Consider the following 268,696-nt stretch of genomic DNA (forward strand, 5'->3'; position numbering starts at 1 on the left):
ACACACATACACACACACGTGCACACACAGACAGATGCAATTATAAAGCAACTCTTCTCCACTACTTAGTTGTGCATCAGTCCTCTTCCATTTGTGATGGATGGAGCCAACATCAGCAGGGGGAGAGTCTGAAGTTATGCTGATTTTTATTGTGCAAATGCAGGTAAATTAGCTAAAGGTCAATTCTAAGAATAAACTGACAAGATGGAAGAGGTCGCTGGAGAGAGGAGACTTACTAAATCCTCGAGTTGGCATGTAAGTGCTTTTAGAAAGCTGATTAACAGGAACATCACTGCCTTCTTCCCCCAGGACAAACTCCTTGATAGTCACTGGACAGGGACACATTTTTCTTTAGACTTTTCAAAGTAGATTTCCTAAATAAAGCAAGGATGACAGTCTAGGAACTCAAAATTCTTTATCCAGTAAACAACACAATTTGTTCACAAACAAGAGGAACATTTTTTAAAGATTAGGAAGCTGGGGAAGTAAAGGAATCCCACTTGGGAAGTAAAGGAGGGAAGGCAAATTGAATCAAATTTAAAGTTATTGTTATTTTTTTAAATTCTTGGCCAAGTAATCTTAATTAGTGTCTCAAGCTCATTAGTTTCATTAACCATTATTTCCTTTCCTTTGTAGTAGTCTTTACTTAAATGCTAACTCATGATCATGACAAGCATGAATTTAAGTCATCCATTCTCTATTTCTGGTAGCACGTGGGAGTTTGGTACCTCTCTAGTTACTCTTGTACATGCAGGGACCAAGTGGATCACTGAAAAACCTCCAAATTTTTTTCTTTCTGAATAATCATAGTACAGCCATCTCTCCTGGTCAGAGTGCCTGGAAAATTAGAGAACTTCATGTCATTACTTAGGGACTATGACAGCTATTTTGTATCCACTCCTTCTTTTTTTTTCTTTTCTTTTTAAATTTATTCTCCCTCATTGGTTTCGCTTGAAGTTTTTAATTAATGTTGGGGTTCAGGGTCTTCAACTATCTGAGAGCCTCCTAGTCCTGTTTGAGTCAAACTGGACAAATTGAGCAGCTCCATGAGTTAGGATTTTATTTGTGAAATACAGCTGAAATCATGAATCATTCCATATTCATTTGGGTAGTTTGTGCATGCAGTTATTGGAACCCCCTTTGGGGCCACACACATCATTAAATTATGGATCATCCTCAAGTTCCTCTGACCCGAACCGCGTAAGGGCCTAGAAATGAACAACTCCTTGTTGGGCATCATTAGGGCACATCTCACTCAGACATGTGCTCCCATCTACCCAGCCACAAAACTATACTGATGCAGGTTTTCAGCATGGGAAAAAAAAAAAAAAGGCATAAACATACACAACATGGAGAAGACGTTATGATTGACAGGCAGGTGAAAGGACAAAGAAATTATGGAAATCTACTCTGCCCTTGTCCTGGGTGTTCCTTTTTGGGGTCTTTTCTCTTAAGATAATGAATTATGCATGCTTTGACTTATCTGCAGTGGAAAGAGAGAGGAAGTACCACAAGGAAGTGAGAGATATGTTGACCTCCGCATTGTCTCTGAGCAGTTTCTCAAAGAAAGGTCCACAAGCCATCTCATTAAAATCATTAAGGATAATGATGCACAATGAAGATTCCTTGGCCCTGTTTGAAGTTTCTGAATCAGACTCTCCGGGGCTAGGGTGAAGGAAGCTGCATTTTTACAAATGATTTTATGCATGCTGAGTATTGGAAACACTGCCCAAAAGTTTGCAGAGGAGGTCACAGGAGAGAGAGTCTCTATTCTAAAGTATATGTGAAGATGAGAAAAACAGACATTTCAAATGAACAAGCTTTGTGCTTGCATCATGGTGCTGTGATTATTAAAGTTTAACACTCTCTTTTTTCAGCAGGGGTGGAAAGCAATAACCATTTCATCTAAAATCAGAATGATGAAGACAATATAAATCAAAACCATTCTAGCAGGTTTCATTTGGTCTAATTTCTCTACAGATATTAATCATTGTACAGACTCGTACAAATGACATCTAACTCCATTTTAACTCAGAATACAGAATGCTCACTCTGATTCTTTCTCTAGCATGTTATTTTGACAGTATTAAAGAAAATAAATAAATTGGAATAGTGGGCCATCAAGATTGCAAGATGCCAACAATACAAAGACATTAAAAGAGAAACAGCCCACGCTAAACCTATAACCCAGAATGCAAATTGGCAAAAAACATCTCTCTGCCAGAGTCATTGGGGGAAAAATGACTCTCTGCACTTTCCCTCTGAAAACTGTTAGGTCGAGTGGAGGTGACAAAGAATTCTTCCTAAAAGTTCAGAGTCTTAACTCTAGTAAAGAACATCTAGAAGACCAAGGTTAGTCAAGTTCCACGGCATTACATCTAGTAGCAAAAAACATCAGCACTGAAGTGCTCTTAGTTAATCCACTATGATAAATACCAAGTTGCAAGGTTGGAATTGTAACCAAGAAAAATAGATGAGAATCAAAGTTTGGTTCCCATTCCGGGACCTGGTGTCAAGTAATTTTGCAAAACACCAAATACGCCTTTTCTTTTTTCTCCCTGGAGCATGTTTCGCTTGGCACAGACAAAGGATAGTCAGAAAGGAATCAAAAGCCCAGAGAAGCAAAAGTAATCCAGAAACACACGCAAAGACAACAAAGATGACCCAGAATGAACAATACACATCCACACCTATGGATAAAGGTGGCCCTGAATCAAATAAGGCCAGTGGAAAAGTGAAAACTTCCATGTTAGCTCTTTTAATAAATGTGCCCCCAACAAACGAATTAGTTGGGGACAGACAAAGCTATGGAAGAATAAATAGCAAAGGGAACACTTATGATTTGTGCACTGTTCCCCTTTTATTATAATTCACCATGCATGCATTTCCAGAAGATAACTGTGCCTACAATTACCAAAGACAACATCACTGCGTATTGTGGAAGCCGCCTCACTTTGTGTTTTATGGCCATTCCTCAGTGCCGTATTTTTCTTAGTGGGGGCAGGGAGAGCACACTACCACAGTGATCCCACAGTTTTATTTTCCTGTCTTCCCCCTTTCCTGCTGAACACAGGTCACTCTCTTTTTGACAGTGGGTAGGAGGACATTATAAATACGGTTCTGACTTCAGAAGACCCACATATCATAGTGAATGACCACCGCCTCCCCACACTCAAACCTCAGGGGGTTTCAGCATTGCAGAATTTTCCAGGAGGCAACTTAAGTTGGGGCTCTGCACATATGAGTCCTCATCCATTTGACCCATTTGATGCTACTAGTTTCTTCCTATCAGCCCTTGTCATAACGAATATCCAAGAAGCAAACCATATGTATCATTCTGCCTGGAACTGAACTACACGTTTTTAAAACTATGTTAAGTTCAGGACAATGGGCCTGATTCATGGTGACTACCAGGGCTACTACAGTATTTAACCTTCTAACTCACCCAGAACTTACTGCCAGTGTTGCAGGCCACGTAGCCCTCACTCGAATCCCATTCAAGCTAGGACTGAAGGTGTCCAGTGACTCGGTGCCCCTGCAGAATCTTTCACCGGCCAGGTCTACCATCACCTCTGCACCAAACACCCACACACAAGAAGAGCATGCTGTTGCTTCAGCTATTTGGACACTTTGGAGTGGGTATCAGCCTAGACCTGACCCAGATTAAAAATTTTATTGTTGTTTTAAACAGACTTCCCACTAGTTTTGTTCATTGAGGGTATAAAGACTGCCTACCCAGGAAAAAAGTCATGACGGGGCAAAGGACAGAGAAGTGATGCCATGAACATTTTCTTTGCAGTCTTCAATTTCCTATTTAAAGTATGCGGTAAGAGTAGTGGGTTGACTGCCATCTTACTAGTTCCCTAATTCTTACTAGTGTGTCTTGATCTGATACCATTACAATCAGGTTTGAAATTTAAGGAAGCTGGGACTCTGCCCTTCTTATTCGGACCCCCAACTCTTTGACAGCACTTCCAGGAGGACCGTAAGAATCATCTGACCAAAGTGAGTTCAGGGATATTTTCACCAAATTTAACTTCTTGACCCATGAAGTTCTATGATCCTTTGCAAAATCTTCTATTATTAGGACGGTGGTATTCTGATATGGCATAAAGAAACATTGAAAAGACTGAAGATTACTGGTAGGCTTTACAAAGCTATGTTGCAGTTAAGATCAAACGTCAACTAATATATTAACACATAAAAGGATACCACTTAAATTCATAATTATAATTCTCTTGACAACTCAACTCCCCAAATGATCTTTCTTTCTTACTTAAGTAAAACTGTAAACTCCATTCAAATCATCAGGACAAGAAACCACTGGCCAAGTCTGTTGCCCGGGTGTGAAGGCAAGAATTACAAAAAATTCAGAAAGATATCCATATACTAATGGGTATAATAACAGAAATTAAGATGGATCTCTTACATGATAAACGTGTATCAATCAAAGATTTCAAAAAGAAGCCACTGGTCGTTATTTTTCCTTCCTACAGACACCATCCAGTTGCCTTTATTACCTGTGACACATATATACATACACACATAATAAAAAGAAAGAAATTAGGAGTGCTTGGCACACAATTAATGATGGACAAATTATTTTTCAGTTTCCACTTAACTGCATGAGGAATGCTGAAGGTAAAACTTGGCCTCTAATCTTCATTTACCACAAGTCTATGAAAGAACTATTGGTAGGTGAATAGAATACAGAGTCACATGGATGGATGGCTATTCACAGTTTCTTTTTGGCTGTGTCTATACAAGTCAAGGGTGTAATCAAGAAAGACGGTTTAGAAAGCCGGAATCATCATTTCGGGGCTCCAGTTATCCAGATGGATTGTTCACAGACATCAGTGACGGCCAAGTCCTAGTATGGACACAGCCAAATCCCAGATCCCAAAGGCAAACAGATCTGGCTACAAGAAAGTAACAATGTAGCACTGTAGTTTTAAAAGGTTATGAGAAATGATTAGGAGGGATGTGAAAAACACTTTCCTCTGAGCACAAAAAGTGGGAGCCTTAAAGGACTCTGTGCTGTTCTTATTCCCACGGCTACACAGGAGTGCAGAGAACTCAACGTGGGCTATGTGGGAAGGCCACACCGTTACAACACGGGCAGTAAGAGCTCTGAAAATACTGAGAGAAGGAAAGTAATTCAGCCCAGGGTAGGGCAGGCTGAGTGTGGGGTCGTTTTGCAGTCATTTTTGTGGATATGGGTGTTTGGGTTCCTTTAATACAAAGAAAGTTTGACTAGCTCTCCTAGCACAGAGAAAGAGCATCGTGGTAAAGTGGAGCCTGAGGGTGATAATTTCGAAATAAGGAAGGTGATTTGTTGATGATGAGGGTTATTGGATGTTCGGAAGCCTTGCCAAGAGAGGCTGGGAAACCTTCCCAGGAGGGCTTTAAGAAAAGAGCAGAGGCTCGTGTGTCGGAAGGACCCTAAGAGGGTGCTGCTGGGAGTGTGAGCACAGCCCTTAGGACGTCCAGGCCCTGGGATCTCGTGCGCCGTATGTATATACACACTTCGTTGTGCTTGTGTTGCACAAACACTCATGCAGACGGGGTCATTATAAACTGGCACATAATCGATGTGAGTGAAAAGTCATATAAATCTGCCATTCCCCCCACCCCTTCCCCCATAAACAAAAGGGAAAAGGAAAATTTAAAAATCCAAACATATGCCATTGGGCCGGGTCTCTACCATATTCTCATTCAAAGGAGGGAGATAGAAGATGAGAGAAAAACCCAGTCTGGGAGGAAGGATTCCCACGTCTTCTCAGCTATTCTTACATAGCTGGCTCTCCTTAGAGATAAGATACTCAGGACATGGGACCAAGTTAACAAACAAAGAAATAACTCCCCCCCCACCAAAAAAAAAAAGATTTTTTTACACTTGCACATCTGGAGAGAAATCTACCCTGTGGCTTTACGTGTTAAGGTGAACTAGGTAAGTAGGCAGTAGTAATAGGTCAATGAGCTATTGTGTTCTAATAAACGTGGATTGTTGTTTTTCTTTTCAAATGTGGATTCTGTTTAGGAGGTTTATTTCAAAATGGTGACACGGTTTGTTTCTCCTCCCCCCCCCCCCAGCCTGCCCCTATAGATGGTACTTTCGTAAAAGTTCAGACTGCCACGGATGCTTCCTCTCGGGGAACCTATCTGGAATTTTGATCTTTAGGAAATCCTGGATGCACTTCTCCAGCTCTTCCTCAATGGAGAGCTTTTCCTTCACAGCTTTTTTTTTGCTGCTCATGTTCGACTCCCTGGAGCCCGAAGTCAGAGTCCGGAGCAGGTCACTTTTCCGTCGCATCTCTGACTGTTGGATCAGCTGCACGGGGCCCTTCTTGATGGGGCGGTCCAGAGTCTGGATGTTGGTCTGGCGTGTCACGGGCCCACAGATGACTGTCTCCTGGGGAGAGCTGGCCTCAGACTGGCTGTCGCAGCTGGAGGTGGAGAGGTCGTTGCAAGAGGTGCCGCTCTCCCCTTCTTTGTCACCCTTGCCATTCTTGCAGCAGCAGTCACAGTGCGAGGATGACCACCTGGAAGGCTCACCTGCAAGGAAGCACAGAGCCCAAGGGATTAATGCCAGGCAGCTCAGCTCAGAGTAGCACACAGCACCTGAATACACACACAAGCATCCACAACCGAGTCTTAAAAAGAAGTGAGATGGCACACAGGACGGGCTGCAACAGGACTACCCAGCAGCCAAATCCATTGAGGGGAGGAAGTTAATGATGAGATGCTGCTAAGAGGAAATGCAGGCTAATGCTTCCACCCATAGGCAACAGAGTCAGATAGTTACTCAGCTACACCCTTCATGAGCCTTACTACCTTGGCAGGCCCCTTAAATTCTCGAGGCTTCTGTTTCCTCATCTGTGAGATGAGAATAATAACACCCCTACTGCCTAGAGTTGTAGGGCGGATTTAGATATGCCAAGTGAAACTCTACATGCAGTCTGAGGTACACGGGAAGCACTCAATGCTAGCTGATTTTACTGAGGCCGATTAAACTCTAATCTAATGCCCTGCATCACTGCAGGCAGGTACAACAGGGGGAGTCCATGAGAGTGCAATGACAGCTACTAGTCAGGGAGGCTTACTCTGCACCAGCCCCATGTAGCTCTGTGCACTCATCAACTCGCCAGACCCTCATGATAATTCTAAGAAAGTAACTCCACTCCCAGTTTCCACACAAAGAAACTAAGGCCCTGGAAATGTAAGAAACTTGCACAATTTGTAATGGCACAATTTGTAAATGGCAGAGCTCGGATTTGAATACAGATCTCCCAAATACTATAATCAAGGCTGTTTATGAAATTCCTGCTTCTCTTTCAAAACAATTTTGTAACTTCTCTCTAAAGTCCTTGTTCATCTCTCCTCAGAAATATTTGTCAAGTTTAACTCTGAATTATGGTTTTATTTTGTAAGTGCCTTTATTATTGTACATATCATGTTTGTTGTAATTCTTTTCTACCTTCGGCATCTCAGCTACTATGCCATAAGCTCCCTGAGGTAGACACAGTAAAGTGTCCATTATTGTAATTGCAGAAAATAGCTTGGGTCACAGTGTAGAAATTCAATGAAAGACTATTCCAGTAAAAATGTAAATACCTGGATCCAGCCATATCTGAAGGCAGATCTGTCACTGAGCTTTTCACTTATATGAGCCCCTACATTTATATCTAAGCCAGTGTGAATTCCTCTATCCCTGTCTGCCTGCGGCTTGATTCATAGTACTGCATTCAGCTATTTAGAGGGAGAGCCATTTTTCAGATACACAGTTGGTGGCTCCCTGAACTAAAAAACCCCCAATCATGGCACAAAGCAATTTCCTAAATGTAAGTCACTGCTCCCAGCCCTCCACCCTCTGAACAACCATAGTCTTCTTGGAGTTACGAACTTAATACTGTTTGATGATCACAGGTGATACACTGGGTACCTCATATAGTACACTGCATTTAAGCCATAAAAAATAAAGGGAAATCAATCTACTTTATGATGCTAATATTGAGGACATGGATAATATAGTATGTTTATATGTTTTAAAGGAGACCCAGTTTTGATTTGCACTATATCTTATTCCCATGAATGTAAGTCACATTAAAAAGATCCCATTTTACTGTCATTTCTAATGTGGTCAAAGTAGAGGAGCCCTAGAATGGAAACTATTAGGAGAGTTATATCCTGTCTTCTTGTACAATGCCTGTCCTCTTTGTATCTAAATGATGTAAATATTTATAGCAATTTGTACATTTTTTCCAGCGAGAGTGAAAAAAACACAGTCCCTGTAAATTACAATGCCAAAAGTATCTCAAATATATGTCTGCTCCTTCAAACCACTTTTTAAAATGTGGAATCATTGTATTTATATACCCATTAAGTGAAATGCAACAATCCAATTAGCCAAAAGGAATCACCCCAGCAGTAATGTCCTAGTTATCTCAGGCTATTACAAATAAATATCTTCCGTGCAACAGAAAAACTGTTCAACATGTACCAGCTGGTGACTGAAAATATCAGTGATAGGAAACGTTTTCTGTCTGCCAGCCTAGATTCTGAGGTGAACTTTTTTTCTCCTTCAGAAGGCAGAATCTGCCTCTGCCTCTGCAAACCTGGCCATCCCCATACTAATATGACTCAATGGGGAAAAGTCTCTAAGGAATTGGGTCAAGGAAAAGTAATCACATCAAGTCAGAGCTGATCTAGTTTGCCCTTTCTTGAGAAAAGTTCAGAAACTGAACTCAGCTTCTAAAAAAAGAAAGAGGAACAGGAGAAAGAAACGAGAGGAACTATGTGCTGGAATACGCCTGCCTATTACCTTTACAGAAGATGACAAAATACTTTGGCCATTAACCCAGCTGAACCAGAAGAAATACAAGCCTGTGTTTCCCTGCCCAAGAGTTATCTTCCTCATGGTAAAGTCATTCCATTCAGTGGACCTGGAGTGAAACCCGAGGCTTTTCTAAAAGGCATTTTCACAACACAAACACCATCATGGGAGGGAGTTCTGTGTATTCCGGTGGAAAACTACACGCAGCCCTCCACTACCTGCCCCAGCCAAGAACCTGGCACGGATGCGCTGCTTCCTGCCTGAACGGCTGGGATGAGCAGGGGTTTAAATGTCAGCTGGCATCTTCCAGCTTCCGGGAAAAACAGAAGTATTACTTTCTCATTACTTTCTACTTATTCTAAGCACTTTCACTATTAAAGGGAAATGGAACAACTTAATTTTAGGGGAGCCTGTTAGACTACCACATGTTTCAATATTTTATGAGTACATTTGAATGTTTTTACTCTTTTGGAAAGATAATTTGTAAGATGGCTTCTGAAGTCTATACATTAGGTTGAAATCAAGGAAGACGATGGGATTAATACAGTCCAGCGGGAGCTGCTGTGGGAAGAGTCATTATGAAATTTGAAAAATAACCAAAATGTAAGACGAGAATCTTGCTGTTTCTTCTTTGGAAGCATTGTCTGATGCTACCCATCCCAAGAATTTAACCACAGAAGACCGAAGTTTTAAACCAGAACACAGAAGACCCTTTTGCCCTTGCAGTCCCACTGACATGTGCTCACCAGTCCTAGAAAGGGCACAAAGATCTATGAAAGGTCAATTATGTAACTCAGGGTACGCTAGAATCCCCTCCATCACAGCAAACCATGATCTCCTAAATACCTTGGTACTTCAGATTGCAACATACTTTTGCTCTCCATTTCCTGAGGTTTCAATACTGGCTCTCCATTTGTGGAGAAAACAGGTTACAATTGATTAGTCAGATACAGAGAGAAAACCATTTCATTCTAAGAGAAGTCTGTTTCATTATAATAAAAAAGAAAAACACCTGCTGCCTTTTGAGGGGATGTATTAACTAGTTGCTGGTCAAAGAGGCTAATAGCTTGTCCTTATTTTTAAGCAAACCATTGTTGAATTTGTTGGACATCAATTTTTGCTGTCTGGCACACAACAGAGGTTTGATAAATGTCTGATGATTAAATGAGTGAGGCAAACACATGTGTTGAGTTATATGAAGTTGATAGCAGAGCAGACAAATTTCAGGCTCCAGAATCAGGCCCCACAATATGTCAGCTTGGATAAGTTACTTTACCTCCCTGAGCCACAGCTTCCTTGTCTGAAAAATAAGGCTCATAACAGTATCTTCCTCATAAGGGGTTTAGGAAAATTAAATGAAAAAGTTAAGGCAAAGGTGTTTCATGGTTTGTGGCATCCAATAAGCGTTTCAGTCACCATATACATTTATTCTACTAGGAGTCACACACTGACCTACAGGAACAAAACCAGTCAGGAGCTTGTTAGATATGATGGTGATGCTTCCACTAAAATGCTGTACAACGGATGCTGGGGTCTGGCTGGAATATCACGTTAGGAAGAGCACTGATGCTATAACTGGATTCATTAGGGAAGTATCTACCGAGCACTTTGTAAGGTCTGACTTTGTCTTGGGAATGGAGAGTAACCGCTAGCACATACAGTGTCTGGTAGATAGTGTGGGACCAGGGCATCACTTTGGATAGAAGGCTCCTTTACAGTTTGCAGTGCTTAGGATTTCACAAACGGATGAGTCTTCCAGGGTAAAATTTTACTTGAAGACACATCGAATAAATTTAAACCCAGAGCCTGGAGGAATCTGTCTTCTGGATTAAACGGGGAAGGGCAGGAAACTCAACAGACTCAAGTCCTTAAACACTAAATCTTCCAACATTTTACAACTTGGAAAAAATTGAGGACCAATCAAGAAAATTATATGATTGGACTTGGCCCCTTTCCACTGTAGCCCTAAGTTCTTACTGACATAGAAGGAATAAAAGAGGAAAGACTACAGAATCTTTCTCCCCTATGAAAAATTCAAACCGAGCTGAGTGAAACATGACTTAGCAAACTCACAAAGTGCTTATGCATTTTTAAAAGAGGCAGCTCTGCAATCTACCCACACTTCAAATCCTCCACCTGCTAATGGTTGCAAACACAATGCACATCATTTACAGCAACAGCTGGGAAAACTGCTTTCCCCTGTCTTCTCTGTCAATGATGTAGGAGCCTGCCAGTCTGGGAGCTAGGTGGCCAGATTTAATTTATCGAGGCTGCTGAAACACTTTCTTGGTATCCCAGCTGAAAAGTCAATAATGCCCAAATTGATATTTTTATAATTCTGCCAGCCTTGGAAAAGATATTGCATAGAGGAGATTGGAAACAGGCAGACTGTGCAAAATGCATCTTCCAGCTTGACCATCACATCATTTCTTGCTTGCGACTTAGCTTTTCCACTCATGGACATTTGGCCTTGGATGGGCCCAGCTGGGGACCCTCATTAAGAGGTGGCAAGTTTGGGCAACTGTAAACAGTGAAACTACCTATGCATCAGTCAGGGCCAGTTAGGAAAACAGACATTCCACCTGTTATCTTAACATGGAGAATTTAATACCAGGAATGTTTAAGCAGACGTTGGAGGAGTGAAAATGCAAAAAAAGTGGCATGGAGGAGTCCAAGATAGTGATTGCAAGAGGCAGCTACCTCCCTTAGGGCTGGGGAGACGATGGGGTTAGTAGAACCTGAAGCTAGCCAGAGTCATCCTGTGGAGGTGGGACCTAGGTGTCTGAGAAGGGCACCCTGCCTGCTGGTCCTGGTCTCACTGAAGTGGCCTGGTCTGGGGATTACAGAAAAAGAAACAAAATTGGGAACTGGGACCAATTGCTTCTGGATTGATGCTGATGAGCAGGAAACAAAGGAGTCCTTCTCTCCCTGTATTATAGTCTTCCTCTAGCGCCCACTATGGACAGAACCTAAAAGGAAGCCAGTTGGGTCAATTAAAAGGGTGGTGAGCTGAATCCTAGCCCCAGCATCACATTGCACAGTAGAGGGTGTGGGTTTGGAGCTGAGAGACAACAGCTTAGTAAGAGCACACTGACCCCGCCAGGGATGCAACAGAAAAGAAAGACACAGCTCTTGACTTGCTGGACCATGTGAATTAACAGAGGAGTTAGGGAAGGGAAGGAAAAGAACCACCGCCTCAGTTCAGTTGCTGCCCTACTGCCCTTTCTTATTCCTTACTAAGGGTTCTGCACCGGCTCTTCCCTCTGCCAGCAGCACTTATTCTTCTGATTTTCACCTCTTCAGCTCTTTTTTGTCTTCAAGAGCTCGGCTTACACATTCCTTTCTCAAAGCTCTTCATATGTCTCTCCCCCAACACAGTTTAAGCCAGTCCCAACCTCCAGCCTGTTTCCATCACACAACCATACTGCATAACTATGGATGTGTTTCTAGGCTGGTCTAATGTCTGTTTTCCTGTGTTAAGGCTTATGTCTATTCCCTTGTGAATTCTAACGCACACTCTGGGGCACACGGTAGATGTTCGGGAAATACCTGCATGAAAATGAATGGAAGAGGAAATGGATGATGCATACGGAAAGTCATTTTTGGCTTAGAGTGTATGTGAGAGGCAGTAAACCTTCTGCCAAAAAAAAAAAAAACAGATATGCAGAGGTTATTAGAATGGAAAATATTTAAGCATATCACTAGACATTTAATGTACATGTGACAAAAACATAAAACATACTCACCAACAGAAATGATGGCAAAATCCATCCAGAACTGAATAATTGGATATATATTTATTAGCTAATTATCGCTCATAATTATCTATTAATGTCCCCAAATCCCTAAAGGCATTATACAATTTAAGTAAAAATTAACTTTCCTAACCACTCAACTATGGTCTCTAGGCATGTAATTTTCCACTTTGTTGAATTTCAGACACCCTCCTAGCTCAGAGAAACCTTTAAGGTTTCTCTCTGAATAAAGCAGTGCAATGCTGCGTGTATGGCAAGAAATCCTGAATTTTAACTTCCTGTTCTACCGCCTCGCTCTTTCAAGTGTTCCTTAATGACACACTTATTTCATTTTCCAGGTCCTTTGTGTCCTTTTCTTGCTTTCTTCCTCCTTATTGTATTTCCTCCTCTTAGCCTTAGCATTTTTCAGCTAAGACCATATTTAATTACTCCTGTCCCCCAAAGCCCTTCTCAGCCATTTCATAGGGAGCGCTGGGGCCCATCCTCATCCCTTTTCCCACTTAGTCCCCTTCATCCTGGCCACTTCCTTTCACAATTTTCTTCTTCAGTTTTCACAAGCTTGAACAAGTCCCCTAAATAATAAGTTCCCCTACAACTCCTCTCAATCAATATCTCACGGTCTTTTCTCTCTTAGAATGAAATGTATATGAAATTATTATAAGGTTTGTTTGTCCCCCCTTTCCAGTAAAAACACCCTTCTTTTCCTTCAGGGAGCTTCCCTTTCCCTATTCCATGGTGTCCTGAAGGGGCTGTCAACCATGGTGCTGTGCCTAGCCACAAGAGGAGGACATGTGGCCCACGTGTGGACTTCCTATCTCCCAAGCACAGTGGGTGATTCAGGCATGGTCATGTGACCCAGGCTGGGAGAACTGGAGTCCTTGCTGGGGCTGTTTTGCTGAAACTGATGGGTAGTATCTGTTCTATGATGCGGAACACACCAAGCTAGGAGAATGTGAGTTCACTGGCCATCTTCCTTATTGGTTGGAGAGGACAGTCATGCATGAAGAAGAAGAACAGTCAAGAGACCAAGCCCTCCATCTAGCGGTATCACAAGTTGGTCCCATTTCTAGGCTTATAATTTTATAAGCCAAGAAATTCTCTTTTTGCCTAATCTAGGGAAATTTCATGTTGTGTTACTTACAGTAAGTCTTGAATACGACATCAAATTCATAGAAACACTTAATGTCTGTCTAGCTTATCTTCCATGCTCTCAGCACGTGTGCAGTTCCAGCACTGACACTGGCCTGTGCTTTAGGGCACAAGTACAGTCACTTTTCTGAGCCACTTTGCAGGTAACTTTTTTCTTCTCTGGAATCATAGCCTCTTTGCTACACTAGTCCCAACAAATTTGATTAACACTCTCAAAAGACACACAAAGGTAATGATACTACCACCTGCTGTACCCAGCTACTCCAACAGTGAACAAGATAATAGCTGTACCTCGAAAACCAGAAACTTAGCATCAAAACAATAGCTCTCATTTGTTGAGGACCCTAAGTGCCTAGCGTTGTGCTTAGGAGTTTAGATAATTTAACCTTCACAATAACTCTGTTAAGTGGATGGTATTCTCTTTACTTTTTATGGGCAAGGAGACAGTAGCTTAAAATGGCTAACTATCTGACCCAAAGTTACTGAGTTTACAAGTGGAAGACTGAGAATTCAAACTCAGATTTCTTTTAATACCAACTCTCTGCTCTTTTTGGTGGACACATTATTCAACATCACAAGGATTTTCTACTAGAAACATTTCAAAAACACTGAGAAGCCAAAAGGGTTAAAGTATTGACTTCGAGATGTGATAGTCCCAGGGTTTCCAGCCCTTCAGTAGCTTTAGAAATTAATCAACTGATTAGACAACTTGAAAATGTAGATTTTCATGGGTCTTTTATCATTATATTTATAAAAGAAACCTCAGCTCCCTTCCCCATGTTCACTGGAGAGAAGTGAAAATAAAGTAAATGAAGGCTGAAGAGTTCTGGCACCCTTCCTGATGTCAGGGTATGTCACACCCCTCCGCCGGCCTTCGTTCTACCCGGGCTGCCCTGGCAGCAATCAACAGTGTTTGAAGTACGCACTTAATTAGCACAGGAAAAAAAGCCCTTTGCCAGATGAGTAAGATTTAACATTTGCCAATACTGCTTAAGGAATTTTCAATAACCAATCAGTATGTGATACCTCCTCAAAGGGGTAAAATCAAAATACAACAATCTATGGCTTATTGATAAAAGCAAACATAAATTTCTGTTGAACTTCCTGGTGGAAGAAAAAAAAAAGCCAAATTAACCTAGAGCAGTGGTTTAAGAGCCAGAGAACACTGTGATTTTTTTGAGAATCACAGATGAAAAAAAAAAGAACTGTCTTGGAACATTTATAAGTCATAAACGGCTTTGAAGTCGAAGGTAACCAGAAAAACTTCGGACCGTGAGAAGCACAGCCATGAGCAGGCCAACCGGGGTGTGATGCAGAACTCGCCGTAGGCAGGCCCAGGCAGAGCCACAGAGTGAGAGACCCAGAAGGGAACTTCCAGGCCACTGAGCACCCTTGTTTTACAATAAGGAAAGAGAAAGGGGCCCAGCAGTGCTGTCAGAGCCCAGGTGCAGGTCTCGAGCCCCGTCTGGGACCTTGTAGGCCAAATCAAACCCAACTGGGGAGGGTTTCCTATCTCAACAGTTCATCATCTGGGGAAGAAAAGCTCTCAGGAAGAGTTCATTACTGAGCACAGTGATTAACACAGGACAGAGCAGGGTGGAGAAAGCAGATTCCTTTAATATGACCACAAGCCTAATGGACAGAGAGAGACAGACAGACACTAAGTGATGATAACGCTGACCTACATTTACACCCACCCTATGCCATACACAGGGCTGGACGCGTTACCTGCATCGTCGCACCGATCTTCACAACCAGTAAGGAGAGGTAAGAAATTACAGTGCCAGATTCCTGCCTCCTTGTGGGGGAAGAGGAGGTGAGGGGAAACCTAACTTCCCCAGGTGCCAAGGGCTGACATTCCATCATAAAGATACACTCAGAATCAGCCTCTAAGAGGCCTACTTTTTAACTGCATATACCGTTGACAGAAGAATTAGTGTGACACCTCTGTATGAATTTGTTGATCACAGTGCTTGGACCTGACAGAAGCCTGGAAACTCACATTAGTGAGTAACGCCTGGCAGATGACATTAACGAATTATGAACTCCTACCACACGTCATGCACAAGGCTAAGTGCTTCACAAACATTGTTATTTTATTCAAGTAACAACACTCTGAGGCAGAGTTTCTAAACCTCAGTACCACTGATGCTGGGGCTGAATCCCGTGCGCCGTAGGATGTGTGCCAGCATCCCTGGCCTCTACCCATTAGCTGTCAGTAGCACCTCTGCTCCTCAGTCAAGACAACGAAAGTCACCTCTAGCTGAGAATCACTGCTCTAGGGTAAATATTACTCCTATTTTATTGATGAAGAAACTGAATTTCATAATTTTTGACTAATTTGCCCATGAGTCACAAAGCTGATCTAAGGCGAAACTAGGACTGATATTTAGCAGGTCTAGTTCCAAGACTAACGCCTGTTCCATCAGTATGCGTGATGCTTCAGTGAAACGGTGTCTTTCTGAAAAGAGTTTACTGGGCAGAGATCCAACCATTTCACTCCCTATGAGGTCCAAAAGAAGGCCAGTGAAAGGGAAGGAAGGAAACTGAGTTGCCTTTTCACTTTTCATAAAATGCAAAGAGCACCTATTTTCCACCTGCAGATGATAGCAGAAAAGAAAGATTTACAGAATTTAGCAGCTCAGCCTGAACATGTATCTCTGCCAACTGGACACTGACTAATTACCATTCTTTTAATTAGGATTTCAAAATCGGACAAAGGCGACTTTAACCTGAGATTCTCCCATATAGCCACAGCCTAAATGCATAGCATGTAATAATCACAGACAACGTTTAATGGGTGTTTACTAACAAGCCGAGAGTTGTTATGCATTTTCCTTGCAGAATCTCATTTGCGATCTACAACATCCCTATGAAGTAGGCTCTCCTGTCACCCACACTTTATAGAAGGGTGGACTGAGGCACAGAGCAGTGAAGCAACTAAAATGAAGTCTTTAAGAGACGAGCTGTGTGCCGACATGGACAGTCTGACTCCAGAATTCCCATAGCGAGGCAGGCAATAAAGCCCAGTGGTTCAGAACCTGGGCTTAGAGTCAGAGAAACAGGAAGAAGGCACAACTCTGCTGGTGACTTGCAGTTTCTCCATCTGAAAATGTTGGAAATAACAACATCGCTCTGGTAGGAGGGTTAGAATCAAATGATATTTGTCCACAGCATGATCACAACACCTCAAATAGGTTCAATGTCCAACACATAATTTAAAAAAAGAAAGATTGTTGATTACTTTGATACCCAAATTGAAAATGTTACTGTCAATCACAGTTGTAAACTATTTAAAGGGTAATTTTAATAAAGATACCTTTATAGGCAATCTCCTGTTTTTGTTTTTCTTTCAATTGACAGTCTACCCAAAGCCCATCTTCCCATCACTTATCCAATATCTCTACTTTCTACTCTCATCACCTACCTACCAAAGAATTGATCCCATGTACATAACTGATAATATTTAGGAAAACATGGCTGATGAACAAATCCATTAAAAGAGAAATTTTTCTCCTCTTGGCTCTGGAGCAAGGATTGCCATTCATGACATGCATTGGCTCTAAGAGCAACAAGAATTCCTGAAAGAGGGGGTAAATTGTGCACTGTGATGATAGTTCATTGATACTCCTTTATATACGATTTGCCTTTTTTGGTTAAATCATATTAATTACACATAATGCACAACTTCATAAGATTGCCCAATGCACCCTTCTTATAGGAAGCAATATCCTTCAACTGTGGAGCCCACCATAACCTCTATGGTTAATTCACTTAAAACCGATATTCAAGTGGATTGACTGATGTACCCAGTAAGCAATGAAAGAAAAGGAGTGCTACCAATATAAAGTAGCACTAATGATTCCCAGACCAAAGGGGATAGAAAATAAATATTATGATTCCTCTGATAACCATGGGAAAGTTAGACCGAAGTTCTACATTGCTCAGTTTCTGGTTATAAGATATATTTTCCCCTTTGCATTAATAATTACACCTTTAGTAACATACTCTTAATTGTTAAGATTTGGAAAATAGATGGGGAAAAAACTTAGAACCAGAAGAGTGGTGTAAGGTAAGGGTCAAATTTCATCCTTCTGCATGTGGTTATAAAGTTTTCCCACCACAACTTATTGCAGAGACTAGCCTTTCCCCAGTGAGTGTTTTGGGCTCCCTTGTCAAATATGAGTTGACTGTATGTGTGAGAGTTTATTTTTGGGCTCTTGATTCTGTTCCACTGGTCTGTGTCTATTTTTATGCTAATGCCATACTGTTTTGATTATTATCACTTTGTAATGTAATCTGAGACCAGGGAGTGTGATGCCTCCAGCTCTGTTCTTATTCCTTAGGATTGCTTTGGTTATGCAGGGTCTCTTGTGGTTCCATGTAAATTTTAGGATTTTTTTCTATTTATGTGAAAAATATCATTGGCATTTTGATAGAGTTTGCATTAAATCAAAATGGATTAAAGTATTAAACATAAAGCCTAAAACCATAACACTCCTAGAAGAAAACATAGGAGTAAAGTCCTTGATAACTGGTCATGGCAATGATTTTTTTTTTTTTTTTGGGATGTGACACCAAAAGCACGAGCAACAAAAGCAAAAAATCAATCAAGTGGGACCATATCAAACTAAAAAGCTTTTATACAGCAGAACGAACAACCAACAAAATAAAAAGGCAACCTATGGAATGGAAGAATATATTTGCATACAATGCATCTGATAAGGGGTTATTAACATGTAAAATATATTAAAAAATTCATATAACTCAATTGCAACAAACAAACAAAATAAGCAAACAATCTGATTTAAAAATGAGCAGTGGAACTGAATAGATTTTTTTTTCTCAATGAAGACATACAAATGGCAAAAAGATATATGAAAAAAAAGGGACTAGAGGATTTGGGAGGATGGAGGTAATTAGTGAAATTTGGGAATTCTTACGGGCCTGTAAAATGTCCAAATTGATAAATCCTGCTCTCTCCCTGCATCAACAGTATTTCAAATTCCCTTTTCCCAAGACTCTCCTCTAATTCTATACATACCCCTTGTTTCAATAACTCTCTGTGACATACGTGCATCCATACAGTTATATAGCGTGGTATATAGAATTACATGGTGCAAAAGAGAAAGCTGACCTTGGCAAAGTGAATATAGGGTATCTTAATTTTTTTTGTAAAATAATTTATTTTACTCTTTGTACTCATCTGGTCTTTCATTAAACTATAAGTCCCTAGAAAGTAAGTTCCCATTTGAAAGAGTTCTTGGCTGAAAATTATGCTCATTCCATTTTGACAATGACTTAGCAGGAGAGAAGAAATTATGAAACCGAGTGGTTGTGCAACACAATAGATTAGGGAGCCATTTCCATTGATTATACCTCATTTGATCCTCACATTTGTTCACTCAGCACTAAATTAATACTTGATTGCACTCTTAGGCAATGGGTACCCAGGTGGCCACAGGGATTTTGTGTTCTAGTAAGGAAGATAAACAGCTAACAAGTAAAATATAAAATTTCAGGTAGTGAGGGCTACACAGAAAATAAAACAAGATAATATGATGGAGTGAGTTGGAGAGAGAGAGTTGCAATCAATAGAGTGGTCAGACAGTATCTCCAAAGAAGCTGATATTTCAGAGAGGACCTACTGTCCAAAAGAAGACAGCCTGTGAAGACCAGGTGTAAGTCATTACAAGCAAAAAATCAGAGGAGAAGGTCCTGAGATGTGAATAAGACAGAATGTGCAAGAAACAGAAAGAAGACCTGCATGGCTTGAAAATGTTGAGAGGAGAAATGATGGAAAACCAGGTTGGAGAGCGAAACAGGGGCCAAACTGTACAGAACCTCAAAGGCTACAGCCAGGAGTTAGGATTTTATACCAGGGAAAAAGGAATGATGGTTTTAATAGAGGAATTACAAGATGTGATTGATTTTCATTATGAGCTTACTCATGGTGCTCTCTAGAGAACAGATTGTAGGTGAGTGAGGATGGAGGTAGGGAAGCCAGGTAGAAGGCTGTCATGGAGTCCACGCATGGACTCATGATGGTGACTGTCAAGCATGGAGATGGAGAGCAGGGACCCTGTGAGAGAGATGCCCTTATTCCCATTTTACAGATGAGGAAAGTGAGGGTCAGGAAAGCAAAGGATTTGTCCAGGCTGGGTATTAGAATGGAGGATGATTCTGTTTCTCTTTCTTTTAAGTCCCGTTCTTCCCTGTTACGTTATGGCTGTGTCAATGGTTAAGGCATCCTGATATACTGATTATTCAAATCTTCAGCAATCAATCAGTTTTTGACAGAAGATGTCTCCAGCTCTATCCTGTATATCAGAACACATACTTGGTTAGTCCTTCTGCTGATCTGCACCTGCTGGGGTTGTTTGATTGACTTCACAAACTAGAAGCCTGGAGTTTAATTCCACAATCAGGAATCATTATGTTGTTTGTAAACAATGACAGACTATGATAAATATGCATTCCGGTTAATTACTGCCTTCCCATGTGCCTTCTTCACTTCCTCATTTCCATCATTCTGTCACATCTTAATACCTGATTGTGTGTCCCCTACAACAGGGAGAGAGAAAATAGCTGCAAACACACTGAAATGCAAGAAGACAGCCCTGCATCCTGTTGGGTTCTTGGGAACACAAGCCAAACCTGAAGTTCAAACACTATTGAAAATTAACAGGTTTTCAGTGTGTTCAGCTTCCATCATTCCTTTGGTTCGTACTTCAGGTTTATATTCAAGGGACAGTTTCTAATAGATTTCTGAAGATGAAATAAGAAACAGTAAACCAAATTCTATTAAGGTCTAAGACATTTACCTTTTTTCCCCTTCCTTTTATTTTTTAAACAGCAGGACCAAGGAGTAGTTAGTAAACATTCCAGAATGGGGTTCCTTTAGCTACAGAACAGCAGCCTCTGTAGCAGAATTCTTGGAACAGAGAAAGAAGTCCCCATATGGTTTATTAAATATCAACAATTCACATAAGGTATAGCACAGGTGTTGTACAAGTGAAGCTGCAGTGCATGAGAAAGGCAGTTTCACACGGTGGTGATGAGCTTGGGCTGTGACATCAACAGACCTCAGCGTCATCGCACTTCTACTTGTCACTGGTGTGACCTGAGCACGTTGCCCAGCCTCATTTTGCTCACCTGCAAAATGGGAGCAATAGCAGTACCTGCCCCATGGGATTGTTTAAGAGGTAAATGGAAAGAGTTTGGTGCTTGGCCCCCGAAATAAATGTATTTGTAATCCGTGTTAGTGGTGCTTATTATAATTAGTATACTATAATTAGAAATATATTATTTACTAATTACTAATATTGCTTATAATTTTTTATTATTCCTTATTCTGTTTCTCTCATGTGAAGAGAATGAATACATACAATATGAGTCTTTTTCCCCATCAGTGGAGTTAGCCTTGCCCTACTCTGCCAAACACAAGTCCATCTGACCAACCCCACAGGTGGGAAGCCTGGATTTCAGGGTATTACCCTGAGCTAAGATGCCCTGGTTACATGGGCAGGTGGTGTACTGCACGGGTCATGGTACAAAATCCCTGACCCAGCCCTGATCGGGTACCAACAAGTTATAAGATGTTGGTCAAATTCCTAAAATCCCTATATTTTTCTCATCCCTAATTTTCACAGTATTATTACCCTACTTACACCTTGCTAGGTTCTCTCTGTCAAATGAGAATATTCATGAAGATATTTTGCAACATAATAATAATTATCACAGCACATAAATTTAAGGTAGGATCTGTATCTCTGATACTGTTACCGTTCTATTTCTCAGTCTTCAGTTTGGCCTCATTGGCACCAGACTGTCTTCTTTGCAAGACAGAAGGGACTCTTTATCTGGGATTTGATTCTCTGCTTAACCTGGTCTTCTTCCCACACCCTTTATTCACACCTAAGCATCTGTACATAAAATTTCTTGCCTCATTGACATTATTCAGACTGTCCTTTCTGCCCAAACACCTTCCCCGTCCCCTCTTCCCTCTACCTGGGTAACTCATCAAGGAAGAGTCAGCTTAATTGCACCTCCTCCAGAAAGTCTCCTGATTCCCACAATGCCCAACCCAATGTCCCTAGAGGCTGAGTTACCTACCCCTCGTCTGCCCTTTGACATGGGGCTCCTCTCCCGTGCATATAAACTACGGTGCTGCACTCTGTAAGTGGCTCCCACATCAGACCCTGGGTCTCTTACCAGCAGGGACCACACTGCTCCATCTTCTGTCCCCACAGAAAAGCAAAATATTTGGCATACGAGGGCCACTCCACCCTGGTCATTTGAGTGACCAAGTAGATGCAACATCCTTTAATCAACTAGGCCATCTGGCCACAGATTCATTAAGTACTCATGACATTTACATACATATAGTCCAGTGATTATTGCCTTTCCATTACAAGTTTGTACTTCATCTGAGCATAGCTTCATTTGTTTCCTCAACCATCTCACTTAAGCTTCAAGTTCACTTTCCATCTATGGCTATGTGTATATTTTATTTAGAAAATTTCTGCATTCTCCCTCCTCTCAGATCTTCAAATACAACTCTTGAATAAAAACTCTGTATAGCACAAGGTGTAAAAGAATATCGAGGGAAGGACCATTTCCAGGTATCTTCACAAATGCTCGTCCTTACAGTCATTGTAAGAGATTGATTGTTTTACATTCACCAAGAAAAAAAAGAGATGGGGGTACAGTACCAAAGAAAGTGTGGCCAAAATGAATTCAAAAGCCTAGATCTACCAGGCTCTTGATTTATCACATAAAAAATACATTCACTCATTAAGTGAAGTCGTTGAATCATGCATTAAGGAAAATGAAGAGTAAATCTGAGACCATGGCAGTGTACCTTCCTCAACTGAATGGAAAATAAGCAAGAGGCGTTTGATACTCAAACTGCACTGTAACATGGTCCTAGGGAGTCTAGGTACATCATGTTGGGGGCGAGAAGGGGACGCACAGACAGGAACAAAGTGATAGAGTAAGGCAGAGAGAAGAAAGAAGTACACAGTGAGTTGAGGGACAGGTTATGTTTCAGTCACAGTTAATTTTAGTTAAAAGCACACACATACTTTAAGTTAAAATGTTAGTGTTAAAGGTCGAAAAGTCACACACTATCCTCTTGCTATCCCTATTGACCAAAACCCCAGTAAGATTATGCTTTTTTTTTTGATTGTGTGTGTGAGAGAAACACATAAAGAATTAAACATAGTGAAAATATATAAAGAGCTTAAAATAGTGTATGCATATACAGAATTAATGTGCCTCTTTAGATATGCTTAGAGAAAAAGGTGATGCTCCAAAAACATACTCCTGCTCCTATTATTTGAAGATGATGTGTGTACTGTATATTTATTGCAATGGGTAGAGGATGATGGAAGTTTGGCACAATTTAAAAATGTCATAATAGGAGATATGGCAATGACTTACGGTTTATCTTTGAATCAAGCTTGTGTTTATAGCATTTCAAATGTGGGGATAAGCTTCCCGTCTGTAATGCTGCTGCAAGAGAATCAGGCATGATGCAGGGCACCAAGCAATAATGCCTGGAGAACGGAACCTAGGTGCAGGCACTCTCAGCTCGTGCACCACCAACCTATGGGAGTCCCTTTCATAAACACCACAGGCTGTCAAAGACTCCGCTTCAATGCTTAAATGCTCTCTGAACACTGCCAGTCCTACCTAGAAACATGCCTTCCCTTCCTTCACCCCACCAGTAAGTTTTTAGACTGCTACAGTCCCCTGCTCCGTCATTCAGCCATAACGGCCCTCCAAACCCAGCTCTCTCCATTCCATGACTGGTTCAACCAGTCTTGCCCTAGCCATCCCATCACCTAGCCAGGGGGATCAGAGCAGCTGGGCTTTGCCCCACAGCCCCACACCAAACTGCATCACTATAGTCCTCATTGAACTTCCTTCTCTTTTCCCTCTCGACCTTCTCTTGGTCCCCAAATTATCTGCCACCGTAATCTCTCCCACAGCAAGAGAATGCTCTATTCCCTAGTAAAAGCAGGAACTGTTGCAGAAGTTGAAATGTGCCTCCGTCTTGTCGTGTGGTGCTGGGGTACCACACTCAGTAACCCATTAGGTATGAAAATGGGTTTTGGCTAAGGGGAAGTAGTCTCCCACTTCGGAAGGGAGGGGGTCACGTAGAAGCAGAAGAAAGTTGAGTGAGACTCTCCCAATTGCCCCTCCCCCATCTGCTCCAGGCTCAGCTCTGTGCATACCCCACAGTGTTGCCATGCCGAAGGAAAGGAAGAAGGGCCTGCGACAGCTTACTGGGAGATGCTGCAGTCGGGGCCACCAGAGGCAGCAGGCAGCTTATGACCTCGTAGGACCTATGCTTGCACCAATTATCTCAAAACTTAAGGGCTCCAGATACGCTCTCAAATGTAAGCACTCTGAGACCAAGAAATTGCTGTCTCTGTTCTACTGCTGTATCTGCAGTGCCTACAGGAATATCTGTACATGGTAGATACCAACCCCCAAATTTCAATTTTGTGAATCAATGTCTTGCACTGGCTTTGGCCATTATATTTGTATTACCATATTCCTCTTTCAGGAAAGCTTAGGATGAACAGTCTTTGTATCTCCAGATTTCCCTAAAGAAGTTATCAGATATTCAACGATACTTTCTTCTTTATTGGAAAAAAAATTAATAAAAATAGTTACTTTTACGTAGCGTCCTCAGTGAGGATAAACAAAGATCCAAGTGCACCCTTCTCAGAATGAAGAGCCCTCATTATTGCACCAAAGAAATAGCTGACACTTTTGAAGTCTGCATGAGAAATGCGTTCAGACGTTTTGCCTGCTTGCCAGGTACCGGCACTCCTGAAGAACAGAGGGAGTGATGCTGAGCGCAGAGCACGCCTCAGATGAGATAATGGAGCTCTGAGTGGGTACTTTTATCACAGGTCACGTCTGCCCAGGAGCAGCTATGAAAGGGGATGAGAACCTTTCATCTCAGCTCCGACGCAGAGGTCTGGTTGTGAACAAAATCGCTCAGATGATGAGGTGCAGGGTCCCCCTCATCTCACATGCTTGAAAAGAAAAAGGAGGAAATCTCAAGCAGCAGGTTGAAGCTGCTGCACTGCCTTCGAAGCACGGTAACCTCAAAACACAGTGTTACAGAGTCGGGACGCACAACAAAAGGGCAGCGCAACTGCCTGGACGGACCCCGCAGTCCTGGTGGCTTGAAACTTCAGGGCTATTGTTTTTTGTTTGTAATTTGTCACCATGAACATCTCTCCATCAAGACTGTAAAGCCCGAGCCTCATGCTTTCTTAAAAGGAATTAAAACATGGCCTAACCCAGAAAAAAGACATGACTCGTACAAACAACTCCTGGTAAGGGGAAGGAGGCATCCCACACCACCAGGGCAGGGAGAAGAGAATGAGCTTGGAGAGCGGCTTACTTCTCAACATCGAGCTTTCAATGAGAAATCTTTACATATGAAACCCCAGGGACTTCCCAAAGAAATTGTAATGACTTTGAAAAGCTTCTGATATCTAATTAGGACCCTAACCACAAACTTTGGCATTATTTCTACGAGAAAATAAATGCTAGATTCGACATTTATGTAATTGCAGAAATGTAGCCCATTCTAATTTGGGCGCCCCCTTACAAAGCTGGCTGAAAGAACAGTCAACATTCCCTGGTTATTATCAGGTGCAGAAGATAAAGTAGTAGTAATAATAATTAATATTAATAACAAGGAGACACTCTCTTAGAAAATTTGATTTGTGTTATGCCCATGTGACAAAACAAAAAAATATAAAATTCATGGAAACAGCCTAAATGTCCATCGACATTTGACTGGATAAAGAACATGTGGTATATTTATACAATGGAATACTACTCAGCCATAAAAACCAAAAACATAACGCCATTTGCAGCAACATGGATGTTCCTGGAGAATGTCATTCTAAGTGAAGTAAGCCAGAAAGAGAAAGAAAAATACCATATGAGATCGCTCATATGCAGAATCTTAAAAACAAAACAAAACAAAAAACAAAAAAATAAAAAGTTGATATGGGTACTTCTGGTTTTATGAATGCTTTTATTTTTTGAAAGATAAGGGCAAATTTTTAAAACTTCATTTTTTAACAAAGATAATTTTTACTGAAAGAAAATAAGTTAGAGACTGGTTGGATGGGTAACTTCCTGAATTTTAACTTATGTAGCAAAAAAAGTACACAGCATAAGAACTTAAGAAGAGCACAGAGTTGACATACACATATATGGGCTTAGGGTCTACTGACTCACCGTTATTTCTCCAGCAAGGCTAGGATACTAGTAAGAATGATGGTGTGCCAATTTCTTATCAAAAGAAATTTGAGACTTCAGTCCTCCTCAATCCCAATCCATGTCTTATCCCCATCTGCTAAATTTACTGAGTTTGACTGGGCTCAGTGTTACAGTGAACAGCTTTTCTAGAGGTCACACTGCAGTCAGAGGGGGGCCACCTCTGAGATCTTAGAGAAATTAACTCTTCCAAAGAGCTAGTACATTTCAAAATCCCAGTCCCAGATTAAGGCCAAGCTAAAACCAGGTAGCTACTACAGGGTATGGGAGGAGAATTTTGATGGAAGCACCTTTCCTCTTGTGCCCAAAGTGCTTCTTTCACTGGCCAGTCAAGAATTCCACCATGTTGAAAACAGTTAACACCAACAACAGTGACTCAAAGTTTAATAGTTTATTAGTGAATTTTATATAGCTATAATCACATTTTAATCTTTAAACCTGTGAAATAAAATGACTCTTCTTTGATATGCCAAATTAGTACATTGCAATTCATACTAATTCAGGACGTTTCCCAAGGTTCCACAGTCAGCATGAATTCTGTCATCTCTTCTCTTAGGGCATTCTGTATTCAGGGTCTCCTATGAAAATCCACAAAGACGAAGACATCAGGAACTGGTGAGGAAAGACTGACAACTAAGGATGAAACAGCTTCTCTCTAACATCAAGGTGAGAGGAAAACCAGAGGAATGGGATATATTTCAGGTCCCTTTCGATGGTGAGGTGGAAATGTGGTCAGACTAAGAAGTCAAAGCTTGTTGGCTTGCGGACTTTGGCAAGAGACTCTGAAGCATCAGAGGCTGTCCTGGGCACGTGGAGTTGGGACATCAACTCAGAGGAGGAGGGACATGAGCTGCAAGGGGTAGAAAGTTCAAGGATACAGGGACAAACAGTTGTCCCTCCACAAGCTGTCTACGATGAGTTTTAATTACAGATCACCTTCCCAATAATGCAAACAGGAGCCTCTGGCTCTATCTGCAGGGAAGAAAGAGCCCACGGGACCAAATTCATTTAGATCCTCCTCCACCTCCTCCCAGGCACCCATTCATTGGGTACACCTGTGACAGCACCGGACTGAATGATTTTTACCAGCCAGCTCCTCCATCTCAGGTACGATTAGTGAGATACGCTGAGGGCAGCCGGTACTGTTTCTTGAGTAACAGGCGCTGAAGCCTGGAACTTCAGAGAAAAGTGGCCAGATTCTCTGCCAGTGTGAGCACTTAAAGAAGGTCCAGGGTTTTGACCTGTTCTCTTGGAGTGCTGCTTGTTTGTGTTTCTTTCTTTTTGTCCCCCACTCAGCTTTTATGCTATCATCATGGTGGTGAGACTATTTCATTTAGGTCCAGTTTTGGCACATGATTTGGCAAATGACCAAAGTCAACTGGTCATTTTCAAATGCTCAAAGTGGATATCCCAAAGTAAACCTAACACTTTTAAATCTGATACTCTGCTTTCCTGTAGCAATGCTGTCTTCTCTCTCTCTCTCATTGTAGTAACACTAACTACACACATCTTCTGGGTGATTCACTCCCTTCCTCCGTTCCTCCCTTCCTCCCTTCCTTGGGTCTTTTGAAACCACGATTGTTATGTGTTGCTGGATAAAATGCCACCTTTAAGTCTGTACTGTATTAGGCTTCATTCTTTCCTTTGATTCACCAATCCTGTTCCTTGAGATGGGTTAATTTGACATAGTATGTTCGAGCCCAGATTATCTGAGAATTTGCCACACGTTCAATCTCAGGATTATGTTAGATCCAATACTTCTCAATACCAAAGTACTTCTTGGGGGGTTAAAAGGAATACGGTTTCTAAATGTGGAAGGGGTGCATCTTTCCCCTTACTCTGGCCAGTGGGGAAGTATTCTGAACCAGCCAAAGGCTTAGGTGGGAGACGAGAGAAGTGCCCACTTGCAGTCCCAAAGAGATGAGACCAAGAGAAAGTAACACGCTGCGACTGATACTTGTTTCCCTCTCTGCTTCCCTACTGAAGATTCAGCTTGCTGGGGGAGATGTCTGAGGTCCTCCTCATAGTTAATGGATAAGTGTGCTCAAGAGAAGGTTCTCAGATCACCTGCCTCTGAGCCAGGGTGTTGATGTGATGAAACCCCCAGTTCCAAACTTCCTTGGGAAATGCAGTGCATTCATGCTCCAAGTACAAAGCCTCTCAAACTCACTTTGAAAGTTTGCTTAGAGTGTATATAAATCAAACTGAAAGACTTAATTATGAAATCCCAGGGCTGGCCATGAAGATAATAAAGTGCCCGGGTTTCTGTTTTAATAGACGTGTTAATATTTTAGCAGCTCCTAACTGCCTGTGTTCTATTCCACCATCCATGATTAAAGTTTGATTTTAATAGAGCTTCCCCCTAAAAAGTGAGATTTGTGTTTCAACCCTGTGTTATTTCACTGGTTTGTCCTTTCGAACATATAACTGATGTCTTCCTCTTAGCCATTATCTCTTGATGGGGCAGAACCAGTAAAGTCAGAGTTGAGCCTTGTGGGGTGACTAACATACACAACACAACAACAGCTATCAGTTCACCAGCCGGTCCTTCCTGTGTCCTCATGTGCCATTTATCCCACATATAGGTTGGAGAGTAAACCTAATTTTAATAAACGACTTTCCTGCTCAAAAAAAACCACAAAAAACTCTCTCCTTTAATTGGGAATCATAACTTGAGGCCTCTGCAGAATTGAGGAGTGAAAGGAAGCAGGTTAAGTTGTTCTGAGAAACTCTTTAGCTTCTGCCATTCAGGTGAAAAATATATGAAAGGTATGAAAAATATGAAAAGCAATAGATTCTAAGATCCCTCAATAGAGTCTTGAAAAAGGCAACTTCTGTTATCTTAGAAGAAAACTTTCTAGTTATATTTAACTTCTTTAAATATATATGTACATAGATGTTCATTGTAAGAACATTAGAAAAATCAGGAAAGAACACTGACAAAACATAAAACCACCTGCCTACAATTTCATCACAAAGAGGGAACAATGTTTACTCTGTTGGTGTGAATCCTTTCAGACTGTATACCACCATCTTTCCACAACTATAAAGATACATCAATGACATTATATTTAACTGCTTCATGGTGGTTCACTGGTTGTACTAAAAGTTTATCTTTTTTCAAAGCAAGATGAGTTGTTTGGTATCTACTGGAACCTACTGTGATACAATAAAAGCCATTAGGATAAAGTGGTTTCTAATTTTTCCTACGGGTACAAGCATTCAGAAAAGGAGATTTGATTAAGAGAATATGGAGACAAATCAAAATCTTTAATCCAGGGCTTAGTCTTTCAGAATCATGATTTAATCTAAAACAGGGCGCCTCCTTAGCGCTGTCATTTAAAAAATACGCTTGCTCTTGTCTCTGATGCTGTTTTAACGCAACCGCTGGTAAGAACCCACTCTTCACAATGCCAGAGCCAGACCAAGCATATTTTAAAGTGGCAGGTCTAATTTCCAACTTCAGCCCCAGTAGGATGAATATAAATCATCACTCAGAGAAGTAAACACCAGAGGTCCTGGTCAGCAACTCATCCTTCTCAATAAACTTTTCAAACACCAAAACTTAGTCTCACAGAGATAACCAGAGAGCTGAAGGCAAGTCTGCAAGCAAGAAATGGTTCATAATACTATGCAGTAGGGTCCAACACCGGGCGTAGTGTGAAGAAAAAAACCCTAAATTTACAATGAATCAGCCATGTCCTTTGCCTTATGTTAAAATCAGATACCTGTAATAACCTGTAGATTTGCTACCATCAAGCTATATGGTGATAATCAGATGAACAGTCATTTTACGGGGAAGGGGTAATTTGAGGCAAAGACAACAGGATATGCAAAGAGACAGGGTACTGCACGTTAGCACCAGAAGTAGTTTGATATGACTAATGCATCGATTATATGTGGGCTTGTCAGGCAACATCAACACGGAGAGATGAAGAAATCAACAAGTGCTAGATCAGATGGTAAAGGGCCTGCTAGTCAATGGTTCACAAACACTGGAATCATCTAGGGGAGCTTTAAAAAAATACGAATGCCTGGTCTCATTCTCAGAGCTTCTAATTTAATTGGTCTTGGGTACAATCTAGGCATCAGGGTTGTTAAAACACTCTAAGTAACTCCAATACAAAGCAAAGTTTGAAAGCCACTCTTCTAGGCCATTATAAGAAACATGAACTTCATCTAAGGATAATAAAAAAAATGTCAAATCATTATTTTTAAAGCACAGGGGTGTCATATTTAGATTTGTGTTTTCAAAAGATTATTCTGCAGGATTTGGGGGAAATGAAAGAGGCAGCAGCACTGTTTGTAAACACTTTGAAAACCCAAATAACAAGAGGCAACTTCAAAACCAGCATATATAGTCAATTAATTTGTGACAAAGACATCAAGCATAAACAATGGGGGAAAGACAGTCTCTTCAATAAATGGTTCTAGGAAAACTGGACAGCCACATGTAAAAGAATGAAATTGTACCCCTACATTACAGTATACACAAAAAGCAACTCACAATGGGTTAAAGACTTAAATTTAAAACCAGAAACCATAAGACGCCTAGAATAAAATGTATGATTTAAACTACTTCACATCAATCTTAGCAATGAGTTTTTTGGACCTGACACCAAAGGCAAAGGCAACAAAAGCAAAAATAAATAAGTGGGACTACACCAAACTAAAAAGCTTCTGCACGGCAAAAGGAACCATCAACAAAATGAAAAGGCAATCTAGGTAATGGGAGAAAATATTTACAAATCATACACCTGATTGGGGTTAATAACCAAAATATATAAAGAACTCACACAACTTAAAGCAAAACAAAACAAAACAAAAAAACAACCCCAAAAAATCTGATTAAAAAATGGGCAGAGGATTGAATAGACATTTTTTCAGAGAAGACATACAAATAACCAACAGGTACATGAAAAGGTACTTAACATCACTAATAATCAGGGAAATGAAAATCAAAACCACAATGAGATATTACTTTACACCTGCTAGGATGGCAATCAAAAAATAAAAGACAAGAAATACCAGGTGTTGGTAAAGATGTGGAGAAAGGGGAACACTTGTGCACTCTTGATGGGAATGTAAATTGGAACAGCTACTATTGAAAACTGTATGGACTTTCCACAAAACATTAAAAAACAGAACTAACATATAATCTAGTTATCCCACTTCTGGGTATACATCCAAAGGAAATACAATCAGGATTGTAAAGAGATATCTACACTCCCATGTTCACTGCAGCATTATTCACAATTTCTAAGGTATGTAAATAACCTAAGTGTGCATCTCTACATGAATGGATAATGAAACTGTTATGCATATAATATATATTTATAAATACATACCATGGAATATTATTCAGTCAAGAGAAAGAAGGAAATGTTGCCATTTGTGACAACATGGATGGAGCTTGAGGACATAATGCTACGCAAAACGAGTCAGACAAAGACAAATAGTGCATGGTCTCACTTATATCTAGAACCTAAAAAAGAAAGTCAAACTCATAGAAATAGGTAGTAAGAAAGTGGCTGCTAAGGGGTAGGGATGAGGTAAGTAGGAAGAAGTTGGTAAAAGGGTACAAACTTTCGGCTCTAAGATGAATGAGGTCTGAGGATCTAACATAATATGATGACAATAGTTGATTACAAAGTAGTGTATTACTGAAATTTGCTAAAAGAGTAGAACTTAAATGTTCTTAAAATAAATAAATAAATAAGGTGATGCATGTATTTAACCAGATGGGAGGAATTCTTTCACCATGCATATGTGTGTGTCAAGCATCACAATGTATACTTTAAGTATCTTATCATTTTATTTGTCAGTTGTATCTCAAAATGCTGAAAAATAAAATAGAATTCAAGAGAGAAAAAAGTGGCAAAACAAAATTCATGGACGATACTTAAAACTAGACAACAAGATAACTGCACAAATAACAAATACAAGCAGGAGTGGACAAACCATCTATAGCCATATGACCTGTAGGACAATGACATCTGTGGGGAAAGAAGCAACACAGTGGGACCTAAAGGATTGGAGAATAGAAGAACCTCGAGAGAGACAACAGACAAGCTCTGGAAAGCACAGAAAGCCAATCAGAAAGGAGCAGCAGACACTGGGACTTTTTTTCCCCCTCCAATACGGCTGGAGGGCCCACAGCGTGGACTGAACCTACAGGAGCACTCTAGCCCCTGCAATCCCTAATGACTGACCAACCAGGACTCCTTTCTAAGACACGTCCTCTACTGAGAAGAAACTACTGGGAATGGAATAAACACTAAGTAAGAGAAAACAGAAAGAAAAAGAAAGTATAGGTCAAAATGAGGAGAACATAGCCAGGAAATCTGAGAAAGCAGCAATCCTGTTTTTAAACATTATACCAAAACAACAGAAGGGAGAGCTCTGTACAATTAGAACATTCCCAAACCTCACCTCATTTTAGAAGGTCAGGAAGATAATTTCCCATAAAAACGAGCAACATAAAATGTTGAGCTCAAATTCTATGCAACAATATAAAAAAGTAAGACTAAGTGAGAGAGTAACAACTTCCAAACATATTATAAGGAATAGGAAAAAAAAAAGAGCAAAATAACATATTTACAGACAATGAATGCACGCCAGAATAACATCCACGTAACAGAGATTAAAACTATAATGCACTGTTACAAAATGAGTTCAAATACATTAAGAGATTAATACAAAACACTGAAGAACAACACAAATTGGAATAGAAAAGACACAGAATTTAGATGAAAGTATTTATGAAAGAATTATAACAAAGGAATAAATAATTTAAGAAATAAAGATTAAACTAGAAAGAACACAAGAGTGTAAAAACACAATAGATGTTTTAACAGAAATAAAAGGTGAAAAAAGGATACTTACAAAAATTTAAAACTAAGAAATCAAAAAGGTTCTAAAGGAAGTGAGAAATACTGAGCATAGGCAAACATTTTTCAATAAGCAGGTAACAAGCATTGCTAAAAAAGAAAACTAAAGCAAGGGAACAGAGAAAGTATTAAGATACATGAATTAAGAAAATACAAATATTTCATATATGTACATATGAATTCAGGGAAAAGAAAAAATATGTGGCTCATTAGGTAAAGAATATTAAATTATCAACAGACTTTTTGACAGCAATACTTTGTCAGAGGAAAATGAAGTATCATATTTATGCTATTCAAGGAAAGAAGATATAAGCTAAAATTTTATATCTAGCAAAACTAACAGGTATAAATGGCACAAATTATTTTTAATTGTAAGAACTAAGGGAATATTCTCTTGAGAACTTTCCGTAAAATCTATAATAGAAAAAGACTTGGCTAACCAAAATCACTAAAGAGGTAGCAAGATAAAAACTTGTGGTTAACATTAACTACGTATTTATTTGAAGTGGTAGTTTACTACCGTGTCAATTTAACCAAGCTAGAATTGTGTTTTCCAGAATTCCTCCTTCTGTATATTCCTAGATTAGAGTTGTTTATAAAAGAAATTTGCATAAAATTTGGAAGGTAGAAGTAAAACTGCAGCCATTATTCAGTAAGTGTCAGTATGGGACTTCATGTACTACTATAGCTGGCCTATGTAGTTGCTGGCTGCTAGCTCATCTTGTTGGTATCTGGCATCAGCCAGGTCCCAACACCCTTCAGTTCCTATTAAATACCCTTCTTCAGCTTCTCTGACTCCTAGTCAAGCATGTGTGCAACATTAAGGCATCAGTGACTGTTAAACTCATATCTAGAGGGCTCAGAAGCCAACTGAAGAAGCTCCCACAGGCCAAAGATAGAACAATTGTAGCTTCACAATAATAATAAATGCAATAGATTTCAACCCCTCAAATAAGTTTAAATCCATGAGTTTATGACGATAGTAAAAAAAAAAAAATTGTAACTTATAATATATAGAGGATGACAGAGGATCAATTCATTATCTTGACACCAAAATATGCATAGTAAGGATACCAGAAGGAAAGAAGAGAGAAAGAGAAAAAAATACTTGAAGAAGTAATGGCTAAAATATTTCCAAATTTGATTAAAAACATTAATTTACATATTCAAGAAATTCAACAAACTCCAAGTGGGATAAATACGGAGATACACAAGACACATCATAGTAAAAGGGTTGAAAGACCAAGACAAATGCTAAAAGCAGGATGAGAAAAATGACTCATCATGTACAAAAACTCCAATAAGGTTAACAACTGACTTCACCAGAAACAAGGGAAGTGAGAATGCGGTGGGATGACAGAGCCAAAGTGTTAAAAGTAAAAACTATCAGCCAAGAATACTATATGCAGCAAAACTATCCTTTTAAAATGAAGGCAAAAGACCAAAACCAAAACCAAAACCAAACAAACAGAACATTCCCAGGCAAATAAAACCTAAGAGAATTTCTTACTAAAAGATTTTCCTTGCCAGAAAAAAACTAAAGGTTTTCATGCTAAAAAGGAAGTGATACCAGATGGTAACTGGAATCCACGTGATAAAACAAAAAGTGCCATTAAAGGTAATTACATAGGTAGTCACAAAAGATAGTATAATTACTTTTTTCATTTCTTTTGTTCTCTTTACTGATTTACAAAGCAATTACATAAAACAGTATGATATAATTGTAACATGAATCCTATATTATACAAAATACATTTGATGATAACACACAGAGAGACTAGTCAGAACAAAGCAGTACTAGATTAAGAAAATGAAACCAACTCAAATCCAAAGAAAGTAAGTAGAGAACTAGAAGGAGCAAATAAGAAAGTTAACATAGCAAACTCAGTAAACATATACTCACTTTTTCTTCTCGTAGCTTCATTAAAAGATATAAGATTATGCAAAGTGAGAATTATAACAACATATTGTTTGATTGGCAACATATATAAACATAAAATGGAAAACAGTAAAAGTACCAAAACAGTGGAAAGATGGGAAGGAATGGAATCACATAAAAGTAACATTTCTATATTTCCCTGAGGCTGTGAATATATCTGAAATAAATCATGATAAATTAAAATGTTTATTATAAGGATTAAAGCAACCACTATGAAAAGAAATTTAAAAATTCAAAAAGGAAAGAATGGTACACTAAAAATTACACTTATTACAAAAGAAGGTAACAAAGAGAAAAAATATTAAAAAAAATACATGAGACACATAGAAAACAAAAAAACAAAATAGCAGATATAAATCTAACCATATAAATAACATATGTAAATGGTTTAAACAATGCAGTCAAAAGGCAAGGACTATGAAATGGAATATAGTACACGATCCAACTGTATGCTTTGTGTAGGGGATTTGCTTTAGATGCAGAGATACAAATAATAGAAGTATAGAATAAGATATACCAAGTAAACAACAACCATAAAAGAGCTGTCGTAGCCAGATTAATGTATTAGGTATTATAAGTAATCTAGAGATGATTTAAAGTATTTGGGGGAATATACATAGGTCATATGCAAATACTACATAATTTTATACGAGGCACTTGAACATCTGCAGATTTTCGTATCCACATAAGTGTCCTGGAACCAATCCCCCATGGATACTAAGGATAACTGTATATATAATGACAAGTACATCCCCAAAATACATGAAGTAAAATCTGACAGAATTGAAGGAAAATAAAAACAAAATTCAACAATAATAGTTGGAGATTTCAATACCTAATTTCAGTAACAGTTAAAACAAACTAGGAAGAGTAAATTAAAAGAAAGCTTGAACAATAATATAAATAGATTAAGTATTTAAAAATATATAGAACACTTCATCCAAGAACAGCAGAATTTACATTCTTCTCAATTGCACAGGAGTATTCTCCAGGATGAACATACGCTAGGCCATACAATAAGTCTTGAAAAATATAAAAGGACTGAAAGCATACAAAGCATGTTTTCAATCAAAGTAAAATTTAATTAGAAATCAGTCAGTGAAAATTAAATTATTTTTTTAAATTGAAGTATAGTCAGTTTATATTGTGTCAATTTCTGGTGTACAGCATAATGTTGCAAATTATTATTAAATAACAAAATGGTAAAGTAAAAAACACAAGGTACATTAGAAAATACTTTTAGATGAGTGATAATGGAAATACAACGTAACAACACCTATGGGATTTAATCAAATCAGTGCTCAGAGAGAAATTTATATCTGGAAATGGCTATATAAAATGGCTATATATAAAAGAAGAAAGATCACAAATCACTAACCTAAACTTCTACCTTAAGAAATTAGAAGAAGAAGAGCAAACAAAACCCAAGAAGGCCAAACAAAAAAGGAAATAATGACTACTCCAGTAGTCATAAATAAAATACAAAATAGAAAAAAATAGAGAAAAATCAACAAAACCGATTGTTGGTTCTTTGAAAAAAACTCAACAAAATTGATAAAAACTGACAAACATTTGGCTCTACTGAACAAAAACAGTAGAGAAGATTCAAATTATTAAAATCAGGAATGAAAGAAGAAATGTTACTATCAACACTACAGAAATTAAAGAAAAAAAGGATTACAAAGAATTACGGTGAACAACTGTATGTCAACAAATCGGACAATTTAGATGAAACAGACAAATTTCTAGAAGGACACTAATTACTAAAACTGACTCCAGAAGCAAGAGAAAATCTGAATAGGTTTTTATCAAGTAAAGACATGTAATTACTAGTTTAAAAATCTCCCACAGAGAACAGTCCAGGCTAAGATGTCTTTACTGATAAATTCTACCAAACATTCACAGAACAAGTAATACCAATCTTTCAAAAACTGTTCCAAAAAATAGAAGAGGAGAAAATACTTCCTAACACAACTTATGAGGCCAATATTACCCTGATATTAGAAAAAGATATAAGAAAGAAAATAATGTAAAATATCTTTTATAAATATAGACACAAAAGCCTTAGCAACTTACCAGCAAACCCAATCCAGAAACATGTAAGGAAGCATTACACATAATAACCAATGCAGATATAGCCCAGGAATGCAAGAATAATTTAACATCTAAACATCATTAATGTAATAAATCATTTAATAAAATAAAGGATAAAACTACATCACCATCTCAGTAGATACAGAAAAAGCATTTTGATAGAAATGTTCTATAAATTAGAAAAGAGAGCTTCTGCAACCAAATAAATAAAGGACATCCACAGAAACCCACAGTTAGCATCATAATTAATGGTGAAAAAATGAATGCTTTCTCCCTAAGACTGGGACAAAGACAAGGATGTCAACTCTCAGTACTTTATTCCACATATTCTGAAGTTTCTAGCCTGGGCAATAAGGCAAGAAAAAATAAATAAAAGGTTAACCACTATATATCAAAATAGATAAAAAGCATATTTCTTCTGTACAGCACAGGGAACTATACTCAATCTCTTGTAATAACCTTTAATGAAAAAGAATAGGAAAACAAAACAAAAAAAGGCATCCAGATTGGAGAGTGAAAAATAAAAGTATCTCTTTGAAGATGATATGATCTTGTATTAAAAAAATTCAAAGGAACTCAGAAAAAAAACTTATTAAACCTAAAAAATAAGCTCAGCACGTGTCAGAATACAAGATAAATACACACACAAAAGAACTACTGAATTCTCATATAGTACCAATGAGTAATCCAAAAATGAAAGTAAGAAAACCTATAAAGTGGCATCAAAAAGAACACAACACTTCCGTATAAATTTAACAACAGAAGTGCAAGTCTTGCATACTAAAAACTACAAAAAAAAAACTATTGAAAGAAATTGAAGAATAACTAAATATCCTTCTTCAATGAAATGTTGAAATGTCCATGGATGGAATACTTAATATTATTAAGATGATAGCATTCCACGAATCAACCTGCAAATTCAAAGCTATCCCTGTCAAAATTCCAGATGTGTTTTTTCCCCCAGAAACTGGCAAACTGATCTTAAAATCCACATGGAAATGGATGAGACTCAGAAGAACCAAAATGACCTTGAAAAAGAAGAACAAAGTCAGAGGACTCATAATCCTGATTTCAAAGCTTAGTACAAAGCTACCATAATCAAAATAGTGTGAAAATACATACAGATGAACATATAAATTAATGGAATAAAATTGAGAGTCCATAAATAATATCTTACATTTATACTTACTGATTTCCATTAGCCACTTACAGGGGAACAAAGGTATTGTGTTTGGATTGTGGCTTCTGGAAGGGGCTTTTAGAGTGTATAGCAGTATTGTAGTCCTTGATTTGAAGAGTACCAAGGCAATCAATGTGAAAAGAACAGTCTTTTTAACAAATGGTATAGGAACAACTTAGGAAAAATACAGCAATAAATCCTTTTATTGTTAGGCTAGCCAATGGTTTCTTAGATATGACTAAAGATAGAATCAACAACAACAATAAAATTAAGTGAGCCACATTAAAATTATCAACTCTGTGCTTCAAATGATACTACAGAAAAAGTGAAGAAGATAACCCACAGAATGGGATAAAACAGTCGTAAGTCATGTATCTGATAAGGTTCTTGCATCTAGAATATATAAACACTCTCACAACTCAATAAAGAAAAGGTACATAACCCAATTTAAAAATGGACAAAGGATCTAAACAGACACTCCCCTCCAGAAGATCTACACTTAGTCAAGAAACATATAAAGACACACTCAACATTATTAGTCATTAGAGAGATACAAATCAAAGCTACAATGAGATACTACTTAACACCTAAAAGGATGGTTATAATCAAAAAGTCAGATAATGGTAAGTCTTAACAAGGATCTGAAGAAACTGAAACCCTCATACTTTAGAGATGGAAATGTAAAATGGTGCTGCCAGTTTGGAACAGTTCAGCAATTTCTCAAAAAGGTAAATATAAAATTAATCTATAATGCATCAATTCCACAACTAGGTGTACCCAAGAGAAATTTTTAAATATTCCACACAAAAATGTATATTTGAATGTTTACAGCACCATGATTCATTATAGACAAAGAGTGAAAACAACTCAAATATCCATTAAGTCATAAATACAAATACACAAAATACAATACATATCTATACAACAGAATGTTACTCATTATTAAAAAGAAATGAAGTACTGATACAGGCTCCAACATGAATGAACCTTAAAAACATTATGTTAAGTGAAAGAAATCAAGTACAGGTAACATATATTATATGATTCCCTTTATATGAAACATTTAGAATAGGCAAATCCATAGATTAGTGGTTGGCTAAGCCTTAAGGGTGGGATGTGGTGGGGTGGGATATGAAATAACTCCTATGGGTACAGGGTTTCTTTTGGGAGGAGATGAAATATTCTAAAATTAGATTGTGGTGATGCTTTCTCAACTATGTGAATATATTTTAAAAACTTTGTATTGTATGTTTTAAGTGGGTGAATTTTATGACATGTGAGTTTTATCCCAATAAAGAGTTAAAAATAAATATAACAAAATTAAATAATAGAACCGGCATGTCACTATTTTACAAATAACAATGAATTAATAGATACAGGTACTAAATATCAATGGCTACTATTCACAAAATGCGAGACAATCAGAAATGTGTCTCCATGATCCAGCCAAGGAATCTACTGAATTGGAGGCAGTCCCTAGACACAGTTGCTATTTTGCAGAAATTACAGAGGACAGAGGAGTACACTGAATTACCTGATGTGTTTACATTCAGCCACATCCAAACTCTGAGAAACTCCACAGTTCAAACAGCTTGAGTTTTCAACAGTTTAATTGTAATGCAAAGAAAGTGATGGAGGAATAACTATAAAGATGTCAAAGAAATGTTCAGTATAAAAGTTAGGGTGGTGGTCACTTACAGGGGGAACAAAAGTATTGTGTTTGGATCGGGGCTCATGGAAGGGGCTTTTAGAGTGTCTAGCAGTGTTGTATTCCTTGATCTGGCTGCAATTACAAAAATGTTTGCTTTAGAATAATTCATTGTGACACTTTTTGCTTTGTATAGTTTTCTACATCCATGGGTTTCTTTTTTAAATAAAAGTTCAATTAATTCAATAAATTATTACTCTGCAAGTAGTACTGAGAATAGATTTTGGATTTCAGCAAAAGAAGATTAAAACCAAGGAGAACAGATAGGAAGCTAGTTAAGAGGCAGAGGCTGTTAGGGTATGTATGAAGCAAAGAGGTATATTAGTAGGATTCACTGGCCAACTGGATGAAGTGTGTGAGGAAGAAGTAGAAGATGATGACTTGCAGGCTGATGGCTCAGGTCAGCATGAGATAAGGAACAGAGGAAAAGGAACACTCTTTCTCCCCACTGACAGCCTTTGATGATTGATTTTCCCTGCCCAGCAGCCATTTTGACAGTATTAGGAAAAGCCATATTTTCTTGGTGACTCTCATCCTCAGCTCATTGGGTTCAAATGACTGTCTCCACCTGTGCTCCAGGGAGTGCCCAGTGACCCAGGCCTGGCTAAGCAAAGGATAATTAATATACCATGACACAGTGATTGGTGCAGGTATGGGCACGTGACCCAAGCTAGATTTGCTGGAACTAAGGGAATGGGACCATCTCTTGTTCTCCTAGACTAGGAGGTATAAAGCTTTAGATGTATTGGTGCTGTGGCTACCACGAAGTGAGAACTTGCCTAGGAGTGAGGTCAACACTGTGGGAAACAGAGCAAACAGACGGACACACAGAGTTCACATATATGCTCACACAGAGTGTTAATGCCATAGATTTAGCTCTCGGATCTAGTCAAGTCTGAAGATTGGCTATTCCTACACTTTTCAGCTATGTGTGAGCCATTATCTTCCAATCACTCCTTATTTTTTTTTTCCCAGAGCAAGTTCGATTTTTGTCCACTGAAAATGAAAATATCTTGATTAACACAGGGACCAAACATTAAAATGTTTCCAGAGTACTCAGCTGCGTAAGCACTGGCCACTCACATAAGCACTCACTTATGTGAGCCATGTAAGTTATTTTAAATTTTCTGGTAGCCACATTTAAAAAAAGGTAAAAAGAAAAGGGAGGGATTAATTTTTAGAATATGTTTTATTTAACCCTATATATACTTTAAAAATTACTGTTAGAATGCTTTCTTTCTGTACGAAGCCTTTGACATCTACTGTGTATTTTACTCTTACAGCACATCTCAGTTGAGGCTGGCCTCATTTCAAGTGCTTAACAACCACATGCGGCTGGTATCTATCTTACTGGGCAACAAAGCTGTAGGCCATTCTCTGTCTTTTCCCAACAGAGTCTCCCTGAAGTTTCCTGAATCCCACAATAGTATTTTAGAATTGTCAGATACCTTAACTGTCCCGTGCCACATTCTCATTTTATAGATGAAGATAGTAATAATACCCTAGACTGTTGAAAGCAAGTTAGTTGCAGAGCTGGAATCCATAAAGAGCAGTAAGAAAAACTGCCCTCAGTCCTGAATGCTTATAATGTGTCAGTGTTGATACTGGTGGGGCAGGCTTGTTTGTTAGCTGTTATGTTTGTGTTTGGCTGTCCAGTATTAACTCCTTCCTAGCTGAGAAAATTAATAATATTAAGAGATAACATCTGGTGGGCTTATTGTGTGTCAGATATTGTTCTAAGAACTTGACACCTACTGATGCATTCAATCCTTAGGATAATTCTAATGAGGTAAATATCTCAACCATCCTCATTTTACCCACGATGCATAAATGGATTAAGGATTTGGGCCAGGACTTGAACCCAGGGCACCTGGATCTCAAATCCATGCTATTAATCATTCCAGTACTCTTCCTTCATGGTCTCGTTGGAGGCAGCATTATGTGTTCCATCAGAGAGGAGAAATGAGGCAGTTACTTCTTCTCCTTGTCCCTGGCAGCCTGGGTATTGCGGTCTTAACTCAGGCTTGGCCAACTGATGACTACCATTTGGAAACTGAAACCTTGGGGAAATGGTGAGACATGAATGTGTATATGAATTTATTCACAGTGGAGACCAAGGGCACTCTAGCCAGATTGTGCTTGTAGCCAACCTTCCGAGGACCTCATTTCTTGTCTTCTGGAACTGAATATAGCCTCCTATTAATCTAAGAAGTCCTGATACATTTGCAGTAAATGCTCTTTTGCTTGAAACATCCAGAGTCAATTTTTGTAATCTACAATCAGGAATGTTGATCAACAGCAATTTGAAATATTATTACAACTATTTTATGCAGGAAGAAACTAAATCTTTTTTAAAAAGTTAAATATTTTCCCTAGTATTGCCTAGGAAGCAGCTGACAGAGCGACACTTAGACCTAGTCCTCTAGTGTCTTAACTACCTGCTATCCTGGGACTAGACTCTAGGTCTCCTGACCCTAAGGTCAGTTTTCTTTCCATGACACAAATTCCCTACGCCAGAAACAATAGCCTTTTAAAGGGAGGACAGAAAGATAAAATAAAGTGCATCGTTTTTCATATGGTCTCTAAAAATTCAATCCTTAGAAGAGAAGGCTCAACAGTATGGCAGGGCAGTGCAAGAGATATTTAAGAAACGTGGTAATCATAATCGGTGGTTGGCAGTCAGCTCCATTTGCCACTACAGCATATCTACCTCTTGCAAAGTGTAAACACTTATTAAAGTCCCACAAGACTTTAGCTTTAGAACAACAGAGAGGAAAAAAGAGTCAAGACTTGGACAGCTTCTACTCTGGAGTCACATCTATACAACAGGTCACTGAGTTAAAACCAATGCTGTTTCCATGGGGAACTAGATAGAGCAGCTCTATAAATACACTCCTACAAACACAGCTGCTCTTTGCCCCCTGGGGGTGTGGATGGCTGAAAGCAATGTGCCGGAGAGTGGAGTCAAGATAAAACTACACATACACATGCACACACACATACACACACGCACATTACAGTGTACTCACGAGCACACGATTACACAAAAACAACAGCCACCACACAACAAAATCCCCTCTCCATTAATGCTGGCAAAAGTTTGGAGAGAAGGGAAATCCCAGATACTATTAACAGAAGTGTAAATCAACTCAACTGGTTTGAAACACAATTGGTAATATTTATCAAACTTAAATATGTAGATCCTTTGTCCAAGCCATCCCACTTCTAGGGTAATATGGAATGGGCCTATCTGCAAGGATATTTACTGCGGAATTCTGTTTGTAGCAGCCTAATAATGTGTTCATTTAAAGGGGACTGATAATTATTGCAGATTCACGTTTTGAAATGTAAAGCTGATGTTGAAAGAATCAGTTAAGTCACTGTGAGAATACGAAGTGACATTCCTGATAACTTGGTCTGGTGAAAAGCAAGTGGAGGAATCACATGCTAGTAGGTAGATTAGATCAACAGGCAAATAGACACACTGATCTGAAATGACACTGCTTTCCCCTCTTTCCATACGTTAATTCATTTAAACCTCACAACAAACCTGTGAGGGTGATACCATTGTTACCTCTGATTTATAAACAAGGGAACCTTGCAAGTTACAGAGACTAAGATACGTTAAGGTCTTATCTGTTCAGCAGAATGAAGAGGGTAAGGGGTCAACAATCAGTTTTTCCTTTATATAATCCCATATGGTGTTATTTCTCTTCAAAATACTACCATTTTTTATGAAGCTAAAAAAAAAATAAAGAAAAAAATACCAGGAATATCTTTTTAAGAAACCCAGAAAAACTGTGAACCCCACAGATCCTATCACTTCCCTCCGGTGCCCTCCCCACCTAAGCCCACAGCACATTTCTCAGCTCCCTTCTTCATGTGCCTCCCTTCTCCACTTTGAAATGACACAAAAAACTCTGCTCCTCTCATTTCCTCAGAGATGGTCCACCCAGCTAATAGTCTTGGAAATGCGTGTTGATATTCAGACTAAAGGCACCTTCACTCAGTTGCTTCCCACAAGGTGCATGACATTAAAAATGCAGAACAAAGTGCTTTATGTGACCCACTGCATAGTAACTACCACTACATCCAACTGTGCTATGACAAGTATTTTAGATACTGATTAGGCCAACATTCTGATCACTTCAGCTAGAATGAGAGAGTCAGCTTTGGGTGATTCCTTTAAAACATTATCAGCTTTGTTCAGTTGCAATCAACTCCTTGTACCAAATCCAAAAGGGTATCAATGTATTGCATGACATCAAGACTGATTGAAAAACGGGGGTGTAAGTAAATGAGAGGATGCATGAGGCCAAGGGGCCTTAATCTTCCCTCCTTCTGGCCTTTTAAGAGGATTACCGTAATTCACAGCAGAAATAGTATTTCATGAGCTACACGTTCCTCCCTCATTTAACATCCGCATGCCAAATAGTATGTTTATGAATGTTGCTTTGTCCTCTGTGAAGTACAATCAGGTTAACTACTGATCCCTGCATCAGCCACAAACACATGACCACTTCTAATGTCGAATAAAGGGGTGTCACTTCTTGGCTGGAGAGTGGATTTCGGGCTTTAAAATAAGAGACAAAAGATCACCCAGAAAGGTAAAGTTGCCCATGTGGTCAGCTCACTCTTGAGAGTTAATTATGTCCGAACAGTAAACATTTCTGTAACAACCCCTGAGATAAGGCGACTGTCACAGATGAGTAATTTCTCAGCTCAACAAAATGGCCCAGTGCACAGTTTTGTTTCACTGAAGAACGCAATTAGCTTTTAGTGTGCTGCAAAGTGGGAAACAATTTCACAGATTAGTAGAGCTGAGGGTTCTGTCGGCTGGTGATGTCGCATGTGGTGAGAACCACTTCCCACTGCCTTCTTGGGCCAGCATAATCAGCAGATGATAACATGACACCCGAGGGCAGCTGCTTCCACTGACAGGCTCCTAACCAACACTATGCATTAGTTTAAAAACCTGGTGACAGCAATGACAACGACAAAGAAATAATACATACCACCACAGTGTTCTTCATACACAAAAGGGTGTGACCCAGTATTTAGAACAGGAAAGACAAAGTTTCAAGGACTTCAAACATCATCATTATTGCAGACATGTTAACGCCACCAGGCACACTAAGAAAGAATGGGCCCATCTAATAAAGCAGGAGGAGGAACTTCTCACATCTACTTGGGAAGTCAGAAAAGCTGGCTGCTATGTCATCTGCTGGTTTTCTGTTTATTATTAAATGTCAAGGAAGCAATAATTACAGAGGCAGAAAATAAGAGGTCTAGAGACTTGATTTGGCCAGAGTATCCGTTATTTTTAGCAGACACTTTGAAATAATTTTTCTTAAACTATAAGACAATTTTTAAAAATTAGGAGATGTTACATACAAATCTAGAGTTGCAATTTTTCTTGAACACTCAGGAAATCTGGATTGTTACGTTCTTATGCAGCAGGGGGCTTGAGTGCAGAAATGACTGCCCCTTTAGATGGCCCAGGTCCCTACAGCATGCACTGCTTTCTGTGGCTTCTCAATGCCAGCCACAGACATCGCTTGCACTTTATCACTGCACTTGACCCATCATTTTCTAATCGCAGAGAAATGCTTCTCTGTACCCAGGTTCCTATACAAAGTGGAAAAACAGACAAGTGGCCAAGAGAGCCAAGCTGTTTCTTCTTTTAATCCTGACCAGCTACACTTATTTTCATGCCTAGTCTGGCATTTGAGTTTGTGACACCTGCTGGAGTTGAAAGCTATGAGGACAGGCTTTCAAAGTCAGGCAGACTTGGGAACAAACCCTGGTTCTGCCACTTAATTTGTATGGCCTTGAATAAATCACTTCATCTGGCTACAAATCTGTTTTTCCAGGAGTAAAATGGGAATAATTATGGCAGTAATGTCTATTGCCTATGTCAGCTATGAAGATTAACTGTATGTACACCTGCATGTGTGTGTGTGTGTGTGTGTGTGTGTGTATCTAGTACATAAAGAGAACATAAGAAGCAATAGGAAAAGAAAACTGAGGTAATTCAGGAAAAATTGAGCTTGACCTAGAAGATAAAATTAGATTAGCATATGAGAGCAATTTGGATAAACTGAAGTCTTGTCAATAACCTGTTTTTCTCCAAATATTCAGGAGCTTTGTATATATTTATATAATCAGGCTTCGTTATAACCTTTGCCACTGAAGTATAAATCTGATCCAAAATAAAACATTCCCTCTGGCCCAGGTGGACCACTGACAAATTACAGTCATGATACATGAAGTTTCTTTTCCAAAGTTCTAGAAGCACACGTATGCTGGAAAAGGGTCATTAAAATGTTTGCTAAAAACAATTTCCAGTTCTACTGGCTACGAGCTGGGTGACTTTGAGTGATTTACTACTCCGAATCTGTGTCTTCATCTGTAGAACAATCACTTCTTAAAGGGGCTGTGGTGAGACTTAGTCAGCACAATGGCTATAAAGCACCTTCCAATGTTCCTAATTCATAATCGGAGTGAACGTATGTGATTCCATTTACCTTTAACTCTAGTGAATCATTGAAAAGCATCCTACTCACAATTGAAAAAAGAGGTGATTTTGGTTTCATTTTTGAATGAAAATCAGAGCAATTTCAAACAGTAATGAGATGTCACTAAGATGACCTAAATGTACATATCAGCAAAAAGCATCCATTTGCAAGGTGCATTAGAATAATAGAAAAAGAAGTCACCAAATCATGTGTTTTATTGTTACTGAATTATAGAATGTTCATGGCTCCTTTTCTAGGATTAGAAAATGAGCAGCTTAAAATGATCAACATATTGAAAAAAACATCCTATAGGAAATTTAGTTGTGATTCCTGAGACATATGGTTTGGTGTTAACATTTTCCGTCGCTTCGTGTATTACAGTATGCAATGCTCTGCGAAAACATTTCTGAGCCCAGGCAATTTCCCCATGATTCACCAAAGCAGGAATAATTCAAGTTAATAAGCACTTACTGTCTATTTTGTGCAAGGCACTGTATCAGAATAAAAATAAGATTTTTGCCTCACACTAGTGCAATGTTTCTCAAAGGGGAATCCTGGGAGCATCACAATCACCCCGAGAATGTTTTAAAAATGCGTATTTCTTGGCTAAGAGATCCAAAATTGTGTGTTCTGGACCTAGCAATGTGCATTTTAACAAGTAAGTGCATTCATCTACTTACACCAACTGAGATAAAGAGCTGAATTCGACTCCACTAGTAAATGGTGTGTTGGTGAATTATTTAACAATATACTAGATACTCTGTGCATTAGAACTGACATAGACATGAAGGAGCCAAAACCACCTCTTCGTACTTGTGAAAAAACTAAACCAAGCCTCTTCATCTCTAAAGTGACTGACTACTTAATTGCTATCATACTTACGTGAAACAAACAGTCATTTAAGAAAACAAATCCTTATGCTTTTTCTATTGACTGAACTAAACATTTAGTATGTATATGCAGGTGGGCTGCTACAGTTTTGACAGAGGTAACATACATAATGGATTTTTTTTAAATTTCATAATTTATAATTGCAAATATTTTGACATGATGTTAAAGTAACATTGCCATTTATTATCAATGGTTGTGGAGGGCTTCCTTGGGGTTGTACGTTTGGTCTTTAGGAGGACTATAAAATCCTTAAAATTTTATGCAAAAAAACCGGGATATTTTTGTGTTTTGGTAGGAGGTCTATAACTATTATTAGATTCTCAAGGAGCTATGTTTAAAAAAAATAGCTGCAAACCGCTATAAAATGTTAACTGGGAAAGCAATATGCAGAAAATTCATTCCAGGGATGTTGCCAGTAAAGATGGAGAGACCCTCTGTTTGTTTGGCTGGAGGGATGGGAGTCTAGAGCAGTACCCTCACACTCTTCCCCAGGGGGAGAAAAGGCCTCATCTGTCACATGGAAAGATCCTAGGAAACCAGTTCCCACTGAAGCACTAATGGCAGTTGATGGCTGACCATATTACCTGTCTCGTTGCTTAAAGTCTTTCTCACTGAATCCAGACACAGTTCTTCTCACAGTTAATTGATCAGAATTGGCACTTACGATGAAACAGTTTGCCATCCCTGATTTAATTCAATCTGTGTCACTGTGGAGATGAGAAATTTGAGGTCTACAGAAGTGAAATGACTTGCCTGAGGCAACACAAAAAGTTGGTTTCACAGCCAGGTATAGTAGCCAATTCTCTGACTCCTAGTAAAACGCATCTGCCACAGCCAACATGACAAACACAGAGATCTCATTCTCTTACGCCGCCTGACCTTTCCTCTCACTTCCCTCAGCATCTCTGGGTGTTCTCCTCCATCTTGGTCAGTAATTCCCATTCCAAATGTTCTATCTTTTTATTTTAAGTAAACAGTGAGTTATGCCCATGGAATATGAAACAAAGCTAATTAGTAACTGGAAGATAAGCACATTTCCAAAGTTAGAAGGGAAAATGAAGTCTCTGGTGTTGCTGCTCTGCTTTGTTTTAAAAAAAAGAAAATGACCACACAAGGAACCTGCACAGGGACCGTGTTCTCTGAGACATCATGTAGTCTAGCGGAGCTTGGACATTTCATTTTGCATTTACTTCTTTTCCCCCATTGCTATCATTTTCATCATCTTACAGCCTATAACCTATCTGCTCCTTCCTCAACCCATTTCCTTCTTTTTTCTATTTCTCCTCTCTCTGACCGTCCGTCTGTCTGTCTGTCTCTCTCTTTTTTTAACTTTTTGCTTTGATCTCTGGATGTTAAAGGTATTTGTGAACATGTCTTAGTTTCCTAACAGGCTCTCCCTGTCTACCTTATTCATCTTTATATTTCTCATTTTAGTTCCCTTTAATTGTTGTCGTTCAGGCAAAGTTTGCTATCATTTCCCACCCCTAATTTCACCTTTTCTTGTAATACTCCTTCATTTCTTGGGGCATAGCTTCTCTTCAACTCACAAGGTGGTTGTCTTGGTAACTGTCAATCATGGTACCCTGTCACCAGCCAAATATGGAGGCATGACCCAGGTCTGGCCAGTCAGCCTACCATTCCCACCCCCACGCCTCGTGATTGGTTAAAGGAAGGTGTTGGACTCATGCTGGACCAGAGTCCTTCAGAAGACTGTTTAAGCTGACCTGTCAAATCTTGGGTCACTCAAATAAAGTGGTGTTAGTTCACTGCCTGAGGTCATGTTCCCTCGTGTTCAGGCAGGAACGTCCTATAGTTAAAGAGAATGAAAACACCTTGTAGAGGGAAACATAAGTCATAGGAAACCCAGCTTTCTTCTCTTCTCTGTATTCTGTAAGCTACACCAGCACCCTTCAAATAAACTGTCTTTTGTTTGAGCTTGCTCACGTTGGATTTTTGTCATTTTCAACCCAATACACTCTTAACGCCTTGCCCCAAATAAGTGCTCAATAAAGACTTACTAAAGAAGTTTCCTTCCGACTCAATCTACTGCATTTTTCTCATCTCTGCTTCCTTATATTCTACCTTCCTTCCTGCCCAACTCCTGTCTTCTTTTCTGTCTTCTCCTTTGGGAGAAGCTCTTTTACTGGCACCTGCTACAGATGTTTTCATGCAAGGTGTCAGTGGCAGGCAGTAAGTAGCAGAATACCCAACCCTGAAAAGACATTTCAGGAAAATAGAAATACTATTCTTGTCTACTGGCTGGCAGAAAACAAAAGTTGGGAGAAGGGAGGGAAAAGACATCATGTTCATCTTATGAACACCCAAAACACTCATTTAGGGAACAGCATCTGCTCTTCTCACTGGCCCCATCTCTTCTTCCAGACCCTGACTGTTGCTAATTCCACTTTACACTGAGATCATGTCACTGGTGTGCTCTTTCCAATTCCAAGGGCACCCGGGGAGATTATCTCCCTTTGGAAAATTATCACCTTTCAGCTTCAGCCTCCTAGACTCGCTATTTCCCATGCTGTACCCCAACAATGGAGTAGGAAGGCTTGAAACAATACTGCTTATTACTCAGAGAGTATATAAAGAATGGCTTGCCTTGAAATTTCCAGAAAGGTAATCCTTTCAAAATGACAATTTGATTTAAGTCATTTACTCAGGTGAACATGGTTCCTGGAACACCCCGCCAAAACCACACAAGAATTAAAGGTCTTGTGATGGATGAGGGAGCACGATCTAATTGGTGTTTTAATAAATGTATTCTGACTTGGTAATCTGCTGAGATTTATCAACACAAAATGCTCCTGTCTAAATAAAATTACAAAGTTATCATATAAAAACAATGACAAGTGCCTTGTGATTGGCTTTTATACCAGTGCTGGCATGCAGAAGACAAGTAGGATATTGGTGTCTACAGTTGTTTTCAAAATGCTGAGTAACAGGTAAGTGACAGCAGAGGATGGACAGACCATCATCTTATATATTTCAAGTGGTCTTGAGTCAGAACAGGGGGAAATGCAAGCTCTTACTGAGGAAGTGGTACCTAGACTAATGAGCTTTGGAGGATACGGCCAATTAAGTCAGCATCCTTCCATGTGGTCTAAGGAAGAGAAAAGACCTACTGTGTCTACCAGCAGAGCAAGCACGGCCTTAATGCTGCCACATATCAAGGGCTTGGAACATCCCATAAGGAGGTATATATTCATGTTTGTAACCTACGTTTTTGGCTTAGCGTGACGCTCTAAGTATCTCCCCATGTTATTAGATACTCCTCTCAAACGTGTCATTATTTTAAGTAGCAACATATTCTTCTATAGGATAAACACCCTGCTTACTTAAATCCCCTACTGTTGGGTATTAGTTTGTTTTCTTTCTCCTGGCATTCTATATATATAAGCTCCTTTATCACTCATTCAATAGACAAAGATGGTGGGTGAACACGACTTTTGATGTTGTTCGATAGTATCATTCATTTCTCCAGCCAGACACCGAAATCAAACACATGGGGCTGTACTCTTTGGAGATGGAGCTGAGATGGACCTGTGCCCAGCCACGGCCATAAACAGCACTTGCTGAAATGCTTCAGCACGGCCTGTTGTATCTTTCACGGAAGTGGGAGAGCATAAATACTTCCATTTGTGGCTCTGTTTGAAATTTTAAAAATTTGAAATTTGAAAAAAAAAAACTTTCAAGCTTCCTAAGTAAGTGGGAAGATGGGTACATGGTGCACCAGTCAGATTCCCAAAGCAATGCACAATCCAGCAGAATGTTTAGATGAAAATCAACGGCTCAGAGAGCATGGTCCTGGCCTCTCTTTCACAAACACTAGGCCACAGTCTTGATGATCAGCTCAGCAAAGTTAATGGCACATCCAGATTTTACATGCTAAGCAGCCCCGAGTTTAGCCAGGCAGTTTGTTTCTAGCCTCACACTCTCTGCTTTGTCATTCAGAAAGCAGAGATTTTTAGATGACATTTTAGAGTCAGAGATGTGATAAGCCGATGAGGAACAATGATTGAAATTCTACCAGGGGACCCACTCCAGCTTCTTTATTAAAGTTCCACCGCACACACAGATAAATGCTCTCCTGCCTGGGGCTTTTATGGCCAGTCTGACATCTCAGGCCCCAGATGCCTTTAAATACAAATGAAGTAAGATGACTCAAACCCTGATCAGTCTTGTCCGCTAGTTTTGGAGGACTGTAGGCCCACCTCCTCAGAGTCTCCCTCAGCTTCTTCCTGGGGATCCCCAGAGTTGACTCGAATGTGCTCAAGAACAAGTCTACTTGTGTTTCTCATCTTTATCATTTCTGCACCCAATGGCCACTCTAGGCATGGAGGTTTCCAAAGCTGCCAGTCCTAGAACTGCGATAGCAACTGCAATGTCTGTGCGGCGATCAGACCTTCTCTCTGTCTCACTGCCATACTCTCTCACTTGAGCCTTTGAAAACAAATCCTTTCAGCGCTGGCTCTTTCTCTCTTACCCCTCTGTCATTCAAGCCCAGTCCAAGGAGTCAGCTGGAGTACTCGTGACATGTCATTTTATCTTGTTCCAGACCCTAGGCACACACAAAAATACATTCTACTTCTCTAGGCAAAGTACAGAAGCCACACACATAGCTGCTTGACTGACTCCCGAGGCCAGCACATTCACTCAGAGCCCTACTATAAATACAAGTTTTGGGTCAGAGGAACACCCTCTTAAAACGTGTCGCAAATCACCTCCTTGCAGGGAGAAGCAGGGCTTGGGAGAATCATTGGATTTCACTTTGAGATCAAATGATTTGTCTGATTTTGAGAACCTAAGTCAGGAAACATCCACGTTAAGTCAATTCAGAGTTAAAGGACAAAGAAATTCTCCATGTATATTCTGAACAAGATTTTCCAAATAAAAATAAGCGACTAAGACACGCCTAGACTTGCCCTTGTGGCTTGCCACACCACAGCTGGGAAAAGGTCTAAGTGACTAGAAAAACAAAGTCGAGCTTCAAACCACTCAGGAAAAGAAGGAGCAGAGAGATGCTTAAGATGCTGGGATAGAACAGAGGCCGAAGCAGATTACACATATCTCATTTCCTCTGCCCAAATTCTTTCCATGGGTTTTGAGATGACTTACATCAAGCATGAAATTCTCGTTCAGAGGGCAATCCAAAGCAATGCCACGAGTGAACTTACTGTGAGGGTTATCAGTGAGCACAAGATAGCTATTCTTCCCCAGTCTCTTTCCTGTCATAGGGTCCCCAAGAACATCGTCCTTCAGGGTATATTAAGGGTGCTATAAACAGGGTGTTTTCTCTTTTGGATTTTTATCAGCTTTCAGGCAGAGACATCAGCCATATATCAGTACCTTTATATGATGCATCAGGCTCTTAAAGTGTAGCCCGTTCCCAAGATGGAAGTTCAAGTTTCTTCCTCTTCCTGAGAACTCTCAAGTGTGGATTCAGTTTTCAGTCCCCACGAGAAAGCTACAGCTGCCCTGCTTTAAACATGGTATCTGGAAAAGGAACATGAACACACACACACACACACACACTTCAAGAACTTCAGAGCCATCCTTGACTCCCTGCCTGTCCCTTCTCCTCAAATCCAAGCAGTCACCAAGTCTTGTCAATGCCGCTTCCTAAACGTCACAATGATCTGCCTCTTTCCTCTGTATCTCCACTAATAGGGCCTTAGTTTATGCTATGTTATCTTTCACTGAATTACTGCAGCAGCCTTTTAACCAGCCATACCTTCTCCAGCCCATCCTCTGCTTTACAGCCAGATAGTGAAGAACAAATCTAATCAAGATATAGTTCTACTTAAAATCCTGCAGAGACTCCTAAAGCCTGTAGGATAGGGTCTGCTCCCCTTAGACGAGCACACCAGATCATGACCTGGCCTCTGCCCTCCACCCAAGCCACAGTGTTCTAATCACTTCCCATCTCCTGTTGCTCACTCCAGCCAGGTCAGTACTATAATTCCCAGAAATACCACGTTCTCTGCCACCAAGTCCGTGCGTATGTGAAATGCCCTTGTCACCTGTTTCACTTCACTCAGTCCTATTTATAACTCAGCCTGAAGTCAGTCCACACCCCAACTGTTTCCCACTGGCCCACCCTGGGGTGGGCATGTACTAAGTGTAGCACTAAGAAGACAGTATTTCAGTGGTATGTCTATGTCTTCCCCCCTAGGCTGTGAACTACTAAGGCAAGGACTGTGTTCTATTTAATGCTGCATCTCCAGAGCCTAGATCAGGGCCTGGGAGGTTGCACCAGATAACTCCAGCTACTAAAACAAAATACCATAGACTGGATGGTTAAAAAATGCAGAGATTTACTTTTTATAGTTCTGGAGGCTGAGAAGCCCAAGATCAAAATGCCAACAAGCTATGTTTCATTCTGAGGCCTCCTCTCTTGACTGGTAGGCATCTTGCTTTGGGGCCACATGACCTCTTTTTTTGTGTATTTAAGAGGAGAGAAATAGAACAAGCTCCCTGGTGTCTCTTCTTATAAGAGCACCAATTCCATCATGAGACCTCCATGCTCACAACCTCATCCAACCCTAATTACTTCCCCAAAGCCCCACCTCCAAATACCATCACACTGGGGGTTAGGGCTTCTATATATGAATATGGGTGGGGTGGGGTGGGTAGGGCACAAACATTTAGTCCATAACAGAGATAAAATAAGTGTCCCATAAAATGCGCTAATTGAGTTACTCAATGGAATCTTTGACTAAATGTGCCCATTTTGTTCGGATATTAAGTACAATTATCCACCCATCCACTAGATGAGTGGTTCTCTTTTTTGGGAGGTGGATAATTTCATCCCCACAGAGGACACTTAGCAGTATCTGCAGATACTTTTGATTGTCACAACTAGGGTAGGGGAGCTCACTGGCATCTAGTGAATGGAGGCCAGGGGTGCTGCCAGTCATCCTGTAACACACAGGACAGCCCCACACGCTGAAGAATTATCTGGACCAAAATGCTGCCAAGTTTGAGAACACTGAGGTAGAATACGAGCACCATGCGGCAAGAAACTCACTTTGTTCTCTAGTATCACCAGCATCTGGAACAGTGCCTGGAACGTAATAGGTACCCAAATAGTCAAATAAATACACAAAGAAATGAAAGCACGTGGGGGAACTGCATAAAAAGTCATTTTCTTTCTGCCTTGGTAATTCTTCCTGGGTTACTTTTCCCCTAATGCTTCTCCATCATCCAAGATCATGGTTATGTTTACCTACGTTTGTTTTGTAACTCTATTCCTTCCTTTCATCTAGTTTAAGGGTCATAATTTCTAAAGGCTGCCCTCCCCAACATGGTAGTAACTAGCCACACGTGACTATCTACATTATATTTAAATTATTTAAAATTAAATAAAATTAAAACCTCAGTCAGTTCCTCAGTCACACTAACTACATTTCGAGTGTTCAAAAGCCACATGTAGTCAATGGCGACCATATTAGAAAGCACAAAAATATTTCCGTTTCTGCAAAAAACTCTCTTAGACAGCACTGGTTTATAGGGATCAGGTGGTTAATCCTTCTTCATCCCCATGAATAAACCTGGGAACACAAGGCATCCCACCTCTGCCTTCAGGACATTGTCCTAACCCCTGCAGCAGAAGAGGAATAAACACAGTGTTTGATAACTGTGGGGGGAACGTCCCCTTCCAAACAAGACATCAACAAGAGAGAAAAGTGATGGAGTTGATAAGGCTGTATCTCGTTTGCCAGAGGAATATTCTACTAATTGAGGGGAGGGGAGGCAATCAGCAAATCACTTTGCGGCAGTTTCTTATTTATTTTTGTTGTTTTGGTAACAAGAAAAAGAACAGGTGAAGTAGCCTCCAATGGCATCTTAAAACCCAACAACTGAATTCAGAAAAAGCTGTATGTAACAAAATGCCCTATTAACCTTTCAGAGTTTAGTTTAAAAGGTAGTCGGACATGTAGGCACATTAGGGAGACACACTGCAATAGTGCGGGGGTTCTTTCCTCAAATATGTTGAAAACTATTCAAGAAACACAAGCCAAATGGACATAATGTAAAACATTTCTAAGCAAGATTTTAAGGGCAGAACTTTAGGCAGCAGAATGTCACGATCCCACTGTGTTTGAGGAAGATCCCTCCAACCATCAACAGGACTGGGAAACAGGACAGGAAGCAGGGAGATGAGTTGTATAACCAAAGACAGTGCGCTGCAATGGGATGCGCTTTGGACTTGACGGATCTGGGTTCCAAAGAGGACCACGACATTAATGGACTGTAGGAGCCAGTACCTATGACTTAAACTCATGGTACCTCGTCTCTACATTGGAGTAAGGACTCTGTGAGATGGCTGCACAATTCAGAAGTCACAGATATACACCTTCTCCAGCATGGTCTGGCACACAGGAAGTCTGCAGCAAATAGAAGATATTTTTATTATTAATATATTCAATCTCTCAGCTTCTACTTCCCCACTGGTCAAGGGAGATGATAATCACTTCCCCGTGTTTTTTCCAGGATAGGAAAAAGCAAGCAGTAACAAAAAGTTTAAAAACAAATTGCATCTCATCAAAATTAAAACCATTTGAGCATCAAAGGTCCTTGCCGACAAAATGAGAAGAATCTACAGAATGAGAGAAAATATTGTCAATCACTTATGTGAAACAGATTTTGTATCCAGAACATCTATAGGACTCTTATAACTCAGTAACAAAAAAAACCAAACAATCCAATTTTACAAGTGAGCAAATGTCTTGAATAGATGTTTCTCCAAAGAAAATACATAAATGGCCAAACACATACATGGAAAGATGCTTAACTTCATTGGTCATAACAGAAATACAAACCAAAATCACAACGGAATATCATTTTACACCCACTAGTATGGCTATAATATTTCTAAAAGGAAAATCACAAATGTTAGCAAGGATGTAGAGAAACTGGAACTCCGGTACAATGCTGATAGGAATGTAGGATGGTTCAACCATTCTGGCAAACAGCTTGACAATTCCCCAGAAAGTTAAACACAGAATTACCACATGACTGCAGTTCTACTCCCAGGCATATACCAAAAAAAATTAAAAACAGGTACTCAAACAAGAACATGTACATGCATGTTCATAGCATCACTATTCACAATAGCCAAAAGGTGGAAACAGACCTAATATCAACTGAGGGATGAATGGACAAACGAATGGTGGTACACATACCATAGAATATTATTCAGCCATAAAAAGGAATAAAGTACTGATGCATGCTAAACATTGATGAACTCCCAAAACACTATGTTAGGTGACAGAAACCACACAAGAGATTGCACACAGTATGATCCCACTTCTACGAAATAGCCAAAACACATAAATCCTTAGAGACAGAATGCAGACTGGTGGCTGCCAGAGGCTGATAGGAAGAGAAAATGGGAGAAACTGCTTAGCTGGTAAGGAATTTTACTTTGGAGTGCTGAAATTATTTCTTAACTGGATAGAGAGGGTGGTTGCAGAAAATTACGACTGTGCTCAATGTCAGTGAATCGTTCATTTTAAAATGTTTAATTTTATGGTATGTAAATTTTACCTGAATTAAAATAAGAGTCCTTTGTCATCTAGAAAACAAAGCAAATTCAGTCCCTCAGTGGAGAGGCACTGAGCTGAACCAAAAATGCCTTTAATAAAAAATCCACTGTTCAAATGACACTAGTTGTGCCTTGTCCAACTTTCCTAACATTTCCTGGGGAGACTGAGTCTCAGAAAGATCATGTGACTTCTCCAGGTCTGGACAGAGTCCAGACTAGACACAGCTGACTATCGGGCTACTGCTTTTGGCTTCTTCTATCTTCCAGCTCAAGCACAACTCATGATTTATGCAGAATAGTTCAACTCGGTACGGAAGCACACCCATGAATACCTATAGTCCTCTTCTAAACATCTGGATTAAGGAAAACACTAAGTATGTGGATATGGACATCAGACTCTGTGCTCTACTATTGCTTCCCACTGGTCATACGATGTTGAGAAAGTTACTTGGTGTCCCTAAATCTTAGTTTCCTAAATGATGAGTGGTATTTATTAATATTAAAATCCTGCCACCTATTCTACATTATAAGAATATCTATATGATCAGAAACTTTCTAAAAGCTCACTCAATTTCTTTTCACTCAGCACCACATGGTCTCTTTGAGGCCTGAGGCTTAAAATAACTGAAATGTGTATTCAGATATCATGGACATAGCTCTGTTCTGCAACATCACTTCTGGTACCCACTATCAAAAATTTAATAGCTACTAGCAGTAAAGAAAGTTTTATATTTTACAAAAATTTCAAAAATATGTTTTCAAGTTTGATCCTCTTAATAACCATGAGAAATAGAACAGACTAGGATACTTGGCCCCATTTTCAAAGAGGTATTTACTCAAGATTAGTCAAGAGTTTGTCCAGGGACCAGGATTCTTTCCACTGTTCCTCAAAGCTTACTGTGGGTCTATTTCTATAGACAAGTTTCTGTTGCAATTGATAGAAAATGCAACCCCAAGTATCTTAAACAATAAGGGAATGCACTGGATCATAAAACAGAGAAGGGTGAATGAACATTTAATTTTAGGAGTGGCTCTAACAATGCAACCAGGTCCAAGTCCCTCCCCATCTTTTGGCTCTGCTTTGCTCCCAATGACTCCATCCTCAGGCTCCACTGATGGTGATAAGGTTGCCAATAGCCCAAGACCAGTCAGCATTCAGATAAGACCAGCTAAATAGGAATATTTGCCTCTGACCCTCAGCAGTGTGTCTCAGAGTAACTGGTTCACTTGTCTATCCCTGAATCCGTTACTATGGTCATGAGGATACAGTGCTGTGATTAGCAAGGCCTAAGTCATCTTCCCACTCTTGTGGCTGATGGGAAAAGTGACTTCAAACCAAAACCCAATGACAAAGAGTTGGAGAGAGAGGGATATCCCAGAAGAAAATCAGAGTGTAAGTAAATGCTGGTCAGCAAAACCCACAGATGTCTACTGAACTGTGATAAATAAAACTTCCCAAAATTAAATTGGCTATGTCTTTTGTGCTGGGGGTTATATATTAGCACAATTCTGATATTTATTGATTTGTTTATGCAAAAACCATGTATTAAGTGCTTAATGTAGTGCCTAGATATTCAATAACTATGAAACACTGTCTCTGCCCAAGTTAACCTTATAAAGATTTGAGTTGGATAACTTCCTACCTTCACACTTTCCCAGCTTTCCCACTGCAAAAATAACATGAAACAGTTTGCAGAGACACACGGGCCATGTACTCCTAGTACCCTCTGCAGGATAGAAACGTCACCAGTCGTCATGACAACCCACTTGTGTTCTGAGGCTGTGTAGCACTTTTCAAACTATCAATCAGAAGATAGATTTATTTTACAATACTAAACATTGACCCCAGGAAGAAACTGAAGAAGGACCCTGAAGAAATGGCAGTTTGTAATGCCTCTACTAACGCCTTAAAAATCTGGAAGCAGAGCTAAGTTTTCTACAGATGGACTTCTGTAACTAGTAAACGGATGGATTGCTTTTAAATCCACCAAAAAGTCAAATATGTGTGAAATGTTTTTCAACCGCATTTACCTACTGGGGACACACACTTCTGTTGCGTGTTAAGGGTAGAACATGCCTACACAGTCGTCTAGGACGACCCCTTCGGCTCACAGATGATGACTACGAGACCCACAGAAGGAAAAGTGAGGGCCCAGGCTTCCACAGACCTAGTGACACACCTCAAACCAGAACCTGGCTCCCCAGATTTCTACACTGATGTTCATTCTGCAACACCCACTGGCCACACCACTGAGACCTGTCCATTCAAAAGAGTTCTTACAAAGTTTGTAAATTATAACCTGTATATTCATTAAAAAGCCTATGGCATCATTTCAGCTCACAGGCCTCCATCCTGACCACGCCCTGAAGGTGGGATGACCGACTGGTGTTGTTATAATAAACACCGCGATTCCTGATAACAGACTCATTTGTTTTAATCCTTCTTATATTCCCTTATTTCCTACCCTTCAGGGGGATCTTGCAGACTTGTTGTGGGAAGCTGACAACATTCTCAGCAGCAAATACTGATAATATGCTCCTGAAAAATAGAGGTAAACATGTCTGCCCTAATCAATAAAAAACAGTCTAGGCTAGTTCATGAATGAATGAATTACATGTAATTTTCAATTTATTAATATAAAAAATGGGATGGAGCTTGGGTCAGTTTGTGAGGCCTGTCATAACATTGTACCACAGACCAGGGGCTTAAACAACAGAAATTTATCTCCTCACAATGCTAGAGGCTGAAGTCCAAGATCAAGATGGCAGCAGGACTGTTTCCTTTGCAGTCTCTCTCCTTGGCTTACAGGTGGCTGTCTTCCTTTCCATCTTCTCATGAGCTTTCTTCTGTGCACATCTCTGTCCTAATGTCTTCTCTCTATAAGGACACTTGTTAAATTGGATAGAGGCCCGCCTGTATGACCTCATTTAACCTTAATTACCCCTTTAAAGGCTATCTCCAAATACAGTCACATTCTGAGGTGCTTCAACATATGAATTTGAGGGGAGGAGGAATAGCCCCAAAATACTCAGTCCATAGCAGAGCTGTATTTATGTCTTTAGAACAAAGTTTCAAGTCATCAGAATTTGACAAATTAGCACAAGATAACTTTCTGGTGTTCGTAGACATAACCAAGGTTTTGGAAGGAAAAACAAAATTCAGTGATGCCATTTTCCCGACAGTACACTGCTTCGTACCCAGTCTCTAGTACCATGGCAACGTGGGCTGAGAACCTGGGGAACATGACAGACACATCAGATCAAGTGAGATAAAGACTAAATGTCACAAGACTAATGAATAAGCACATAAGGCTGTTGGTGGGAATTGGCAAAGTGTGAAAATCCACTGCACTATCCAGTGTCATATTCTCTATTCCAGAAGGGAAATAAAATGGAACTTCTCTGCAAAGTGTCCTCTGAAATTATCCCAGTTAAATATGAGACTACGTGGAGGGTATTATCGTGAAAGTCCAATGAAATTGCAAGGCACTGGCAATCTTCTGTCTTCTATGGAAATAGATTTAATATGCCTGTGTCATGGAGAGTAAGTAATTTAACAGCTGCCCAAACCAAACAATTTGTCCTAGTCTAGATCTTTTGTCTTAGAAGACACCAGTGACAGCTTCTTCCTTTGGGAACCACAGAGTCAAACAACCTAAGACGACCTCCCCTGGCTTTGCCAGGCTCAGCTACATTCTCAGTCGTCACCCTGCAGCCTCTGCTCCAGCCCGTCTAACTGCAAAGCTTAATGGAAACAGGTCATGCTTTCTCCCCTCCTGAGGCCTTCACACACATTAGTGCCTCCTCCTGGAACACCCTTTCCCTCTTCATTCTCACCTGCGTAACACCACCCTTCTGGTTGTGTTTGAACTGTCACAGCATCACGGAAGCCTCCCCGATGCCTCATATTTGTGTTAGGGGTTCTCCCAATGGTCCATCATAGAATGTGTCCCCATCACTTATCGCTGTACTGAAATTGTTGTCTTCTTGAGAATATAAGAACCTTAAGAGCAGACGTCTTGCTCATTGCTGTATTCCCAAAGCCTAACACTGTGTCTGATTCTCAAGGAATGCATGATAGATAACATGGTTGTTCCAAGATCTATGTCAAATGCTCAGTCAGTGGGAGCTACTTACAAATGAAGACGTGAAATGCTCTTTTGGAAACAGTCTTTTATGCCCATTAAGCAAAAGAGGATTCAATGGAGTACAACTAAAGCAAAAACTTAAAATCGGATGTGAAACTAACCTTAGAAATCTGATTCAAAGTTTTTCTCTTACAAAAGGCGAGGCTGAGACCTATAGAGTTCTAGGAGTTAACACAGCTTAATAATGGGTGCGATGGAACAGAACACAGATCTTTTGACTTTCAGTTCATTCAGTGATTCAGGAGTATTAATTAAGCATGTATATGTGCCAGTCACTGGAGATACAAAGATGAACGAGAGAAGAACCCTATGCTCATAAAGCATATATCCTGGGGAGGGAAGACAGACAAGAGATAGATTAAAAAAAAAGGAATTAAAAAAAAAAAGACACAATAGAGAGCTTGGTGCTATATGAAGTGATCAGGGAGGGCCTCCCTGAAGAGGTGGCATTTGACTTGAAGTTCAGTAAAGTATCAGCCATGTGAAGATCTGGGAGTGCAATAAAACGGGATAAAGCCTGGAGCACTGGAATAAAAGAAAGGAGGTGGGAATGATGGGACCATAAGGAGCAGTGAGGATAATCATATAAGATGACGTTGTAGCCACAGGCAAGGGCAACATCACACAGGCCTGGTTCACCCAGGGGAAGCAGGGTGGATTTACTCTAAGTGCGCGGAAAGCTCTGAGAGGGAGTGAGAGCTGATATATCTCCACCTCCAAGGCCTTTTCCACCAAAGGACAGTGTCTTTGCTTTACCCAGTCATCACTGTTGAAGTGAAAAGTAAACCAGGGTGAAGAATTTAAGAATCAATGTAGCAAAAGAGCCAAGGATTCATTTCTAATGCATTTTCCAGAAACAAGAGGAAGGTTTCATAGTTATGCATAAGTAGACTTGCGTGTAGTCATTCCAAGAGCAATCTGACCAGAGCAAGGGTGCTGAAGCCATATAGTGGAGCGCAGTCCTGTAAATTCCACCAAGGTATAGGAGCCAAGACGGGGTTCTGGTGAGGATTCTCTCTGCTGGCAGTGTGCAGAGCCAGTGATTGCTTACAAAGATTATTCAAATACCAGCCCTCCTGCTCCTGGCTTTGTGCCTGATCCTAGCTAGTCAATGTGCAGAAGAGCAATGGTAAGAAAATGTAGCTGATATCTTAGTATCTTCCCTTAAACACACCTGATTGCTCAAGGGCCCACACTTTTACTTTATATTAAAACTGAATTTAATGAGTTTAAGCGATGAATTTCTAAAGAAACCCTAAGTGAAACTGTTTTCTGTCTTATCTATTCTAAGGTTTTCAACTCAAAATTTGGTTGGTGGAATAGGAAAAAAAGTTAAAGAGGACAACATTAGGAGAAACAGGGTGAAAAGTCTGGAGGCTCTGATATCCGTCCTACACATGGCATTTTTTCAGCTGCCCCCATCCCCTCCTATCAAAGGCATGAACTCCACAGTGAAATGCCTACTGGAAGGCCTTTGTTGGCTTTGCCAAAAGCCTTCCTTCTGTTTACTCACCAAACCATAAGGCCAAGGGAACCAAGTTCTGCCTTTCAAGATCAGCTAAAAATCTTATTTTTGTGCCCTGAATGAGACAATCAAATAGTGTTTGATGATAAAGAGCGATTCATCACTTGGAAGTCGATCAGGAATAAGATCCTTTCAGCCTCCAAATCCTAGGAAGTATCAAGTTGCAGAACGACCTATGAGCTTCTCTGCCACATAACTGCACAGAGAGCTAGGTGGCAGGTGGAGGAAAGACCCTAGGAGAAGCCCGCATCGATCGGCACATTACTGGCTTAGCTGGAATCTCCCCTGTCTAAATCCTCTGTCTTTTTCTATTTCTAGGAGCTTTCACCCTCCATCCCCATCAGACCGAACATGCCCTCAATGGGTTGCTGCCGAATGAGTGTTGTTGGCCATGCTTTGTGAAACAGGTGCATGCATGATTATTTGCACCAATGTGATGTATGTGTTATTATGAATTGAGATGAACCATAACTAGTGCATCTGGATCACAGGATAATAAGGAAGGGAAAAAGCTTGCCTTTTGACAACTAGGAGAGAAAACTGTCACTTATAAATGAAGATTTTTTTAGAACGGATCATTGGTAAGGCATTCAAAGGAGGTCCTACCGTAGAGTTGATTTTTAAATTCTCTCCTCAGTTCACGTCATTAATAACCATCTGACCTTTAAGGACTTTTTTTTTTTCTTCTTGGCATATTGTAACAAACCAATGTCCTTCCGTGACAATAAATTTGAGACAAAGTAAGGAGCTAACCAACTGTGTTTCATGACGGCGAAACATCAATCACTGCCTCTCAGCCACTGCTTAGGGCTAGAATAACCTTTGTCCAAAAGGAAACACTGTGTGCTTGGCGTGGGTTTCCTCTGATTAGCTTGCAATAGCTTTGGGAATTCTCAGTGTGCCTCCAAGTTATCTAAGTAATTCCTACTGTGGTCAGGCACGAGGGTTAGGAGAGGCACATCGTTGGATAATGCAAATAGCCTGATTCGTAGGCTACTTACACCATTGTTCTGAGTAACCAGCTTGAGCGTTTCACCAGAATGAAACAGTGTCAACAATTTTCCTTCCTTTCAGCAAATCCGTCCTATAAATAGAGTCAAGATCAGTGCTGTTTTCCATCCACTGCCTCAGAAACTCAAAATTGACTGGGGTTGCCAGTGGTGCCTAGTGCCACCATAGCTTCCAGGTGGTTACTGAGGGGAGATAAGACTCACAGCCGGAGCAAAGGGCCCTATTGTCTTGGGTCTTTCCAGTCATTTTGCTGGAGATCCCCACTGGTCCCTCTGCCATCCCAATCAATGGCGTGAAAAAACAGCCGTGTGCCAACAAAAGCCCAACGAAACAGCGTCATCAGGGAAGCAGCCCCTACAGATGAGATGCTTGCTATAATACTTAGCCCTGGAGCGACAAGTTAAGAGCTCCTGGGGAGCTGTGAAAAGCAGAGGTTCTAAGCTCCCACCTTAGCAGGATGAGGCTTCGAGGGTGTTGCACAGAAAGGAAACTAACACAGGTGTCCAAAGACTAATCTTCAGGCACAATGAAGGCTTATTTTGAGGAAATAATTACTGACAGGTCTCTATCTCCACTGAAGACAGAACTAGAGGAATGAGATTCACGCTGTGACAGCAGGGATTAAGGCATCCTGGAAAGTAATTTTCTAAACATCATAGGGTCCTAGCGAAGTCTTTTCAGCTCATGACATTCTCATTGGCCTGAACTCACCCCAATCTCCAGCAAAATGTGGTCTGTAGGAAACCACGCTTTAACTTTCTGTCCTGCGTTTTACAGAGGACGTACCAAAACCAAATGGGTTTCATTTAACATGGAATATTGATTTCCAGAGGCAATTACAATAAGATAGTTTAAACCTTGGCCTTGGAGTGAGAAAGTCCTAGATTCAAAGCCTGACTTTGGTATTTTTATACTGGTAATCTTGGACAAATTACTTAACTTCAGTTTCTCCACAAGGAAATAATAGTGTCAAGTGGTTAAGAGGGCACCTGTTACCACACAGTATTGTTATTACCATTACTGTACACTTCTGAACTCTACTCATGATACAAGAAAGATCTGGCTTAATTTGTTCCTGTCAGAGAATGGAAGCCAAGTGCCGGAATTCCCTGACAGTACTGTGTTGTGGCCAGCTCTGCATCTGCTGAAGCGGAGAGCAGTGCAGCCTTGAAATGCTCTGCATCCAGCTGTTTAGATGGGATGCGGGACCAGGAAGACATCCCTCCCTCTGTCTCGAGTGAAAGTTTCCCCACCAACAAAATGACTCCCAAGCAAATCTGTCACCTCTCTAGCATAGCCGGACTCATAATAGAACACTCCCAGTATGTCACGATGCCCAGTTCCCTGTTCTGGCCTCTCAACAAAAAATAAGGCTGAGGGGTCTGCCTACTCAGTTTTCCTCTGTAATTGTACATTTCTGCTTTTCTCTTTCCAAAGCATGTCCACATCTGCCAACTCAGATGTGTCACAGTCTTAGTATTCTTGTGACACAAATAGGGAACAAGAGACCATGCACAAATTATGGTTGAGGAATATCCCCCATTATCAGAACATACATCTTCTCCAACTTGACAGAGGGAAAGTATCGACTGAGTATGAAGGACAGCCAGAGAGCCGACCACCCAGTGTGGGGAAGGCAGGACCCAGCTGCGGGCACAGCACCCCTTCACTTCTTCTGACAGGTGATGGGATTGTTATATTGAAAGTTTCCAAACTCTTTTTTCCATCCTCAAACTCTCTTTCCCCAGAAAGAAGTGTTGATATTAAATGGATCCAGTAGAGCCTAAGACATTTTTTAAGCTCTGTTTTTAAATGGTGCATGAGAGTGCCATCCATTAAAGATTGGGTTTTACTCTCTGCCCTTCCAGGGGACATCCCATGCAGTAAGGTCCTGGGGCGGAGCGGGGGTGCCCAAGGCCCACCTCCCAGCCCCAGCCCCTGCCTCAAACTCTGAGCTCACTGCACATGCACATGGTGGGGTAAGTGGACTCTGAGTTCACTCTACCAACTCAGAGTCAGTATGGGCTTTTAGGAAGCCTTAGGTACCCTCATTTCCAGAACTACAGCTTGTACCTCGGTACTCCTTACCAGAGAGTCCTGCATTAAGGGACTGGGGGAGGGAAGACTGAGCAATATGTGTGGGAGGTGGGCTGCATAATGGTCCCTCAAAGATGTCTATGTCCTATTAGAGAAAAAAAAAAAAACCAGATGACTGGATAAAGAAGCTGTTGTATATTTATACAATGGAATTTTGCTCAGCCATAAAAAAATAAAATAATGCCATTTGCAGCAACATGGATGAACCTGGAGATTGTCATTCTAAGTGAAGTAAGCCAGAAAGAAAGAAAAATACCTTATGATACCACCTATATGTGAAATCTAAAAAAAAAAAAAAAAAAGACGCAAATGAATTTATTTACAAAACAGAAACAGACTCAGATATAGAAAACAAACTTATGGTTCGGGGGGAAAGGAGGTGGGAAGGGATAAACTAGGAGTTTGAGATTTGCAGATACTGGCCACTATATGTAAAGCAGATAAACAACAAGTTTATACTGTATAGCACAGGGAGCTACATTCAATATCTTGTAGTGATCTAAAATCAAAAAGAATATGAAAATAAATATATGTATGTGTATGTATGACTGAAGCATTGTGCTGCACACCAAAAACTGACCCAACATTGTAAACTGACGACACTTCAATGAAAAAAAAAGATGTCTATGTCCTAATTCCCAGAATCTATGAATATGTCACCTTACACCTTCCTTCCTAGGGCTCCTGTAACAGGTGACCAGAAACGGGGAACTTATTCTCCCAGTTCTGGAGGCCAGAAGCGAAAAACCAAGGTGTCAGTGGAGTGGTTTCTTTTCAGAGGCTTAGAGAGACAGTCTTTTCTGTGCTCCTCTCTTGGCTTGCAGAGGTTGCTGACGATACAGCCCTTGGCCTTCCTTGGCATGTAGACACATCACTCCAATCTCTGCCTCCGCTGTCACAGGGTGTTCTCCCTGCATGTCATTTCAGTCTCTGTGTCTTCACATGGTGTTCTGTTCTCGGTGTCTGTGTCCAAAACCTCCTTGTCATACAAAGGCAACAGTCACTGGGTTAGGGTCCACCCTTATCCAGCATGACCTCATTTTAACTTGTAAAGACCTTATTTCCAAATAAGGTCACATTCAGTGGTACCAGGGATTAGGACTTCAACGTATCTTTTTAAGAGACAGAATTTAACCCATAGTATGCTGTAAAGACTTCAGATGTGAATAAGGATATTGAGATGGGCAGATTTTCCTGGGTTATGCAGGTGTGCCCAGCGTAATCATAAAAGTCCATAAAAAAGGAAGACAGGAGGGTCAGAGCTCAGAGAGGAGAAGGCTATTTGATCACAAAGGCAGAGATGAGAGTGATCGAGCCACAAGCCAAGGAATACTGGCAGCCCCCAAAGCTGGAAGAGGCAAGGAAGGTCTCCCCTGAAGCCTCCAGAATGGACCTTGATTTTAACCCCTTAAGACTGTGTCAGACTCTGACCTCCAGAACTGTAATAGAATACATTTGCTTTGTTTTAAGCCACTGCACTGATGGTAATTTGCCACTGCAGGAATAGAAAATAAACATACCAGGTGATTTTAAAAATTAAATTTTATATTTTGTTTTCCATTAATACTTGGAGCTGTAGTTCCCTTAGCAAAGCAAAAATGAGTAATTGGTAAAATGTGAACACCAAAATTATGCCACTAACCTGTAACAACTTAGTTACACCACTCAGCTAAACCCTCTCAAGGGATTATCTCATGAACTCTTCAAAAGAACCTTTTGCAGTAGGTATGCTTGTAATTCCTAATAAAAAGCTGAGAAAATTGAGGTCAAGGAACATTAAGTAATTTGTAGCTAGTTATTAGTAGACTTGGACTTTGAACCCAGACCAATCTGACTCTTAAGACTTCTATTTTTCTTCATCACGAAGCCCTAGTCTTCTCCCACCCATCTGCAGTCAGAAAGATGACCTCACTGAACACAGGACATAAAACTTGGTCTACAAACGCTGCAGAAGGGCCACAGTTGTCATTTACGTTCATGCAAAAATGACCGCCACTCTTTACCTGGCCACCTGAGGGGAGGCAGCAAAACAGAGGCCAAGTATCCATCTTCCTGCCACAAATGCCATTGTGAGATAATCAACCAGCGCAGCAAAGCCTCTTCCAAACACTCTGAAGAATGAATGGTGCCAGTATCCAACTGGCAGACGTGGAGTAACAGCCTTGGGCACTGCACGTGCCAGGAGATTCTGGCTTGTGCGCCAAGCTGACCAAAGTTTGGCTCTTCCGAAAACTGAATGAGAAGATCATCCTCTCGTCTCCCTTTCTGTGGGCTGCTTGTGAGACACTTGAAGGCTGTCCAGTACAGACCACAAGCTCTGTGAGGCCACCATGTCTGGTGTCTCACTTCTGCTCTCAGGACTAACATCATCCTTGGGCTAGAGGTGCTCCACAAACACTTGAGCAATGAACAACAGAGGAGTCGGATACGCTTGGATCCAGACCCCAGTTCTGTCACCTATCAGCTGTGTTAACTTGAGTTAATTCACTGCACCTCACTGAGCTTGTGTCCGCATCTGCAAGATACAGATGTAACTCTAGGCAGTGATGGCTCTGTTTTGTGGACTCCTGGAGAATTCAGCAAGATGTTCTGCACAGAAGTTCCTTCTTGGTAAGTGTCCATGACTGAGTCAGTATCTGAATGGATGGATAGATGGTAAAGATGAGCTAGTCACATTTTTGCTGCCCCAAAGTAATGCTAATATTGCAAACATCCATCTCTCTGCAAAGTTCCCAGGAAGCCCCACTTTTTAATGTTGTTGGTGGGCTCAAGATGGCTAGAGATTCTTCAGGGTCCACCAGCTAGGTCTGAGTTCTAAGGAAACAAATGAGAAGTACGATTGGAATGACTTTACTTCTTCTCACACAGGATGCTTTGTGTGCCTGCGCTTCCGTCTGTCCGTTCTATGTGAGCTTCAGTCAAACATAAGAAGTATGATCCTACGCCCCGAGGAATGAAGGAGACAAGGCTATTTGGCAGTATTTCCCTCTCTTCTGCGTGCACTCTCACTTTGTTTGTTATCAATATTGCTGCTAAGAATTCCACATGATTGGTGTAATAGCCCCCCATCAAGACATGAAAATCAATGTGCAATTTGTAAGAGTTGAAGTGAACCCCACCCTCGGCGGGAGGGTGAGTGAGGTGTAGTGGTCAGAGCAGCCCTCAGGGTCCAGGCTGCCACCAGCTCCCTTGGTCAAGTCATTCTGCCTCTTTGAGCTTGAACTCCTTTGCCTTTAAGAGGAGGGAGTCACACTAGATCTTGACCTCGGTCTACAAGATCTCAAGATAGGCCCCTACCTAGTGTTCCGAACTTTGGCCAACCTGTCTTCCCTTGTCTCTCTCTGCCCGAACCACACTGGTTCCTTCTCTGTTCCCAAACACGTAAAGCTTTTTTCACAGCTCATGGCCTTTGCAGCAGTTGCTCCCTCTGCCTGGAAAAACTCTCCCCTCAAATTTTCACATCACTGGCTCCTTCTCCTCCACAGCTCTCAGATCAAATGCCTCCACCCAGAGAGGTCTTTTCCAACCATTCAAAACAAAGCCGTCACCCAATTACTATTATATAATCTTGTTTTATTTTCTTTATAGTATTTATCAATATCCAATATTTTCTTGATATTTGTTTATTTTTTTATTGCTTGCCTCCTTCCTTTAGACTGTAAGACCCACATAGGTGGGGACCTTATCTGCCTTGCCCATCACTGAATCCTCAGCACCTAAAACAGCGCCTGGCACATAGAGGGTGCTGCATGAATGATTCCTAAGGTTCCCGCTGGTGTAATGCTGCTATTCATTAGATCATTAAAATCTACTGCTGTTCACCCCACATTTCTGTTCCCTGTAGTAAAACCAGTCAAGCACACTGATGTGCTACACAAGGGTTCGTGTGGTGGGAGGTTCCCTGCAGCTGTGTCCTGGACAAGACATACTGAGACTGGGACTGTGCTTTGGAATGCCACCTGATGGGCTGCTAGAGAGTTCTACCCCGGTCACCTCCTTCCTCCCTCTCAGGCTCTGGATCCCTTCCTTGTTCCAAATCAGTAAGGATATCACACCTACTGAGTCCAATGTGTAAGCATCTCTCAAGAAGCTCCCCCCTCCCACACACACACAACTGCTCTCCCTTCTTCACCACAGGCACACCTACCCCTCAAGAATTCTATCTCGATTTAGCCAAACTGTCTTTCCCTGCTTGAAACAGGAGCTGAAATTCTTCTTGTTAAAAGCCAAGGGTGAAATTGTATCATGCGCAGAATAGAATCACAGTATTTAAAAAATAAAAATACCAAAAGTAAAGAGACACTGAGGTCACAGCTGGGTCTCTTTTATGACTCTGGTTTTATGAATGGGGAAAATGGGAGCAGCACAAGGGACAGGAAAGGATTTAGACTCAGATTTACAAACCCTCAAAGGAGAAGTTCCAGCGCCCCAGACTCCTTAGTTCGCATCTCTGCTATCAGAGATAGAATCAACCTGACATCTTTCCTCGTGTGGAAATTTAGAAAATACGCAAATGCAGTAAAATTGCTGGTGCTCGAAGAAAGGCAGAGGATGAGAACACAAAATGAGTGTAAGAATGTTGTAATAATTGCTGCTGTATTCACGGGAAACTCATTTCTATGCATGAGACGCTGTTTGTCCATCTGATTTATCAATCGGACTAGTGAAGATTCATGGACTGGACTGGTTATCAATGAAGCATATTTTCAACATTTCAATAAGGTTTCCAGCTGAGGAAAGTGTCTGTATATTTTCATCATCTATTCAAATGACTGCACTTCAACCCTGTAGCCTAGTAATTAATATGGCAACCCCCCAAAAGGTAAAACATGACCCCTTCGCTCACTGAAAATGAATTCTCTTTAGACATAATCAGTAAGAACAAATTACAAAAGCCAGAGAAACCTAGATACTGTCTATAAAAAAAAATTATGTTCTAATTTTGCACTAACATTAAATTCTACCACAAAAGAAAATTCAGGAGAAAAAAACTTCCAGTTAATAGTGAGCTGCTTTTAACTCAAGAGAATGGAGAAAATAGCAATGACTTAGATCACTTGAGGGCACAACACAATTTTGTGTGAATCATCTTCTAAGTTAGATAACTCTGATAAGACAGTACATCCAGGTCGTGAGTGTCCCTAAGGCTCCATATGCACAGAACTGGTATCGCTTTGATCTTTAGATGCCCCCCAGCGCCCGGCAGCACGCTCCGCACGTGGAGTTCGGTCAGCACTGCTTCCAGAGAACACACACCAGCGCCCCGCTCCCCTGCATTAGCAGACTTGCTGCTGTTTCTGTCTGGTACCTACAGGAGAGATGCTCATTGGGGACTTTAAAACCACAGGGACCAACTGAGAATCTCATGATTTCAGCAAGGATTTTTGAAAAAGTTATGGCGTATAGGATATAAATAGAAGGAATTACTGAACTATACAAACAAGCAAAAAAATACATGGTTTTTGTATTGCAGGCCTTTCCTGAATCTTGAAGAAATAAAAATATTCTGGGGAAAAAATAGTACCAATACATAGCTAAAACAGGGAAATCGGTACTGGAGTCTCTCCCTGGGGTGAATTTGTATAAATGTGTGCATGCGGGGTGTGTGTGTGTGTGTGTGTGATATATTCAAAAGTATTCATACCAGGAGCTTATTTGTATTAACTTCTCTAAGCCTTTTTATAGAAATAAGCATTTTCACATCTAGTCAAGCTTCAAAACTTGTGAATACATTTTAAAAAAACCACTCGAGGTATAAGATAACTAATATTTTTAGAGCTCATGCTGAAAGGACTTAATGGGGAATTAGCCATGAAGTAAAGACAATGCTGGCTTCCTCCTAACAATCTGCGTGGTACTCTGACTCTGGAGATTAGCATGAGCTCAAAATCATGTCAGGCTGAAATAAATCAGACTAGACAGAAACATAAGAAGACTGGGGAAAAACAGGATTTAATAGAAATGTTTAAAGTGTACTAACAGATGCAGGTAGCTCTTTTCTTTACAATCTGACATGTTGCCTCTATTCCAATATAAATATGGAAAATAGCAGTAAACACATTACCTAATCTTTTGTGAGGCTATAAATTAGCAAAACACCTAGTCACTACCAGAAAATGAAAAGGTGAGCAAAATACAGTTGATGGGTTTTGCTGCGGGAATTCCACGCAGGCAGGACACCCCGTCAGTAAGTTCACCACGTAGCTCTTGGATTTGGGTATTAAGAGTACAAGATAATCAAAACCATGGTTCCATGGCTCAGCTATTTTGATTACTTTTTCATGAAACCAGCTCACCTACCCCAGTGATGCAACCACTTGCCAGAGTGAGCTCTGGGCTGCAAGGCCTCGTGTGACACGCTCCATTCACACGGTCCTTTTACTTCTGTGAATTATCTCAAGGGGAATCTGAGACATGTTCTCCCTACTAGTATGGGGGTAGATTCCTTTTCATGGACTGTTTCGTCTGCGTCTCCATCATTTCCAGAATAATGCAAGACAAGTACTTCCGTAAAGAGAATCCAACAATGCTAAAAATAAAAGTGCGTAAATAATAGAGTACTTGACTGGAAGATGTTAGAAGTCAGTTTGCCTCTCAGAAACTGGAAAGCAGGCTGATGTTTCTCTGACACAGAGGATCATTGATCCACATGAAACCTACCTTGAGCCTGTTTGAAAGGCAGAGCAATGGTTGGGTTTTTTTGATTTGCAATGTTAGATTTGATCAGAAGACCAGATGTAGATCTGAGAAGTGACTAAGATGTATTGTTTGGGCAATTCATCAGTAAACAATCTCAGAAAACCTCTGTGCTTAGCTCTTAAACTGAGCCTCTGAGCCCCAATTATCAACCCTGCACGGAAATATCAGTTAAGTTGTAATTTAGTCCACAAATAACCTCACTACATCTCTTCTAAATCAAGATCTACGTATGTCATCTGAGTTTTATTTAACTATTGAAACACAAATGTTACTGGATGTAAAATCATACATTTTGGCCAAGGACCTCAGGGATAAGCATCTGACACCAAAATAAGGTACTGAATCAAACAGTGTGTTTTCAAAAGGTGTGGCTAAGACCAGCTTTATGACTCACTTTCATCAAGGGAACAATGGTGTTGGGAGCTGGAAAATAAAAAGAGGACTTGTAGAGGGATTTCTCGGATAAAGCTTCTGTCTTGGGGCCACCTCCTTTCCTTAAAGGTAAGGGAGGGGTAGGTAGGAGAGCTTCAAGGAAAACACCTAGAGAACTTAAAAAATCCCTGGAGTTTGAGAGGCAAAGTGGACGGGGGTCTGACTTCCCATGTCCTCCTCCTGTTTCCTTCCCCTCTTTCTCCCCTTCCCCTACCCCCAGAAATTTAGAACAGGGATTGGCAACCTCTTTCTGCAAAGAGCGAGACTGTAAGTATTCTAGGCTTTGTGACCCATGTAATCTAGTCCCGTAGTAGTGCAAAAGCAACCATAGGTTATACATAAAATGGATACGGCTGTGTTCTGATAAAACTTTATTTCAACAAAAAGGCAGCAGGCCAGGGCTGGCCCGCAGACCACAATTTAGCGGTGCCTGATCTAGAGGCTGAAGGACATCTCAGGTGGCAGAGCCTGGAGAGTGGCTGCTGCACTGCAGTCAGTCTACTTGACCCCAGCTGTTACGCAAAGACGCTTGAGGGTTTCCCATCGTCCAGATTAGGACCATGTTAGGAAGAAAAAGCCAGCCTAGAACTGCTTGATTTCTTCCCAAATGGACCACCCAGGGAGATACTGGGAAGGGAACTGCCAGAGTGGAAGGATGTAAGCAAGGAGTGGAAGGACTGAGCAGGGAGAGTGTGAGTGAGGTTCCCCCTGCAGCTAGCAGGGCTGCGGTGCAGGGGGGACGGCATGGTGACCCATTCAACCATTAAAATGCCCATGAGACTTTTACTGCCTCAGCATGCCTGAGAGGGCGACCGGGAGCTTTCCACAGGGAAGACCCTCTTTCAGTAAATAAATCTTAAACGAAGCTGGGAAAACAAAAATAAACTTGCTATTTGATTACATTCCATGTCATTTAGTTCCATATATCAGCTACAGAAACATCCCCTCCCCATCCTGTCCATGAAAAAGTAAACAGATATTTGAAACAACTCTCTGGGTTTTCAATCTAATTAAGTAACACTCCCACACCCACTTTATGTCTGTGGTTCTCAAGCTTCAGCAAACATCAGAATCACCCGCGGGCTTCATAAAACACGGATTTCTGGGCTCCGCCCCCAGATATTCTGATTCAGTAGGACCTTGGAGGGGCCTGAGAACGTGCATTTCTAAGGACTTCCCAGGCGATGCGGATGCTTCTGGCCCAGGACCGCACTTTGAGAATTGCTGGTCTAAGCCCTGCCCGGTTTCCAGCGGGGAGCTGTCATCTCCTCAAGAACAGGAACTTCTAGTGTTAGCGCAGCACTTTACCTGTTCTTGGGCCATCAGCCCCTCCCGTTCAGTTTTCAGAGAACAACGATGGATGCAAAATGATTCGTTTGTGTTGCCAATACAGCCCTTCTCTTCTGTTACCCTGGGCGACTTTTCTCAAGGAAACTGGATTTCCCAGCCTTGCCTCTTCTTTGCTCACATACAACATGAAGGTAATTGCCTACCAACATCAAGTATTTTACATAATGCCACCAACCTATCCAGAGCAAAAACAGGATATTGAAGGGAGTTTACTGACATATTGTCTGACATTGTCATGATCCATGAGTGGCAGAAAATAGACACCCAGTGAGTAGGCAGATTTCCATCTGGCAAGAAGATGGCTGTAATGAGCACCAATGTGAAATGACAGATAGTAATAGAAACTAGAAAGTCGATGGGAAAATTAGCCTTCCTCACTGCACATCTGCACGACAGGGGGAGCTGCCAATCACAGTCTCCAGAGAGAGAGAGAGGCTTATCTGGGTTCCCGACCACGTGCAAAGCCATGTTCTCCTAAGTTAAGAAAAAAATCATGGGGAAAAAAAATAGAATCAGTCTGTTAGAGAGCTTTAAACAAATGTGGGGCTGTGAAACAAGCTGTCGCAAATTGGCACAGAGAATGCAGAAAATCAATGTGAAATGAAAGCTGCCTCTCCCAACAAAATAAAGCAGGCAGTTAACTCTTCCTGTGCCTGCTGCAGCCTGCAAGCCATTTAGACCCAAGAACGCAGGCTGCTAGGGAATGGGTCGATGCTTTAAACACACAGCCTGCTCTCTCCTATAGCATGGGGGGAACGTGGGTGAGAAACAGGCGTGCAGGTGGCAAGGAAGAACCAGTTTGGCTTTTATATATACATACCCAAATGCATCTATATATTTTATATATAGATATACTTTATATATACACAGACATATACATACATAAATGTGTGTGTGTATATGTATTTATGTTTGTGTATATGCATATGTACACACACATAGAATAGGCACATGAGACTAATAACAGATATCTGAATCCCCCGAATTATATGTGTTGCCCAGGTTGAGTGGGAATGACAGGAATCGAAACGCTTCTTATAAGAACAGATTTAACAATACTTAACAGAGACAAACATTCAAATTCACCATTTAAAAAAACAAATTAGAGAACATGATTCAAACCTCCCATATGTTCTGTTGTTCAACTCCATCTCTGTTTTGAGTGATATACAAACGATAATGGGTAAAAGGAGGTAACTAAAACAATTATGAAAGTTTTGAAAATGTCCTCCTTAAAAGACTAGGACATTGATGCATTTCGCTAACTAATGTTGCAAGAATATTGATCTGAATCAGAATATAAAAGAAATACAACAAAGATGAGCTATAATTCTACCAAAAGAATTCAAAAGGGTCACTCATTATAGTGTCAACATACTTGTAAAAATGGCAAGTTTATTTGAAAATTCATCAGTGTGCTTATGTGTAAGCATAGGACCGGTCAAGACACTTTCTGCTGCAGTAACAAACAACCCCCAACTCTCAGTGGTCCCACACACAACAAAGAGGTACACTTCCCTCACACTATACCCAGTGTTACTCAGCAGAGGGGCTCTATGAATCAGTCACACGGGGGTCCACACTGATGGAAGCTCCTCTCCTCGGATATGCGTTTCCAGGAACATCAAGGAGAAAGGGAAAACAGAAAATCACACGTTTGCTCTTAAATTTTCTGTCAAAGGAAGTGAAACAAGTTACTTTTCAGTTTCATTGACCAATGTAAGTTTTTAAAAGTTTACATCCTAACTTTAAAAGGAGTTGAGGAATGAACTCTCACTGTGTTCTCAGGAAAAAAAAAAAAAAGAGAGCCAGAAGTAGGTGGTAAATAGCACTGAGGACGACCACAATCATCCCTCTCTCCTGCAACAAGGTCTCGTTCAGTCCACCTGTTCCCACATAGGTTCACCTCGAACCTGTCCACACAGCATCCAGAGAAAGTGGAGGTTTCTTTGAAAAAACATAAATCTAGTCGTCCTGCCAGTCTCATGCTTCAGTACCCTTTAGTGGCTTGCACTGAACTTACAGTGAGACTGAGCACCTTAACCACGGGTCGTAAGGCTCTGCGTGATCAAACCCCTATCACATCCTTCCATCCACCATATGACCCCGTCAAAGCACTTTCACCACCAGCCTCACTCACAGCCACGCTGGTTTTCTTTAAGTTTTCTAAATTTATGGTGCCTGCTCTATGCCATCCCCTCTGCATCCTTCTGCCGTTCTTGACTTGGCTTTCCTGAGACTCCTTCCTTCAACATCAAGCTTTCACTCTCCATCTTTTCTCTCTCACAGACCTTACAGTTTTTACTCCACAGCACCTCATATACTTTTAAGTATAAATTTATAATTATATAGCTATTTACATGTTTATTTAATATCTTCTTCCTTCTCTAAATTTCTGAAGACAAAAGATCATATGGCTTTATCTTCACCATCTGTACATGGCACTTAGTGTACTACCTGGCACACAGTAGGCACTCAACTATCACATGAGTAAGTAAATTGGCACAATTCTACCACTAATGACTACTACAGATCGACCGATCAGTTGAAACGTGGGTAGCAGAAAGCCAATAATCTGAGACTTAGAGTGAAAATCCAAATGCTAGAATTCAACAGGCCTTTTAAGTCTTTGTCTACACTTCAGAGTCTGTAAAGAAGATGCACACCCAGCGGCTCCACAGTAGGGGAGGTCAGCTGAAGGAGTCATTTCACAAGGAGAAAATCACAGCTGGGAGAGATGGGGAGACTCGCCCAGCATCACACTGCTGGTAAGGGGCAGAGCCAGGAGGTGAAGAAGACACTTGTGTCTCACATCTGCTTCACTTTCCACACGCCATCCTGTCTCTCGATTCAAGGAGGTCAGCCTTAGAAGTATTCATGTGGGGACTGTGTTAATGAAAGGAAAATTATTAATATAACACCTGGGCCAGATTCTGAATAGATATGCAGAAGATGACCTTCAATCTCACTATGCATTTCAGAATCTCTGCCCAAAGGAACTGATTGAGCAAATGAAGAACTTCATCAAGGGTTCGGCTTTATAAATACATCTCTTCCTGATATCATAAAGGACCTTGAAAGCGCCACCTTTAGATCATGCCGAGGCATGTTTCTAAGAAGTCTTCACAAAATACATGTGGTCTTTGGTAGAGGTCACATATTAAGCTATGACTATATTTATTCAAGAAGCAGAATTTGAGCACCTTCTGCATGCCTGAGGCTGTTCATGATACAATAAACCAGGTAAGCTGGGGATGGAATAAGGAGGCTCATGTTTTAATAAAAATAAGGATTATAGTAGAAGTATAGGGTAGGTCTAGGTGGGATCCAGTGGGAGAAGATGGAGGGAGAAATTGAGCAGTAATTGTTGGGGGTCGGGGTAGTAGGGAGCTCATGAAGGCACCAACTGCCTTGGAACAAAAGGAACAAACACCAAAGGAAAAAAGGAAAGGGAAAAGAGAATAAGAACACAGAAGATAAATGTCACAATTACGTCCTGGAGGTGACTGATCCACTCAATCCTGGTTTGAGGACACTCTTAAAGCCTGTTTGACATCTTCTCATGAGTTTATTTACTGACTTAATGACTGAATTTTTAGCCACTGTAAAATAGCTCCACTCCCAACTCCCATGCACAGACTCTTCCAACCCCAGGTGGAGCTAGACCCCCTTCTTCGCTCTCCTTCTCCCCATGATATTCCGACTCCAACCTTTCCCTTTTTCTTTTGAACGCATCACCATTCCCAGTTTCTGCCACATGGTGCCTCCAGTGCATGCTTCTCTTTGTTCTCAAAAAAAGGATTTAAAAATCAGTGTTAGGTAGGGCTGCACCAGAAACAAGGAAATCCACCTGGCTTGGCAGATAGCCATGATAACTTATCACACACAGAGAAACGTACTAAACAGTTAGATTGGCTATAATTAAATTCACATCCATATAAAAGAGTTGCATAAAATATTAAATGTGTGTAACCATGTGCTTCAGAGATAAATGATGATTCATTAGTCATGACAAAAGAAATTTTTAAATGTGAGATTTCAGGAGACTCTGCAGAAGACAGTACGCATTCACAGATAGTCCACACGCTGGAGACCAATTTCAATTTGGTCATTGCTCCAGCAATAAACAAGACCTTTGGAAGAAAGAGAAACTAACTCTTCCTTCTCCCAAGCAGAAAAAGGATCAAATCACTTCTGAGCTTAAAATTTGCATAACCAACAGAAAGGGCAGCTTGATACAATCAGGAGAATTTTTACAAGCATGCCTATACGTCACACCCTGTACGTGTTTCTTACACTTTTCCTGGCTGTTTCTGACTTGATGATTTCTGCCTTTGGCAAGCGTGTATTTCTAATGACTTGTTCGCAGAGCAGAAATGTCCATCTACCCTGGGATCCACTTACTCTGCTACAATGGGCAACTCCAGAGGTAACTTGGCTGTTGGGAAGGAGGGAAGGGGGCTACCCTCAGAGGCTAACTTCCTGTAGCTCCCAAAGAGGTCCCCCATGACGACCTGTATGGAATACCCACATCCATCCATTAGTCATCACTCTTGCTTCGCTTTCTTCATCTCTACAGCATTTACTCTCTGCAGATACTCAGATATACAGTTACACACGTTCACACACGTATGTATGCATATATTCTTACCTATTTTATCTACCAGAATGAAAATTTCATGAGAGCAAGGTCTTAGTGTAGGTCACTGATGTATTTCCTATGTCTTGAACAGGGCACCTCAAACACTGTAGGCATCTGATAATCATTTGTTGAATGAATAAATATTTTCCCCATGTTGCTGCCTCTCAGCATGGCTCGGAAGAAGAGATGGAATAATAGGCTAAATAAATAGCCTAGAGACAGATTCATTCTCCTCCAGATCATGAGGGCTGAGAATGTAAATGAAGACCTTCCTATGGTTGGCATGAGAGTTGAGACTGCATAAATTACAGTTCTAGGGTTAAAACGGAAGTTTTCTGCATTATCATATTCTATAACATCCAATTCTCAAGTAAGACTAAAGTTGAGGATAAAAAAATCTCAAGAAAGTGTATTAAATCCAAGATAATATTCAGAGTGAATTAATAAAGGAAAAGATGAAGATTGGTAATGAAAGGAAAGCAGTTATGAATGAAAAATACTGTAAACCATACTGGTAAACAAAGACTTGAGAGCATCAAGTCATCAGCGGCTGCCGCCACCCCCCAGTGAAGACAAACCTGCAGCCCGGCCCCTGCAGCCGCTCACAATGGTGCACCCTGAGGGGACTCAGAATAAGAAAGGACAGGATACTGGCCCTAGATGGCTAGGTGCTTGTCAAAGGAGTGAATTCAATGAGCCCAAATGTTTGCTTCCTCCCATACATAGAAAAGTGCTAAATTCTTTAACTTGAGATGCCTGGTTTTCTTCAGTTACCGAGTAACCTTTTCATGTTCTGCTGACCTGGTCCTTGTCGTAAAACTCCAATATATCCTGGCTCCTCCCCTACTTCTTTGCAGCAGTCCCTCAGAGCGATCTGGGAGGCTGTCATCCTGGGCTCGAAGGGATTCGAGCCCTCAGAAATGTCCACCAAATAAAACATAACTCTCCACTTTTAGGTTGTGCTTTTATTTCAGTCGACACAGTGATACATAAAAAGTTCATTTATTTTAAAAGCTTGCTCTGAAGTTGAAATTTGACTTTTTTTGGTTTCCTGATTAATAATAAATAATGTGTTCTATGTAACATTTGGCCTGAAAAAAGTGAGAGCAACTAATGGAGAGTAGAAATGCTAGCTTTGCTGCTTACTAACACTGTGTCCTTAGGCAAGTTATTAAACCTCTCTGACTCCAGAACTGCTTATTGGTTAAATAAAGGGAGAGAGGTCACCAATGAATTCCTAATGCAGACGGCTGTTGGTAAACACCTGTCCCTTATAGGATGGACTGAAGAGTTACGTCCACCTGGTGGCAAAGCTCTTGCTGGGTCATGTTTCAAGTGTGAAGAAATCTACCTTAAAAGCTTCATCTACGCAGTCACTCATGTGACTGACTGAAATTCTCACACTCCTCAACTCTTTAATACTTCAGCTCTCGCCAGAGACCTCCATGCCTAGCCCAGGGCTCAGGCATAGCTCCAAAACCTGGGGACTGGATGACTTCCTTTCTGTTGAAGCAGAAGAGTACCCAATTACTTCTTTACATTTTGAATAAGTAAGAAGCATCATTACTCATTAAAACAGATTATTACCCTGGGACATTTGTCCTAGTGTAGAAGAAGGAGTTCAGACTTAGATTCAGAAAAACAGAGCTTGTACCTTGACTTCACTATTAAATAAGTGACCTCAAATCAATGATCTTCTCTCAAAGAACCTGTTTCTTCATCTGTAACGTGGACGTAACAAAATAGCACCCTCATGAGGTGGCTGAGAAGACTGCCAGGGATGTTACACATGAAAGTGCTCTGCAAAGGGCTCTACAGGTGGAAGCTAATTTAGTCGGCGTGAGCTTGGAGTTGCCCCTTGTGGTAACAGTCACACACCTTTATAGTTTACCAAGTGCGTGTGCATTAATTGACTCAAACAAGTGTAGTCCAAGTTCCCGTGATTACTTCCACTTCTTTGAGGAATGGTGGGAGGCTTCCCCCACCCTCCAAATAAAGCTTCAAAAGCGAACTGGTATGTGTCTCCTTTCACTCCTTTTTTCCTTCATCCCCTATGTATTCACAGAAGGTTTGTGTAAGCACTGCATTAAACTAATAAATCTAGAAGATATAAAAGATAGAGATATGTTCCTTTTGTAAACACACATATTCATTGACTTTGTAAATGGGTACTGAGTGTTTCCAATGGACTGCAGAGCAAATAGAGAGTCAAGGTAAGAAGTCACGTAAACGAAAGAGAACCAGTGTGACCACGGTACCATAGCACTACCACAGAGGGGTCAATAACTACCTGAGAATAGGAGGAAATTCATCAATCTCAAATCACCAAGCACTAGGCTTTTTACAATGCCTAAGAATATACAGAAATATACTCTCAAGAAATTCCTCCTGCCACTAACTTCATGAAGGTATGTGGGGTTTGCTGGAGTTGGTGACGTGCAGCTGGGATGCTTCAGCTGGAAGTGCCATTCAGAATATGTGTGGTACATCCTAGACATACTCAATTCAGAGGGCCTCTTACAATCAGCTGAGAGGAGAAGTCAACAGTTATTCAGCTCTGTAGAAGAGAAGAGATTAAAAGTACTTGCTTTGCTCTTAACAGTCTTCCTGTCAATCCACTAGACATATCCACTCCATCATTTTCTGTCTGTACACATTTCTGGACTACTATCTCTCCGTGGCAGCTGGATGCTGTGAAAACCTTATAAGAACAATCTTTAAAATCCTAAACAATGATTACTAGATAGCTCAGCCTCACTCTCCACCAGTAATATTTTTAAGGAAGAACAGATGGCATGTCCAATTTATTAAAGGCACCCTGGATGTCTTTTTAAATCAGATGTCACTATCAGGCCCACATAGGAAGTGGTGGACACCCCACTTTTGGGGAACCACTTCCCCTTTGGGGGAACCTGTCCCCACCTCCCAACACAGACATATCCTTACATGATTTGAGTGGGAGCAACATTTCTTTCCAATATGATCACTACTCATGAAACAGTTGAATGGTCCAGAGATTTATATGCTTACAAATTTGGGGTTGGAATCAAAGGCTGATTCACTCTCTTCTGGGTGGCTGGACAATCGCTACCTGAACTTGGGAGCTTATGGTGGCCGTGTTTTCTACTGTGAGAATGGGAAGCAGAGGAAAGCATTTTATAGCGATGGAGTGGCACGAAGCAGAGGTCTAGAGGGAAAAAAAAAAAGGGATTTAATGTGGAAGAAAGGGGATTTTATGTATCCGATTCCACCCATTGTCAGTGAAGGTGGAATAACATTCCAAATAAGAACAGGGAGCTGCACCCAGAAGAAGTAGAAGTGGATGTGAAGGGAACAAAAGACAAATGCCTATGGCTTGACTCCAAGTACATTATTATTTAAAAAAAATTTTTTTAAACATTTTTTGAGTTATACTCATTTTACAATCTTGTGTCAAATTCCAGTGTAAAGCACAATTTTTCAGTTATACATGAACGTATATTCATTGTCACATTTTTTTTTGCTGTGAGCTACCACAAGATCCTGTATATATTTCCCTGTGCTATACAGTACAATCTTGTTTATCTGTTCTACATATGCCTGTCAGTATCTACAAATTTTGAACTCTCAGTCTATCCCTTCCCACCCCCTCCAAGTATACTATTGAAGACTATTTAAAACTAAATATGGGGGGGGCGGTATAGCTCAAGTGGGAGAGCACATGCTTAGCATGAGCAATGTTCTAGGTTCAATCCCCAGTACCTCCTCCAAAAATAAGTCAATAAACCCAATTACTTCCCCCTAAAAAAAAGCTAAGTATGGGAAAACAAGTAACAAATACATGCCATCTACCTGATCACCTATTTCAATGACTTATTGATATTATGTATATTGTCTTCATCGAAGTCATCCATACCTGTGAGTAAATGAAAATATTTTTCTGGACTTGTGAGCCTTATAATTTAGTGAAAGGTTATGGCCTCAATCAACATTTCCCTTCAGTGACAACTATAATCAAGGCAAATGGTAGTATGCTCATATAATATATTATTATTTACGGAGAACTATGAAGGGAATTATGATTCATGAGTTTGCTGATTGTTTGTTCCCAGCTGGAGACAATATTCCCTTTAGCCAAAACACAAACTATAATGCCCCACTAAGGTCAGACGTCCAGCAACGAATCCAAAAGGGAATGAACGTCTCAACAGCCAACGTAGACAACACAGAATGTCTACACTTTGTCCCATGAAAGAGTCCATCCTACAATTACATTGACTCTCACTTATATGTCACTTAATTTTACACATTTTAATTATCTATTTATCCATCTTAAAACTTTAAAGAGTCGTCCAGTGCTCATGATTACAAAGAAAAAGCTGGAAGCCACCATTACCATAAAAATCCATTCGTTTAGTAGCATCCAGTCTCTTAAATAAATAGCACTGCAAACATTGGTAATGCCTGCAGAATTCCTGGCTATTTATAAAAGCCCACCCAGAGTCATCAGGATATATTTTGTTCAATATATTTTGTCTTAGTATGATAGCAAATTGGAAAATATACGTTGGAAGATGTAAATTGCAAGTGAAGTTTTATTTTAAAGTTACTTGGAAAATATATTTAAGTTGAAAACTTCATTGCGAGGTGTATGTTCAGCAGTAACGCAGCCAGTGCTGCTGTTTGCAAAACACGTGTGATGGAGACAACAGAGGGAGATTTGAAGCATGAACGGGCCAATCCCCTTTCCCACCCTCTTCCTCATTCTCCAGTTCTGAAGCCTTACTTTTGCCTCCTTACCAACTTTTCCCACCTTCAAGGATGCTGAAAAGGGCCTAAAATGAGTGCGTCCATTACAAGGAAATGATGGACACCCGCTGTGCAAAGGTTTGAATGCATTCAGACACGAGCCATCCTAGGCTACCTGATCAGCGTGGGGGAGCGAGAGAGAAGGCTGAGACTCACACAGGCTCTCCATCTCCAGTTCGCTGGCTTCTACTCACCTTGAAAACTCAAACCTTAGAGGGGAGAGTGTTATTCACTTCACTGCAGAAGAACTAATCCTTCACTAGGAAAATTCAGCTTTTCATAACCGTCAAATCATAGCTGCCACATTTATTTGCTGTTTTAGTTTTTTTCTATCACAGAGATGTCTACAACTCACCACCTTTAAGGAGTAGATTTTTACATAGTCATCACAATATTGTGTTTAACCCAGTGTTTCACACCCTTCAGAACTGCTGCCACGCTTCAAGCTCGGGTGGTCTTGAAGGCAGGTGATGCAACTGGAACCAAATACAAGACGAGCAAGATGACCCTTGGATGGTCACATTAACGTATTTGAGCATTTATTATTATTTTTTATTTATTTATTTTTCTGTGGGGAGGAGGAAATTAGGCTTATTTATTTATTTATAATGGAGATACTGGGGATTGAACCCAGGACCTCGTGCTTGCTAAGCAGGCACTCTGTCACTGAGCTGTACCCTCCCCCCTTTGAACAATTCTAATGCATGGCTCTCCTTCAGTTCTATAATGAAGACCTACCAGCCACCATGTGCTTTGCAAGCACTGATCCTGGAGCCTCATGGGCTATTGCAAAACAACAACAAAAACAAAGTCTCCTGAGAAAATATTGCTGTTTTAGGAAAGCAGTGTTTTCAGCTGCTGTAATCATTCTAATTACTTCGAAATGTTTCTTTTTTTTTTTCCCTTCACCCTCTAGGGCCCTTTTGCCTTCTAATCAGCTACAGAAACAAAGCAATTTAGCACAGTAAAAAGCTTATTAACACACGATGCAGCTCAACGGCATGAGAAAAAGCTGGGGAGAAAACAAGTAACCCGTCCCAGGGAAAAAAGGTAGATCTGAGTACTTCAAACAGAAGAAGCTGAGCTGGGGAGTGGATAACTCAACAAAATGTGAGAAGAAAGGTCAAGATGGCAGCTCCGACTGCGGAGAAATCTCCGCCACATGAGATGAAAGACAGCAGTTTAATTCCTCGACTTGCCCAGCAAATGCAGTTTACAGCGAAGGTGGGCAATTTTCTAAATCCTCATTTATCATTTAAGAGATCCCCAGGTTCTCATCAACTGTGATTTCTTCTGCTTTTGTCAAACTTATCTGTGAGACACCAGGGAAGGTGAAATGGCCCCACTGATCTGTGGAAAGTGAATCCGCAGGTTTCTGCTTCTCTGCAGGGGTAAGATACGGCAGGGTGAAGGCAGCGGAAAAGTGCCAAACCCATTTTATCAGAGCAGAGTGGGAAAAACAACCTGATGCTGCCAACCGGAGAATTCTGAGTGCCGGGAACACAAAGGTAGTAATGTACAGAACAGTGTGTAAGATACACACAGGTTGGATGAGGTGATGTGAGAAGTCAGCGGTGACTTTATCATCACAGTCCTGTTTTCTTGAACCAAGGAGACTGAACCTTGGACATCATGATCATGAAGGGTCTTGCAGTGGATACAGAGATGCTTTGTCCCCCCATGAATAAGCATTCGTTCATTTGCTGCTTGGCTACGGTGTGTCTACGCCTGTTGGGCATGGTGTTAGCTGCTGCATATGTGGATATGAGTAAGATAAACTGCCATTTTTCTTGGAGCAACTAAATATAGCTAAGCCCAAGAAGAGGAGCCCAAGTGCGATGTCAGAGGAGAGGAGCATGGCATCCAGGGAGCCTTCCTGGAGTTGCTGATGCCTGCACTGGGTTCTGAAGGTGGATTCCACGTTATGGTGAATGGTATTCTAGACAGCCCAAAACACATTCACAAAAGCAAGTATGCATGTATCTGGCATACCGCTGGGGCATAGAATTTGCATGTAAAGAAAATGAGAAAAAGTAAATATACAGACAACTTTTATAACATAGCACATTTAAACACTGGAAACTCTTGGGTGGTTGGTTTACTCTTTTATCAACATATTGTTTGATTTGAGTACAATTTCCTTGGCATATTTCTGATCGCAGTGACGCAATGATGCAGTGATGAGGATTTGAAGCTACAACCACCGATTTACTTTAACTAAAATTCTCCGTATCAGACACTAACCACAGGGGAAAAAGCATGGATAATCTTATTTAGTGCATTTTATAGGAGCTATCTGTGTGGAACTTTAAAAGGGAGAGAGAATGGCCCCATATTGGTATTTTCTGTCATGCCTGCACCAAGAAATCTGTCTGAAAAATAGTCAACAGTATTATCTTTGGAAATAAAGTAACTATATTTAGGATTGCAGCACGCCCTGAATCTCTAATGAGCTCCTTGTCTCTAATCTATCATGATGATGTCCTTGAAGATATTCTCCAAAAGTATCCTCCAAAGCCTCCCTCAGTAATGCGCTCCGTTCTCTCACGGCCCTCACCGTCACAAAGCTTACTTAGAGAACACCTACACTCCTCTCATGACAAGTCTAAGCCCATCTCAAGTAAGTCCCTCTTTTTCCAGGACACGAAAGATCTTTTTGTTTACTAATCCCCCAATCCTCATCTGAAGTCCAGCCCGATGTGTAAACACAGCCTAAATAACAAAAGAGCCTCCTTCACGTGACCGTGTTGTCATCATTGAAAATGCCCCAGGAACATGGCCACAGAGTAGTCATAAAAATGGGAAAAACTAATAATCAGGAGAAGAAAAAAAAAATGGATAGGTAGTGGTGAAAGTCATGCAGCTGCCTTGAACATTTTACGATAAACTGAATCTACTTTTGAGCACAAAACATACTAAGGGCGGAAAGTTCTTCTGGCAATACCCAAAGTGTGTATCCCTCGTCCATGGGTGGTAAATGAATATTCACTGTGAAGCTAGGCACCTAAGAGAAAGCCTGCATTAATACAGCAGAATCCCATTTCATGGACGCTTGCATCCTTTCCTACGATGAGTGTTAGTTTAGGATCAATGCATTGTGAAAAGTCACCTAAGACAACGCAATCATGTGTCTATATGCAGTGAAGCAGACAGAACGGGCCAAATAATACGCTGGTCCAGCTCAATCTATGCTTTGGACGTTAGCTATTTACTTGAATAATTTAAAAACACAAGTCTATTCTGCTGCCGCGACCAGAGCTAAGCCTCATGAAGTTAAGCTGCCACTGATGTGAGATGATTCTCATGCACTTAAAATATCTTATTTAACTTATACATGAAAGTAACCAAGGCATAGAAATGACAACGCCAATAAAGTTGGATTCCAAAGCTGTTAAAAAAATAAAGAAAAAACACTGCAGATTGGCTACAGCATATCTACACACATGTGACACGGAATAATTACTCCTCTTAACTTTACTACCGTAATGAAAACCACTCTAGGATGAGCAGATAGAAGTTTTCAGTAGAATAAGTAAGAGCTTGTAATGGCTCAGATGTGGTATCAGAAATAAAAAAGAATGAGATTGATTTAAATCCTATAAATCACTTATCAATGAATAATCTGACAAAACCAAGAACTCGATGTGGTGTATTTTTTACTTGAATCTACATTGACTTATACATATATACAACATTCTCATTTCACTTCTGTGTCTGGAATTCCTTAGCTGTAAGTTCTTTTTTTTCTTTTTACAACTCTTCACTACACTTTTTTTTCCTATAGCTCTAACGGAGCTCCCCTGACTCAGCTCCCCACAGCCCCAGCCTCCGGGATAGAAGTGTTCCCTCCCCTGGAGAAGAAGAGGGAAAGCAAGAGAGGAGGGAAGACCACACCCTTTGAAATTCATGAAAACATTCTCAGAAGCCCAAACTATGCACAGAAACCTTGCGAGATGCTGAGTGTTCAAGCTCTTTTTATATTTTTCAGGATGAATGTCCCCCAGGAGATTCTTGGTAATGTCATGTATGTATGTGAGAGGATACACCACCCACCCACACCCGCCACACACACACACACGCCACACACTCCCCTAGGTGTAATGCAAGAAAGTGAGAACCACAAAGACTGTGCAGAAAGAGATGGGAAAGACAGTTACCCAGTGAATCACATAAAGCCCTGGCACCGTGGAAAGAAAGATGTATCAGGTGAGGAGGGATGGAGGCTCATGTTCTTACTGTTCTCATTCCCATGTCCCTACTCATTCCTGAGTCAGGGGACTTAGTGAACCTGAGATAACACTCTTAGTACAATAGCCTGTACAAGGCTTGTCGGCGGGATGTTCATTCATTAGTGCTATGAAAGGGCTGGCTGACTTCTGGGTAATCTTCCTGGAGGCCTAAACCCAGGGGAGGCTTCTCCTCTCCCTTCCTCAACTTGCAGAATTGTAAATGTGTGTGGCATGTTGGGTGAGTTTAGAAAAGAAAGGTTTAAACCAAGGGTTATAAATCGATGGACTGTGGATTAACTCTGGTTCCAGCGCAGTAAAAGTAGTATTACATACAGTTCCCCATTTCCATATTCTGTTGAAAATCAGATCAGGCTACCGTAGCCAACTTTCCTGCCAGGTAGCAATTGACTAGAGTCGAGCATAAGTTGTATCCTTTAGCCAGGATATAAATTCACCAGCTTGCCACAGTCCTCACCATTCTTTATAATCAGACATCCGGCCACTTCACTTATGTGTGGTATATCCAGGATCTCCAAAAACACTTAATTTGATTATGTTATGGTTAAGATGATCAAGGAACCCCAGGGGAAGATACAAAGAGAGAAAAAGTTCAACAGGAGATCTTTCTCCTTGAACAGAGAAAGGCTCCATGAAGGACAGACAACACCGGAGAGCTAAGATGACCGTCCTGTTGGGGAAGTGAGTTATGAAATGAGTTGCATGAAGCAGAGAAAACACTCCCCAAACTCCACCCCCCTACCCAGTGTCGTACCAAACCTGACTGGGCACGTATATACTCCAGCCTCCAATAAAGGATGTCCTGCTGGATTGATTCTGCGAGCTTCAGGGGCTAACAGAAACATCGCCCAGTTGTGCATGGTTCAAGGAGCACAGCATTGTGGTCACACCAAAACACCAGCCACCTCTCAGCTTTACTTCTCTGGTGACAAGAGCCAGTGAGAGGACGATTTCCAGTTTATGACTTTCAACATCTCACCTTGACATACGACCCAGCCTTTTAACAAGCTTCCACTAGAAAGCCAAACAGAACAAGAATATTGCAGGATTTTTTTTAACTGAAAAAGTAGGGCTCACAGGAGGGCTTCTTAGTCTACTGCATAATGCATTTCAGCTGAAAACACATCTATGCTAATGATTCTTCTTTCAAGATTCTCTGGCTGTTCTGTAAACCAGGGTCCTTAACTCATCTCCCCGTCTTTTCCCTGTGTAAACCAGAACCCTCTCCTCCTTCCTCTTAGTCCTGTATTACACAGAGTAACTTTCTACTTCTGCATGAAATGTGGGTGCTGGTTTCATGCCTGGAACCCAGAGGCTCATTTCTCCCCTGTGGAGGTCCTATCAAATCATTTTCTCAGCAAAACCAATCTCTCACAATAAAAGAATCACTAGCCCAACTACCAAGGTTATAGCATTTTATCTATATCCTTGCACAAGTATGCAGTATATTTCTTTTTGATAAAGACTGTACCTTCTTATACCAACAGTATAAAATGAATGTGCTTGAAAACATTAAACTATAATGAGTTAGCTATCAAGCAGCAGGAAGTCAAATCATCAGTGAAAGGAAGAGTACTGGGGTCCAGATGTCCCAAGAGAAGGAAGAAAAATCTATAATAAGAGAAGAAAAAAGTACAAATGAGTCAGAATGAAGAAGGTTTAGCTAAGAAAAAAGGCTTCATGCAGCACTTCTAGAACATTGGCCCTAGAAGCTGCCTCCTGGGCATCAACCTCTCCATTTGCAGATAGGAACACGGAGGCAAAGTTCTCTGCAGGAAAAACACAGAAATACAATTACTGAAATAAGGATTGTCTTTCTCTCACACAATAGAAGAGGCTACCCCATAAGCCTTTCCGGTAACCAGGCTCCACCCATCCGGTGGTTCTACTATCACTTAGGATGTTGTCCTCTTCTGCAAAATTAGCAGGCATTGTCATACATGTGTCCTTGATCATGGGAGAGGAGAAAGGGAGGAAATTCAGGTCAAGCGTTTTCCATTTAAGCAGGTAGCTTTTTATCACACGGGTATACATTGCATGGGTGAGAAACAGGACATTTTCCTCTTCTTACCTGCAGAGAGATGCACAATTGAAGGCTCCAGCTGAAATTCTATTCTCATGGAAAGAGAAGAAACTATGATTTTGGAGAGACTGTGAGCAGACTGGTGTAGATATCAAGAAGGTAAGATACTTGCCAGAGGTCACGTGCTGTTCCGACTATTGTTGGGTCCTTAGCCAAGGACTGAGGCAATCTCTATAATATCTCTCTGCTCAAAATGCTGGGCAAAGAATCCCATGAGCTGGGAAGAAATGAGACTTCAGAAAGTGGATGAAGAGATTCTAAATGAAGGCCTTCCCTAACAAAACCTGGACTGGCCCATCTGAATGCAGCCAAGGCTCTTGCCAAGGACAAAGCAGAATTGAAGTTGGCTACACAACTGACCTAAGGTGGTGTTGAAGTAAATGCATCATTGCTGGGGAGAGATAGAGAAAACGGTGTGCACCAGGAGACAAGAACAGTCCCAAAGTGAAAACCCCCGAGAAGGAGGCTTCACATTATCTTTATTGGGTAGAAACTAAGAAAGTAGAGTCAAAATGAACCTGTCTCCAGCGGAAAGCATAGCACAGAAGAGATTGTGGTGACAAAGGCTACAGGCATACCATCCATATTAGCTGAGCAGAACTTTAAAAGAAAAAAAAAATTTATTTCTTGGGAGAGCATAAAGACCACAAGAGTGGCCACAGGCTATTGGAAAAATGAGAGTCAAAAGGATTGTCATCCCAGACCCCTCTGCTTTCCTTTCTACCACGCACAGGAAGATTCCATTTCCATTAGAAAGAAATGAAAAACTACAAGTTCCAGAGTGAAATCTCATTTTAGCAAAAGATGTTAGACCTATAAAGAAATCTGAATTCTTTCGCCTTCTCCCTTCCATTTAGCCCACACCACGACATTTAGTCTACACCACGACATTCATCTTCTGACTCTTCCTACCATTTCAAATATTAACCTTGAGGCTGAGATGATGCTTCCAACTACAATCATTTCTTACTGAAATTTTAGCATTTTGGTTTTGAAATATTTGTCATGTTGTAGGCTGACGATGATGTTGGTAAATAATAATGCCCCTCCCCCAAAGATGTCCACAGCCCAATCTCTGAAACCTATGAATTTGTTACTTTATGTGGCAAAAGGGACTTTGTCCATGTGATTATGTGAAAGATCTTGAGATGGAGAGAGTCTCCTAGATTATCCATGTGGGCCCTAAATGTAATCATAAAGGTCCCTATATAAAGGAAAAAAGGGGAGGAACACGATATAATGGCTAAAATAGGGATGAGTGATGCAGCCAGGAGCCAAAAGCCACAGGGAGCCTCTAGAAGCTGTAAGAGGCCAGCCCCGCTGACACCTTGCTTTTAGCTCTTTTAAGACTCATTTTGGACTTCAGAGCTCCAGAACTGTAAGAAAATAAATTTGTGCTATTTTAAAACTTTGTGGTCATGGCACAGAAAACTTACAGTGGCAACAAAATACTAATACACCAGAGAAAAAAATGTGACAATGAGTGTGTATATGTCCATGAATGACTGAAAAATTGTGCTGAACACTGGAATTTGACACAACACTGTAAAATGATTATGAATCAATAAAAAATGTTAAAAAAATACTAATACACGTATCATCTCAATTTCCCAATTAGCAATGTAATCACATGGACTAACTAATCTTATCTTACCAACTATCAGATATAAATCCAATAGGAAGATTTGATTTGCCATCGACTAATGTCTGAGCCAGCTTCATGTCTAGAAATACTTCCTAAGGATGGTTATACAACAGGGTTGCAGGCATCCATTAAAAAGAATGAGAAACATCTACAAATGTTGACCTACATACTGAGATGCAGACGGTGCATCAATGCAAAAGGTAAGAAGCAGCAGCACACGTGCAGGAATGGGGTGTGCCTCTCAAAGAGCCTGGAAGGATACACATAAAATTGACCAGGGCGGTTATCTCTAGGAGGCAGAGCTAAAAGATGACTTTCCTTTTCTTTAATTCTGTAACAGTTTATTTTTCTTTTTACAATGAACATTTATTATTTTAACAATCTGAAAGTCCATGGAATTTTTTCTGTTTTGGACAAAAGAAAGGTTTTATTAACCTACAGAGATTCAGCTTAGTCCATGACTTTCCAGGATTGCTGTAGCTACCACCCTGCCTTGGTCTCTTCCACCTCCATGTCAGGGTACATCTGTTTCTATTATGTCCCTATGGCATCATCAGTCTATTTCATGGGAGAAATGAAGACAAACTCAAGAGTCAGAAGTACCACAGAATTTATTATAGGAGCCTCCATTTTCTCCCTAACCCAGTTCTGTCTCCTGTTTTTCCCTATTTTGGTTAATGACACCACCACCTCCCCAGCTGCCTAAGCTAGAGTGTCAGGACTGTTTTTATTCCTCTTTACAACCCACATCCCATGATTCACCAAATTCTCCCATTCTGTCCCCTCAATTTCTCTTGACTCTATTCCTTATTCTCCACTTCATTATTATTAGTAAATTCAGATCAGATTGCCTGATTATTTCTTCCCCAGACTCACGTAATACCCTTCTAGCTGGGTGCATTGACTTTAAACGGTATTCACGCAACTCCCCTCCTCAGAGGCAAAAAATTAAAAATAAAGTTGTTGCCCTCCTTCTTACAAATCTTTTCAGGTTCTGAAATCTGGTCCAAGAGCCCTCCAAAGAGCCCGGCACAGGTTTTTATGATCTGGTACTTCCAGTCTTTGTCTTCTTTTTCATACAATTCTCTACCCAGAACCCTTGGATCCAACTATTACAGTAACACAGAACTTCTCTTCCCATCACCAAGCATTTAAGTATGCAGTTCCACTGTCTGGCATGCCCCCCGTCTATCCAGTAATACCTCCTCACACTTTGGGATTTGGCACGGAGGTTGTCTTCTCTGTCACTTGAGTTAGACTTCTTGGCCCCAAAACCACACAGTACCTTATAACATACCATGGGTAGAGCTGTAGGCTAGAGCATTTGCCATCATAGTGTAATTAACCACTATGGAATCTGCAGCCCCACCTCTACCCAACCTATGAACTCCTAGGGAAACATTGCATTCTGTTTATTTTTGTATCCACCAGCACATGGCAGAGTGACTGGCATATATAGGCAATTAATACTTGGTTGCCAAATGACTTCACAAATAAATGGTTACCTTTTATTGGAGGCTTACTTTGTAGTAGGCACAGTGAGAACATTTTCCAACTGAAACCCTAACAAAAATACTTTCAGACAGGTAATACTGTTTATTTGCATTTCATAGACAAGGAAAATAAACCACAAGGGAGTTTAATAAATTTCCCAAATTTACACATTTAGAAATCGCATAGAGACTGAGACAATGTGACTCTAGGACATTAGCTTCTATACTGGAATGAAGGAAGGAAGGAAGGGAGGAAGGAAGGAAGGAAGGAAGGAAGGAAGGAAGGGAATACCTAGCAACCTCCTGTTCCTTCTGGTTAGTATCCAACACATAAAACTCCGGCCTAATCCTTAACCTGTCAGTAAGACAGACGTGACCAATCCATTGTCCCTTATCCCCTCGTGCTTTGATAAAGTGGTGAGGAAGGGAGGAGGGATGTTATTAAACAGAACATAAGGTGAGAACTCACTGACAGCTAGTGGCAGGGGAGGGAGGGAAGGCTTTGAGTTATTAAGCGGAGTGTTAATTATTCATTACTAGTAAGTCGTGGCCTCTGCCTAGCAGCTATCCCATAAATGGCATGACAGGAGAACAGAACAGCAATGGTTTCTATCAAATATTTCTTAGGTCTAAACTAAGAAGACAGCCTCCAAGGTGGATGTAATTCCTCACCACACCGTTAAACTTCCTTGGAGTCTTCCCATGGACATCAACGCTGTGAAGCCTAAACTAAAGAGAATGTTTTTAATTCCAGCCGAGCTCACTGACCACTTCTACTTGGAGACAAACAGACAGTTAGCAGCTCCAGTTGCTGTGCTTGGCACCCAGGAATGAGGAGTATTCAGAAACCTTCCCTGGTAGATATGCTGGAGGAACAGACGATAGATCTTCATCTTACAAAGGAGAGAAACAGAAGGCTTGAGAGGCTGTCGTTTGGGCAAAGTTACATGGCAATGTAGTGTTTGCCTCTCAAATCCCCAGACAATCTTGAACTACATGCCTCTCAGTCACAGTAGAAATGACCAAACAGGGCCAATTTCCAATTATGCCATACCACTGAAATCATTATTTCAGAATAATGGTTAAAAAAATGTATTTCTAAAAATAGCTCAAAAGCCTAAAACCACTGAATAGTATAGGGAATTCAGGTAAAGGGAAGATAAATACGAGGTTAGCATGCCCCTCTTGTCAAAGCAGAGTGAGGTAGGAATTTTCAGCTGCAATTGGCAAAAAACACCCCAAACTGTCTTAAACCCCAAAGGGAGAACTTCTGAAGTTCCTATCACTAAACAAAAGGGAGAGAAAGAGCAGGGCTAGTCAGAACCAGAGACTCACTCCAGCAGAATTCTTTCCATCTTTGTCTCTCAAATGATGGCATCCATGAGGAAACGAATTGGCCCCATTATTAGGACTGTGATGGATGGCTGATGGAATCATGGAATCCTCTGTGGCTTTTCAGCAACATTTGTATTTTCTTGAAAAGATGTTTGTTTCTGAAGTAAAATGGAGGTAATGCTAGTAAGCAAGGGAGCCGTTCCAAGTCATTAGCTAACTCACCTTCATTTTTACTGCCTTATGAATACAGTTTAGATTCCCATGAATAAGAATCTGTGTATTACCTCGTCTCCAAATACATGCCTAAGGATTAGGAGCAGATTCTTTCCTTTATAAACAACTGTTCCTACAAGCTACAGAACTCCAAGCCTGATATATGGGAAAGGCAACTATGGGGAAAGGGCAGCAGAAAGAGTCTTATTTCTAACAGGACTCAGGCAGATTAATGCAGGTTCTCTGGCTTAGGGAGTTTTTAAACCCTCCTACTAAATACATTAAACAACCTTTAAATAAAGTTTTACTGGGGTGGATATGCAGAATTTTAACTAAGGAGGTTGTAGGAAGAGCAGCTGCCTACTCTCAGTACATTCTCCACAAGTGGCTTTTCAGCAATTAAAAAATTTTAAATATGGTTTTTTAAGATTATGGGGATGAAAAATAAGAGGGAGCAGTACAAAAGCAAAAGCAAGAGACTGACAGCAAAGAAGGCCAGGATTGGAACCCTTCTCTACCAAACAGCCACGCAGAGCCTGGGGACTGATTCCTTTTCTGCCTCTGATGATGCCAGCATTGGGGTAGGTACACTTCAGGGGGAGTCACGAGACATCGACACTGCTCAGAGCCTTGACATCAGCCCTCTGCGAGACCTTGGAGAAATCATTTAACTTCTCCGTGTTCCAAGTTTCTTGTCTATAAAATGATGAGGTTGATCAGGTCCCTTCTGGCTCCAACATTCTGTGAGGACTACTGTCCTATCCAATGGAGCCAAAGCATATTCTGCCATCACAAAGTAAACAAAAGAATCTCTCAGTGCACAGCCCACTTGCGGGTAAAGCAATTCAGAAGTCACAGTCACTCTCTTTGGCCAAGAGGAATCACATTCATTTTTCCTCCAGCCTGGGTAGAACTAGAAAGATAATGTGAAGGCAGCCACATTTGACATGAATGATCTCAAAATTTACTCCCAGGGCTCTCCATACTCTCCACGTGGCTCCTCGCAGCCTTAGCACTCTCCTCTACTCCGTCCTCGTTTGATTCCTCAGGGAACCAGAATCTTACCTCTCTTCTCTTCTCCTCATGTCCGTTTTGGAAGGAATCTGATGAACTGAGAAGTCACACGAAAGCAGATTTGCAAATATCCATCACCCACACACTGCCTCCCTCTCTTTGTATTCCTTGTATATAACTATCCACTCAGTATTTTCCTTTCAACAGACACACTCATTTAACTACCAACTTTAGCCTTGTTAGAAATCACGCACTTAATATGCTCTCTCTGTTTTCTCACAATTCTTAAATTAAATGTATTAAATATATACATAACTATGAAAATCATATGTTCACCTGTCAATCACCTAAAATCATTTTACACACCCCAGGGCTAGGCATTTGACACTGGTACAATGCTTTATTAGAGTACGAATGACAAATGCCTTTTACCAGGGGTATTAGATTTAGACTGAGTGAAAATCTCTAACATCTACTTGCTGTTTTCTCATAACAATGTGCATTTCAGAGGTGTCAGGGGATGAATGACAAAGGTAAGAAAACATTTCACAGGACATTAAGTTTAAACCAAAGGAATGGACAGATCCCTTAATTGTGACTCCATACGTTTTGGAGGCCAGGAGCTTTTCTCCATGCCCCTGAAATAATCATATAATAACAGCATGGCAGTGATAACAGGAATGACTGGCACACATTGCGTGTTGACTGTTGCCAGGCTTCAGAGAGCTGCCCCATCTTCGCTTTATTTGTATTCCTGCCTGCACCACTGGCTGCCCTATGATACAGAGGACCTGGGAGACCTTTTTCATGCCTGCCCTTATTGCATCTTTAAAAACAAACAGTACAGGGGAAAACAGCCAAATGAAACTCGATGCACTGTGTCTCTCAGGCTTCAGCGCAAAACCCCATTTCATGCTTCAGAGCCCTGACTATGACACGGCGCTCAGGTTGCCAAGCAGGGTGGGAGCCAGGCCCCAGATGAGCTCCTGCCATGGACTGACTGAGGCTAAATGAGCCCTTTGGGCAGCATGGCCCCTTCCTGCACGTGCAGAGCTGCTGTCTGGCTTCTTCTGTATGTCAGACAAGCAAACAGAGACAGGGTATGCAATATGAGTTATGTACCCAGCACAATGGTCTGTGGGGCTCGCTGCATCTCCCAGGATGTTCGAGCAGTTCTCTGTTCCAGCTGGCTGAAGCATTAACATCTCATGTGATGAACAACTTGGGTTTGAGCCTCTTATAGACAGACCTGGTTTCAAATTCAGGTTCTGCCAATTACAGAACGCTATTCTTTTGAACCAGTTACTTATCCTCTGTGAGCCTTCTTTCCTCCTTTGTAATTGAAAGATGCAAGAGTCTCCACTTCCTGGGGCCCCTTGATGATTCTGGTGGAGGGACTATAAAGCACCTGCCCCGGACACAGCTAGCTGCCTTCCTATGACTGCTGTAACTAACTACCAGAAACATAGGGGCTTCAAACAAAGGCCATGGATTATCTCATGCTTTGCATGGATCAGAAGTCCAGGGACACAAGTCCAGGCATAGTGTGGCTCAACTACATTCTCTACTGAGGGTCTCACAAGGCCAAAATCAAAGTGCTGGCTGCACTGAGTTCTTACTTGGAGGCCCTGGGAGAGAATCCACTCCCAAGCTCATTCTGGTAGTTGGTAGAATTCAGGTCCTTGTGAGTGCAGGTCCCCACTTCCTTGCTGCCTGTCACCGGGGCCACCCTCTGCTCCTAGAAGCCACCCACATTCCTTCCCCTGTGCCCATCTCCATCATGACGTCAGCAGGGCTGCAAATAGTGCTGTTCAGTCTCCCCCCTGACTTTCTTCTCTGTCTTTAAGATACAGCATAATCCAGAACAATTTCTCTATTTTTAATTTCTCTATTCACTAACTTTAAAGCCACCTGCAATTTCCCTTTGCCGTGTAAGTAACATATTTATGAGTACAACACCAGAGGCTAAGGTCACGGGGGCCAAAAATATGCCTACTGTAATCATTCTATATTAATGATCACTCATAGGCCAGCTCTACAGAGAAGCACAGTTTATCCACCCTGACTGCCCATGACGCACAGAACTGAAAAAAACATAATAATAATGTCTCACTTTAATCTTTACAACAGCTCCTCAGTAGGGGAGGTAGCATCGCCATCCCATTCTATGGTTGTTAGAATGTATTAGAAGAGTTCAATATGTGGGGATTTGGAAAGGTTCCAGGGGTGCAGTGGGAAAAAACATAGATGAATTTCCTCAATGGGTATTTATGGCCAGGAACATTGGGGCCATAAGTCATGGTGTCCTTGGGGGCACACAAGGTCACTCTGGGTCTCAGGACTTTTTAATGTCCCTCCACCCCTCCTTGAGAATCTGCAACTCCAGTCTTTGAAGGTGAGTGTTCTGAGCACTGCTGATTTCAAGCAGACAGATCTTGGACAGGGTACTTGGAATTGTAGGCGTTAGCATTGTTTCAGTCCTGGGACAGCTTTACATGACTAAATACAGCAGCAGTAACAGCTAAAAAGCATATCTCCTCCCATCCTAATCCCATGAACCTGTCCCAAAGGCAGACTCTGTTACCGGTTTCTTGGTAAACTGGGAAACTTCACTGTTGTAACTGCTATTCACCATCCCACTGCCTTTTACATGACCTGCAACACAAGGATTTCTCAGGAAAATAACAGACTAGACTAACCTCAGGCAACCAATAAAGAATATTGAGTCTTATTGGTTTTGATCCTGAAGATGCATGCAATTATGTTACCTGAGTTTCAAGTGGGAATAGGAAACAGGTACGAAAAGAAATGTTTGAGCAATGTGGGCTTAATTGGTTTACAACTGTCTTTTTTTTTTTTTAAACTTGAGAACAAAAAAAAGCTCCCTATTGATCTAATGAGAAGTAGTGATTAAATAAATAAACATTAAATCAATAAATTGCATATTTGTAGAATACAAGACAGTTTAGAAGCCTTGCTTAAGTAAATAAATTCTCTTTCTCTAACCTGCCCTCTCCAGTAGCCAATAAATTAATGGCTATAGCAAATTATCTTCAGGGGAAATCTTTTAAACCCTCTTCTCGAAAGAACATCTGCCAACAAGGAAGTTTGGGTATAAAGAGTTGTCCTAACAATGAATAAAAATACAAATGGAAATGCTCCTAGGACTGATAAGCTCACTGCTGAGTTTGTGGTCATGACAACTTATGATCAAGGAAACAACTAGGGGAGAAGTAAAGAAAAAGAGAGGTTTTGCTCTGTTTTAAATTAACGTGCACCCCATTTTGAAAGCAACCACTAACGATGACCACTAAAAGAGGCGTAAGTGGGATTTGTTCTCTGGAAACCCTCCTGCTGTCTATATTGCTTCAAGTAAAAAACAAATAAATAAATGAATAGAACTAGCAAGGGATCTGTCTTGATATGCCTGCAGGGCTTCTGATGGCTAGCTAGCATCACCCATCAAAAGAGAGATTCATCTGTTTACCTCTAATTGTTTTACTTGGAACAATTCCTTTCCCAAAATAATTATAAGGCAATTACTTGCAGGTTTTCCCTTTATTGGTTACTACTTTTACTCAAAGAATAGCAATTACTACATAATTACAGTACACGGTTATCTAAGCAGTCTTAACTGTGCCCAACAACGATAAATTAGACAGTCAGCGTAGCTCTAATTACGCATTCTATAGAGCATAAATATGTAATGACTGTGTCGTTACATATTAATAAGTCCCTCTTTATTGTTCAGAGCCCAGCACAATGAAAAGCCATTTGATCGGCTTCCACGTGGCCATCTCTGGAGTCAAGCACGTTGTTCTGCTTTGCTTTCTGGAAGCCAATGGACTACAATGTGCATGTGGCACTTGCCACCAGTTCTCAATCTCATCCAAGCACACCTACCAGGGCAGAGAGGACAGCTAAAAAATGAGGAGTAAAAGTTCACTTCTCACCCTCCTGTCTAGCATGTGTCCTTTTTGACGGAAACTCAGCGGTGGTGGCTTAGATTCAAGAATTGCAGGTGCAGAAGCTTGAAAGTGCCACCACAGCCTTACCGACACCATCGCCGCACACAGAATGCCCGGACCCAAAAGCAGGGAACAGGCTTGACAACTTGGTTTTGGACCGTGAATGTGTTGTTTATGTTCTTAGGATATTGTTTTGGTTCATTAGGAAATTGGGTTGTTTCTAAAAGTGACCATAGGGGATCAAGTGTCTGAGACCAAAGGGTTTGGAAGTGCAATCCCTTAATGGACACTTAAAAAAAGTCTAATTATAAAACTAAATTTCACAAAAATCTCAATTGCATCAAATAAGCACGTCACCACCAAACGAAATCAAGGGCATCAAACTGCATCACTCTACTATAAAAAATTCAATTGTACAAGCAGTGGAAGGGACTGCACGGTAAGACCGGAGGCCGAAGATAAAGGACAAGAAAATGGCTCTCCCAGCAGTCACTGATGACCTGTGAGAGGCGTCACACTGAGGGACGGTTTCTGACATGCACAGGCCAGGTGCAGATGAAATGAGGGGAGACACCGTAGCAACGTGCCCTTCCGCCCTTGGCCACACGCCCTCCCCTGCGGCCATAATTCTCTGAACAACTGCTCCTTTCCAGTGTGCCCCCGGTGCTCCTGGAGCAGAGATCGTGCTGACTCGCCAAGTATTCCTCTCGCAGGGAAGAGCCTGTCACAGAGGAGCAGGAAGACAAGGGCAGAGAACGTGCATGCTCAGACAGAGAGCCGAGGCCACTGCTGCTGCACTGGGGTCACCGCAGAAGAAAGACAACGATACGGATTAGTCCTGTCCTCCTTGAAGACTGGCCTTGAGGTCTGGATTCAGGTTAGCCCACAATAAACAGTTTGTAGATGAATGATAAGTCAATGAATGAATGAGGAGCTCTATAAAAGTTTTCAGCCAAGAGCCATGTGAATCAAAGAAACTGAATGGAATGAAGGGAAGAAAGAAGACTTCTAAAGAAACGTATTCAGCACCCATCACTCTCCATACACCCTCTTCTTTCATCTTTGCAAGAACTCTGTGTGGTGGGTATTACTATACTTACTTATCCGATAAGGAAGCTGAGGCTGGGTCCGATGAAGTCCCAATATCACAAGCCAAGAAAGTGTGGGCTTGGATTTGTATTCAAGTCTGACAGACTCTAATACCCCATGTCCATTCGATTGCGAGGCCCATATCTAACAACTCCCGACAGTAGTAAGGACTAACTCGTCAGAGTAATTACTAGTGCCAGGTGCTTTACACACAGCATCTTATTCAGTTCTATTAAGTAAGTCTGCTGAGGAATTAGTGATAATTCTATTCTCATTCCCAGTCCACAAATGAGGAAACTTGTGCCTTGAACTCTCTTGCCCAAGATGCTAGCATAAGCCCTAGAGCTGGGATGGAACCCAGATCAAACAGCAACGCCTGTGTCCTTAATTACCACTCTCTACCACTCTTATCCAGAGATCCAAAGAGAAGAGGTGGTTGTCTGTCTCAAGGAGGTTTATAATCTAGCTCATGGCTCTGGCTTTCCCACAGGGACCATACCTTGCCACAGGAACTCATGACTGACTTATATTCAAGTGGTAAATGAGCACATTTTCCTTTCCTTGTCTGGATCACCTTTCTTTGCCCCTGGACGTGCTGGGGGATTCCCCTCCACACTCCCATGGGACCCTGGATGTGGGCTTGACCTCTTTCCCTGCTGGGCTCTGATGTTTCTTATTTCTGTTCCCACAGGGCCCAGCTAGGAGCAGGGACTCAACTGCATTGGATGAATGAGTGAGTGAGGGAATGAACGAATGAACGGATGGACAGAGAACTCTAGACTGGAAGGGCCTTCGAGAAAATTTATCCCAACTACCTTATTTTACAGAATTGTGTTCTTGGATTCAGAAAAATGTTAAGTGACTTGACCAAGAGTAATTTCTACATAAATATGTTCACACACACATACGCAAACCAATAACACCAGCTCATAATAAGAGTAAAGCATGTAACATGTGTCTCTCTTGGGACCAATCTGTATGCGTATTTTGAATTTCTTACAGATTTCTTAGCTATCTAGGCCACAGACTGTGATAAGAACACACCCTAATTTGGCAAGTGTTTTGTATCCATAATGAGATTTCTAAATGTTATCTGTTTTAGTATATAAAGATATCCTAAGTAAAATATTTAATGTAATTGTGGCACTTGTCATATAGACTTTCCTCCTTCCATACCCCAAAAGGATTGCATAGCCTGAGGTGGAAGTTAGCAACGAAGAGACTCTGTATATTTGTGTATTTTCCCTGCATGCAATTTTTTTAAACATACAATTTAAGCCTCAGCAGTGAGGAATTCCTGAAATCATGGAGAGACTTGAAATGGACACAATATATGGGACTAGTGACCTGGTAACTCACCACCCAAACCAGGAACAGACACACTTGAGAATGAAAGGGGATGTTATCAACAATTAGGTCTGATACAGATGGTAAACAGGTACATGAAAAGATGCTCAACATTGCTAATTATTAGAGAAATGCAAATCAAAACCACAATAAGGTATTGCCTCACACTGGTCAGAATAGCTATCATCAAAATAATAAATACCAGAGAGGGTGTAGAGAAAAAGGAACCCTCCTACATTGTTGGTGGGAATATAAATTGGTGCAGCCACTATGGAAAACAGTATGGAGGTGTCTGAAAAAACTAAAAATAGAGCTACCATATGATCCAGCAATCCCACTACTGGGTATATATCTGGGTATATTAAAGATAGAAACTCTAATTAGAAAAGATACATGCACCAAAATGTTCACAGCAGCACTATTTACAATAACCAAGACATGGAAACAATCCAAGTGCCCATCAATAGATGAACAGATAAAGAAGATGTGATACATAAATCTCTCTCTAGATATACACATAATGGAATATTACTCAGTGATAAAAAGAATGAAATATTGCCATTTACAGCAACATGGATGGATCTAGAGATGATCTTACTTAGCAAAATGTCAGACAGAGAAAGACACATTATATCACTTACATGCAAAATCTAAAAACTTATACAAATCAAACTATATACAAAACAGAAACAAGCTCACAACATAGAAAACAAACTTGTGGTTACCAAAGGGGAAAGGGAAGGTGGGGGATAAATTAGGAGTATGAGATCAGCAGATATAAACTACCAAACACAAAATAGATAAGCAACAAGGATTTACTGTATAGCACAGGGAACTGTATTCGATATCTTGTAATAACCTATGATGGAAAATAATCTGAAAATAATATATGCATAACTGAATCACTTTGCTGTACATCTGAAACTAACACACTATTATAAAGCAACCATACTTTAATAAAAATAATAATAATTAGGTCTGTCATTTCACAAGCAACTTAGGACAGATAGTCATCCTCTCTGTCATCTTCTGGACACATTTACAGAGCAATGCTAAATAAGTTTTCAATAAAGGTGAGAGGCATGATTAGACAAAAAGCAATGGAGAAATCTCCTTGATATGGAGGGACAGAAGTTTTGTCATTTGTCGCCTTTGAGGAATTTGAAAATCTGATGGAAATCATAGACCTTTTCCTCCAGACAATGGACATACACACAAAACTTCGCCCAATTTTTTTGGGGGGAGGGGTCAATAAATTCTTTGAAGTCCATCTAGACTCCAACTATCAAATAAAGACCCTCAGATTAAGAACCCTGGTCCCAGAATGAGATTTCTCAAACCTGACTGCTGACATGTTGTGCTAAATAACGCCTTTCACTGGGGGCTGTCCTGTGCATCGCAGGACATTTAGCAGCATGCCCAGCCTCTACCCACTAGATGCTAATAGCACCCCAACTCCAGTTATGAAAAACAAAAATGTCTCCAGACATCACCAAATGTCCCCTGGGGGGGCAATACTGCCCCTAGTCGAGGTCACTCTTCTAGGGGTATGAGCATGAAAACCTCATATAAAGGATAGAAATTGGACGTAACCAGGAGTAAACAACACATAGCAAAATAGTTTAATAAAATGTGAAGCAGTGCAGTATAAAAGTCACAAAACTCCCCTTTGAATCTGCCTAAGCTCTTAACTGATGACAGAAATAACCATCCTCTTCACAAAGGAGAGTTAATGACACTTACTCAGGACAATCTGGATCCACTGAATTGCTCCCAAGCCCTACAACCTCACGCCACCGCCTGACAGGTGTCGCGCGGAAACGATTCTGCAGAAAACATCCTGAAGCGTTGGTAATGAGGAGAACTTGTAACCTAAACTGTGAGAAACATTCTGGGAGGCTGTTCCATTTATAATCAGTCCTACAGAGACAGGGCATATTAAGCACCTGGAGAAGTGTGGTTTCCAATTCAGTAAGTCTAGTTATTAAGCACGCACTGCACCCTCAGCATCTTCTTCTCATCTGGAAAATGAGGAAATGGACACTTGATTGCAAAGATCCTTTTATCCAGAAAGTTTTGTGATTCTATTAATGTGTGTGTGAGATTTTATATATATGTATAGAAAATATATATCATATATAGATATATATACATTTATGTGTGTACACACACACCCACACACATCTCACTTTCTGAAACTTCTCAGCCTCAGTTTCCTCTGTATACTGAGGGTGGACAACCACACAGCCAGCCCCAAACGCAGGTCTCCAGATTAGCACTTGGTAACCTGCATGACACCCCTGAGGAATCTGTTAATAGAAACAATAGAGAAGGGGCAGGAATCTGGAGTGTCATTTGCCTCAAGGTCCCACATTTACAAAAGGCCTCAAGTGTTAACTTTTTGTGCTATCAGCAACTGACATTAATTTTTTTTGGGGGGGGGAGGAATTAGGTTTCTTTATTTACTTTAATGGAGGTACTGGGGACTGAACCCAGGACCTCGTGCACGCTAAGCACACACTCTGCCACTGAGCTGTACCCTTGCCTGCCTAAGATTATATATATATAGTCATTCTATTTTGAACATGTGTTAGAAGTATTAATTTGCTACATGAAAACCTATTAAAAGTCACAAATTTGGCCCCCCTGTTGTGGTGTCTTTTCAATTTGAATATGTCAGGAGTTTCCAAAAGTGGAAGCAACTTAAACCCCTTACCACTTCTGAGCCTCTGCTTGTTATGAGAATAAATGCCTGTGTTCAATCCCTATAGGTTTCATCTCAGTCGGTCTGGGGTGGAGTCTAGGAGTCTACCTTTTAACATACCTCTTACCCTGGGCAGGGAATGATGGGTGACCTAAAAAGGCAAAGCTAAAACATGTTTCGTTGCTTCCTTCTTATTTTTATTATAAACAACCCCGTGCTTATTCTCCGAGGCCCAGCTCACATACCACCTCCTCTGTGAAATCTCCAGGACAATCCCCTGTTCCATCAGTTATTGCAACACTCACTGAGCTGTGAGCTAACAGAGAGACAGAACACACCTTGGTTTTCCCTTATTTAGACAGCACCTGGCACCAGACATACTCAATCAATTTGATGGCTACAGTGTTTTATCACTTTCTTCCCTGCTACAGTTTGCCCCAAAAGGGTCCAAATTTCAAGAAAAAGCCACAGATTCTGATCCTACTTGGACATACATTACATTCTAGAGTAACCCCTGAGATGAGAGGGCATTTCCAGCTCGGTCAGGTGAGGGCCCTCTTCTGGGTTGCAGACTTCTGTCATATCCTCACGTGGCAGAAGGGACTAGAAGTCTCTCTGAAAACTCTTTTATAAGAGCACTAATCCCATTCACCAGGATTATACCCTCATAATTGTATCACTTCCTAAACACCCCACCTATTACCTTTGGGGCTTAGAATTTCGACATACAAACTTTTGGGGACACAAAGATTTACACCATAGTACGTGCATGTTTCATTGAATAAAACTGTAGTAGATTCTAATCATGTTAAGTTATGTGGGAATTACAGAAGTCTAAGACATGGTCCCTGCTTTAAAATGTTTGCAATTTTCTTAGGAAAAGGACACTCACATATGAAACAAGATAGCAATAAACTCAGAAGAACTGAGAATTTAATTGTGTTCTACAAGCTTCTGAGAGGGAGGTCAACAAAGGCTAAAATTTCTCCTTTCAATGTCTCAGAAGCTACAGAGGTATTTCTCCTAAATGCACTGACCTTACTAGACTTACGCTGATTTAGAAAAATAGATGGGATTTTAATAAGGAGAACAGAACAGGAAGGGCATTCTGGGCAAGGAGAATAGCTTGAGGGGGGAAAAAAGGGCAGAAATCAGCATGGTGTATTTCTAACACATGCCTGAGACTGGTCTGAACAAATCTGGGGTAAAAAAAAAAAAACAAAAAAGGAAGACGCAAAGTAGAGAATGGTTACAAAGGAACAAATGTCAGAAAGTACAGAAAAATGGTAGGTTAAAAAAGAAAGAGAAAAAAAGGAATGATATGCAGGAGGACACATTAACTGAGAACTGTGAGAGGATATTGGATTGTACCAGCAATCACCATTTTATGGAAGGAAACCAAGGACCACAGACGGTAAGAGGAACACCACGTTTGGTGGGTCTTCTAACTTCTAGCCCACCATGTTTCTATGACCTGTCTCTTCCCAAGGGGCAGCACTCTTCCAGAAGCTTCACACTTCCTAACATAAAAACTTAAGTTGAGAGTTAGTTTGGAGATTTGATATTCCTTAACTGAAAAATGGCCACCTTCTGAAAATTCCTTCTCTAAGCCTCTGAACTAACAAAAACATAAATTTGGGGATGCATTTTTCTCTTTTGATGTTGTTTATATATGTGTTTTGATCTGCAAAGTTAAGGCCATATGGAGGGGCGCTGACCAGAGACCTAGATCTCAAATAATGTGGTCAATACTGTTGTCATCAGTAAGTGCCAATCTGTACAATGGGCAGAGGGCAGACCATCAACATGGCAGCAATAGGTTTATTTTCTGACCCCAGAACTTTCTAGATGTGTAACATGGGGCAATTCACTTCATCTCTATAAAACTAGGTTCCCTCATCTATGACATTAGATTGATAAAATCACCTAACTCCTCGGCATGTTGTGGGGACCAAATAGGATAAGGCAGGTAAAGTACTTCATAAAGATCCTAGGACATGTTGAGTCCTCAGTAAATGTTAGGTATTATTGGCTCTAATACTTTCAAATACATGGTGCTTTAAAAGAAAATTTGAAACTTACACCCTAGAGTAGCCAGGCATGTACTGATTTGTAAGTTATATTAAATTCTCTTAGCAACTCACGTTGCTGTCTGGTTCACAGGTGAAGGTTATTTTTATATTAACCAAGAGATCAACTGAGCACATACTTCAGACCCAGCAGAGCAGAAATTTTCGTAAATGACTTCATTCTAATTTCAAGGAGTGTACTCCAAATTTTGCAATTATAATATCTAGAACTAAAATAATTTTAATTTCAACATATATTAAAGCTTTGTGTTTTACAGTTTATTACTGTTTTGCATGTGATTAAACACGGCAGGTAATTTCTGCAGAGTTTAGGGGCTCCGAGGGTTTTAACTGGTTATAGGTGGTGGGTGGAGAGGGGCTAAGGGTGAACTTTAGGAGGACCATAAAGTCCCTCAAGACGTATGCACATCTTGGATGCTTGAAAGGGTCCAGAGCTATTATCAAATTCTCAAGAGTCCATGATAATAAAAGCTTAAGATCTACTGAACAATATCAATAAGAGAATGATAAAATCAATAACTGCACACATATATAATAATCAGCAGCAGTTCTTAGAATTAAGTAGCTCTATATTTAACGAAACTGATAAAAAGTCTGTGATAAATTGTGATAAATGCAACTTACAGAATTGTTTTTTGTTGCAAAATGGTGTGTATGGTAGGTTTTTTTTATATGCTAAATACATGTAGTGTTTCTAAGCAAGCATCCTCTGTAGCAGATATAGTACCTGTTTTTATAAAATGAAATTAAATTGTGTATGTACATATGTGCATGTGTGTATATACTATGCATATTATAAAGAGCTTAAAAATATATTCCAATGGTTATTAATGATTATTTTTAGGTAATAAAAATAATATATGAGGTATTTACCTTTAACTACCATATTTTCTCAATTAAAAGCTGCTTTTTCTTCATATTTTAAGATTTGTGAAATCAGAATTCACCATATTATCAAAATATGTATCTTTAATTAGATATATTTCTTTGCTCTCTTTCCAACCAAAAAAATCTCTTACAAATATATGGTAAGTCTTGTAATTGGGGGTGAGTTCAAGTCAAGAAAATGTATCATGTCTATATTTCTGAGTAACTTAAATTCTTTTCAAGAGGCAAATAGCTGCTTTATGATTTTTTTGTGTCTAAAACAACTGCCAGAGCAGATAAGTTTTAAAACCATTACTTTTATTCCATGCTATTATTCAAATAAATTGGATCATAGGAATGTGTATCTACCTATAGAAATCCAGTATTTTGCATATATTTGCATAGTACTCAATAATATTAAATGTTAGTCCCTTAAAACCTAGGAAAGTTCTCCAGTGGTAAAAGGGCACTACCAAGAAACATTGGAGCTAGAGCACTCTCTCTCTGACCTCTCAAATAATTTTGCATGGATATAAATACACAATATATACATAACTACAGAGCTCTTACTATATGTGAGGCACTGGTCTGACACTTTTACAGGCGTGATCTTATTTAATTTTCACAATAATGACATAAAGTAAGTTCAATATATTAAGCTCAATTTACAGGTGAAGAAGCCAGCGGGGCTTAGAGATTGCAAATTATGTTGAGTCCGTAGCTAGTGGGAAGCAGTGGCAGGAATCCTACCGATTTCTGCCCGCCATTTCTAACCATTGCCTTGCTCCTTTACACTTCTAGCGCCACCCCCTTGGCCACAGAATGAGTACAAATGTTCCTGGAAATCACTGTTTGTGCTCACCTGTAGTTAAGCCAGAATATTCCCCGAGCAGGGGAAGAATGAGCAGTGACACACGGGCAGGCCAGCATCAGGAGTTTAATCAAAGATTTCTCAAAAGCAAATGTGCGCTTACTGGGTTCTACTTCCCCCAGAACGTACCCAGGTCTGAATGTGGCTTGTTGGGGCAGACACTATTCAAGGGTTCCTTCAGGTTTGGCAGAAGCAGGTGGCAAGCATTAGCCCTGGTCTACATTTAAGATTTTATTGACACAACGTTGTAAAATGACTATAACTCAATAAAAAAAAAGTTAAAAAAAAAGATTTTATCAGGTCTGTTCCTATTTAGATGACTAAAAGGTTTGTGCCACGTAAAAGGCATGTTCCTGTCTTCAAAGCTAAGTGTAATGAACAAAGTCTAATTAAATGTGATTTGCCAGTTGATTCAGTATTTATAAGCAGACAGCTCACTGGCTTCAGAAGTGAGTGTTGGTATCAGCAAAGCAGGGGATATTCAGAGAGGTTAAAAATAAATGGTTGGAAGATGAGACTCAAAAACCCGTTAGTGCCAAGGCAGATGATGTATTTTCATAAATCATTCCAATGTTCAGATTTCAAGTGTTAAAATAATTCAAAAATAATTTTTCACTGCCGTTTGATCTGAAATCATAGCAAGTGCTGCCAATGAAGCAGATGAAAAATTAAGGGTCTCTGTTTCTCCGGCAGGGCACAACCGAATTGCTCTACTGTAAATTTTAACATCCACAGCTCAAGGCTCTGTGGGGACTGTGCTCAATGTGCTAGGTTTTGCTACCACGGAAACCGAAGAGTAATTAGCTGTAAGACAGAAAACCTGGAATAAAAGCCTTGGGGACAGAAAGGGCAATCAAAAAGAATTGTTCAAGTAGCCCCAATTTCAGGGGCGAGAATAAGAGAGTTACATGTGTGTCAAGGTGTGTTGGGGTGGGAGGGCGTCACCTGACACCATTGATTCCCTTATATTTACTCAGCTGTCCTCCTCTGCCTGTATTTCTTCTCATGGTACCAACTATGAACCTGCATGCTTTCTATCACCCGTAGTCCCTTCACTTTCTCATCCTGATTACCTTCCTCCTGCCCTTGGTATCGGTCCCCAAGCTAGATGGAATCACAGCCCAAGGTTGTTATTGAGGTTCTTGGATTTTGAAGAGTAGACATGATCATATTATGGTCCTGCTTTCAGACATCTGGCTCCTTATTATCTACAAAATCAAGTTCAAATCTATTAGCACAGCACAGACATTCCTTGGATGTGGCCTTATCCTCCCTTCCCAGTGTCACTGCTCACCACCCTTCCTCAAGACACTCCCTCCTCTCTTGCCAGGACAAATTACTCCCTATTCTCCAAACATGATTTGCACTTTCATGTCTTCAGATCACTGTGTGTGTCATTCTTGCAGCCTAGAATGTTCTTTCTTTAACTTCTCCTTCTGTGTCTGGTGAAGGCTTCTTGTCTAAGGATCAAGTACAATGTCAACTCCTTGGAAAAGGAAGAATTGCATGGCCTCTTTCTTTGTCCAAATAGCACATTAATCACATCACAGCTATTGTGCTTGTTACATCATATTGGACTGTTTGTCAGCCAGGCTAAGCAGTGTCTCTGTTCACCAGAGAGTGGATGCCCTGAAGGCAGGATTCCTGTCTGCTCAACCCTATACAGGACTGCACAGGATGCTCAAGAAATGCTTACACACAAGTGAAAGAGGGAGAGGTGAGGACTGAGACAGAGAGCACAGATAAAGATCAAAAATCTTCTCCATTCAACATTTCGAATGGCAGTAACATGAGTTGCTGGTCACAAGCATTCTCACCCATGAACCATCAGACACACACATTCCATTCCACTTTGTAACCTATTTCGAAAACATATTTTACTTCCATGGTGTCCAGACCCTAATTTCAAACTGAAATACAATTGCCTTGCTTCTTACCAATAAGTTTTTCTTACACCTGGATTTAGGGGTAGTTGCATTTAGTATGGAAAATTTATACAAGTTTCATGCCACTCTAATAAACAAACAAAATGTCTCAGGGTCTCAGGACAGAGTGGCCACGTGCAATAGAGGGGACCAGGAATAACTGCTGTCTGCAGCAATATCAAAAAGGAAAGAAAAAAAAAGAAAAAGACATAAAACTACCATCCATACAGGTTTCCCTCAAAGAGAGATAGCATGATCTCATGATGCTGGTAACGACTTAATGCTGTCAGTGATGTTTTCTTTTCTGGACAAGCATATCCAGAACTCTTGAGTACCAAGATTCAACAGCCCTCCATCCAGTGTCTACAATTCACAAGCCCTCATCTACTGGGGGTTAACTGCAGCAATGAGGGGCAGCATGGGACTAAAAACTGTACTGCTTACCAAGAAATCTGGGATATGTCACTAACTTTATATAACTCAGACTTCTCTTCTGTAAAAAATTCGCATGTCAGCATGTTATAAAACTGAGAAGCCTTCACCTGCAGTCCCCTGTCTTCACCTCTCCCACGGGATTTCCGTCAGCCCCTGCATCCTGACTACTCTCCCTCCTACCTTCTAGACACTGCACTTACAAGAGGAGATAGTGGAGCTGGTAGATATTGGTCAGGGTTGATAGAGGAAGGGTCTGCCTTCTCTGAATGAGACTGTCAACCAAAATAAACAACAATTAAAAACACAAAACAGTATTTTTCAGGCTCTAGGAATGTATACAAAATGTACTTTGAGATCCAAGAATCCTCTAGGAAATTTTTTTTTAATTTAGTGTTTTAACATTAGTTAATTTTTTAAAAGCAATGAAGCATGTTCTAAATTATTTAGAACACCACCTCTTTGCAACTCACCCGGGCCATATGCGTGACTGTGGAAAAAGCTGATGCTCTGGGGCTTCTAACATTGGGATAAGAGACAATTTATTTGGTTTCCTCAAGATCTCAAATTTGAGAGGCAGTCTGATGAACAATAAGAAGCTGAAGTAACAAGATGTGGAGGATGGGAAGAGTATTTGGGAAAAAACACTGATTTGGAAGTCAAATATCTTGATCTGGGCCATTTAGCATCTTGGTGATTTGGGCCACAGCAGTGCAGCACCCAGCATCACTTCTGTCCTCATCTGTAAAAATGGGGCTGGGGATGGTGATGATAATGATTATGACGTCATAGCAACACAGATAGTACCAGCCACACCTCAAGTATCAAATGTTTTCCCGTATGTGCAAGTGCTTGGAAGTGCTATGAAAAGAGAACACTAGAAACAGAAATATAGACAGGACAGTGGGAGATGCTACAGAGAGAGGAGTTAGTGAGCAGACTAGCAAGGGTGGGGCGGGAAGGGGACAGATGGAGGAGGTGGAGAGACAGACATTAAAGGCATCGGGATATGGATGCAGAAATGAGTCAGGGAAAGGAATTAAGTTCTTCTCTTCCCAGATAAATCAGAAGAGGCTAAGATGCAGAACGTAGGTCAGGCAGCAAGTATCTCCGCGTCACCTGTGGTCACCCAGAGTGTCAGGAGCTGAAGGTGTATGGCCGGAACCCCTGGGATATGGCTCAGCCCTGTCGTCAGCTGCAGTGCAGAGAAGACATGGGAAAGAACAGAATGGGGTCTTCCTGGCCACTCCAAAGCCTAGGCATGCTTCCAGGCAGAACCAGTCCTCCCAGAGGAGAGTCGTCATCTCGAGCAGATACCTCCCACCCAGGTGTGGGTCTGGGAAGGGGTAGACATTCAGTGGGAGGAGACAGCACATCTAGTGTACTCGGGAGAAAACTCATGCTGGGCCTGTTCGGCTTGCAGTCCCCTCTGCCTGCCGTCCTCCTCTGGCAGCTCCTCACAGCCTGGCTCCTTCTCAGCCATCCTTCAGGTCTCAAAGGTCACCTCCTCAGAGGCCTCTCTGGTCCCTCTCTCTGAAGTCAGCCTTGTCCACTACCCCATCACATCACCCAGGATTTGCCCCGGCACTTATCACAAAATTCACTTGTTTAAAGTCAGAGCACAGGGAACTGTAATACCTTGTAATAGCTTATCATGAAAAAGAATATGAAAGAAATATATATATATATAAAATATATATATGTGTATAACTGAATCACTATGCTGTACACCAGAAACTAACATAACATTGTAAACTGACTATACTTCAATTAAAAAAAAAATAAAATTTTTTTCATTAAAAAGAATAAAGTCAGTCTCTTGCACTAGAACTGTGCTAAGATGACAGCCACTAGCCCTATGTGGCTATTGACTTTTAAATACAACAAATCAAATCATTCTAGAAGTTCAGTTCCTTGGCTGTACTATCCATGTTTTAAGTGCTCAATAGTCAGCTATGGTCATTAGCTACTCTATTGGACAACAAATCTGTCCCTAAACTAATCTAAACTAGTCACATTACATTTCTATTGTCACAGAAACTTGTTAGGTGGTATTGATGTGGAATGTAAGTTTCATCGGGAGCAGCATCCTACCCTATTTTGTTCACTGCTATTTTCTCCTTGTCCAAGACAGTGCCCAGTATGTACAGAGGCTCAAGAAATATCTTCTGAACAAACGAATCAAAAAACGAGAGCATAGATAGCCCGATAGTCTTAGATCCATCCTGGTTGAGGACAATGGCTCTCAGGTTGAAATCAACCTGGAAATTTCAATATCTAATCTGCATGCCGCCTGTAAAAATTAACGTGACATGTGTGCTATATTGCATTTTCTGCTAATTAAACTTCTTAATATAATATAGCTTTGTGGCCAGTCCCATATTTTAGATACCCCCAGGAGCTCTCTGAAAGGAAGGTGAAAGCAATAATACACCACTGGAAATTTTCTATGCAGTGACTTACATAAGAAACTGCATGAAACCAATTCACGGATCCCATTGTTACACAAATGTGGGCTCTTAATGAGTGACAAAGAATGAGAGAGAGGCATTTCCATTTCCTATGGGGCTAGGCATGCTCAGCTTGTTCCTTTAACAAATATATGAGCATATGCTAAAGGAAAGTGAGAATACTGTGTTCCCTAAAATCCAGACTCCGTGTCCTACTGTGGCTGAGTGCTACGAGCTCAGTTGCAGGGGTCCCTTCTCACAATGCACTGAATCAAACAGTTGCTAGTGAGTGAACAGATGCAAGCTGTTCTATTTTATGAAATTAAATGTGAATACTCTTTTGAAGGTGTTTTTGTTTGTAATGAGACTAATCCATGCTAACGCATAGCCCTGTTCAGATCTCTGTTGAGAAAATAGATCTTTTGCTGTGCCCTCCAATTCATAACTGAAAGGCGTCTGTGGGATGGGCTGACGCAGGCATGAGAAGGAACACTGTTTTAAGAGTCCCCCATCTAACCTGGATCAGAACGTCCCCTCATCCCCTCGTGTGTGTGTCTGATTAGAAAAATATTATTTCTCCCCAGGTGATCAAGGTGGGACTGTGCCCCGTTGTCACACTATCTCAACCCCATCCCTACCTGGCTTTTCCTGTTAGCCATTCACAATGTCAGCTAGTCATGTTGCTAGAGAAATTTGGGCACATTCAGGCTAGACGCTTCATGCCCCGGAGCAGTCTCATTCATCTCCCAGGGTTCTCCCTGAGCTCCTCTCTCTAATTCTGTCTTGCAGATCCTGATTTGTAAGTGTGCCAATAGAATCCCACCTGCCTTGCTTCAAAATATCTGGCTGGTGGATGAAATGGATGAGAATTACCCAAAGCCCTTCCTCCTTCATTTAATCTTTGGTGCTGCCCTTCTCATCCCATAGTTTAGTTCTGTTTGAGACTTTAATAAAAGACGTCAGTGAAAGCGTTACCTTACTAATTGTTGAGTGAGGGATATGTGGTGACCAGAAGCCCAGGAGACATGCCCTGCATCCTGACAGTGTATCAGAAACATGTTTTAATTATATTCATCTTGGCCTGCATTTTATCTGCCCCTTAAGCACCTAGCACAGTATTTAGCATCCAGCACTCATACGACAATTATTTGTGGACAGAAGGAAGGGAAGAGGGGATAGAGAGAGGGAGAGAAATGAAAGCCGGCAAAAGCACTTCCGATCTTTGGGAGCGTCAGCTAAAATATTGCGTTTATTGAAGTCTTCCAGAGCATTGGACCACACCTAACAGTACCATCTATACATTAAGTACTTTCTGCCAGTGCCCCAGCAGGCATTATAGAGAAATAAAAACATGGAGAAAAACAATCACTCAGTAGAAGCTTGGCATACTCTGCTTGTTCCATAAATGTTGAGAGACTGCACAAGTGAGAGATTGGGCGAGGGCAGGAGTAGAAAGGAAATGCAATGCACTGGGGAAGTGGAGGAATAAGGAGAAAAGGCAGTAATAATGAACAATTCAAATAATTGTGCAAAGAGATTCTGCTAAGCTAAAGTCAGACTGCAAAGAGCCATGGTTTGGGAGATAAGCAGTCCTGGATTTGAATCTGACCTCAGCGCTTACCAGCTGTGTAATCTCTCCAAGCCTCAGTTTCCTCATTTGTAAAACAAGAATAAAACTAGCTGTTGCTTTTAGGGTTACTGAGAGGAATAAATGAGGTGATGCACATAATGCATCAGGCAGAGAACCTAGATCTGAGCAAGAGCTCCGTAACTGGACGATGATGACGTGGATTCAATGTGATGCTAATCCAGGTGGCTCGCACACTTCTTCTGTGGATGCGTCAAATCACTCGTCTGGAGCAATTCTTGGTCCAGGGGATGGAATGGAGATGATTGTTCAAGCACAATGGAAACATCTCTTTTGTTAACCACCAGGAAATTGTTCTATACTTTTTAAGTGCCTCTTTGCCCTGATTCGAGACCCTAATGAATAAATAAGAAGAGTGAGAATCATCTCAGAGAGTAACCTTTGTTCTTCCACCATCAGAACCCCAGACTGCCTTTTCAGCTCATTTTCCATCACTCCTATACCTGAGCCATCAACTTTGCTTGAAGTCGATGGTTTTCATCCCGTGTTCCCCCATATGTCTGCACATGATCCTACGAAGAAGTCTGGCTTAATGTCATAGTCCCCCAACTGAGGTACTACCGCAGCTGAGGTTCTCTCTCCAACCCCTGAGTCTGTCACTTAAGGACCAGTTCAAATTCACTTGTTCTCTGAAGCCCATAGGATGTTTTCTTTCTTTGGGCTGTAACAGAAATCCCACCCATGAAAGAATCACTCATGTCTTTCTTTCAGTATTAATTATCGTAACTTATTGTAGGCCTACCATGTGCCATGTTTGTTTGTTTATTTATTTAAGCTTTCAAAACTTTTCATAACAATACCACAAAGCCTGGATGAGGCTCAGATTGGTCAAGCAAGTTGCTCAAGGCTGTACAGTGGGTCTATGATAGAGACTGAGTTTGAACTAGGCCACTTGCTCTTCAAAGCCCATGCTCTATCCACTATGCCATACTTTTATTTAACATGCATGTTTATGTCTTCTTTTCATGTAAAAGCTTCTGGAGGACTAATTGTTTTTAAGCATTTTTTTACCCTGGACACAGTAATTTATTACAGTGATTTGATGTAGATGATTCTTGCTTGTTCATTAAAGTATGAGATAGGACTATAGCCAGCAGGGGTAGGAATGAGAGAAAATTGGGAAGAAGGTCAAAGTTTATTTCCTCATCTCTTCTTCACCCATTAAAAACCCAAGTGTTATTTTCCTCTGATCCTCATATTCCTACAATAATAACTACATTTATATATAGTTCTTGCTTTTGCCCAAGCATGGTTGCCTATACCAATCCTTTTAATCCTCATAACAGTCCCATAAAGTGGATAATATTATTACCCCCATTTCACATGTCACCCAAACCCACAGAGCAAGTGACAGAGCCAAGATCTGGACCAAGACAGTCTGGCTATAGAGCTTCTGTCCTCACCCAGCCTTCTGCCTTAACTTTACACAAGGAGGTCAGGACTGCTCTCTAAGAAGCTGGCACTGGGGCAGAGCTGAATGATGATAAGGAATGAGTCTTGCTAAGATCTGGGGGATGGACATGTCTAGGAAGCAAATTCTTAATATCTACAAATGTCTCATATGGCATGTAAGTAGTTACAAACTTCATGAAAAAAACTCTACAGATACCAAGTATATAAAAGACACACAAAAAAAGTGTTCATAAAAGAAATTATAAATATTAAGTAAGTGCTGGGGGAAAATGTTCATGCTTCCTACTAATCATGAAATTTCAAATTAAGGCAGCTGCTGTATTTTACAGGCATTTTATATCTAGGATGTTAATAAAACAACCAAAAAAAAAACACCTTAAAATCATAGCATACTACTGAGAAAATTCTAGCGAAATTGCTATGTTCACACTCGTAGTGACATAAAAAAGTTTGCTCTACTTGTTTTAGAAAGCAACATGAAAATAAGTATTAGAAGCTCTAAAGGTTTTTATAGACTTTGCGCCAATAATTCCACTCTATCTATGACACTCATGCTAGAGAAGTCTTTCTGCAGCAAACAATGCATTACAGCCTTGGTTATAATCACAAATATTTGAAATGGAAATGTCCAAAATTAGACTACAAGTAACCGAATTATGATACATCAACTGATGCAATATTATGTGGTAGTCACTAAGGTAGTAATTAGGCAGATGGCAAAAAAACTTGGGAAAATGGTGATGGACGTTACTGAATAAAGCAAAATCTAAAGTTAATATATACAATAATGACTACCATCATGTATTAATATTAATACTGACACCCACTCACACAGACTTCTTACCTTTCTTGAGTTTGAGATAACTCTGAATTCTCCAGATCACAGTAAACTTCCACATAGTTTTCTGAAGATGAGGAACACGTGTGAGTGTGTGTGGGTTTGTGTGTGGGTGCGCAGTGTGTATCAGGGGACAGGAGGCAGATTTCAAAGGGAAGAAGGGAGTGTATGAATGAACATGGAGTCGTAACATCTGAACAAGCACTTTCTTCCTTGAAACTTGTGTAGAACAGTTTGTCTTTTTCATCTAGAAGAAATCATAGAACTAGGCTTACCAAGTACCTGCTGTTGAAACCTGGCAACTTCTTTAATTTAAAAAGGTGGGAAATTCCCGGCGCTTTAAATTAATGTCCTGGATGTAACCAAAGCATAGCAATGATGACCTCTAGGTCACCAGTAAAGCATGGGGCCAGGGACAAACAGACTTCTGAAGTATTTTCAGGCTGATAGAAGCAAAATGTGGCATTAGGGGAATCCACAGTGATAGCTGGCTTACTAATTCATAGCATGGAAATGGAGATGCCCTTCTTGGTTTCCGAGTTGCTTCATTCCTCCGCAGCCTGTTCCAGGCTTGGAATAGCAGACTTTCTGCATAATTGTGGACTGAGGTGCAGGTTGGCACATACCTTCCCGCTTTGCTCATTGTCCATACCGCTGTTACAGGTGCCCGAAAATGAGGTCAGCCGCTGGGCCAGGAGCATGCTCCGTGCCCATCCTGGCTCCTCCAGCACCAGCGAAAGGGAACAATTAGAACTTCTCAGAAACAGATTTTGTAGCAGCTCTGCTTTTCCAAGGGCCAGTGCACAAGACAGCCTGTCTGCCTGGATTCAGTCACGGTGCGGTTGCCCTGCAGTCTCAGAGGAAGATCCTTTCAGCTAGACGGATGGCACTGGGCCACAAGTGGCACCCCCATTCCGTGCCTCCGCTCGTTCTATTGGAAAACAGGGACAAACCCTGCCCAACATGGGTACTGAAGCATTTTACCATTTCAACTTTTATTTAATGATGGATTTTCAGGTTCTTAAAAATTGATGACTCCCATTTTCTAAGAAACATCTCCATTTTCTCAGCATGACCCTTCATGATCTGGACCCTGCTTGCCTCTTAACATTCATTTCCCATCATGCCTTCACCCTTGGACTCTGTCCTGTACCTGCTATGGTCTACTGGTATCAAACAGCCTTTCCTACTTTTGTGTTTATTTATCGGTTTTCTTTCTGAGGAGTTTCTTCTCATTCATGATTTGGCTAAATTGCCACCTCTTCCTGGACTCAGCCTTGTTTCATACCCTCATATCCAGACCAAAGTCAGTCTCATCCTAGAAGTCTTGGTTCTAGCCTTGCCGTGCTGCAACCTCGTCGTGCGCGCGCGCACGCACGCGTGTTTGTCTCCTTCACTAGAACCTAAGCTCCTTCAGGGCCAAGCCCGCCATACTCATTTCTCTAGCCCCTGGACCTTTCTTGTTCAGGGCATCCAATAAACAATTGTCAGACAAACAGATAAAAGTGATTTTCACAGCCCTTCAATCTCCTCTCAATGCTGTGATTCCCCAGCTCCCCATCCATGCTGGTATAAGGTACTTACTTTCTTTATGTGTGAACCACAGTTGCAAAGTCTTTAGCAGTATGATGCAGAAACTAAGTGCTTCATAAAGATTAGTAATAGTATCGTGGCTTCTATCTAATGCAACCTGCTTCATCGTGGGAACTGGTTCTGGGGTGAACACTTTGGAGAATAGAGAAGGTTCACAACTGCACAAGACTGCCAAAATGTACAGAATGAGAGGAATAATGAAGACAAGTTCTGGAATCTCACTGCCAGATTCCTTTCATTACACTGCCTGCAATACCATGTTAAGTTGGGTAAGTTATTTGATCTTTCTAAAGCTCGGATTTCTATAAAACAGGGATAGTATTAACTTCCATAGTAGTCCCATTAAGATTAAATAAAATTATGGAGGTAAAGTGCTTATCATTGTGCCTGGCTCGTAATACACACTCAGCAAATGAAAGTTATTACTGTTTTTGTTAATGCTGTGACAGGGAATGCCCATAATAAAATAGTTTTCGCCACAAGGACGCTATTAAAATTTTAAACTGACCTATAATTTTATACATTTAGGTATCATCACCCGTTTGTCATTTAATCATTAAGTCTATAAGTTTTCTTTAAAAAGGGTAAGCGCCACACTTTCTCAGAAAAGGAAGCAGAGTCAAGTGATTTGTCAAGATCACCCAGACTGAGCCCCAAAACCAAGTACAAGTACTGAGATGTCTCCTCTACCAGTACATCATCCTAAATGTGGTCTGAGAGGTGGGACTTTGAAGATGGGTCAGAGAAAGCTCCAAAGTGACTCCAACTCTGAAAGAGAATTTGTAAATCCAGTCCCATACTGAATAAGCCCTTCATAACCACACTTAGAAGAACAGGAAGTCTGTTGTATAAACTAGTTCCTCTCAACTTCTAAGGGATTCTTTTTTATGCTTGTCTTTTCCTAAGGTGAGTATATTCTGATTTTATGTTGAATTGTTTATTTAAGTAAACTGATAAAAAGTATATAGCTTGAGGTCCTTTAAGGTAAGAGTAAATTGTTGACTGAGGATAACCCCCCAAAATCTACAGTCCCTAAATTGCAGAGTGAAGTCCATATACAAAGGAGAGGTGGGGAAATAAGATAGAGGCAGATGTGGCAGACTGACGGCATCAATGGACCCAAATCTTTGCCTACCCTTCAGTCTGGACTCAGCTATGGGACATGCTTAGCCATTGGGTTGGGACATCAGCAAACATGATGTGAACAGAGGTGTGACAATCATGTGCACATTGAGGCTGGTTTCCCTCTTGCTCCCCTGCCTTTGCCACGAAAACACCCCGACAAGGCTCCAGGACGATGAGACACGCTGAGTCGCCCCCAGTCAATGCAACCTGAACAGTGGGGGCCAGCCAACATCTATCTGACCCCAGACACAAAAAGACTTGCAGGGAGAATGCAGGCAAGAAATGCAGAGCCCTCAGGCTGATCACACATGAATGAGCTGTGAAAGCCAATACCAGAATAACCATCTAGCCAACCTGCATCCTCTTACCCTAAATAAAACATTCTGTTATTAAGCCATTGAGATTTGGAGTGACTTTTTTCACAGCATTACTGTGGCAATACCTAACTGATAACACCAGGGACCAAGGGTACAACAGGAGAGAAGACAAGAGGAAAAGCTACATTGCAGAAGACAATATCTATTATTTTTCAAGAGCTCTTGACTGGGGAACTTGTAAGTAGACGCTCCTTCCACACAGTTGCCCTGTGATTCCAAAGCTATGTAATAGATTTACTGAAATGTTCTAATATTAATGACCTCATCCTGGAAGTCCTCAAGTATGTAAGGCAATTACTTTAAAAAATCACACTGGTTAGGGAAAAAGGGTAAACAGCATTAGGACATATTTACTGACAGGCTTTACAGTAACATGATCAAACAGAGATCTGGCCCTTTCTCTGAGGAATGTCAAGGGTTAGTATTTTCATGTGCCCCACTGCTTATTGGTCGTATTATTTTCTCTAGAGAGGAATTCTCCAATTCCTCGCCGAGCTATTTAAAGTCCTGGGAGATATGCATAGGATAGATGTTGAGGGTCTGGTAAGCCAATGAGTAGATTTTAAGTTAACTCCCTATTTTTGGTACAGTATTTCAGCATTGCCCTCTGCTTGGTTTGCTGTGACTGAGTCCAAAGCTTCTCTGGTTCATGCGTCTGAAGAAAACCCTCCCTGTTCCTGCCAGGTTGAGGAGGGTGGGTTACTTGGCTGCTAAAGGTGAGTGATTTATCGGGTAGCCTAACCCTTATGCAGGCTTTCAGGAGATGCCTCTGTTTTCAGCCTTTTCCTTTCTGATGTCCTAGCAACCTGGAGCCCTTGGTCTCCCTGGGCCTCGCCAGGGTCACAGACTCAACCTTTTCCTGCCTCTCCTTCCATGCAGATTCAGCTTCCTCCTCTCTACTGGGTCAGTTATCCTTTATCACTTGCCCATCCACTTTTTAACTTCCAATGTGGTGTTGACATTTCTCATCCGGTGTCATCTTCTGGACCATTCTGTTTGTTTTATGACATTTTTTCTTCTTTTGTCATTTTAGGGGTGTTTCATAGGGATCAGAGTAGGGGAAAAAAACCTGTGTATTCAATCTGCTGTCTTTTACCAAAAAGGTCTTCTTTATTTGTTTAATATAGACGAGCTTTCTCACATGCCTAGCATGAATGAGGTCCTGGGTTCAATCCCCAGTACCTCCTCTAAAATAAACAAATAAACAAACAAACAAATAAATCTAATTACCCTCCCCCCCAATTCAAAAAAAAATTTTTAAAAATATATATGTGAGCTTTCTCCAAGGATTCTTGGCATCTTCTGATAGTCTCAGTGGTCAGAAGGTCACAATTACATATGCTCTGAGTATAGGAACTATTCTTTAGCCCTAAAAGGCATCGAGGAGCTTTCTGACTTGCATCTTGGGTAGAACTTCAGGGGCAGGAAAACTTCAGCTTGAAAATAAAAGTTGAGCTCAACTACACCAGAGCATTTTTACAAATGATCACACTCAAAGCACTCCTCTTCTCTTTCCAGGAAGCTCTGGGGCTCTCCGACTGCTCCTTAGGAGTAGGCAGCACTCCCAGGGTGGTGTTAGGACTTTCTCAGACTTCTAATCATACAGGATTTTCAGGCTCCTAATGACATATCATTACTGATGAATGACAGCAACATCCTACCTTCAATGAAAAGATCTCAGAATCTTCGTCTGTTAGAGAGGGACAGACCCTCCACCTTCTCCCGCCTGTGAGGATACATCCTACGGAGGGTAACACGTTGTTCAACAGCTGACAATTCTTCTTCATCTTGCTTCTGGGTAATTATATACTCCCAGCTTTCCAACCTGTGCTACAGTCTCCTGGGTGAATCAGATGAAGACCTGGAGTCTTTTTGCATGTTTAAGTTGCAATCATCACGTTGTAGAGGGCTGATTAAGACCAGCGCACTGAAATTCATCAACTCAGGATACTGCTGTGTGTTGCTGAAACAGCTAGTCCAGCGATGGTGCCGTTCTCCGTGGTCTGATTGCTGTATAAGTCTGAGGAGCACTGCGCCTAGCTTAAAGCAAGAGGAACGACAGGACCATGCCAGCATTACAATCAACACCTCAAGCAACTGAAACAGTCCCATGAATTCCAGGAGGACTCAACAAACTTTCAGTAACCAACGAATACTCCCTGTGTAGTATCCAAAGTTGAAACTCTGAGATGTGACTCCATGCTTTTGCCTACGTTTTCCTTTTTTCCTAGAATGCTTTTTATCTTTCTTTGCCTAGAAAAGTTCTATGGCCATTTTAATATCTAAGTGAAGTTCTATCTACCAAGACAAATCCTCTCTAATTTTCCTCACTTTGTGTTCCTACAACAGTACATTCATTACTTTGTCACTGAACTTCCCCCGGCTTATGGCTACATTTTCTTTTTCTGTGTCTGTTTACCCAGATCATGAACCATGGAGCAGAGCATGGAAAGGAAGAGTTACAGAGAGGCTAAAGAGTGAGGGCTTCTGAATCTCATCAGCCCTTGAATGAAGTCCAGGTCTGCCACTTACTGCTTACTTTGGATGTGAGCCCCAATTACCTCATCTGGAAAACAGGGATAAGAAAATATATAAGGCATTGTTAGAACTAAGTGTTATAAAGTAGTTTAAGTGATTAGCACATTGCCTGAAATATCTGGAGCCAGCATCAGTGAACATTACTTAATATTGTTATTTTGTTCTGAAAAGCAGGGATGATTCATTCATTTGCGTACCTACTGTAGTACAATGCCTGGTGCATAGAAACTCTAAGTAAATTTTAAATGAATAAGTGAAGGGATAAATGAGCAATCCTATAAGAATCAGAATGTTTTTATAACCCAGGTACACAAAGCTGTAGATTTCTTTTTAAGGGATGGAACTATCTCTGTGGATTGTCTGTATTGTTCTCATAAGCTGAATATCTTACAAATGGTGACTTTATTTTTCACTCCAGATGTTCAGCCTCTTTCTATGGACTTGGTGGATTTAGAATTGAAGCAACTATAGCTTTGTTGGGAGTTTTGAAGCCATGGAGTGTAACACACAGGAGAGACACTAAAGCCACTCATAAAAATTTCAACCTCACATCATTCAACTTCTCTGGACTTCAAATACCCTCGTCTCTAAAATGGAATGACTGTGACTTACACCTGCCCCTTCCTAGGGCTGGTAGACTGAACATATGATATACGCAAAAGTATTTTGCCAACTTGTGAGACCTATGCAAATACTTATGTCTGTGTGTTTGTTTATTTGATTGATTGTTTATTTGTAGAAGCTTATTTCTTGGCACCACCTGGAAATTCCTATGCAACTTCACTAATATCTACATTCCTCCAAATATATCTAACAGATTGATTCAAGGCCACCAACAAAATCTGTTCCTGTTTTGGTGCATAGGAGAGCTTGGCGATTTTCTGTAGTAAAACCCAAGAGAGCCAATAAAATGATTTCATTGATTGCAGTGTCAGTTTTAGATGCTGCAATGGCTCCGAACAAGAGTCATCTTTTAGCACTCTGCTGTGGATTTACTTTTTATGGTCCGGGGATCTAGTGGGTAAATACAGCTTCTGCATTAACACTCACCTGAAGAGACAAACCTCTCAGGAGGACCATTTCATCTTTATGCTTTTCCAACCCTGGGGCCATAAATCCTATCAGCCTGCAGAGAGGAGGCATCCTAAAGATTACAGTGGCACAGAGGTGCTCTTTGAGGGAACCAAGCTAATAAAAATTAAAGCTCAAAGTCACTGAGTAATCTAAGACATTCATTACACCTGCACGGAGCCAGTCAGGGCTGATCAGCCAAATGGGCGTCAGCCTGATGAACAGTCAGAAGAAAGTAAATACTGCAAAGATTCACCTCTCCTCCCCACAGGGGTGTCCGCATTGTGGGATGCACACAATATTTCAAGTAAATGTGGGCTGGAAAGCACGGGAGGTCTCAAAAAACTCTTCTGAGTCTCCAGGCTGGAATATAGATGGGTGGCATATTTACAGTTCATTCATTAAAGAACTGGGTGCAGGTTAGAATCAGCATGGCAGCCAATCCGAACTAAGAATGGCTGACATCCGTGAATCACACAACAAGTAATCAGATGCTGGTTTTAAAAATAAGAATGAAAAAAAAAAAGGTGGGGGTGGGGCAACAACACAGGCTCTCCCAGCCATAAGACTCAGGAAGAAGAAAAGTCTTTTCAAAATGAAACTAGATAGAATGATCCTGAAAAACAGGCTGGCAAAGCCCACAGTAGGTCTCTGGCTGTCAGGACTAGCCTGGAGTGAGTAGCAGGAAACACACTTGAGGCCAAATGATGATGGGCCTTGCTGGTCAGCCTGGAGAGTTTAAAGTCTCTCTGTTAGGCCCTCAGGACGCTGTTTCACGTGCATCATGTGATGCATATGAGAAACGACAGGGAGAAATTGATGTTTCAGCACTTATTGTGGCAGGCGTGCACACTCCCTGCCTGGGTCAAAGAAGAGAGGATTCTCCCCTCCCTTGGTGTTGCCATCCACACACTCAAGTCTCTGGTCAGCACATCTGCTGGCCCCGGGGGATGGCACACCCCGAAAGAGAGGGGACACAGACGGATCCTGGAACTATCCTTTCTTCCTCTTCCTGGGCCTCTAAGTAAGATTCATGCAGAGACTGTGTGTAATTGTCTGGTGAATTCACAACCACATCCACAGCTTCCCATGAATTATCAGACTTGTCAGGTGTCACATTAACGTGTGACTTTAGTATTACCTCTGGCAGAACTCTGACAGTGCCATCGCAGGCTAAAATAGGAGTAGAACGTTTCATTCATCATTTCTTCTTCTGCAAATATTGACTGGGCACTGTGCTAGGTGCTTCCGGGATCAAGAGAGGAAAAGTACCATCCTACATTCGATTTTCTCATCTTCTAGGTGGGAAGAGGGAAAAGTAAACTATCTTTTACAGACAACGCTATGCTGATGAAGTGTGAGACTAAATGATGTGGCACTTTTTTTTTTTTGTAGAATTCATCCACCAATGTGAAATAGGCACGTGCCTTCTGACCCTGAAATCACACTGCCGGGGACGTCTCCTGAACCCAGACTCACAGATGTTCACTAGGGATCTTCCTCACAGTGTCTGTAAAGGCAGAAAGCTGCAAACAATCAAAGTGATCATAACTGGGAGCCTGGGTAATTATAAGTTATAAAACCTCCATAAAACAGAATTACTTGACAGCTATTTAGAAGAATGAGGCAGGCCCATATGCCTCAGTAGAAATAGATCCAAAATACAGTAAATAAAAAGCAGGGTAAAAAAGATTGCCTAAAATATGATCTTTTATGTGATTAAAAAAAATCCATGTTTATATTTAGTTTCACGTGCATCAGCAGTATGCAAAATTCGTTTTATGGAAAGAAACCCAAGAAACTGTTAACTGATTATCTGTAGAAAGGACTGAAGTATGCATATGAAAACTCCAAAAATTAATGATTTCAAAATACAGTGTGGCAAGTGTGCACAGCTCTATAGTTGATGCCACAGACACACAGGAAAGGATTCTTGAATTCTAGCAGGAAAGAGACAGGGAAGCCCAACAAAACTATCCTAAAAAGGTAGCAGTGGAAGAGAGAGCCAGCATTACATCTGCAGGAGCAGGCAGAATGGCACAAAGGTATTCTAGAAGATGTATCTTTGGGGAACTACTGAACTTTCAAAGCAAGCAGATTTATGTACCTCACAGCAAGAAGGGTTCAGTTGAAAACAAATAACTTCCAAATTCAATAAATCACTAGAATACGTTGCCAAATGAAAAAAAAAAAAAAAAGAAAAGGTACAACCTGGAAGTTGAGAGTTACATTTTATTCAGTGGACTTTCTGAGGACTTCAAACCTAGGACGTAGCCTCTCAGATAGCTCAAAGAAGTAGGGGAGGAGCCAGGATACGGAGGAGTTTTTGCAACAAAGACCAGGTAGAGCGAACGTCAAAAGATTACTGTTAATAACAGAAAACCAGGTATCTCAAGTTAATGAATTTAGTGCTTTTCTATGTGTGGGAAGATGCAAGAGCCTGGGCTCACTGAAATCCTTCCTTTGATATGTACGCTCCTTAGCTACCCAGGGCCAGTGTCCTGTGCTTCCAACCCTGAGTTCCCTCAGGGGGCACGATGGGGGTGACTGCAGAGTCTGGGCTGCCCGCTTGTCTCCACCCTGAGTTCCCTCTGCTCACTGTCAGGGGCAGCAGGAGTGGCTGACGACTTGATGGCTGCAGCATCCTTGGTTTACTGATATGGCAGGCAACATTTTTCATTGACAATGTGCTCTTAGTGGCAGGTCACCAACATAACAGAGCTTTAGAAATTATGACTGAGAAAACACGGTCATGCACAGACCAAGAGGCAAGCTCTCCCCCAAACTGCCTCCACAGCTTCCTGCTGTCAATACTTTTGCTTCCGTAAATAAGGTCAAAATGGATGGTTTCATCGCCTCACTCTATTACACTCACCTTCCCTCAAAACTCCTAAACTTCCTCAAAATGTCCTCAGAACTCCTAGACAATATGGAATTGAACCACACCCTAAGCACTTCAACTGAAGTATCAAGACTGATCATAACAATATGCTTGCTATGAGAACAGGAAAGCTTTTGATTCTAAGTACAATTTATCTGTTTTATACACTCTATTACTGAAGTTATATATATACATTTTTTAAACATTGGGTTAAAGCCTGTTTTCTGAAATTCTTTCTTGGGATAATTTATTCTCCATAAAACAAAGAATTAGGTTCTGGAGGCAGATGAAGGGAATTGGATTTCTTTTCTCCTTTCTTCTTTTCAGTGAATCCAAACTGATTTTCCAGCCAGCTGAAAGTCTGACATAGAAGCACCCATAAAAATCTCACCGTCATCTACCATCAAGAGGAGAACAGCGGGAGAAACTGAAGTTAGGAAGCACAATTAGTTATAAGGTCCAGGCTGATCTGTGACACAGGTGTTTCCATTTCAGTTTTAATACTTCGAATCACACATGTTGAGTGGAGTTTGATAACCTAGATGGTAAAATATCGCAACTCATCACAAACTAGTACACTTGATAGAAAGAACAATAAGCACTTTTTTAAAAAGCTACAATATAGATAGATGTGTTTGCTCTTCTATTAGATAATTTCTTTTTCTCCTGCCAGTTTCTGACACCCACCATCTCTAATCACACTGTAGTCTATATTTACCGTTACTCCCTCAAAGTCAAGTTACTTTATAGACTTCACTGTCATAGATGTGGGCATCCACCTTACAGAGGATATTTTTAAAGGGAGGTATCCCATGGTAACTGATGGGAAAAAACAGTCGCATATTTGTACCATTTGGTGCCTTCCTTTTAACAAGTGCAAAACATTTTATGAAATACAATTGCCTTCATGGGTGGTCTTAGTCCTATGACAAAACAGGGCATTTAACCATAGTAAAATAAGCATATTCGAAACAAATTTTGTTGAGTCTCTTACTATTATAATTACTTATTAATACCCTTCTGATAGATATCTTTATACAAATGAAGTGGAATACACATACAATCATTCATATATTGTGGAATATTTACATGAATTCTTTTGTTATTGAACGAGCATTTACTGAATGCCTACTTTATGCCAAGCCTTGTTTTAGATGTTGGAGCTTTAGCAATGAACAAGCCATGGTTCCTAAGTTCATGGTCTTCACGGTGGAGGGAAGAAGGGAAACAGGCAAGTCAAGAGGCTGTTATGATGCAGCATGCCAAGTGCTTTAATAGGGAAGGTACTGGGTGCTCTGGAAGCTCTTGAATAAGGAGCTTCCTCAGGCTGTGTTGCCTGTGAATGCCTCCTGAAGGCTGTCATGTCCAAGCTGAGACTTGAAGGAGAACAACACACAATGAGGCTGAAAGGGAAGCGAGAATGAGAAAAGAAAGAAGAAAAAAGTGCTTCAGTCAAAATGAGTTTATTCAAGGGGCCAAAAATGGGAGCACACATGATACGTCATGAAGTGCGGCTGTAGCATGGAATCTAAGATGTGAGGAAGAGGAAGTAGGGAGGGAACATGAGGAAATGGAAAGAGAGAGCATGAAAAGCCAATGGATGCTGTTGAAGGGCTTAGATCGTATCCTGAGGACAATGAGAAGTCACTGCAGGGACCCGATCTCCCACTACAGGAGCCTGGGACCCAGGAGGCTAGAGGAGTCCATCACAGAAATCTCGACAAGAGATGGTGGCAGTCTGGAACACTGTAATGGGAGGGGGTGAAAAGAACAGTGTGTGAGTGAATAAGTGTGTGCGTGTATGTGCGTGTGTGCTTGTGTGTGTGTGTTTATTAGGATCAGCATCATTTTTCACCCAAGTAATCAAACAGAAGAGGTCTATAAACTCTGCAATTGCACCTACAAAAAGCACACAAAAGCAGTCTTCTGTGTGGGTGCTTTGAAAGTCCAATTGACTGGTCACTGCTGGGAAATGCAATCATTAGATAGCTTCATACATGGAAATTAAACAAGCACATTGATCCTTAGGCTGCTCAGGAAATGCCAGTTAGGGTCTAGGGTCCTATTTAGCTACATGGTGGCAAAGGTAGGGGATGGAGGGGCAGCTGAGAGAGAAGATACAGCCCTCTCCTATGACCATTTCTCTACAATGCAATCCCCAATTTCAATCCTTGGGAAGAAACTGACTTTGAAAGCAGGACAGAAACACAAGTCACAAAGAATTCGTTTGTCACTAATGTGGAGAAGCAAATTAGAGCACTAATCTAGTATTATGAATCCCCAAGCACAGCTCCTTTCATTTCGACAGTAGTGCGGTCTTACATACTGCATTGCGCAAGGACATAACTGCACACCAAGAGTTAAGCAGCCCCACAACTTGCCCTTGCAGGTGCAGCCCCTCTAGGATCTGTTAGCTTGTATAGGACAGACTGAAGGTCTGTGCTGTAAGTAAAGTAATAAATGTTTGGTTACTTAAAACTTTGTGTGGAGTGTGAGGTCTAGACAGATGATAGCTCTCATTGTTCTAAACTCTATCCATGCTGTGTCCAAGAGAAGATAAAGTCTATTAGCAACAGAAAGTAAAGCATACAGCAAAATGCACACATGCTGAGCCTCTGTCAGCAGTGGTCATTTGGGAGACTTCCATATCAAATAAAGAGGTTTTTAGTTACTTTAAAAAAGGCAAAATGGCAGTCATACAAAGCCCAAAGGAAAAAGTAATGGATATAAGCTCAGAAATCAAAGAAGACGTAACCATGATGTGAGAATCCAGCAAACATGGCTGCTTTGCCTGAAAACAGGGTGACAGAAAGATTCTGGTCGCCACAGTGATTACTGTAGATGACAGTCAGTTTTATGGTTAAGACTTGATTTACCACACTGACCAACAGCTTAGACCAGTGGTTCTCAAAGTAGGTCCCAGAAAAGTGCTCAAAGTACTCCAAAAATGCAAATCCTTCCCTCAGTTCATCAGCAAATGGCACACTCTTTCAAATACTTTTATTTTGATATATAACTAAAGATGACCTACCAACAACCCACTGTGGGAAATAATTAGGGATTAATAAAATGTGGTATTCATAAAAGTTAACTCACTGATAGTACTTAGAGGCTAGAGGGTTATAAATTACACTGCAAATTGCAAAGTTCCTATTCTGTACAGGAACCTACAGAGAGCTGGAACTGTCACAATTTTAAAGTGAAACGATGTGCTGCCAGCATGCAAAAATATTTAGTGCATGTTTACTATGTGCCAACCACAGCGCTAAGTGTGGGTGATACAATGGTAAACCAGAATGGCATATTCTCTGCCTTCTTAGAGTGTGTGATCTATTGGGAGAATACATGAGTGTTGTCTAAGTTGGTAATGACAGGTTCTGGCCATGGATGTATCATGTTCAGTGGTCTTGAGTCATCAGTGGGATACAGGACAGTGATTCCTAAATTTGTCTTATCATCAAAACCCATGGGCCACTTTATAAACATTGAAATTCAATGGCCCTTCCATAAATCTACTACACCTGAATTTCTTAGCAGAGGAGCCTGGGAGTACTTATATTGAAGAAGCTACTCAGGTACTTTCCAACATTAAATTTTGAGAAGCACTGAGAGAAAATACACCACGGTTAGGGAAAATGCATGAGTAATCTGAATCCCTAAGTGCATCTAACAATAATGTTTTTCTCAACAGTCTCTCATCTCCCCTCATGGATGCTGATGTAAGACTGCTCTGATACTAAACTTGGTTCTCTAGTCATGCTAAAATGGGACATGGAGGCCTACTTTTTGTTTTTGTTGCTTGTGCTTTTTGTGTCATATCACTGCCAAGACCAAAGTCATGAAGCATTTCCCCTGTGCTTTCTTCTAGAAGTTTTACAGTTTCAGGTCTTAAGCCTTTAATCCATGTGAGTTGATTTTTATGTATGATGTATGATAAGGATCCAATTTCATTCTTTTGCATGTGGATATCCAATTTCCCCAAAACTATCAAATGGAGAGATTATACTTTGGATTATACTTTCTCCACTATGTATTCTAGGTATCCTTGCTGAATATCAGTTGATTGAATATGCATGGATACATCTGGGCTCTTTATTCTGTTAATTGGTCTGTATGTCTGTTCTCATGCCAGTACAATACCATTTTAATTATGTTAGCTTTGTAACATAATTTTGTAATCAGAAGTGTAAGGTCTCCAGCTGTGTTCTTTCTCAAGATTGCTTTGGCTATTTGGGGTCTTTTGTGGTTCTATACGTATTTCAGGAACTTCAGGTTTTTTTCTATTTCTCTAAAAAAAAAAATGCCATTGGGACTTTGATAAGGGATATGTTGAATCTGTAGATTGTTTTGGGTAGTAAAAACATTTTAACAATATTAAGTCTTCCAATCCATGAACATGGGATGTCTTTCCATTTGTCTTCTTTAATTTCTTTTACCTGCGTTTTATAGTTTTCAGTGTAGAAGTCTTTCATCTCCTTAAGTTTATTCCTAAGTATTTTATTCTTTTGATGACATTATAAATGGGATAATTTCTTAATTTTCTTTTTGAATAGTTCATTGTTAGTATGCAGAAACACATCTGATTTTTGTATGTTGATTTTTGTATCCTAAAAATTTATTTAATTCATTAGTTGAAATAGGTTTTACTGTGGAGTCTTTAGGGTTTTCTACATACAATAGTGTTGGGAAAACTGGATATCCCCATGTGAAAGAAAGAAATTGTTCCCTTACCTTACGCCACACACAAAAATCAAATTGACTATATTAAAGACTGAAATGCAAAACTTGAAACTGTAGAAATCCTAGAAGAAAACAGGGGAACACTTCATGACTTTTGTCTTGGCAATGAATCCCTGGACATGACACTGAAATCACAGGCAACAAAAACAAAAAATAGACAAATGGGACTGTATCAAGTTAAAAAGCTTCTGCACAGCAAAAGAAACAACACAGTGAAAAGGTAGGCTACAGAATGGGAGAAAATATTTGCAAACCATATACTTGATAAAGGGCTAATATCCAAAGTATGTAAGCAACTCCTACAGCTCTAGCAACAAAATAAAATAAAAACAAATAATGTGATTTTTAAAAGTGGGCAAAGGACATGAATAGATATTTCTCCAAAGAAGACATACAAATGGCCAACAGGCACATGAAAAGATGTTCAACATTACTAAATATCTAGGAAACACAAATCAAAACCACAATGAGATATCACCTCACACCTATTAAAATGGCTATTATCAAAAAGACAAGTATTGGCAAGAATGTGGAGAAAAAAACTTTTCTGCACTGTTGGTGGGAACGTAAGCTGGTGCAGCCACTGTGGAAAGCAGTATGGAGGTTCCTCCAAAAATTAAAAAAGCAACTTCAATATGATCCAGAAATCCCACTTCTGGGTACTTATTCAAAAGGATTGAAATCAGGATCTTGAAGAGATACCTGCATTCTCACATTCCCTGCTGCATTATTCACAATAGTCAAGATACGGAAACAATCTAAATGTCCAGCAATGAATGAATGGATAAAGAAAATGTGTATATATACAATGAAATATTATTTGGCCTTAAAAAAATGGAAATCCTGCTATATGTGACATCATAAATGAACCTGGAAAACATGATGCTAAGTGAAATAAACACACAGAAGGATGAACACTGCATGATTCTACTTATATAAGGTATTTAAAATTGTCAACCTCATAGAAATAGAGAGTAGAATGGTAACTTCCAGGGAGCAGAGGCCGAGGGAAACACAGAGTTGTTTAATGGGTATAAAGTATAGTTGCAGTTACACACGATGAGTAAGTTCTAGAGGTGTGCTGTAAAACATCATGCATACACTTAACAATATCTCATTTTTCACTTAAAATTTGTTAGGAGGATAGATCTCATGTTGTGTTCTCACCAAAATAAATAAAAATAAACATCTTATAATAACAAAAATTAAAATAAATAAAAATTAAAATAAATGCAGGACATGGAGTGCTTTGCCCAGAGACCTAGTCAGATACCTCCTCCTTTTATGTATTGCCAAGCCAGATTTATATCTCAGCCTTTTATGAATGGGCTACAAAGAATATAACTGACAAGAATTCAGTTATATCTGAGGCAGATATACTTTTTTCATTTAGTTAACAAAAATTATTTAGCATGTTCTAAGCTAGCACTGTGCTAGGCTTTGGATTTAAATTATAAGCAAAATCAGGCATCATCCGTGCTCTCACACTGACTGGAAAAGCAATCATCTGAATAGATGTAGAATTACACATTAACAGAAGTCCTAGCTATAAAAGAAATGCAATTTTAGGATCACAATTCTTGGAGGCTGTATTAAAAAAGAAGCTTTACTAAACCATGGGGTCAGAGAAGTCTTACCTGATCAGTTATTCTTAAACTGAAACCAGAAGGATAAGCAGGAAGCAAGTGGATAAAGGAGAGAAGTGGGGAAAGTAATCCAGTTAGAGAGAATGCCGAGTGAAGAGGCTTGGGAATAGGACAGAAAAGGATCCTCTGACATACAATAAGAAGATGAGACTGGGCCAAAACCCCTAAGTGATATACATTAGTCATTTCAGATTCATTGTTCAGATATAGCCTGTGAAAATATGAACCTGTGGCTAAAGGTCTATAAATAAGCCTGTTCATCAAGTCTTCATGTTCGTTATCATCATCATCATCCTCATCACCATCTTCATCAATTTTTGAGCACTTGCTATAAGCCATACACTCTGCTAAGCACTATCTATAGTTTATCTCATTTAATCTTCACAACAACCCATAAGATAAGGGCTACTGTTCATCCTCATTTTGTGTATAAGCTACATGGAAGTTAAGTGATTTGCCCACATCCACACAGCTACTAAGCAATCAAGCCAAGATTTTAATAGGGTCGCTCTGATTCCCAAGTCCATGCTTTACTGTATGTGCGGTGGCCAGGAAAATGTGCCTCACAGACCTCCAACTACAGGGAGCAAAGGTGACCAAGGGCCTCAGCTGCTGCACTCTGAAACCATCACTGTATGCTATAGACAAAAGGCGTGTGTACCCCCAATTCATATTCTGAAACCTAATCTCCAATATGATGATATTTGGAGGTGGGGCCTTTGGAAGGTAATTAGGTCATGAGGGTAGAGCCTTCAGGAATAGATTAGTGCCCTTATAAGAGAGACTCCAGGGAGCCCTCTCATGCATTCTACCTACAGGGTAGAAGATGGCCACACGTGGACCAAGAAGCGGGTCCTCACCAAACACTAAATCTTGGACTTCTCAGCCTCCAGAACTATGAGAAATAAATTTCTGTTTTTCATAAGCCACCTAGTGAATGGTAATTTGTTATAGGAGCTGGAACAGACTAAGATGCCGTGTTTGCACACACTCTGATGGGTGGCTCCCAGCCCAGGACTAAGAGCAACAGGTATACTGGGCAGGTGAATTCCTAGGGAACACTGGACTTCTCTAACATCTGACTTTGGCTTGAGGACCCCTTAACAGCCTTGCAAAATCTAGGACACTTTTACCTCCTCTTTCTTCCTCTTGGATGTAACTGTCCTCCCGGTCTTGTCCAGCTCCCTCCCTCTGTTCTCTCAAGGAGAAGTTCCCTAATGACATCCTTACACATTTTGTCCTGTTTTGGCATCTGTTCCTTGGAGGACCCAGACTAAGATGGTATTCAATAAAACATTTATATAACCAAAAAAGGCTGCTGCAAAAGAAAAAGGTCTCAAGGCTTTTCAGCACTCCAGTTGGTCCATTGTTTCAGTTGGTTAGAACACAGTACAAAGATTACAGACTCTAATCCACTTATTTTCAATCTCTTCCATACTATCAATCTCAGTCTTTCTGGGACAGTCTTAGTTTGCACCCGCTGTCCTGTCATAATAGGAGAGGAGAGGAGAGAAGAGGAAGCCCTTCCTTCCACTCTCAAAGTTTTATCCAATGAAATGATGTCTGTGATTCACTTCAAAATAACACTGGAGGTGGGGGAAGTTGAAGGGATGTAAGTGAGGCAGGAATGGTCAAGGGATTGCTGGTGTTGGTGCTTGTTGATAGGTTCACAGGAGTTTATTACACTGTTCTGTTTACTTTTACATAAGTTAAAAATTCTCCATAATTGAAAGATAAGGGGGGCTAAGTATTCTGATTTGTGTAACACATTATAAGGTCACCCTACCTCTAACCCAGGCCAGCTACTAATCTGTCCTCTGGTCACAATGAAGACTCAAGAAGACACTTCACGCAAACCCATTTTAATTCTTGAAAACTCAGGACTTCAGAAATATTTTTAAACATTTTCATGTCTCTTTGTTATTGCTGCAAGAGATAGACACAAGGAAAAAAAAATATCTGACTGCATAGTGTTAAAACAAAATAATAGTAGGGAACTATAGGCTTGGGTGGATTCAAGGATTTAAATTCTGTCACCAGGAATTGGTCTCGTACTCCCTCCCCTTCTTTTTCCATCATGGTAAACTTGCCTTTCATGGTGGCAAGATGAGTGTCAGTTTCTCCAAGTTTATGGTCCAGGTCCTCAGTACACATCTTTCTTAGTTGCTCTAGAGAGATCTAGGATTAGCTCTGATTGGACCAACATGTATCACATGTCATCTTTAAGCCAATCACAATTCCAAAAAGAATGGAATATGCCAATTAGTCAGTCTTGGGTTGACTGTCCAACTATCGATATTGAAGGTTGTTCCCACATAGACTAAGGGAAACGGTTATTCTGCATCAGGGAGCTATTACCAGAAAAAAAGAAATGGATGCTGGGCAGGTGGACAGAACAGGTGTCCACTACCTTCTCTTCTGCCTAAGTTTCAACTGCTCAGTCTTCATGTAAGCGAGGAGCAGATTTTTTTTGGCTGAGGGAACATGACTAAGTTTACTCAAAAACTCAGGCTAACGAAAAATTCTACTACAGAATTATTCTTATCTCTTGAGATTCATTATAAGTGATACAATTGCACAAGGTTTATATTGCTGTGACTTTCTGCTTCTTTATCAGCAAAGACTTTGTTTTGATTTACCTGTATTTTTAAAAAAATAAAATGAAATGGGATTTTTTACCTCACTAATTGTACAATATACAGCTAATTGTGTAGCAAGGACAGAGTTAAGAGCAGAATAAAGGGAAGGTGTTTTAATACATGCATTATTCCTTTTTCCTCTGAGAAGACATGCTTGAAACTGAATTTTAAACACTTCAGCACTGGTGAAACAAATTAATGATGGCTCTGACACAGAGGTGTTGCATATTATTCATGATCTTGAAATTATTAATGTAACACTAAGCCATTATTACCACATATTGCCATCAGAGTAATTAACACATCTTATCTAATAGAATAAGGCCGTCAAATCAAAGTAAGAAGTAATTAAGTTACATAACTACACAGCTGAGGCAGGAAGATGCATGTTAAATGAATTAAAAAGCTGCAGCTCACCTAGGTGGTGTTGAATAGCTAAGCATAGTGATTTGCTGTTTACTGCCTACTTTACCACTGATAAGTCACTTCACTGTGTTGTGCCTCAATTTCTACGTACAATGGGGAGATGAGAATACAGTTATTACCAAACTCTAGCATTCATAAGAATTACCTAGGGAGCTTCTGAAAAATTTATCTTCCCTGGCCTCCAGTGGAGACATTAATTCAGATGGTCTAGAGTGGAGACCTCGAACATATTCATTTTTAACACTCTCCAGGTGATTTTGAAGCTCATGAACCATGCCCTAAACTTTGCAGAATTCTAGAAAAAAAGATTTTCAAAAGTTCCTTCCAATCTTAATGATCAGCCATGAGATCTTTGGCTTTCCCAGGTGCAGTAAAAAGGTTTTGTCAGGAATTGCCATTTGATTTATACATGAAATGCCCATGATCCCCATTATCTACTTATGGTCTTACCCTTCTCTTTCCTGAAACTAGAGTGAAAAACGTAAAAAGCAAATGAAGAGAAAAATAACCATTTTCAACCTGTAAGAACCTTCACTCAGCTCTGAAATGACTCCAAACCATAACACTTACGTCCCGTCATAGACAGTAAATGAGCCACAGAGAAGAAATCATAAATGTGAGGAACAATTTATAATTTTAATGAAATGAAGAAACTCTATAATGCTTCCTTCTTCCAGATGCCTTTCCCCTTTAGCCCTCTGATCACGCTGAGTGGTAACTACTCACTGAGAACACATGTAGTCTTACCCGTAAAACTGAGTTTCAAAACAGAAACAGACTCACAGACACAGAAAACAAACTTAAGGTTATAAGGGGGAAAGGGTGGGAAGGGATAAATTGGGAGTTCGGGATTTGCAGATACTAACTACTATATATAAAATAGATGAACAAGTCTATACTGTATAGTGCAGGAAACTATATTTTATGTTCAATACCTTATAGTAACTTATAATGAGAAAGAATATGAAAACGAATATACGTATGTATATGTATGACTGAACTGTTATGCTGTACACCAGAAAGTGACACAACGTTGTAAACTGATTATAGTTCAATTTTAAAAAAAAGTTTACAATAACCCTAAGTTAGAAACTACTGGTATCCTAAGAATTACTGAAGATCTGAGACTGGCTTTCAAGAATGTAGTCAGGTTTTATTCATCTGATTGTGAGACAATATTTAGCTCCTTCCTACTGCCCAGGCTAACAGGTCATTGTGCTTGACACAGCACAGACACAGTATAAATATAAAGCAAAGCGTGCGGAGGGAAGCTCTTGGTCATTTTAACTGGATAACTGATTAGTAATATGAGTTAAATAGACAAACATCAGCTTAAGACATTTATGCATTTATTTATATATTCGTATGAAAAATCACCAACAAATAATAGTACAGTGATTTTGAAAAACCCTCTTATTTCACTCTTACCAAGTCACACGTACACCTATGACCTCGGTGTCTTGGTGACCATCAGAGCCACTTTTTGAGTCAAGCAACACAGTTGTCCACAGCATAGTGTTGTCACGGTCATAAAGGTTGTTTGGGCGTTGTTTTGGTCAGCATAGGATGAAGTCCCTGGAAGTCGTCACTGAAGCCGTGACACGGCATTCTCACAACATCAGCAATGAAGCTGAGAAGGAGTTCCAGATGAGAAGGGAGAAGAGACTGGAAAGTCTGGCTGGTTCAGGGACTTAAGAGACTCCACAAAGGGCACGCTGTTCAACCAGGCCAGCTCTGGCAAAATGTATCCAACACATGGTCTTAGCAACACCCTCATCATAACACTGCTAATTGAGCTAACCTTCAACATGGTGGAATAGTTTTACTACCCTAGGGAACTCAGGTGGAACCGGAAATAAAAACTCCATTTTAACTTGCAGTACCTATTAGCCAGGGATGTGCAGAAGTACTCTGGGGGTTTGGTAACAGAGAAGAGACCTACCACCACTAGCTGTGTAATGCTGTGTAAGTTATTTTCTGTGCCTTAGTTCCTTCATCTATAAAATGAAGATAAGACATCAACTTACAGGTCAGAATCAAACAGCATATGGTACACAACACTGACAGCCCAGTGACTAGGTGCAAAAGAAGCATGTAAGAAAAAGTAGCTATCATTATTTTGAATAGTCATTCATTCCAATAAATACTGATGAAGAACCTACTATGTATCAGGAACTGTACTGTATCACAATATTTCCACTCTTTAGTTATTGGATTATCACCTTAATAATTTCAGTCATTGCTTCAAATACCTTTTAATGCTATTATCTTAGATTTTCTTTCAAATTGACTTACTTCAATACCCACTTTGCCTCCCTTTAAACATCAAATCTGTGAAATCACAGGTTTTATGTGCTAGTTTTTTTTTTCTAGTCGACATTAACAGAAATAGGTAACAATTAGAAATGCGTAAATGTTTCTCCATGAGCCACCTAAAATCATCAGTAGTGGGTACTTCTCACTTTGGAGATGACAAAAACAGTGTCTCTGTCCTCTAAGAGCTTTTCTTCCTTTGCCAAGCAATTCTGCAACCACATAGGACAGGCATGCTTAGAAGGCTAAATGCTTCGAAGCATTTAGGAGCTGGCTGTCAAGCAGGGCCAATGAGATGCGTGACCTGAAGGGAAGGTGACCGCAGGGAAACAGTTCCTAACGGGAGCGGGACTCAAAAACTAACTGGTGAGCCTAAGATTCCCCTTAATGAATCTGTAAGTGGCGGGGTAATGCAATTACCTTCCTCTAGCAGGAAACATCTGCTGTGGCACCCCAAGAATCACATTATGCACGCAGGCCGGTATCTGCTGAGAATACATTACTCCTAATGAAATAAACCCATCCATTCCTTCAGCATCACCTGGCTGTCACGCAGACTTCCCCTTATTGCATTAGACGGTAGACTCACTGGCAACGTACTGTGAACAAGGTACCATCCACATCAACCAAGTGAGATCAAAGTCTGCAGTAATATAAACAGAAAATCCTCCTCTTAGTCCCTTGCTGCAAAGTGAGAGTACTAACAAAAGTTTGAACAGGCAAACTCAGGGCTGTGCCTTAGATCTCCTTTTCAGAGCTGGAAAGAGATTTGCAAGGATGGCCACAGCAAGGAGCCTCCTTCTTCAATCTCCCCATCCCAGGGTTTAAGGGAAGCATTGTAGTCAGGAGAAGGCATCACAGCCACGGAGCATTCATGCCTCGTCATTTCAGTGCGCTGGGACACCAAGAGGAAAGCATGCTTCCCCCAGGCTATGAGTTCACTCATTCAGCAAATATTTGTTGAACATTATTATTTACCAAGAATGGGGACAGACTCTGGAAACACAGATGAATAAAAGCCCACCTCTGCCCTTCTGGCTGTCACATAGTAGTAGGAGAGACACACAAGCCAAAACGTGCCTGCGAACCTCGGTGATACTTGCTAAAATAGAAATACCATGCAAGTGGGGACAGAGCAATGAAGTCAGGTGATCGAACCCCTCAGCTCTGCTCTAGGAGAGAAGAAGTCCAGGAAGGGATCAGAGAGAAGAGGGCACAAGTGGGGATTTGAAGGGACTCTCTTAGTGGGAAAGAGAAGGGAAAATCAGGTGCACACTCCGAGAAGGAGCGAGGGTAGAGGAACTGACTGCAGAAACAGCACGGAGGATCAAGCATGACAGGTTGTTGGGCTAAATGGAGAGGCAGGGACTAGATCACATAGGGCCTTAAAGGCCATGCTAACAAGTATGGGCTTTCTCTGGAAAGAAACAAAAAGGCATTTCTTAATGCTAGATTTATGCTATTAATTTGCTCAGTTCTGTTTCAGTTTTCTAGTGTTCGCCCACTAGAATTTTTCCTTCCTGGGGAATTCACTGTACCTTTTAAGGTTCGTGTTCTGATGACTTGATTGCCAAGACTAACTGAAACTGGAGAGGTAGATGAATTTACATACAAAAGATGCAAAAAATGAAAAAGAAGTGGGACAGCAGGCTCTGATAAGCACACACCCTTCCAGGATTGGGGAATGGAAAAAAAGAAACAGATTCCCCTCAGTGAACAACTTCTGCAGGTGCTTCTCAGCAGGCTTGATTAACTCCATTGTAAAGAAGTTCTCTCAACTGAACTTGACTTTACCAAGGCACCTACATGCCACATTGACCTCTGTCAAAAGTTCAGGCTGATGCCTGGGGCAGTGCTGAGGGCTTAGAGCTATAAACCCCAGGCCCTTGTGGCCTCATGTGATGTATTGTTTGCTTACCAAGAATCAGTGGCTTTTGTCTCCAAGCTGGTTAAGGAGTTTTATACTTTGTAATGACCTAGTTTCTTTTAAAATTATATAAATTAGTAAAATAAAAGAACAAAAATTGCCTCTATGAAAACTCAATCGTTTCGGTAAGACTCCACAAGGGAGGGTCCCTTAAAAAAAAAAAAGTCCCTGAAGAATTTACCACCCACTACAAGTTACAACAATTATGAATGTGGCTTATTTAAGAAAAGCAAATGGTGTAGCCATCTCTAAGAAATGGCCTTGGTGTTAAATCAATGGTGTTAAATTAATGTATAAATGATACACATTTTGTTGTTGTTGTTGTTTGGTTTTTTCTTATCGTTTCTTTGGAGGGGAGGTGATCAGATTTTTTTTTTTTAATCTATTTATTCACTTTAACGGAGGTACTGGGGATTGAACCCAGGACCTCGTGCATGCTAAGCACACACTCTACCACTGAGCTATACTCTCCCCCACCGAATGATGTACATTTTAAGCTAAAATATTAAGGTGTGCATTGTTCATCTTTTATGAGTTATTTAACTTTTTAAAGTTAAAGGTAAGTAAATGATCAGCCGTGGTCCACTCAGTTTAATATAGTAATTGGGGCATCAATTCACACTTCTAATATAATAATTAGATTCTAGCTTTACTATTGACTACCCAGGTGGTTACTTTAAATGTTTATTCTCCAGTTCTGGAAAATAATAGTACCTACCTCACAGAAGTTTTGTGAGGGATAGATCTGCTAATGAGTCTGTGCATGAAAAATATTGCCAGTCATATCTAAACAAAGGATGCTGTGGCCATCAAGTTGTCAGCCACTACCCCGCCCCCGACAGTGGGCTGAGGGAACTCAGGATGGAGACAAGTAGGCAGCCTGGCCTCTGCTGCCACCCCTAAAGGTGCCCCCTGAGGAGACTCAGGGTGAGAAAGAACAGAATACTGGCCCTAGATAGCAAAGGTGCATATCAAAGGAATGATGTCCATGAGCCCAGCCTCTTGCATTCTCCCAAACAGAGAAAAGCGCTAAATTCCTTAACTTGAGATATCTGGTTTTCTTTAATTAACAGCAACCTTTTGATGTTCTATGTTCTAACTAATGGTCTTTGATGCAAGAACTTCTACATATCCTGGCTCCTCCCCTACCTCTTCAGAGCAATCCCTTAGAGCAATCTGAGAGGCCGCCTCCTGGCAGCCTTGAATCCTCAGAAAGTCCACCGAATAAAACATACCTCTCAACTTTTTGGTTGTGCATTTTATCATCATTATATTTGGGATAAGGGTGCAAGGAACTTTTGTTTCTACTTTATATACTTCTCCACTGTTTAAATATTTACAACTGCAGTACATAATTTGTGCTTGGTAAAAATAAAGATCTTTATATTTTAGAAGTAAGTGGGGAAAAGGGAAAGAGATTTTTTTAATATAAATAAAGAAAAATGCTCTAAGTCCATCAGGAAAATTGTTTCAAAAGCAGTAACAATAGGGGAATAAAGTAGATGTGCTGTTTTCACACAGTTGAATTTGTTCAGGGATGATGGTCCACAGTGAGACTTACAGGAAGAAAGGTTCAGGGGAGAATGTAGAGATGAGATAGTAATGTCCCCACATCAACCACATGATGTTTGGGGCAGCACACAGGTCTTCAAGAAACATGGATCAGGCCACCATGGAATTTCATAGTATGGAAGTGCTTGCGTGTTTAAAATATGTTCGACTATTAGAAACCCTGAAGGATAGTGCAAAATGCAGAACAACTAGTCTAATAAATGACAGTAATTAGACTTTTCCAGTAGCCACAAAGACCGCCATGGTCTTTAGAATAGATGCATGTTGGCACACCTCTGCAGTTTACCACAGGTCTCTACTGAAGCTTTAGTCATACAGAAGTCTGGGCAGGAAGGTGAGACTGAGGCATCAATGAATACAGACCAAGAGCTGTAGTTTGGTCCTTTTTATTAACTCACCAGTTTTACATCATGAAGTTGCCAAGGTTTAGATGTTCTATTTTTCAGTGTATGTGTGTGTCTATGTGTACATGTACATGCACATGCATGCACGCATGCTCATGCATATGTGTTAAGAACAATTCAGCAAGCCCAACAACAGATGACTGGATAAAGAAGATGTGGTGTACACACACACACACACACACACACACACACACACACACACACACAATGGAATACTACTCAGCCATTAAAAAGAATAAAATAATGCCATTTGCAACAACATGGATGGACCTGGAGATCACCATACTAAGTGAAATAAGCCAAAAAGAGAAAGAAAAAACTACATATCCCTTAAATGTAGAATCTTAAAAAAATGGACACAAATGAACTTATTTGCCAAACAGAAACAGACTCACAGACATAGAAAACAAATTTATGGTTACCAGGGGAAAAGGGATGGGGAGGGATAAATTGGGAGTTTGAGATCTGTAGATACTAAGGACTATATATAAAACAGATAAAGAACAAGGTCCTACTGTATAACACAGGGAACTATATTCAGTACCTTGTAATGGCCTTTAATGAAAAAGAAATATATATATATGAATCAATATGCTTGTTCACCAGAAACTAACACAACATTATGCATCAACTATACTTCAATAATAAAAGAGTTTGGCAAATAAATATAACAAAAGGGCTATGTATATTAAAAAAAATAGCTTCTCTATTTTTAAGAGAAGGGAACTAAGCAAAGAGCATAGCCAGATTTCTTTCATGCATAACTCCATTCTCCAGTCCTTCCTGTGTTTACCCTCTCATCCCCACAGGACAAGCCCTGAGTGCCTAACATAGGAGCTGGATGACAAACCGAGATCTCAGCACAGAGCGCTCTCTACATCTGTGGTCTCATCTTTAACAGCAGTTTTGTTATTGGACCGCCTGACAAACCTCCCCTAAACCCGAGTGCACACTTTCGCAGCTCTTTACCAAGCATGCGCACTCCAGGAACAGCAGACGACACTGTCTAAGAACATGTGTGAGAAGTTACAGGTGCCTGTGCTTTCACCGCTCCCAAGACAGCTATGCTCTGTCTCAATTTGCTGCGGTTGAGCACTCCCCGATGTTCCCGAGGAATCATGTCTCCCAGTCACCAAAAAAGAACAACAACAAAATACTTTCAATGCCACCCAAATACTCTGGGGTCTGACTATAATATTTGCATTCATCACCTGCATTGATCAGTACACCCTGTAATTGTCCAATCTCTTCTGCCCCCAGTGAAACGAAATGGAGAGGGAAATTATTCAGACAATTCCAGTCTCTAGTGTGATTCTTGCAAATGGGTATTTTACTACACAGTCCCTGATATTAGACTTTCTAAGTAAGAAGCCACTATCTACCTCTGTATCATAGTAAGCAAAATTAACTGATCTCTTTAAACCTGTTTCTGCTCTGTAAAATGCAGAAACAATGACAGCATCTATCTCAATGGGTTACTGTGATGACAAAATAAGATCCTACATACCAAACACCAATTCCACGTGGAATATTCTCAATGTGGAAATAACTGACAGCGCCCAAACATAGTGTGGGCTCGATCAATGTTTATTACTACTACTACCACAACTACTACTCAGACAAAAATGCTTCTGGAGGCTCCAAATAGTGCAGCTGGACTACCCACATAAATCAATGCTATCACATAAATTTTCAGCTTGCCACTATGAGGATGTAATTGTCAGGAAGGTAGCCATCACTCCCAGGCTCTCAAATAGGGGAGGGCAGTTCTGTTTATAAAATTTAACTATATCTCGGGTGCCATTCAATTAAGTAACAGCATTCTGCCAGGGGTTACACTGCCACCTTAGGCAACTTCGCCAAGGTCACCTTTGATGCCATCTTCCAAAACCTACAGCTATCTCACCCCCAATGTCCGAAGAGAGACAGTGTTCACCAAGTTTCCCTATCAAGAATTCACTGACCATTTAGAAAAAACCCACACCAGAGTTTCCGTGTAAAGGACCCAGGCTCCAGCTGTGGCCACCACATAGTTTTATTTGCAAAAAATAAAGCAAATGAAGCCTGACAAAAAAAATTAAAAGGTAAAAATGTTCCTAAATCTGAAGCAGTTGCTCCCGTTAACATTATTTTTTTTAAAAAAGTAGCTGCTGTTTCTAAACTCTGATCTACACTCTGATAACTGAAACTTATGGTTAGGCAAGGATTTCTACGTCCCAACACATGTGACAATTTAAAGCTCATTCATGCAATGGGAGCCCCAAGACCATCACAGTAAAACTATTAATCTATAGCTTAAGACACTGCAAACAGGCTGCATTTGGCAGAAAATCTCTGTTGGCAAAAGTTGAGATTTTATGAATGGTTATGTCTAGCAGCAGATGGATGCTATATGAATCTGACCCATTAATGCTCACGTGCATTTTTATTTTAGTATATTTGATACTTCTGTATTTGTGTTTTTTTTACTTGTCTCTCATTTCACCCCAGCCATATAAAACAAAACCCAAAACATTCCTACTCACTATCATCACCAATTCAAAATCATTTGGTCTGCTTGTCTCAGGATCTTAAAGATACCCTGAATACAGGCTATAACTACACTGCCATACTTTTTTTTTCTGATTTTTTTTATTGATTTATAATTGCCATAATTTTTATACAGTTTTTTCTTCATTCTTCTTTTATTTCTCCAATCAGCCATGACTATTATCACTCTTACCTTTCCTACCTACAGTTTTTGACCTGATAAAGGCTTAACTTCCAGAATATACGAACAGCTCATGCAACTCAATAACAAAAACAACAACAACCAAAAATGGGCAGAAGACCTAAACAGACATTCCTCCAATGAAGCCATCCAAATGGCCAATAGGCTCATGAAAAGATGCTCAATATCACTAATTATCAGAGAAATAATTAGTGAGGCATCACCTCATATCAGTGATAATGGTCATCATTAAGAAGTCCACAAATGGTAAATGCTGGAGAGGGCGTGGAGAAAAGGGAACCCTCCTACACTGCTGGTGGGAAAGTAGTTCGGTGCAGCCATTATGGAAAACAGTAGGGAGATTCCTCAAAAGACTAAAAATAGACTTACCATATGATCCAGCAATCCCACTCCTGGGCATATATCCAGAGGAAACTATAATTTGAAAAGATACATGCACTTCAATGTTCACAGCAGCACTATTTTACAATATCTAAGACATAGAAGCAATCTAAAAGTTCATCAACAGATAACTGGATAAAGAAGTTGTGGTACCTAAATACAATGGAACACTACTCAGCCATAAAAAAGAATAAAATAATGCCATTTGCAGCAACATGGATGGAAGGAGAGATCATCATTCTAAGTAAAGTAAGCCAGAAAGAGAAAGAAAAATACCAAATGCTATCACTCATACGTGGAATCTAAAAAAATGACACACACTTATTTACAAAACAGAAACAGATTCATAGACACAGCAAACAACCTTACGGTTACCAGGGAGAAAAGGGGATAGGGGAAGAATAAATTAGGAGTCTGGGATTTGCAGATACTAACTACTATATATAAAACAGATAAACAACAAGGCCCTAATGTATAGCACAGAACTATATTTAATACATTGTAATAGCCTATAATGATAAAGAATGTGAAAAAGAATATATGTGTATAACTGAATGAATATGCTATACAATAGAAACACAACATTGTAAATTAACTATACATCAATTTAAAAAAATTTAAAACTTCCTTTCAAGGCTGTTTAGCAGAGACAAATGTGACAGCTTTTCTTAAGAGTCCAAACAAGTTTCTTTTGCCTTTTCCCTTACCCTCAGAGTCCCACCATTGTGTTTTACAGTGAGTTCCAACATCATTTCAAACTCCATAAGAAGTCCTAGGGAAAGGAATCAACAGGAACCCTGCACTCCCCTGCCTGGCGGAGGGTCCTCCAGCACTTGGCCTAATGCATTGTCTTACGCTTTTCCTTTGTGGAAGAATCTTTTCATTTGAAGAAGAACAAAATCAAGATAGAGAATTTTCTCTTCTTGTCCTCTCTGCACTCATTCTAAAAAATTTGACTGCAAATGGTATCCCATTTTGAGGATATATCAGTACAGTGAACAAACTGAACTAAGCACCTAAAATAGCCTTGGCCTCCTTCCACAGGTGGAAGCAGCTCCAGGATTTCTACATGAAAGGGGCTTAGGACAGTGATTTGATTGAAAGGGTTAGGAGACTCATTCTGAAGCTACCTGGGAGGTCACTTTCACTTTTACTTCAATTGTATATGTTTAATCAGAAAGACGAGCACTCAGGATGAAGGCTGAGGGACGTTACCAATGGGGCCGAGCAGGGTCCAGCAGCCTTTGGCTCAGCCCCGGTGCACATGGCAGAGCGACATATGGAAGCAGAAGTCCCAGTTCCCATCCCTGTTAACTAAGACAACCAAGCCAAATGCATTTTCCTCTCCTGTACTTTGGGATGATCTGGTAGAGTCTTAACTCGAAGACAGCAGACTACATATGTTTTGGTGAACCATCTAGCAAAGTGTCCTGCATCTACTAGGCTCTGTATAAATATCTGCTGAATGGAGTTGAATCAGAGAGCCTTGGCAGAAATCCATGGCAAATGGCTTTAACAATATATATGTTTTGTTGCTTTAAAAGGTATATAAGCAATGCATTTCACAGAGGAAAGGATTGAAAATGCTTCTTAATTGAAAAAAAAGAAACTAAAATCACCTTTTAAGATTTGAAAGTCATCTCTCCCAGATTGTGTTAACATTTTTGAGCAAGATTAGAGGAGATTTTTTCTTCTTAACATCTCTATTTTTCTGTCTTAAAAAATACAGGTAAATATGAATTACATGTGTAGTTTTTGAAAGCCTATAATTTCTAAAAACATTTTTCTGCCAACTTTAGTATATATCCTGTTTCCATATAACCTGCTCTTTATGAAATAATATACCATAAACTACTTTCCATTTCACTAAATAAAATTCTACTATATACTTTTAACAGCTTCAGAATATTCCTTTGAGTGAAGACTTCATTGTTAATTATTATTGGACAATTCTTGGATAATTAAGCTCCAAATTACAAATAAGACTGTGATAAACATCTATATACACACATACATATATATCTGTAATTATATCTATACCTATATATCTTTGCATGCATCTCTAATTCTGTTTTCAGCATACTTCCTAGAAGTAGAATGTCTAGATCAAAAGGTGGGAAAATTTTAAAGAACAGTAATAATTCTTTAACTGAGGGTCTACTATGTGCCAGGTATTTACTAAGTAATAATGCGTGTAATCTAAACAACCATCAAAGAGTGAGATGGGGAGACCGAGTCTCAGAAAGACTGGCATTTTAAGAGCCTCAGACAAATCTCAAAAGACCTGGTCTGCTCACATCTAGACCAGGCTATGGCAAGAGAGGTAGAGTGACGGTGACTGACTTGGGGTGAGAAAGATCAACCTCCATTGGACATCGGGAAATCAATCCTAGTGCACTCTACACTACTATTTTAAAAGACCAACCTCCACTACGGCAGTCTCATGAGGCAGAGGAACCCTTGGCACTGACAGGATTGTATTTTCCCACTCCCCAGGGCTGTCTCATGGGAATAAGCATTGGAGAGGTAGGAACAAGAGTAGGAGAAAAAAAACAAAAAAACACTAAGGTCTTCAGTGCATTTATGTTTTGGTAATTTGCAACTTCTGCCAAACAATTCAGCATTTATCCTCACAACCACGTATCTTGGGAAGTAAAACAAAACAAAACAAAAAACCCCCAAAACAAACAAACAAACACCCAGCCAACTCTAACTCCACAGCTATAAGTTTTATGGAACTGCTCTGCATATTAGAGAGGTCAGGCCAATGAATCAGACGTTAACATCCAGTCTTAACCATTTGGATGACAAGTTTTTTAAAAACCAAACTTGTGTTTCTGCTGGCTTAAGACAAATACATTTGGGAAGAAAGAAAAAATTTCATAAAAGACCAAAAAAGGCTTCACAAATTATTTCTTAAATATACATGATGACACCATGCAGAACTAAAAATAAATTTAACTGCACTGTATACAAATTTTCCTGTCCTCTCTCCTCCCACCCTTCGTCTGCTTCCATGCCACTCAGTAAGTTCCCAAGGAAGTAAGTTCTCCCAGATAACTCTATCATTGCATTTCCCACAAACCACATCCCCAAATCGTCCATTTCTTTTAGGATTTCCTTGGGAGCTTCTCAAACTTAGGGCCAATATATGAGCTATTTAAGAAGCCACACTTTGTGGAGCGGCTAAGCAGATGTGCAGCCTCCAGGACACGCCTCTGAGGTCTCTTCTGCCATCTGTATCCAAATCTCGAGGGGATTGATTACGAATATTTTGGCCCAAAACAGGAACAGAAGTTTGTCTGGTGTCAGGACTCTGTCATCAGGATTACAAACTGACCTGGCCCCTTTCCCAATCTAACAAGGTTTCAAAGACAAATATTACCAATGAAGACTTCATTCAAAGTATGCCAAGAATGTGTCAAATGACATCACACCTCCTGGGTTTTACAAGCAATTGGCTTGACTCTGAATCACTATTATCTTTTCTGCCTGAAAAACATTCAGGGGAGATTACGAAAGCCCTAGGTAGCCAGTGAGGAGGATGTTACTCTGGGTGGGTATCTTCCCTCCTGGAGTTGCAGGATGCATTGATCAGGAGTTTCACCGGTAGGTGTTCTAAGAGTACATAAAGTGCTTTGGGCAGTTTGGCATAGAACTGTCCATTACACACAGCAGTGAAGGAGAAGCTATTGATTCCTTCTAACATTTCACCTCCTCTCACGAACAACTGGTTTATTTCAGAGAGGCGGCAGTGTGAAAGGTGGCGAGCAATTTAACAGTTCATCACAGCAGCCAGGGGCTGAGCGTCAGGATCAGATGAGTCTGTGTGAGACCTCAGCCCCAACATACCCCACCCCTGGGATGTGACTCCTACTACTCACTCTGGCTCTCAGTCTTCCCTTCTGTGGAAAAGGGACAGTGAAACCTATCTCAAAGGCCTAGGGTGAGAATTCAGTGAGAACCCGTATGAAAACTGCCTGACGCTAAGTAGTGCTCAGTGCTGGCTAAGTCTCTTCCCTGTGTCACGGGGAGGGCAGCTGTGACACATTGTCCTCTTTGGCTTTCACTGTTTTTTCCTTTAGCAGAAGTTTCTTTCCCCTACCCAACTCCATCCCACAATTTGAGGATAGAGGCGGGTTTATCTATCTTTGTGTCTGACTAGGTTTGCCTGTTGATTTGAGTGGGCCTCAGTATGGCAGATAGGTAGGTAGATAGATGGATGGATGGATGGATGGATGGATGGATGGATAGACAGACAGACAGAAAGATAGCTAGATAGAAAGATAGCTAGATAAATGTATACAGATATTATTACCAATATAAACATATGTATCTCCACAACCAGCAGGTCAAGGCATTGTCAGTGAGACCAATGCAAGATGGGATCTGCCAAGACCCCAGACTCCCACCAGATGGAGTTTGGTTTCCTGTAGAGGTGATGTCAGCCTGGAATATCTGGACTCACAAGCAACTGAAGAAGCCCAGTCATAAAAAGCAACACCTGCCCACCAGCCTCAGGCAGGCTAAATTTTGCTTGTTCAAATTAGAATCTGCCCACTGAACCAACAGAAATAAAGCCAAGGGGTAGCAAATTTCTTCAGCATATACACTTACCTGACTGGTTGGCGGTAGCCATTTTCAGGGCTATGTGTGAAGCTGTCACTGGGAACCATCTTGGATGTGGGACCAGAATGTGAGCATCTATTTTAAATGCACTGACATGGGGGTGGGTTGCTATGATAGAAAGAAAAAGGTCAGTGTCCTGGGCAAGCAGAATAAAGACAATTAACCTTTTAGAGAGCCTAACCTCTCCTTCCAGCTATTACTAATGCTGCTTTGCTTCCCCATCCAAACCTGTATCTTGCATTATCCCCTTCAGGCACACAGGTACACAGCAGTGAGCTTGCAAGATAGGAAGAGTCTGTTTAAGAGCCTGAGCCAGGCGGACCATCTGTCAGCATGATTAATGTGCTGGTTAACATTCGACTGTTCTTTCAATAGCATGGCAAACGCCTCCAACACATCGCCTTTGTTCAGCTACTGCATGGCTGGGCCAAGATCAGCAATGCACCTTGATCCTTAACGACCCTCAGGGGCTCTTCATCTCCCAGAAGCTCTATTAGGCAACCTCCTGGGTTGGGGATTATGGAAAGAAGTTGGTAGTGGCCAAGGCAGTGGCAGCAACAACAATCATGACTGAGGGCTGTTCCATGAGCTCACCTTAGCATAAGTAAGTTCTTAAAATGAAAAACCTATTTCATCCAAATCAATTCAGCATGCATAGATGGAGTGCTGAAAGGCAGCATTATACCCTAGTGTTGAGAAGTTGGAGACAGACGGGTTCCAGTTCTGCTTCCACCATTTGCAAACAGTGGAATCTTGGGAAACTTACTCAACCTCTCTAAGACTTTAAGGCTTCCTTTTAAAAATGTGGCCCATTCGATGAAATAATGTACCCTGAGCACTCAGCACATAGTTTGGCACATGGTAAGAGGTCAATAAATGACAACTTATTTTAAAAGTCCTGGAGGGATACTGGGATCTATCCAAAGGATGGGCAAGATCCACAGGAAGACGAGAGGCAGTCCTAGTCCTTCAGGAGCTTAGTGGAAAACGCTGACGTAAACACTTACAACTATAATCATGCAGCTGTGAGCAAGGCCAGGTCCTAATGAAGTTACAAAGACTGTGTGATGGTAATTCAAGGAGAAGGGTTTCATACCAATTTGGGAGACTGAGCAGGTTTCTATGGAGAAGATCATATTTGATCTAGGATTTCAAAGATGGATAGAATTTAAAGAGACGGTGATGAAAGAAAAAGGCACCTTAGACAAAGAAAATAGCACAAGCAAAACATGAGAAGTAATGATAGAGCAACAGCAAGTAGACTTGTGAGGCTGAAGTGTCCTTATGGATAAGGCCAGAAAGGTGGGCTTTTGTCTAATTAGAAACCTCTGGATACCAAACTAAGGAACGGGGCTTTATTCTGTAAGCAGTAGAAAGCCATCAACCATTTCAGGGTAAAGGAATTTTCTGCCTGGATGAGATCAGAGGGGACAGCAAAGTCTTTGGCTCTGGTACGTGTTAAGAATAACTATATAATTGAAAAGGTTTGCCTACAACACAGCAAGGAAATTCCCAGAAGGGAGGAACTCTGACCTCCATAAATAACAGCTGGAGTATCCAACGCTATTTGGGGGCCTTTAGAAAGGTTTGCTAGCAAATAGGTGAGATCCTGAGGGAAAGAGGAGTTGCAGGTAAGCTTTATTAATGTGAACAGTTGTCCCTGTCCATCAGGCAATCCCAAGGCAGGTTCCCCGCAGCTCAAGTCAAGCAGAGAATTGAGGGTGTAATATGAGCAATTCAGGCCAAGGGAAAGTCACTTAGTTTTACAGGTTTTCATCTGCTAAGGAGTTTGTAAAGGCCACTACACAGTAAAGTCATTCCCAGTAGCAATCACTGCCATGAAGTGGGCTGTGAACTTACTCCACGCTGAACATAGCTGCACTAGTGGTAATTAATGGTGGGGCAGAGAGGGGAGGTTAAGGCCTACCATGGCTGGGCCACTGGGTGAGGGCAGTCAGGATGGTTCCGGTAGGATCCCCTAACACAGCAGCCAAGGTTGCAAAAACACAAACTGCTATGACTTCCCCCTGCCCTAAAATTTCTGCCCCAACCAAGTACACAAGAGGGAATATTCAGAATGACTTAGAAGTGAGGCTGAGCTGCTGCATGCTCTGCTCCAGCCTTAGAAAAGGGCAATACTTAGATTCAGTTATAAACCCCTAGCAAGGAGGGGAGGTGGTTTACAGTTACATAAATCTCTGTATAATCATTACCTACAATTAACACAGGTAATGCTAATGATTATAGTGATGATAGCAGATTTCTTGGGGTGACTGCTTAGCTCACAATAAACTCTCTTTCTCCAACTTTCTATTTCTACACTGACCATCTATATTAGTTTATTAGGCCTTCCATAACAAAATACCACCAAAGACTGGTTGGCTTAACCAACAGAAACTTATTGTCTCACAGTTCTGGAGGCTAGAAATCCAAGATGAAGGTGTCAGTTGGTTTGGTTTCTCCAGCACCTCTTTCCTCATCTTGCAGATGGTCACTTTCTCACTATGTCCTCACACGGTTTTCCCTTGATGCTCATGTGTGCCTGGCTTCTCTCTGTATGAGAAATTCTCCTTTTCTTTTATGGACACCAGTTGGATCAAATTAAGGCACACCCCCCCAACTCATTTTACCTTAATTACTTCTTTAAAGGCACTATCTCCAAGTCAAGTCACATTCTGAGGTATTGGGGGTAGGGTTTCAACATGTGGATTTTGAGGGGGAAACCATTCATCCTATAACATCATCTCTGCTGGTAGATCCTCCTACCGAATAACCCTCACCCTACCTCAAGGTGTTTACTGAAACTCGGTAAACACTTTCCCCAAAACAGACGTAATAGAATCTGCCTCCTAGGAATCTGGGATTGGGGTTAAGAGACTGTCAGTTTGATCTCTTGCTCTTAGGAGCTCTAAATGCAGAGTTTCCCACATGCTGAGTCAACCAGACAGAGTAGGTGACCAGGAATTTAAAAAGAGTTCTGGTAGCCCACAGAAGCAGAGCTCAGAGGGAAAACAAAAAGATTCTGATATACAATGGTTTTGAGGTTCTGTTCCAATATCTCAAGAGGGCCTTTGGCTCTCTTTATACGAGATAAAATCATTATGGTTAAAGGAGATCTAACAAGAAGTTGGGTGGTAGGGGGGAGTGATGGTGATGTCATACAAGACGATCCAGGACGGAGGGCTGAACGGATGCTCCTTACCTTCAGGACACTCAGATTAATCACTCGCCTTATCACTACCTGAGGAACCCGTGGGACGAAGACATCAAAACATCTCTTAGTAGATCCTTCTAGCATTTTGCTACCATACTACGCAAGATATTATCCTTCCAAAGAGTCAGTCACACCTCCATTGCTTTCACTTAAGCTTATACCAGCTAATGTCTTTGCTCACAGATAGAGAAATTGCTTTACATTCTCAGCACAAAAATACATTGTAATAATTAACCCAAACTCTCCCCTTCTCTTCTCTGGACTGATCGACTCACATTCTTCAGCCTTTCCTCAAAAGAAACAAAGCCCATTCTTTGAAGCTATAGGTGCTCCCTGGCTTTTTCATTTCCCTTTTGAAGGTCCCTGACTACATCTGGACTCCCCTCTAGTGAGGGGTCAGCCCAAAGCTGAGGACAGTGGAAGAAGGACTTCCTGATGCCGCATGGCCGGTGCTTCATGCTGTTTCAGGGTTACGTGGCCTTTCCTTCCTCACGACAGTAATACTCACGCTGCCTATTCACATTCAACTTGTACTTAACTAGGACACCCTGGCTCTTTTTTTCTTATCTAAACTAAGTCAGGTTTTTCCCTCAGATAATTTGTTTTGTTCCTTTTTTTAAAACTGTCAGGCACTTCATTTAGGTCTTTCATTTGCTCTTTTATTTATCTTTTGTGTAAACAGAAAATTTAGACTGAAAAAAAGGAGGGGGGGTGGGTTAGACTAGGAGTGGTAAACTGACAACTCTTGGCCAAATAGTGCCCAGAGATGTATTTTCTATGAGAGGGTTTTTTTCAAACGTGTCTAAGGCTGCAATTCCTTTAGGCCAAGTGGACATGCACTCTCTGGTGCCACAGACCTTATTTTTACCTTTGGTCTCATGGCCTGAAATGGCATTTGAGTTTAAGCTCCCAAATCCAACCAACTCATATAAAACAGAAGAAGGATCAGGAATGGAGAAAAGGCCTCCGGGTGTCACTGGGCTATTTAGTGAAAAAAGCGGAACCCTAATCTGGAGCTTTTTTTTTTTTTTTTTAATCACTCCAGCCTAGTCCTTCCATCAGCATGTTTTTTGGCTGGGGGGAAGGATTAAGAAATGAACAGTTTTACAGACTCACAGACATAGAATACAAACTTGTGGTTGCCCAGGAGGGTGGGGTGGGAAGGGACAGACTGGGACTTCAAAATTTGTAGACACTGACAGGCATATGCAGAATAGATAAACAAGATTATGCTGTATAGCACAGGGGACTATAGACAAGATCTTGTGGTAGCTCACAGTTAAAAAAAATGTGACAGTGAATATATGTATGTTCATGTATAACTGAAAAATTGTGCTCCACACGGAATTCGACACAGCATTGTAAAATGACTATAACTCAATTAAAAAAAAGTTAAAAAAAAAAGAAATGAAGTTTTAGGTATTTCAACTGATATTTTTTATGACAAACAGACAGGTGCAGATCACTCTGAAATATGAACACAAAAAGCTCAATCACATCTGAAACTTATTTTTGACAAGAAATACTGTCATTTTGGTCCACTCCCATTACCCCTGCCACACAAAGGCCCAGCCTTCTACTTCCACCTATGAATAACCCCTCCCCACCTGGCGGCCCTAGAGAATCCTCAAAGCGCGAGAGTTTTTAAAAAAATTACAATGGATTTAACATACACGCCCCACGGACCTGTAAAGCGATGCTTTACTACCACTCTAGAGGAAGAATCACTTCCAAGGCTGAGGTAACTAACAGTCTGTTGAAGCTCAGAAGGCTTGCATCTGAAATACAATTTCAATGACAGTTGCAGAAAAAAAAGAATGGGTTGACTAGAGAAAGCCAGTCACCCTGCTGCGGAGGGGAAGTTTGCCTGTGTTCTTAGGTCTGCTCTTCTTGACATGTCCATCGAGATTGCTAATGGCCAGCAGCCACACATCTTGTGGAAGGGGGGACTGATGCTCTAATGATGCCAATTACATAACCGAACACTGAAAAAAAACAGGAGAGAGGAGAGACCGGGCGAATGATCGATAGAGTAATTAGATTTCCCCTCTGCATATGCAGAAATGACTTCATTATTCCACAATATCCCGCTGCTCACTGTACAGACTTACAGCTCTTTCCCACTGGTTATCGTCAACCCAAAGGGATCCAAATTAAAAGAGACAGAACAATAAAGAAAGACGAGGTGAGTGGGTTTTTTAATCTTTCGGTCGGTATCAAATTATGAAAAACATTCTATCCTTCACATACACCTGTGACAAAATTCCCCGTTATTTGAGAAGTATTTTATGCACCAGAGCAATTGCTTTTACTGAATTTGAGAATCTCAGACCTAGAATCAGAAAAACAGGCCATTTTACAGTTAAATTATTCTTCCCTTGATACTGTATTTAATGTATGATAATCAGTATTCCAAAAGCTAGAATCATTTGGACTGATTCTAACCAGAAAGAAAAAAAAACAGGGTGAAGATTCATGAATCTGCTAACAGGTCCAGAAATAGCCTGGGAGTAAGTGAAGCTACAATCCACAAAAACGTTTATACTGAGTATACAGTTCTGCTGTACCAAGGATGGAACCCAAAGCCACAGCTGAGGGCCGTCTCTTACTCCCTACTATGAAATCCTCCCTTGTTTCTGCCTTTCACACTTCATTTCATTCAAAAATACTTACTGTGCACTCACTGTGACAGCATATATTCTTGTTTTGAACTAATTTCTCTTTCTCTCTTTTATTCCTTTTTCTCTTTTTACTTTTTTCTTCTCCCTGAAGCCTAATCAAAGGCCCTGAAAATCATGTCACCACAACAATAGCATTAGGGCCTCAGCACTTGACCACTATGCTAAGCTAAGTCTGCCTAACTCTTCATGTTTTAATTGTGATGAGTGTGATTTGGGGTCAGAAAACCTGGGCTGGAAGCTCTCTGCCTCTAGCTCTTTGCTCTTGGACAAGTTACTTAAACTATCTGTGCCCCAATTTTCTCATTTTCAAAATGACATAGTAATAAAACCTGCCTCATGGTGAGTGTGTAAAAATTAAATGAGAAAATGTCCCTAGTAGTACTTGGAAGAGTGACAGCTACAGAGCAGTATTCAATAAATGAAACCTATCATCATTGTTAGAGGCAACAATAATAAAATGAAATGTGATGAAAAAGAAAATAATGATTTGGAGATCTTTTTCTGTCTCCCTGAATTCTAACAATATTTGAAATTTCAAAAGCTACTATGATGAAGATCCCAAAAGATAAGCGTTTTTGGTGGATAAACTTCCGGGCACTTGGCTATCAAGGGACGCATCAAGATACATTTTTACTCATGATTCATAAAGTGGTAATTTTCAAATGTTGTTAAAAATGAGAGAGAGAAAAAGGAGAAAGAAAGAAAGAAAGAAAGAAAGAAAGAAAGAAAGAAAGAAAGAAAGAAAGAAAGAAGAGAGAGAGAGAGAGAGAAAGAAAGAAAGAAAGAAAGAAAGAAAGAAAGAAAGAAAGAAAGAAAGAAAGAAAGAAAGAAAGGAAGGAAGGAAGGAAGGAAGGAAGGAAGGAAGGAAGGAAGGGAAAGACCCAAACCAAACCAAAAAAAAAAAAAAACGAAATAAAAGATGACAGAGCTTCACCAAAGACATCCTGTTCACTGGTCGGGACTACATCATGCAAGGACATTTTCCTAAGTAAAGATGGATTCCCAATCTATTAATAAGCATCTACTATGTATATAGAATTACTCTAGAAACAAGAAAAGATAAAAGCAAAACATAACTTACGCTAAATATCCCGCTAAGGTGTTCAGAGCTGTGCTGAGGAGTCAAGGCACACACTCTTGTCTGGTTTAAGAATGTATCATCTCTCTTCTTACCTACTTAGACAGCCCACCATTGGTTTTACTGCTGGTCCTACTCTCTTTCAGTTCAATCTCCAAGGGGTTCTGATTGAATCATTTATCTGTCTAAAATTCTTCCTTCAGAAAAAAAGTCCACCTCCTTTAGCACTGCTTTCAAGGTCCTCCACCATCTAAGTGATTCTACCTGCCCTGGTCATCTTGCCTCTCTCCTTACCATGTACTCTAGTCCAACTCCCCACCACTTCCTGACCATGGTTTGTCTTTACTTTGTATCTGCTGGGTATTCCACACGGCATATCTTTCTTCTCTTTCCTAGCAAACTTCTGCTTAGTGTTTAAGATGGAGTATCTAAGAGTACGAAATCCTTTGGGAGAATTATCCTGCTTCACTCAACCACACGGCAAATTACTTATAAGCTTATTACTTACAGCTGTACCCATTACCAGAGCGTTGGGTCCTCTCTAGTGAGAAATATCTCCTTCATCTCATACCCCCTAAAATTACCATGATATCTGCCATAGCTTAAAAGATCAATAAGTATTTGTTGCATGATTGAATGTAGAATGCCAATTATTACATACATATTACATATATATAAAACATTACATTGCAGATACCTTGTAGATTACAAGATGCTTCCTTCTACATTATATGAGTGAAACAGTACAAAGCTATTGTGCTCTATTAAACAGTACAAGTGGTAAGTTGTAAAAAGTGAGTGTTCAATAGCAGTGACAGTACTCAGGAAAGGTTACCAGGATTTGGGAAAAGAGATGCATAGTAAGGATTTGAAGGGTGACAGTGAGGCAGAGATGTTTTGTGATGCAGACATAAAATATCCAGATCTATCTGGCAAAGGACTACATGGTGATAACAGGAGCCTAAGACACTTACTTCCCTGCACCTTCCAAATCAGTCCATGTCTTCTTTGATTCAGTGCTCTCCCATATGAGCGGCTGAAAAACTGTTCTGGCAAGCACATGCCCAGGTCATATCTGAGTGTGGTCCCAATGGAGTTCCACTAGAGTCAACCACATCCACTAGGCTTGCCCGGTTTAGAACGCTGCAGTTACATTGCTCATGGAACAATCTATATTGATTTCTAGACTAGTCAGCCATGAATGATTACCAACCAGTTTTTCTGGGCTGCAATCCCTTTATCCACATACAATACAACTTAATTTTGTGCTGACAATAACAGCATTATAGGTTTTTTATTTTTCTTGCGAGACAGATACTATTCATTGTATTTTTTGTTGTTGTGAAAAGTCAGATTCTAATTTTTGTATTATGCTTAGTTGTAAATATCTCTCCTTTCCATGTAATTTTGTTTCCGCAAACCCTCTGTCTCTTTCTGTTTTTCTAATCCCAGCATATGCACACTATCCAAAATAGTAGGCCAAGGGACACAGCTATAAAAAACAAAAGTTTATCACTTCTCAGTATTTAAGGTTGAAAAAAAATGGTGAATTAGATAACCCACTAATACATGAATGCTTTGGTTTTAGAAAAGGAATTTTCTGAAATGAGGACATTCAGATTTGATTACAAGTTTTCCAATGTCACTCTCTATAAAAATGTTGATATATCCTAACAGTAGGTCAGGGAGGCCACATAATATAGTGGTTAGTACTAGCTACGTGACTTTACACAAGTGACTAGCCTCTCTAAAACTTTTACCTAATCAATAAAATGAGAATAAAAGTGTAGTAGTAACTTCAACATCAGAGGCATCTATGAGGATTGAAGAATATAATTTATGTGAAATGCCTAGCATACCAAATCTTTGCCATTACTTTTATCATCTTTCCCTGAATTCAATATAAAATAAAGTCAACCTTTTTTATTCCAATATGTAGGGAGAACTGCCCCAATTCCTCCCATAAAATAGTATTTTCAGGCAGGCACAGTCTCGGATGAAGAAAAATATGAAAGCTCTCCTGTTTGCCCGGTATTCCTTCATCTCCACACCTCTTGTGTCTTCTGTCTCATATACTCTGGTGTCCTTGGTCTCATAAATGAAATCAAGAGAAATGGGCCCAGATCTCTCCACCACAGCCTGAAAGGGATTTTCCTACCTGTTATACAGGAAGCAAAGAAAAGTCACTTGTCTCACCCTCACATGCCAGTTCTTTCCAATTCACCAACATCTAGCTCCAAAGGACAGATCCTTGGCTTCCAAAGGAAGAAGGAAAGGCCCCAAGGAGACTTACCCAGGTACACTTCTCTGTTTAAAATCTAACTGTCCTAGTGAAGTAAAAGATCTGACTGAAGGAGTCTTCACATTAAAAAGAGAGAAAGAGAGAGAGAGAGAGAGACAGAGAGAGAGAGAGAGGTAATAGAACATACCTGACATAAAGGGACCTGGATTTTCTATCCAGCTTCTAGTTTCACCGACTAGATGAGTTCCTCCAAGGCATAATCAGCAATATTGTCCCCAAAGGACACTAACTGACTTGTGTCTGCAGTTAAGTGTCTGTCTGAGCACTTTCTCTCAGACGATACACAAAAAATGAAGTGATAAAACTAATGGTGGATGTAACTAACTCTCCTTTCAAACCTAGAGGGCACCTGGTACAGTTAGACAAGTGGCAAAAGAAAAACAAAATCCAAATGGAATGCCCGTTTATACGAGCAACATTAAAGCAGAGCAGAACATTTTGAAAGCAAAGATCAATTTAGGTCCACATGGTCACTCATCACCCATGGGCAGAGGAAATTAAAACCACTGTGAGAAAGACAGAAAATGGAAAGTTCATTTAAGATCAGTGGGATCCCATCCTTCCCTGAAGTTTTGTCAGACTATTTTCATCTGGGTCATAAGGCATTACTCTAATAGAATAAGGCTGTCAGCAAAGCAGGGGTGGATCCTCTTGAATGGCAAAGTGGTCTTGCTTCCATTATTGGTCCTCTTTGAGGAAGGCACTGAAAAACATTGAAGGTTTCTGCCAAAGTGTCAGTGGTTCATTGTGTAGGACCTCTGGGCAACATCAAACAGCTCAGTGACAGAGAGAAGAAAAATGCATCACTCCATTTTATGTATTCATAACATTCTCTTTTATGTCTTGCTTCTTAAGAGAATTCTGCTTTAGCTTGTTCAATTCCTGAGACTTCATTGTGCTGATCAGAATATTGGGGGAAAAGGAGAATCAAAAGAAGACTAAAGAGATTAAACTGATCTACATAATAAAGAAGACAGTCAGAGAAAAGGATTTAAGAAATGAGCCAGAGTTGGAGGAGACCCAAGCACAGTGGAGAGCATTTGTGACAATGAGATAATATTAGAGAAGTGAAGCTGAATGAAGAAGAATTTTTAGATATTTTTCAGTATCATACAAAACAATTGCCCTGTGTCTGCTTTGACTCATTAAATAAAAATTTGTACACTTGTTTGGATAATAGACTGGTGTTGCAGCTGGGCATTAAAAATGCTAACACAGTAGAAAGCAAACTTTCAAGGAATTATGTCCCAGAAGGCATCTTAAGACTGGTGCCCTTGTAGGCACCATACCAAGCACTTAACAACCTGATCTCATACCACCATCATAATAACCAGGTATCTCTACCCAGGGATGTAAGTCCAATAGTCATCACCATCCCTTCACTTTCCTCCAGTAGGCAGAGCTCATCTCCCATGACAGGTTAAATACAGCTGTTACAGATACGCAATTCCCAAGCCTTCCTTGCTTCTTGGACATGGTACGCGATCTCATCCTGGCCAATGTGATCCAAAGAAAAGTAAGCTAGGGCAGAGTAGTGGCATCTTGAAAAGGTTTTACTCCATATTAAAGGAGACTCACTAAAGTAAAAGTCTTTATCATATGTGGTATAACTGGGTATAATATTTGAACCTCGGCAGTCAACCTGGGACCATGAGCAGAGTCATCTCTGACATGATCAGTGGAAATATGGAAAGCATCTGGATCCTGAATTGTATCACTAAACCAATCCTGTGCCTACCCTGTCTCTCAATTTCCTCTTAGAGGTAATAAACCCCTTATTATTTAAGCCTATTTTCATTGTATTTTCTCTTACTTGCAGCCAAAAGCATTCTTACTGATGTAGCATTTAAATCTAAAAGGTTCACTCATGGTGATATACTTCTACTCTTCATGCAGCAAGAAAAGCATTACTAAAATGTCTTAGTGGGGAGAAAAAGAAGAAAATATCACTCAAAAGTGATAAAACAGGAAGGTGGAATTAAAGGAAGTATTGATCTTACATTTCTACCAGCATCTCCTAGGCAGGATCCCATAACCTTATCTCTAATCACATTTGATTTAAAGCATCTCTTGGGTTTAGATGATCTGAAACCATGTACAATTATAGGAATCATGTCCCAAAATTCAGAAATTTGTTCACATTATGTCTAATATTCCAACCAGCTCTCTTTCTCTGATTCTTGAATACATGGATATAAAAATCAATCATTCACATAGGCAGATTTTATTTTAATTTAACCATAAGGAAGACAATTCATTTAGAGTTCTTGCCTAGGCATGAAAAGAGGGTAGGGAGGGAGTATACAAAAATGGAAAATATTCCATTAGCCTATTTTTGTTAACCTTGACTTCTCAAAACATTTGCTTCTATAAAGTCTGTTCCTTTTCCATTTCTAGATAGATTTGACTTGTTTTTCTGCCAAGCAAGCCTAATACTCCAGAGGATGATGAGTTCCCCAGCTAGTTAGATACAGCAGTTTACAAGTCAGGTACTTAGAATGCAATGAAACTCTCCAAAGAATTGTTGAATTTTCTGGAGGATTTCTACAGCATAGACATACTTTAAAGTTTGCTTGTTTTTATGATGTCTATGGAACACTTTTACTTTTCTAATTCACTGTCCCCTTGGAGAACCTGAAAACAAGGGGAAGGCATTACATGTGGATAAATGTTTTGATTGCCAAATACTCCCTTTGAATGGGAAATGCCAACACGTCGACCTGTGACAAGAAGCCATTTTCTTGCACAGTCTCTCTGCTCCTGTAGGTTACATAAATTTGTTTAGTTATTTATCTATTCATCCGTTCAAGTAAGTAACAAATACTCACACAGCACTGTAGCAAACACTCTTGGTGGCTCCCCAGATCATATGGAGTCTACCAAGGGGATGGGTTACCATTTCTGAGCTCATTGTACTTTGATGTACTTATGCCTCCAATTTCTAGACCCGCAGTGACGCTTTGGAAAACTTCCCATAGGCACCTGGAGTTGCTCTGCACATAAGAGCAGAGAGCTTGATGTGTCTATGAGGTTATGTTGCCATATTAGTTTTCTATTGCTGCTGTAACAAATTATCACAAACTTGGTGGCTTAAAACAATGCAAATTTATTACCTTAAAGTTTTGTAAGTTCAAAATCAGGCAGTTTTCACTTGGTGCTGCCAGGCTGTATTTCCTTCTGGAGAATCTAGAAGACAATCCATTTCCTTGCCTTTTCCAGCTTCTCCAGGCTTCCTACATTCACTGGCTCATAGACTCTCTTCCTCTTTTTTCAAAGTTCACAATATTACTGCTCTCTGTCCCTTTTTACTGTCATCACACCTCTCCTTAGCTGGGAACAATTCTTCATTTTTAAAGATTGCTGTGACTAGACCAGGTCCATTTGGATAATCCAGGATAGTCTCCTTATCTAGAAGTCCACATTCCTAATTACATCTGCAAAATTCCCTTTGCCATGGAAGGCAATATATTCACAGGTTCCAGGGTTTAGGGCATGAAAATCCTTGGGGAGTCACTGTTCTGCCCACCATAGTCTCCACGATTCCTATTGTCAATGACTGACAGGTACAACGACTGACACCTCTCCTACCTCAGGGTGGAAATGCTCTGAGAGATGATTTACCCTCCAGAGTCTCCTGAGGCATCAGGTGACCTCTACTGGGGTTTGTCTGAATCCCACCCTTCCTTGGCTTCTTCTACTTTCTTGTTTTGCTTTTTCTAGTCTGTTACCAGTTTCTTTTGGGAGAACTTCCTTAATTAACTATTTGTACCCAAATTCTTCTCTTGGAGTTTGCTTCTAAAGAACTCTACCTAAGACAAGAGCCTTGTATGTACTAAGAAGCATGCTAGGCACTGGAACAAGGCAACAGTGACAGGTCAGGAGACTTATAAACTAACAAAAATGATAATTTTTTAATCTATTGTTTATTGAACTCTTACTATATGTCTGTTACTTTATAACTTCCTTGTCTAATATCAGTTCATTTGCATAAATTTAAATGGCAAGTACTATTCTCCATTATTCTTTACGTGTAAGCTCCATCAAGTCAAGCACCATTTATATCCCTATGTAAACCACAGTGCTTTCGGTATAGTAAATGCAACAAATGGTAATTGAATGAAGGACTCAACAGTACAGATAAGGAAACTGCGATGTGGAGAGGTTAAGTTTACATGTGCACATTGTGAAGAGCGAAGAAGTGATTAGAACCCAGTTCAGCAACTCTGAAGCCCAGGCTTTAACTGTGCTATTTTTGCTATTTTGCCACCTAAATCTACTTGCTCAATTCAAAAAGAACACAGCTCTGAGGAATCTATATAGAACAAATTAGGAAAGGTTTCCTTCCTTCTCTCCAAATCCCTACCCTGAAATAAAAGGATTCCTCCATAGCTAAAGGTCCTTAAGACTCTAATGAGGAACAAGCGTATTTATGAGAAATTCTATCAACTGTGGATGGATGTGCAAAATGTGAGTCAGATAATCTGATAATGCAGTAGGTAAAGAAAAACCCATAAGAAAAATAAAGTTCACGTGCAAACATGGCCACACAGAACCCAGGAACTAGGTATCTGGGAATGTGAGTGTTGTTCAACATCTCTATGCATCTTAGAAAAGACACATCTTAGACATCTAGTTAAAAAGCAAGCTGCGTTCATGAAAGAAACAACTGATAAACTGGACTGTATTAAAATTAAAAACTTCTGCTCTGAAAAAGACAATGTCAAGGAAGGAGAATACAAGCCACAGCCTGGGAGAAAATACATGCAAAAGACACAACTGATAGAGGACTGTTATCTAAAATACACAAAGAACTTCGAAAACTCAACAATAAGAAAACAAACAACCCAACTTTTAAAATGGGCCAAAGACCTCAACAGACACTTTACAAAAGAAGATATTCAGATAGCAAATAAGCACATGAAAAGATCCTCCACATCCTATGTCATCAGGGGTATGCAAATTAAAACCACAATGACACACCTATTAGAATGGCTAAAATCCAGAACTCTTGACAATACCACATGCTGACAAGGACATGGAGCTAGAGGAACTCTCATTCATGGCTGGTGGGAATGCAAAATGGCACAGCTCCTTTTGGAAGACAGTTTGGTGGTTCTTACAAAACTAAACATATTCTTAGCACATGATCCAGCAAATTGTGCTCCTTCATATTTACCCAAAAAAGTTGAAAACTTCACATCCACACAAAAATCTGCAAATGGATGGTCAAAGGGGCTTGATTCTTAATTGCCAAAACTTGGAAACAACCAAGATGTCCTTCAGTAGGTGAAGAGATAAATAAATGGTGGTGCACGCAGACAATGGAATATTATTCAGCACTAAAAATAAATGAGCTATCAAGCCATGAAAAAACATAGAGGAAAATTAAATACATATTCTAAGTGTAAGAAGCCAACCTGAAAAGGTTACATACTGTAGGATTCCTACAGGATATATACAACATTCTGGAAAAGGCAAAATTACGGAGTTTGTGAGATAATCACTGGTTGTCAGGGGTTGTGGCGAGGGATGAATAGGTTAAACACTGAGGATTTAAGGCAGGGAAAATACTCTGTACAATACCGTAATGGTATCCAGTTGGGTGTATTTCATACATCTGTCCAATCCACAAAATGTAAAACACCAAGAGTGACCCCTGAGATAAACTATGGACTTTGTGTGATTAAAATGTACATTTGTCAATTGTAACAAATGTACCAGTCTGATGGGAGATGTGGATAATAGAAAGATTATGTATGTGTGAAGACAGGGGATACACATGAGAAATCTCTGCACTTCTGCTTAATTTTGCTTTGAACCTTAAACTGTTCTAAAATAATAAAGTCTTAATGTAAAAAAGGCAAGTTGCCCTTAATTACTGAGTTATCAGCATATCTTTGGTGGGTGTCAACTGAAAATAAGTCGATAGCTATTTAAAAATTCATGATAATCTGTTTTAGGTTATTCTGTTATTATTTTTATGTTGGTGTCAGCAAAAGAAAAATAAGATATGACTTATGGGTATTCATTCAAAAAGCACAGCAGTTTTAATCTAAGAGGAGGCAGGGTTTATATTCTAGTTAAATTACGAGATAATCTTTTCAGAAACATTCAACATCATATGCAAAATGTGACTGGCTTCTCATTTAATTACATAAAAACTGATTAATGAAATGAAATGGATATTTTGTTTTGTTAAACTATGCTTTTGTGGTTAGTTCATCATTGAAATTGGCAGGGATCTATGGGGAATTGGTATTCCAGATGCTGTCTACTAAGCAGGTTACCATTCTTCCTGCTTCATATTAAGGTTTTTATAGATGGATCAAGTTTCAGTCAAAATTATAGGATACTTAAAAATAAAATTTCAGCAACAGATAGGTCAGAGACAGAAGTTACCTGAGAATAAAGCTGCCATACATCTTAATAAGAACAACCTTTACATGGGGGAGAGTGTAGCTCAGTGGTAGAGTGCATGCTTAGCATGCATGAGGTCCTGGGTTCAGTCCCCAGTACCTCCATTCAAAAAAAATAAATAAATAAATCTAATTACCTCCCCTCCAAATGTAACAAAGTTAAAAAAAAAAAGTCTTAAAATAATAGACCTTTACAAACAAAGATTTAAATGTCTAAAAAAGCCACCATAAAAAAATTTTGAAAACAATAAACATGGATCATTAAATGACCGGAGAAATGAGAAACAGCAGACACCGGTGTGGTTCCTTAAACGTTCATGAAAGGAACAGATTAGAGGAGCAGCTAATTGTGGAGGTTTGAGGGTTTCTGTATCATGCTAAAATTTTTAAAAGCTTAAAATTTAAGAATTAATATAAACTATAAAATTAGACATTCTGAAAAAGAGTCACAGACTATCTAATAGAGAGAGGAAAAACCTTAGAGGAAAGGACATGCAATGGAAATAAAAAAGGAAGTCGAGTGGTCAGAGAGTAATCTTAGCCGAAATAAGAATAGGATTCGGATGCTGTGAGAACTGTAAGAAGTGAGGCCAGTAAAGATAAAGAGCTTAGCTTCTAGTGAGTTCAGTAATGATGTGCATGGGACCTGGCCTTCTATGTCACCAAGCTTCTGTACCAACAGGCAAAGGCATTTTATGCCTTGAGCTTCTCAACTTGAGGCCAACCTGGGCCCTTGGTCACAGTTGAACACCGGCCTTCCTGGGCAGCAGAGATCTCTCCTAAAATATGTGCAACCCAGGAGCCCAGCTGGCCTTTGGATCCTGACTCCACAGAGGGGAGATGCTGGGCAGAGATCACTGGTTACTCCAGAGAGGAAGGAAACTGAGAACTTTCTACTGACTGTGAGTCTTCCTGCCTAACTCTTGGCCCCTCCTCTCGTTCTGTTCTTTCCGTTGAAAAAAAAAACTTCGTCTTTTTTATTTCACCTCTTTCCTCTGTAATGGTAGCTTTCAAATCCCTTGCCTCACACTGAAATGCCAAACCAGCATCTAAACCTAGCAAGAGATTTATGTTAGCTCAAATATACTATCATCAAAACCGAACTCTTACCCTTTTCCACCCAAAACAGCACTTTCAGGGCTCACCTCTGTTTCTTCTCTTTCACCTCTTGTGCAGTGCGGTGAAGTCTTCATCTTAAATCCCAACAGCCAACCGCCTTTGACCAGGCCTCCTCATCTCACACCTGGGCTACAACAGATCTCTAGATTTCAACCCTCCAACTCATCCCATGTAGAACAACCAGACCCAGTTTCCTGAAAGAATGATTTCATCAAACCAAGCTCTGCTCAGCAGTATCCTGGATGATCCAGGCTTTCGATTCTAAATTTATTACCACAGCAAGGACATCTTTACCATATCCCAAAATACCACTCTCCTGAACTGGGCTTGCCAGGACACTGCCAACCTCTCTCATAAACCCTGACCTCACTGAACTTACAATTAAAGTGCTCCTAATAATTGTTGTGTCAAATAACCCTTCAGCAATTTGATAAAGAGCCCATAAACCCTTTCTCATAGTAAAGGTATTTAAATTCATAAAATAAAATACATAGAATTACAATGGTAACCAATTATATTAAAATTAGTTAGGATATTCTTTTAAGTCTATATAGAAGCATATAAACTCCTTCTTTGATGGGTTAAATAGCTACATTTAGCAACAGCCTATTACCCTACATTTGAAAAAGGGACCTTAGACAGTATTTCAAGAATATGAGATAACTGATGCAATGCAAAAATATTTATAATAGCTACCAATGCCAAAGTCAGAAATACTGCTAATACTATACCACTTGGTGACAGTCATTCATAATTAAAGTTCACTATTAAATTTAAGATAATGAAAATATGGATGATTTTCTTTTCCCAACCAAGTTCCCAGATCCACTGAGTTTTATTTCACTTTAATAGTCCCTAATCAGTGACTTTTAGGTATATCTCACTGGATCCCCTACAAACAGAAAAACTTTCCTCTCTAAAGAAGTGTGTCATTTTTCAACATGTCATCCTCAATGCAGTTCAAGTATTCAGCAAGCAACTACTTACCACATCACCATACCAAAGGCATGATATTAAATAGATAAAACCTGTCTTTAAAGGCCATGCAGCCTAACAAATATAATAGATCTTTAAACAAATCACAGAACTATATGCTGGGTGTCATATTAGTAGTATATGCTAAGCTCTAAGGAAGTACAAGGGAAGAGCCATAAACTTGGTGTAAAAGAGCCAAGAAGATAACGCAGGGGACAAATAATCTGAGCAAAAGGTCAGTGTGTACAGGCATGGAGGTGAGGGATACTGGCATGGCAGGAGTTTAGCATCCTTGAAAGCAATGACAGTTTGCAACTAGTAGGTCAATCCATTCTGGAGATCTAAAATACAACATAGAGATTAGAGTCAACAATGTTGTATTATGAACTTCAACGTTGCTAAGAGGCTTAATTGCTCTCAGTACAAAAAAAGAAATGACAATTACATGACATAATAAAGGTGTTAGCTGACCCTACTTGTAGTCGTCATAGCACAATATAGAAATGTATCAAATGAATAAGTTACACAACTCAAACTTACATGATGTTGTATGTCCATTATACCACAACAAATAAAATATGTCAATTATATCACAATAAATAAAATAGAAATTTTCACAAGACTCTTAATAGTCTAGATTACAAAATTAGAAATAGTCCAGATTGTAACTGAAAAATAAAGGAATGATTGGAGATGAAGATGAGATCTTGATCTCAGCCAGATACTGTAAACTTAAGAATGTCAACCAGAAGCCATCAAAGGCAGTCCATGCTTAATTCCATTCCTTTGATCATTCTGCTCCCTTAGCTCTGAGAACCATTTCTTCTCCACTTTGCTAACATACATACTGCTACTCTCTGGTTTGAGACTTAACACCTTTCCTCTCTAAAAAAGTCTTCATTGACCACCCCAGCTATGTTCTGAATCATTTTAATATCCTATATTGTCCTTGTAATCCACATTAAAAATAATTTTGAACCAACATGATTATAAATGAATTCATAAAATCCCTTTTAAACCATGGTGGCTCTGTCTAAACAGATAGATGATTGTTTGGCTTGAGGTCAGAGCTCAAGGGAAGCTGAATGCCGTAAGTCAAGCACTTCACAGATGATTTCCAGGGACATTAGATGAAATTATTGAAGGTGAAAACTAACTCTTCTGGACAGGCATTATGAGAAAATAAAAGCAGAACTTTTCTGGAAGCAAATGTCTCGGTAACGTTACATGGCCAAAAGAGAAGATTTGGTGTCTGTTTATAAAGCACATCATTAATGAATGCTGGTAAGAAAAGATCTTATTGATACAAAAGAGCAAGAGAGCTTTAAAAAATAAGTTATTATGGAAACTGCTTTTCTGTGGACATATACTAGTTTAGTAATTGAGCTGCATTCAGGCACACTGACTCAATGACAAACATATTTAGGATGGATAAAGTAAAGAATATTTATGATTATAAAAGGAAATTTTCAGTACAAATAATAATAATAAGCTTAATGGATCTATTTTAGTATAATTCGTCCAATTCAACCCACGCAGAAAATGTTCCCAATAAAGAAATACATGGTAAAGATTTTTATTATTTGATTTTATATGCTTAATAAATGTTCATTAAAAGTATCCATTCAGATTTTCTTTTCATTTTATTTATTTTTTGATAGCTCTCTTAATTTTGTGGTTTAAAATGCATTTAGAGAATTTATAATACATTGCCAATTGGAAATAGTGCTCAGTATTGAAGATATATTAATACGTCACCATAATCTGGTAACCAGTTAGGTCTTAACAAAGAGGTTGCCTCTATCTTATCTGATCCTCATTGAAACATGTATTATTACCCTCAAGTTACAGAGACTGACACTCAAGGTAGCTAAGTGGACTTTTCCTTTCCTAAGACCGTTGGCTCAAGAACATAATGTCAAGGAGAAAAGTACTGGATACAATCAGTAGAGGGAATGTGTGTGAGGCAGCGCCCAGATCTGGATAATAGGTGTCCCTCTTCTATCAGACGGTGCTTCCTAGGCAGACAGAGGAAAGGTGATGTGAGAAAAGTGATAACTAATATCTAGAGACAGGAAAAAAGTATTAATGACAGGCACCTCATAGCATTAAAACTCAGTCATCTTAAATCTTTAGCAGACAGGCACTGGAGCTGATCCCTGAGATGTGCTTTCATGGGATGTGGGGACATTGGATATCCTAGGGTGAAATGCAGTAGGATGCAGGTTCTGGCACATTCAACTTCCCACAGGAAGCTGGAGGAAGGGATTAGCAATAAATGAAAAACATCTTCATCTTCTATGGCACCCTGATGTACTATCATCGTTAATTTTTTAAAGCAACCAGTAGTAATGACATTAATAAAGGTGGAAAAAAAGCATCAATGAAATGCATTTTCAAAGACTCCATTTTCAAGCTGCCCACATAACCAAGGACACTCTCTAAAGACATAATGTGACTCACTGCAGAACTAAAGGAGAAATTAATTATCTGATTTATTGACTACTTTAAAGACATTCCTTTTTCCTTCACCTAGATTCAAGGGCAGACATCAAATATGTTCAAATCTGAACCACATGACATATCCACAAACCGCCAGTGTCCCCCAGACATCTGAGAACCAAATCAGGCATTACTGGCACCACCATGTCACACAATGCTCCCCAGATTTTCAAGCCATGTTCTCACTTCCGGGCCACTGGGAATTCACATCGACCTGATGAACCCTATATAGTCAATTTTTGCTACTACCTCCACTTGCAAATTTGTAAATGGGGTTTAACAAATTTAAGTAATGTTTCTAACTTTTGACAACTAGGAATTGGCACCACTGGAATTTAAAGCACACTTTTCAATCTCCAAGACCAGTATTCTTTATCAAAAGAAATGTTTGTGAGAGTCTAATTCAAAGATCACTTGCAAAGGATCACTAGGGATAGCCCTTAGAAGTGTAAATCCTGAAGCCCCACCCCAGGCTGCCTGTGCCAGCATTTGCAGGATAAGGAGCTATTCATCTGTGCCTTCACTAAGTCCCTAGAGTGACTGCACATGAGACAAATGAAAGAATTACCGCTCTAGATCTTCATATGGTGCTTCTGCCTTAAGAGAATCAAAGACTGTTAAAGTACAACCTTGAGAGGTGATCTAGCAATTGAAAAGCATAGAATCTGACACCGGGCTGCATGGACTGGAATCCTGGCTCTGCAACTCAGGAGTTGTTAACTTTGGGCAGATGACCTACTATCTCTGTTGCCTTAGTTTTCTCATCTGTAAAATGGAGTTGCTGTATGTTGTGGTGGTCACAAGAATACACAGACTTCTAGCCACAGCAAGTACAACTGATCCGCTGACCCAGGGCCCCGGCTCCTGTGCTCTGAAACCACAGCAGCATTTGCACCTGTGCCCCGCCTCACACAGGCTTCTCCTCGCCAGTTACAGCATGTAGGAAGGACATTAAGGCAGGCCTGGTTCTGAAGACATAAGACTTCTGAATGGCTCATTCTGACTCAAGGATTCCCTGCTGGTCATGCGGAGCTCTCCCCAAGCTGATGGCAATCTCAGCAGGTCCTTCCATCTAAAGTTCCCTCCCTCTCACTTTCACTTGAAGCAAAGCTTACATCAAAACCTGGCAGCCCTTCCAGCCTCTTCCAGCTCACCCCCATTTTCCCTCACAGGCATTCCCCCTACAAAATGCCTGACTGTTTAATCCTGCCTTGGCATTTGCTTCTGGAAGAACTTAGACTAATATGTCAGGATAAAGTGTGGTAAATCAGAAAACGTATTTAGAATCATACCTGATACATCAGGAGTGCTCAGTGTCTGATGTAATTTTGTCATTACTCTTACTATTACTATTACAACCATCATTATCACAATCATCAAGGAAAGTAGATCTTTTTCCTCACCAACCACACTAAGCAACTCACCATGACACCAATAATTTGATTCCGGGGAACTCAACCTATATAAAAGGACTTTGCAGATATCATTAAAATTAAGAATAGAAAAAGAGGCATAATTCTTCCCTGTAAATCTATATTTTAGGGTTAAAATTAAATGACAAACTCTAAAGCACAATGCAGATGTCGCTTAGTTATAAGATCTGTCTCCCCACCCCCAACTCTCATCCTTAAGAGACAATGCCTTGCCCATCTTCACAACCCCAGCATCTCTCACAGTCGCGAGATCATGGTGAGTGTTCATCGCTATTCATTGAATTGAATTGTTAAATTGTGCAGGTCAATCTAAATCTAATGCTTGCAGTGGAAAAGATAGAAAACACTATTATTTAAGTGATTTATCTTCCAACACAAATCTTAGAGCCATCTGAAATTAGACATACATTTTTATAAATTAAATCCAACCAGATCAGTTCCCAAAAATGATAGTGAAAATGACAATGATGTCTGGGCTAGAAAATCTCTAGGCCAATCCAGATCTATTGACGCACCTAAAACTCATTAAATTGGGGATAAAATCTAAACACAAAGAAATTTTTATTGGGAGGAAGAAAAGAAGACAGCCTCACTCATATACTTGTGATATACGTGATGTTTGACTATGATCTCAAACAAAGCAGCCAGAAACATACAGAAATAAAGTGGTCTAGAAATAACAACACAAAACAAAATCCCCAAACCTCCAGGTTTCATATCAAATGAGGCCTGACAATTGGCAATGATTCAAAACAAAATCAGTCACATTTCTGTCCAAAAGATCAAGTGATGGTGCCAGTGATGTAAATTCTTTATCAGAATAAAATAGTCATTTATTACCACCATTAGCAGATGGTTTGAAGGGGCAAAAAAAGACTAGTATGAATGTCACTACAATCATCTGCTTTGCACTCAGGCCTCTGGTTGAAAGACAAAAATGCTTTGCATCTAAATATTGTTCTATCTGGTATTCTGAGTTTTGAAGGAATGGGCAAAAACTTACAAAGGGATTGGTCCTTTAATAAAGGTTGGTGCCATCAGATCATCAGAATACCAACTACAAAATACTGTCATTGGAAACCATAGCCCTATGTTCGCAAAACATCAATATAGAATGCAATTTTTGAGTTAAAATATAAAAGCTTCATTCATACTCCAGTAGTTTTACATTTGTGGGGCTCCTGGTAGCACGTGGGAACATATACATCATGAAAGTGTTGGGGTAAACCCCAGTGAAAAGTTCACGGTGTATTTGTGCTGTGCTCAGAAAAACAAAAAGTCACTGCATTCCAAAGTACATATTTGAAGGGTATAAATCAAGGCCCTGTGGCTCTACAAAAGCCACAGATAGGAGGGGAAGGGCTGCAACATGAGGCTGCCAAAGGGCAAATGGGAAGCATAGGAGAAGAGGATGGAGGAGAGAACAATGAGAAAGCTGTGAGCAAAAGTTTCGCTCTGAGATGCTTGCAGACAGTTAAAGATGGCTATGCCAACTGCTCTACCTGTCAGACTGTGACGGAAACCTTAAAGCATTTGTTTCCTTATCTTTCTTCTCCTTATTCCAAAGATGTTGAGGACTAATTTGAGGCTCTCAGATTTTCTCAAGTGCCGAACAGTCACCCTGCTGTTTGCAATAACCTGAGAGAGTTTTCTAAATCTCTGATCTCATTCGTGGTTCTCAGGAAATGTTTCTTTTGCGACAGAGCTGCGGCAGCAGTCACGTGTGACTCCTGTAGAGACGTTCTTCGCATCATCCTACAAACAACTTTCCCTCTGATGAACAGAGACTCTGTCTTTGTGAAGTAGTTTTGTCTCCAAACGTCTTACCTTCGTGCCTCTGTTGGCAGTTGAACATGGTGGTTCATGCGAGGTGTTTCTGTGATGGCATTATTTCAGATAACCCCTCAGGGATTCTGGTCCTGACATTCATCCCTGAACCCTGAGCAAACCGGTTTATGGTGAGGGCTACAGAAGGGGAGAGATGAGCATTCATAACTTTAGAAATGCCTACTCTCTTCCCCTTCCAAATTCTTTTCTTCAACCAGTGTTCTGCTTTTAATTCTTAGTGATTTTTTTCCTTAGCTATAAAGATGTTGACATTAAAAAGTATTTCTGATATATTTTTTAACTCGAAAAGCAATTTTTTAACTTGAAATCTGTTACTTTTAACAGAAATAACAAAATATAGCAGGTAGCAATTAGTAAAAATAATAATAATAATAATAAAGCATGGTTTGTTTTTTGTATATGCCTTTCAGTATTCCTGGAGAATGGCATCTACTATACATGTCAGTGCTAAAATCAGTGACTACAAAAACTCAGCATAATTCATGTACTCCCCTGCATTCAAGAGAATTGTTACTGTTAGTTTTTGAAAACCAGCCTTTGAGCTTTCCTTCTCATACAAAATGACTTTCTAAACCACACTGTGAGGTAGCAAAGGTTTCTTTTCATAGATTTCCTTCCCTCTTTCAACATCGCCTACAGAGTGGATAGCTCTTGTTTTGCCTTTATTAGAATCAATGCCTTCTTCTTATGTTCATGGGACCTCAAATTTCCTGGGGGATCTGCTCTTTTCTCACTTGTAGTCTGTGCTCTATCAGAAGTTAAGTCTACTTCCTAGGCTTAGACAACCAGAATAATGGTCACTGATTCAAAGATGGGAATAAAATTCAATCAGGGCAATCAAAGTGAACCTCCAACTTTCAATTACAATTTTGAAAAAGATCCTAGATTTGCTGGAGTTATTTTGAGCAAAAATGGTAAGTCTGAAGTACCTAGTGACCTATTACTTGCCATATTATGGGAAGAATGTGCCAAGAATGACACCATTTTCTGGATGAATTGACCATTTTTTATCAAGGAGAAGGAAGTAAATAATAAAAAGAAAATGGAAAAACAGAAAACAGAAAAATCAGTAAAACCAAAAGCAGCTTCTTTGAAGTGATCAACAAAATTGGTAAACTTCTGTCCAGATTAACAAAGAAAAAAACACAAGTTATCAATATTAGAATATCTCACTAAAGATTCCACAGATATTAAAATAATTATAGGGAGAAGAAAGAGATGATTTGAATAGTTCTACATCTACTTTAGAACTTTAATTCCTAACTTAAAACTAACAAAGAGAACTCTAGGCCCAGATGGTTTCACTGGTGAATGTTATCAATCAGTAAGAAAAGAGTAATAATAACAATTCCTTACAATCTCTTCTAAAAAGTAGAAAACTCATTTTATGATGCCAGCAGTACTCTAATAACAAAACCAGAGAAGGACAATATTTAAGAAGTGAAAACTACAGACCAATATACTTCATAAACCTAGACATTAAAGTCCTCAAGAAAATATTAGAAGTCAAATCCAGCAATATACAAAAAGAAACATAGACTATGACAAAGTAAAGTTTATCTCAGAAAAAGGCAAGGATGGCTCGTTATGAGAAAATAACTCAGTGTAATCCATCATAATAATAGACTAAAAATGAAAATGACATCAATCATGCCATCAGATACTGGAAACATTTTTGACAGAATTCAATATTAATTCACAGCAAAAACTCTAAGCAAACTAGAAATAAAAGGGATCCATACCCTGATTAAAGATCTCTATAAAAACATGCAGCTAACATCATAATTAATGATCAAACAATTAATGCTTTCCCCTTAAAATGGAGGTCAAGGAAAGGATATTCACTTTCAAGATATCTATCCAGCACTGTATAAAAGCCCTAGTCATTGAAATAGGGCATTATTTTAAAGAAATACAATACATACATTAAAAAAAAAAAAAGAAATAAAGCTGTCTCTACTCACAGGCAACATCAGTCTATATGGAAAATTCCAAGGCATCTACAAAAGGCTCATAGCCCCATTAAGGGAGTTCAACATGGATGTAGGATTCAAGTTCAATAAATTAAAATAAATCATATTTCTTTACAGTAAACAATGAACAACTGAAAACCAAAATCTAAACAAGACATTTCAAAAGTTCTGAATACACATTTTTCCAAAGAAGTCGCAGACATGGCCAATAGGTACATGAAAAGATGCATCAGTCGTCATCAGTGAAATGCAAATCAAAACCACAAAAAGACATCACCTCATACCTGTCAGAATGGCTATTATCAAAAATACAATAAATAATAAATGTTGGTGAGAATGCGAAGAAAAAGGAACACTTGTGTGTTGTGGGTGGGAATGTAAATTGGTGTAGCCACTGTGGAAAGCAGTATGAAAGTCCCTAAAAAAATTAAAAATAGAACTACCATATGATTCAGCAGTTCTGCTTCTGTATACTTATCCAAGGAAAACAAAAACACTAACTCAAAAAGATAAATGCACTCCCATGTTCACTGCAGAATTATTTATAATAGCCAAGATATGGAAGCAGCCTAAGTTTACAGATGGATAAATAGATAAGGAAGATGTGATACACACACACACACACACACAGAGGAATCCTACTCAGCCATAGAAAATAAAATAGTGCCATTTGTGACAACATGGATGGACCTTGAGGGCATTATACTAAGTGAAATAAGTCAGATAGAAAAAGACAAATACCATATGATTTCTCTAATACATGGACTCTATTTTTAAAAAACCCTCATAGATTCAGAGGATAAACTAGTGGTTTCTAGAAGCAAGGGGCAGGGAGGGTAGAAGATACAGATCAAAAGATTTTTTTAAAAATGATGTTCATAAATGCTCGTAAGGAAACTGCTAGAACTTAAACTTTGTCTATTGATATCGTAATAGTCATACTTACAGGTATTATGTACATAAATTGGGCATGCTTTAAAAGAAAGAAAGGAAAGAAAGAAGGAAGGAAAAGAAGGAAGGAAGGGAGGGAGGAAGGGAGGGAAGAAGGGAGGGAGGGAGTGAGGGAGGGAGGAAGGTAAGCAAACAGTCAGGCAAGCTTGTCAGATAATTTTCAAAAAAAAGAAAAAAGAAAAAGAAAGCCAAAAACTCCATAAAATGCTCCAAGAAATGAAATACTCAGGGAATAAAATATATGCTACATCTGTTGCTGAAAACTTCAAAACACAGATGTAAGAAAGTAAAAAAGAATGCAATTAAGTAAAGGATACATCACGTGTGTTGATTGGAAACCTCAATATTTCAAGAGTTTAATTTCCTAAAATTGATCTATAAATATAACGCAATTGCAGTAAAAATTCTAGGATTTTTGCTGCTGTTGTTAGAGATATTGACAAAGTGATTCTAAATTTTAATGAAATGCAAAGTAACTCAAATAGCCAAAACAATTTTGAAAAATAAGAACAAAGTTAGAGGATTCATTTCATTTTTTAAATACTTATTATAAAGCCACAATAAACAAGACAGTGTGGTATTGATGAAAGGACAGTTAAATAGGTCAATGAAACAGGATACAGACTTCAGAAATAGACAATAGACAATAGAAACTGGTTTTTGATAACAATGTAAAAGCAAGTCAACAGAGAAAGAACAGCCTTTTCAATGAATGGTGCTAGACAAGGGAACATCCATAAGAAAATAATAATGATAATAATAATCTCTATTTATAGTTCATATGTAAATAAAAATTAACTCCAATGGATCCTACACTTAAAAGGAAAACATAAAACTGTTAAATTTAGAAGACAACATAGGAGATCTTTGAAACCTTGGCTTAGACAGTTATTAGATATATCAAATCACAACCCATAAAATTAAATTAAAAATGGATACATTTGACTTTATCAAAATTAAAAACATTTGCAAAAATCTTCTGCCCGCCCCCCCACAAAAAAAACCCCAGCAAATGAAAAGACTAACTACATACTGGGGAAAAATTAGCCACAAATCACATGTCCAACAAAGCACTTGTATCCTGAATACACATATGTCTCTCAAAACTCAACAGAAAGGCAACAAATAACCCAATTAAAAACTACATAAAAAGGTTAACAAATATTTCCCCAAAGAAGATACACAAATGAAAAATAAGCACATGAAAGGATGCTTAACCTCCTTAGTCATAATGTAAACACAAGTTAAAAACATGAGATACCACTGCAAATCTGCTAAAATGGTTGAAATCTAAACACTAACAATGACAGGTACTGGCAAAGTTGTAGATCACTGGATCTCCTCCGGTGAAATTGCAAAATGGTACAATCACACTGGTGGACAGTTTAGCAATGTCTTCTTATGTTAAATATATGCATAAACTCAGCAATTCCTGCTTACGGTTGTTTAATCGTCCACTTCTAATTATTTACCCTAGAGGAACATCAATCCTGTGTTCATCGAAAAACTTGTAAACAAGTGTTGATAGCAGCATTATTTTTATTCACCACAAGTTAGAAACAACCCAACTATCCTTTGGTGGGTGAACAGATAAACAAAAGGGGTATAGTCATACAATGGAATGACATTCAGAAATAAAAAGGAATGGATTTCTATTATACTCAACAATATGAGTGAATCAAACATATTACATAAATGAAAGCAGACAGGCTTAAAAGATTAAATACTTTATGCTTCCATTTATATGAAATCTTGGAAACAGCACGACCATTTCAGAGGTTAAAAAGCTGCCAGAGTGATGGAGGTAGGATATGACTGCAAAGGGGCAACACATAATTTTTTGGAGTAATGGAACCATTCGATATCTTGCTTACATTGGTGAATTTGTCAAAATTCACAGAACTGTGTACTGAAAAGGAAAAAAAAAGTGAATTTTACCATATGTAAATTTTGAAAAGTAAAATGTTTAAAAATCTGTTTTGTAATGCTGGCCCTGCCACTACCTTGCTAATTGGTTTTGGATACTTACATCACCTCTCTGAGATGCTATTTCTCAAAGGAACAGGATACTGGTCTAACTTCTTTTCCAAGCTCAGCTGTCTGTAATTAAAGTTATACAGTGCAACTACCTGCCTATGCTCTGACTAAGCTTAGCGTGCACTCTACGAAAGGAAGTCACTCTGCAGCCATTCTGAGGTTTCTTCCCTCAGCAAAGACTCCACTCTGCCCAAAGGAGCACTGACATCGCAGTCGTCATCATCATCCACAGCTATCTACACTGCCTGAACTCACCAAATAATTCAGTGCTTCCAGACTACGCAGCCCACACCAATAACACAAAGAACTCTACAATTGCAAATTATTACTTCTGCCCTACAGCAAACTTTCCAAAGAGAAATAAAACACTTAGGGGGAAAGTATATAGTGAGTTTTTCACCCTCAGGAAAGAATATAGAATCTATGGATATACATCAACACTGAATAAATAATATTAACTCCATCACTCAGCTCTGCTTCAGACCCTGTCGTCTGCACTGTGGATAAAACACAGGATATGACTGTCATCGTGATGCAATTTCTGCAATATTGTTATTGTTTAATTACACCCATTATGGAGCAGAGTTCAAGAGGAAGCAAGAGCTCTCCTTCCAGGAAACCAAAACCTACTAATCAAAAACAAGTGTCTCCAGGTTTCTGCCAGATACAGAGGGCTAAGAGAAAGGGCAAATACCTTGAAAAATTAGGATCACAGTAATTCCATTTCTAAGTATTTGTCCTAAATAAAACACACGCAAAAATATTCCCTGCAGCATTATTTATAATAGTGGAAAATTTTAAGTAATCTAAAGATCTACCATTAAGAGATTGGCTAGATAAACTGTGAAATAATCATATGATACAATGCTACAAGTAAATAAATGAATTAAAGATATACACATCAAAATTGATAACCCCCTAAAAAATACTGAGACAAAACCATACTGAAGAATGATATCATTTCCTTTTTTAAAAACACATAACACAATTGTTCTATATCATCTATAGATATATATTAGAAATTTTGTGAAGAGCACACACCAAATTCATAACAAAGGCTGACTCTCAGGAGCAGAGGTAGGTACTGAGTCTAAAACAAAAGAGCCTTTAAGAAAAAAACGTATTCATGTATTATTTGTATAATTAAAGATTACTTCTAAACAAAGGATGCAATGAACAGTACCAAAGAGAGCTATTTCATCAGGAAATTTTCCCAGGGCCACTTAATAAGATCCTGAAGATATATCACCTAGAGAAACAATGTCAAAGGATGGAACGCTCTGCCTTGCAAGAAAGGCTTTTTTTGTGGCCCAGGCTATTTTTGAATTAATCTGGGAGCTGCAATTCAGGAATCAGTTCTTCAGAAATCACACAGTCCTGAAATGATCTCAAACATTAAATTTTCAAGTCTTTCGAGCAGATCTTTATTTAATTTCACTCCCACCACCCACCCTACTCCCAGCCTACATCCTTCACCACCTGATGGCCCCAAAGCACAGACTGACACATATTTATTTTTAAATTTGGAGTGAATTAAAACTCACTTTATTTGAGAATCCCGTGACACCCTTTGGGATAATTAGAAGGACCCTGTGGTGTCACAAAAGCAGAACTGGGAAAGCACTGGCTTGTATTGTTGCCATGGGAATCTGCCTCCTATAACAATGCAGTTCTACAGAAAGCAGGAGAAAGAGGAGAAATCGCAGAAGAGCTGTAAATAGGGCAAGACGGAGTCACAAAGTGAGTAATACTCATGGGTCAGAAGCTTTGCCTCCCCTTGCCTGTCTAGGCAACATGACACGTAAGCAATAAAGACAAAGAATCTGCATTGGTTATCAGGATATAATGAGTCCACTCTGCTCAGATCCATTTTGAGGAATTACATGCAAATGGAGGACGAGTGACTGGGAGGTGGGACTGTCTTCTCTGAAGCTGTCCAGACCTGGTCACTGACCAACTGTGTGATTACAACGCAGGGGGCCTGGAGCACTGCTTTCCTCTCTGCTGGTAAGAGCATCAGCCCCTCCACGGAGGTATATTATGTTTCCCAATTTTAATTTTAGCATCTACACTTTGGCAATTTGCATTTAAATGTGTTGTCAGAGAACTTCCAGAAATCTTTAATAGGAAGACCGATTTGCATTTTAATATGCTGTTAAAGAATTTCAAAATATCTTTTTTTAGTGTGAATACATATTACCAGAGGAATGACCACAGTTAAAGAAATTATAATGACCTGGGTACCATTTAAACAGAGCTGGCTTTCAGAAGCACTGTGGCTTTGTTGGACTTTGTTAAGAGTTCCTTGTAAAACAGAAAGTCCTAAAGAAAAAAGAAACCTTCTAATCTATGAGGCTTTAAAGGTAGAATTGATACCTTCAAAGGTATAGGAATCCAAGTAGAAAAGTGAGTACACAAGGGTTGAGGTAGATTAGTTAAAAGGAAGACCATCTGAAAAAAGAAAGAGGAAGATGGCATTTTCCCTGCTGTCCCTTGACAACACTCCATTCCACCTTTCCTTCTCTGTTGAAGTTCAAAGGCCAAATCCAGACAGGTTGAGTCCTGACAACATGTCGACTGAATGTGTCTGCCCACTCGTCTCGTTTGATACTTCACAAGAGTAATCAGGATCCTGAATGGACACTTCAGTTTTTTGTGTTTGTCTTGTTTTGTTTTTAATTAAAAAAAAATTTTTTTTTCATGCTGGGGTGGGGGGTAATTAAGTTATTTACTTATCTATTTAAATGGAGGTACTGGGGATTAAACCCAGGACTTCGTGCATGCTAAGCATGCACTGAGCTATACCCTCCCCAAACACTTCAAGTTTTTTGGTGGATTCTGGAGAACTACTGATGAGGTCACGACCTCACGTTTAGAATAATAAAAATTATTATACATCTCATTCCCTCCGTCTCCTCATTCTCAATGACTCTGGGTTACCATGTCTTAGCTTTCTTTTTACTTTTTGTATCTATCCTCTAACATTTTCCAACTATTAACTGCCCAACTCTATAGTAAACTTTAACCTTGCAAAGCAACCTGACTCCTACACATCTCACTCCCCAAGACCTCCTACCATAAATGCTACACACTCTGGGCTGTATTGAAGGAGAAAGGGGAGAGGAGGAGGGAGAGACTGAAGAAAAAGAAGTAGAAAGAGGATGAGAAGGAAAAGGAGAAAGAGCAAAGAAGAAAAAATTCAGAAATTCTATCTTTTGAAAATTCTTTTAACCTTTCTCCTAAAGGTGCCCATGAAGTTTTAAATAACTTATGTCTTCTTTTATTGAAGGAAATTTCCTTTAGAAGTCACTCGATGAGTTTAATTTGCAAATGGTGCTTTTGTATTGTTAAAAAACAAGACAGCATGCTCAATAATGGGATCACTTATGTTAAGCCTCACATCAGCAAACCGAGATTTAATTACAGTTTTGGCTTTCCCAGAAATGGTATCTTAAATCAGGAGACAGCTGATGAGTACACGTTGGGTAATCTGTCTGACAGACCCCCTCCATCCCCTAAAGGAGAGTGACCCTGCAATAAAAATCCTGCTTTTTGTCTAGTGCACCGTCCTGGTCCCTCTCCTTTCTGGCTGTAAAGGGCACTTTGCACAGCTTCTCCGGAGCTCCTTCCTATCTGCTAGTTTGGATGCTGCCCGACTCGAATCAATTTTTGCTCAAATAAACTCTTAAAATTTTAAATGTGCCTCAGTGTATCTTCTCACAGGTCTGGTGACAGGAGAGGGAACCCAAGGAGTCCGCCGGGGCCCCAGGAGCAACGACCAGCAGCAGGGAAGGTACCTGTGGAGCCCCGAGAGTCGCTGCTTTCTCGCCGCCCCTGAGCTGGTGGGTGAGTTCCCTCCATCCTCCATCCACAGCTTCTGTGTTAAGAGTTCTCAGACTCCGAGCGTTTCTTCCTCCGGCCTAGGTTCTGAAACTGGAACAAGCTGGAGCTGGGCTGCGTCGTACATAGACACTGGACTGTTTCCGGTGGTGGACTGGGTCCGACTTAGAAACCAGACCGGGTCCAGGGTCAGACCGGGTCCGACTTAGAAACCAGACCCGGTCCAGGGTCAGACCGGGTCCGAGGTCAGACTGGGTCCCGGGTCAGACCGGGTCCGACTTAGAAACCAGACCGGGTCCAGGGTCAGACCGGGTCCGAGGTCAGACCGGGTCCGACTTAGAAACCAGACCCGGTCCAGGGTCAGACCGGGTCCGAGGTCAGACTGGGTCCCGGGTCAGACCGGGTCCGACTTAGAAACCAGACCGGGTCCAGGGTCAGACCGCTTTCGAAGTCAGACCGGGTCCGACTTCCGCTGGTCTGGGTGCAGCGTGAGGCCTCGGGCGAGTAAAATATTGTTTGAAAGCAGAACAAGCAGTAACCTTACCAAAGATAATGGTGAATAACAGTGGCCACAGTGGAGGACTTTTAACCTAGGTAATCCTTACCCATGTATGAGATGCCCTGGAGAAAAGCGCGTCTCAGCCAAGTACTCACCATGAAGGGTGAAGGGAAAATTATTTTCCTTCTTTAAAGTACCTGCTGGGACACCCTACTCTCTCCAAAGCCTGCACACAGGATCTCAGGAAACCTGGCGGAAGTCGGCAAAGGGTAAGAATCTACCAAAGTCAGTTCATCCATCTCTGTCTCTCTGTGGTGCCTGGTAGCGAGAGGAAGGTAAACTTTTACGTTGTCCCTTCCTTTCCAAATTCAGATTGGCAGGAAAACTTTTTTTGTAAGAATTAGACCTTTGGATTATGACTCATTAATTTGTTTTTGAATACCATTTGTTGTCCATCCTTTCTCTCCCGGGGACAGCTGTTACCTTTTTGTTTGTGTCATTTTGTGTCCTAAGAACTTGGTTTGGCAACCGTCAAGTTAACTTCGGTTTGAAAAAACTCTTAATTTTAATGTGCCTCAGTTTATCTTTTAACAATTCAGAGAGAGAACTGCTAACAAGAGGAAAAGTGAAAACTCAAAGTTATATCACCTTAAATTGATCACTAAAGATTTGCCACTTGATAGAAAGAATGGCATCTGATTTGACAAAGTGCCTCCTCATTTGGCCTCCTTCACTGCTCACACACATCCTCTGTGGGAATCTTGCATGGAAAATCGAGGATACATGAGAAGGACAACACTGACCCATTAAATACAGGGATGGAAAGCAGAATGAAAAGCAGAGAAACAGACATTGCCACAGCTTCAGGATGGAAACTCCAGGAAGTGCCCGTTCTCTTATTCAATTAATATACATTGCATGCCATCTGCATGCCAGGGAGAAGAGCCTCACACAGTATGTGTGTTAATACAAGAGAGGATAATTGAGAGCTGCTGTCATTTTAATGTTTCCTGTGGGCCAGCCCTGCCCCAGATGCCTTCCATTTATTCATTTACTTAATCCTCACAGTAACCTTCTTGGGTGGGAACAATTATCTACCGTTGATAAGCAAGGAAGCTGAGACACAGAAAAGTTAAAGAAGGTGTGCAATGTCAGGCAGCTTAGATTATGTGCTGTAGCTTAGATTCAAACCAGGTGGTTGGAACTAGAACCCACGTTTTTACCACTAAGCCAATCTCATCCTTCTTCTCTGAGGAGCCATCATCTTTGGCAAATATTTAGAATCTCTCCTTGAGTATCATCCACATTTTCTTGCCTAGTTCACCTTGTGATCAGAGAAATAGATTTTAGGATGAGTGCATGCAAGGTGTGTATGTCAAAAAACACAAGTCAGTGGATTAAAATGCTATGGGAAATTCATACTTAATAAGGAGCAGATGGACTAAAATATCTTTGGTATAGGACAGGGAATTTAAGTCAGCCAAGAGGTTAAATAAAGAATTGATCCAATCTTCCTGGAGACGAGCACAGCATCCAGCTGCTGGCTGTGAAAGAGAAACAGCAACTGGAAATCTTGAGTGCTCAGCTGGGCTTGTGCTTTGTGCACATTGCCTTGTTAAGTACGACACTGAGCTGAAATTTGACACACTGGGTGGGCAACTCAACCAATTCATTTGTGTGTTACAGATTTTTTCCCAAGAAGGGAAAAACATACTGAGGTGGGAAAGGGTGTTGGATCAAACCCTTGATGTTCTTTTATTAAGAATTTTTTTTAAAGCCCATTAGATGCTCAGGCTTTTGAGACGATTATGCAGTTTGATAAAACATAACCCAAGTGAATTATTTATAAAGCTGCAGGAAGCTGAAAACTCTGGTGAACAAATCTTTCTGATGCCTTCATCTCCTAGAGGGCTGTTTTGGTGCTACCTTCTGTTCCCTTCTGCAGATATTCTGGGCTTTCTTTGGCTGTGGTCGCCCATTTACCTCAACAGGCAAAGAGAGGCAAAGGACGTGAAAGGCGTATCTAGTCAAGATGTCCCTCTGAGCCCTTAGTGCCCCCACCTGCATCTGCCAGACTGGTGAAGAGAGATGAGACAGTGGCGAGGGAAGATGAAAGACAGTGGACCCATATACATACATGTCTGCATGTACACGTACTTATACATGAACAGTTGTTTTCTAAACAGAGCCTAAATGTGGTAATAATGTCTGTCAGTCACCAAAGGTTCCTCCCAACACTTTATAGGCGCTTATTTAAAAAATCTGTTTCACAATCCAAGGAACACACGTGGATTCCCTTTTTCGTTCCTTTTTTGGTTTTTTTAAATAATGTCACTATCATCAGATCACACAAAGGAATCTGAATCTGCACTATTGGAGTTTTCCTTTTGCAAATAAGCCCTTTTTGAGGCCATACAACTCTTTTCCTTTCTGTAGGGGAGAAAGACTGAAGCACTGGCATCAGACAAACCTAGCTTTGAATCCTACTCCCACCCCTGGGTAAAGGGAACACTTCCGAACTTGTTTCTTCAAAGTGACAGTACAGATAACAATAACTACAGTTTTGAGTCTTTGGGAGAACTGTGGAATTGTTATAGTAAATCATAACACCTAATACATCTTGGGTCTGTAGGAATAGTAACTATTACGATGCTAGCTCATTCATTCAGTAATATTGAAGAGTCTTCTAGGAACCAAAAACTATTTCAGGCACAGAGGCTACAGCTGACTTCATAGATTCCTAGTCTTTGTGGAGACTACAGTCTTTAAAATCATTAGTATTTGTACTAAAGTTGAGTGGAACTGGTGGGAATGGACAGGACTTTATTCCAGATCAGGGGTTGTCCCCTCAGCTGCATTGTGTTCCCTGACAAAGGGCTTTGACAAGATCATATAATCCCAACTTCTCACCTCACAACATCAAAATCAAGTGGTGGTAGAGTCATTGTCCTCCTGAATAGAGGAATCCTCAGGGAGGGAGAGGAAAAAGCAATATCCATGGAACAGCAGGTTAATATATCGGTGTGGAGTGTTATTCTTCTGTTTGTTGTTGTTCCTCAAATTCTCTTGCCTGCTTGTGATTAAGGTAGTAATGTCACATTGGGCTGGTGTTCTACTTTGGGAAAAAAATGTAAGTAGATAATTCTGATACCTACGTCATTCTTGTAAGTAGATAATTATCTCCCTTCACCTGTTGGTTTGGTATACCGATAGAGCCGAAGCCGTTTCCTCTCACTGAAAATTAGAACATGACTCAGTCGGCTATGTTTTTATTCCTCCATAGTAGGAAGGTGATGTTTGCAAAGAGCTGGAGAGTGTACATCTCTGGCAAGCCAGGAAAAGCAAGGTTTTAAATGCATGATTTCCAAAAGGAAGCCTCACTCATCTCATAACTGATTGAAATTGTATAAAATTTTATTTAGTAAAGATGTGCCTTAAATTACTTGGTAAGTATGGTACTAAGTATTAAATGTATATAAATTTTGAGTAAGTTAAACTTTTAAGTACACAAAAGTTTTGATATTTAAAATAATTCTACTCTTAATTATTTTTAAGAAATAAAACTATAACCTTTTTATTTCTTTTATGTAAATTCAGATTTACATATGTACTAACATTTTGAGATTCAAAATGATCATATTTCTAATAGTACAAAATAAAAACCCGCACATACTAAATGTGTTCCTAAATTGTGATATTCTGGTTTTTATTTTTATGCCATTAAGTATGTTACAGGATCATATTCCAATAATAAGCATGCATAATTTTTATAATGAGAAAAATATTGTAAAAACAAATAGAAGTAATATATATACATGGCATATTTATTTTTCTAAGTTACTTTAATTTAAATTAATTTCACTTAAATATACTCCAGTAAACATGGCCCTTTAAGGCAGGCTCAGAAACAAGGCTGGGAATCATCAGTCTGATCTAGCTCCCAAATGTCATTTGTACATCATTTGTCAGTCATTTGTACATCAATTTAACGGGTTTTGCCAAAATCTATGTATGACCTTTATCATATATATTTTAAACCTTGTATTTCTTACCTCAAAAGATTAATTGAAAATGAAGTTTTATTTCCCAATCCCACCTGGGAAGTGATGATAATTTGCCATGAAGAAAAGGAAAGCCTAAAAGTAAATATAATTAACATTAAATTCCAGCCAAATATAATTTCCTCTTCAAAGGCTCTGATCATCAGGTTTTTTTTTCACTATTCATTAAAAAAAAAATGAAGATAAGCAGAGGTTTGAGGAGGTTAAAGATAATCTAGCACTTAACTGAGAGCTTCTCTTTGTAATACTTACAAATACTGAATTACCCATATATTCTATTACTATTTGTTATATACAGATGCTAAAGTAAAACTGAAAAAGGAATCATGAAAGTGTGAATTTGTTTTAATCCTGATGCCCTTGCCACCTGTTAGCATTTCCTGTCCAATTATGTCTCCCATGCTTGGAGAACCGCTGGTCTAAACCAGCTTGGGCAAATGAAGTAACAGTGCCTTCTAAAGGACCTCCAGAATCAGAGAGCTCACAATTTTCTCGTCATTGATTACCATGATTATGATGGTGACCATACATCGCAATCCAGCTTTACACTGCTGCCCCAGCATAGTCATTCACCGCATTCCCTTTTACACTCCAGCGTGTCTGGTTTGTGACAGTCCATTACTGCTCATTCATCTGCCCATCATTTTTTGAGCACCTACTCCAGCTCTTACTCTGTGGTAATGACTGAAAATACAAAGATGAGTAAGTTAGTATCCAGCCCTCAAAGAGCTCACAAACAGGAGACCATGACAAAGGACCCCTCAGCGTTAGTGCACGGTGATAAGGTTGGTGCCGTGTGCTGGTGGCATCACAGGGAAGAACAGACAAATCAAAGGAGCACGGCAGTTTCCTCAGTGTGAAGGGCAACAGGACCAGCTAATGAGTGACGTAGGGATGGAGGGACATCTCCACAGAGGCAGATAGGTCTTTCTTTCATAAAACAGTGGGGTTTTTTCCTTCATGTTCCTGAGTGTTCGGGGACCTGCTGTGGTAAGGATTAAAGTGGGAAGAACACGTACAGTCTCCTACTCTTACTGTTTCAGTGAGTATAAGGCATGAGAAAGCCTGCCCTGCCCGGTGAATCTTCTGTAGAGACGGATAAAAACATTTGCAGAGGAAAGATTATTCTCCAAAATTTACTCGTTTTAAAACATTCATCAGATCATGTTACATCCTGGCTTAAAACCCTCCATGGTTTGATCCTTGTTCCCAGAATAAAAGCCACACTACTCCTCAGGACCCATCAGGTCTGCCCTTCCTCTGCAGCGACATCGCCTGCTATTCTTGCGCTAACTCACTAAGCTTTGACGATCTTCCAGTATGCCAAATTCTTTCCCACTTGAGCTCTTGTCTCTACTTTGGCTGTTCCCTCTGCCTCGAGCACTGTGCCTCCTGCACTTTAAAAGTCTGGCTCATTTGTATGCTTCAGGTCTCAGTCCAAACGTCACCCAGTTAGGCTTTCCCTGATCCATCCATTCCTGTGCACCTCACCCAGCTCGCCACATTTGTCTTCATAGCGCTGACCTCCATGTATCTGCGTCTTGTTCGTGGTCTGTCTTTCTCAGGAACGGAGGAGCAGGACTGTAGTGTTCCTTGTGACGAGCACAGTGAGTGGCAACTAAATAAGCATTCAACAAATATTTGTTGACTGTATTAATAGACAAGTTTGGGGGCAAAAAAAAAAAAAGAAAAGAAAATATGGTCAAGTACTTATATAATCAAGGTAACTCATGAAGTTCTCAAAACTCATGTCCTGTCCTCACTCAGCTTTTGGGACAGATGGGCTTGGAAAGAGCAAGGCTAAAGTCTGAGTTTCCAGGTATGTGGGTTCTCAGTGAGGTTGAAAAAAGGCCAACTGGTAGGAGCCTCACAGAAAAGATGAAAGAAGATTATTCATCCCTTCAGGGACACTTGCCAAGGGATGCAATGAGTCTGCGTCTGCAGTGAGGCTGCAAAGTCTTTTCATACTTTGAATATCCATTTCCAGGTTACACAAAGGACTTCTCAGGTGACCTTGAGTGAGCCATTTAGGTAAGTTTCTGTGTTACTTAAATGAACCATCTCTTACGGAGAGAAGTGATGAGGCTTGTTAATTTACATTTGTAAAAACACTTTGAAACCTCTGGATGAAAGAATTTCTGCAGAGAGGTACAAAGGATGAGGTAATGTGCTGGGTCAAACGTCGCCCTTTCACAGAAGCAGAGTGGGAGTAAGCAGGCTTGAGGACACTTAAGGGACGTTTCTGACATTATTTTTCAAACTAATCTTCTAAGAAAACACCCTACTTTCAAGATAACAAGCATTTTAATCACATGTATAAGTTATTATTCTAGTAATTATTTCCCTCTAACACGTCTCTCCTAAAATCTCAGCTTTGTGTAAAGGGAATCTTTAGGGGGATTTGCCTGTGAGGTGTTCCCCCTACAATGCCGCCTTTAGTTTGTTCCTTTTTCCCCTACATCAGTGCTGTCAGTTCCCCAGCATAACAGTCTTTGTTGCTGAGCTGATTGGGACCCAAGCGAGGTCATTTCATCAATTCTTGGCAGATGTTTACAAGGTACAGTCAGAGATTAGAGTAAGCTTAAGAAGGAGAACAGAGAAAGAACTTCAAAGAAACTGCCAGTCTATGAGTTAATTATATCCACTTATAAAAATGGTATTAATAGTTACTTAAGAAATAATACCAATAGGATAGAACATTTTCTTAGGATAATGATTCTTTCAGCAACGTAAATACAGACTCAAAGATAAGACATTAATTGTGAAGCTGTCAAGGTACAAGCTAAGCTTACAAAAAAAAAAAAAAGAAAGAAATGGGCAACTACCTTTTCCAACACGCCACACCAATTATACATTTGTGATTGTGCCCATGTGAATATATAGCTTTCTTATGTTTTTCCTGACCTTACAGTTTTGTTTTCTTTGGGAGGGAGGTGGGCGATAAACAGTCATATTATTTGCTCTCAGGAGCAGGAAGAATTTATCTGTCTTACTACACCTCCCTGAAAGAGGACTGAGCTCTTTGTCCCTTTCAGGGGATGCAGACAGGGTGCTTATCCTGGGGAAATGTTCCTTCAGAAAGCTGCCGATCTTGGTGCTCCTTCTCTGTACATCTTATCTCTGGCTTCTTTTTAAACTTTACCTCTGAAATCTCTTCTTCCTCAAGACATGGCTGGGCCCCTTTTTAACTGCTCAGAGGCCATGCACAGTTGAGTTTTTTCCAGGTCAAGTCCTGCATACTGTCAATGAATGTACCAGCAGGCAGGTAGCTAGATATGAGCAGAGAAAGAGGGGCACAGGACAAATGGCAGGAAACCATACAGTTTGTGAACAACAGGGGTCCTTGGGCAGACAGAGAAAAGCAGGAACCTCCAGACTGATAAGAAATCACACATTGTGGAGTGACAAGTGTCCTGAAGGTAGGCAAAGAGAGATGGGAAAAAGCAGGAATCTCTGGAGTCCGAAAGTAACCTTTTGCTCATTATGCCCTCATTACAATAAAACTGGCCTTGCAGATGAGAAGTACCCGTCCTGCACTGATGCCATGACACTTCTGATCCAGACTAAATAAGGACAAAAACCCCTCCTCCCTTCGGGAAGGTGGAGCCGGGACGGAGTCCAAATCCCTCCCTCTCCAATGATTATTCTGCCCAGTCATTTTTCACACTTTCTGTAACCAGCTGGCCAAAGAAACTCAGGGCAGTTACTCACTGGAGCCTGCCTGCTCTGCCCTGGAGGGCAGACTATCACTCATTAAATGCTCACTTTACTTTCTTGACCTCCGTGTCTCATCTCAGAATTCCTTGTGCAATGAGAGAAGAACCTAATCTCTGGCAACATGAGTATGCACTAGCTCATTACTGGGTACATCCTGGACCATATCCACGATTCTAGTTATGTGGACACTGCATATGGAGCCACAGGAGACGTTGCCTACATCCAGCCTTAGGGCTCAGGATTTCTTCTTGTCCTTAACATGAACTATGTGAGTGGAGTGGGGCCAGTCTACTCACTGACCACCGGGTGCCTATATTTCCCTTTTTGTACCAAAGTTTTCTTAGCTTTTGAACTAGTTATCTTAATAGACGCCTGTCACTTCACACTAGCGGAAAGATGGAATGCAAAGTCCCTAGGAACTGAATTGTTAACTTCTCCCCACCTTCAGATTCATCACCTTGACAGGATAGTTTTGAACATTATGACATGATGGGAAATGGCTGATCCATTAAATTCCTGTAGTCAAGGCATTGTAAACAAAGAATAAGGTATACAAGGAAAACGGTATTTCAAAGTAAGTGATGAATGCAGGGTTTTCTCTAGCTTTTGGTAGGACACCTGTTTGTTCTGTTTGGAAAAAAGCCTGATGGTCTTGACTTAAAGTAAGGAGCTCAGGGATCATCACCATCACCTACTCAGGCAATATCAATTATATATTGAGAATCCACTGAGTGCAAAGCATGCTACAATATACTTGCTAAGAAAATTTATTATTCCTGCAAAAGAAGGTAATCTTTAAAGGATGAATCCAAAGAAATGGAAACACCAATTTTTCAGTCTCTTAACTGAGCACAAAGCAGACACACAGGTTTGGGTTATATAGAGCAGTCTGCAAATGGGCACTTCTTTGCATCCAGTTACTGATTCTTTAAATTGTCTCAGAATCTTCTACATTTAGAAATGGCATCAAAATCCTTCAATGACTATAGGAAAGGAAATCAGATAGACCACTTGTTTATAAGAGCATCTCAATCTGATGTTGATCAGACAGCATTTATGTTCATGTCTAACCACTGACTGTTCTCAAAAGCATATGCTTAGTACCTTGTACAGCTCACCAGAAGTTTTCAGGTAGGAAGGTGGGGTGGTAAAGCGTGAGCCTTTGAGACTGATAGATTTGGATTTGAGTCCAGGTTCACCCCTTACTTAGAGTCATCTCTCTGTAGGTGAGTGAGTAATCTTGCCTCCATTTCCCCTTCTCTAAAGTGGGTATAATAGCATTGAATTCATATAGTTGTGCAGAGGAAGTGAGATCAAGTGTAAAAAAGCATAGCAGTAGAAAGTCTAAAAGTAGTAAGCAGTCAAGAAACATGAATAATTTTCTTATTTCTCTCACTTTGAATTAAAGTATAAGTGTCAGTGAATGAAGGACGCAAGGACTTTTAGGGATGGTGATCTCTCTCCTGTGAACTTTTGCAAATCCACTTAAGATCTATTTTAATTTCCTGGCAACTGTACATAATCATGTACTATCTCTTGTGTTATTTAATATTCTAATCATACCATAACATACACTGGTTATACCTTTAACCAGTATTATCTCTCCAGCGGAATAAAAGGTTCTTGAGCAGAGGGCCTGCTAGCATCTTTTATACGTGCACTTTTAGGGTACATTTAAAGCATTCAATATGTATTTTTCTAATGATTAACCTGAATAACATGATTAATACCTATGATAGAACCGTGACACTTATCAACTTATTTATAAGTTTTTTTGAAGACAGAAATTACAGTGTGTAGGTACTTACTGAAGCTCCAGTGTATGTAGGACACTGTCTTCATACAGCTATTCTTCCCATCTCATTGGTCACTATGTCTTGATCTTACATATTTTAGCATTCATAGGAAGTAGTATTGTGTCTTCTCACACATAGAAAATAGTCTGTGTTTGATGCATAAAAGAATAAATAGTCTTAAATAGTATAAACTTTGGTGAAATTGAAACATTGGAGTATAGCTCAATGAAGTAAGAGGGAGGTACATATAGTCAAAGGGAAAATATGATCACAGATGATCTATACAGCTCCAGGCAATTCAGGTCTTATAAAGCTCTTCTAGGTTGGTGGGGATGACAGACGATGCTATGACATCCCAGGTGAAGTTGGCAGTCTCAAACATTGCACAAGTCATCATGATAAACTGACTTTCCAGAGTCTAACAATAAACTATGCCCAAACTGCTGCCGATTACTCCATGGGATGAAAAGAAGAGAAATGGTTGTTTGAAGTTATTTTAGGATTTGCAAACTTGAAACAATTAGGTTTGTCTTAGTGATTCACTAAGGAGTGAATCACTGTAGGAGTCCTCAGTTGAATCTGTCCTACCTTGCAGATAAAAAGCGATGAGTCTCACGATTCATGAACATTTATAAAAAGCTTTTTCTTACAGTTCTATGATGAGGCTCCTCTATTTTGGTGGTGGGAGGAGTGTTTTAGAATAAAAACACTTCCTTGAATTCAGTTGTTTAATATTGTGCTTTGGGGGATATCAGTGTAAATAATTTACACACACCTGCCCTGGGAAGGATGCAGATACATATATAAGCAAGTCGAATATAAAGTGGAATGATAAGTATGACACACAAAAAAATTCTTAGTGCTTATGATCTACAGATTGCTTTACAGAAGGCTCAATTTTTTGCCACATTCTTCACCCTGCATATTCTGAACTCTCACCATTCCTCACTTGAAACGACTATTAATAGCTTACAGATTTTAAGATATCAATACACATCTTCTCAAGTTCTCTACATGAGATGTTGAGCATATTTATTTATTATCTGAGCCTCTGTTTTACCTGATGTGTAATCCCACTGATGGTACAATATCCTTCCCATGCAGTAGTATTAAAGTCCTAAAATTTCTAGTAAACGCTGATTTTCCTCTAGCAACATGATGAATGACCCTCAAACTCCCCATTTTGGTCACTAGACCTCTTAGGACTTCTTGTTGTTTTTGTAATGTTATTAAGAAGGCACATCTTATTATTATTTTTTTTTAATTGAAGTACAGTCAGTTACAGTGTGTCAGTCTCTGGTGTACAGCACAATGTCCCAGTCATGCATATACATACAGATATTTGTATTCATATTCTTTTTCATTAAAGGTTATTGCAAGATATATAAAAATAGGTAAAAAGAAATTTCTTCTATATAGAAGGCATGTCTTTTTGTCTAGCCCCAGGGGAAGTCAAACAGACAGACCATCACTATTAAAAGTCTCCCTGTGAGACAGGAGGGAAGGGGGCAAGGCACAACCGTGAAAATGACACAGCCCTTGAGGACATGACATAAACTAATTAGAACCAACCAGGCCCAAGATGGTGGAAGATTCGATTTTCAGTAGGCCTTGAGCCTCATTATAGACTCATTATAATATATTAGCGTGCCAAATGGCACATCCACGGGCCCCATGACAGTTCCGAGGCTGACCATAAAAGGCCAAAAAGTGGGAGGGGGCTCAATTCCTGGAACTCCCTGCCCCTTCCCCAAAATATTTGGAATAATTCTCCCACTTGTTAGCATGTGAAATTATCCAGTGTATAAACACTAATCACACCTGAACCTCAAGGCCGCTCTCCTTCTGAGATGGAGCACGCTCTGTCTACAGAGTGTGTATCTCCCTGAATAAATCTACTTTCACTTCCCTAGGACTCGCTCTTGAATTCCTTCCTGTATGAAACAAGAGCCTACTCTCCAGCAACACTTGGGGACTTTGGGGCAGTGGGGGTTACAGTTATTTGTCTTTCCTGATACTGTCCTTCCTCATGCAGCACAGGAAATAACACGAAGGTGTAAATTTACTCGCTGTTCCTAAAAACTAACTTATGAATGATTCTGTTTGCAGAACCTCAAACAGATACTCTGGCAATCGTTCTCTTAGCATAAGATTTTGCAGTCTCCCTGATTATTTGTTTTTTGTTTTTTTTTTTTTTCAAATGAGAAAAAAAAAAAAAAGAAGTCCACAGAAATCAATTGTTTTGATCGAGGTCATGGCACTTACAGTAATTGAAGAGTTTCTTTGCTTTTAGACTCCAAATAATAAGAATAGAATGTAGAATGTGATGCTTGTCTCCCTGCAAAGAACAATAATTGCACCCTGTTTGTTTGTTTGTTTTGTGTCCAAACGATGCTGTACCTTTTCCCAGGGGCAATTCCCAATCAATGAAGAAGAGAGTGTAGTTTAAGAAATGGGGCATCTAGATCTGAAATGTCTGGATTCAAACCCAGATAATAGCAACATAATAGCCATAATCTCATTTTATCCAGTGGAGGTGTGACAGCATCCCAGTACAATTTGTAGGAGCAAAAACTGGATGAAGTACTGGCCTGACATCTGCCGTGTTATTACCTCCCTGAGTGACTGTGAATGAGCCAGGAACCTACTTCTGGAGATCTAGTTCTGCCAATTATTATCTGAACGACCTCAGCTAAATCACTTAATTTCTCCAAATCTCCACTTTATCATTTCCAAGAGTCAGACATTCTCAAAGGTTTTTATTTGCTCAAAATCTTATGGTTGGTTTAGGTTTTCCTCTTTGCTAAATGTTGGTAGTTTTATATGCCCCTCAGTTGTCTGAAGCAAAATGATGTGATTTTAGAATTGAATTAACTTTAAGTTCCAGAAACTACTCTTTTCTCGAAGTTAAAGGTGATTTGCCCTCTTCATTCAATATCAGAAATTAGTTGGGGCAAGAGTCAACACATTCAAAGAGAAAGAAGTTCTTCTGGTTGAGTTGCCAACTTATTCTTAATCTCAAGGAAAGTGCTTTCCAGATCGTGTAGTGAGTGTTAGGATATGCATTTGCCAACCAGATCGGTTTTCTCCGGAGTCCTACCCAGGCCTTAGATACACAGGTCTGTAGACAACAGGTTGTTACCCTAGAGATGCCCACAGTCAACTGCCTACTTCTTCCCCGAGTCCCATATGGGATCAAGATGATTGTGATTTAGTATAAACATAGCCAACAATCCTTTTTTTAATCCAATAAATAAATAAATAAATAAATAAATAAATAAATAAATAAATAAATAAATAAAAAAAAACAGGGAATTTTATTTGAAACAGCTGTCTCTTAAAGGTCCAAGTATAAAACAAGCTTCCAGCTATCATTAGCATTAGCATTTAATTTGGTCTCATTAGATATATTTTCCCCTTCTTTTGGAGGCATTTAATCTCTCAGGGTCAAGTACCTTCAAACAGCCACCATATCAACTTGTAATAAAAGATACATTTTTAGGCGAGGAAAAAGCCTGTTACAAGTTCCTCTCCACTCAGCACGTGTAACATCTTGAGAAATCAATAGAAAGATGCCCAAATGGTCCTCTTAAAAAAAAAAAAAAGATTGTTATTTTCTACAGCCATATGTGTGCAAGTTCATTTTTGAACCAAAAAAAAAAGGGGGGGGGTAAGAGGGGTTCCAAGTAGTACAACTATATAAAGTTATTCCCTACTTTTGAAAAAGGAAATACGTTTGATAAGTAGACAATCAGGTTGGTGAGGAAACTTTGTGCCGGTCACAATTCTGGGGCTCAGGAGGATACAAGACCACATGAAGTATCACAGTCCCTGAAAGGAGGTTTGTCTACACAGCTCTCACTTTTTATAGAGGTTTGGGGATTATAATAAAAACTGTTTGCTGATACCCAGATTCCAGTATTACATGACTAGAAGAGATATACTGAATATCTATCAGTAATATATAATTATTTCTTATATTAACATGTAACACCTGTAAGTGGTTGGGTAGGAGGAGAAAACTGCTGACTTGAGGATACAGATGACCATGGAAAGGGAGCTCATTTGGTACATGGAGAGATGACCATGGATCCTCAAGCATAAAACATCCTGGATGTAGCTGGTAATCCCTTCCCAAACGGACACATCTAAATTATAATATTCTTAACTCCACTCTCTTTATTAGAAGAATTAGAAATGGCTCCAAGTAGGTCTGGTTTTAAACAACAGGTTGTAAAAAAGACTCGAGTTTCTATTGGTCATTGACCAAATGAAGTCTTTAAAGTGGAGACATCAACTCACAGTAAGGATGGAAAAGAAGAGCAAGGAGGTGGGAGGCAGGTGGGAAAGGAGAAAAATAAGACAAAACAAGATGAGAAAAAAAGAACCTGCCTTAGGCTGTGATAGCCATGCTGTAGTCACTGAGTTAGAGATAGCTTGAGACAGAGGAAGCTTCCCTGACACTCAGCCTTTGCCCTGAGACTTGCCTAATGTAGCGTGATCCACTTATATGTCTTTTCCAGCAAAATGTTCCATTAAGGTTTTCTGACATGAGCCTCATTATCTCCCTGAAGTCCAAAGAACTCAGTGGAATGATTCTGTGTGATCTGGTTGAACCCCACCGAGAGAAAAATTCACCTGTGAGACTGCTGATGCCAGCTGTCACCCTAGCCTGTGCTAATGAAAGGTGAGCACTCTCGGCTCTTTGGGTTTTTCTACAGAAGTGACATTCCTATTTATTATTCATCGACTTTAAGTTTTCATGAAAAGCACTAAGGCCACCTGTCCAGTGTTTGCACCTAAAGAAAACTGATATGCTGAAAATTAATAATGGCAGGTTGAAATATGTGTAGATTTTCTGAAAAGGCAGAAAAGAAAAAAATTAAGATTAACTCTGATTTGGCTTTTGGTAGCCCTCTCCATAATACTATTTGGTAGAAACTATTTCTGCAGGCTTTTGCCTACCCAAATAAATGAACGCTTGGATTTAGCAAGATGACAAATGGTGTAGCAGTCCCTTACATTTTAAAAATAAATTAATGATAGCATTTTTCTAAAGACGCTTCACTTTCTTTGCTTAAAATAGTTTACAAAAACTAATGTACACCCAACTTTTGAGGAATAGATTTACTACCGACACTATATTGACAGATCACAAACTACAAGCTGCCAATGGAATGTCTATATTTGTAAATTGCATGTGCACATTGCGCTCTGCATCAAAATTCCTAAAATCACTTCCAGCTAGAAATTGAGTGCATAGATGGTCAGGAAACTCTTGGAGAAAATACAGATCTTCGGGGATTGGAGAAAAGGTTTAAAATGCCATTTTTATGGTTGTCTTACTCAAAATTCATCACCAAGCGGATTTTAGTTATAACACTGAAAGGACAATCTTTGTTTCTGCTACTTGCAAATCAACTACTCAGTTCTGGTCTACTACTACTAATAATAATAGTAATAACAACAACTATCATTTATTTAGTGTTTGGCCAGGCTCTCAGCAAATAATGAACTTGTAGTATCTCATGATGCTCACAAGAAGCCTATGACGTTGCTATTATCACCCACAAGGAAACTGAGGCAGAGGGAGAGTACATAATTTGCCCAGCATCATGCAGCAGTGAACAGTGGAGGTGGGCTGTGAACCTTGGTAGTTTGGCTCCAGAATTCTCTTTTAAACGGTACACTAACCTTCACTACCTGCCAGCATCTGTTGATTTAAATACAGATTCCTCAGCTCCTCACTCAAAACTCAAGCTTCACCTTAATTGACTCTCTCTGATTTATCTCTTATATTTCAAGACTTCTCCATGCAGATCATAGAAGCTGGCCAAACTGGGACTGGTCACTTCCCTGTATACCCTGCACTTTCCCGCTTTCCAGCTTTACTAACGGTATTTCCTTAATGCAAAAATGCAGTCACTTACTAAGACCAGAAGGAATAGAAACCACTTAAGTTTATATATATAATACACATATACATGTACACACACATATATACACACACACATAAAAGCTAACAGATATCAAGCAATTACTATGTGCCAAGAACATAAATATATCCTGAGTGTAATGATGTGAAATGACACATCAAGCCTGAGGGAGGTTAAGTACCGTGTCTAAAACAACCTAACCCATAGGCAGTAGAGCCACAACCTGAACTCCACATCTGTCTGACTCCAAGGAACAAGGTTTTACCCACACATTCCAGGCTACATCGATCCCAAATTCTAATTTCGATGGTAGTTGTTTGAAAATAAGTTCTATACCTTCCTCGTAAACTGTTTACTTCTGGGAACTAAGGTTAGATTTTGCATCTCTGCTCTACCCCGCAACACATGCACCGTCCTAAGCACAATGAGTTTAGCAAAGTAAAGTAAAGCAAAGGCAATGTATGAAAGTGAAGTAAGTAAAGACAGAGAATTCCCAAGTAAAACAGCAATTGTGTGGCCTCTGGGCTACAGGATCCCTCAGAGGAGTACGCTGCCCCTGCCGCTTGAAGCATCACCTCTGTTCAATGTGCATCGTTGTTGCCACGGGTAAACTGACATGGCAGCAGAACATTTGCAGCAAGGGCCAGTGCCCCGTGGGTCCTCTTCTGTACAGCTGTGCCAGAAACATCCCCAGGTGGAAATAGCTCACAACCCCTTACCCTGCCATGAATGCTGTGGAAAGTGGTGTGGTCTCTGAACATATTAGAACTCACTGTTAATTCTGGCTTCTCAGAGATTATAGAGCCCTAGAGACTGTAATCAAGTAAAAATTTTAAAAGGAGCACATTCCCAGTGAAGTTGCTTGTATTCTCAGTTACACTGCCCGTGGTCAGTCTGAGGAATATGTATGTAAATTTAAGATAGTTATTTAAACATACCAGAGCCAGAAGGTATTAATAAATCTGATTGTACTTCTAAAAATGGGCAAAGACTCCAGTCAGCAAAATTTGAGACCACTTCTAATTTTATCTGACCCATTTGGTTACATGCTGCTTCTTGTGACATTATCAGTGCCTACGGTGTCACAGAGAACTAGCACGGAGTATGGGAAGAACACCAGGCTCAAAGTCAAGAGACATTGATTCAAGGTCAGGTCAGACTGTCACGTAAAAGCAGTGTAAGCTTGAGAAGTTATCTGGTCCCTGTGAGCCTTAATTTAATAAAGTAGAAATGATCTGACCTTGTATTCTTAGTTCAAAAACCCACAAGAAATACTTTGCAATGTGTAAGGTCTATAACATAACACATTACTCAATGGAGGCAAAATTGGAGCCAACATAAAGACAGTATGTGATATATGCTTTTTTTATTTGACTATGAGAGAGAATAGTGTTTTTTCTCTCTACGTCCTTCTTTTCTTCCTACTTCTGTTCACTTATTTAACAGATATTTCCTGAGTGCCTAGAATGTGCCAGATATTGTATTAGGTGCTGGGAAGACAGTGGCAAACTAATCAGATAAGATACCCTGTGGAGGAGGGGCGGGGAGAGTTAATCAATGAATGTATAAATAAGTAAGTGAATAGTTTCATAGGATGAGAAGTACGATGAAGAAAATAATGATTACAAAGGAGCTTTTTGAGGAGCTAATACATGGTCTGCAATCTGAATGATCAGAAAGAGTCTCTAGTACAAAAGAAAAAGTGGAAAGAAAATTCCAGAAAGAGAGACTAGCAATTGTAAGTCCCTAAGACTGAAGCAGTCTTGGCATGATCAAGAGACCCCTGTAGAAGCAACATAATGAATGAAGAGGATGGTATCACAAGGCAACACACACAGGAAAGGTCTTGGAGACTCAGGTAAAAAAACCGCAAAACTTAGATTTTATTCTAGAGATGGTGAGAAGCCATTGGATAGTTTCAATTAGGAAAGCAACTTAATCTTATTTATATGGTCAGGATCTTTGATAAGACTAAATAAAAGTGGTAGTCTATTAACATCATAATACTGATTTTTATTTTTTATTTTTTTTAGGAGAGGCAGGCAGTATTTAGCTTTAAAAAGTTTCTTCTGCCATGGAGATTAACAGGCATCCTAACCTCAACATTCCAAAATTCAGACTTCTCTCCAACAGTCTTCCCTTATTTTGGTCATTATAGGCTTCTAGTTGTCCAAACAGAAACCATGAAGGCACCTTTGAGTCTTCTAATTCATCACCACAGCCAGAGGCCATTTCTCACCTTCTCCATTGCTGCTACCACAGCCCACATCGTATTTGTGCCCTGCCCAGAAAATCGAGACCTGACTCGCCTCCCTGCTTTCACCCTTGTCCGTCTTCAGTCTACTTCCAACACAACTGTAAGAAGCAGCCTGTTAAAGTGAAAGTCAGATGTCACTATTTCTCTGCTCAAAACCTCCCATTGTTTTCCGGTCTCAGAGTCGAAGTCAAGGTCCTCACCATGTCATACCAGGCTTGACACCATGTAGCCCACATGCCTCTCTGCCCGCATCTCCTGCCCGTTTTCTGCTCACTCACTCAGCTTCAGCCTCTCTGGTCTCTTTGTTGTTCCTTAAACACTCATACCTACTCCCACCTCAGGCCTTTGTTCTTCCTGGTCCTTCTGCGCAAAATAAATTCTCTAGATACCTATAAGGCTCTCTCTTTTGCCTCTTTTAAAATTTTACTAGAATTCCATCACCATCATTACCATGAGGTCACCCTTGGCCACTCTCTCTAAAATGGCACCACTGCCCCCACATTCTTCTCAATCCTCTGCCATATGCCTCTCCATAGAACTTATCCCCAATTACAATACTACAGATTTTAGTTATTTATTTGGTCCAAACTAGAATATACTTTTCTAGACCAGAATGTAAGCTCCATCAGGGCAAGGTTGTCTTGTCTGTTTTACTGATTGCTGTTATCCCAGTACCATACAAGAGCTCAAAAAATATTTATGACGTAAATGAAGAATCCGAAGTTCACACGTCTCCTCTTGAGGCCAGTGCTACTGAGCATTCAGATAGCTCAGATGCTGACAGGTATATGTAGAATAGATAAACAAGTTTATACTGTACAGCACAGGGAAATACATACAAGATCTTGTGGTGGCTCACAGTGAAAAAAATGTGAAAGTGAATATATATATGTTCACGTATGACTGAAAAATTGTGCCCTACACTAGAAATTGACACAACATTGTAAACTGACTATAACTATTAAAAAAAAAAAAAAAGCTCAGACCCCCTTCTCCAGACCAAGATGGAGCCAAAACAGGAGGAGCAGTGGGCAAAAAAGATGGCAAGAAAATTAGAGAAATGGGAGGAAGGCCTGAGAGAGAAGGGGCTCTTAGATGCCCATTGAAGACTGACTTAGTCAGAAAATAAAGAAACATTCTACAACCTCTTCCAGACTTTATATGTTCATGATCAGTAAGATTGGTTTGCTTATTTTTCTGATAATGTACTACATAAAAATTACCCTGTGAAGTAGGTAATTATACTAATCATACTTATGGTAATAATGGCTAGAATTTATTGAAAACTGTTACAGTTACTACTGATACCTAACTATGCCACAATTAGCAGGAAACAACTATTTGATCACATTCACAGATTCTATGGGCCAGGAATTCAAACAGCAAAGTGGGAATAGTTTTCTGTGTTCCATGATGTCCAGAGCCTTGGCTAGGGAGACTTGATTACTGGGAACTGAAATCAATTGAAGGTGCCTTCACTTACACAACTGGCAGCCAGTGCTGGCTGTTGGCTGGAACTTCAACTGGAGCTTTTAACCAAGCACCTACAGGTGGCCTGTCCATGTGTTTGGGATTCTCCAGGGTGATCAGACTTCTTCCATGTCAACTCAGGACACCAGCAGAGAGTATGCCATCAGACAGGCAGAAGCTGCAGTACCTCTTATGACCCAGCCTTGGAAGTCACAGGCCATTATTTCCATCATACTCTGTGGTCAGAGCAGTCACGAGCCACAGAGTGGACATGAGCCCCACCTTCTGATGTCAGGTAGCTGACTGCATTGTAAAAGGACATAGGGGATGGGACTGTTACAGCCACCTTTGGAAAATATATTCTCATAGAAACTATGTTACGCACTTTTGCACAATCACCTGATTTACCATAGTATCCCTGTAAGGTAGCCCAGCACTGTCTCACATTTAGAGTAACAGAAAATCAAATTGCAGAAAGCTCAGTGATTTGCTCAAGATCACATTGTTGACATCGAATGGTGCTGAGAACCAGACCAGTGTAAAAATGACTCCAGGGGTCATGTTCTTCCTGATACACAGCCAGAGGAGGAAATACTGGGCGAGCTCAACAAACAAAGCGATGTGAGGTCAGGGGAAGAACGCAGCAGTCAGAGGGCCTGAAGAGGGGAGGTGAGTAGGAAAAAAGAAATCAGGAGGAGCTAGGGAGAACACTGTGATGGCAGCTGGTCAAATCAGTTACCATTTAGTCATTCTGTTTTATCTGAGGGGACTTAAAGACAGCACAGAAAATACCTTACATTCAATTCTTCCTAAGTCAATACAAACCAAACATTTAAAACGTTAATAAGATACTGAACACAATCAAAGTTCTATATTATCTATTTTTGTTCCATTACACTGTAAACATTTTGAAGAAAGAATTTGTTTGAATATTCCCAATATTTTGCTCTTTAAATCAATGTTTCGTGGATGTAACTCAAAGCCAAATTTGGCTTGTTTTTATCCTAATGACTTCTGCAAAATAGCCACCATTTAGTCATTGAGCAAATGGATGTAGTCTGATGATTTTTTAATGCTACCTAGAATTATATTCAGTGCCTTTTGGATAATGCACTCCAAGGCATAAAGTTACAAATCCCACTTTGCATTGAGGATTTCACATTAAATTACTCTTCTCTGTGAACATAATGACAGAAGATAGAGTATTCAGCTACCTGACATGAAGGCCAATGAAGATCATCTCTCTGCCCAAACATCACCTAATCTCTGTAATACAGCATCCTTATGATTGTAACATTCCCCTGCACACTTCAGTGGGTCCCCCAATGTCCTTGAGATGAAGACCAGAATCCTCACCATGGCCACAAAGCACTACCGGGTCTGGACCTTGCACGTCTCTCAAACCCATCTTATGTTCCGCTTCATCTTTGCCTCTGCCTTCCGGACATTCTGGACTTCTTTAAGATCTTTGAACAGGTCATTCTTCCTCTCACCTCAGAAATTTTGCAGATGATAGTCCCTTTACCTGGAATACCCTTACTTCATCCATCAACCCTACACTTCAGGTCTCACAGCAACCGTCACTTCCTTGAGGATGTCTTCTCTAACCTCTCTGGCCAGGCCAAATCTTCCATCCTCTCAGTATATATACTTCTATAATAACATAGTCCTCTCCATGAAAGTATCTACCACAGTTGTGACTTCAAATTGATTAGTCTGATTCTTTGATTAATTTTTATCTCCCCCACTAGACGGTAAGCTCCTCAAAGACAAAGATTTTATGCATATTTGCTCTGAAATTCCCAGCATCCAGCACAACGCCAAGCCCATTTAAGACACTCAGTAATTATTTATTAAATAAGTAAATGGATGAATAAATAGTTAAATGAATAAATAAGCAAGAAATTACAATTCAGGTTTTTGAGCGTCTCAATCAACTTTGAACAGAATAATAAACATTGTTTTCCCTTCTCTGGAGTTTTCCTAATCTTATCATTACCCCCATAATTCACAGTCTGATGACATGCCAAAGTAATATTAATAATGCATAATTCATAAGTGATTCAGCTTTAGAGAAGCTTCACTTTCACTATTACATTTTATTTCATTTGATAAAGAATGTGAAGTTCAAAATGCCACACAGTTAACAATACACAAAGTTAAAGCTAGAATTCTAACCACACCAAGGCTTCTGGCAGATCTGAAAAGGGAAGGGGAGAAAATCGGAAGTGGGTCCACTTCTGAAGGCCCGTTGGGGAAGATACCTAAAAAACAGAGCTATCTCTGCAACCCCAAACGAAAATACAGGTTTAATTTATTAAAGGGGTTATTTTGTTAAAATTGAGATAGACTAAATTGACATAGCCACCTGACCAAAGAGTATATCTGATGTGGAAGTGTAAAAATGGAAAAGAAGCCAGTCAGTCCAATTCCATGACTTGGACAGCAACCCTCACCAGTTTCTCCCTTATGTACCTGTTTTGTTCTTATTCTTTATATTGTGCAACTTAACATAGACTCTTCTTTTTTCTATTTGGCTATATGATGCAGTTTAGCATTCTATCACCCAAATGACTCTCAGTGTTTCCTGTGTATACTTTTAGTCTCACAGCTAAAATAGAAATAGGTAGGAACTACGTCTAAGCACAATTCAGTGCCCCATACTCAAGGGTCTTCCAGATCATTTGATCCAACCACCTCTTTCTAAGGAAGTCATTGGGCACTGGTCAATCCAAAACAGATGACTAAGAAGCTGAGCAGAGATTTTGAGAGTGTTGAGTTAGAAAGACAAAAATTAAAGTCCTGAGTCCACCATGAAGGGGAGACCTGGAAATTCCCCATGCTTTGGTTTGAGTACCTCAAAAAAGCTATCCACCATAAAAAGATCAATCTTTACAATGGCAGATGTCCTGTTTCAAATCATCTCAATCCTTGAATTTGGCTTAAGGTAATCCAGGACTTCTAGTGGCCCTAGTCTTTTGCTAGAAGCAAAAATAAATTCCGTTTAGAGTAAGACCATCTTAGACCTCACTTTACCCTAACATTTTTTCAAATACAATGTCTGGAATTCAATTTAAAAAAAAAAAACAGGCAGAAGAAGAAATGAGACAGAAGGATCACAAACCAAATGGAAAAGGAAACAGATAACATAAACAAAGTTACATAGGATCCAAATAATAAAGTCATTAGACACAGATTATATTTAATATGTTCAAACAGATGATTGACATAATTGAGAATTTTGACAGGGAACTAGAAACTGTTTCAAAAAGAACTAAGTATAAAAATATGTAATGGAAAATTATAACAATCAAAATCAAGAACCCAAAGAAAGTTTTTAATAGTATAGTAGGCCCAGTTGGAGAGAGAGTTAATGAACCAGATCATAGGTCAGAAGAAAATAACCAAAGTAAAACATGATGAAACAAAAGGATTTGTAAAAAGAGAGAGAGAAGAACCAAATCTGATCATATTGCAAATGTATGAAACAACCTCACTGAAGAGGATGGAGAAAAAACGTGCTGACCTAAGTAACTATGGAAATAAATGGAATCTGTAAGACTAAAACAAAAGAAATTGTACATAAGCATTATTCTCTCTAGTTGGTAAAGTTGTGTCCTCGGGGTATAGGTTAACAATTCTGAATTTGCTATACATGCAAACGAGAACTGAACAATCACGTAAATGGATGGCAGATAGTTGGAGCAAGTTTCTCACTGTGGGAGAGGGAGTTTACAGAGAAAAGAAGGGAGGAAACTAGAACAATCCATACTTTGAAAGATTAGGGTAAGAGACATCAGTATGAAGACATATTTAGCTTAATACAGATAAAGATGGTTACACTATCTGTATAAAATGTAGGTATGTGTGTGCATATATATATATATATATATATATATATATATATATATATATATATATATATACACATATATATAGTCACCCCAGCAGCAATGAGCTCACCTAGAACTCAGATTTTTATTTCTAATACCATTATGCAAGAAAAGAAACCAGGACTTCTCAGGGAAACGGTTGATCCCAGGACAGGGGAAGGAAATGTTCAAAATAAGTCTAGAGGATCTTGAAGTACCAGAAAATAATGAAGTGCTAAAAAAAAAGACAAAACACAAAAACAAAAACCCCACAATTACAGAGCTTTGTCCAAGGAACACAGGAGTCAACTGAAAGTATTCCCCATGGTCAAAGTCAAAACAACTGGAGCAACAAAATAAAGTTATGATGCACAGTTGCACTGTAATTCAAAGTATAAAATAAATGTCTATAACATAAATAAATGATTAAATAAAGAAATAAATGGGAAAGAAGAGACAAATCTCCCATGCAAGAGAATTCCAAATAATTTAAGTAGATATTCTACCTTTGAGGAGGATAAATCTCCACTCCTTAAGTGTGGGTGGGCATAGGACTTCTTTCCAAAGAATACAGTGGGAAAAGGGGGAAAAAAGTAAATTTATAGTAGAGAAACCTGACAACCACTCCCTCAGCCAAATGATTAAGATCAATGTCAAAAGTGATGTCATGTTGAGAGTGTTTACCCTTGATAGGATATGATAAAAATGGCACTTTACCTATGTGGTCTTCCCCTCAAAAGACCACAGCCCTACCCTAATCATTAGAAAACCAACAGCCAAGAGGAACCTAAGGAAATAAGACAACTAAATGTAATATGGTGTCCTGGATGGGATCCTAGAACTGAAAAAGAATGCTAGGTAAAAATTAAGGGAGTCTGAATAAATTAGGTACTTTAATAATAAATAGCATGTCAATATAGGTTTATTTATAATAAACTAAAATTATTATAATGTCTGGTGAGATTTAAAATACATGTAGACTTAAAATATGTCACGATAGCAGCACATTAGTTGGGAAGTTGGCAAATGCGTTATTGGGGTAGGGGGACGAAGATAATTGTCTATGGTTTGCATAATTTATTCAATAATAATAATAAATTGTGTTATGGTTAAATGTTTATCATTTTCTAGAAAAAGCCACCTGCTAAGAACTATATATATTTTATAGGTAAGACTAACATGACCCCTATCTGTAAACTAGAATGCCAGTATATGGTCTCTAGATAAGTAAGGAGTTCCTGGTTTTAGAAGTCCATGTAATGGATCTTGCTTTAATATCTCTTAATAATTAACAATAGCTAGTCTACAAAACATGAAACAGATTTCAAAAACAACCTTCCCTTTCCAAAAAAAAACCCACAAGCTCTTTAGATTGCCAGCTCTGCTTCTGAATTTATAAATTTCAACTTACTAACAACTTTTAGAGAAAGTGGGGTGCATTCATGTACTGTTCCTCTAAAGAACAGAGCGGGAACCTTAAATTCTCAACTGCAACATGGTTACAGTATCATATCATAGACGTGGCACAGTTAAGTGAAGCAAGACATTGAAATGAGATTCTTTTCACATTTCATAGAACACAGGGATTTGTGTGTGTGCGCGCACATGCGTGCGTGTGTTTCCTGGGGAGGGAGGGTAAAGATTGAATGTAATTGTTCAATCATACCCAAAAGAACATGAGTTAATATTTCATAGCTACTTAATCCACTCTTTCAGAAATGGTAATGCAAATGTTCAAATATTTATGCTTCGTAGGCAAAACCTGGCACCCTGAATGATTGCATTGTACTCTTTTGTGCCACTGACATACAATTCATTGCAGATCAGGTAACCAGGAAATCACAATATTCAGCAGGGGAGCACTAGCAATGAAGTCTTTATACTCACAATCCTTTCATTTTTATTCATATTGAAGCCTTGTTTGCTCCTTGAAATAATTAAAATACCCACCAAAGTCAGTGATTAAGGAAGGGATTAGTATAAAAAAAAGACTTATATATTTAATTAATCTGATTGCAATTTCCAATCTACATGTATAAAATTCAAGGCTGCCTGTAAGACAAGTGATTCTACTGTAATAGCCTGTTATTCCCAGACATGAGTTCTTCAATATAACACTTCCACATCAACCATAATGAAAGTTGTATGTCGAGTTTTCAATCCCATCCTTTAATGCTCCTGAACAGCATTTTGAGAGTATGAGTAAGGTCAGAGGGGAACTGCATTATTTGGATTTTTTTTTTAATCGTTTAGAGCCTTTCTTTCCACTCTCAGTAGCCCCAGGCTATCAAAGCAAAAAATCAAGTTCAAACAGAAATTTAAGACACTTTGGAGTGAATTTCAGAGTTAAGAAGAGGACCTCCGGCACCATGCATGACTTGACAGAGGAATCTGGCTTGTTCTACCTAGTGTAGATTCCAAGTGTAAAGAATAAGATAGAAGGATGAGAGCTCATCACCTCCCGTTTATACCAACCCAACTGTTGTTCTCTTCAGAGATGCATTTCCTCTTTTATCTCCTCACTAGCCTGAACAATCACATAGTACCGAGGGATATTTTAAAATGATGTATTGTCGCCAAGTACCACCCTGATATGAAGCCCTGAGAAGGACACATCACCTCTCCAGCATCCTTCCCAATAATGTGTAGTCTCAACCTAGTCGTAAGAAAGCATCAGACATCAGACACTGGGAGGCATTAGTCAAAGTAACTGACTTTGACTGGCTTCAAAAGTGTCAAGGTCCTAAGAGATTGGGAAAGGCCAAGGCACTGTCACAGATAATATGATGGGGGCACAGGATCTTCTAAAATAGAAAGGACACTATTGGGAAAAATGGTGAAATCCATTAAGTTCCGTACTTTAGCTAACAGTATTGTACTAAGGTCAATGTCTTAGTTTTGGTAACTTTTATGGTTGTGTAAAATGTTAACATAAGGAGAGGCTGAAGGAAGGGTAGGCAGGGCTTTGTACAATTTTTTTTCAACTCTTCTTTAAGACTTAAATTATTCAAAAATTAAAAAAATTAAGTGTTAAAAACACAAAGCAAAAAAAAAAACCACCATTATTGTACAGAAAGAAGGGGATTCTAATTTAAAGAGATACTTGGGAAGTTTCAAAACTGCTGCTTTCTTAGTAATTGTGAGTTATTCATTTGAAACCCTTCTGATGCACTTAGAGTCAGAAGGTGGCATAATATGATGGCTAATAACATGGACTTTAGGATCAGATATATCTTAGTGTAAAACCTCATTTTACCATTCATTACCTATGTGTTTCATGACACACTACTTAATGTCTCTGAAGCTCAATTTTCTCATACATAAAATAGAGATGTGAAGAGTGGCAACTTCATGGGACTGTTAAAGATTAAATGTGGTAATATATGGAAACATTTTAGGCTACGTGTAATATATAGAAAAACACTTAATAAGTGGAAGCCACTAATATTATCACAGAAACTGGCAATATTCATTCACTCTATTCATTTCCAAAGTTTAAGCGTTTCCTTTCACTTAGAAAGTTTAATAATTTCCCCATTCCACTCAGCCTTCTCTAAATCTTATCCATCCTCCAAGTCCCAGTGTGATCTCAATCCCTTCATAAACCTCTGATTAATTCCCAGCCTCCAGTCCTGCATATGATGTATGTATTGTGCAGACTCACTATCATTTTATGTGTGGTAATCATGTTCCACCAATTAGACTATAAGCTGTTTGATGGGAAAGACCGTCTTGTTTCTTGTTATGTTTTCCTTGGCATCAACGTTGAGGAGGCATTGAAAAAGGCAAGGTAGTTCATGATTATGCTATTTTAAAGGTTTCTAGAGGAATCTGGTGATACCACGGATTTAATCACTGGGAATTCAGAGGCCTGTCAAGACGGGACTTGAAGAAATAAACATATCCTTAAAAGCTCTTTTAAAAAGAAATACAAGTCTTCCAGAATCCTCTTCGCTCCGAATGCAAACTAAATCAGATTCTTCATTGCTGTCTCTGGTGCCTACGTCATGCAGCTTTGTCTTGTAAAGAAGATGCTTTAAAGTCTCTCAAGAGCTTCCATAGACACATTACTTTGGCTGAAATCAATTCTGTTAGGAAATTTACCCCCAATTTAATAATTTCCACGTTCGTATACCATGGGCAACCAGAATACCAGGAAGAGCACATCATTTCTTTTAACAATTCCCTTATACAGCATCATGGTTTCTTAAGTGCTTTTAAGTGCATTGCTCTAATTGACTCTCATAAAATCTCTGAGAGGCTATCTAGAAAGTATTATTATCCCCAATTTGCAGATAAAACAACTGAGGCTCAGACTTGCCAAAAATTACACCATTAGTAAGCTGCAATTTAAGACCTGTCTCACTCAACAAGCATTTATTGACTGTCTCCCATGGGGTTCTCTGATTGGGTGTGCTCCCTCATCCCCACATAGCATCGTGCTTCTCAGGAAGGATTGCAATCATCTACCTACTTGTCTGAATCTTCCCCTGGACCATAAGCTCCTTGCAAGCAAACATCTTGCGCTAATTGTATCCTTAGTACCTGGCACCAAAAAGGCACTCAGTAAACACTGATGGAATAGATGAATGGGGACAAGCCAAAAAATGATGATGAAGAATGGACTAAAGGGGCTCAAATTAATTGTTTTGGATGAATGCAAATTATATCATCCCTTTCCCAGATCCTAGCATCTTATAACCCAATTCTCCCCAACAGACGGCAAGGCTGTTGCGAGATTAATACACTGTGCTCCCGAGGAAGGAGCACAGCCTATCACTGAGATGAGTCAGTAAGACCAGATGACCATGGAGAAGCGCAAGCCTGGTTATTCTTCCACTCTCCAAATAAATCCGTCTACCTGGACAGGTTTCAATCCCAACTATGTCACACTGACTAGGCAACTCTGACTTCCTCCATACTAAAGGACAGAAGTGATCACCTTTGACTTAAAGTTACCAAAGTAAAGGGAACTGAAGCTTCTAAATGAAAGTAATAGGAGTTCACTGACCCTAGGGTGGTGACATGCTGGAGTCCGAAGGACATTGAGAAGTCAGTCTCTGAAAATCTTCAAGAAGACAATCGAAATCTATGTGAAACATTTGCCTTCCTGAGACCTCCTCAGCTGTAGCATCCTCTGACCTACTTCTCTCATTATCCTACATTCAAATCGGCATTTTTGTTCCTACCTCTCTCACTGCAACATCTTTTTTTCAATCCACAGCCATCTGTTTGCACAAGCCCCACCTTCAGAATCAGAACCACGAAATGTTTGCAGAATTTGTGGTTTTTCAGAAAGTTGGCAGAGTTTGTTCTCCATAGTGATGGTATCAATTTCCCCAAGCAGGAAAAATGCCAGTTGCTAGTAACAGTATCTGATGCTAAGCAACCAGAGCGGATCCAGGAGGCAGTTCAGTGACTGAAAAGAGCACCAAACAGGAATGTGAAGACAGAGCTCTGGTCATTACTCTTCCAAGCACTTCAAGGTGACCTCAGATAAATTACTCAGTTTCTCTGATGTTCTGCTTTGTTTTCTCATCTCTGTAGCAAGCATGGGCCCTTCCAGATCCAGTGTGCTAAGTCCTGCCCTGCTAGTGACAACTTTCACCAGGGGATGGAGAGGGTGGGGGTGCATGATTAAGAACTCTGATCAACCACAGGACTTTTTCTTTCAAACTAACTAACAGTATGGCTTGTTTTATGTTTGGTTTGTTCTTTTCCCCCCATCTTGTTCCAGAAAAACTGAAAAACAAATAGAACAGGTTTAAGGGAGACAATCTGGGTCAACATTGAGGGAAAATATGTATTAATTAAAGTAAAAGACTTTGTCCACAGAAGGATAAAGAATAAGATACACCATTTGTAATCGTAGTAAAACAAAAATCACAAAGGAAAAATAATATGAAGTCATTTATATGTAACCTGCTCTAAATAAAAATAACCAACAGATAAATTCACTGTTTGGACCATCTGTATCTGATAAGCATAAGTCTAAATCCTGGCACCATCTGCTCAATTGAAATTTCGTACTGTATCAATATGCCAAATTACAATTGTGATAGCAAGGACAGCGGCCTGGTGGTGTAGGATCTCCATAGTGATCGTTCTTGAACCAGATGAGAAACCAGAGCCAAAATCAATTGGTTAGAAATTATCCTGGAGTTTTCTGTTCAACCTGATTAAGACCAAAAAGCGGCATGTGACTGGCAAAGCCAAGCAACCAGACCTCTGCAGTAGAAGAAACATCTGGGGGAGGGGCCCAGAACACCCAAGAATCTAGGACTGATGGGAAGGAACCATGAAAGTGGAGACTTAAAGTAGAGATTCAACAGTATCTCCGTCCATCCAGAGCTTGTCTCTGGTACCTAGCCACCTGACCTGCTATTAGACGTGGTGCATTTTTCAACAGGGAACAGGCAAGCCATGAAAACATATTTCAGTGGTGAGAGAGCCATGGCCAATATAATAAATCCTTAAATTCTGAGACCTTATCATCACCTAAATCCCTTGCCTTACAGATGAGAATACTGAGGCCCACCAGGCTGAGCAACATTCCCAGATCAATACCCAGTTAGTAGCAGAACAGATCGCCTTCTTCCCAGACCAGTGCTTATCCCAAGTTGCCTCTTAGCAGGCAAAAGCATTTGCATGCTTTCCTTCTTTACAAAAAAAAAGCCATATGCTTTTTAAGCTACTTATCCTGATGGCTTTTCTAAATTTCCCTGTTTTCTTTCTATCCAACAAGCAAGTTTCTTTAAGATGGTATCTTTCCTAACCTTTAGCTCTTTTTCATGAAATATGTGTTGTTCATGTTTTATGTAATCTCCACATCGCTATGGGAGAGCTATGTTCATGATTTTTAGGTAAGTATAATGAGTAACGATGTCTATTGTGCTTTGCTCTAGACGTACCCAAGTACCCACCAGTTCCATAACATTCTCTTCAAAGTTTCATGCCTTTGCACAGGCTGTTCCTTCTGCCTGAATGGCCCTCTGTCCATTCCAAACCCCCATCTATCAGCTCAACTCCTGCTCATCCTCAAAGACCCAACTCAAATGTTCCCTCTTCTTCAGAGCGGTTTCTGACATCATCCAAAAAGAATTGCTTTCCCCCCTCTACATTTTAATTGTGCCTCAGACACAGCATTTATTCTTTATCTGATAATTACTTGTATCTGTGGTTGTGTCTTCACCAGAGTATCAGCACCTCATGGGCAGACACAGAGTTTTATGTATCTTCAGCATCTAACAGTGCCTAGCATGCAGGAGGACCTAGGCAAATGTTTTGTTGTCTAATGATGTCAACCCAGTAACAGAATCATTGCCAAGAGCGATGCCATTTTTCTTTTTCTGGAATCCATACACTGACAATGACCTTTTGATATGGTCATTAAGTGTTAGGTCAGTACTATCTCTAAAGTATGCCAGGCCATGGTAAAGTTTGGGGCTACAAAGAAACAATGAGGATGTTTAAAATATCAAGTTATTTAAATCTTGTGGCAGGTTCTGTGCCTTGTAAAATAAGAATCAAACATCTGAGTGTTTCCAAAGGGCTTGAAGGTCATTCCCTTAGGCATAAAATTTCAACAGTGAATCTCAAAGAACTGCCTGAAGTTTGTTACAAATAGAAAATATTATATTATAATTTTCTATCTAAAAACTAAAAAAAAAAGAATAATCTCTCATTTCTATAACGATAATAACAATAATAAAGCTGATATTTATTGAGGGCTTACCAGGAGCCAGGTACTTTGTGAAGCACTTTATATTCATAATTTCATTTAACATTCTTAGTTACTTCAAAAGGTGGGTACTGTCATCATTCCCATTTTTTGGATGACGAAACTGAGGCATTCAGGGTTTAAGTAACTGGGTGCATGATGTCAAACAAGAGTGAGAGAGTGAGAATGTGACCCAGTCAGACTGACTCTGTCCCTCCTGCTCTAAATATAAACCGTGGAAATAAAGAGCTCAGCAAATTTCCTGAACATCCTTGAGCTCATTAGGAGACAAAGGACTTTATCCTCTCTTAGCTATGAACAAAGAAGCCACACCCTTCTAAAGGCGAGCAAAATTTGCCCCCAAAATACATCTCCTTGGCATAAAGATTATTTTAGGCTGATTATCTTTAAGAAACAACAGATAGAGGAAAAGCTCTGAAAACCTAGTATAAGTTACCTTTTTGAAAGAGACATTTACATTTATCAGGGAAATCTCCATTTGTAAGAGTGTCTCTCCATTTGTACCAGGAACAGGATTACCAAATCTCTTGAAACCCTTATCTGCATAAAACCTTACCATTGTATATTGTGCTTTGCCTGATAACCTCCCATAACTGGCTTCCAACTCCCCGCCACCCTCCCATGTTCTTTTGTCTTTAACTGAGGATGACATTTAAGGTGCTGGGTTGGGCTATTTCAGGAGTTACTCAGTTCCCTGGGTATCTCCCATGTATACAGAAGGTACACATGGTTTTAAGCTTGTGTTCGTTTTCCTCTTGTTAATCTGTCCTTTATTACAGAGGGGTCTCAGCCAAGAACCCAGAAAGATAGAAAGAAAAGTACATTTCCTCCCCTATACTTGGTAGGTGCACTAGACCCTCCAAAGAAAGGGGAAGCATGAGACTTTTTATCAACCTAGAGGATAATGGATTGTTAGAAGCCTGAAATCACTGTATCAGGAGACTAAGCTTTATGCATAAAAACAAGATTATCACCCATGAAAAATGATTCCCCCTAAAGGCCTACACTGAGAATATTTTATTCCATCAACCGGGTATGCTTGTGTACTTTCTTGGGGCAGAAATTGAGCTCGGCTTTAGCCAGGCTAGTGGGTGTATTTCCTGGCAATCATTTATTTATTGCTTATTGGACAGCTTTCAGCTTCCATCCTGAAAAGACAGAGTTGGTGATGTGCTTCTGTATTCCTTAAGAGAGAGAGGAAAAGGCTGAGGTCCCTTTAGGGAGAGATTGGTTTCTGGCCCATCTCAGTAACTCGTGTTTGATCATAATAACTTTTATCTTTGGAAAAGGGGAGGATTCTGATATATATGGGTTATATATGTATTAACTTCATTGTACAGTGTTTTATAGTTTGCCAAGTATTTCCTTGTAGACATCATTTGATTTGAGCCATACCACAGCCTGGTAAGGTGGGTGGATTTGTTCCCATTTTTCACAGGAAAGCCTAACTCAGTTGTATGCCCTGACTCACAAAGCTGGTAAGTAGCAGACATGCAGGATAACACTCATCCTAGCCTTCTGATTCCAAGTCTGGGATCTTCCACAAAACAGCCATTTGTCTTTGTGGTTTGAGTGAACCTGCTTACAAATTACCTCTTTGGTTCAGCACTTCTGCTGCTACCTAAATAACCTGTCATCCCTGGGATGGAGAAGGTATTCATGGTAAATCTGAGCTATTAGAGCAAGATGGAGTGAGTGAAAAAAAAAACATGTGGGGCTTTTATTTACACTTCTCACAAGAGAGTAAAATCCTAAACTTTCTCTTGTAGAGTGAGGCTGGGGAGCAACAGCTTTAGAGAGACATGATCAAGGTTTCTACCAAACAATTCATCTTGTCTTTTGAATTGGGAACATCCAAAGGAAACATCGAAAGAAAAAAAAAAATCAGTTCCTCCCCATTCTTGAGACTTGACTATAATATGGCACCGGTTTGGCATCAGATGACTGGGAATGCAAACACTTCAGTACAAAAGCAACATACAATAAGATTGTATTCTTTACAGTAAGTCATCTCCTCTCACTGTTATTTATTTATTAAAAAAATTTTTTTTGCCTAAACAGAAAATATTTCGATTCCATTTTACTCCTTGAAGACTTTTGTCTAGTAAATACTATGATTTCCTAGCTGCAAAGCAGATACTGCAGAGATTAAATGATAAGTACTAATTAGTGCTTTTTGATTCTTCCTTTTCTCCCTCCCCTTCCCTAGGACTGACTGCCAGGACAGGAAAGGATTTATCACAACCAGATAAAACTGGTCAGCACAATTCAAACACCTGGGCAATTTTGCCTTATCTTCCTAGGTACTGGGTTCTTTTGTGTTCATTATCTGTCCTGTTTATGGAAGATGAAAAGGGTGTAAAACAAGAAAAACCCAGCTATAAGAATGGATTCCATTTAAAGTGCAAATGATATAACTGCACAGTCCTTTGGGGATGGGACTATGATGGACAGAGGAACCTGCAGCCATTAGCACTAAACTCTTTGTCTTCTACAATAAAATAAAATAAAAGGGGAGTAGGATGAGGAAAATAAAAATACACTGTGAGGAGGGCTGTCTTGCAAACTTCACACATCTCTTTGCTTTCTTATTCTCTTTCCCAGAGAATAGGGAGAAACCTCTGATAGGTTAGACCCCCTGCAGGCTATAACATTCAGCTGGATACAGAGCTGACCTTGATGGCATCCAGCCCTCACAATGACGATTTCAACATAGTAAGATATCGAATTTAAAATGACAGAATCAGAATTTCTCCTGGGATTGAAGAAAAGTGACAAAGATCACATCCTTTACCTCCCTGTGCCTACAAGAACAACAAAGTTAACTTTCACAATGGACATTACTTTCTTTTATGTAACAGTTGATATGGCTTCCTGTATAAGAGTGGAGGCCATTCAAGCTGGAAATATGGCAGGTTACTTGTAAAGCACTTATCCAAGTCAGAAAGACACGACGCTACAATGACTGAAAAACAGCTGCTGTGCCTGAAACAAAGGTTCCTTGCTTCCAACCTGGCTTGAAAAAATAGCTATAAAATCTCAGAGTCTATTCACGATTATATATGTGATCTCTGTGAGCAGCTCGGGGCTTCTTAAAACAATATCCACTAAAGCTTCATTTTCCAAGATACTAGCCGCTAGTCACATGTGGCTATTGAGCACTCGAAATATGGCAAATGTGACTAAAGAATGTGACTTAACTTTAACATTTTATTTAGTTTTAATGATTTCAAATTAAAAAACTGAAGCAATGAAAAATATTCAGACATAGATTTAAATGATATTTTTGATATATTGGGTTACATAAAATATTTTATTCAAATTAATTTTACTCTTTCTCTTTACTTTTTGTCATGTGGCTACTAGAAAATTTGAAATTATATACATGGCTGGCTTAATGTTTCTGTTGAAGAGTGATGTACCTTAGGAATAGAATCTACCTCAGACCCAAGGGAAGAATATACTTTAGATTCCATCCAAAGGTGTTTATTTGCCGGAAAGAAAAAGACTGGTACCTTGGTCTTCCAGCATCATGGTCACATATCACAAGGAGCAGGAGAGCCCGGGTTCTAGAACTCCCTGGCTTGGGTCTGAATGTCAGCTCCACCTTCTACCAGCTGTATGACCTGGGGCAAGTTGCTCATTCACTGCAAGCCCAGAACTTTGAGTGTCCAGACAGTGGATCTAACCTAGTTAGCAAGTAAGCGCTCAAAATATATTAGCTATTATTGTTGCCGTTAGCAGAAGCTCTATTATTTGAATATTGTCAGGAGATAATCTGAAATGCACACATGAACTTAAGAAAAACTGTGATCTTATGAACCATACATATAAATTTGTAAGAGAATAATCGTCTGTCCTTCGGCAAACCATCAAGGATCAAGAACATTCAAGACGAGCATAGCTCCCTCCTCTCAATGAAGAGTTAAAGGTGTGGTTGGAAACCTTTGTCTTTTCTTTGTGTGGTTCTTCTATTTCTAGAACACTGTTGACACCAGTAAAGAGCAAAGGTAGAGAAGAGGATGGGGAGGAACATTGTCAACCTCGTAATTCAGCCTGATGCTCATCTTACAGGCAGTATTCATGGATAGTGACATATATGAATTTGCTTATCACTTTATGTCCCCCATTAGAATTAAGCTTCATGAGAACAGAAGCTGTGTTCACTCTGAACCCCGTAATACTTGGAACATATCTGGTGGATAGTAGGTGCTCAATAAATATTTATCAAATAAATGAAGAAAGATAAAGACTCAGTTAGTCATGCAGCTGAAAGGAGGAGATCTATGAGAATGGGCCCATAAAAGTATATCCCAAACAGTACAGTCAGGTATCACAAAGTGATTCACAAGCAAGGGACAACCATGATGTGAGTTTAGGCAACATTAAATGAGCAATGAAAACAGAAGGAAGACACGAATAAGAATGAATTGTGGTTACTAGGTACCTACAATCTCCCCACCAACCAGGGTGAAGCCCAGCAGCTCAGCATGTCATATAAGGCCATTCACCATCTGCTCTCGACTTTGTTCTCCATACAGAGCGTTTGTCTGCCCCTGGCCTTTACATCCCAACCGTGAGGTTCAGCAAACAGTCATGATCTGTCTCATTTCCATGCCTCAGCACCTGCTTGACCTTCTACCCAAAATGCTATTCCCTGTATTGTCTGCTTAACTAACTCCTCATTCTTTACGACTTTGCTTAAGAATTGTCACCCGAGGGAAGACATCCCTGATCATTCCACACAGAATTAAGTATTTCCTCCTCTATTTTTTCCCAATACCTGCATCACTTCTATATTATAAAAGCATTCCATGTAGTCACACATAACACATCTCAAGTCCTATATAAAGCTCCAGTTGCATAAATCAAAGCCTAGATTTATATCCTACATGATAGGCATTCTGAAATACGAAAAGAAAAACAAAAGAACATTCCTAATTACACCTTTCCTTTTAGACAGTGTCTTTGAAATACAACTCCTACATTTAATAAATTTGTAAACTAGGATTTTTTTTCCTTCCTAATAGAAAACTCACTCAACTGGCTTAAATCCAGTGGTACCGAGTTGAGGCTAAAGATTTGCTTCTTTCTGCATGCCTAAAGCTTCCCATCTCTGTCACAATTATATTAAGTTTATGAGATAGATGCTTCTTATCACCAATATCAGCACCCTCATTTTCTATACTCTACTCATTTTTTATAAGATAATAAGGGCAAGATGCAGTGAAATATTCAGATATTATTCAAACCCTTTCTTACTGGCAAAGATGATAATACAGTTGAAACTGAATTCTCAACTGCAATTCCTTGCAATACCTTTCACCTTTGTAGCCCTGGGATGTGGATGCAGTGCACTGGTGTTTAGTAGGTGCTTATTAAGTCTATGTTGGTGAATGACAGATTGGGAGGCAAGTGACACAAGGCATTTGAGATCCCTGAGCCCCTTTTAATTATCCATGACAGAGAGGCAGGGAGGGACGCATAGCATACGTAAACCATTTTGCACATTATATGGGTGGAAGAGATGTTGTACAAGCCAGATTAAAATCCCAGGACTGATGCCTCCCAGGTTTGGGACCTTGGACTTTTTTGACTAACTCTTACCCTCAATGTTTCATACTAAAATGATCACAGTGTTGTTACTCTCAAATTCTTTCTTACAACAGTCACACCTTCCACCTTCCTTCAGCCATCCTCTTTCATGGTCATACCCTGAACTGTGTCGTTACTAATCACTTGATCTTCTGTAAGTTCAGTTTCAAATATCTCACCATCTACGCCCAGCTTTCCAGCTCCTTTTCTCCAATAATAGATTCTAACAACCTTTGACTTCATAGGGAACTTCAATCCATTGATCCTACATCTTTTTATCGCCCTTCATCTCCTTCATGTCCTCATTGCATTTCTTACCTAACTTAAACTCAGTAGTCAATCATTTTAATAACTTTCTTGCATCCATCTTCAGCTTTTCTGCCCCTACTCTGCAAACCTCACACTTGCTGGTTATGATCAAATCTGGGCCTGCTCCCCACCTACACCCAAGCAGCTGGACATGGATGGAGAAAAAAATGTACAACATGGCTACTTGCTTCAAGTGAATCCTTAATGCTGCAGGTCAGTAACACCCCTCTCTAGTTCATTCACTCTCCCACAGTCCTAGAGAACTATTTTATACCATCTTCTCTCTTTCCAAACCTCACTGACTTCCTTCCCCATCCTCAATCTTTCAGCTTTTTACTTTACTGAGCAGATAGAAGCAATTCAATCAAAGGGAAATCCCACCAAAGCATATCAACCAACAGTGCCTGTACACATCGTTCTGTTACTGTTGGTGAGATATATATGTACATATGTATGTGCAGACACATGCATATATGTGACTGTATGCACATAGACTGTTACTGTGTCTATTGTATATCCATTCTGTATTCATACACCTATTACTGTGAATGAACTAGCAAGGTTTATAACAAAGACAAACTCTATATGAACTCAACTCTGTTCCTTCCTGCTTACCCAAGGGTATCAATCCAGCTCACACCTCTCTCTCCCACGTTGCTGATTTTTCCCTAAGCCCTGAATCCTTCCTACTAGCATACAAATACACTATCTCTGCTACCATCTTAAGAAAGTAATCTTCTTTTGGCCTCACTTTCTGTTCTACCGTTTAACTTTTATATTTCGCTTTATAGAAAAGGTCTGTACTCTATGGACAAACCAATGTAACTTAGCAATAAAAAAAGCATTTGCAGTCCTAGGAGTCAGACAGACTTGACCAGAGTCTTAATCTTGTTTTTATTATTTTCTAGCTGTGAACTTGGTTGGGTAAGGGTCTTCCTACCTCTCAGTTTCCTCATCTGTAAGATGGGAAAGGTAATCCTCACCTCCTAAGTTTGTTCTAAAGAGAGAACACTGTAACATCTACAAAGCACTGATCATAGCATCTGCCATGTGACTTGCGCTCCACCAGTGGCATCTCTAATTTCAGAGCAAAGAGCTCAACGAAGAAAAACAAAAATCAAAAGAAATGGGGGGAAGCAAGAGGCTATACTTCCCCATCTCTCAGGTTTTAGGATTTTCTTCAAGACTCAGAAGGAAAAGGGGTTATCAGTGTCAACTGGTTTTAAAACCAAGAATCAATTTTTCTTTTCGGTTTTTGTTTGTAACCGTGCTGTTGTGTACGTCTAGGCTTCAAAGGTAATAGAAAGCTGCAAGTAACATAAGATAGTTACATCAAAATTATATTCTTAAGTAACTCTCCTCAAATTTAAAACTAGGTAAGCTGGTTTAAAAAAAAGAACACATTTTCAGTATATTCTATGAAATTTGAACAGAGTTTCAGGTTAGTCATAGGTTTGTGCTTAAATGTGTCTTTTATCTAGAGACCAGCAGTGCCTGTCAGAATATCTGGATTTATCTGGTTTCAGGTTGCCTCATTTATTTCAGTTTTGCTACAGATTCTAGAATGAGAACTTGCTAATATGCCTTTGTATTTTTTTTAAGATATATGCTTGCTTGCTTGCTTATTTATTTATTTTAATTTATTTTGCTTAGGTATTTAGTGGAGTGGAGGAAGACAAGGATAAAGCCTTCCTATTGCATTTCAAATGTTTTTGGACATCTTTTTGTACTATGAAATCTTGTGCCTTTTCCTATCTATGGTACCTCAGAAATCAAATTCTTAAAAATAATGCTGTGTAGGAGTCTCTGAGAGAAGAGATTGTATCCCAGAAGCTCTGTGTGGGTAACTGAGGACACATTTGCAGATTTCAGCCCAATCTGGTTTAATTTTTTTTTAAAGCTGTATCATGGGAAAATTGCTTTCTTAAGGCTAGAAATGTGAAAGGGAGAGAGAAAGGGAAACCAGCTCTGTCCAGCACCTTCTAGCATTCCACCTGCTGAGGGAGGCTGTATGTAAGCCCCTCACTCAATCTCGGGAGTCAGCTCCTATGAAGAGCTGCTTTTGGCAGCTCAAAGAAGATAGGTCCGCCATCTGGTATTGCTATGGTGTTGCATGGCAGTTACAAGTGCCGGATTTGGGGTTGGGGCAATTGGGATTTGAATTCTGCTTGTAGCAATTACAATTGAGACCGCAGAGCAGTAACTTGGATCTGTGGAGTAGGGAGAATTATTTTAAAGTTCAGCCCCATCACACACCATGATTTCCATCCGTCCACCTTCACCTTCATTCTTTTTTTTTTTCTTTTGGCGTCCCTGGGTGAGCACGAATCACTTCATTCTTTATATCAGTAAATGAACTTTCCTCCAACTTAATGCTGCTAGGTGTCTCCCATACAGAAATTCTGAAGCAGCCACTAACAGCAGCCTTGGGCACATTAAACCTCCCTGAGCCTCAGTTTTTTACATAGAGATTTCATGGGGATTAAATGAGAAATGCTGGACATGACACCTGATGTAGAATTCAAATATAAAGGATGGCTATGATTATGGTTAGCACCTCAGAATTTAAATATACACCACTGCACACCTATAGTTTATTTCTGTCTGCTCAGGAGGATTTCAGCAGCAAATTAAGACAGCAATTATTTGATTACATTGCATCTGGTTGTTTGGAAGAAAACTTGTTTTCCCATAAAAGGAAGCGAATTACCAAGGCAAATCACAGACTATAAACAATATGAAAATATAGCTATGATAAAAAGAAAGTGTTCCTGCTGTTTTTATACAGCAGAATATCGCTGGTATGAGGGACTATTTGCAAACACCCCCAAAATAGATTTTGTTTACAATTAATTCTTGTTGTCAGGATAGAAAGCACCATCTCAACCAGAGATTTTACCACAGTCCCTTAAGCTTTTTGGAGGAAATATACATTATACTGATCTAATAAAATAATATACTAACCTCAGGCTTTATTCACAATATATAAAACAATTCCAGACTACTAGGGGAAAGCATATAAAGTCAGTTGTGATGACCATTTTCCATGCTCTCTTTCACTAGCAACAACTCCCATTGCTTGTGTTGTTACAAAAAAAACCCCAAAAAACAAAAAACAAAAAACAAACAAACAAAAAGTACAGTGGATAATTAAAGTAATTTTCTCCATAATATACCAAAGATAGGAGCAAAATTCATTTACTTTTGCTCTTTATCTTTTCTAATAATTGCCTTTCTCCAGTCCATCCTTCATTTAGATTTGTCCTAAGAACTAAACATAGTCAAATGAAAATAACAAAAGTAGAAAGGAATGCACAGTTAAGAACCTGAGCAAAAATATAAAAAGCTAATTTTTCAAAAGACAGAAATTCACCATATGTTTAGAATGCCTGGGTTAAAGTTTTCAAACAGCTACTCTGAGCCTTAAGTTTCCTGAAATTGCCCCAAAAGCCACCATGGAAAAAGCAAAAAAAAAAAAGGAGGAGTAGGGAGGAACATCTTACACCCAATTCCCACTTCAATAAAAGTGTCACTTTTAAAGATTCTGTATGGTAGCTTTGACCTAGGACTTCATTTACAGCCTGAAGACTCAGAGAGGAGACTGAATCATGAAATCATGAGAGCTCCCTACTTCCCAGGATGCTCTGATTTTATAAATCAAGTTGGCAAACTTCCTAGCATAAAGGTTCGCTGCAAGCTTCCATCCAGCATCACAGTTTACGGGGCTTCAGTAAGGGGTTTGTTTTTGTCCATTTAGCCTGTGCCTTCACACCACGGGTGCACAGTCATTTCATAAGCAGAGGATTCCAACCCAGACCCAACACATCTTTGATTCTATGCTGCTCAGTCTTATATAGTGATAATGCTGATGCTGCAGTCCTATTCAGCCTTTTTGGGGTTTTTTTGACCATCAGTATCCAAATGCTTTAACAACTTTCTAAATGACCAGACTTAGCCTTTCTCTTCTTGGACGGAGTTACCTTTCCTTAAGACATTCTCTGGACGTTCACTTAAGCTCAGATAAAATCTGTCTTAACAACCGACGGCTAATAAAGCAACACGGTCACTTGACACGTGTCCTATAGTTTGCTATTCAATGTCCTATGAGTTTCACTGCTCCTGTTATACAGTTGAGGTACCCGAGTGTTGGAGAGGGTACATGATGAATCAAAGCCAGTTTCCCCACTTCTGTCCACATTTTCTTTTATCCTTTCTTGTAAGGTTTAATTTGCCCTTTTCTGTTTCTGTCATTTGTTTCTACTATACTAGCCAGAGATAGATAGATTGTATATATTATATATATGTACACGTGTGTGTGTATATGTGTGTGTGTGTATACACACATATATATATATATATATATATATATATAGTCAGTTGCCCTCAGCATGAGAGAGAATCCTACTGTGATAATTTTACATGGTGGGGTAAGGAAGATAGAGAAAAGATAACTTCTTGAGTGCCTACCACGCACCAGGCATTGCACTAGATGCTAGGGTTACAGGAGAACAGGACAGAGTTCCTAGCTCCCGACCCCGTCAAGCAAATACTTACACGTGTGCACACTGCTATGGTGGAAACACAGTGCTGGACAATGAGGAAGACATGGGCTCCTTCTGCTGGGGTGGTGCTGGGAGGCCCTTCCAAGGAAAGCCCATTAAAGCCTGACTCAAGCAAGGAGCGGCGGGAAGAGTCCACCAGTGCAGCGGCTCGAGGGGGCGGCAGACTGGCCTACTGTAAGAATGGTTAGAAGGCCATGTGACAGCACTATGGATGGACCAGTGCCCTCAGAAAGGGGCAGGAGAGGTGAGCACACCAAGGGAACTATAGGAATGTGTTACGTGGTGCCTTTTTCCTTTCTCTAAAGTCAGGAAGTGTGTGTGCGATTAGTCCAGAGTGGAACCAGTGAGAAGCAGCTTGACATTTGTTTGGATAGTGGGCAAGATCAGCTCCAACAGATCCATATTCCCCCAGTTTCTTCTTCTAGGTCCAAACATACTATTTGTACAACGAACAAAAAGAGCCTAGAGGTGAAGTGCGCAGATATTAATGAGATGAGCGAACAGGACGGCGTGACCTTGGCTTAATCCCCCCAGTACTGCCATGAGGGAAGCTTCCTCGTTCTCCTTTTACAGATTAGTGTTCTGAGGTATAAAGAGGTTAAAACACTCACCCAAGAGTGCCCTAACAGGAAGGCACGAAACTAAGGTTTTTATCCAGGTAAGTCTGAGGCTGTTAGAAAACTCAACCAGATTTACACTGTCACTCACAGGGTGCATCCATTTTTAACAAAGTATCAAATAAAAATGACATTTTCATTTATTTTACATTTCATATTTTATTGCTTTACATTTTACTTCTTCAAAATTTTACATTTAATTCCTTTCAAATAAAATTAACATGGTATTCCTTTCATTCTTTAAAATTTCACATTTTATTTCTTTATTCCTTTAAAATGTGGTGTTATGAATTTATTCATTCATTCCACAAATGCTTACTGAGACATCCTGTCTGTTCAGCACTGGGTAGTTACTGAAAAAGAGTTATGCATGAGATTGACAAGCTACATCAGGAACCCTTAAAGTTAAAATAATAATAATGACACTACTTTGGGAATCATTATAAAAGGACACCACAGATACCATTATAAACCATCTTTAAAATTGACTACTGATCATCTAAGGCTATCATTTGACTTCTGATTTTGCACACACACTTTCGTAAGACAAAGATTTGCATGGAGGGGAACACTGAAGAAGAGTTTAAAAAGGAAGATGTTGGTTCCTGGAGTAAGCACAATCATTCTCACTGGAAATTATGGAACTAATTAAATGAGAAATGAAATGGTTGCTAATGATCTTAAGATTCTCTTAAGCCATCCTAGATACAACTTTTATGACTCCATCAGCCAGCTAGTATGTTACAGTCAACAGATGCAATAAAGTTTTCAGAATCTCCTCCTCTCTCAGCAAAGATATAAAATCTGGTTAAATTTCCTGATCTCCCAAGTTCAGATTAGGATCTCCCTCTCTATCCTCATATCAATTTATACTTCTCCACCACACAAGATTGAAATTGCCCGTTTGTTAGTCTCATCTCTCCCTAAACGATATGCTCCCTGAAAACATGGACCATATGTTTCTTGTTCACAGGTGAGTCCCTGGAACTGCGTGCAGCCTCAGGTGCATGGTAGGTGCTTGATATAGATTCTAGAAGAAGTGGACGAGTCAACCATTGCAGAGATGCTTAGGAACCCAACACACACAAAAGCAAAGGCATGGCAAGGTCCCGGGGCCTGGCATGTACTCGCATGGCCAGAAGGTAAAAACAGAATTCTGTATAAGCAACTAAGGCTAGACCACACTCTGCCTCTTAAAGGAGGTCATTCTGATGAAGGGATGGCACGATCTTGGTCTAAAACTAGATTGCACAGCACGATGTGTTTTTGTTATTTTGTCTGAGTAAAAGGATGCAGATAATGGAAGGTTTGAAGGGCCTGCAGTTTCCAATCCATGAGGTCTGTGCACACTGTGAATCACTTCCCCGGCAGATTGTGGAGAAGTCCTAGAAAATCGTTAGCCTGAGGACTCTGTGAATCAGGATTTCAGTTCTTTGCATACGGATGATATTTTTTATATTTTTTACCCACTTCACTTGGACAATCCTATGAAACACAAAAAGGTGCCTTATGGAAGGCAGGTTCTCAGTAAGTGTAAAGCAATCAGATCTTTCCAAACAAATAAGTATTTCACATTGCTGGGTATACAAAGGCCTGAAAATGGCCTTTAAGATATTGAAAGTATCACACAACATACTGATCACTTATCATTAGTCATTACTGTTCCAGACCACAGGATTGTCTATCCTGAAAAGCCAAGCATCACTGCTCATTTTCCAAGGCATGCTCTCCTTATCCAAAGAGAAATGAGCATCGTGCCAGTTCACTGCAGCTTGACAAGCTGTACAACCCTACACAGGTATCCTTCTGCTTAAAGGAAAAAAAAAAAAAGATATTTCACCTAGTTGGCTAGAAAGCAAATTAAGGAAAATGAAATCCTATTTTCCATTCATGTTACAGGGTGAATTTGCAGGCACGTGCCCTTAGGAAAATTTCTCCATCTGAATAATTGAATGCTTAAAGCTGTAAGGAAATGTGCCACGATGCCTGACCAGTGCTTGTGCCTCTCTTTGTCCACCAGCTCTTTTTCTGTTAAGGGCTTGGCGACACTGCTCCAAGTCTAGAGAATTCCCTTGGTTTTGATTTTATGCTTCTGCCACACTCTAACAGGCATGTGCCCCGTTTCCCTTATCCCAGTCACTAGAATTTCTCTGCTGTTCCAAGACTCTCTTCACAGAACAATCACCATTACCAGAGCCCAGCTCTCCTTTTCTCTGTATAGCAACCCAGCAGTGTTGATCTGCTGTCTACAGTATTGCCTAAAATAGAAAATAATCCCATTTGCAGCAAAAATAATGCCATTTGCAGCAACATGGGTGGACCTAGAGATCGTCATTCTAAGTGAAGTTAGCCAGAAAGAGAAAGAAAAATACCATATGATATCACTCATATGTGCAATCTAAACAAACAAACAAAAAAGACAAATGAACTTATTTACAAAACAGAAACAGACTCACAGACATAGAAAACAATCTTAGGATTATTGGGGAAAGAGGGTGGGAAGGGATAAATTTGAGAGTTTAAGATTTACAAATGTTAGCTACTACATATGAAAATAGGTTTTTGAAAAAGTTTCCTCCGTTAAAAAAAAAAAAGAATAAATATGGCCCAACAACAGCAAAGAAGAATCTACAGCAGCCTGAAAATCTCTTAAGATTGCACTATGTTATGTATAAAGATAGGGTCGCCTCCCATTTTCATCCACGTAACTAGTTCACAATCACATTCTATCCCATATGTTCAGAATAAAAGGTCGCTATAAATGGGGGTGTGGAAGTTATTGGAACTTTCTGCTCTGGGATGGGAATGATGAATAAAAGTAGAAAAGTATGAATTTCTTCACATAGCGCAGCGTTTGAGTGGGTCACACAGTAGCAGCCCCGTTAGCTCTTATTTCCTTTTGAAGTCACACAGGACAGCTACTCACAGTGCGAAGCAAAATGTCTTGTTTTCATTTCTGGAGCGTTTTGAATGATCTTATTGTCGTGGGTGCACTCAATAACCACTTTCTGTCACCACGAAGGGGAAGACTCCTTAGGCCGAGACTCAGAAAAGGTTATTCTAATGCTGCTGTGACCGAATATATAATTTAAATTGTACTCTAACTTTTCAATTCTACCACGAATTATCCTGGGTTCCGAAAAGCCACGCGTTGGAAACAAGGTGAAGGGAAAAGCCATTATTAATGACTTCCATTAAGGAATCGCTCGGGGGAAGAAAAGAGTTACTGGAATCGAGGCCTCTGGAAGGGTTTGCTTTTCTGTTTATTCAGATTCAATTAAAATGAAGAGCTTGAATTTCCTCTTGAAAAGCCACTTCTAGATGTTTTTGTTTGCCTGTTTGTTTTTAATCGGCATAGAATCAACAGACTGGACAAAGTGTCCAAGAGAACTACCAGACAGCACCAGGTAAGTTACTTACAGGAAGCCTGTCTCTCGTCACGCCGGTATTCCCGGAGGTCTTCGCCATTCTATACCAACCCTTCCGGCTGCTGCACACGCACTTTATACGTAACAGCCCCATCAGTCCTCGTGACAACTCTGTGAGCGTGTACCGTTGTTACCGTCTCCATTTCCCAGGTGAAGAAACTGAGACACGGAAGTAAAGTCATTTTCCTGTGATCAAAGCTAGGCAGTGAGTTCCTCTTCCTAGAATAAACTTTGTTTTCAAAAAAATTAAAAAAAAACTAAAAGGACTGATGCTTCAATTCCACCTCCAAAAAAAAAAAAAAAAAAGGCTTACTTGGGGATCAAAGGATGTGGATCCCATTTCCCAAGTGCTAAAGATGGCCATCTCTAATAGATTTCTAAAAGGTACATGTGTTGTATCTTTGCTTTTACTGGAAATTTATTGCAGTAATACTAATCAATGCTGAGAAGGGGGTGGGTAGTGGTGTTGTGATTTTTCTCTTCTGAAACACAATCAATAAACCATAGTTCCGTTTAAAAAAAAAAAAAAGCTAGGGATTTACACTCAAGCAGTCTGGGCTCCAACACCCAGGCTCTTAGCCACCATGTCATGATGCCTCTGGCGTTAAAGAATGACCACTTCTTTGGGAGGGAGGGGGAAGGGAGAGCAAGTCATTTGGCAGGAAGATTGGGAAGGCAGCCTGGTCAGTCTCGCCCCACACGTAGCGTGCTAGCAGGGCTCCTCCCCTATTGTGGCTATTTGCTCAACTTTGCAGCACTTGTCTGAATCCTAAGTCCCTCCTTGGGTTGCTCCTTAAACCCTGGCCCCACCCCAGCTTCAATTTGCTCCTGCTTGGGTGAACCAACTAAAAGGAAAGCACAGGAGACTTCCCTGCTGGTAAGTGTTTTCCTTGGTTCCCTGGGGCTAGCGTCTCAGGGCAGGTGCTAAGAGCAGAGCATCTTAAGGTGAGAATTCCAATTTGTGTGTAAAGTGCTTAGCGCAGGGCCAGAAGAACTCAGTGCAAGTTAGGAAATGCCATTATCCTTATCAATCACATCATCACTGCTCTCCAGTTCTTCTGTTCAGGGATAATGTAATGGTAGATCCAAGACAGTGGCACCTAGGACTGTAACAGAACTCTGTGGTGGGCATTTAGCTTCCTTCTTTGAGAAATATTGATGGAGTGCCTCCACTTTTGCCAGGTCCTATGCCTGGTATCATGATGAAGGTGACAGATGCAGTTCCCATCTTCACAGAGCTTGCAGCGTAACCTTAGAGAAACAGCTAAATAAGCAAGTAATACAGTATTACCGGTACCACAGTAAAGGAAAATAGGGTCCTACAGGGCAAAGACCAGAAGGGCCTAATCTAGATATGGTGGCTAGAAAGGCTCGCCAGAAAAAGTAACCCCTAGATTGGGACCTGCAGTATTTGGGTAATCAAAGAAGGTGGGGGAAAAATTTCGGGCAACGGGAACATCACGTACAAAACGGAAGAAGCAAGTGCATAACAGCATTTGGGACCTGAAAGAAATAGCGTATAGTGAGATGAAAAATGCCAGGGGCGGGATGGCAACACAAGAGGCTAGAGACAGAATCAGAGGTCATTTCATGAAGAGCTGTGACTCATGGGAAGGAGCGACATGGTCAGGCTCACGTTTTCTCATCATTTTTGCAGCAGGAAGAACAGACCCAAGGAGACGACACCAGATGTGGGTGGGGAGGGCAACTTCAGCTTTTATGCGGCAGTCTCTCAGAGCAATGCCGGCGGCCTGGGCCAGACTGGCATCAGTGGAGATGGGAAGAAATGCATGGACTTGAGACGGATGAAGGAAAAGAACCAACAGGATTTGGAGACTGGAGAAGTGGTTAGGGAGAAAGAGGGGCCACTCAGGTTTCGTTCTTCCCTGGGCAACAGGGCAACTACGCAACTAATGAAGCCATTTGCTGAGATAAGGAACTCAAGGAGAGAAGAGGTTTGAGAAACATATATCACAAGTTACATGCATCAGCGTAGTTCAAAGAATCAAATAATATAACAGTGGAATAGCCAGGAACAACCTTCCCACCCCACACGGTACTGCCTCCCAGTCAGCAGGATCCAGAGCACATCTTGGTAGGTTCCCTGCACCCTGATGCTAGCCCAGACTAGCGACAAGAACAGCAGTAGAATACTAGATAGCTCTTGAAAGGCTGGAAAGAAAAACAGGGGCCTCTTGTACGGCTTGTTGTATCACTAGAATCAGCTTGAACAATGGCGAGAAGAGATCCCAGTTGCTATCTGTCCATATGATGAGTATGAAAAAAACAAGAAAATGATGCCCCTTGCCCCTAAAACATAAAGCATTTCAATCTGTCAAAGCAAATTAAAAATAGACTTCCCGCGAAGATTTCTTGTGAGAAATTCTGAACTTGAATCTGATCAAGCCTCTAGAATCAGGTGTTAAGCTCAAACAAATTTACAGAATATATAGAGGTCGGAAAAAAATGTGTTAATGACAGCACAGAGATCATAGAGATGGATGAGCAAAGCCCAGAATACCAGGCTTTTGCTGTGATAAACAACTGAGCTTCTTCTAACAAATAAATCGAAAAAGAAAAGAAAGAAAGAGGGAGAGAGAGAGAAGAAGGGAGAAAGAAAAGGAGGGAGGGAAAGATTAGAAGAGACTGAAAATATGCATTTTGCTGCTTTCTGGTATATGTTCTATGCATTCTTTTAATTTTGAAAGAGAAAAGAAATAGTAAATCAGAGATTATGCATGGACCTCATTTGACTCTTGATTCAAACAAGCCAACTTTAAAAAAATAGCGTGAGAAAATCAAAGAAGCTTGAACACCACCTAGACATTAAAAGATATTAAAGGATTGTTAATTTTGTACGTGATAATGGTGTTGTGACGCTTTTTAAAATTCATTTGCTTTTAGAAACATATAGGATTAGTATTGGTGGATGAGTGAATTGATTGATGTATGAAATTTTCTTCAAAATAACCCAGTGCAGACAGAAAAGAAAGTAAGTAGAAATACATACGAAACAAGATTAGTCTTGTAATGATTATTGTAATTTTTGGAGCTGGGTGTCTCTACATTTGGATGCATTCGAAAATCTCTGTACAAAAATGTTTTAGCTGACTTGCCAAGAAATGCAGTATCTGAGGAAAGCTGTAGCAAAGACCAAAGAAAAAGAGCAACAGTCAGCTATGATGCAGAAACTGAGCACTGCTTCTCAATTTCTGAAGAATTGTTTTCAGTGCATTGGACTGGCACTCTCTCCTATGCACAGTCACTCCTCTCCCTGGTTGGTGTTTGGAGATGTTCCGAATGGAGCTTTGTGGCACATTCTCAGCTATTTCCACTTCTAATTCCTTTGATATGATCCAAACCTCATTAGGCTGTCGGAGACATTTGGTCTTCTCTTTCCATGGTGTATATATATATATATATATATATATATATATATATATATATATATTCTTAACATATTGAGGCACTTGGGGGCAATCACAGAGATCGCCCCTTTCTGCCCACGTACTGGTACTTTTCTTGCTGCCAAGTCCATTCAGGGATGCCACGGACCTAGGAAGAAACTACCCGAATCATCTCCTACAAGGAATTGTGCTCAGGCAGTAGGTCTTGCTTGGCATGAGAGTGGAAACAGTATAATAGGGTATTTTACTAACATGCTTACATCACGGTTATGTTGAGCCTAGTGGTCAGAGCACAGCATCTTAAAGAGATTAGACAAAAATGGTACCCATCATCCCTGCCCATCATCAGCATCATCACCATCCGATATCTGCCCCAGTAGAGGTCTAAACTGACTTCATGATGAAGCCTTAGACTGAGATTGTGTTCTGCATTTAAATAATAAATTAAGAAGCTCAAGTCTTAAGAACACTCCCTTTGGGATACAAAGTCACCTGATCCACAACTATTAAAAAGTGTCTTTTGTACGAAAATCACTGAAAAAAAAGTAATACGATGCCTTGAGAATATTCTACATATAAAGACAGAAGAGAATATTTACTGACAAGTCTTGATCATGGCATGGAGAGAAAGGACTTGAAAGCAGAAATAATGAAAGCAAGAGGAAAAGAGAGCATTTAAGATGGAAAAGACAGAAAAACATCACAGAAAGAGGAGGGGGGTGTGGTGAAAACCAAACCGCCACCGTTTTGCCTTCACTGTTGTGTGGCTCCATCGTGAATGTACTAACATCACATTTCTATGGGTCATGAAAATTGAAGTTGTTGTTGGTAACTTTTCAAGGACTCAGGAGAAAGAGAGCTGGAATCATTCAAGACAGATGCCTTCCCTCCTGTTTTCCTTTAAAAAACACACCCTGTTTTTTGGTGGGGTGGTAATTAGGTTTATTTATTTATTCTTAATGGAGGTACTGGGGATTAAACCCAGGACCTCATAAATGCTAGGCATGCACTCTACCACTGACCTATATACCCTCCCCTCCTAAAAACACACCCTCTTATTGAAAGTTTTAAAAGCAACGTTGGGTAAGTTGACTTTAAAGTGGCCAGAACCACACATTCCCTCCCAGCGTAAGGTCATGCAGCCGAACTCTAAATGAGAAATCATTTCTGGATCTACTTTTCTCTAACACCCCAACTCAATCAACCATCTTAAAGATTCCACACTGTGTACATAAATTAGAGACTTTTGTGGAAACAACCCTTTAAATTTAAGGAAACCGAGTAAAGGGGAAAAAAAGTTAAAAAAAAAAAAAGAGCCGCACATTTAAGCAGTAATCCATTGAAAAGGCGGTGAATCGGCATCTCTGTCTACAATTTACAGAACTCAAGGTTTATGTTTTTGGATCTTATGACAAACTCCCTACTTGTAGCCACGTTATCACAGTTTTATTAGAGGCAAATGCCTTTGAATCTGAATGCTTTCAGGCATTTGTTTGAAGCAACTCATTCAGGAGTAGAATTAAAGAAATGTGCATAATCTTCTCCAACCAAGAACAACCTTCCCGCTCTCTAGGGCATGGGGAGGTGGCTCTGAATAAGAGGTTCATTTATTTCCCTGCACTTGTGATTTTCTTCCTAAATGGTGTGACTAGCGCTTCAGTATCTGGTTCAATATCAGAACTTCTCTTTTCCAAATTACTTAGCTTGCACTTCGCTTACAGGTGGCTCAAGCAGGCTTTCTCTCATGTTTATGGCATTGCCTTCTACATAGCACCGGAAGAGAAAAGAGACGTAATTATTTAGCTAGTCGGGTGCGAAAGGAGGAAAAGTACCTTCTCGTTATTTTAAAGCAATTAAAATACTTTGAGAGGCAATCCTAGGACAGACATTTCTTTTTGATGTTCCTATAGCATGCACATTTTCTTGGTTGCTGGTAAGTGAATCATAATCTGTAGTATCTCACATACTGTATTTTGGTGTGTAAGCCATGTGGACAAACACATTTCTTACTGTGCTATTGAACACACACAAACACCTGTTGACTTTAACTGTTCATTGTTCTGCATTAATTAAACAGTTAAGATTACCTGATATTGACCATCAATTTCAGGTTCACATGAAGATTAAATGGGGCAAGAATCCAACCCGTTAATAACTGACAGGTCTCCCAATTTCCCCTTGGAAAATGTGGAAGAACATTAGGCAAACAGAGGAAGAGGTCTCTCCCCATGACTGTCAACCACCATATGCAATGTATTCATTTCTTGCTGTTCATTTCATATTATGATGTGGACCCAGGCCAAGTGACTCTGTATTATCCTTTGGTTATTAGAAGAGTCTGATTAATTGGAGTTAATTCCTTGGCTCTAAGAAGTTTGTCAGTATCTACTAAATCTGTATTTTTCCTATAGATATTTTTATTACCCAGGGGAAGTTGAGTTCCACGGAGAAGAGCATCTGTTGGTTGGCTGGGCTTTTTGAGGATGGGGTGGGTGTGTTCCAGGGGACCAGGCTGCCCCTTCGGATCTGGCAGGCCGGCAGTGGCCCCAGCCCTCCGCACCCTCGGCAATGCATGCAGTGGCTTGGTGCTCGCAGTCGGTTGACTGGCAAGGCTCGGAGCATCGCTGCATACGGTCAACTCCCTGCTTTAGAGCACCTCCCACAGTTTTGGCCCATTAACCCGACCACAACAGCTTGATGAATTAATGCTTATCTAGGCACAGTTGGCAGCTTCTAATTAAATAATTATGGATAAGCAGCTGCACAGAGGCTGTTATGCACCCTAGAAAGCCAGCTGTGTGTTTTTTCAGTCCTCAGACAGAGGAAGAGTTAACACATAGCTCTGGATGTTGGGTGCAAAGGCCAAGTGTATCATACGCAATATATGTGCCGTGCAACACCAAGTTGCTGGATGTTTGTGCTAGCCTGTCCACGGAGTGATGGAGAGCTAGCTGTTCCTTGGCTGCTCTCAGCCAACCAACACAGAAGGAAGCAATCATATGATCAGGAGGACAGAGTGTTATATGGATGAGACTTTGATGAACACAGAAATGTCACTGAGCTAGCAGGCAGATTCTCTCAGGTCTGGATCTCACTGAGATAAGCAAGTGGTTAGAAATCTAGTGTGATCTTTTTGAGGGGGTATGGGTATGGCTGGTATGTTTGATTTGACTGAAGCTTCTTAAGATGCTGTTTTCAAATATTAGAAATTGGAGAACAAGGTAAATATCACAAACCTAGATTTAAACTCTAAAATACATTTTTTTTCCTCAAAAAGTCAGAAGATATTTGTCCTGCAGAATCACAGATAAGGTCAGATTCCTTTCTAGAAAGCTAAAAACCTAGTCTTATCTCTAAACCAGGGAAAAACTGACCAGAAGGAAGAGAGCAGAATTTGGCGACTAAGCTCCAAGATACAGGAAGGTAGAGATCATCGATAAAGACCATCGATGGGGATGTTGGACCGAATAACAGAGCTTGTTACAACACATCGGCATGCTGCTGAACTGACAGCTGATTTGATTTTCCTCCACAGGCTGTTCTTTCTACACCATCCATGTGTCTCCACTTCTCAAAACCGACTGTGTGAGAAGCCAGGACAGAACAACTTGGCTGCCCACTGGCCTTGTCACCAAGGTTCCCAGCACCATCTCCAAATGAATAGACACAACTGGAGGCGAAAATCAGCCCAAGAAAGTCAGTCATATCTTTATATTTGAAGACAATTAGGTACTTTTAATCCTCAAAATTTATGGGTTTCCCTTAAAATAAGAAGAGAGGAAAACTGGAAGCATGTTTCATATGGAATTCACTTTCCCCCAACTCCCAGACCTGCTGAAAAGCAGCAGATAATCCAGCATGAAACTTTGCAGACTGAGTTACTGTTCCCCTTTCAAAGATCAATGGCTAATAGTTTATTTAGAATAATGCCATTTCTTTAAAACAAGGCATCCGGTACAGTAAACCGTCATTTAAATAAGTGGGAACTCTTCCTTAAAAAGCTTCGGTACAATTGTTTCCTTTTTTCCCCCTCTTCTGGTTCCCTTTGATGTCAGTGATTCCATCACCTCAGCTCTCTGAAGATGACTGCCTGTGACTGACAATTCTCAAGGATCTCATTCGTTTTAGATGAATCCTAAATGAAGGTCAGCTTAATTAAGTCTGCTGTGCACCTCAAGTCTCAGAACACAATGCTAAGGAATCGAATCACAGCTCTGTGAAGCCTATGAAAACACATTTCCGAGGTGGGGGTGGGGGTGGCAGGGAAAGGGGGGTCTTTCATCAGTCTACACTGCCATCTAGCCAAGATCACGTCATTCCGTGCAACCCTCATTTCTGCGTTCAACGCCCCTGATGACAGCCAGTCTTCAGCAACCAGCTTACTACACCCTGAAGTTCAGATGAAAGACTAAACAGCAGCATTTGATCCACCAAGCCAAGCAGCCTCCCGTGGACCAACAGTCACGTTCTCATCATCACCTTATCTCCACAATTCAAGTGTCTGGCAAACAGACATGCATGTCTGTATTCATTCCACACACCACCTACGCCAACATCATGTGCATCTTGTGCCTTTACATATTCTGTGACTTTACTGGAAAAACAAAAGTTGCTTTAGGTAAAATGTGAGAGCTGATTATAACCGAATCCTCTAGCTATATGTCAAGGGTTAAAAACACCCCAAAATAGTACTCTTTCGACGTTGACTGAACATGCAGACCATATACATCTGTTAAGAGAATCCACACGTAGGTAAAATAAAAAGAACCCTTTGCACTTACGGTAGAAGACGTACTCGGTGTAACTTGACCAGACCTTGTCATCTGTATATTGGTTGACGAAAGATGCTGTCACTGAGGAGTTACAGGCCACCATGTGGAATCCACACTCTGACAACATATCAAAAGCCCTTTCCAGATGCTTGAATTTGAGATAAAATCTGGAGGTGTATCTTTCTGGGGCTCGGTCAGGGTCTCTGCTCTCATTCAAAGTTTCTCCAAAGACCTCTTTTGCCAAGGAAATCCTTCCACAAACCAAAATCCGAGGAACTCTCCGAAACTTGGCGTCTGCCTGCCCCTCTCTGCCCATGGTGCAGGAACCCCTGTACCCCACGGTAATGAAACCCCACTTGCGGTCGGCAGGGAGCAGCGAGGAAGGGGGGCAGATTCTCGTGTCGCTTCCTTGGGAGGCGTCTTCAAAGTCACTATGGCAGAATTCATCTGGGCTTTGCTTGATTTCATCGGGGGTCAGGAGTTTGACCAAGTCTGGGAGCTGGAAGTACTCAGCTTCCCTTTTCAGTCTTCCCCTCTCTGGAAAGTGATCAGGCAGGACCACCTGCCTGTCCCTGAGATAGTCCAGAATGTAACGGAACAAGAATCCATCTCTGTCAATGAAAAACCTTCCCTTGGAGTCCTTGGCTAGATCGTTAGCTGTGTCTCTCTTTGGGGAAAACATTTTCCACAGGAGGGAATGAGGGATGCTTACTAACGTGGAATGGCGAGTGAAATAAACTTGACCCCCCACATTCAGCTCCACGACCTCAGGGAAGGAGTTGGGAACGGCAGCCCCTTGTTCTCGAGGGTAATAGCGACTACAGTTTCCACTCAGAGCCATGGTCCTTGCTTCTTCTTCTTCTTCTTCTATTTGGATGTGAAGGTGCAAGCCAGTGGAGTCACAGCCTGAGCCTTTGCATCAACTTGTAAGGGAGGGCGAGGACACTAACTTGTTAAAAACGACCTCCTCTTGCCCCAGGTTTTCCCCCAAGAAAGCAGAATTGCCAAGAGTCCATAGGTGAAGGGATGCTGCATAAGTAGTTTAAACCCCGGCAGGTGGTGAGCTATTACTTCATGGAAGATAATCAACTCAGCTCCATCTGATCTTCCCCAAGCTCAGCGGGCTAGGCAGGCCAGGTCCCCAGCTACTGAGAGGTCTGTCTGAAGGAAAAGAGAGAAAATTATTTCCTCAATCCCAGCATGAGTCAGAAAAAGAGAGACCGCTGGAGAGAGGAGAGGGAGGGAGAGAGAGGGAGGGAGGCAGGATGGGAGGGAGGGAGGGAGAGATTATTTTACATAAGCAGCCCTGGAATGACTGATTTCAGCCATTCTTCAACTAAATTGTAGCTGCTCTCAAGCTATTCTGTGTCTACAAATTTATCCATATCCCTCAGTCTTCCAGCATTTAGTGTGAAAACCATTTCTATTTTTATTTCTGCATTAAAAAGGAATATGCAATTTGCAACTGCTAAAAGGGATTTTTTTTTTTCCCCAGCTGGACAGGAAAAGCAATAAGCCTCAGAACTTACCTTAATGAATGCTGGACACACAGCTCTTGTGGAGAGATACCCATTTGCAAAGCAGTCGGAATCCACAGTCACACACACAGTCTCGGAGCTTGTCAGATCCCAAAGAGGTAAAGGACAGAGGTATCAGTGAAAAGTGCCAGAGAGATGTGCTCTTAAAAATAATTTTTTACATATATAAATATTTATATAAATGTATATTTGCGTCTACGTATGTATAGAGTCACTCTCTATCTCAAGTTAAAACAAGTCACAAAAAAGTTAAACCGTGATGAGAAGTGGTTGGATTGAAGCAGCAGAGCAGAGAAAAACACTCAACCAAAGCGTCTCCAGGAAAAAAAAAATTAAACCTTTGGAAAGAATCCTTAACACAGAAGAGAGTTGTAAGAGGTACCGGGACTTAGAAGCTTTTCAGAAAGCCCAGCAGCAGAAAGAAAGACGGCGGTGCCCTGCTGGGGTCCCAGGCAGCCACCCCGCCTGCCGGCAAGGGCAGGCGGGCTCCCATGTTCCCAGCCGGGCGGCAGCCGCGGCCGCCGCAGCGCGGAGATGCCGGCGGGGGGCTCGGCTCCGGCTTCTCCGGCGGCGGAGCTGGGTGGTTCCACGGTTCCCGGTGCAGTTCGGATGCTGTTGTCTCAGCAGTGCAGGCAGGAGCCCATCCAGGGAAGTGACTATTACATCATCTTAAAGGAATATGGCTTGGAGAAAGCGGAGGCGGCTCGGAGTCACGTCCTCCTCGGTGGCAGGTCGCCGGGGCGGCACGGGCGACGCCGCGCGCCGGCCGTGGGCGCGCGACTCCCGGGCGCTCGGGGCTTGGGGCGGGGACGCGGCGCCGCGCGGCCACGTCCCTCCCCGTCCCGGCCGGGAGTCTGGAGTTTCCGAGGGCCTTTGCTCTGCCCTTTCCTCTCGTCGTTAGACCTCCGCCGCCGCCGCCACCAAACCCCAGAAGCAACCCCCACCCCCCAGCCCAGCAGTGTGAGGAACACAGAGATTTCTCATTAAAAAAAAATTAACAAACCCTTTGCTCGAGCACTGAATTTTTGCCGAAGGGCAAATTTTCCCTCTAATGATGCCAAAAAAAAAAAAAAAAGGCACACTCAATGACCCCAATGTGGCTTTTTGTTCTTCAATCAAAGAAGATGAAATTATGTTCTCGCTAATGCCCTCCTGTTTTTTTTCCTTCTTCTCCATCCCTCTGCCACCCACACCCCAGCAAATAAATAAATAATAAATAGACAAATACATACATGCATACATACAGTCTCTCTGGAATTAATGATGCTCTTTCGAAAGAATACGCGAAGCACTGGTACCCTCGGAAAACCCAGGGTTTATATCAGTAAGTCAGTGTCTTAGCTTCCCTGGAAGAAGCTGTTACCTGCAACCTTTTGCTGGGGCTGTTTCCTCACTCAGCGTCTCTTTGGATGTGCCCCTGCCCCCTCCCATCTCATCCCAAGAGGATGCTGGTGGAAGACACGCCTGCTAAGAGACATTTTACTCTTGTCCCAGAGGGTTCCCTTAAGTGCATCATTAGAGTTTCAGGAAGGCATTTCCAGGGCAACCTAATCCACTAACAAAGTGCTTCCAGTTGATCCTGCCAGTCAGTAATGGCCCAGCCAACGGCTTACAGTAAGTCAGCCATTTCCCCTTTAAAACACCAATGTCTTAGGACTCACATTCCTCATGAGACATAGTACTTCATCTACAAATAATATATGTAAGGCACCCTCCGTTCCAAACAATTGCTATTTTTTTAAAAAGTGAAAACCAAAAACGGAGAGGGAAGTATACATTAGATACATTTCATGGGAGACGTGTTTATTGCCAACTCTTGCCCCAAGAATTAGCTTGAAGACAGACTCAGCAGAAGCATAAATTAATTTCTAATTTAACAGTCTTTTCTTTCACGAAGTATCAGGTTACTGAACATATTCGGAGTATTAGCTAACACTCCAACACCTGATTATATTTGACTTTGTTTTCTTTAACTAATGTGTTAACCTGTTTCGGCCTCAAACATTGGGATTTTAACGCTGGACCGATCAAGGAAATGTTTATTATTTGACGCGCTCATATTGCCATCTAGTGTCCAAAAGCTATTGGTGCAGCTCTGTATCTGGCCACTTACCTGAGCCAGAAGTTAGGTTTTTCCTTTATTTTAAAGGTTTTATAGTGGTTTGAGTATAACCGGAAATACTCCGTTCACTGAGATGACAAAGTAAGTATTTAGTTTCCCATCTAGTCAAGGGAAAAATAAGTCTGAATCTATACCAGTTAAGTAGTGGGTTTGGTTGTAGTTAAGAGCAAATTGTTTTATGTCTAACAGAGTGGGCCAGTACCCCATGATGATAGCTCTGGAGACTGGATATTAAAATAGTTTGGGGACAGTCTGGAAGGAAGTGGAGAGTGGGAGAAAGAAAAAACACAGCCTTTTAAAGCTAAAAGGAGCCTGAGAAATGGAATCACCGTCTCATCTTAGAGATACAGAAACTGAGTACCAGAAGGGGAAGCTACTTACTTCCACGGGGTCACACAGCTGGAGTAGCAGGTAGAGTTTAGACCACTGCCATTTCACTATGACCAATGTCCTGTTTGTAACCTTATGGATTCTAGAATAAAGATGGAGAGGTGGCAAATAAAGAAAACAAGAAGAATTGCAAGATTATTACACATTTGTAAAAAAAAAAGAAAAGCAAGTCACTTAAAAGAGTTTAATATTACATTAAATTGCAAGGCTAAAATATTTTTTACAATTTAGAAGAAGAGTATTCTGAATTTCAAAAGGAGGAGCTCTGTTCATTGGTCTGGGTTTTATCGGTTAGGCTATTTTTGAGATAAGTAGCGCTTAATATTTTTGGAGGAAGGATTTCTTGGAGAATCTTAGGAAATCTAGAAAATAAACACACAAGCGTGAAGGTCTGCATTCAATGCCGGGGACAGAGCATCTCAGGAAAGGCTGAGTAAAGAGAGGAACCAGGGAGATCACGTGGCCAGGGAGTCACACTCCAAGAAATCCCCAAATTATGACTATGAACCTTCCTTTTGAAATGAGATTATACACACGCTCACGGAGACACATTCTTGAAAAAAAAATCATTTGCCAGACGACCTTGTGACCCTTGTGTAACCTTGTGACCCACAGTTGGGCCACACTGCCTGAAATGCACTTGGACTCGGTATTTTTAAATAAACACTGCAAATATCCTAGGCTTTTTGCACATTTGTATGGCTGTATATTGTTTTGTGCTGAAAATGTTCATTTATTATAATAAACTATTAAAAATGAACAACTGTTTTGCTTGCTAGCCCTCTTTAGGCATATTTACTTCTTAATCTTACCTGTAGCCTCAGGAAATTGAGAGGGTCTGGATCTCTTATTGCGAGGTCAGGGGTTTGGTTCAAGATTGGCCCGGAACCTATTAATTGGGGTCTGTGGACCCCAGGCTAACATCCTCTGATCTGTACTCTTTCTTGTTCCTTTAGTCTGGAGGATGCAAAGGATTGAGAAGTGAGATTAAAGAGAGAAAAGGGGAGAACTGAGACTAAAGAGAAAAAAAAGGGGACACTAATGAACTCATCTACAAAACAGGAACAGGCTTGCAGACATAGTAAACAATCCTATGGTTACCGGGGGAAAAGGGGTGGGAAGGGATAAATTTGGGAGTTTGAGATTTGCAAACGTTAACCACTATATATAAAAATAGATTAAAAAAAAAACAAATGTCTTCTGTATAGCACAGAGAACTTTAGTCAATTTCTTTTAATTACCTTTAATGAAAAAGAATATGAAAACAAATACATGTATGTATATGCATGACTGGGACATTGTGCTGTACACCAGAAATGTAACTGACTGTACTTCAATTTAAAAAAAGAGAGAGAGATTAGGCTTGGAGGAACCAAAGCAGTGTACCATTTAGAGAGATTTCAATAATGCTAGAGTAAGCGAGTGTGTCTCAGGGTGTCTCAGGGAGGTTGTCAGGAAGCCCAGCTATTTGGTGCCTGAACAAGAGGCAAGAAGCCAAGTCGAGGCTGTAAGTGTATTCCTGTCCTTCGTGTCAGCAGATAACGCTGCTAGCGTTATTCCTCTCTCCTGACAGCTCTCCGCTGAAACACCGTGGGATGCCACACTCGGCCCGAAGGCTGAACATACAGCAACAGATTTCTCTTGAGGGAAGAGCAAGGCAGAACGCTCCACCCCGTTCCTGGTGGTGTGCAAGCCTCCCGCACAGCAAGACACGCCGTGGGTAAATTGTGGAATGGATGAAATGTGTCTTAGCGTCTGTTTCCTGATCCCCCATGTTCACACACCCCCACAGCTGAATACTGAAGAGTATATTCTCAAAAGGACTGTTTTAATTTGGGAATAATGTGATCACTTCCCGCCTCCTCACCCTCTAATGCATCCCTAAGTCTCCTGCCCCCTCCAGTAGAGATAGCTTTTATGCTGACTGTCTCTGTCATCAAGGAGGGAACTGATCTCATAAACTTACTCACACTAAGATGCTGTGCACTCATTTGTGTTACCTACCCCAAGGACTCCTGAATTATCACCATCATCTTAATAGCAACTGTTTATGGAGGGCCAGCCGTGAAGTCCTCACAAAGTCATTATCTCTCTCCCAGCTCTCCCTGACTGGTGGTGTAACACTGAATGGGAGACTCAGTGTCTCTGAGTCAGGGGAAAATGGAGATAATGAGACCTGCCTCCCAGGTGTGCTGTGCAGGTTAGATACCAACCTTATGTTAAGACCCCAGCACATTTCCTAGCTCTGGGTGAGTGCGCAGTAAACACCGCTAGTGTTCGTGCTTGTGGTAGAAACAGCCATATTTGTTGCTGTCAGACAGGTTGAGGCATGAAGAAGTTACAAAAGATGCCCAAAGATTGAAATTCAGTTCTACGTCCAAAATCTTTGCTCTTTCCACTATGCGGTTTTAGATAAAGGTCATCGCTTGTTATAAATATATTTATTAATAATGGGGAGATTTCAGGCTTTGGTGGGGAGGATGGGTGGCAGAATGGCGGACAAAGAATAATCAATACCACAAGGGTTAAAAATAAAAACTCCATGATCATCTGTCAGACAAGGTTGCATTCCTGGTACCTTTTTCACCCATTCCACGTGGATTTACTAACTACCGGTATTGTGTCCAGGGCTAGGTACTTACGACACAAAGCTGAATTCAATACAATCTCTGAACTCAGACGCTCACATACAAACACACACTCATACCCCAAATCATAGCAATGGAAGACAAAGATGAAAAAGTTCTAGATTCTTGAGCACTGCCTCTTATTTGCAGAAAGATGTCTGCTACTGTTTTCAGCTTTTGGTCCTACATAGTTCACATATGATTTGGACAAACCACTTAACCTCAGGTGGCCTCTGCTTCCATACCTACGAAGTGACGCTGTCTCCCCTTATGGAGATGCTGTGACTGATGGCAAAAGAAAGATAGAACACAGCTGCTAAATCCTTCAGAGACATACTAGGGAGTAATTGCCTGTGTAAGAATCTGAGGAAGGAGGCAGCAAACAGCGATGTCTTGTTAAAATAACGCCTCACAAGAAACAATTTGGATTAGACTTGCAGAACTGTAAAGCTGGAATGGCAGACCCTTTGAGGGCACCCTCCATAGCCTCAGATCCACCTGAAAGTTGGGGATAATAGCAGACATTCAGGCCGGTCACTCACCTCGCAGTCTCTCCCTGCGAACGCTCTTGAACTCTCTTTCCAAAATACGAATAAGAGCAGAAGCTGTTCATACCCCCAGGGAGCCTCTGACAACAGAAGTCTGCAGAGGAAAGTTCTTCCAGGTGAATGGTCATTTTGAGATCTGTGGGTTTTTTTTTTTTAACATTTTATGCTAATCTAAAAAGAGAGTAAGTACTGCTCTTCAGGTTTGAAGGTGACACCTTTTAGGTTTCTCTACAAAATAAGGTAGCTTTTCTGGAACAAATGGTCAAAGTCAGGAGCACATAATTTGCTCATGGAAGTTGTGTGGCGCCAACTCCACATATGTGTTTTGAAGCTGTGGTCTCATCAGCATGAAACCTCACCCACAGAAAAACACTCGTCCTTAAAATGGATTGGTGAGTGAGGGGGAGGAAAGAAAATAGCTGCCTAGACATCCAACAATCGCTTCCACAAACACACGGGCAGTATTTTAGGCACCGCCATAAAAAACAAAAGGCCTTGCACTGCCTCCTCTGCACTCCTACTTTGAGCATCCTCCTTAACCATCTTGTGTGGTTCACAGTATGATACCCATGCTCATTGTATCTGTTGCATTAGACGTGTTGGCACCGTCCTTAGTATGTTTGCAACATATCTCTTGGTAAAGGAGTAGCGCAATTTGTAAGCCAATAATTGCCAGCCTTTTATCTTCCACCCAGGAAACCCACTTTTCAAATGACATCTTTGTCGCCTTTCCAAAATATGCAATAGATACAAGTAGTGTCAAATCAGAAAGCGTTTAGGTGTTAAGTTCAAAAACACTTATTTACCTAAAAAGCAATCAGTCAGAAATTGCAATAACACGTCAGTGGCCGTCAGAGTGCATTTTAATGTTTTTCTTAATAGTTTTATACGTGCTTAAATGGAAATGTATTGAAACTCCCTGAAGCAACTTGCAGGAAACAGAGTTTGAAAATCCTAGTTATAATGAGAAGGAACAGGGTTGAGCGTCAGGCAGAGCAAGGTTCGAAAGAGGCACCTACCAGCTGTATGATCATGAACTCATCACTGTACCTCTCTGAAGATACTCTCCTCATGTGTATATTAGAGATGGAAAAATCTACTTTCAAGATTGATGTAAGGATTGGAGATACTGTTCTGAAAGTGCTTGGCACATAGCAAATGTTCAGTAGGTAATGGGCACTGTGATTATATTTATGCTTGGCCCCATCACCTCCTCTGTCCCTCTCTCTCCACTTTCTGCTTGAATCCCATGGGTCTGTCTGTGTGAGTGAGTGGTTGGAAGGGTACCACGTTACTCATTCATATTGGTGGTGTGACTGCTCCCCTTTCTAAAAGTCTGCTTCTCCCTGCCAGGAGGGAAGTAGGAGAAAGACAAAGGATACTGGGCACCCTAAGCACCATTGTCCTTGGAGACGGATAATTAGTTCATTTAAAAACTTACTTGCCTGCCTTTGGAAGGTAGGTCTGCTTTTCAGAGGATGACAATTGAGGAAAGTGAATGAAGAGGCTGGCTCATTCAAAATACCTCACATCATTTTACTGTGATTCAGCAGTCACTTGGAGTAGCCATTGTTTGCAGAAGGCATTTTTCACAAGTAAATCCAAACGTGGCATCCTCGTAGGTTGAAATAAATCTTACCAGTGGCATCTGATGATGGGGAACAGCAGAAAGAGAGAAGGGCAAAGACCAAATAGCAAATGGAAAGATTTAGCTCAAGGAACAAAATTGAATCGTTTTATTAGAGGACTGGAGAGGTCAAAGCTGGGAATTTCAGGTATGCTCTGAAATACCACTCTGATCGCCAGAGCACTTTTCTCCTTGCCTTTGAGTCAGCTATGAGAAATCCACGGGGCAGGGACCATTTGGCACTCATCTCGGGATCCTCCAGCAGCTAGCACAGGAGCTGGCATCTGGGAGGTGCTCAGTAAATGTTGAATTTAACTGCAGAAGCAAGAGTGTTTTCTCAGAGTGGCACATGCACACAAACAAAAAAATGGTATGTTAAGAAGCTGACAGGGTCATGATGGAACGAAAGATCGGTTGGAAATATAAGGTGGTTGATTTCAGCTTAGTTCCCGAAACACTGAATTCTCCATGCGATTAGGGACCTCTGCATGTGGTCAGCTCCCAGAGAAGTCAACCAACTGCCAAAGCAGCCTTTCTCAACTCACTACTGCAAAGAGGTCATTCAAGCACCCGACACTCAGTCAAAAATGGAGCAACAACAAAAAAAAGACCATTAGAAGGGACACCCCTGGAAGGGGACACTGTCACAGTTTTTAGTTTCAAAACTGCACCAATGCCAGTTTCTTAAAATACATCTGTGGCCAAAAAGTTCACAAAATTAACAAATGAAGCTGATGCTGACTGCCAGACATTTTCACATACACCGTCTCTTTGAATTCCTACAACAATCCTAAACTGCTGGCATTGTAGGGAGAATAAAAGAGCCTCTAAGAGGTTAATTAGTTGACAGTAGGTCACACCAAGCTTGTCTGATTCCAAAGCCCCCTTTTAACGACACCAAACTTATTTAGGGATCATTCCTTTTATTAAATACCCTCAATCTGTGTCTACTATTTGGACTTGTTCACACAGAGAAATGACGTGTTCCTAGCATGGATCACCACTGCTTCCCCAAGCCTGGACAGGGCGCACAGAACACTCCATAAGTACTTGTCAGAGGTCTGTTACCATAAACAAGTGAATGAATGAATGAATACACTAGTAAATGAATAAGTGAACCATGGGGACAATGGTGTTCAGAAAATTTAGCTGGATACAGCAAGTTTCTGATCTCACGTGGTGTGTCTAATTTTCTTTACTCCTGAAACGTTGGTTCCAAGTGGAAGACTGATTGTGAAGATGAAAAGGGGTTATAAAGGGGAAAAATAAAAAGTTTTTCATAGCAGCATCAGAGAATTGGCCTTTCTTAAATCCACAAGGATGAGTAGTATAAATGTATATGCTTGTGTTCCAGAATGTAGAAGCTTTGAGAAATAAGAAACTGTTTGGGGGATAAAGCTCAAATCTCTGTTTTGTTTTTTTTTTAAGTGCTTAGATGGTGAAAAAAATATGATTTACTTAAAAAAAATCTTGACAAGGTCCCAGGCAATTCTAAGCCAGTCATTTCATGCATCAGTACCTCTGCATCTGTTCCAAAAATGTGTGTGGAGTGGAGTGTGGAGTTTGAAGGCCTGTAGTGACTGACCTATAGCGATGCACGTACTGGGCACAAGATGTAAGGAGTCAAAGCACATAGCTCGGATGTGAGTTGGAAAACCTCACTTGTTGGCTGTGGAGTGCAGGCCTGCACAGCTGCTGCCAAGGAGACTGCATGTCACCTTTATGGACAATGATCTGAGCCTCAAGAGCAACTCCCAACTACCCGAGGGTCTCTCCAAATGACAGGCTGGTTTGCAATGTGTGGCTCCAGTGGCTGCTGGAGGGTATCAGGCCATTGTTTGAAATAGAGCCAGTGTCATATATCTTCCTGATAAAGCTGGTTGCCATTCATCAGGAAAAAGAATGCCTGTGAACAAATAGATAGATGCAAAAAAAAAAAAAAAGATTCATGTATCTGATAGAAACTGGATTCAACCTGATGTCTCTCGCCAACCCCTGAAATTTTTCATACATATAAATCGGATCTCAAGAGCAGTGACACACAGCTACGTTGTTGCAGGACCATCGTATTGAACACTGAGGCTAAGATTACCGCTAGACAGGATATTAAGTAAAATCATAAATTAAGATGAAGAATTAGAGAAAGGGCCCTAGGGAAGGAAAAGGTGATGGATTTCTAATTTGTACCAAAGATCGTAAGCAAATGCATACCTCTTACTGCCGTTTTGCCCAAGGACATGTATGCCCGTAACTCTAAAGAAGAAAAGAGAAAGTAACTGCCCAAGAAAAGTGACCCATGGGATGGAGTCCACGCTGAGAACATCAGTGCTTCATAATAACAACTCCCCCTTCCCCAAAAAAGTTCACCTAAAGAGCCATTGGTCAATCAGAGTCAAGACAGAGTCCTCCCCCAGAAACCCAATTTGAGAATGACAGCTAAGGTTGTTGGGAGTCCAATAGCAACAACAAAAAATGCTTTGAGCTCCTTTAAAATCCCTCTTCTGCTCCATGTCTCTTATCCGTCATTTGCTCAAAATACTTACGTGTCTATTTGCATAGAGAACTTTGTTAGACGCTGTAGAGGATGCAATGATTAACCAGGCATGAGCCTGACCCTCAACAAGCGGAAAATCCAGCAGGGCAAAACAACTTAATCGGTGTCCAAACTGGAGCTAGGTAAGTGATGCACAGAGAAGAGCGATGATTGCTCTTAAGGCAAGTGGAGAAAGTTCCATGAGAGAGGCACGGAGCTAAACAAAACGAAGTCATTTTTTGAAACTCAAAGGAACAGCACGTCTAGCACTAAGTGCCCATTAATAAATTATTGATGGACTAAACAAAGTGCCACCTTGCATCACTACACATTTACCGGGCATGAAGTCAGAGGTCCTCATTTAGAATTCATTTAGAACTGCCTCAAACCGGGCTGATTTATTTGAGTCCTGATGCTCTCAGAAATATTTTATACGTGTATATAAATGTAAGCCCATTACAGCGCTAGTCTGTACTGCTAAATTGTATTTGGTTCTCAGCCAATGAGGACTAAGAGCCAGTTGAGTGGTCCAGCCTCGCTGCTTATTTCTTCCAGCAGGTCCCTCTTTCTGCCATTACTTGTGTGCCAGTGACCACGTGGGTTCAAGACGGCTGACAAAAGGGGTGCAAAAGGGTGACAGTGCTGAGGATTCTACAAACAATGGAAGAAGATACTGGAGGGTGGAAAGAGGGTGTCCCTGCAACAGCCCCAAATGCCTCCAGGGAGACAGTCTAAGACACCCAGGTCAGCACAGTTGTTGCCTGGCAGAAATCCTTTGAAGGGCAGCAGAAACCTCTCTGCAGCCTGCAAAGACTGACCAACAACAGTATGAAGGCTGAACAGAGGAAATCTATGGCCAGAGGCATATCACAACTTCAGAAGACTTGAGAAGGAGAGTAATTTCCAAAGCATGGTATCAGTCGCTCATCCCCGAGGATGCTGCAACAATCCCACAGACCACTGATTGAGTTGACGTGGTTACTTCCAGGAACAGGTTCCCACAATAAACGGGGCACGCTTCTAGTTACAGGCTGGGGTGGGGTGGGGTGGGGCGTGTAGAGGAGGATACAAAGCACTATTTCTATTTCAGGGACCCTAAGAGCCCTGTAATTAAGGAGACCTGGAGGGTTTGGGAAAGTTGACTTTCTGTGGGTAACTTAACCTAATAGTCACAACTTGGGGACAGAAAGGGAAAGAAACCTACAAAGAAACAAAACTTAAGTGCTGAAAATGATTATCTCCTGCACAGGGAAGCGTTAGTGCATTATGGTTAAATGTGCAGACTTTGGGATCAGGCAGTTCTGGGACCAAATCCCAACTCTGTCATTTACCAGCTGGGAAAGTTACATTATTTCTTTAGTCACAATTTTCACGTCTGTAAACGGGTAATAATTGTAATTCCCTATGGAGAGTTTGTGAGAACCAAATAAGAGAGTGCATTTTGAGTACTTAGTTCATCACCAGCTCACAGTTAGTGCTCAATAAATGTAACTTTTGGGAGTGTTTATGCATTTTCCCCCCAAAACTGTCTTAGATTATTTGCTCCCAAGAGCAGAGGGCAGAGTCACATCATTAGCGTTGGCCCGGCCTCATTCTGTGCCCCTTACAGACTGGGACAGAGGAAGCAGGGCAGTCGCCCAGTTGCCCTTTGGGGGCGCAGCGCCTCCTACTGAGAGGTGTTTTGGGTAGGCCAAAGGGCACCATATGGCAGCATCATCACGTTCCTTGTCTGGATAGTACACTGTATACTTGCCAAATTGTCAGTCTCACCATCCCTGGCCCCATGAAGCTCCAGCCCTTGCTCCTCATTTGTTAGCTGTCCCAGCGTGGTTTCTTGTACACAAGGCTATTTGGGCAAAACTCTGCACATGTTTAAAGTTCTCTTTTCCCCTCCTTCTACATACCCAAGCTTCTTGCCCTGATTCAGTCTCAGTGGACTAGCTTCACTATGCAAATGAGTCCAAAATCTAAATGTTTGGTTTCTAACTTTTATATATACTGCCGGGCATCTTCACATTGACCTACTGGCACCTCAACACTCAAGTCCAAAGTCACTCCCATCCATTATATTCTGCAGAGTTCTCTGAGTTAATGGCATCACTGGCCTTTCACTGTCCAAGTGAAAACCCATTATCTGATTCCTCCCTTTGTGTTAGCTTCTAATAGCCAATAATCAAATCTATACACTTTATTTCTACTGTAAATCTTCCAAGGACCTCTTCTCATCCATTTCCACTTGCCCCACCCTTGTTCTTCACTTTTTTACCCAAATCCATTTGTTCAACAAATAGTTACTGAAATGTACCACAGGCCAGCAGTGGCATCGAGCTGTGAGCTCTATGCGTTGGGTTCCCAGAGATGAACAGGTGAACAGGGTCCTTGCCCTCATGGGACTTTGATTCCAGGTAAGCGGCTCAGATTTTAAACAAGTAAATATGTAAGCAAAATAATTTCAAATAGTGATAAGGCCTATGAATAAATTAGAACCAGGTGATATGAAAAGGATGCCTTGGGGTGGGTGGGCAAAGAGAAGAAGATGGGGCACCGAAGGTTGAGACGCTGAGTAAGTGATATTTGAGCTAGGGCAAAAAGTCAGCCATGTGAAATTCTGGGAACAGCGTGTTCTAGTTAGATGGAACAGCAAGAAAAAAGGCTCAGATACCTGAGGCCAGACTAAGCTTGGCTTGTTCAAGGAACCAAGAAAGCCAGTGAGCTGGAGCAGAAGTGAGAGTGTGGGTCTAAGAAGCACACGGGGATCGAACCGTGCTGGGGCTCATGCACCAAAATGAGAGTGTAGATTTCATTCTAAGAATGATGGGAAGTCACTGACGGGTTTAAAGTCAGAGGTGACACGTTCTGGTTTACTTTTCTTTGAAGTTGACGTTGGCTGCTGGGGGGATAACGATTTGTAGGGGAGCAAGACTGTCCATAGGGCAGAATAAAGAGAATTCTGCAGGGACCCAGGCGATAGATGATCGTGCCTCAGACTAGGGCTGAAGGACGACAGAGGAGGAAAAACTGGTGAAGAATTCAGACGCATCCTGGAGGTTCTGGTGGCAGCATTATTACACGGATCTGCCAACGTTCTCCCTCCTTCTACGCTTTTTTCATCTCAGTTTGCTCAATACAAAGCTGACAGGGTCATCCTTCCAGACTTGCCACCTTTTGCCCAGATACCTCAATTGGTGTCCCATTGTTTATAAAATAATGCCTCAAGTCCTTGAGATAGATTCAAAGTCCTATGCTGTGACTACTTTGGAGATCTATACAAAAGGAGCTTGAAAGGAAAGGATGAAAGCATTACGAAGCCGTTCAAAAGTCCTTCACACGCAGTGCTTTGCACAGCAAGTGGTGCTGACTTTTGATACATGAAGGACCAGCATTCACAACCGCTCTTAATCTGAGAGGATCCGGCCTAAATCAAAGAGCCACAATGCATCAACCGGTGCCTGTGCTTTAACTTCCAAGGGAAGAAATAGGGAAGTTCTAGGAACTAGAAGAAACAGCGTAACCCCTCAGAACACAAGTCAACAAATGGGTGGATTAATTTTGTCGTGATCCCTGACTTCATCCGCTCCCCTGAAGTGCCCTGCCCAACTACAACGTGGTGGGACAAAAACCTCACCACAAAACCTGCCCATCCAGGGATCATTCCTCACCTGGGGCATGTGAGTTCCTTTCCTCTCCGCCTTAAGCACAGATTTCTTGGGAATGGAAAATTCATGTCAGGATCATCAAACCGGTCTCGAAAAGTCACCGACACTAACAATCCGGAGAACCAGAAGGGGGCAGTGTTATCACAGTCTCCTGCACCAACGTGAGGCCTTGAAGAAGAGAAAATGAAAGTCACTCAGAGCAGCCCTGTTCGTACACAGGATCCTGAAGAGCCTCAGTTTCCAGTGCTTGTTTCTCTCTGCTTGCTAAGTCTCAAGACCCGCAGCCCAGTCAGCAATGAGGCCTCCACCAGGACCCCTCCACTGTGTCCTGCCACGCCTTGTGAGAGAATGACCACTTCTCTCTGTGGTCTCAAGAAATACAGGCCCAGCCTTCTGTTTACAGCAGTTACTAGTGACTTTGCCTTTTACAGAATGCACCCATTCAGAAGGTGAAAGTAGTTCACTTGTATTGACCAGAGGAGGAAAATACTCCACAGTTAGTATGTTAGCATCAGATGGGCCCCAAAGATTTTGTATCCTGCTGAGAAGTAGATATATGCAGCTATATGCCCAGAGACTTACTCAGAAACATTGACTGAATGCCTGGTATACACAGAAAGCAGGAAGGAGTCAGTTTCAACCCTTGAGACCATTTAGGGGACAGGTCTGGAGGAAGCTCTGGGCAGGGAGAGACTGGCAAGCTCCCCTAAAGGAGAGAGAAAAATTCTTAAAAGAAACTGAGGAAGAAGTCAGCTGGCTGTCTTCAGAGTTTAAAGTGGGGGAATGGGAGAGGAATTAGAGAAAATAACCCAGCTAGATGATGTTATCATTGAACCTTGAAGAACGGTAGAATCTAGAAAAACACAAGCTAAAGGTACTACATGGTGGGGAAAAAAATCAGCTAAAAAAGTAGATGCGTGTGCATGCACGTGAATAAGGAGTGTAGACACTGGGACAAGAACAGTTTGGTTGAAGCCAAAGACACCTGTGAAGGAACAGAGCGGGAACATCATCGAGGAGTTTGGACTTAAATCTATAAATGTAGTCATTGAGACTCTGGGCAGGACTGACAGAATCGGGTTTCTCAACAACAGCCACTTCTACAAAGTGATGGAGAGCTCACCCCGCCTCGTCCCCACCCTCCGTCACCTCGCTCACTTCTCCGAGCAGGGACCTACCACTCAATGATTTCTAGCCGTAGCACCACTGAAGGCTGTGGCTCTGACACTGAAGTTCTTATTAGTCAGTTTTTACAATACTTTTAGAAAATACTTCCCTCCCTACCCCGATCCTGTAAGAAAGAGAACTCAAGGGAAAAGATGTCCTATGATTATTTGGCAAAGTGAGGACTCACACAGATTTAATGTGCACGTTGAGTGACCGTCAGCGAGGCTCACCCACAGCAGAGGGTGAGAGGGCTCTCTGTGCATTGTGGGGGTGGTGTCCACTTGTCCATTCATTGAACAAAAACTGTTGAGCATATTCCACCTGCCAGGTATCAATCTAGGCATTAGGGATGCAGCTACAGCTGTAAACCTCAAACAGCCAAAGCCCCTCCCTTCACGGAGCTTGCATTCCAGACAATAACTAAACAAAGTAGATGTCAGATGATAAGAAGTCCTGTGGATGCGGAAAAATAAAGTAGGGTGAGGAGGATGTCAATTACCATGTGGCAGGGCACAGGCATTAGCAGCCAGAGGGCAGAGGGGACAAGGAAAGAGAGGAGAGAAAAGTGTTCTTAGGTAGTTTCAGCTTACAAGATTGGTTTTTTTTTTTTTTCCTGGCAGGTGAACTCTGGTAAGGAAAGACATTCACCAGTCAAAAGTAATAATGATGCATTTAATAGTAGGTACCGTCTTTTATTGTCTATAGTGATGGTCACTGTGCTAAGCAGTATCTCATTCATTCTTAGCAATAAAGCAATAAAACTTCTTAGTGTGATACTTTTGCTGTGCACTAGTGGGCAGAGGAGACTGAAGAAAGAAAGAAAGAGAGAAAGAGAGAAAGAAAGGGAGAGAGAAAGAGAGAAAGGAAGAAAGAACGAACAAGCAAGCTAGGCTCAGGTAAGTGAAGCATCTTGCCCAAATGCTCCTCCTCATACGTACAGAATGTGGATTTGAATGCAGACAGTCTGACTCCAAAGCCTGCACTCTTAACCCAGACACTGGATCGGGGTACAGAGATAAATAAGTCGGGGACACTGTCTTGGAATTGCTCATAGTCTAGTAAGAGAGACAGACTCATAAACAAATAATTCCATTGCAGTGATAGCAGCTATAACAGAGGTATAACAGGGTTAAGGAAACACAGAGGACAGAGTGACTAAGTACCTGACTGCAGGGAGCTGGTGGGGGGGTGGCCGTCAGAATGCAGACATACTCATTTGTGTTTATGTAATTCACTGCTCCCTCTGGGCCTGGTTACCCACAAGAAACCTGCAGTTCCTTCCAAAGCCTCTTTCCGGTGGATTTCCCCAGTCTCTCTTCACAGGTTGTGGTTTGTCAGCCTCATCTTGCCGGCAAGAAGTGGTTCTGACTCATGGGCCACATGAAGTCTTCAGAGCCATTCTGGAGAAAGAAGAAAAATAACAAGATAGCAACCGATTTACCCTCAGGAAAGGGCGAGGAATGTGACAAGCAGGTGAATTAAAATGAGAGGACCAGTACCCTACTATAAAGGAAGAGAGAGGAGGGAGGATGCTGGCAACTCACAGGAACTCCCCCGACCCCAGGCCATTGTGCATTGGGCAGGTGGTGACATTGTCACTCAGACCGGAAAACTGTTCCATGATCCAGCACAATTTGCTTTTAAACATCGAGATCCTAACCTAGGTCCGTGCAAAGTCTTGACAAAATTCACGAATCCCATGCAAGTGTGTGTAAAACTCTGTATAACTGTTGTGCATTTTCTGGAGGTTGCAGAGAGTTCACGCAAATTTCAAAACAGTATGTATTCCCCAGGCAGGTTAAGAACAAGGCACTAAATACTTTCAGAACTGTGACTTCAATAGACGTGAACATAACATGTGTCCGGTGTAATTTAGATGGTCTGAAAAAGTCTCAGTGAATGCTGTGATGCCGTTGTTACTCATCCTATTTATAAAAACGCTTGCAAATTTCTGGTGCCACCAGGTTACACACTGGAGTAAAGGGTGTCAGCAAGACTCCAGGACTTATCTTTGATTGTGTTGCACATGGTTGACCTTTCATCTTCCTTTTGGCCTTTCTGTGTAGGAGGATTGGCTCTTCAAGGCTGTAGTTCAATATTGTTCTCAACCTTTGTGTGTAGGGACGGGGCTGGGGGCATGAAAAGAACAGTATCACATCACCCCATCCAGTGTTTTCCAGTTACATACCCTGCCACCTGTCCTTCCTCCACCTCCGACCCCTATTCCATCCTTTACTGATGCTGTCAATGACAAATTTACCAGAGGTTGAAATGTCCTACCCACATAGCAGCAGCCTGGCCACTGTTGGTTAAGCATCCTCTAGAGGGCTGAGAAAGTTTTGGGTTAGAAAGCCCACCTCCAGCGGCATAACGCCACCGGAAAGTGAATGGTTAAAACTCACTTTAACTACATTCTTGTGGACCTTCGACTGAAAGGCACAAGAAAAAAGAAAATCCAACATGAGAAGTTGGCCTCGATGCTTCCCTGCTGCTAGAGAACAGTAAATCTAGGAGTGACTCCAGGCAAACATTTATTAGCATTTCCTTTGGAAGTACCGAAGGAAAAATCTGCAGAGGAGCCTCACATCGTCAACAGAAAAACCCAGATGACATTTTAAGACGTGGACACATTCATTATCAAACATTTGCCTAATCTCTTCCACATCAGAACAGCTTTGCTGTTGTGACAAGGAGCCAGAAACCTGTAACGACTACAGATAATCAGAGCCTCTTGCCTACTCTAGTGAAAAACAACCCCAGATACATGATGTCTCAGTCCAGCAGTACACATAAGCTGGGCTCAGGGGGAAGAGTGCCGCCTGCGAAATGGGCCACATCCACTTCCCGTGGGGCTGGAGGCGTGGTTCCTGGAGCAGTGACTTGTGCATATATCTGTTCATGAAATCACACCCTGAGGTAGAAGAGCTGCTGGCAAAAAAACCCTTCTCAACAGGGCTACCAGTTGGCACTCAATAAATAGCCTCCTTCTCGCACACATTCAGCCCAATTGAGAGATACGTGGAACCTCTAAGATAGTTTTTTTTTTTTTTACAGCTAAACCCAAAACCTTTACAAAAGATTGAATTAACAACCCTTCCTAAGGTACATGGAGCAATTCAGAGCAGAATTGCCAAAGAAGAATTGTAAAAAAGGAGCAATTAAAAAGTCTACCTGTTACTAGCCTCAGGTCGTTAACGATTCAGTGAAGACATCTCATTTCACATCTTCATCTATCTTCAATTAACAAAATTGAGATCTGAAAGAAAGGGGGAACTGAAGGAACATCCTATTATAGCTGTAAGAATAAACAACCCACCTATCTCTCTCTGTCTCCCTTTAGTTCTTACCTTTGAAACTCTATTTTATTTGAAGGAAACATTGACATCACAACTGCTATTACAGACTTCAGGATAAGATCTATTATTATTTTTTATCTCATCCTGTTGAGGGGGAGAAAAATAAGCAGTTCCAAGAATGAGATGAAAATGAAGACTGAAATATTATCTGAAATTTTGCCTTCAATATGCATGGTGACTATGATTATAATAACCAGCCAGGTCAATGCATTATGTCATTGACAGGTAGAAAATGGTCGTGAATGATGTGCAATATCCATGGCTCACAGCCTGGAGGGAAAAAAACCACAGTCTCAGAAATAAAAGATTTATCAGATCTCTCAATGTAAATATATAAGATGATTTTTGTTTTATGGACTAGTCTTTCATGTTCCATGGAACTTGGGAACTGAAGAGTCCCAAGGGGTCCTTTGACTATTTGAGGAGCGGTTGTTTGAAACAGAGTTTGTCTCCCCCAGCGGCTCTGCAAGGGTGAGAATCCCATCTGGTTTTGTTCAGAGCTGCAGCCCATCCCCCGCATTGGCACAGTGCCTGGCACAGAAGAGGTGTCCAAGAAAGAGTCCTTGGATGAATGGATGAATTGATGCAATGCTATTCCAGGTTTTTTCCCTCATTTCTCAGCTGAGGAGATTGAGGCCAAGAAAAGCTAAATATCACATTGCTAGTGGAGAAATTGGCTCCGGAATGATTCTCTTCCTCCTTCCAATTCATTAATGAGAACTGCCAGTTTGTGCAATTCTTTTTTCATCACCAAGTTAAAGTATGGTGGTTCTAAAAGAAAACATAAAATCCCTTTTATCCTAATCACTTTTTGCAAGGTATTAAAAATTGAACATGCCTTTGGTATGTTGCCTTTGATGCTTCCCCTGTTTATTGGGAGTGCCTTGAAGAGAAAATGTGGACACTTGGAAAAGAGCTTGGGACTTGCTTCAGCAAACTGGTTAAAAACTCTTATGCTTTCTCTTAAGAGATAAAAAGTTTTCAGAGACACTTTGCAGCTATGTTTTTTTTTTCACTGCAAACTTAGAATGTTACTAAAGTTTTTACAAATAAAACAGTCAATGCTTATGATGATGAACAGCTCTGATAGCATGGATAATTTTTTTAAACTTTTAATCATATTCCCTTAGACTCTGAACAGGGATCATTGGCCATTCTTCTATTTTTTTAATCAGTGTCTAACACAAACTTTGTACAATAAACTACATATTTATATTTTCCTTATATACCTGTAGACTTTAGAGGCTAGTGTAAGCCCTAATTATTAAGTGGAAGCTGAGCTGACCCAATGAGGGTCCCTGATGTCTTTCCTGACAGTGAGCATCAGGCAGCAATGTAAGTGATGAATGCTTCTGTCTTTTTATGGGCTTAATTTTCCATACATGACAAGCAACCTCTCTTAATGATGCAATTGGAGAAATGGCCCTAGAGTTGGCTTGCCTGGGCGAGAATCTTGGCTGCACCACATGTAAACTGGGTCACTGAAGGAGAGTTACTGCATTCTCTTCCAGCACTTCTGCACCTCAGTCTTCTCATCTGCAAAACAGAGTGATGATAGCATTTGCCCCACGGAGTTCTTGTAAGAAGTAATTGAGCAATACATGCAAAATACTTAGTACGGTGCTCGTTATAGTCACGAAATCATTATTAGCTTTTTATTCCTCAAACCAGTAGAAGCAAAATATTTTTTAAAAACAATAATTTCACTTACATATTTGTTCCAAGAGGGAGAAACACAGTCTTCCACTCCCTCTTCAAAAAAAAAAATATATATATATATATATACATGGGTGTCTAGTAATACCACATGGGGACCACTCCCCACCCCAACTCTGAGTTTCTGTGGTTCCAGTGTTATTAAGGCCACCTTTATTCCAGGTGTGGACATATGACTCCAGGTGTGGGCCGATCAATCAGCATTTCGTATGCCCTGCCACCAGAGTTATTTTAGCGACGGGTATGGGACTTATTCAGAGCCAAGAGATGATGTTTAAGGATGTTTGCTGAGATCATTGGGAGATAAATATTTGTTTGAGCCACTGGATCCAAACATATCTGAAGCTAGCTATACCCTAGACTTGCCATCCAAGGGAGTAATGAATTCTTTCTTACAATGCAATCAGTTTGCATTTGATTTTTCATCTGCCATCCAAACTATAAAAATTTATATTAAAAACTTCTATAAATGTAATGGTTTTATAGAAGAGGTGTCCAGGAAGACATCACAAAAAGATGTAGATGGTGTTTTAAAAGGTGTTATGATGAAGACTGAGAGGGTGTCAGAGGGAGTCATAATGCTTTGGTTAAGTGCACAGACTGAAGTCAAATTCTCAGGTGCAAATCCTTCTACTGCTCAGCAGCCACGTGACTTTGAACAAGTCAGGTACCTCCTGTGTCTCCATGCCATCCCCCGTAAACTGAGCATAGTGATAGTATCCACCTTACAGGGGTGTTTTGAGTATTAAGTAAGTTAATATTTGTAAGGAAAATGGCTAGCATGTAACAGGTCCAGGTGTAACACAAGTGTTAGTTATTATTGTATCATCATTATTTAAATCTTAAATAAATAGTGGTATAGTATGTCAAAGAAAAGAAAGGGGGAAATGGGTCTTATCATGTTGATAGCTGAGAGTTCTCTATATGCAGAGGTAGCAACTGATGCATTAAAAGTGTCTCTTTGTAGCAAAGGACTTGAATAGACATTTCTCCAAAGAAGTTACACAAATGGCCAACGAGCACATGAAAAGATGCTCAATGTTACTAGTCACTAGGGAAATCCAAATGAAAACCACAACAAGGTATCATGTCATACTCATTACAATTGCTAACATCAAGTAAACAAAATAACAAGCAATAGCAAGGTTGTGGAGAAATTGGAACACTTACGCACTGTTGGTGGGAATATACAATGTGTCCACTGCAGAAAACAGTATGGCACTTTCTTAGAAAATTAAGAATAGAATTGCCATATGATCCAGCAATTCCACTTCTGGGAATACATTAAAAAAATGAAATCAGGGTCTTGAACAAACACATGTTCATAGCAGTATTATTCACAACAGCTAACAGATGGAAACAACTCAAGGGTCCATCAATGAAATGAATGGTTAAACAAAATGTGCTATATACATATAGTGAAATATTATTCAGCTTTAAAAAGAAAGGAAATTTTGACATATTCTACAACATGGATGACATTAAACCAAGTGAAATAAGCTAGTCGTACAAAGATAAATAGTGTATGATTCCACTCATATGAGGTAACTAAAGTAGTCAAATGTATAGAAATACTGTAGAATGGTGGTGGCTAGGGCTGGGGGACAGGAAATGGGGAGGTTTTAATTGATGCAGAGTTTCAGTTGGTCAAGGTAAAAAAGTTCTGGAAATTGGTTACACAACAATGCAAATGTATTTAATGCTGCTGAACTGTATACTTAAGAATGATTAAATACATATATTTGTTATAATTTTAAAATTTAATTTAAAAAACTAAGTAATTTTTTGTAGTCCCATAGGTAGCACGGTGCTTGATGCAGCTGGTACTCACCGAAATGGGACAAATAAGTGAATGCTAATGCAATAAGCGTAATGACAAAATGAGGGGTGGGTGAGGTAGCTCAAGGGGTTGAAATACATGTGGAGTAAAATAGAATCAAGTGTCAGGCTCTAGAGAAAGATGTATGTTGAGGATGAAAAGCCAGACCACTCAGTAAACAGTGTAAAGCATGGACTCTGAAGATATTGGTTCTGATCTTGATTAATTCATTCATTTTTATCACTGATCGAATTTTACTGAACACCTCTCATTTGCCAGGCAGTGTTCCTGTTTGTCAACGAACAAGACCACTGTGCCCTCGTGGGGCTTATTCCTACGGGGATGGGACAGCAATATTGCATTCTAGTTCTAGCTGGATGTGTGACATCAGACAAGTCCCACAAGTCGTCTGGGTCTAACTTCCTCATCTGTAAAATGAGATGCACGCGGCAGCAGGGACAAAGTGGTACTTTCCCTTATTACATTCCTAAAGATGTGAAAATTAAATGTAAATATAGAAGGAGAACATCAGAGGCCACTAGGGGGCAAAATGAGCACGGCATGAACATTCTAGTGAGGTGACGTTCTAAAAACCAAAACGAGTCGTCCTTGTTTGCATCGGGATAAATAGCAAATGTCGTAGATCATTATGTGTAGAGAAAGAGCTCTAAAGAATAGTTATCCAAATGTGTTTTATTCTATGAATAATGTATTTGATTTAGAGACCACGTTTTTCTGAGGCATAATGTTATATAAACAAAATACTTCATTAGTAATTGAATAACATTGTTAAATGCATATAATAAGCCATGTCTACGGAACCACAAGACACCAACCAACATATCCAGTCTTGAAGCAGTCTCACATGTCAAGATCTAATACGTAGGATTCTTTCATCATCTTTCACATCTTCATTTCTTCATTGATACTCATATGCACCTGTCTCTCTGATTATAACAGAAAACATATGCTATCCTTTTTCCCATTTGGATGCCATTGGGGACTGGTAGTTTTAAAACATACAAAAAGTCTTTGACAGTCTTCTATCAAAAGTTGGAGTCTAATTTCCTTTTCTTTGAAAATGGACCAACTGTCCTGACTTGCTTCTAGCCAATAGAACGCATCAGAAGTGACGCTCTGTGGCTGCCGAGGATGGTGTAGAAATGGTGATTGATAAACAGCTTCTGACTGGTGCTGTCTCTCAGGATGCTCTTCCCAGAGTCCAGCCACTGTGTTCTGAGGGAGCCTATTGCCATATGCAAAGACCTCATCTAGGTGTGCTGGTTGACAGCACCCGCTAAGCTCCTAACCTACAGCGATCACCAGCAGTCGGACACGCGAATGAGTGAGCTCTCAGCTGATTCCAATGAGCAGCCTTTGAGCCCCCCAGCTGGAGCCATGTGGGGCAGAGATGAGCCATCCTTGCCGAGCCCTGCCCAAATTACAGATTTGGGAAGAAAATTAATGCGAGTATTACTGTTTTAAGCCACCAAGTTTTAAAAAAATTTTATTGAATAAAAGATTCTTTAAATTTTATAGCGCTTTATATTTTTCAAAAGTTGTACACATGCGATTTCATATAATCCATTAATAACCCCTATATTGTCCCTCCCCACATCTCCTCCCCCTCACTGGTAACCACCGACTAGTTTGTTCTCTATATTTGTGAATCTGCTTCTTTTTTTTGTTATATTCACTAGTTTGTTGTATTTTTAAAATTTCATATGTGTGTTAACATACAGTACTTGTCTTTCTCTGACTTATTGCAATTAGCCCTCCAAGTCCATCCATGTTGCTGCAAATGACAAAATTCCATTATTTTTATGACAGAGTAGTAGTCCATTGTACACATATACACACATCTTCTCTATCCATTCAGCTATTGATGGACACTTAGGTTGTTTCCATGCCTTGGCAATTGTTAGTAATGCTGCTATGAACATTGTGGTTAAGGTGGGTTTTTAAAAAGCAATAGATAACCAGAGCAGGGGATAACCGTCTTTGTGAATACGACAGAAGAATTTAAGAACATAAACTGACAACAGATTAGATTAAGTGCTTCTGTGGATTCCCTTTGGCATGGATCCACCTTGACCTATTTAAAAAAAAAAAAGATTCCCAAGATATGCTATCCCTCAGTGCCTGATCCCATGTGCACTAATTCTCAGGAATATGGGATCTTGGAGATAAAGATAAAGACTTCTCAGTTAGGGGGGTCATTATCATTGACAGCCATTGATAGGCTACTATGAAGTTTCTCCCAAGAAGCAGGTCTGCAAATGAGAGCCTCTTCCTGGCCTGGACCTTCCAGTTCACAAACAAGGAATGGCAAGCCAGGCTGGATGGAAACTCAGTAGTAATTTTATGAAGCTGGAAGCACTGGGGAACAGGAGCATTCCTCCAGGCAGATGACTGAAGAGGGCTAGCTTGCAGCCAACCTGCAGGGCAGACGGACTTTTTCAAGCTTAAAACACAGATAGGCAGACACAGAGTCTGTTTGTTGCATGTAGTGACTGGCACACGTTGGATTCTCAATAAATAATTGCTAAATAAATGAATACATACCACAAACACAGCATTATTCTATGCCCTAGCCCTGGGACACAAAGTGCATCTAATATGCCCTCTATCCCAACAGAGCTCGTGCTGTAATTAGACAGTTATAATTACTCACTTATTTACCATCTCATCTTTATTGTCATCTACTATCTGGAAGTCACAGAAGGATACAATGATGAATCTGACACTAGCCATATTAGCACAAATGATCAAATCCCTCATTCTGATCACCTTTTATTCACTCTGTTGGCGAAGGAGGGTTTAGTGGAACATATAACACTGAACAGTGGACAGATGAGAATAGCAATGGTTTATTAATCACTTGTACTCACAGCCCCTGGGAGGACATTGCAAGCCATGCAGGTCCACGTGGATGCTACGCTCAGGAAAGAGTGAACCCACAGGGGGTTCACTTTGGGTGGCAGACTTTGGGTGATCCCTGGATCCCAAGGGGTATATGATTGGTTTGTTTGAATAATTTTACCAACTTGTAGGAAGGTAAAACCGGGCGGGGCATAGCTGGTGTGGCTGGTAGAACCAGCCAGGTGCACAGCCTTTCCTTGTGGGTAGGGCACACCTGGCAAGGGCAGAGGAACTCATGGCTAGGCTTTTGGAGCCCCATCAAGGTCAGAAACGTCAAGGCACCCGCTGAGATTTAGGTCTTACAACACATCTCTTCACTTCTCCTGGCCTCTGATTCTCACTTGTAAAATCTGAGGGTAGGGAATGAATGATCTCAAGGTTCCTGTCAGTATTAATTCTCTTTAATTCTTGTCATGGGAAGTCAGTCAAACGAGAGGTGTTTTGCTCATTTTCTGAGGCACTTGCTGTCTTGATTGTCTGTGAAGACCAGTCTTTTTTTGTTCAGTTTAGCGATATCTCAGTGAATTCAGGCTAATCTCCTAGGGCTCTCTCAAAGTTTTAACGTCAAGCTAAGATATTTAATTTCCAGGGAGTGGGAAAGGGAATATAATATAACATTTAGTACAGAAGTCAATTTTGGAATTAACAGGAAGAGCTTTTAGAGAGAGTCCAGCTAAGAAATGATATTTATAAACCTAAAATCAACTATTCTTTCAAACAATGTTAATCTTTCTAAAATAAAATCTTAGCAAGCAGAAAGAAATGTTTATATTTTACTCCAGAGGGAAAAACCCATTATCTCAGACAGCAGGGAATTTGTGGTTATCATTAATTTCTGCAGATTTAGGGCTGCAGAGGAAGAGTCAAAACTATCTTGACTGTTTAATGTAAAATCAAAAGGCAAAAATGTGTTTGTCTTTGACTTCCAGATCTAAATTTGCAGAATTGAATGAAAATCATTAAGTTTGATCTCACATGCCTCTGATTGTTTTAAGATGAAATTATCCTCATTTTAGGAAAAGAGTTTACTTCGTGTTATAATTAGAAATCTGAAGAGCAAAATGTAATATCTAAGTGCATGAAAAACATTATGGTTAAGACATAGTAACACTCTCCAGTAACCATAACAGTAAACATTCTACACTCAGAGAACATTCATTCTCCAGCATTTAGGGAAGAATTGAAGAACGGAAGAATAATGATTAAAGTTTTAAAATAGTGTGTGCTACTTCACAAGGGCATCTAGCTAGGAGCCTCTCCCACATGGTCACCTGGCTTGCACACAGTGGGCTACCTCACACTCAGGTGAGACACTGTTACTATCAAGACATTAAAGTGAAAATCAGATCAAGACAAAAAATTAGGATTTTGTAGCTTGGGCACGTGTACGCCAAAAGGCAAGGTAGAAACTTAAAACAAGAATATTTTCGATTTATATTTAAATTTATTTATAAATTAAAGGCTTAAAGCACCCCGAGCAGCATTATCTAGCCCTGGAAACACTGTCATATAATAAAATAGAGTTTAATACGACATTCTTTATAATAGAAAATAGTTAAACTGCAGTGAAAAGCATGGTAGCTCGAACTGTCTATAACCGAGAAGGTCATGAAGAATCCTAACAGAAAAATATAAAAAGTGCACTGCCCAAGGTAGTGTAATATATTACACATACAGTGATTTCTAGGCTTTTCCCTCATTGAAGGTGTAATAAAATCTGATCCCTCAATGACTTTAAGAAACATTACATATTACATTTTTACGGTCATTGTTTTCCTTGGCCAGGACCCTGCCATTTTCTTTCTTTGCAAATAAACATCTTTGGAAATGTTAGTCATCTTATGCTCTGTTTCCTGGTAAATTAAACTCCATGTATTGAAGAAAGAGAAGAGAGAAAGGAAGATAAAGCAGAAAGATGAACACATTTTCCTTAGTGTTTGAAATAACATGAAACACATCAAGAAAATCAAATATGGTTAGTGCTGTGCGATTTTCAAGCACAACTGCTCTAATGAATGTATGAGTTGTTCTGAAACCAGTCGCGTCTGACACCGAAAGGTATTTGTGAGTCTAAAGTCTACAACGCAGACAAAGCCAGTTTGGAGACTCTGGGGCAGAAGGCGAAGAAAGCATATTTTTAATACACTCCACAGTATCAAAAGGCAAATTATAAAATAATACAGAATCTGTAGGGAAGCAACAGAATGAATGTGCGTAACTGACCTCAGAAACACATAGTTTCATAAGCCTAATCATTATAGCTTTTAAAAAGTCCTTTCTGGTCGCTGACAAAATCCTAGTGCTTCTGTGGCTAATTCAGATTCAACAGTGATGACAACGGCAAACATTCACTGAGCACTTGGTCCTGGGCTGTTGGTACTTACACACATTAGCTCATACAGCCTTCCCGGCAACCACATACAATGAGTATCTGGCTCTCCCACAGCAGAAAGGTGAGGCACAAAGACCTTGAGTAACTCACTGAAGAGTCAAGGCTAGTAAGTTGTAGAGGATGTAAATCCAGGCAGTCTGGCTGGAGAACATGCTCTCTTTACCATCACACACTATTAACTAAACGGCATGACTGATGCAGGTAGACTTGAACGTTAGGGGACTTGTCATGTGCCCAGTGAGAAGATTACAAAATACATATACATATTTTTAATCAATTTGAACATATATATCTGTACTACATTTGGGGATGTAGATATAATTATCAACAGTCTAACTGCAAATTTAACATATTACATATGTATATAACCATATGTTAAGTAAAGCAGTATATTCATTAGAAATATTGCCTTTTCCCCTATTCACGTTATGTAACAATAATAATACAGTCTATTGGTTTAGCACAAGGACTCACAACCTAGACAGTCCGGATTCAAATCTCAGGTCTACAAGTTATTTAACCAGTTTGTTCTCAGTTTTACTGAGAAAAAACAGAGTACCTACCTCATCAGGTTATTAGGAAAAGTAATTGGGTTCAAAAGTGCGAAGTTCTTAGGGCAGTGGCAGGCACATAGCAAGTATATACAGGTATTCACTGTTACATTTTTCAAGTGTACTTTTGGCGCAAGGGGCTTAGTCATCACCAGAGCCCAGTCCTCTGATGCTGGGTTTTTTTTACATTATCTCCCAAGGTATGTGCGATATAGAACTTACAGCACTGTCACTGAAATTCTTATTCCAAACCACAATATCCATCCACCTAACATTAGTAATGCTATTTAAGAGGGTATCTGTGAGCCCTACAGTGGAAACACTTAAAGTGTTTCTTTAAAAATTATCTTGAAGAGATTTTTTTAAAAAAAAGCACTTGCAATATGAAGTCAAAATTCTAAGAATAATGATAACATTAGGATTAAATTTCTTTGCCCTTTGAAAACCAGTTCTGCCTAAAAGCATCCAGTGTTGTTACAGGCAAATCTGTCTTCACAGAAAGGTAATATATTGTTCAAAGTAGAATAATTGAAATAATGGAAGCAGAATTTGATGAGGAAATCCTTTTCCAAAGGATAAAGGATATTCTGGGGGGATATTATCATATCTGGGTTGCACAATTAATATTCAAGGATTGTGGAAACAGATCTTGGGCACTTACATTGTTTTTTTTTTTTCCATCACTGTCAGGTTTCACTGTGGAACCTGACATGATAAGCACATAGCTGCCGAATCCCCACCTCATCCAGTGCTTGTGGACACAGCTAAAAGGTCGGGGAAAGTACCTGTGTTCAAACCATAATTTTCTGGCACAATTCCCCACGACATATTTACCATAAAACAGAGGGGAAAGAAGGCAGCTCCAAGATACCGAAGCGCAATTTCAATGCCATCCTAAAAAAGCAGTTTCTTGTATGTTTGTGAAAAAAGTGAAAGTGTTAGTGTGTGGACTTGCATGGCTATCAAACTAATGAAGAGATACTGCTCTTGATTGGAATATTCTTCCCTTTTTTGTCCCAGGTTCAGTGATTGACATACTAGGTGCCAGGGAAGGACTAGGCAGCTGTTCCAAACCTGCTCTGTGTTCCATCATCGCTAGACCTGGTTGAGGTTTCCCACTCTGAGGGAAGGCAGCTCAACGCCTTTACCAGAGGTCAGCACATTTACCAAATACTCCAGTTTTCTTTAGTATACTTTTCAGGAGGCTATTATGGGCTCTCTGTGTGGGAGGGTGGGGATGCAGCACCCAAAACAAAAGTTTCCCAAAAGAAAGGCCTTCCTGACTAGCCATGAAATTGACTGATGTTCTCAAAATCCCCAAGGGGCTTCTGCAGGCTACCTTGGCTTTTGTTTCAAAGTCAAGCAAACAATAAGGAAGATTTAATCATGTAACAATTTTCTTGCTTGGCTTCTCAATCAGGGCAGGGGTTGGAAAGGAAAGAAAATCAGTAAGTATAGGAATTGCTTTCACAGACAGAAGCAGAATTTGAGTAACATTTTTATCTAACAATTCATTCCTAAGCAGGTAATTTTAAACGTTCATATTCTTGTATTTAGTTCAAATTTGAGAGTAATATCTCTCTGGGACAGGAGAAAAATGGAAACAGGAAACAAGACAGACTAGAATTTTTTTCCACTGTAAGATCACTAAGTGATAGATAATTGTATATTGTTGTTAACCAGAAATGGCTTCCTAGACAATATATCTTAAAGAGAGTACAGCCATATAATTTATCAGCAAAACTGGAATATTTTTGAGAGTGAAAAGGGGTCACAATTAATAATTATGCTGGAAAAAAACCAGGCATAAAATGGGACAATCGGGTTGTCTTTAGCAAATCAGGACATAGAGTTACTCTACCTAGAATTCTGCAGATGGTACCTACATCAACAAACTCTAACATTATTGGTAAGAGGTGGTAAATTAGACAGTTGTATGAGCAATTTCAGACATTCTTTGATGGAGTAGAAAACCTCACAGGGTAGCTGCCTGCTCTTCTTTAGAGCATCCTGCATGGTTTTTGGGTTTGTTGTTGTGTCCTGTTATTTTTGTTTGGAGGGGAGTGTGTTTCTTTTTATTTGTTTACTTTATTTTTACTTGTTTGTTTCATGTTGGGGTGTGTGTGTATTTGTGTGCTGAGACAAGTTTTAATCAGTGAACTTTTATTATCCCTTTGCAAACTGGTCCCAGAGCAACGGCCTGGCTTCTTTTATGAAGACCATGAGATTTTGGCCCCAGCATGTAATGCAAGGGCTCACAGTGTAAATTTTAATACTATAAACTTTGAAGACAGTTCTGCTCATGGCATTAGGGTTAGGGTAGTTAGGATTCCTCCACTATGAGAAAGTGATTTAACACAGAGGCCAGAGCTATCTTCTTTAAAAAGGTAACAATATAATCATGCCACTTATCAATTCATTACCTTCAGTGGCTTCCCTTTTCTTAGAACCAACACAACGGAATCCCACAAGACACTCTACTTCCTAGCCCTCTTCTGTTGTCCTTGCCTATGTGGCTCCCTTCACTGGCTGCTCCAGTCACCCTGACTTCATTTAGACCAGTGAGTTCCAAATTATGATGCTGTCCAAGAGACATTTTGCAATGTCTGGAGACATTTTTAGTTGTCACAGGAGTTGGGTGGGAGAGGGGAGAAGGGGCGGTGCTGCTGGCATCTAGCAGGTGGATGTCAGGGATGCTCTAAACATCCTAAGTGTACAGGGCACCCCCCCCATAATAATCATTTGGACCAAAATGTTATAAGTGCAGAGGCTGAGAAACCCTGATTTACGCCTTTCCTACACCATGTTTTCCTTAATCCTAGACATTGCATAGGATGTTCTCTCTGCCTGAAATAGTCACGCTCTTTTCTTCCCCCGCCCTCCTCTTCCCTTTTCCTGTTTCCCACTTTTCCCTAAGTAACTCTTATTCACCCTTTAGATCATCACCTTTTCTTAGTGGCTTTTCAGATTCGTCTACCCAGATGAATGCTACACCTTTCAAAGAACTATGGAGTGCTTAGTATTAGTAACGATTTTATATGTATTTATATGTGTTTTATTACCCCTCCCCCAACTTCAGGTGAGCAGTACCATCTGGCTTATTTTCACCTTAGTATCGCCAGCATCTAAAGCGCTAGCA

General features: G+C 40.3%; 1 protein-coding gene and 1 long non-coding RNA gene across 3 annotated transcripts; one reads left to right on the plus strand and one right to left on the minus strand.

Moving 5' to 3' along the window:
• Window positions 1-4,477: 4,477 nt before the first annotated feature.
• Window positions 4,478-237,496, minus strand: KCTD16 (potassium channel tetramerization domain containing 16). The gene is made up of 2 exons (XM_006204502.4): window positions 236,603-237,496; window positions 4,478-6,555 (listed from the first exon to the last, which is right to left on the minus strand). The coding sequence occupies exons 1-2, from the start codon at window positions 237,432-237,434 to the stop codon at window positions 6,101-6,103; spliced, it is 1,287 nt and encodes a 428-aa protein (XP_006204564.1). The 5' UTR covers window positions 237,435-237,496; the 3' UTR covers window positions 4,478-6,100.
• LOC140691751 (uncharacterized) lies at window positions 119,019-123,749 on the plus strand. 2 transcript variants are annotated; one of them, XR_012067421.1, is made up of 5 exons: window positions 119,019-119,054; window positions 120,336-120,464; window positions 120,878-121,003; window positions 122,711-122,806; window positions 123,244-123,749. It is a non-coding gene; the product is annotated as an uncharacterized lncRNA (long non-coding RNA). The 2 variants fall into 2 exon arrangements; XR_012067420.1 differs by lacking the exon at window positions 119,019-119,054 and adding an exon at window positions 119,374-119,691.
• Window positions 237,497-268,696: the final 31,200 nt, after the last annotated feature.

Source organism: Vicugna pacos, chromosome 3 (assembly GCF_048564905.1).
Source record: "Vicugna pacos chromosome 3, VicPac4, whole genome shotgun sequence".
Classification (NCBI taxonomy): Eukaryota; Metazoa; Chordata; class Mammalia; order Artiodactyla; family Camelidae; genus Vicugna; species Vicugna pacos.

What these genes read in the sequence shown, in the direction of transcription:
- KCTD16 (XM_006204502.4), bottom strand. Translation starts at nt 237,434, where the DNA reads ATGGCTCTGAGTGGAAACTGTAGTCGCTATTACCCTCGAGAACAAGGG. An exon ending in CACCGAGTACGTCTTCTACC is followed by an intron (nt 6,556 to 236,602) that starts GTAAGTGCAAAG and finishes GCTTCCTTGCAG; the next exon opens with GTGAGCCTTCCAGGTGGTCA.